This window comes from Parasteatoda tepidariorum, chromosome 5, assembly GCF_982258835.1.
Source record: "Parasteatoda tepidariorum strain Cologne lab strain chromosome 5, Ptep-v5.0, whole genome shotgun sequence".
Taxonomy (NCBI): domain Eukaryota; kingdom Metazoa; phylum Arthropoda; class Arachnida; order Araneae; family Theridiidae; genus Parasteatoda; species Parasteatoda tepidariorum.
Genome location: NC_141759.1, coordinates 110721771 through 111010128, shown reverse-complemented (window position 1 = coordinate 111010128; position 288358 = coordinate 110721771). Strand labels below are relative to the sequence as shown.

Here is a 288358-nt window from a genome sequence, read left to right as displayed (position 1 = left end):
TTTGAAGGATTTTAAAGCAAAATTATTTGTCTTAAAATTGCAGCTCTAATTTAATATTCAAATGATTAAGATAGCTTCAACTGTTCATGTTTTTACTGATTTATGCTATTATAGCAAAAAAAAAAAAAATAAAAGCTTCTAGTATACCGGTTTATAACTGATAGCATTTTAAAAAAGTAGTGCTTAGTATTATTATTTATTGTTTTATAAAATATACGGAACACACATTTAAGAAATTTCGCTATTTATCTTTTATACTTTATTTAAATTTGGATTTTATGATTTATTATTTTGCTTAGACATGGTAAATATATTAATTTGACATCATGCCGTATTTTAATTTAATCGTTAAAAATGAATACTGTGTTATATTAAAGTAGCATAATTTTTTAAAACAAAAAATTTTGTACATATTAAAACGCATTGAGTTTTTGAAAGTTTATAATTTAATTTTTCATTTATATTTTTTCAGAATATAAAACTTAAAAACACATTCTTAGCAAATATTCCTTAACTACAAATCAACAAAAAAGATGCTAAACAGAACAGAAAGTAACAAAAGTGGTCAGTTAGAAGAATGAACTCACCTGAGGAGAGAAGCTTTCATCTTCGCTCGAGGATGAACAGAGGCGGCGTTTTTTACAAAGGCCTACTGGCCGGACTCTATAAGAACAAAAATATTAATATTAAAATCATGCGTGGCAAATCAGTAACGTAGCTTAAAGATATCAATACGCGTAAAGTGACAAAACGCACAGAATTTCAGTAGTCAATTTTTAATAAAACGAATATTTTCTTGCACTCGTATATGTTCACGTAGTTATATGCAAAGATTAAATTAAACATCTTTAGACCAAAAGAGCATTTAAAACTCTTTTATAATACGATGAAGGTAGAGATCAATTTAAAAACTAAATGAGAGAAAGTATTGAAGTAACAGTTTAAGGGATTTTGGAATATCAGACTGAAGATAATTTCTGAATGTCACTTGGAATTTTCTTCCACTGAAATGACAAGAATATGACTTAATAAAGTGTAGGAAAATGTTACAAGGCAGACGAAAAAAAATTATCCCTTCAATTTTTATTTTTTAACTTAGCGAGTTGCTTCCAAACATGCAATTTCTGCGAAAATTATAGAAATTTTAAAAACTTTTTTTTGTGATTTCTTTTAAAAGATTGACTATTTTTCTACTCCTGTAAAAAAATCATTTTTATGTCTTAATCTGTCGCTTACACGATCGAAATTAAGTTGATAACATTTACATTGAAACTTTAAAAAATAAAAAAAAATGCCTACAACAGAGGTAAAGAGCCTGGTTTTTCTATTAAATATCGATCACTAACTTTTCAAATCCATTTTGTAGCAATTTAGATATTGACAAAATGTCCTTCAAAACATTTTTTTCATCTTCTTAAATATTTAATAAAATCGCATCCTTTTCTTTAAACATTTTTAGTATTAAACATAACATATTTTTCAATGTTTTTAAAAATAATTTTCCTTTTTCAAAAAGTTGCTTTTTTTTTCCTAAAAATATTCCTTTCACAAAAATATTTTTTACAAAACTTGACAAAAAAATACATAATAATTTTTTTAATATTTTATTTGTTGGGAGAAAAAAATTTGAGTTATAGTATAAAAAATATTTTAAATCTGTGATTCTAAATGACGAAGTAAAAAATTTAAACACAATAAATAAGCAAAATAGTTTCCAAGTTGTGAAATTTCAAAAATGGCGTTTTTAAATTTTCATTCCCCAAAACTGATTTTTCCTACAAACAGGTATTTTGCAATTTAAAATTACCTAATTAAAAATGATTTCAAAATCTGTATGACTCACAGCTCAATTTTTTAGACTAATACGACATATTTGACTGTAAGTCACATGTTACCCTATGAAGAACTGCATAATTAAAGTCGAGTAAAAGTTTACTTACTTTTGTTCTTCATCGGAAGAAACTTCTTCTTCCTGAAAGTAGAAAAATAAATAAATAAATGCACAATCCTTCAAAGTAATAACAGAGTCTAAAACTATTTTAAAACCAAACGAAAAAACTTTTACTCACGATTTTGAATTCATTTTCTTATAAATTTAGGCGTTTATCTTTTAAGTTTCAGAAGATGTGATATTTGCTTGATTAATTTTTTTTACTATTATTGAATAATATAATAAAAAATAATTTATTTGAAATTAATTTTTACATGGAATTATCGTATACGAATTTTATATATCTTAAGAAAAAGAAAGAAAGAAAAGAAAATAGAAATCTATTTTTTTGTTAACTCGACAAATTGTGACATAATAGGCAAAAAGTGAAATGGATATTCCGTATCGTGATCTGTCTCGCCAACAACAATCGCTATAATCGATAAATCAGGTGTGATTGTGCGCCCAACTCGAAAATCCTGAAAATTTCTTGAGTAAAATCATGAATGACACATTTCAGTAAATTAATGTCCTGATAAATTTAAATTAATGATATTTTCAAAACAATGAAATGCTAAACAATTTATAAACAGCATAATTTAAATGAATAATTATGTATAAGTTCACTTTTATCTCTCATCACATTTATTATTCCATCAGAGAAAAAAATTTAGAAATGAAAGAGATGCCAAGCATGAATTCTAGTTCTGATATTTTTAAATAAAATATACAAAAATTTTTATGCATAAATGTGATCGGTGATTTCTTGAAACTTCTGGATCTTGGATTTCCGGATCGCGGTGAGAGAAAAATCCGGATTTTTTCCGGAGCACAATCATCTCCGATGAATAGATTTTAAGCTTTTAAATTTAAAAAACACGCACATTGATAACAGGGTGCGTAGCCAAATTATTCAACAAAAAATAAGCACTTTTTAAGCACTTTTCAAGCACTCAAAAGATATTTTTAAGTACTTTAAAAAAAAAATATCATAATTAGGCAGGTTTGGAAAAGTTTTTGACAATTGACGGTTTTATCTTGTTTTAACCGTCATGTCAAAAAAAAAAACTTTTGGCATTGTTTTTGACAACTGTCAAAAATCATGAAATTTTGAATCGTGTAAAACGAATGGCATTCTCATACGCTACGGACTGACAATACGCCGAAATAGATTGGGGTTGAATGAGTTGTGAAAACGTTGAATAGAACAATGTGAGCTGCGTCTTTTTTCACAATTCGTAGCGAAAATCAACATGGTAAAGAAAAAATTTCGAAAAAGGAAAACTAAGCACTTTTTAAAAACACCCAATGAAAAAAGCACCTTTAAGGGCTTTTAAAAAACGAAAATCGAAAATAAGCACCTTTAAGCACTTTTTAAAAACGCTACGCACCCTGTATAATTGCCCGGAGGTGGCTATGAACCTTTCCTATGAACCTTTAGACACCTTTCGAGTTGGATTCTTTCTGTTTTTTTTTTTTTTTTTCCCTTCTTTTTTTTCTTCCAATTTCTTGCTGCCCGCTGCCCGGAAGTTGCCATTATTCTGACACAGATCACGATACGGAAATTTCCCCAGCAAAATTATCATTTTGGGGACTTCCGACCTTTATCTTCATTAAACTATTGAGAATATATTCTGATGTTGGAGATTTCAGGAGTCCTCATATTCCGAAGGTTTAGAACCCAAGTTATAAACACTAGCTGCAGCTATTTCTGTAGAACTTTTTAGTAAAAAAAAAAATAATGATAAATAAAGTAATAAATCAAGCCAAATTAAACGAAACAAAACATGCCTCTTTGATAACCGCTTTCCATGTATAAAAATATGAGGGATTAATAGGGTTTTGTTTTAAATTTAAATTTCAGACTTCCAAATCTCTTTTTAGTTTTCATTTCAATGAAAACAAAAAATGACGAATTTCAACGATTCATAAACATTGATGATTTACTAACTGTGCTGGCGCGCTTTCAAACTATATACCTAAACGATGATCCTCACTTTTTTTTTAATGACTATGAATTTTGATGCATTTATCACGAAATGAATCAAAATTCACATAAATTTCGTGATAATTACTGCATAATGTACTAAATATTTACAAGTTAGGAATTTTTATGTTCATCTAAATAGAAAAACTCGAATATTTTCCTGTTATGAGTTCACGTTGAGCATACCTGAAATGTTATGTATGATGTTTTCTCATAATTTTGAATATTAATAGACATTTAATTCATCAAAGATAGTTAAAATACAGGGTGTTTATAAAGTTGACCCCTTTTGATGTATAATAACTCATAAAATAATAAAGATAGATTAAAATTAATAACATAAATGGTTAGATAGACTCAAAAAGTTTCATGACCCTTGTCAATGAACTTCCACGTGTGCCCCCTTCGTCGCACGGAGACTTGACTTCGGTAATCTGCTGGGAACCGTGTCTTAACGATCAGTCCATTGCGGGACCATCCATTATAAACATCTCGCACGTTACTATAGTAAATACAATACAATCAATACAATAAAATATCAAAATAAATTACCGACTTAAGGGAGACCAAAACAAAACAAATGTTAACTTACATTTCATGCAGGTGGCCTATTTTTCGGCCGGTGTAGCATCATAATTCGAATTCAACAATAATTACACAAATTGTAATGATTCAAATTATTTTATTCCATTGTGGTTCAGTAGGTAAAATCTAAACTGAAACTTAAGAAGTGCAGAAGCGCATGAACAAATCTTTTCAGTTTTTTAAAACTTTTTTGATGTTTATCTTTTTCATTTCTAGAAGATAACTAGATTATCGATGCTTCAACTCCATTCATAATTTAAAAATTATAGTAAAAAAAAAAAGTAAATGCACAGAAACTTAGAGCAAACTATTAAGTGTCAAACGCTATAAGAAAAAATTACTTGCAAATGAATCTCCCATAGAAAAAGAATTAGCTGCTGGCATTGAGAGGAGAAGTACACAATAATTATCAAATGCAAAAATTATGTCTATTATTTTAATAAGAACAAACCACAACTTACCCTTTTTCTTTTCATTGGCATTACCTTCCTTCGTGCCATCTTATAATATTCTGGAAATTAAAAAAAAAGCATTCAATTAAAATTCCCTGCACATAACATCTTTTTACAGTTCAAATAATCAAGAAGCTTATAAATTATTCCTTTTTGAGGATTGTTGCATTTTTCTAATTTTTATATAGCGATCGTTTGCTTTATGATTTAGACTTCTTTCTTAAAATTCCATTTTATAAACTCGCTCTTCAGTCTTAAATGATGAAATCGAAAATGCAACTCTGCTTTCTGACTAACTAGAGTAGAATGATTTTAAATCCTAATAATAGCCATAGGTGTACCTAGACATTTCACCATGGTAGAGCCATAATAGTAATGAACGCTTTCACAGTTATGAGATTTCAAGAAATTAAGACTTTTTCTAAGACTAAGGTGGGTTTCTTCTAGAAATCTAATTGAACTTTGAAATTGGGTGATTTAAATTTGAATTAGTGGGAATATTATACCTCAGGTAGGTTTACGTCAGTATTCATATTATTAATAATATAATTAGATATGATATATATAATATATATTATTAAATCTGTGCATAGTTTTTAACTACAATTTTTAAATTATAGGCATTATATTATTTCATGTCCATATTTTAAAAAGTAATTTTCACTCTTTATTTAAATGAGGGAAAAATTTTTGTTCATAAATATTAATTAAATGTGACTGTGGTTTACTCCTTTGAAGAAATTGTCGCCAAATCTCCGATTTTCGCCTGTGACGTCACGGCGTCACAAGGCTTGAATCAAGAACTGAGCTTTCGGTGTAACTTAACTAAAACTGGAGCATTCCTTTTGTGACATATTCCTTCGTTGTTTTCTGTAATGGATTTCCCTCAGTTTTTTTTAAGTGAATTACAAAAATTTTAAATTAACGAAATGCCAGTTTGCGCGATTACAACTTGCAAAAATTCTGAAAGGAACACCAAAGTAAAAAAACATAATTTCCTCGTGTGCCCTAAAGTAAACAATTAAAAATCAGGAATCGTTTAATCAGGAGAAAAAATAAAAATTGGAACTGCTAAATCTTTTTTTCCAATTTTGAGAATTTCCTCAAAGTGGGAAACAAATAGTGTTTACTGTAAAACAAGTTTTAATGATGCAAGTATTTTTTAACAGTTTTTCATTGTAAAGCATACATTGTGCAGAAAAGAATTTGTAAAGGTCAAATACAAAAAGATTGAAATTAATGGATGCAGGGAATTTTTGATTTATTTAAGTTGCTCTAAAAGCGAGATATAACAAATAAAAATAGTATAACAAATAGTTAAAAAACGGTTTCAAATTTATCGTAAATGTCATGTTTGTGTGCGGTTTTGAAACTTAAATTATCATCTTCATTGTTTTTCAGTATCTTTCGTTATGTTAGGAATATTGCATCTTAGTACAGAACATTTCGATTTTAAAATCAAAAGTCATTCAGCGTAAAACGTTCTGTACACCTATTTCTTTTATAGATTTATTCCTTGGTCAAGAAATTAGAATTTGTAAATGAAAAAAATAAAGAATGAAAACATATTAAAGAATAATTACCGTTAACAATTCAGTTGTACTTTTTCATAGGCAAATAGAAAAATACCTCACATGCGGTTTAAAAATCGATATTCTTTATGAAAATTGGGAATTATCTCTGTCCAAACCAAACAATCATTGACTAGCAGTGTTCAATTACATTAAGTTTTGTTTTAATGGCTTCGTTTAATTACAATGATTCATCGTAATTTTTTATTTTACCGAACATTGAATTGAGATATGTGGGTTTAACCAATTCTTTTACCAATTTTTTTTTCTTTTTGAGAAAAAAATGGAAAAAACGTATATTTTTATTTTATTAATAAATACAAGGAACTAAAACAAAACATAATTTCTAAGTTGAAATTTACATTTTTTATGTGTGAAAAAAAACATTTAATTTGAAAAACCAGTTTTGTTTATTAACAAATTTGTGAAGGGTCCGATTAAAAGATAAATTATTAAGTGAAGGGACCATTTCTATGATAAGTAATATATTTTGTGAAGGGTGATCAGACCCCAATTATGGGTGATATTCTCGCATTTTTGTTGGGGTGGGGAAACGAGCAAATGATTTCCATTTTGTAAATAATCAGCACAATAAAAAAAAATAATTAAAAATCATAAATTCCGTAGTAGCAATTGCCGAAAAAAGGATCGATGAGGTCGAATGGGTGGTCTCTTCAAAAGCGTGTTTCATTTCGAGATTAGATTGTTTTAATAAATAATATCAGAAAAAAAAATATCGGATTTAAAAACGATGGAAAAATCAAAAGCAATAACTGCCAAAAATTGGATAGAACCACTGCCTTAAAAAGTAAATGCTCAAATGCACGATTCGAATTTTTCATATCTTTTGAAATATATCGCAGGGTTCCCACTCTTTCAACAAAGCAAAAATTCAGCACTTTTAAGGACTTTAAAAATGGTACGATTGTTTATCATTGAATATACCTTCCTATATAAATCAATAAATAAAAAAATACTAAAAAACTATTTTATGTAAAAAAAAAACATTATTATGTATAATGTAAGCACTGATATAATTGTATTAATTAACAAGGCTTGCCAAAGAATTACCAGGAAATTTTTACAAAACCGGGTCGGGGTTTTTCTAAAAAAACAATTTTAGATAACTGAAAGTTAACGTCATTCAGATTGTAAAAGTTAACAAATGAAACTAATCTGCATTCCATTTTTAATGATTTCATTAAAATTGAATTGTAAAATTAAGTGCAGAAATTAAGATTTGCAATTTTTTTCATGCACATTAAGGAAAAGAGCAAATAAAGAAATTTGTCTAAAACATTGAAAAAAACTATTTCAACAAGTATTATATTTCACTACTAGACTAGCAAATGTGTTATATTTACTTTTCTGATGAACTTAAACAAAATCCTTTCCAGCCAAACCTATTATTAGGAATTAACTCTACATAACTGAACATTTTGGAGAAAAACATGAACTAATTTTGAAACCAAAAAATTTGAACAAAAATTAAAAACAGTATATTAAGTTGTAATGTTAACTGAATTAAATGGTTGTTTAAATCTAGGGGTCTTTTAGTTGAGTAGATTGTAACAATGTACTTATTCTTTGGAAATAAAAATAATAGAGTAACAATCTAAAACTTTATAACAAATTTACATAGCAACATAACAAATTATAAATAGTTACCTACCAAATATTCAATTTTCTCGTTAGATGTCAATCATGCTTTCTTATTTAGTACTCAAGAAATTTTTTTAAAGTGTTTTTGAAAAAAAAAACTTGTCTTTCATCAAAAACCCAATAAACCCCAAGTTTTTGATGAAAAACTTAGGTGGGCTGGGTTTCTCAAACTCTGTTTCTTACAAATCTGTTTAGTACTATCATGAATTTTAAAAACGTTTAAGCTTTATATAAATTTACAGTTATTTATTACACATCGAAATATTATACAAATTTACTTAATTCTTCAAGATTTTAAGAAATAGTTTTCGTTATGGATCCTAGTTCAAAAATTTTTTTCTGATACTTCTTTTCTTAGGGTTTTACTTAATTTCTTTAAACAAATGCTTTATCAGTAGAACTGAATTTCTTGATTTCTGTCATTTTTGAAGGTTAGTGTGGGTCTTCTACTTAGGTACCTTAAAACTGCCCACCCCCCTAAAAAAGCACTATGTGCAGTATCCCTCTTGTCCATACTGTTCTTTTCTTTTAGAATGCTTCACTCTCCTCATAGAGTATCATTCGAGGTAAAGGACAGAATATATTAATGAAGGAACCAAAATACTAATTGAAGGAACATGCTTTCTTCCCCTTGCCTGTACCCCCCCACAAACATTAATTTTTGTTTCCCTAAAATATTTTACCCTTAATGCATGGTCTAATTCTGAGTGATAAAAGAACGACATTTTGGTTTAAAAAATTGAACTAAAAAATTGCTCCTATCAATCATAGTGATGCTGAAAAATGAAGGATTTTTAAAATCTTGAACCAAAATTAAGCACTTTTAAGGGTCCATATTTTCCAAAATAAAAATTAAGCAGTTTTTAAAAACTTTTAAAGGGAACCCTGCATCGGGATATTTAAAAACCACGTGAAAATCAATATCAACAACTGCCGAAAATACCATCGAAACACGACATTGATTTAGAACACCAATTAATTGTAATTGTAAACTGTGTAAATTTCTGTAGGAAAAAAAATTGTTTTCTTTCCATTTAAAGTTTTAAAGCAACATCTGGCAGATTGCCAAAGTAATTAAGAAGATTAAGAATCGCCTGCATTTTTATTTTTGAAATAATCTTCAAATTATAGGTGTATTTTGAGGGCCGGAATGACCTGGTCGGAAGAGCGGTGGCACATGTCTAAGAGGTCGTGTGTTCGATCCCCGAAGACTCCCGTGTCACACAATGGGTCATCAGTTACTATTCAGTCACTATAGTGCATCAGTCACTATTCACTGATTTCTTAACGAAATCAGTGAATAGTGACTGATGCACTTTAAATCTGTCGGGTCACAAAGTCCATTAACAAATCTCTGGGAGTACTGATCCAGAAGTTTCCTTGTCTACTGCATTTGTTCAAAAGTATAAGGCTACGGAATTGAACATTAGTAGTCATAAAACCGAAAACTGGTTCAACGACGGATATAAAATAAATTCTTAGAAAAAATTATACCATAGTTCATAAAAAGCCATTATTCATATAACCATTATTTCGTAAAAAGAAATATTGAATAAGACTGCAAATATTAGTAGAAATGAATGCTGTTAATACAATTTAAATAAAAAAAAAAACTTTTTGCGTAATCTTAAAATAATATTTCCCTTACATTAAGAAAAATGCGATTTTTTTCCCCTTCAAAAACGAAAAAAAAAATGATTTTATTCTTTTGAGTGATAGAAATTCAATGAAACAAATTCTCTTTTTTTTGAAAGATGAAACTAGTTGACATTTGAGAAAATGGGTGAATTGCCAAATTCTTAATCAACGACCCTTCTACCCCTTAGAGCGATATTCAATTCACCTACTTATACCAACACCCACGAGTTAGTATATGGAACAAATATACCATAAGGCTAGTATAATTGAAAACATCACTTAACCCCTTAACGATCGGTTAATTTTCAAGAAATCGGTCATAAAAGTGTCCATTTTTTCGCTTTTGTATTTGTATTACGTATTTGATTAGTGCTGCAACTAGTTTAAAATAAACTAACTATCTGCAATTACCTTAAAAATATCCTGTTGTTGCCATCAGGTGTGTAAAGTGAGAAATACAATTTTTTCCGGACAAAAGAAATTAATTACTTTTATTCTTATTGGAGCGTTACTACTGAACACTCCAGCCCGACAATATCACGGGAGCGAGAAATAGCGGGCGAAAACTCACCCCGTCATTTTCACGGGAGCGAGAAGGAAGGGGTTAAGTCTTCAGAATTGCTAAACTAACTGTTAATTTTGTCAAACTTATCCAAATTTAGATTGTTGACACAATAATTAGAGTAATTATAATAATAATAGAGTAATAGGGTAACAATAATAGAGTAAACAATAATTATATTTACAACTTGCATTCTTTTCGGGAAAAAGTGTTTTTTAAAATTCACTGCTTTCATGTTAAACACATTCATTGTAATTTCCTATTAGCGTGTTTTTCACGAGATTCAACTTAAAGGAAAAAAAGGTGCGATTCTGAAAATACGAATTTCTAAATTCTTGCTTGGCTGTTATTTTCTTACGTTTTTGCAAACGTTATTCCAACCAGGCTATCCCCCCCCCCCGACCATTTTATTGAAAACTTTAAAAATAATGAATAAGAGGGCCGGGATAGTCTAGGGCACTGGGTCCGATTAAAAGATAAATTATTTTGTGAAGGGTCCGTTTTTATGAAAAGACATTTTGTGAAGGGTCCGTTAATGGATCAAATTTCTTCTAAACAGACCACTGACTTAAAGAACTGAAACCGAACTTAAAACCATATGGTTCGGTACGAAATGTATAGAACGAATTTGTAATTAACAGATTTAGGACACGGATAAAACAAAATTTATTTACCTTCAAGTTAAACTTGTTTTTTTGTTACGAAAAAGACCTTAGCAATAAATTTTTTTCTTTTTTGTAAAAACCAAAAGACGATTTTCGCTTTCAAACTTAATTACATAATTAAACATTTCAACCAATCTACATGAAAATGAGTTGCTAAAACGAGTTCTGAAATAAGTAAAATTTTTCGTGTTTGATTTAGCAAGTATTGGAGTAAATGCAGCTGAAAGTAAAATACAAATTGCCAACAAAATGCGAACTTGTCTCAAGAATTTTTAACGTATTTTAAAACTAATGTACTAATAACATTTTATTTTCGCAAGTAGGTATTTTCATGGGGGTAATGCGCTATTTAGTCAAATTACTTGTAGTAAAATGAAGATTCCTTGTCTAGCACAAGTTTATGAGTTTTAATTATACTTGTTTGCTGCTGAAGTTGCAAAATAATTACTAACTGTACAGTAATCACTTAGAATTAGCTATAACACAAACTTGTTGCTTCAGAAGTAGATTAAATAAAGAGTTGGATAAAAGTAAAACGATAATTGGGATTGAACTGAATACAAACTACGAACTTAACTGGAAATTTAATTTTATGATCACAATCATGTTTTGGAATTACTAAATTTTTAAAGAAATTTCTTAATTTTATTTCAAACATTATATTTATATATATATATATATATATAAAACACTCGAAAATATTTTTAATCGTTTTTCAAAAAAAAAAAAAAAATCATAATTAGGATCTGCAGTAAGAAAATTTTTTTTCTATCATTTGAAGTTCTTAATTTAAAAACATAAAATCTATAAATTATTAAGTAATCATACAATATTCAATAAACAATATACATATACAATATTTAAATAATCGTAACCATTATATAATGACTAAAATATTGCAGAGAAAATGCGAAAATCATTTTTTTGTAATTTAGACAATCGACAGAAAAAATCTATTTTTAAAAGATAGAAAATTAAGCACTGTTTTACAAATTCCGAATTAAATTGAAATTAGTATAACTGTAGTGATTTACATACCTTAATAAAGATTTAGGAAACAAGTTCAGTAAAACTTTAATAAAATTTTAAAATTATCTTTTAGCCTAAAAAGTAGCAAAATGTTAAATTCTTTGGACAAACTGCGATTCGTAAATCTAATATTCCAAGTGATAAGAAATCGAAAAAAAATATATTCATTTATTCGATATTGGCGACCATTTGGCGACAAAAATTGCAATTTTCATAACCAATCAAAACGTAAAAGGATTCGAAGGCGAGAAATTACACATATGGAAGTTTCGGTTGTCTTAAATGTAGATGCAACCTGATTAGTTGATTAGTGAAACAGTAAACCACGAGGCATAATTACCCCTGCAAAGAAATTTCATCTGCCATAGCAAAGAAATAGAAACTAAAAAAATATATATATAAAGTTTATCATTATTTTTTAAAGTTAATAATAGAAAGTTTAGTTCGATGATTTTAAAGCACACATTACAGAAATGGTTGCCTAATTTTCGTGGCCTGTAATAAAAGAAAAGTATAATTTAATAAAAAAGTTAAAAATAATTTTTGCACAAAAAATTCTAATTTTTAAAAAAAAATTTTTTATAATGCTCACAAGCTAAATTAGTGTTGATTAAATATCATTATTTATTAAAGCGTATAGATTGAAAGTAGCTAAATATATTACCAAATTTTGAAAACATTATTTCCTTTTAAGTTTAATTATTTGTTTCTAAAATTAACAAACTCTCAACTTGAATTAATTTAGCTGTTTAAATAGTCTGAAATAATGGGGGGGGGGCAGATCTAGCAACACACAATATGTATTTTTGTTTTATATTAATTTGATTTTGATGTTACATTTCTAAAGAAGAAAATGTAACTGTATAAAAGGAAGTGCATGGTGCGTAGCGTATTTTAAAAGTGCTTAAAGATGCTTATTTTCCATTTTCGTTTCTGAAAAGTCCTTAAAGGTGCTTTTTTTCATTGGGTGTTTTTAAAAAGTGCTTAAGTTTCCCTCTTCGAAAATGAGATTTTTTTGTGTTTATAATCATGTCAATTTTTGCCACGTATTATGCAAAAGCTTACTTTTTCACATTGTTCTATTCAACGTTTTCAAAATTCCCTCGACCACAATCAATTTCTGAGTACAATCGTTCCGTAGCTTATCATTTTACAGGTTTGATGAAATCTTTGCGCATGTGCGTCCACTGAGCTAAGTTCTGAGAGATTATTGCACTCTCATGTGCAACTCTGCTGCATTTTGCAAAAGATATTCTCGAGCTCTATTTTCCACCCTCTGATATCGAAGCGAAAAATGTCATCTTTTTATAATGGCTAATATAATCAAGAAAATGGTTCTTTTTCAGAAACTGGTTATTTTATCAAGGTCATGTTAAGTCATTGAAAATTATTTTGCATTTTGTTAATGCATGTAGTGCTTAAAAATATTTTTGTGTGCCTAAGAAGTAGTTAAAAAGGTGCTTATTTTTTGTTGAAAGATTTGGGTGTTTTAATGAAGTCAAGTGACGATTTGATTTGGAAACGTGAGGCGCGATTAAAAATTTTGAATATGTATTAGAATGCAGCTAAAAAAATTTTAAAAATTTAAATAATATAGCAGCCGACTAATATAATAATATAATTAAATAATATAAACATAGCTACTGTATTTTGCCAGTTTCTCCTGGTCTACTGGTTTAATAGTAATTCTCCTAGTTTTTGTACATTTTAGAAAATTCTCTAACATTGAGTAAGTTACCTTGAAAAAAATCCCTATATTGAGATGACTGTTTGCTTGAATATTTAAATAAGTGTCACTAATACATAATGAAGCGAGTCTCATTAACAAAATTCAGTTAACTATATTTGAATTAAATGCCTTCTACTATTCAAAAAGATGAATAAACAAACATTTCAAGATCATTGAATGTGAAATCATAACTGGAAAATATGGCAGTTTCATGACTATAAAAATCCCTAAAATTGAGCGAAATATTTAGTGTATTTTGCAACAATTATCATGAAATTTATATCATTTTGATTTATATCATCAGGATTTCGTTCTATCTGTGTTGGCAGTCATGTATGAAGAAATTTTTTTTTTTGTACTCACATGCAGTCAAAACTTTAATTCTTAGAACCATTTTTGAATCTGATGAATGCACTAAATGTATGTTTTATATCCGATTACAAGTTTTATTTTATTTTATGTCCGTCGTTGAACAGCCGACCCATTTTTTGGGTTTACGACTGCTACTGCTTAACTCCGTAATCTTGTCATTTTGAACCCAATCCAGAAGACAAGGGAACTTCTGGATCAAGTATTGGGCGAAATTTGCCTTCGTGGAGGACTTTTAGATTATGGAACTAACCCGCATTTGTGTTACATGAAGACCCCCAGAATCTCCCACGGTTAGCTTGACTGCAAGGGGACTCCTGATCCATTGAGGATATGTCACGTGAGCATTGTGGTCGGTGCAAGCCGGATGTGGTATTCGTATCGACCAGGCATCGCTGCTAACCCTGTTCACCTCATTGGACGCTCTGAGAAATCCCGGCTCCTGATCACGTGATTTCTACTTTTTTAAAGTATTGAAGTGAAACAAGCATTTTAATTTATGGAAAATTGGATTTTAATATGAATTGCAATACAGAATATGACTTGCTATAGGAGGTATGCAAGTTAAAAATATATAATATAATATCTATGAATCACGAATAAAATATGAATCGCTAATATATAATATGAATCACGAATAAAATGACGATGAAATATGAATACAAAATCAATTACGACTACTTATTTGCCTTAATTGATTTTGAAAAATATCGAATTACATTCATGCAAAATTGCCAGGTGAATATCATATTCAGTCTGCGTATATTTAATCGGATATTAGAATGAACTTTAGTTGAACAACTCTTTTTATTACTTTAAGGCTAGCTGAATGAACGTTTCGTCATTATTAATAGATCTCCATTTATTTTTCTCTAGTGTGACGCAGAAACTATCTGTTTTAGATGGGAGTTCTGCAATATTTGCTGCAGACAGAAACATTAAACAGATTCATAATGCGTTTGATGATAGTTTAAATGAAAGTCTAGTTATACAATTTCGCGCAGAAGTTGTAAAAGATAACACTCCCGGTAGTTCATTTCTAAAGGTTTTCTTAATACTAAAATATTTTAGCCTATCTTTCTACGAATACTGGTGCATTTTTTAAAAAATAAATAAATAATAAAGTTTTAAAAATATAAAACAACTGCATCCTGTGAAACTATTGATTCATATAGTTTTTGGTGGGTTTTAAATAAAAGCGTGCTTGCTTTAGTATCCACATAGGTGTATTATTTTCCTTTTACCACAATTAGTTAAGCATCCCTAGCTTCAATAATAACTTAACAAGTAGCTACCACCGTGCTTACGTAAAATATGCTTAGGGGTAGACGGATCATGGATTAGAATCTTCTTGCTATCGAGCGAACCGTTGGACGATTTCATGGTTTTCCTCTCCATGTAACGCAAATATGGATTAGTTTCATCCAGAAGTTCTCCACAAAGTCTAGATTGTCTCTGTATTCAAGAATATTAAATTTCGAGAAACTTGCTGATCAGCTGATTGTTGGCTCAGATAACAGTAGAGATTTTCATGTTGCTTCCTGCTTCAATTGCTTTGGTGTTAACAGTCAGGCGTTGAAAACTGTTTTTCATGACATCAAAAAAGGGATTTAGTATAAGACTTGAACGAAATCTGCCTGCATTTAGTAGGGTTACTGTCATGCCTCCATGTTGTGATGTCATGTTGTAAAGAAAGACAGAACGCTCTGATGGAGAGCGGAAGTGAAGTCTTGGTCATCTTTTATCATTATTAATAAATGTTTCTTTTGTGTTGTTAATTGGTTACCATTTATTTGTCCAATTGTGTTTTGGGGAAGTATCTGAGTGAACAAGGGGAAAGGAGGAAAGAATATACGTTATACTACAGCACGCTCCCTTTCGAGGACCAGAGATTTATCATATTCTGTTTATAAAGAACATTTTAAGAATTGAATTATGAGAAGTATTGATTTTAAGTGATATTCTTAAAGAGGAGAATAATTGTGATTTAAAGAAATTATAATTATTTTGAGAATAGAAATAAATAGAACAATTATGTTTAACATAAGGGGAATGAAAAAAGAAGATTTGGTAGTAGCTGCCGAAGAATTAGGTTTAGAAGTAAAATCGGAATATAAAGTTGTTAATTTAAAAGATTTGATAGAAAAAAGTGATCAATTTAAAAATGACTTTGATTTTGTTAAAGAATTTTTAATTACTACAGTTTCCGAACGTATTGAATGAGAGAAAAAAGAAGCAGAATTGCTAAATGCGGAAAAGAATCAAAACAAGACAACAACTGAAGCAGCATTAGAACTCGAGAAGACTAGGCTTGAGATTGTTAAAGCACAATTAGAATTAACTAGAATACAGACCGAGAGTAATAGCTCTAACTCAAATGTAGGAAATGATTTTTGTTCAAATAATAATAACTTAGAAACATTAATCGAAAGCGTTAAAACTTTAACTATTTCCGTTCCTAGTAAACCCGAATCTTGGAATTTATTTTTTACGTCTCTTGAAAAAGCATTTGTAATAAAAAATGTCCCGGAAGAATTTAAAGTCGAAATATTATTTAATTTGTTAGGTGCACGAGCGACACATTTGGTAGTTTATGCAAACGCGGAAGAAATAAAATATTATACAAAAGTTAAAGCTTTAATTTTAAAAGAATTTCAACCTACCCCAGAAGCCTGCCTAGAAAATTTTCTGAATGCTAAAAGATCAAAAAATGAAAACCATATGCAATTTGCTAGTAGGTTAAGGGCCAATTGGGACTTTTATTGTGAACTTAAAAATGTAAAAGATTTTGAAACGCTGGATGAATTAATAGTTAGCGATAGATTACTAAGTGCGTTAGGCAACGAAACTCGAAGCTATGTTAGAATAAAACAATTAGATACTTGGCTTAAACCTAGGCAGATCGCTGAATTGTGCGATAATTGGTTTACATCTAAAGGTAGAAATTTTTCAGAATTGTATGATAATTTGGTTAACAATCGCAATCCGAATGGAAACACTAAGTATGTTCCACCGCCTTTGAGAAAACCCCCATTTACTAGAAAAAACAAATATTTTCCCCCACACACGCGAATGTTATATCTGTTCCAATAACTCATATATGGCTAACAGTTGCCCAAATAGAAGAAATAAATACTATGAACAATCAAATAAAGCCAGTAATGATATTCAAAATAAAACGCGAAGTAACACACAAACGTCTATGAATAAATCCAGTGATAATACTGCAGTTGTTACAAATGTAAATTCGAAACATTTGCTGAGTTCTAAAACTTTAAATGAAATTAATTTGTACCCGTTACAAAAAGTCTCCATTTCTATTGCAAGTAGACAAATAGACGCGATCATCGATAGCGGGGCTGAGATCTCTATTTTGAATACTTCCGTCTTTAGAAATAGAAGCTAAGAGAAAAATAATTTTACAATCCGCATTTAAAGAACAAGTCGAGGCGAAATTAGCTATATTGCCAGTATATTATAAAAACCCTGACGATTGTCTATTATATAGTTCAAATATTTTGTTTGCTTTAACAGATAAATTAAACATTCCTTGTTTAATTACACCGGACGCTTATAGCTCTTTGATTTATCAAAATGATGATTCAGCTAAAATCGAAAACGCTTTAGTTTTAGAATGCGACCCGTCAATAGACGTGGGGAAGAAATGAATAAAAGTTCACCAAGGTCAGAGGATTCATTTTCTCAATGGGAAGAAAGTGATAGAATGGTAGAAATCATATAAATCTCGGTGCGCTGCCGCGAAGCGGCATTAACCGATTCATCTGTAGTAGTAATTCGATGATGAGGGAAGAGAGTGATACAGGGTGCGGTATTTATTTAATGTCGAATACTAATAAATTATGCAGTTCTAGTGATGAATATTCGGAGGCTAATAAATTTCGAGAAATGCAGAATGATTGTTTAACTTTAAAGAATTCTTTTAAAGATGCTAGTTTGAAAAAGAATAATTTCTTTTTGCGGGATGATATATTATTTCAGAAAGATAAAATTTGTGGCGATACAATATATCAATTATTATTACCTAAAATTTATAGGGATAAAGTTCTTCAATTAGCTCATAATGAGAATCATTTAGGAATACGAAAAACTAAGGAACGCATAAAATTATCTTTTTATTGGCCTAATGTTTCAAAAGATGTTAAAAATTATTGCAAAACCTGCGAAAATTGTCAATTAAAAAGCCCGGAGCAAAAATCTGATAAAATTCCTATAACCCCTGTCGTTAGAGCTCCATATCCTTTTCACACGGTAAATATAGATTTAATTGGAGAAATTGTTCCATCCTCGGGTAGAAAACATAAGTATTGTTTATGTTTAATTGATCAAAATTCTAGATGGCCCGAAGTCGTCCCACTAAAAAAAATGTCTGCTAAGACAACATGCGATGCCCTTTTAGAGATATTCATGCGTACCGGAATTCCAGAAGTAATTTGTAGTGACCAGGGTACTAATTTTACTTCGCAATTGACGAAAGAATTTGAAAATAGGTTAGGAGCAAGTCCTCGATTTTCCACTCCATCTTACCCAGCTTCGAATGGTTTAGTAGAAAAATGGAATAGGGTATTTAAACAGATGTTACACCATGTTATCCGTTCAGATCCTACCGATTGGGATAAACATATTCCATATTTACTTTTTGCGTACCGCGAAGTACCAAATTGTACGACGGGAATATCTCCTTTTAAACTTATGTATGGACGCGAAGCTAGAGGCCCTTTGTCAGTTCTAAAATCTTCGTGGCCAGGAGAGATTCCATTACCCTTAAATCTTAGCAATTCGGCTGTAGATTATTTACAGGAATTAAAAATAAATTTGGAAAAGGTCGCTTCTTTGACTACAACTAAGAAACAAAATTCTTATGCCCATTATTTTAATCGAAGTACAAGAATGAAAGAGTTTAAGAAAGGTGAATTAGTCTATTTACTCATTCCGGATTCTTCGAATAAACTATGCGCAAGATGGACAGGACCAGGCGAAGTAATAGAACGAGTTAATCCTAATTCATATAAGGTTAAATTACCAGATGGCAATGTGCGACATATTCATGCTAACAAATAGGACATTTTTATGCTAGAACCCAAACCGTGGGAGTTATTTTTAAAGATGATGTTGAATTTGGTGAAATTCATCCTACACCAATTATAACACCTTCGTTAGGAAAAGATAACATTGAGGTAGATGTTAGTCATTTAGAAGAAAGTAAACAAACCGAGTTGCTTGAACTTTTGCACAAGCATGCATCATTATTCTCTGGTTAAGTACAAGTCGCTAATGTAGGTGAACATAAAATTCGATTAATACCAGGTGCTGAGAGGAAGAAACCCTACATTTACAAAATCCCCGAATCTTTAAAGACTGAAGTTGACAAACAAATTTCGGAATTAGAAAATCTAGGTCTTATTGAGCCCAGTGAAGCAGACATTGCGTACCCAGTAGTTTGCGGGGCAAAGAAGGATGGTAGTATGCGTTTATGCATCGATTTCAGACAGTTAAATGCCGTAACAAAACCCTTTGATTACCCAGTGGAAAATTCATCAGACCTCATCAACCAAATTGGACATGCTAAAATTATATCCTGCCTAGATGTATTAAAAGGGTACTGGGAAATTCTTTTAGAAGAGGAAAGCCGTGATCTTACTTCATTTAAAACTCAGCAAGCCCAATATAGATGGAAGGTAATGCCATTTGGTCTCCGCAACGCAGCAGCTTCTTTTCAGAAAGTGATGAACAGTGCTTTAAGTGAATATCGTGAATTCTGCAAAGCATATCTCGATGATATAGCTATGTTTTCTTGTGACTGGAATACGCATCTTAAGCAATTAGATATGGTCTGTCTAAATTAACTGATCTAAAATTCACCGTTAATGTCAAGAAATGAGTTTTCGCCAAAACACAAATCAAGTATCTAGGTCATATTATAGGAAATGGTAGATATGAACCAGATCCTGAAAAGCTTCGTGCTATTGAAATCATCAAAACACCTAAAACCAAGTCAGCTTTAAAAACTGCGTTAGGTCTCTTTAATTATAACAGAAATTATATACAGAACTATGCTGAGGTAGCAAAACCACTGACTGATTTAACTAAAAAGAAAGTTCCAGAGCTTATTCCTTGGACTAATGTAGAGGACTTATCATTCCAAAAACTAAAGAAAAAGTTGAGTGAAGCTCCTTCTTTTTATACTCCAGATCCTAAAAAACCGTATGTTATACAGTGTGATGCAAGTTCCTATGGTGTTGGTGCTTGCTTATCCCAAAGAGATGATAACGGTCAACTTTGCCCCATCAGTTTTGCTAGCCAAAAACTGAACAAAGTGCAGCAGAACTGTTCTACGATTGAACGTGAAGCGTATGCTGTAGTATGGTCGATTAAAAAGTTCGAAAATTACGTGTTTGGTGCGAATATTGACATTATAACTGATCATAATCCTTTAATATCTTTACAGAAGTCAGTACCCCAATCTGCTATGTTGCAACGGTGGGCTTTAGCTCTCCAAAGGTACAATTCATATCACACACTGTCCAGGTGCTCAATTAAAAAATGCTGATGGTCTATCAAGACTTCTTCTTCTTCTTCTCATTGGCACGACAGCCCAGGATGGGCCTTGGCCTTCTCAACAAGCCTATGCCAAGACATTCTTCCCTTAGCCAAGGTTCTCCAGTTTATTATCTTTAAAACTTGTAGGTCCTTTTCAAGGCTGTCTAAAAATCTTAGGTTTGGCCATCCTCTTTTTCTTGTACCTGTTGGCCTGGCACTGAAAACTTTTTTGGTTGTCCTGCCATCCTCCATTCTTATAATGTGGCCTGCCCATTTAATCCTTTGAATTTTGATAAATTTAATGACATCAGGTTCTTTATATGCTTTGTTAAGTTCCGTGTTTGATCTTCTAAACCAGGTATTGTTTTTACTTATTCCACCAAAAATGCTTCGCAGTATTTTTCTCTCAAATCTAGCTATCATATTTTCATCTCCACGGGTCATTGTCCAGGTCTCACATGCGTATGTAAGCACTAATCGTATAATACATTTATAGAGTAACACTTTTGTTTTTCTTTTTATTAGGCTTGACTTAAGATATTTTCTTAGACCATAAAAACACTTATTGGCCATCATGATTCTCGTGTGTATTTCTTGTGTTGTTTTTGTTATTAATCTTAGACCCCAAATAGGTGAAGCTATAGCCCTCAGCTTTACCCTCCTATAAAATATTTCACCTTAAAAAGTTCATTAATAATGTTTTAGTTGTAAACTAAAAATGTTTATGTTTTCAGAACAATTTGGACACTCCTCTGAGAACATTGATACTTCTTCTGGCGTTCCCTTTTTATGATCATGATTCTGAAATGGTGTATGTTGCTGGAAAGGTCAAATATTTTCTTGTTCTTTCTTCTAATGTCTCAAACAAAATAATGCTTTTTAATGAATAATATGCTATTTTTATAACTATTAAGAGTTTGAAACATCTCAGGGTTCTTAGTTGCCCTGATATTCTTGATATTTCTGATCATATATAGTCCTGATTTTTATCTTTTTTGTCATGATGTTCCTGATTTTTGTGTGTTCAGAACATTCTATGTATATAATTACTGAACTGTCCATAAGAGAGTTTGAATCTTCCATTATTTTGGGAATGGTTAAATTAATTTTGAAAAAAAAATATAATTTTCAATCCAACATCTTTTAAAATGCACACTATTCGATGGTTCAAATTTATGAACCACTAACTTACATACACTATTAAATCATACAACCTTACCTGCAGGATACTTTGTTACAAATTATTTAGGAATGCAGTCACTTTAAGAAAAGATAATCAATAAATCTTACGTAGTATCAAATTTTTATGGTGAAGAATTCACGGTTCATACACTTATTTATGCAATTACAATAACAAACTTTAAAGCGTTGATTTTTGTAGTTTTAAAAACTATATTGATTTATCTCTTTCATCTAACTTAAAAAATAATCAATGCTTATCATGTCATAACATTTTTAAATGGGAAATTGAGGTATTATGCACTAAATTACTTTTGTACAAAAGTGTTAACACATTCACTGTTCAAGATAATTGTATCAAGAGATTTGTATCAAGAAACCCTACTTTAAACTTATTTGATTAATACGTAGACTGCCGCATCACCCATATTCAGGTAACAGCATAGTTTCTGATCAGACCACGTCACCCGTATTGGGGTGATGCTTATTTATCTCCTTGCGAAGGATATTCGTATGTATTTGAAAAGATATTTCACAGGACGTAACAAAACTATTGAATTTTTATAAAAGTACAGTAGAGAACCAATTATCCGGGATGCTCGGGACCATCGCTATCCCGGATATCTGAATTTCCCGGTTTTCTGGATCGATCAAAAAGTGTCGTTAATCGATGTTTTATCGAACCCGAAGTACAAGGAAAAAGTGTAATGCATAAAGTAAGAGAAGAAAAAAAAGGTACTCCTAACTTTAAAAATAAAATAAAAAAATGGTAGAAATATAACATTTAAAAGAATAAAAAAATTTGCAAGTTTAGACTAGAAAATCAAGTTTAAAAAATACAAAATTCTCATATTTATTTTCTAAAAATAATTACAATTCCTAAATTAAATAATATAAATAAAATCCATGATTAAATAACGCAATATATTTCATACCTAATTATACGGGGAGAAACGATAAAATAAAAGGAAAACTTATTAATCTAAATAAAAACACTTGAAAATTATCGAACCGAAACGATAGTTAAAAAAGGCACTAGCATAAATATTAAAACCCGGAACAAGGCAAGATCAACGGAATTCAAAAAAAAAAAAAAAAAAAAACCTAATGATAAAATTTATGAATAAAAAGAATTAATTTATTGAGTGCGAAATTTATCGCGAAAAGAAAAAAAATCAAACGTAGTGGAATCAGAAAAACAAAACTGTAATCTGCTTCATAAAATAATCCTATGTTTAAATTAATAAACAATTCTCCTTTTATTTTATTTTTCTTGTTGATAAAAACAAGATTTTTAATTACAGCAGATGTGATTCCACACCAAGAAAAACTTGCAATTGATACCGCACTTCCAAAGAATGAGAATTTATTCAAAAGAAAAAGATTTTATTTTTATTAGTCGATGTCAAATAAATATATTTTTCTCTTTTCTTTTTCTGTTCACTGATATGCATGCAATGCATTTCATTCCTCCCTTCCCTGCCTTCAAGGTCACGGAGAAAATGACGTTTCTCTGGGTAAACGGGGGAAAAAATTTTCCCCTTCCTTACATTTTCCTCTACTTAACTTCAAGGATGAGTCCTATTTCCGCTTTTTTTGTTCTAGTTTAAAATGGCGGGAAAATCGAGCAAACTTTTTCCTGGTTTCCCGGTTATCTGGATACCGGATAAATGGTTCTCTACTGTAGTACAAAAGTGATTAAGAAAATTATTGTGAACCTCATGAAAGCGTTCCGGTTCACTTCTATTTGACTCGCTAAGAAATAAGTTTTCCATTTTCTTTTAGAAAATTTAACTAGTTAGAGTAAAGATTTTAAGTAATACTCCTCGTTGATCCAAACTGATCATGCGATAAGAAGCAACTGACACAAATAAACAGACATGATACCATGGAAACAAACGGAGCGATATATTATCCTTGAGATCTCCAGAGACTCACATTATTGAAATATTGTTGGAAGTACTTAGCAGAATACGCTTCGTACCACGTTACTCGCGGCGTGAAGGTGATTTCACTGTAAATGCGTGTGGCAGTCTACGTGTTAAGGAAGTCTTGAACTCTATTAAAAAATTTAACTAAACATTGATATGAGGAAATGTTAACTGATTGATACTGATTATTTCAATGTAAGAGCACTGTAAAATTTTATATGTATTGATCTCTAACTATTATGAATTCTTCAGTACTCCATTTATAGAATTATACTGGATACTGTTAAACTATCTGACTAAACAAAGTTTTGAAACTAAAAATAGTATATTTTGTAATTATTTTGCGAAAAAATTCACTTTTAATGTACTTAAGTAAAGCAAAATTTTTCTTTTTTTTTCTTTTTAAAAATAGTTTGGTATATAAATACTTTGCAAAAGAAATGTTCTAAATTTTTTTCTTTGGCTGTCACAAAGACAGAACAACTGTTAGTTCACGATTTGAGTATTCTTATTCTGCACTATTTATGCCAATAATGAAAATGGTTCAAAATGTCAATACGAAGAAGAGCCACAGTTAATGGAAATATAAAGCATTTGTATTCTAATTTTTTAATATTTGAAAAATTACTATAAGACTGCATTATCTAAGTTTGCAGAACTTTGCAAAATTTAAGAATTATTCTTTGATTTTTTATAATTTTCTTGTAGGTAGAAAAATCTGGCCAAATTAAAGGCTTTTTTAAAAAAAGTTTAAGATTCTTTTTTTTTTCTTTTTGAATATTTAAACTTTTTTTTGTAAAACATTGACATTTCTTTACTGCAAGATAATCTCTCTCTCTCTCTCTTTATAAATATATATACACACAGTGCCCAAAATAAGAAACGAACCACCCTGATAAATTTTTGATTTGATGATCAGATCTTCACAATCTAGGGGTTAATCTTAATGGTTCAAAAAAGTGATCTCAATTATGCCAATTAATTTGTGCAAATGATGTTTAAAATTATTAATTTATACACAAAAATGTACTTTCTCTAAATAAACATATCTTTTTCAATGGATTAAAATTTCTGTCCTCCAAAATTATAGGGGGTAACTACAATATGGGAAATATGGTCCCACTAGTTTGTCGGGAGAGCGCCCTAAAGTATTGACCCCTTAATATTTCACCTTTTGCTTAATTCGCCATATCTGGAGAAAGTTTTAAGCAAAAAAGAAAAAAAATTGCTCACAATTATGAAGTTCGTTTAGCCGTAGATAAATCTGTGCAAACAATAATATTTAGTGAGTATTTATTAATTTTCACTATTTTATTTAATAATAATCGAAAAAAAAATTTAACATTAAGACATACAATTTTTTATATTCTTTTTAAGAATGAATTTTTGAACTGCAAATTACAACATTTGAGCAAAATTGGTCAAATGGCTCCTAAGAAATCGAATTTTAAAAATACAAAATTTTCAAAAGATGATTTCTCAGAAAACATTTGACCGATTTCACTCAAATTGCGTAGTTTGCCTTTTAAAATAATGCAAATAACTGTATACCTTACAATTCATAAGTTTTTTGACTATAATATGAAATAATAAAAAGTACTAAATACTCACTAAAATTTATTTTTTGCATGGAATTATCTGTGTCTAAGCGGATTTTGTAATTGCATCCAAGAATTTTTTTTAATTTGCACAACAATTTCTGTTCCTATGGGGAAATATGCAAAAAGTAAAATTAACATTAGGGTCCAAGCTTTAATGACCATATTTCCCAGATAGCGAGAAATATTCCCCTTCATTTTGGGGGTAAGTAATTTGAATTCGTCCTGTCATGATGTATTATTGTAATTGTTGCTTAACTTGATGGTATTTCTTGATTTTTCAAACTAAGTAACAAAAATATATCATAACTGGTTTTATATATTTACTTATATATTACATTCAAAATTTATATTTAATTAGTCTGAACAATTTCAGGAAGATTTGTTCATGACACTGTTCCTACTCCACTTACAGCTAGAGAATGGCTGAATGGGAAAATCCTATTGTTATCTGTGAAGGTAAATTAATAGTCATTATATGTTTTGTTGTAACTCCAGATAAAAAAAAATAATTTAAAATGCATAGTTGCCAGCTTTCATAAAAAGATTGGAAAATTCAATTTTTTTTCTTCATTTTTTCAATTTTTTTTAAAAAATATTACTACAAATACTACTATGTTATATTTTCATTCTGTTGAGTTTTAGTAAATGCTTTAGCTGTGATTTTTTATTTTATCAAGCTTTTGGATAAATTTTTGAAGCAACAGATTAAAAATTCCACTTTATAAGACTAAGTAATTTTTTTTTGTTTCTTCTATCTAAGAGAAAATTGTCTGCGTCTATGCTGTGTATATGAAATCTTAGTGCTGTTAGAATTTTAATAGTGTCAGAATTTTGGATTACTTTGAAATATTTTTGAACTCACTTTTGGTTTACTTTGAAATAACAAGGAAAAGCCCTTAGCTACTCCAAAATGTTTCTTTTTATGTCATATATTGTGCCATATGAAAAATCTTTTTTTTTTGTAATTTTGTAAGAAAAAAACATGATAAAACCTGCAAATGTAAACTCATTGAATTATACTTATATATAGGTATTTTGTGTGAAGAAATATAAATTGATTTTTCAAAACACAAGAAACATTTTTAACTAATCTATAAATCATAATCTCTATATCTTCAGTTTCATTGAAGATATTTAGAGATATCACTATTGACAAAAAATATCTAGATTCATAATTGTAAATATTTTGTAATTTCAAAAATGTATTTTCAAAATGTTTCAAAGTACTCAGTCACTTTTTCAATGATAATATGATAAAACAAAGAAAACTAATGAACTTTTCTGGAACACAATTAATTAACTTTAAAAGGAAACATCTATGTAAATAGCATGTTGATTTCTCTCTGTTTATTAGTTATGGATTTAAAGCATGTATAATGAAATATTCTTGCTGCATTTTGTGTTTTTTTAAGTCTGAAAATTTATACATTATTTAAAAAGTTGTGCTATTTTTAAATATATATTTTTATCAGAAATAAAAATGGTATAAACATGATAAGATATGTACTAAAAAAGTAGTATAATCTAGTAACATATTTTTAAATTACTGAAAGTTATAAAAAAAATTTATTATGTATACAAGAAGCTCATTCAGTTTTATTTTATCCATAACATCTTTATCAAAATAATTGAAAATATGCATCCCACTCTACCTATACATAATAAAAACTGAATTAATAATTTTAGTGATTCAAATAATTTGAGTACAAAATAAATGATTTCTGCATGAGATATGCCCATATTTTTAAAGTAACTTAAGCATCTAATATTTCAGATATCTTTTATGTATTTTTGCATAAATATCATTTTTGAAAATAATAGAAATCTTCAACAAAACAGATTCTTTTATGTTTTTTTTTTTCAATTATTATATTTTTTTATAATATATATTATGTGTATATTTGATAAATTATTAAACCCAAACCAATTTAAATAATTACCATTTTATAATAATTAAGTTTTAAAACTGATGCTGTTCATCTTTGTCAATTTCAATATTGTTTTATTATTTTGTTTGCCAAATAAGCTAGCTATAAGCAAATCAGTAATCACAATATTGTAATTTTCTGTGTATGAAGCTTATATTTAACATTCCAATAAAATATGGAAATGTCTTGAATTTTAATATTTACATTCAAAAATGTATAGATGTCAAATTCAAAGTTTTTTTTTTTAAAAAAAGTTTCTGCGGGTGAAAATATTTCTTAAAATAATCTAAATCAAATATTTATTTACAAGTATGAGATATAAATTATTTTTTTTTTTGTTGTAAAAATTATCAAGAGAAAAAATGTACTAAGAACTTACTGTAATGTAATTTGATTATAGGAGAAAATGTTATATACTGTTTTATTTTTCACTTTTCAAACACTGATATTGAATATCAGTGTTCCATATTAAAGAAATACTTTGTTTCTGATATGGAATTTACTTAAAAGTTTGCAAAGCAAAAGGTTTAATCTTTTAGGATTCTCCAGTTCAAGCAGCAGATATATGAAATTATTTTGATTTGATATAAGTCTAGAAAAGTTAATCGTTGTGAGAGTGAGAAATTTTAAAATGTACTATGAATCCTCGGATTTATCATTTCTCGTGAGATCATTCTTTAATAGATATGGGAAAATAATGAATGCGAGTCAACATAAAAGACTCAAAATAATGACTTAATTAAATAAATTTACTATAAATATAAAAAATGTAAATTTAAAAATGATATGCTTTAAAATTATTTACATTGCAAAAAAAATTATAAATACATTTATTTATTTAAAATATTTAACAGTAACAAATTGCTGTCATTTTTCCGTAAGTTTTTTGCCTCATTGTTTCAAAGGGTTTGAGGTCTTCCAGGATTCCAACGATCCTTAAAAGTCCTTAAAAACTGCTTATTTTTTATTTTGAAAAGTAAGGGCCCTTAAAAGTACTTAATTTTGGTGCAAGGTTTTTAAAAGTACTTAATTTTGGTGCAAGGTTTTTAAAAGTCCTTAATTTTTTCAGCATCACTAAAGTTGATAGGAACAATTTTTCAGTTCAATTTTTTCAAAATGTTGTTCTTTAGATCATCACTTAGAATTAGACCTTACATCCAGGATAAAACATTTATGAGACCAAAACTAATGCGTTGGGGGGGGGGACTACAAGCAAAGGAAAAGAAAGCATGCCCTTACATTAATATATTGGTTTTTTCATTAATATATTCTGCCCTTTGCCTAGAATAATACTTTGTGAGGAGAGTGACACATTCTAAAAGAAAAGAATAGTGTGGACAAGGGGGATAGTGCACATGGATGAGATAGGGCTTTTTTTTTGGGGGGGGGCAGTTTTAAGGTACCTAAATAGAAGACCCATACTTCAAAACTGACAGAATTTAAGAAATTCAGTTATATTGTTACCGCATATGCTTATAGGAATTAAGTAAAATGCTATGAACAGAAGCATCAGAAAGTATTTTTGAACTAGAATCCATAACAAAAACTATTTCCTAAAATCTTGAAGAATTAAATAAATTTGTATAATTTTTCAATATGTAATAACTGTAAATTTATAGAAAGCAGTAACATTTTTTTTAAAATTCATTATTGTTCTAAAAATTAAACCAATCTGTAATAAACAGGGTTTAAAGAATCCCAACCCACCTAAGTTTTTCATCAAAATCCTGGTTAATTGGCTTTTTAATGAAAACCTAAAGTTTTTTCAAAAATACTTTTATGTATTTTTTTCCTGAGTACCAGATAAAAAAGCATGATTTGCATCTAACAAGAAAGTTAAATATTTGGTTACTTCTTATAATTTGTTTTGTTGCAACCTAAAATTTTTTTTTTTTTTTTTTTTTTTGAAGTTTTAGATTTTTATGCTATTTTTATTTCTTAAGAATAAGCAGATTGTTACTTAAAAATTTAGATATCCTCATTTAAAAGATTTTTAGATTTTAATAATCATTTTATTCAGATAACATTCCAACTTAATATACTGTTTTTAATTTTTATTCAATTTTTGTTTGCTTTAAAATTAGTTCATGTTTTTTGCCAGATTATTTAGTAACATTGTGTAAAGTTAATTCCTAATAACAGGTTTTGCTGGAAATAATTTTGCGTAAAATTCATCATAAAAGTAAATGTAACACATTTGCTGTTTACTAATAATTTCAAATTGTTAATATATACCTTTTCAATATGTTTTTCATAAAATGTTCCAATATTTTTTACCTGATAAAGGGATACTGCAAGATTTTTTTTATAAAAAAAGAATACCCCTTTCAGATTTAAACTGAATAAAATATCAAATCATAATAATAATAGAGGATAATATTAAGAATGATAGAGGGTGAAAAAGAAATATTACTAGTAAAAATCTATACATGATGTAAAAATAATTTATCACTATTTTTTAATTAAGGAACCTTATCACTTTTCTGGCCATAGGAATGTGTTTAAACTTTTGAAAAATCATTTTTGACTTTTTTATTTATATGCTTCACCTAGAACTAATAGAAAACATATTGGTTTGAAAATTATACATTTTCTCAAACATAATTGTATTTTTATTCCATAGAAATTTTCATAAAAATATTTATTGCTATGAATTTAAAACAATATGTTAAGTTAAGCGTAATGAAAAAATAGTGGAATGATTTAATGTACTTAGATATTAGTATGGCCTGTTTTTACTTGAAATACGACTTAGTTTAACATGGCTTTAAGATAACTATTCTCATGAGTAGGACTGGGCTACAAATCAATGTATCGAGACATATCGATTTAATGCATATATCGCCAAGACGATACAGCGACTTTCATTCAAGGCGATGCATCAGAAATCCGATTTAAGCCGTCGAGTAAAGACAACGAGCGCAAAACGATATAGCAATATAAGACACGCAAGGATATAAGAACGATATAGCAATATAAGTCTCTTCTCTTTAGTTCCGATGTCGACTCCCGCTGTGGAAAACGATGTTCGTTTCGTTGTGTTGAAATGGCCTTGATTGGTGAGCTGTAGAATCAGAATCAGAGTTTTGAGAACACATATCGCATGTTCCTTTTCGCACCTCTTAGCTTTTTTTTCCGTTGTCGCGACTTTTCTTGTAGATTATTTTCAGTGGGACTAACTTCGTGATCGCCGATGTTACCTTGTTCTGAAGGCAATCTATTATTGAAAAGAATATATAAAGAAGAGTTTCTTCATTAATTAGATAAGTTTTTTTTTTTAAAAAAACTTCTTTTTTTTTTTAAATGTGAAAATTATCGGCAATCTAATTTAGGCTCCCATAAAGAATTGAACTTGTTAGGTTATTTTTTTACTTTCTTTTAATTTATTAAAAACTTTTTGGATGAAACTTCTAATAATTTAATGAGTTTTTATTACTGATTTTAAATTTATAAATTTTGTTGTTTTTATTTTTAGAAATAAAGTTAAAACAAAATTTATTTTTGTCATTTGGATTTGGACATAGTCAATTAACTTTGTTTATACAAAAAAATTTGAAAGGTTTGCGTATTTTATTCATTTTTTTAAATCATTTAGCACTTCGTTTTATTAGAGAGTATAATAATTTTTTTTAAAATATTCTTTTCATATTATTTGTTAATTAGCTAAACATATTATCGAATATCACAATTTTTTTATTTTTAAGAAATTAAATCTTACTTTGTTTTTCGTTCATAATTCGGTCATTATTTAATTTAATTTAATTATTTATCTGAAATGATAAGGTCCCGCATTGGACTGATCGTTAAGACACGGTTCCCTGCAGATCACCGAAGTCAAGCATCACTGGCTGCGGTCAGTGTGCGGGTGAGTGACCACTTGGAGCAGTCTGCGTAGGGACCGAGGGTGTGCGGTATTGGTCCTCGTTACACTGTCCTACCGCAAAGTGCTCGACTTCGCGTGCAGGTCGTCGAGCTACCGAAGCGGGGGTGTCATCCCATCTGCAGAGGATCAAAATTGTGATGGCATGTCTTCAGATCATCCTCAGGGATGTTTCCCAGACCGTCGCCAATAGCCCATTGTGCAGCTCTAGTGTGACGTAAATGAACTATAATAGAACTATAATAACTGAAACGATAATAATAAAAAATAATGTTTTAAAAGCGTTTTTTTTTTCTAAAATTTATATAGCACTTTGTTTTGAACATACAAATAATTTTTAACTTTTCATTTAGAAATTGAACATTACGATCGAACTTAATAATTTTGTAATTATTTATGCATAATAGTACAAGAAAATATTAATTTGTAAAAAACGCTTTAAAATAAGTTTTTAACACTTTGTTTTACGCGTATTATGAATTTCTAAACAAACATTTCAATAAATATTTTAAGTAAGATTTGTACATTGTAGTCAATTTATTTAATATCTTTCTTAAGCAAAATATATGTATCTTCAAATTTATAAATTGATTTAAATCAATCTGAGTATGAAGTTTTGATAGAAATCTGACTTTCTGTGCCTTACAAGTAAATGAAATTCAAAAATACTATATCGCGATACATCGCTATATCGCGATGCAAAACTGACGATGCATCACGATACATAATTTCTAATATCGCCCAGTCCTACTCATGAGTAACTCTAGTTCAACTTTTTAGTATTTATTCTTTTAATATTTACTCTTATAAATGATACATTTTATTAATAGAAAAGAAACAATTTGTTTGGTGTAACTGAATATTTAGCAGGATTGGCTCACAACTGAAGGTCTAAGTAGCAAAATATAAGAACTTGTATAAATTTTTTAATGTTTTTGCCAAATTTCTTTATTTAGTCTTTTTTTTAATATAAAATTGCAAACCTTAATTTCTGCACTTAGTTTTACAATTCAATTTCATTAAAATGATTGAAAGTGGAATACAGATTAGTTTCATAGATGATGTTAACCTTTGACAACTTGAAAATTTAGAGGGGGGGGGGAACGATCCTGGTTTGCAAAAATTGCCTGGTACTTCTTTGGCGTGCCCTGTTTAATGTAATTATATCAGTGCTTACATTATAATAAAACTATTTTTTATTATTTATTTCCATTTATTGATTTTTTTTAAGAAAAGTAAATAATTGGTTCTGTCACTGGTGATATATGTATTTTCAATGATAGACAATCATTCTATTTTTATAGTCCTTAATTTTTACAAAAAAAGTCCTTAAAAGTGCTTAATTTTATCTTTGTCCCAAGAGTGGGAGTCCTGTCTTCCATTAGTGTTTGCACTGATTGTGATTCCATTTTGCAGTCTTTGTAATTCTTCTGCTTTTGCATTTATTTTTTAAAACTGCAGCAACAAAAGTTTCAACCTTTTCGTCTGCTTATAAATAAACATCAAACGTGATATTTGAGCCAAACAGTAACAAATCCTCATTTTGCACCAGGAGTTAATTGTTTCTATTCTTAAATCCAAATGACTTTATTTATTTTTTAAAAACAATGTTGGTGACATTTCTGAACGATATTCTTCTGCCTGTTTCAAAAAAGATTTAAATAGGCATTATTCACATTATCAGAATAGCATTTGCTATGAGACCATCAAAACAAGACAGTACACATCAGGAAGATACTGAAACAATGACAGGAGGTTTGACTGTATTATTTTAAAAACACTTTGGCTTGAAACCAATTTTTTTTTTTATTGTCCATGTGCCTGATTGAAGTTTGAAACATGACTACTTATAAAAGATCTCTCTTTTATAAATAGAAATATTAAATTAACTTTGGATGATGAATGATTTAGAATTAATTCTTCTTTCAGTTGCCTGAGACTTGTAAGAAATTAACTTGTCTTGTCAAAGAACTGCAAAACAAATTGCAAATAAAAGATGAATGAATCAAGGAACTGAACGAAAAACATTGCCTTCTGCAGAATAATTTCTGCAATGACTATTGAATTTTCATATATATATCGTATATAAGTTGATTTGACATTTTTTGTGTATATTTAGTTTTAATTTTTTTTTTATCCAAGTGATATTTACTCTATTAATTCTCTTGAGTTTTATTTTTTTAGAAAGAGAAATCTTGAATAATGTCTTTTTGTTTTTCTTTCGATTTCTCATTTTCATAAAGAAGCTCTATTCTTGTATCTTTTTTAGAATCCTCAAGCGTATGAAAATGCTTTTGAGCCTTTTTGTAGTAAACTTTTCTTCTGCTTTAAAAAGATTGAAAATTAAGCAATGATGTAATCATTTATGTTATTAATTAATAAGCAACTTTGTAAATTGCCAGCTATGAGCATGTAGTCTATTGTTACAGAAATCAGAACTCTGAAAATTGTTAGATGATTGAATCTAAAATACTGAATTTCTTACTCAGGAATTTCAAATCTATTTTTAATTAGCTTAATATTTTAAACTGGTGTTTTCACAGATTAGTAACATTGAAGTTAATGTGTTAAAGTTAATCAATTTCAAAGTAAGTAATTAATGCTTATTTTATTAATCAAAGCTCATTATCTAATTATTTATAGTATGAAAAAACACAAACTTCATGTTTTAAAAACATTAAAGACCTAGATAAATGCTTAAAACTAATCAAAATATCATCACTGCCAATAAATTGTTTTAAAATGTAATTTTAAATTAGTTTTGTAGCAAAATAATAATTTTGCATTTCTAACAAATATTACAGCACAAAGTTATGAAATAAATATATGAATAACTGTATAGTTATATAGAGCTATTTTATAATTATGTATTTAATGTTACTGACTTTTTTTTTTTTTGAATGAAACATGCCTGTAGAAAAACAAAATATGTAGTGCACTCAAAAGTAAATAATAAAAGTAACAATTTTCTCAGAATTTTTTTTTTCTTAGCTAGTTTAATAATAGAAAAGTGTATGTTTATTTATTATAATAAAAATATTTGAACAATATAAAAATATTAATCCTGAAAGGTCAACAATCCACTTTTAAGATAATCTGAATCCAACAAAAGAGAAAGTTTAAGAAATTAAAGGCATAGTTAATGCAGAAGGGGGGGGGATATGCCACTTATTGTTTATTTAACTAGTCATTGACTGATAATAGTTTACTTATTTTTAACCACTTAACTAATTTGCTTATATTTTGACTTAGTTTTGTCTATGATATTTGTACAATCTATTTTCTCATATTTTAATGAATTTCTCTAAATTTAGTTGTAGCATTATTTTCCTTGACCACCATGTTTTATATATATAAAAAAGGTATTATATATGTGATATAATTATATATATTTATTAATGTTTTATACATTTGTAACTGTTTTATACAGCATTTTTCTTCCTCTGTGCATTTAATTTTGGTTTTAATATATTACATTATATTATTCGTTACATGTTATTAATTATGAAAATTATGTTATTTCCTTCTTTTTTTTATGAGAATGGACCAAACTATTTATCTTTTCCCCTTTACTATGCGTTCAAATACTTTTCAAAACAAAACCATGCTGTTTCGTTTTTTGTAATAATTTTTTCAACTATTTGTTCTTATCTGCATTATTTTCATAACTTGGCATGTAAATTCCATTCCTCTTTAAAATATTTGTTTTCTTGGCTTGATCCTAAATATGATGCTTTTTGATGTATTGTATATAAAAAAGTATGTATGCTTTTTATTTAATTAAATTGTAAAATTAAATTTCATGTTTTGAATGCATAATTGTTAAAAAAAAATTTCCCTCATGTTAACATCATTTGTAAGCATTAAAATGTCAACATTTGCAAATTTGAAGAGAAATAAAATTCAATTTGAACAAAACAATTTTTTATTTTGTTGCAAAAATATTGTTAAGTATATATATATATATATATATATATTTGTTTGTGAAGAAGAACATTGTAAGTAAAACTATGAAAGTTTTATTTTAAATATATATATATAATTTTTATCATAATGAGAGAGGTATCTAAAGCGTAATACTGATTTAAAAAACTTTAAGGTTGAAAAATTATCTTAAAAGTTTCCGAGTTATTTCCGTTCGCTTTGTAATATTTGATTAATTTTTTAAATTTAATTTTCAGAATTGGTTTTTTTTTTTTTTGCTCTTTTATTCGATTGCATTATTTTCTGATTTAATGTATAGGGATTTAAAACTTCTTACATGTCTTTTGCTTCTTTTGAGTGCCTGTGAAAGTGGTTCAAATAAGGGTGCATTTTTCTGAATGAAATTTTTTTTAATTTCTCAAAGGAAAATTGAGAAGTTTTGTATTGCTTTTACTTTTTTGTGTGGCTGACTGATTCTTTTTCAGAATGTGCATAAAGTTTTAGAAAATATAATTTGTAATCTCATTTAAACTATATTTATACTTGCACTGTAATTTAATTCAAACTGTGATGAGTTAGATACAAATCTTGTCTATAAGATTAAAGACTGAATTTAGAATTACATCAGTATTAAAAAAATCGGCGCCTACTCCTGATTTATAAGTATACATCTACTAAATGCACCTAATCATTGAACTCACCTTTTGAGAAAAAAATTTCTAGTTGTATTCCATTGAAATGTGCTACATTTTTTTATTAGTCCCAATAGAACTTGAAACTTCCACAAAATGTCATTGTGTAATTGTTATAAATATTTTTTAAAATCTTTGCTTGTGAGGTTGATTCATTAACATTGTTGATAATTTGGAAATGGATAATGCACTGTTCTGATAAAAAAAAAAAGAACTTTTTTTTTTCTACCCTTGCAGAAAGTTGCATTTGAATGACTTTTTATTGGTTGATAAAAAGCTGCTATGATTCTATGGAAGCACTATTTCCTTTCACATGTGTAATCCTTTAGAATTTCATACCTCACATTTAAATATTTGTGTCAATATATTTCTCGTTCTTTAATATTTATTTTTGTTATTTTAGCTCTTGTTTTACATTCTGAGTTTTTTTCTAACCGTTTGCTTTCAATTGGAATAAGAGGCGAGCATGCTATATCTAGATTATATCTAGAATTAAATGTAGTTTTAGAAAGAAAAAAAAGTTTTTGATTGAAATTTTTATTGAAAAAAATATTTAAATAAAATAAATAATTATTAGTTAATAAAGAAAGAACTATTTAATAAAAAAATATTTATTAAGTTTATTTTTACTTTTTTAACAATAAACTTTAAAGCAGCATTAGGTTTTTTTTTTTTTTTTTTTCATGTTATCCAAAGTTGAGTTTATGGTTATGAATTAAAAAAGCTTTTAAATATAAATTTAAAAGTGTCTCTTTTAAATATAAATTTAATATATTTGTTTCCCTTTTTCTATATTAATAAAATTAAGTTTTATTTCCGATAGTTTTATTTGAATAGTAACCACATAACTACTTATCTTTTGTGATAAATATGTTCATAAAGAATGTTTTTTTTTTTAAGAAACACCTGTGCTTATAATGTGGAAAATTTGTTCCTGAAATCACTGTTCTGCATCTGAGAACCTTTTATCAGAAACAATGTAAATTATTATTTTATGTTTTTTAGAAATTAAAAAAAGCTATAATTTTAAGGGATTTAAAATTTTTTCTGGGTTTGAGAGAAACTATAAATCTAGAACAATTTACTGCTGAAGATAAATATTAAATACAATAAAGTTTGAAATGTGTGAATTAAAATTCATTTCTCTAAAAAAATATTCTGCTAAGGCAGAAAGTAAAGAAATAAAAATAAGGAATATTTTTGAGTTTCATTAGTTTTATCTTCTTTTAAAAAAAAAAAAAAATAGAACATTAAAAATGAAATTGTGTAAAAGAATCACTGGATAAACTAAAAATCTGGAGTTACAGACATTTTAAATCTAAAATAAAATAAAATAAATTGTCATTTAAAGCGATGTTCTAAAAATTAAAACGGAGAGTTGAATTTTTTTTTTCGAATACCAACGTTGAATAGAAAACTAAAAAGAAGACTGCGGATTTTCGATTTTAAGTAAAATTAGGAACTTTTCTGATGGTGCAGTTTCTTATCAATGAGAAACTATTCCAGTAAAACCATTTTGTACCTTGTTAAAAAGAGAAGAAAACCACGAAAACTTTCTCAGTTGGACCAATGATTTAGGAAATATATAACCTGACAGGTTAAATTATGAAATTAAAGAGTAAAAAAAAAATTTAAAAAAACAAACACTTTATGTAGAAAATTCAATTTATACTTACCGCTTACTTATTACATTCATTCGTGCCTCAGTTTAGTTATAAACATGAATGTACTCAAAATATATTTAAATGTTCTCAAATGAGCTTCTTAAAGTTATGAAACCTATACACGGGTTTTAACAGTTTTATAGGTGTGTTCTTTCGTAAAAATAGTGAGATTTTAAGAACTTGATGAGAGTTCTTATTTATGGAATTCAATGAATTATTTAATGTATTTATGAAGCTTTTCAAAAAAAATTTTTGCCTTGTAAAAAATTGCTGTAATTTCTGCAGAAAATTTCCATTCATTTTTTTCACAGTAACGATAACGATAACCCACGTTCATGAGAACGGGAGTTTGAATTTAGCCAGCCGAAAACTCCCTGTGTGGTAAATGGTGCACTTTAAATCTATGCAGTCACAAAGTATTCCATGTTCCCATAACAAATTATACCTACTGAATTGGAGATTTATTGTTCTCTGGCTCAGGTGACAATTACGATCCGTGGAAGAATGAATGCATGTATGAATGGGTCCATCCTGTGAACGGGTGGGACGTATGGGTGTGGCAGAAGTCGAATTCTTGGCCCACTGAAAAACAAGAACAATCGCATCCTTTTCCTTAATTGCCAACGAAAGCAGCAATACTCTTTGCTGTAAAATCGATTGTGTTCATGACGTGTTCCAGATAAGTGCCGACTGAAATCATTTGTCGCCATTTTCAGTTGGTTGAAGAACATTCGATGTGTTTAGCACTTGTCTTTTTTATTAATTAAATTTTATATTATTTTCTGAAAACGTTTTAGGACGAAATACTCAAAAAGTGAAATTAACCATAAGGGGATCAAACTTTCGACCTCTTCTCTCACCAAACTTTGGGACCCTATTTTCCATATTGCGGCAATCTCTATTTTGGGAGTCAGAGAAAATGCGTTATTGTATCTGATATTTCGTAACTTAAAGTATCATCTGCACTAACTAATTAACAGATTACCTAAACCCTTGAAGTTGTTGTCATTGGATTAATCGAGGTGTTTTTGCTTATTTATATTTTTGCGCACTGTACATTACTTTAGTTCTACTATTATCTTTCACAAGATGTTCAAAAATAACAGTGAAAACACATGAAATGCAAAAAACTTAACATGCAGGTGCGCAGCAACTGCATGGATTTCCACATGAAAAAAAGCTTCTTCGTCTTTTCCGCTAAAGCGTTTTGTTTAATATACTTCTTTAAAGAAAGAAAGGATCTGAGAGAGGTCGTCAACTTTGTCAGTGGAACTATTATATATTTATCTATTAGAACAGATAGATAAATAATTTATGTAATATGCATTGTTGTTGTTCTTGTCGTCGGGTATAAAGACAGATGGGTGCGATTGTTCGTATTTTCCAGTGGTGCCATCTATGGTCAAGAATTAGACTTCTGCCACACCCGTTTATAGGGCGGACCCATTCATATAGCTATTCATTCATCCACAGATCGTAATTTTGGCCTGAACCGGAGAATCTCCATTTCGGTACCCCCAGAGGTATCCATTTTTAAGAGAACATGGAGGATTTTGTGATCCGACAGATTCAACGTGCACCAGTCACCATTCTTGCGCGGGGAGTGTGTAGATATAATTTTTTTTCATTATTCCTTTTTGTAATTTAAGCGTTTGTTATTGCTGTCGGCCATTAAGGCAGAGGGAGTGCGTTTTGTTCTTTTTTCCAGTGGTGCCATCTATGGCTAAATATTCGACTTCTTCTGCACCCGTTTATAGGGATCACTCATTCACAGATCGTAATTTTGACCTGAACCAGAAAACGATCAATCTCCAAACCCCCAGAGGTATTGATTTGTTATGGGAACATGGAGGACTTTATGACCTGAAAGATTTAACGTGCACCAGTCACCATTTACTACATGAAGAGTCTTCGGCCGGCTGGATTCGCCTTATGTAATATGTATCTACTATTACTATGGAAAGCTACCTAATCGGTGCTGGAAGATAATTTTAAAGTTGACAGTTAGGTCCGACTGGGAGAGTCTTCTAACGTTTGAACTTTAAATTTGGTGAAAATTATCGAAATTCTCCTAACCTGGTTGGTAGAGCACTAGGTCCATGTCCAAGAGGTTGTGGGTTCGATACCCGTCGGCCGCAGACTCCCCGTGTAGTAAATGGTGACTGATGCACATTAAATGTGGCGAGGCACAAAGTCCTCTATGTTCCCATAACAAATCAATACTTCTAGGGGTACTAATCGAGGAGTTTCCTTGTCTTCTGGATTGGGTTCAAAATGACAAGGCTTCGGAGTTGAACATTAGTAGTCGTAAACCCAAAATTGGGTCGGCTGTTCAACGACTGTTATATAACACTGTTTTGAGCTTTGATGGCTCAGTGGTTAAGGTAATAGGCTGTCATAGCTGTAGCTGGATTTCGATTCCCAGAGGCGCTTTGAAGCCCACTTAGCTTCAGATCGATGGGTATCAGTTGGTGTGTGAAGTAAAGGTGGCCAGTGCGCAGTGCTTCTCATATTCTCACGGTCACGTAATTGTGCCGTCTTATCCCCCATGATCCACTACGGGCTGTTGCGGGAGCTCTTTTCTTGTTAACCACTGTTCAATTTTTTATACAATGCTGCGACCACCGATCTTGAAAATATAGTAAACAATGCGTTAAATTGAAAAATAAACACTGAAAAACTATTAATATTTTAACTATCGGTAGTTTAAAGCAATGCAAATGAGGAAATAATTACATTTTCCTCCCAAGGGTATGAAAAAAAATCCAATTCGAATGTGGTTGAATTTCAAAAGTAATTGATAAATAACAAAATATTTTCCTGAAATTGTTTAAAAAGGCTTTGAACAAAGAAAGATTCATCTTGTAATGTAAAACGTGAAAATTTCAATTAAAAAAAATTTTACGTTATAAGACAAAAATGTTTAAATTAATGCTAAATTTACTAAAAAACTAAAACTACTTTTTAATTCATTGAAAATATATTCTGATTCGATGCAAGGAAAATGCGATGCAAAAAATAAAATTCACAGTAAGCTGTTCAAATTAACAAAATTGTTGGACCGTATTTTTCAAATTGTGGTTGTTCCTTATGTTTTGAGTCAAAAATCCGAATGCGTCGTAAAGAAGACACTTTTCTATAGAATACTAGTTCCCAAAACGTGTTTTGTGGAAGCTCTTAGGGGTTCCGAGAGTAGGGGATAGAGAGTTCGCCTTCCAATGAGGCGAACAGGATTTGAATCCCAGTCGATACGAGCTCCGCATCCGGCTTGCGCCGACCACAGTAATGACGTGAAATATCCTCTGTGGTAGATGGATCATGGGTTAGAGTTCCCTTGCCTAGGGAGGTTCTCGTAGTTTTCCTCTCCATGTGACGCAAATGCGGGTTAGCTCCATCAAAGAGATTCCACCAGGAGGGCAAAATTTCTTCCAATACTCTATCCAAGAGTTCCCTTGTCTTCTGGATTGGGTTCAAAATGACAAGGCTACGGAGTTGAACATTAGTTGTCGTAAACCCATTAAATTGGGTCGGTTGTTCAACGACGGTTATAAAATAAGATAAAAAATTCAATCAAATTGAGCCGTGATGTGTCAGGGGATAGAGGCGAGCACTCCTTCCAATGAGGTGAACCGGGTTCGAATTCCAGCGATTGCGGGTAGATACGAATTCCACATCCGACTTGCACCGACCAGTGCTGAAATATACTCAGTGGTAGACAGATCATGGGTTAGAGTCCCCTTGCCGTCTGGCTAGCCGTGGGAGTGAAATGCGGGTTAGTCATCCGTGAAGGCAAATTTCTCCCAATTTCTTGATACTGGAAATCTCTTATTTTCTGGATTAGGTTCAAACTTGAAAGGCTACAGAGTTGGCGACGGCGGTTATAAAATAAAATTCAATTAGTAAAAATTTTTGAAAGCTGCAATTATATTTATACCTAATCACTATTTATTTAATATTTTGATTATTTCTTCTAAGTTATTCAAGCAAATTGTCACCGAAAAAGTTCGCTGTTTTCAAAATAGTTTTTGTAGTTTTGTTTTTCCCCTTCATTTTTCATTGGTAACTTAATGTTAATTCAAATGAGCTGTTTTTCTTTTCATTTGCGTCTGGCAAGTCTTGAAATTGAGCGCCTATTTTTGAGCGCGTGAAATATGTCGAATGTTATTTCTAATCAGTATAGTTTTAAAACAAATGAAGTTTTTAATTAAGTGATATCATACCACTTTAGCTTCCTGCGATTTTTTTAAATAAATGCACTAGTCGTGTCCAACAAACTTTTAATACTAAAAAAGTAAACAAATTTAATTGTAAAGAAAAGTGTTTCTCTAATAGCCATTTTCAATGTTTGTATAATTTGTTTTATTTTTTTCTTCCTGAAATTCGGCTTATTTTATTCATTTTCAGTTCATGCATAAACTGAATACAAGAATTCGTCCATCTGACTCAACACCTAATTTTAATATTATTAATGTTAAAGCAATTACAAAAATCAATTCTTCATTTCAAAGTCAATGGTAGTCTCTCTTTGTTTATTAAGTAGGTGTTCTGCCACATCAATAATTTCGAGTTCTGTATCCGGAATAAATTGGGAAACGCTGCTCTAGGGAAAATATGCTTTATATGTATGAGGCACTAGGGAAAATACGATTTTATATATTTTATGGCAGTGTTCCCCAACTCCCGGTCCGTGGGTCAAATGGTACCAAGCTGCCCATTTCATTGAAACTAAATTTAAATTTCTAGGTTTATACCCCAAATTAAAAATATCTGTGTTCCATTAAAATTTTATCGATTTAAATAAAAGGGGCCCCCGACGGTAGTGGCATAAATTTTTTAATGTTTGTAATGTATTATTGTCTCCGATTACCCCCAGATGGAACCGTCTCATTGTAAAGAAACAAGCTCAGGGTTCTCATTGATTTAACGTTCTAGTAAGTTAAAACCCTTTATATTTATTTTTTGGTGTAACTGTATTTTATTTTGAAGACATGTTTAAATACAATTAAATTAAAATTAATAAATCAAAATAATCTAAAATATAAGCAATCAACGCCCCCCCCCCCCAGCAGGCCGCGATAAAATTATCAAACGTTGACAGCTCCGTGGTGATAAAAAGGTTGGGGAACACTGCTTTATGGCATCTGCAGCGTTTAATTAAAATATTTATAATTCACTGAAACTATTAATTGGATAAAAAAGTTTTTGGTTATTCTATTTTTTGCTTTTTTTTAAAAAAAAGAAAGGTTTGGAATTTTTATTGGGCTCCATATACCTTTTAAAAAATCGCAGTTTCCGTGATGAAAGGCCGAGTAAAAAGTATTTTCTTATATTTATAGATTCTTAGCAATTTTCACGAGTTATGAAATTAGACGAGAAAACGCACTTTCGCTTGAATAAACATACCACTTCTTTCGAAGCATTTGGATTCCTGACGCTCAAATATTGGGAGAAGGAAATAGGGTCCGAATATATTGGTCTGCAGAGCAGTATAAAAGTTGGAATCTTTTAGAACGAAATGTATCGAATAATTGTTCTGAAGCTAAAATTTGATATTTCTGAAAATATTTGCCCAAATTTTTAAGTAATAAAAATAATTAACATTTGATAAAAAGTCCTTTTTGATAAAGGTTTTTCGTGAATGTGAAAGTTTACACTACGTTCGAAATGTCGAATTTCCCTTTTTCTACTATGACAAAAATCCCTCTTATCTGCCTTGAGTATCCTAGCCTATGATGGTTATATATAAAGAAATCTATATATAATTTTTTGAGAAAAGAAATACATATATTTTTTTAAATTGAAACCGTTGATAGTTAAAATTTTAAAACTCTATTATTTTTCTTAACAATCAATTCTTTGTGCTTGCAGTTAAATCATGAATTTCCGTCAAAGACCCGCTTTCAAGAAAATATTCAACCTATTTCTTTGTTCTGAGTTGATCTGGCGATCTTCCAAATTATGACGAGAAATTTCAGAATTTTTCTTCATAATTCTAAACGATTGGTTTCGTATAAATTTTCTATTTCAATGTTTGCTTGCTTTTTATCATAATATTAATTTATTCCATTGTCTTCGCCCCATTGCATGCATTAATCATTACAAGGAGAATAAAAGTAATTGTTCGGTTTATACTAGTCTGCTATAACCTCAACTTCCTGGAGTGCCAACTAGGGGAGGGGGGGGGGCAGAGGGAACAGTCGCACTCTCTGAAATTTTAGTGAGGGGGCGAAGAACATTCGCAGCTAAAATTAAGTCGAGTAAAATTGGTAATTTTAGAAAGCAAAAACTGCTTTTTATTCCATTTTGAAGTTATTTTCAAAAAAAAAAAATTTCTTTTGAAACTTAATTATAGGGACAATAATAAGTTTCGCCCCATCTAAAATTAGAAATAGAGAAAAAAAAAACAATTTTTTTTTCAACTTTAAAGCGATTTTTTAAGTACGAAACTTTATTTTTCCCTGAAATTAATTTAAGAAAGCGAATAATGTGCACTACCTCTTCTGAAATTTACACATTTATGAAAATAATGTCAAGTTAAATTGATAATTAAAAACTTTAAGTTTTTTTTAAAATTGAAAACTATATTTTACTCCGATTTTTAATTGAGAGGGCGAATAATTTACTTTTTTCGTTCTGAACTTTAGACATTCGTGAAAGAAAGTAAAATTAAATTGGTAGTTTTAGAACAAAAAAAAAGAAGAAATGCAATTTAGAAGCTATTTTTCGAAAAGAATACTTTTTCCTCTGAAATTTAGACATTGAAACAAATGTCAAGTTTAATTTCAAATTTAATAAAGAAAAAAAAAATTCCTCTTAGTGATAAAACTTTACTTTCCTCTGAAATTAAAGCATTCTTGAAAATAGAGTTAAGTTAAAAAAATTTTTAGTAAAAAAATGAGAACAATTTAATTTCTTGAATTAAAATATTATTCCTCATTTATATTGCTCTACTAAATATTCTTCTATTTTTTACTTCAATTCAAGACCATTTTAATTAATTCATTTTATGCCTTTTTGTATTACGTGATGTGATAAAAAAAAAACATCAAGTTTTCCCAATCTTTATATTATTTTTCAAAGTAAGATTTTGGTATTCTTCGGCTTTGAATAAATTTGCTTAAAAGAATTTAATTTTATTCAAATATGTTACTAAGTTGACTGATAAATAGCATTGTGTCTGAAACACTGTTGTTTAATTTAAAATTACCATCAACTCATCAGTCAAAAAAGGTTGTATATCCTTACTAAATGAATTACAATAAAAATATCTTTTATAAGATTTTTTAAGTCAGTGCAAGCTCTTTTCTCTATGAGATAAATTTCACTTTAAAGTGTATACAATGCTTTGATTTCGCCTTTCCATTCGAATTATTAATTCCTTATTAAATTATATTAAACTAATTTAAAATTAATTTTATAAATTAAAATAGAATGTTTCTTGTTCCATATTATTATTTTAAAAAATTTGTGTAAAGTCTAAATCTGAATTTACAAATCATACAGGGAACGCGCCTGAGTGTATGTATGCCACTGATATGGAAGCTCGTTCCCATACTAAAATTAATTAACACAACTAGCAACCATATTTACTTAAATAATGTTACCATAGTTTATGAAAGCAATGGGATTTATCTGGGTTTTTAACTATCTGTGATTTAAAGTATTAAGTAATTGAAACAAAGAAAAAATATTTTAATTACAATTGGGTGAACAACTTTAAAAAATTGAAAATAATCCTGCTGAGCTCGAAAATTTATAAATCAGCAAATCAGTTTAAAAAAATTTAACAACCTTTGGTTTTTAGGGATATATTTAAATGAATAATTATTTTAGATGAATGACTGTTATGTGACTGCACAGCAAAATTTTATAAATATTCATACTTCAATAATCATTAGTAAATGAGTAGTATAATTAAAGGAATGACTACTTTAAATGAGAATCATTTTTCTAACATAAGTAAAATTGTATACATTTACATATTTTAGATATTGTTAGTTTAAATTTAGTTTTTATAATAAGGAAGTCATGATATAATTAGATAAAGTTTATGTTAAATAAAATTATAAAGCCGTTTCGGAGTTATACTTAATAGATTGACAGATGGCACCGCTACAGTTCATAGAATAGGCTGTTTAAAAAAAAAAACTTACCTGAATTATTGAATATTTATTAATCGTGAATTGATGAGCAAGTTTATACAAATCAAAATTGTTTTCACATTTGTTATTGTTCCGGCTAGAAAAAACATAGCCAATAAACCTTCAATTAATAAAAAAACAAAAAAATTGTATGCGTTCAAGATGTACAAGTTATTTTGAATTTATTGCATGTTTAATTACTAATATGATTAACCATTTTAAAAAATAATTTACTAGTTTCTTTTACAAGTTATGAAGTCTGTCATGATGAAATGTTTTTGATTTTCGCTTTGAAAAAGTGAATTAGCGAACGTTTTTCTCCTCTTTTAAGTAAATAATTTTTTACTTTATTTATTTAATACCAATGCTTGTCATCAATATTGAAGTTTATAGCACTATAATTAATTTTATTTTAATAATCAGAATCAACTTAAATACTTAATTGTGGCAAGTGAAAAAAAAAGTTAGCTGGAAATTTTCATTAAAATTTTGATTGCGCTATCTATTGATTCATGGAGTATTTACATAGAATGGTTGATACCGAAGACTCAATTCAAACATTAAAATGCTAGTCTAGTAAATAACACAAAAAAGAAGGGGAAAAAATTACCTTCCTACTACCATATATATATATATATATATATATATATATATATATATATATATATATATATATATATATATATATATATATATATATGTTAAGGTGAATGACCGAAATCGGTGGTTGTTGACTTTCACCGGTGAATGTTGACTATCACATAGTCGCTTTGGTGAATGTCCGAAATATTTATTACATTCAATTTGATATGAATTTATTCGTGGATATAATTACATTTATTCGATATTTTAACCCTACTCTGATCTTTTTTTAAGGTCAAGTACCATTGCCCGGTATATATTTGCCCGATACTCCAAACACTGGTGTTTCTTCTAATCTATCGTCAGTAAGTATTAAAATATAGAATAAATATAAATATATCAAATAAATATAATAATATCAACGAATAAATATAAAATAGGATATAACAAATATTTCGGACATTCACCAAAGGGACTATGTGATTGTTGACATTCACCGGTGAGAGTCGACATTCTCCAGATTTCGGTCATTCACCGTAACATATATATATATATATATATATAGCAGTATTTAAAACTAATCCAGAAAAGATTTTGTGCTTGCATTATTACACAGTTTATATTACTATGCATACAATTGTAAAGTGTTTCCTTTTTCTCGTTTAAGCGAATGAGAACAGACACGAATCAAAAGGGCTAACAATTCAAAAGGGTAATTTTTTTTGTTTGAATATAAAACTTATTATTCTTGAATAGCACTTCTCATGAAGAAAATGATCTATCGATTCGAATTTTATCTCACATAAATTTGCGAGTCGTTACCATATCGTATTTAAAAGGCGTAGTAAACCAACAAAAAACCTTCGAAAACACAAACGAAAAGCAACTCACATTAGCTATGAAATGATATCATAGAACTTTAAAAGTGATTATATTAATTTTAAAGTATTGCGTTATTATTTTGTTGCATTAAAAATATTGAGATAAGTGATCAAAAACTATATTAAGATTATAAGCTTCTAAAGCTTCGGTGCACTGCTTAATATCAGTCTTCTTTTTATTTTCAAAAAAAAAAATAAATTCTCTAAGTTTTTATTACGTTCTGTGTCTATCGCGGGCAGTATACGATAGGGGTAAACATCTTGCTGCCGCTGGAGAGTCGCCTGTTTTGCATCCGTTTCATATAGTATATTATTTCTGGATCACTGACCCCTTTTCCTAGAATTATTTTTAAATGTTTTTGTAATTACGTACCTTAATCGATATTATCGGTTAACAGCTCATATCAAGCAAATTAAAAGTGAACACGTTCTTTATAAAACTGTATGGGTAAATTAAATTAAACTTTTTCAGTGTTAACACCGAAAAAGTTTTACTTAATTTACCCATTATTAGAATTTGTAGTAATGCTAAGACAACACGTTACAACAGTTTATGTTCAGCACAGCATTTCGTATTTGTGCTGGTAAAGGTCAATATAAAATTATATTGAGTACATAAATGACTTTCTCTCAATTTAAAATGTATCTGCGAGGACTAGACTTGATTTTAAAACTTATGTTTTGGAGGTAAATGATGACACCAACACGAAATATTATTTTAATTACATCCACCAGTATATGAATATACCTGCATTCAATATAATACTGAAATAAAATGTTCGAACCTATTATACATAGAGGATCAAGTTCATAATGAAGCAAATCAAATTCAAGCGATCCTAAATAGAGAATTCAGTAGATCCTAGATCATTGTGAAATCCCCGGAAAGGAGGTTGAAGAACTGGGAGATCTGTAAGATCTTTCTTTCACTCTGTAAAACATTTGACAAAAGAAACCATCTAGATTCTAGCGTTAGCGTTGTCATTTTTTTGTGAACTAATGATGAAACTTCTTTGAGTGTCACATTCCATTATAATTGAAGTATAAGGATAGAATTCTAATTAGCTCAAGGAAAGGGGGATAGTAATAGTTAGTGGTCATTACTCAATTTATTTTAAACTAGATTTTCCCCTAAAATTATGTTACTTCATCGAATGACTCTACAGCTGTAAGCAACGCATCACAAACGCAGTCCCACAGGTCTGAGTTCCCTTGTTGTAGACACTGTAACAAAAAGTTCATTATTATTACCTCTTTATAACACATTTCTTTTTATAATTATAGAATGATAACAAAATCCTTCGTTTCTAAGTAGTAAAGAGGAAGACGGTCCTTTTGCTTTCATATTGTAAATTTATTTACCATAAATTAAACTATGCACCGAAAATAGTTTAAATATTTCTTAAAATTCTCTAAACTATATCTCTAATTTCTTCTCATACATTTTCTGAATAAATGAAAAGAAATTATAAATCATTAAACAATCTAAAATTTTTTGCTCTAAAACGAGTCAATATTTTTCAAATAATATTTTTCTACAGAATTAAACAATTCTATCTATATTAATTTAAAACTAAATTTTTTTAAATTTATAATTTTTTGAAACTATAGATTGATTACAGAGACCTTTGTTTCTTATCAGTGAAGCAAAATCAAGGTTGTTGCTTTACTGATGTCTGGACATAAAAAAAAAAGTTCTACTTAGTAGTAAACTGTTAAACACCTGCCTTAGCTATTAATGATCTCTCGTAGATAGTAAAAAAGAAGGATGGGTTAAATAAAGGGTTAATTAATATTGTTTCCTTCGGATATTTCCCAAATGTTATTTACTTATAATGCGTAGATGTAGATTAAATTCATTATAAAGACTTATAAATTCGAAGTCATGTTTGCAAACAGAAAAGGTGTTCGAAAAAAGGTTGACCTGAAACTTCTTTTCTAAATTGCTATAATACATCTATTAAAGTATCCAATTTAATAAAATAATCAACGTGAAAATACAGAAAAAAATAAAAACAGCGAAGTGATAAAAGAAAAATAAATAAAAAAACAGCGGAATCCATATGAATGTTATAAGTTTAAAAAAATAATATTTATTTTAGAAAAGATTCCTTCAGTTAATGTAATTTTTTGTGAAAAATGTTCGTTAATTCAGAAAATTGTTATATAAATGAGATAACACCACTCTTTTTTTATGGATGATGTTATTTTTTTATTGCCATTAAAACCATTCAGAATTGCAAGAAAATCTGCAGAGTTTTTCTCATTGCTGATGCAAACAAATACTAAATTAAAACTAAACAAATCATAAAATAAAATCAAAATCATTAAATAAAAATCAAAAAAATATCAATCAAAATCAAAAAATAAAATTATAAAATAAAAATCAAATTCTGTATGATACACGAGAAACAATAAACTAAGACAATAACAACAATTAAACAATAAACTAAGAAAAATTAATATAAAATAAAAAAATTAAACTAAAATTAATTAAAAAATTCATATAAACTTTCAGAAAACTAAAATTGAAAAAATGAAATAAAATATATATCAATAAAAGAGAAAGTAAATCATATTCTAACATTTAAGCAAAATTAATAGATCTATAAATAAATAGAAATAAATAAATTAATTAACTATCTAAATAAAATAAATAAACGAAATAAAATAAATAAGAAAAAAAAAATTAATTATACTAATATTTTACTAAAATTAATTGTAATAATACAAAATCATATACAATACAAATTTAAGAACTAATTTGAGTAAAGCTTCAATCTAAAGATAAAAAAACTGTTAGTAATTAAATCAATATTAATAACCTAAATAATAAAATGAAGTTGTGTTACAGCAGCACAAAATTACTAGAAAACTAAGCAGTGAATTGAAACAAAACTACTTTTAAGTTTACTAAAGCTAAAAGTAGAGTAATTAAAAGTATTTAAAGAAAAAAGTACAAGTGCAAAAAATACTCTAGCTCAAAATATCACTTACAATTCAAAATAAAATTACATTTTTTGAATTAAACAATAGCATACAAATCAAAAATCTACAAGTAAAATAATTTAATTTTGCAATTAAACAAGATTAACTAAAAATTTTAACAATATATTCTGACTACAACTAAAGTAATTCTTCAGTAAAGCATTACAAGGGTAGTAACATTTTGACAGAATTAATAATTGGTGACAAATATTAATTGTAGTAATATTCAATTAAACCTTATAAAAATGTATGTACATTTTTTTTTCTTCTACAAACACTCTTTCAACCTATAAAGTAAGAGGAAACCAAATTCCGAAAGTTAAGCAATTCAATTCTACCTTTAAATGACATTAAATAAAACTGCTTACAATTTGGAATACCAATGTAATTCCAAAGTAAAAATAATTTTAAAATCAGATTAAATTTTTTTTGAAAAAATATAAGTAACAAATTTTGAAACTTAAACAAAAATAGGATAACAATAGATGGAAATAATAATAGTTCTATTAATGTAAACTACTTACAGTGAGTTGGAAAAAAAAGATATATCACCCTAAATAACTTTTGTTTTAATAAATAGTAATGCTTTAAGCCAAATAATTAGTATATCTATCTCTAAAATATGTCATTAGACGCCAAAGTGTGTTTTCTCTTAGTAAAAATATGACAGATTTGGATTTTTAATTCTCAAAACACAAAGTAAAGGATAGTCTAAATTTGACACTGAAAAATAGTGGAAAGGATAAATTGTAAACACATAAAGCACAAATTATTTATTATATTATTTATTTGGCAAAATAAAATGAAATTTAGTAAATTAAAGAAAAAAACGTAAAAAAATTTTTTATTAATAAGTAATAATTATTTTAAAAACGAGTGAAAAATATGTCAAAAATCAGAATATATAATCTTGTAAATCAAAAAATAAAATTTTATAGAAACTAAACAGTTAATAAAGATAAATTAATATTAATGGAAATTTATATTAATGGAGACTAATATTAATGTAAACTAATATTAATGCAAACTAATATTAAATGTTTTGACAGTAAACTAAATTTAATACATAAATTAATTAAATAAAAAAAAAGAGTTGCTAATACGTAGAATACAAAAACTTAAATATCTTATTTAAATTCAAGTAAATCGAAATCTGAAAATTAAACAAGTAAATATACTATAAAACTAAAATGTAAATGTAGATAAAGTAATACTATTATAAACTTATGTGAAGTGTACTAATACTTAAATTAAATTTATATATAAGTAATGAAAGAAAAAACTTTTACATGCAAAAAAAACATTAACATATTATTCATAAATCAAAAAATGCTGTAAATGCATAACATACAAAAATCAAGGTATATATATACAAAATAAAATTAATTAAACAGTAAAAAGGAGAAAAGTATTAGTATATATTTATGCTTAAATTTTATAACAAAAAAATGCAATTTACAAATAAAAACATTGATTGATAATAACTAACTTATACTAAGCTAAAAGTAATTAAATATAAAAAAAACGTAGTTAACAAATTAAAGTCTAATATAAAAATATATATTATTTATACAGCTAAGGATAAAATCTGTAGACAGAATAATGTACGAAAAAATCAAAAATCAATATATGTTACAAAAGCAAAACACAGATTAAAGTGAAACCTTTGCATAAATAAAATCAAGAAAAAACTTGAAAAGTCATTAAACACAAAAGGAGTTCTGTAAATAACTCAAAAAAGTGTACTAAAATAACTCGACAATAAATTAATTAACAGATATTACAGTTTTGAAATAATATTAAAATACGAAAAGATATTATCTAAAGGCATGAAATATAAAAACAAAAATAATAATATGGATTAAGTAATAGAAAATCAGAATTTCGTAATCACATCAAAAATTTACTTGGAAGCTAAAATTAAATGAACACAAAAACTAATATTAATGTTTTATACTTCACATGTACTAATACTAAACAGAAACTTATAGAAAAATTAATGTAAATAAAACTTTAAAAATCATTAAAAAAAATTACTAAACAAAAAAAAAGTAAATTAAGAAAAAACTAGCACTATCGTAACCTAAAACTATTTTAAAAACTAAGGTAAGAAAAAACTTTTAAAAATCTTAAAATATAAAAAGGTGAAATAGTTTTAATGTGGCAAAAGAAAGGGTTATTCTGTAAATTAAAAAGAAATTTTCCAGAAAGAACAAATGTCCCTTTTTGTAAAGAAAATTTCACACTAGTGTTAAAAATAAGAACGTATGTAAGTTTTAAGAAGCTTTTGAGTGATCACAAAAAATAAGGGGCCTCCAATAAAAAAAAGGGAGAGTTGACACCAATATTAGAAATAGCATCAAAAGAGTATTCCAAATACAAAAAAAGAGCTTTTACACACATTAAATTTAATTATATTAAATGTAATGTGTGTAAAAGCTCTTTTTTTAGCAAATACAAAGTAAAAACAAATACAAAGCAAAAGACTTATTAAAAATTATTTATTTACCTCAACAGATCTTGTTAATCTTAGAGCTCTTCTCCAAGGATGCAGATTTCTGTAAAAAGAATTTTTATAAATTAAAATATTATATTACTCTTACTTACAATATCATAATACATATCATATTTGTATCATAATACAAAATGGGATAAATATATAAGGTAAGGTAAATATGTAAAATAAAATTAGTTGAAGATAGGTTTTTTTTCCAGGGATGTAAAGAATATTCGGCCTTTTTGTGGAACATTCGGTTGGACGAACATTTGGTCAAATATTCAGCCGAATAAAGTTTGGTAAATTATTTATAAAAATTTGTCAAATTATTTTTCGACAAAGTTTTTTTGGGGGAAATTTTAAAAGATTTAATAAAAAAAGAATCAGAAATAATATTTTTTGCTATGCATAATTAGAAATAGTTTTTATACATATTTATTAAGTTCTAAAACTTGTTAATTAATGTTCTGAAAGACACATGAAACTTTAGTTTTTTCTTTTTAAATAGCTGTTAGTAAGTGTTTTCTATCATTATTTCCAATTATTTTAAACATTCCTATCAAACGTTCTTTTTTACGCAATATCAAAAAAGTCGCGTGCAAATTTCGTAAAAAAAAGTAGTCGCAAAAAAGTAGAAAAAAACATTAACATATTATTTATAATTCAAAAAATGTTGTAAAATCATAACATGCAAAAATGAAGGTATATGAGTATTACATTCATTAAACAATATAGATATAAATTCTATATAATTCTATACATAAATTATATAGATATAAATTCTATAAATTGCAAACAAAAAATTATGCTTAAAAAATTAAACAGTTAAAAGGAGAAAAGTATTGATATAAATTTATGCTAAAATTTTATAACAAAAAAGTACAGTTTACAAAAAAAAATTGTTTGATAATAACTTATATTTAACTAAAAGTAATTTTAAAAAAACATAGTTAACATTTTAAACTCTAATAAATATAAGAATATATATTATTTATAACGCTAAAGATTAAAAAAACTCCATAGACAGAATAATGTACCAAAAAAATAAAAATAAGCAAAAATCAATACCAATGTTACAAAAACAAAACACACACTAAAGTGAAACTATTGCATTAACAAAATCAAGAAAAAACTTGAAAAGGCATTAAACACAAAAAGAATTCCGTAAATAACCCAAAAAAGTGTATTAAAATAACTCGACAATAGATTAATTAACAGCCATTACAGTTTTGAAATAATATTAAAATACGAAAAGATATTATCTAAAGGCATGAAATACAAAAACAAAAAAATATGGATAAAGTAAAAGAAATTCCGAATTTCGTAAATTACATCAGAAAATAAAATTGGAAGCTAAAAATTGAAAGAACACAAAAACTGTTGTACTAAAAGTACACTAATGATAAACTGATACTTATAGAAAAATTTATTTAAATAAAACTTTAAAAATCATTAAAAAACAAAAGAATTAAATTAAGAAAAAACTAGCCCTATCAGTAACCTAAAACTAATTTAGAAATTAATTTAAGAAAAAACATTTAAAAATCTTAAAATATAAAATGGAGAAATAGTTTTAATATAGCAAAAGATAATGATATTCTGTAAATAAAAAACAAAATTTACCAAACAGAGAAAAATGAACAAATGTCCCTTTTTACAAGAAATTTTCACATTGCTGTTAAAAATAAGGACTCATGTAAGTTTAAAGAAGCATTGGAGTGATCACAGAAAATAAGGGGCTGCCGTTAAAAGTAAAGAGAGTTGAGACCAATATTAGAATAGCTATGAAAGAGTAACAAAAAAAAAGAGCTTTAACACACATTAAATTTAATTATAAAACAAATACAAATCAAATGACTTATCAAAATTTTTTTATTTACCTCAACAGATCTTGTTAAACTTAGAGCTCTTCTCCAAGGAAGAATATTTCTGTAAAAAGAATTTTTATAAATGAAAAAATTACATTACTCTTACCTACAAAACAATATCATCATACAAAATGGGATAAATATATACGGTAAGGTAAATATGTAAAATAAATCAAATTTTTAAAGAAATTCTGCTAATATAGACCTCCATGCAAGTTCCAGATTATTTCCTTTACATGGCAAAATTTTCTCTCGATAGAACGAAATAAAATAAACATCTCATTTAGATACACTATTAGATATCTCATTAGATATGATTAGATTTTGTTCTATTTTACGACCGCTGTCCGATCCAATTTTGGGTTTATGACTACTAATGTCCAACTCTGTATCCTTGTTATTTTGAACCAATGCAGAAGACGTTTCCTGGATCAGTACCCCCAGAACTTAAGACTTGTTATGGAAACATGGAGGACTTTGTGACTGGACAGATTTAACTTGCATCGGTCACCAATTAATTCATGGGGAGTCTCTCTTAGACGTGGGCCCAGTGCCCTACTAACCAGGCTATCCCAGTCCTGATATCATTAGATATCACTTGGCCTTAAATATAAATAATTACTAAATATGGTTTTCTCAATTATAGGTAAACATAAACAAATAATTAAAATTCATGTTTATATTATCTACAGCCTAGAAACCTAGATGTAAAGACTATAAATTAATTGAAATATTCCTTAAAAACTCTATAAGTTTTCTAAATTTTTCACTTTCCTCATCATAAATTCTACAATACATTATTTTGATTAATTGCCGCACCAAAAGTCTTAGCGACGAATAAAAACATACAATCGTTTCTTTTTTACTGACTTTTGGTCTCCCATGACTTCGAAGTACCTTCAAAATCACGCTTCATAGGTTTTTCCGAACGTTCTTCGAGTTCTTTCAAATTCAAAATTTGGCATACTTTTTACTAATTTCCGTTGCATTCATTTTCTTGGCCCTAAATTCTTATGCTCCATTTCTAAAATTTAACTGCCATTTATTGCTTCTTTCTCATGCTATTATTTTTTATTAGTCACTTAATTTCTTCGTCTTCTCCACATGTTCCTTCAAGTTTCTTCGCCCATGTCAATGTTCTCTCAACAGAAATGACATATTTCCTTCACTACTTTCTACGTTTTCAGTTTTTACTATGGGTGTCTGATACCCACGTTATCAGACATCAGTTGTCAGGTATAAATAAACAAGTAGAATCATCAACGAATTAATTTAATGCAATTGGAAATTTCAGATGATAGTTTATATATATATATATATATATATATATATATATATATATATATATATATATATATATATATATATATATATATATATATATCACGATTCATAATTTTTAGATCGCGCAAATACAAATTATGATGTGTCATATTTAGATTGCGAAAATACGAATCACGATGCATAATTTTAAGATCACGTGAATGCGATTCCCAGTGAATTATTTTTAAATCACGTATAAATACGAAAATCGATGTTTAATATTCTAACAACATAAGCGAATCACGACATTGGATTTTTAACTCGCGTGAATACGAGTCGCTACATAGGTTTTTAAAATACAAATCGCAATATTGGATTTTTAAATCTCGTGAATAAGAATCGCAACGCGCAACTTAAAAATCATGTAAATACGAAAAGCTATCTTTGATACTAAAATCGCATGAATAAGAATCGCGATATTAGCAGATTTCAGGCTTCGTTTGAATTACCAAAAATACCAGTTATCTGGCGGTCGGGTAAAAATGCGTTTATCTTCTGCGCGTAGATTTAGGAGAAAATAGGCTATGCAGTTCTGTTTATCTTTGAAAATCGAAAATAAATATAACTAGTTTTTTTCAACGGCTAAATTTTCTGAAAAAGCGGAATATTTATTTTTTTTAAAAAAAGAAGAAAAAAAGGGAAATTCTTAGAGAATCGGAGTTTTAGATTAAAAGGCTGAAATTCGAGAGACAAAAGCGGAAAATCTCATCCCTGTTTTATGTACAGTGAGCCAAACAGTAAAATTAAAAAAAAGATATCCTGAATAACTTTCGTCCTAATGATCGGATTTTTTACAAGCTAAGTGTCAATCTTAATGGATCTAGAGGAGGATTTCAGACATGCTAATTAACTAGTACAAGTTATTTTTTTCTTATTTCATAACCGTCGTTGAGCAGCCGACCCAATTTTTGTGTTTACGACTACTATTGTTCAACTGCATAGCCTTTAATTTCGAACCCAATCCAGAAGACAAGGGAACTACTGGATCAAGTATTGGGAGAAATTTGCTCTCGTGGAGGACTTTTTGATGGAACTATATACTCATTTGCGTTACATGCAGTGGAAAACCATGAAAACCTCCCACGGTAAGCTTGACAGCAAGAGTACCCATGACCATGACGGTCTACCACTGAGGATATTTTACTTCAGCACTGGGGTCGGTGCGTGCCGGGTGCGGCGTTCGAATCGACCAGTTGTCAATGGGATCAAACCAGGGTAACCTCATTGGGAGACGAGAGCTCTATCCCCTGAGTCACTGGGGCTCTAGTTCTAGTTATTAATTAATTTACAACGTCAGACACAAGAAAGAATTTTCTCTGAATAAAGATATCTATATTTTTTTCATATTTTGATTCGTGACCCAAAAAATGGGAGTGCAGATAAAATTTCAAAAAATTGGGGTGCTAGGAAGCTATATTTGGTGCAGTCCTAAAATAAAACCAAGAACTTAGTTTATGGTTATAAAATTAACCCTCCTAACTGTCTGATAGACAAGAGAGAAATACTTAGCAGGAAGTTGAGACAATAAAAAAATGAAATAAAAAATTATCATATTGTGTTCGCTGAGATCGAGAAGATTTTTTAATAGTTAAAACAAAAATATCTCGAAGTTTCTAGGCAAGAGACATTTTTTGGGCTGATTTCTGCCTAAAAAAAAAAAGCAAAGATTGCTTTCCTTTTCAAAAAAAATTGAGTCAATAAATACATTTTTTATAATTTTTCAAGATTTTTGTATTTGAACACATGATTTTTTTACATAGCACCATTTGTTTGTTTTTTTAAGTTGTTTTTAACTTTCTTAAATTTTTTGCTAGAACCAAATGCGCATTAATTATTTAGATTATTTACAGAGTTGTAAGGCAAAAAAAATTCTGTAAAAATATAAAGCATCTGGAAGAGATTATAATGCACATTAATAAGGTTTTATATATATATAACTTACGATATTTCTTTTTTCTATTATTGAAAAAATTAGTTAATTATACATGGCATTTTAAAAGCATTGAAATACGAATGTTTAAGAACATTGCATGATTCATTTTTTTAAAAATAGTTTTATTTTGCCAAATATATGAGCTACGTCTTTGTCTTTTTTGTCTAAATTGTCTTTTTTTTTCCGTTAAAGAAAATTTGTAAATGGCATCCTAATGTTTCTATACATTCTAAAACGAATTTTTTTAAATTTTCCATGAAATGTTGCTCAACATGATCTTTAATTACGATCAGCTGTATTTATCGCCGACCGAATATTGCTACTATAATTTCTTTGCTTAGTTCTTTTTACTATGAACTTACATTATGATTCTTACATCTGATAAGATAGTCTCCCTTTAAACTTGAGTTCGTAAGGTCTTTAAGAAACTCTATAGAGGCAGCAAATGTATTTTATACGATAAATGCATTTTATTACATTAATATTCACCACAACATTCAATTATCAATTTCAATAATTCGAAATATCTGAATACAAAATTTTGAAATTTTAATTTAAAACAAAAAATAACTTGAGATAACGTAAAAAATAACTTTAAATTAAGATAACTTCTTAATTTTAATATAGAAGCAAAGGTTTTCTTAATGTTTTAAGGAGCGCATCTGCTAAAATAATAATATACAGATGTTTGTTTTAGTCAGCTTAAGATTCCATTCAAAATAACGATTGAGACTCGAACATTGTATACTAATGGTAAAAACTTCATTGCCTTTAAAAATATGAAAATGGTAATAAAAGTGGACATGTTTGGAAAACTCAGAAAAAGAAGCCCATTCTTAAGAATCGCCATACGTGATTGAAGAAAACCAAAGTGATTTTAAACAATAAAAGTGAAGCTGCGAGCAAAATATGTAAAAGAAAAAAAAACTGGGAAAATCACAGTACCCGAGAATGACAGAGTCAACAAAAAAAAAAAAATAATAATAATAATAATAACCCACCAGAAAAACCGCAGTGGCCGAGAGTGGTGGTGTATCAGGGCAAAATGCATTTTGACGTGCTATGGAGAAATGGTGAGAAACTACAAGGGAAATTAGCATTCGTATGAATAAAATAAGATTCCTGAGTATCAAAATGAGCTGATAACACGCGGGTAGTTATTACCATCATTATCTTCTTAAAAAAAGTCAACCTTCTTAAAGTTAACGGGCAAAAATAAGTTTGAACGTAAAAAAACAGTTGTAGCTCTGTAATTTTTTGTCCATTTAAAAAACAAAGCAACCTTCTGGATACACATTTGCATATGGGTGATTCTCACGAAATATGACAATTTATAGTCTCTTGCTCCAAGATCTAATACTATACTACGAAAAGAACTTCTTTCAATTTTAATAAATAGCATTACTGTTAGCATTTTAAAATGACCTTGTACTAGCATCGACTGTTTTGTATATTTATCGAATTTAACTGAATTTCAAAATGCAATGTTTCTGGTATGTCACAAACAATATTTCCAATAATAACTAGGTTCAAAACTTCGCATAAATTTTTCAATATCTAATTTTTTTTATCTCCACCGTTTCTAGAATATAAGCAGAGGGTATTATTTAAAAAAACTTCGTTTAAAATAATTTTTTCTGTCAACAATTTCTTTGTCACATGAAAATCTGTCATTTTCCTGGCTACTTTTATTTAGTTTTTATGTTGTCATTTTCCTGTTTTCTTGAAATCATTAATAACATAAACTACATAGATTTATCTGAGTTATTTCAAGAAATCCTGTTGTTTTCTGCGGGATGTAAATGTCTAAATATTAAATAAAAGTTGAAATGTAAAAAAGATGAAAGATGAATAAAAGTAAAAAAGATGAAATATTAATAAAGTTAAATGCTATAAAAAGGCAAATTGTCATTATCCTGGCTGTCATTTTCCTATCTTATGACATTGAAGTGTTACCAGAAATTTTTTTTAAACAGTATGCAGTAAAGAGGAAAAGCAGATATTAACCTAATACCAAGTTTCTGTATGATTTTAATATGCTTGAATGTAATCAAAGTTGTTTATTTATTTAATGATTGATTATTATACACAATTTTATTCTGTACATATCAGCAACAAAAACATTTCTGATTCTTTCAACAGTTGATAAAAGGAATTAATTTAAGCAATTTATGGTCCATCTAACATAAAGGATTAAGTTGAGTTACATACTATTAACTTAAAATGACTTTTTTTAACTTCTAAACTAATATGTCATTTTCCTGCCATTCAAGATTTGGTGAATTTCTATTTTATTTTATTTTTTCTTCAGCAAATGTCAATAAACTGTCTGTAAGATATTAATAAATGTAACTAAATAAGTATACAAAAAAATTTAGATTATTTTGAAGACTTAAATTTGACGAAATTTCTTGGTCCGAATTGTCATGTTTCCAAAGAACCCATATATGCATTTACTTTTTATTACTCAAATAACAAAAAATCAAATAAAAAAGAAATCAAATTATTTACATTCATTTTTCGAAAATATAGTCAGCTTATTTAGATCGAGTAATTTTAAAGCAGCAGAATTTTTTTAATTTCTTAATAAGGTTTAATTTTCAACTAACTGGCAATAATTCTAAGCTTCTTTTATTAAAAACTTGACAATAATTTTTTTAAAAAATTCATGGTTTTCCTCTCCATGTTAAGTAAATGCGGTTTGGTTAGTTCCACCAAAAAGCCCTCCACGAAGACAAAATTTCGCAAGATACTTGATAAAGGAGTTCCCTTGTCTTCTGGATTGGGTTCAAAATTTCAACTCTACGGAGTTGAGCGCTGGTAGTCGTAAAGCTGAAAATCGGGTCGGCTGTTCAACGACAGTTATAAAATAAAAAAAATTTAAAAACGAAAGTTTAATTTAAAGCAGTGATTCCCAAAGTGGTCTACATCGACCTCTAGGGGTTGACAACAAAATGCAAGGGGTCTATGTAAAGTGAAAAAAAATTGGGGGTCTCATATAAGCAGGTCGAGACTTTTAATTTTGGCATTTCATGAATGCAATAATCAACAATCAACAAACTGATTTATTATAAACTGGCAAATGCCTGCAGCTCCACCAGCGTACGTTTTTATTTTCTTTGCGTGTTAGGTTTTATTTTGTAACAAAAAAGTTTTTTTTTTTGCTGCAAATTGTAGCCTAGCAAGTGTATCAACTCTTTAGCTAGCTAGATCTCCAATTTTATCTGTGTAGAAGATCGCGGAGATTTGTTGCTTAGTTTTTACGTAAAAACGTAATATACAGACAGACAATACACTACTATGGTTTTGTATACAAACTTATTTCCGCTATTATAATATTAGTAACGGGGTACGGGTTTCATAGAGCACTATTTTATTCCATTTACAAATTAATTAAATTAAATTAGCTTGAATTTAATTAATAAATGTATAAAATTAACATGTGTTTTTTCCCTAGGTGTTTCACAGTACACTTCACTGCAGTTAGAAATCTTTCACAGTGAGTAGCACTCACTATGCCAGCTGTCAAAAATACATTTGAAGTTGATGAATTTACAAAAGATCAATATCAGGTAAGCAGGGGGTCCACCCAAAACCGAAAAACATGGCAAGGGTCTAAGAGACAAAAAAGTTCAGGAACCACTGATTTAAAGAAAAACCTAAATAAAATTACTAAAACAATTTATTTGTATATTATATACGCAGTAGTGTAGGGAATAAGATTTTGAAAATGTAAAAATACAATTAAATAGTTAGTAAAACAGTTAGTGGCAAAAACACGCACGGGCAGGTAATTAAGAGATCACGTTTCATAAATGGGTGCATTTTTAAACAAAAAAAAAATGCTTAATTAGTTTTAAAGATATGACTAAAAACTCAAAAAGTAAAATTAACATTAACGGGTCAAAACTTTCATCCGCTCTCCTGTCTGAACTATTAAGGTCACAATTTCCAGGTATCTCCCATATTTTTAATCCAAATTTGAAAAAAAATATATATATTCAGAGAAAGTACGATTTTGTGTCCCATTTCGTAACTTACTTAATACGTAGTATATTTGAGGTCACCCTTAGTAATTATTGAGATTGTCACTAATACTTGGAAATCCGATCATATAAGAAAGGAAATCATATAGGGTGATATCCATTTTCACCCATTGGCAAAATGGGTCTTGTTTTGAATTTGATGGCGTCCACACACTTTTCAACTGTGTTCAAGAGTAATCATCTGCCGTCATTGCATGCGTTGCCATGGCGACCGCTGCTGTTTTTATTTTCACTAGCAGGCATTTTTAATGCTTTTACATAATAATAATTTCAAATATTTTTATATTCTTTTTATTATTAACGTATAATGACTGGCTTTACCGGTGATTTCAATATAAGTAAGAATGCTGAAGAAGGAAAAGTATTTTGAAACTCGTACATAGGCAGGATATGAAAATCAATTATTGGAGACCCATGATTTGGAATGTTTAACGGAGTCAATCCAGAAAGAAAAAGCATTTGAGCAATGGGTAACCAGTCATCGTAATAAGACGATCACAAATTTTATTGAATATTTAAAAATAATATAGTCAAGAACATCCACGTATGTGGTATGTATAATTAAATTTATGACAGCGTTCAATAGTCGAGTGAAATCTCATAGCATTATGAGTATTTATTTATTTTTTTTCTTTTGTACTTGAACACTACCATAAATTATGAATATAATATATTCCTTGATAAGTTAATTAATTATAGTTTACAAAAAACATAAATATTTGTTTAAATTTCGTAAAAACATAAATATTCGTTAAAAATTCTACCACTTAATTCAAATGTTCAATTAAATTATATTCGTTATTTAGAATAAAATACAGGGTTATTCATAATTCCCACCGCCTGTAAACGCCATTTTTCTTTACTACAACTGGCTTCAGTGGTACATATTACTGCCATCTACCAGCAACTGCTTAAATTAAAACTTGAATACTTTCGGAATAATTTCATATGTTCTTTTTTGCCATAATCATCTTCGTTTTTTTACTATAACGCTTGATTAATTACGCTAAATTAAAACTTGAATACTTTCGGAATAATTTCATATGTTCTTTTTTGCCATAATCATCTTCGTTTTTTTACTATAAAACGCTTCGAAACCCCGGAGGGAATTATGAATAACCCTGTACATATAAACAGGTTATTTTAGTATGTTTTAATATACCTACATTCTAGTCCGTGCAACTCAGTTTCAATTAAAAGAATATTTCGATCTTATTAAATCAAAACTGAAAAGTAAACTTCGAATACAGTGTTTTATGATAATAGTGTTTTATGGTCATATGCTTTGGGGAAAAGAGTTAAATAAGAGTAACTGAAAAATGGTTTCACACATAATAATGAAAATGATGATTGTTAATCGTTCTTTTACAATATGATTGCTTTTGTACTTTTATTTTCCCTTACTGTTTAAAAATTATTAAACTGGATAATAAAATTTGTTTCTAATAAAGTGATTAGAATTTCATAAATAACCTAGGAAATATTAAAACATTTTATTCAATTTGAAGAGATTTTAAGATGGTTAAAGCATGAAAATAAAATTCTTACCAGAAAAGTGGTGTTGCACACAAATTCTTCTCCTTCATAGAGACATAGAGGCTGCAGTTAATACAAAAAATACAAAAATATCCTGTAAAATACAAAAAATCCTGTAAAATAATCCTGTCCTGTAAAATACAAAATCATACAAAATCCTGTAAAATTCAAAAAAAGAAGAATATTCAAAATTTCAAATATCACATTAAAATAAAAATTTACTCAGGGCACTGTTAAAGTTACTCTTTTAGTTTAACAAAAATTAACCTATGTTTTAATTATCGTTATATTTATTTTTGGCCATTAAAGATTATATTTTCATTATCATTTTTACTTTTAACCTGTCGCCAAATTTGGGGTAATTAGCGAATTTCGAGATGCCATGATTTCTGTAGATGTTAATATTCTTTGACCATTTTTTTGCATTATCATAAATGAATGTTTTAGAATCAGGTTCCAGTATATTAGAATGTCCTTTTCTTTATAATGCCAGTGCGACAATTCTTGTAATATTTTACAATAATTTTTATCTTTCAATAAATTTACTTTCCTTATATCATCAATAGTGTGTTGAGTACAAAAAAAAATCGAGAAAACACAAATTTCACCCAGAGTTAAAGATGGCTTCCTAAATGCTTGGAAGTGAATTGCAGCCTACTGTTTAGGTCAGGGGTCGCCAAACTTTTTTGACTATCGACCCCTATATAATTTTTCGAAATCTCCATCGACCTCCGCAAAAGTAATTTTCTGTTAATTAAAATAAAACTCTATTAGATACTATGTTTGTACATTTATTTTATGATTTTAAACATTTATTAAAGTAATAGTACATTATGTAACTATAGTTTTATGAAAAATATATTAATATTGAAATTTAAATACCTTATTATTAAATAATAAGTAATTATGCATAAGTAGATATAATAAGTAAAGTTACTAAAGATTTACTGCTTCTTGATCAATAAGATGGGTGGGCCTGGTGTTTTTTTGAAAGGTTCGCTACATTGGGTTCAAAATTGCTCAATTTTAATTTTCGTCAAAATTGGTCAATTTTGTAATTTTCGTAAAAAAAATACAAAGTGTGCTATAGTTTTGTCGCGGGCTGTACTAATCCATATCATTAATGCTTACCTTCTTTTTTGTGCATTGATAATTAAAATTGATATCTAAACCAAACGAATGGTTTTATCGAAACAATAACTAATTATCCAAAATTATAAAAGTTTTAATAATGACACTGCAAATATTCAACACAGTTTGCAAAGATAGTTGAAACTGCGTATGATATTTGCATTTGTAACGTCAATGCTCGTCACACGTGACATTTGGACAAGCGCATATATGCATATGACTTATAAACTGCGCTGAGTTCGTGCCACTGTGCGGTGGTACGTACATACTTGTTTCACCCCAATAAATATACGTTTATTAATTTATGTTTTTAAAAGAAACTGATATTGAGTCAATTATAAAAAAAATTCACAAATTTTACATACTTAATTAGGTATGTGTGATTTGCGTATTGAGAACTGTTTCTTTTTTCGACCCACAATTGACCCTTCCGATTCGGATCGACCCCCATTCACCCCCCTGTCTCAGATCGACCCCTGCTTTTGTTAAATAGACCCTTGGGGGTCTATATAGACCACTTTGGCGACCTCTGGTTTAGGTAAACTATTCTTGCCAGTACAAGTGCTGCTGTTAGAAAGCTCTGTTGTTGCATTAAAGGATGTTTTTGTTATTAATATACTAATTTTATAACTGATGGGAGTATGCAACAGTCATTCATGACCTATCTTTGGCCACGCCTCCTATGCTAATTCTGTAATTGACATAAAACATCAATAAGGAGGAAAATCGCCGTTTTATTTAACTCCATGTTGCATTATCTGAGCTACAAAAAAAATTGCAGAAAATGAGAATAAAGCATCGATTTTGATAATTTTCATTTAAGTGGAAAAATGTCACGAAATTGGTGTTTTTTTTTTAAAGGATTAAAAACTATTTAAGTTATTTGTCCGTTCTAAGGACCAGATAATTCTTCATGGCATGATGGTATATAATTTAAAATCGTAGCTTTCCCTCAAGTGTAACACATTTAAAATATAGTTTTTTTATTTCCATTGATGAAAGAGCTTCGAAAAGCCATGTTTTGTTTCGAACACATTAAAGCTCGAAAATTTTTTTGAAGAATCTAAAATTTTTGGCATCTCAAACTATTATTCTTGCATTTTGCAACTTCAATATTAAAATTTCGTTGTTTTTTTTTTTTTGAATTTATAAAAATTATTTTGTAAGACACTCATGAAATTTCTTATGTTGTTTTAACCGATTCCTTTTTAATTTCAAGTCAAATAGTCATCATTACGATGGTCGCAGTTTGTACTACATCCCCTACTATAAGTCAAGAATTAAAAAATATATTTAGGCAATAAAAGCAATTCAATTTTTATCCGTCGAATACAGTTCTGAAATTATAATCTATTTCAAGCATACTTAAAAAAATTATTTTATTTATATAATAATGCATAATAAAAGTTATTAATATGCTTACCTGATTTGTACCAATAGTAAACAACAGATGAAAGAAAGAATATTAAAATTAAGCAAAGTATTTGTAGTCTTCAATACTTCTGTTAACTAAAAGAAAAACTAAAATATTTATGAGTTTTACCTGAAAAGGAATAAATAAGATATACGTATAGCTTAAAAGTAGTCTTATGGGTCGTATGACTTAAAAATTTTGTTTAAAGGTATTTTGATTAGATTGGGCAATTATTTATTATTCAAAACTATTATTCAACACTATCATTCAACTTATTTTCAAAATATTTTTTTTTCCTTCTTACAAAACTAAATTCACTATTTTATTTTTTTCTTTGGGAAAAAGGTCTTTTTGATGGGGGCCATTGGAAAAACTCTACTAATAGTATAGGGAATTCGTTAAATTAAGTCTTTATTTCGGAATTTTTTTTAAAAACTAATGGTTTGTTCTGGCTTTTAGAAAACGTTACCTGGGCTTGCATTGAAATTTTTTTAGCATCTCTCAGCAAGGTTTAAACAGATAATATTTTGACGTTAAATGAAGGTTCTTACAAATATGAACAATAATAACACAGGTTAGCGTACACAAACTTAGGTCCATTTACATCATGGTTAACACCATTTTTTAATTGTAACAACTGGAAAACGAACTCATTATTTCTTTTATTACTCATTATATATACTATTTTTCATCTCATTATTTCTGGCAAATTCTTTTTTAAATAAAATACAGTTATTTTTATAACCTCAAAAAATATAGTACTTTTGATATGCAAGCAAATCTTCCTCTCACATTCTAGTTTATCATTTATGACAACAGAACAAGTGTAGTACTTTAAATTATGGCAGTCATCAACTCTCATTCCCCTCAGTTAGAGTATTTTTAAAAAAAGTATACTTCTTCTAAATAAAAAATATTGTGACGATTTAGTTTTTCAGATAATATATTATCTGCAGAGTTTGTCCACGGTCTTTAATTATTAAATTAACTGCTCAAAAGTCAAACTTTTATCTTATTAAATTTACTGCTCAAAAGTCAAACTTTATCTTATTAAATTGACTGTTCAAAAGTCAAACTTTCATCTTATTAAATTGACTGCTCAAAAGTCAAACTTTTATCTTATTAAAAAAATTTGGGAATGTAATTGCACAAAAAAATAATCGATTTTATTTTTTATTTTTAAAAAAGCACTCCCGCCTCATTATTTAAATGGAAATTTTTTTATTGCGCAAGAAATAAGACACAAAAACAAAAATTTAAAGAAAAAAAATATTATTGCCTCGACAGCAGGTAAACTTCCAGTGCCCGGAAGGCGGACAGGTCCTAGATTAAGAAATTCATTGCAACTACACTCTGCAGATGAATTTCTAAATCGTTACTACGGCCCCGGCAATACAAGCACATAGATCAAGTAATTCTTTTACCGCGAGCGATACAGAATTACTCAATCATATTCCGGACTTTCTGGAAGACATACCCCATCATCAACCAGTTCATCACTAGAACTGGTTGGGGCATATTAACTAGAAAAATCATAGAAAAGAAAAAAAGCAAAACAAAGAAAAATGTTAGAAAAAGTAAGCATTATTACCTCGACAGCAAGTAAGCTTCCAGTGCCCAGAAGGCGGACAGGTCCTAGATTAAGAAATTCATTGCAACTACACTCTGCAGATGAATTTCTAAATCGTTACTACGGCCCCGGCAATACAAGCACATAGATCAAGTAATTCTTTTACCGCGAGCGATACAGAATTACTCAATCATATTCCGGACTTTCTGGAAGACATACCCCATCATCAACCAGTTCATCACTCGAACTGGTTGGGGCATAATAACTAGAAAAATCATAGAAAAGAAAAAAAAAAATGTTAGAAAAAGTAAGCATTATTACCTCGACAGCAAGTAAGCTTCCAGTGCACGGAAGGCGGACAGGTCCTAGATTAAGAAATTCATTGCAACTACACTCTGCAGATGAATTTCTAAATCGTTACTACGGCCCCGGCAATACAAGCACATAGATCAAGTAATTCTTTTACCGCGAGCGATACAGAATTACTCAATCATATTCCGGACTTTCTGGAAGACATACCCCATCATCAACCAGTTCATCACTCGAACTGGTTGGGGCATAATAACTAGAAAAATCATAGAAAAGAAAAAAAAAAAATGTTAGAAAAAGTAAGCATTATTACCTCGACAGCAAGTAAGCTTCCAGTGCCCGGAAGGCGGACAGGTCCTAGATTAAGAAATTCATTGCAACTACACTCTGCAGATGAATTTCTAAATCGTTACTACGGCCCCGGCAATACAAGCACATAGATCAAGTAATTCTTTTACCGCTAGCGATACAGAATTACTCAATCATATTCCGGACTTTCTGGAAGACATACCCCATCATCAACCAGTTCATCACTCGAACTGGTTGGGGCATAATAACTAGAAAAATCGTAGAAAAGAAAAAAAAAATGTTAGAAAAAGTAAGCATTATTACCTCGACAGCAAGTAAGCTTCCAGTGCCCGGAAGGCGGACAGGTCCTAGATTAAGAAATTCATTGCAACTATACTCTGCAGATGAATTTCTAAATCGTTACTACGGCCCCGGCAATACAAGCACATAGATCAAGTAATTCTTTTACCGCTAGCGATACAGAATTACTCAATCATATTCCGGACTTTCTGGAAGACATACCCCATCATCAACCAGTTCATCACTCGAACTGGTTGGGGCATAATAACTAGAAAAATCATAGAAAAGAAAAAAAAAATGTTAGAAAAAGTAAGCATTATTACCTCGACAGCAAGTAAGCTTCCAGTGCCCGGAAGGCGGACAGGTCCTAGATTAAGAAATTCATTGCAACTACACTCTGCAGATGAATTTCTAAATCGTTACTACGGCCCCGGCAATACAAGCACATAGATCAAGTAATTCTTTTACCGCTAGCGATACAGAATTACTCAATCATATTCCGGACTTTCTGGAAGACATACCCCATCATCAACCAGTTCATCACTCGAACTGGTTGGGGCATAATAACTAGAAAAATCATAGAAAAGAAAAAAAAATTGTTAGAAAAAGTAAGCATTATTACCTCGACAGCAAGTAAGCTTCCAGTGCCCGGAAGGCGGACAGGTCCTAGATTAAGAAATTCATTGCAACTACACTCTGCAGATGAATTTCTAAATCGTTACTACGGCCCCGGCAATACAAGCACATAGATCAAGTAATTCTTTTACCGCTAGCGATACAGAATTACTCAATCATATTCCGGACTTTCTGGAAGACATACCCCATCATCAACCAGTTCATCACTCGAACTGGTTGGGGCATAATGACTCAAAAGAAAGTGAAAAGATATCGAACTGGCAGGAACATAATCGTATATAAAAATATTAGTAGAAAAAAGGAAAAACAAAGGAGAATAGTTATTAAAAAAATATTTACTATCACGATAGCAGCCGTGCCGATAACGACACATAATTTCTAAATCATAATCAGGACATAATATAATTTATATCGAGAGTATTATTAATTAATTTAGCTTGACCTTCTGATCAAGAGAAATAATGATTAAGTTATTGTATGCAAATTAGTTTCCATATTCAAAATTTAAATACTTAAAAATATATAAATTAAAGTAATATGAGACTTACTAACATTATGTAAGCTGCGTGCAAAATAATTTGATAGTTAATAAATCTTTCGCTACTATATCCACCTTCTCTATTTAATTTTGTTTATTTAAATTTAAATTCTTCAAAACTTAATAAACACATATCTTGGTATATAAATAATAAATCAACTCTGTGAAGAAAAATGCAGAATAGTGTTTTTTTAATGTTGCATGTTCTAAACTAATTTAATATTTAACTGAGAAATTAAAGCTTTGTTTTTCCAAATTTATAAAAGCATTCTCTTTTTATCCTCTTTTTGTTTTTATTGTGCTTTATATACAATTATATTTATAAATGAAGTAAAATAAATATCATATATATATATATATATATATATATATATATATATATATATATATATATATATATATATATATATATATATATATATATATATGAGAGAAAGAGAAATGAAATCAAGCTATAAAATCGGTACTTATCATTTTTTTCATCAAAATTCTTCGAGCTTATGCTCCGATTTCCTTAGTTTCATGACCTTGAAAGAGAAATTGGATAATATTAATATCAATATTTCACACATCAAAATAGCAAGCATATAATCTATAGGAGATAGCAATCAGCAAGCGGCACGAAGGGACTGTATATATGCTGTTTAACCGAGTGGTTGTGAAAATATCAAAAACGTTCAATGTTACTTACTAAATTAGAAATACAATATTTATTTCTTTTGTTTTTTTATTTCTGTGTAGAAACAGAAAAAAAGTAATTAAATTGCTTTGAACTATTCCTATTATAGTGTTACAGTTCTTCGGATAAGCTTTATGGCCCAAATAGTAAAAAATAAAAATAATAAAAAAAAAACGTTGAAAAAAATTCATCAATATCAAAAAAGAATTGTTCTAAGAAGGGATTAACTGAGCTGGAGAGTTGGAATTAAATGTAATTCTTATCAGGGGTCTGTCCAGACATTTTGTAAAAGGTCCGTTTTCGTAAAATTGTGAAAAAATTACTCGTAATTAGTGAATATAAAATAAACGTTAAATCACATTCTTTCAATCAGGGTCCGCTTTTGTGAATTTGTGCAAATAGGGTCCGTTATTGCAAAACTTTTTCAAGGAGATTTTAAATTGTAAAGACATACAAGATTATGCTCAACACTGCAAATATATAATTAAAAAATTTAAATTTTAAAAAATAAACAGCAATTACAGCTACTAATTTAGCGATGCAACACATAAAACAATAATGAAGATGAACAAATTTGTGAAGGGTCCGATTAAAAGAAATTATTTTGTGAAGGGTCCGTAATTTCTTCTAAACAGACCCCTGCTTATGAATCACAAAAATATTGATTTCTGAAACCGGGGTTTGCTCTTTAAAAGCGAGCTAAGTTCCAATTGGCCCTACCAAACAAGTATTTTTGCTTTCTTCGTTAAATCCGGCTCCTCATTAAATCTGGGTTCATTATGAACGATTTCGACTCTACTAGAGGGAAACGGTTAAATACTGCGCATTCGTACTATGACTGACAAAGCGTAAGGAGAAAAAATTATTACATTTTATGAAATAATAAATCTATTGTGTAAAGTATAAAAAAATTTACCACACATAGAATTTTTTAAACAATCAATAAGTACAGTAAAATTTAGATTTAATCTCTACCTTTGCGATTTTAAATACTTCGGATTTCTAATCCATTTTGATATTTTCTATCCATTTTGAGTTATTGATATCTAATAAATGACGAGAGGTAAGACAAATAAATATTGCCAAATTAATAAGATTTTAAATATACGAATATATCTGGTAGCTCTTTAATTTTTCACAACTTTACATGTTTTTGTATAAAAGTTGGCTAATCAGTTCCCTGTTTAAGCAATCTAATTAGCTGGCTTCGTAACTTTAAAAAAAACATTAAAAAATTATATTAGCCCAATAAATTCTAAATTGGTAAGCTAAAGTGACCAAAAATATATTGAAATTAATTATAAAATGCATTTTTACTTCTATGTAAAATGATGAAATAAGTGTGATTTTTTAGGAATCAATGTCTTAGTTTTTGGGGAAAATTAACACTAGAATTCATTATCATTTTGCATTTGAAGCACAAAAAATTTCTGTTCACAGCATTTCTTTGGGTTTATGTTTTCTTGCTTTTTTGCTTTTTTTCTTTATTTCAGAACTGTCCGTTTGAAAATGATTAATAAGATTTCTTATCATTTTTTTTTAAATTTCGCATTTCTATAAAATTATTTACAATATTTAATCATTTATTGTATTTAGATTTGTTAGAAGAGTAAAAAAAAAAAAGATAAGTAAATGAGTTGGGGACAACAAAATTTCATAGTTCTAGGTAGTTAGGAGGAAAAAACTTATGTTTAGCAAATTAGTATGGAAATTATCAAAATCCGTAATTTTTATTACCGTAATATTTATACCGTCATTTTGGTCATAACATCGTAATAATTATGGATAAATCTAAATTGTTTGGTCTATTGTATATATGAAATGCTAATTCACTTTCAACTTTTGACATGGAAATAAGGACAGTTTTTTTTAAAAAAAAAAAAAAAAACTTTTTTTTTCTTTTACATTTTCCTTTTTCCTACTATAGTCTAAAAAAACATTTAAGGAAATTAAAGAAAAAATTTGAAACTATTTAAAGTTTTGAAGAAAAAAAATTAAAAACTGCACAAGTTATGAGCATTTTAAGTAGTTTTTTTCATGCTGCGCATGCGCAGAAAAATTTAAAAAAAATTTCGTAATAATTACTTTTATCATTTTTTTCAAATAAATAAAAAAATATATATTATTCTAATATTATAAAAATTTATTAAGTTTGAAGCAATTTTCTAAGTAGTTCGTGTACTTTTTAAAAGAAAGCCCAAAATTATCAGGGATTATCCGCAAATGTCATTTTGTAGCATTGCAAATTACATAATACAAATCACAGGGTTCCCACTCTTTTATCAAAGCAAAAATTAAGCACTTTTAAGGACTTTTATCAAAAAAATTAAGGACTTTTTTTCCTAGAAATTAAGGACCTTAAAAATGGCATAATGATTATTTATCATCAAAAAAACGTCATAGATTAATAATAGATTAAAAAAATGGAAGAGCTTTTCTTCAACTTAGTCATCCTTTAAAAAAAACTAAATAAAGAAATGTTTAATACAAATAATCTGTATTTAGTTAAAATTAAATTGCATTTAATCACCTCACGTAAAAATATATAAAGAATATAAAGAAAAACTCAAAGAATTCAGATTAAACATTAAGATTTTCTATTTTAAAAATAGAAAGAAATTGTGTAAACAGATAGAAATTTAAAATTAAGATGGTAAATTCATTAAATTAATAAAAATATTATTTTGAGTGACTAATACTAAACAAAGACAAAAAGAAACTAACAAAACTAAATTTTAAACTAAGTAAAACCTAATTATAATAAGCTAAAGATTTATTAAAATCACAAAATATAAATAATTTAATGATTAAAATCAGAATATATTTAGTACCTAACAATCAGGAAAGAATAAATAAATAAACTACAAGGAAAACTTATTAATTAAAATTAAGAACAGAGAAACAGAAATTATAGTTAAAATAAGTGCTAACATAAATATTGAAACACAGGACAAGGCAGCATGTAATGTTAAATTGAAATAAAAATGAAAAAATTACATAACTAAAAATTAAAATGAAATAATTCATTAAGTACAAAATTTATTGCAAATGAAGGGGAAAAAACAACAAAACGTAGTGGAATCAGAAACATCATTTATAAAAATAGATAAAAAAATCTTTATAGAATAGTCTGCTTCTTTTAGTTATAAAAAATTGTATGCTTACACTGATAAGCAATACTGCACTTCTGAGGAATTCGAATTTATTCAATTTAAAAGTATTGTATCTTGTATAGATATTAAAGGAACTAAAATAATAGACGATAAAAAAAATTGTTCGTAATAATTAAAGTATTGTTTGAAATTATAAAACAATAATTTGTCAAATAAATCAAAGCTAATGAAAATTGGATGCAAATATGGATTATATATATATATATATATATATATATATATATATATATATATATATATATTATTACTGTTATTATAAAATAGGGAATAATTAATAGTGATTTGGTCGAATAATCAAATATGTGGCCTAATAAAACGGCCGCCTACCCAGTGATCAAACAACATTTTTAAAAAATCCTCAAGAATTATTATTGTTTATGTAAAATAGGCCTGAGCAATTTAAGAAATTTTATATTGTGATAGATCGTCAGTCAGACATCGCAATTTAACATGTTTGAAATTTATCAATCAGAAATCTTTAAATCAATCAAAAATAAATCGATAACAATAGAAAATGTTAATTCTAAAAAAAAATTGCTTCTATAACATCAATAGCATTGCTTAATTTTTCAATTAAAATAAAGATGGTTTGACTTAAGACTGTCTTAAAGATTGACTTGCCTTAAAGTAAAAACAAACACAAGCTTTATTTTTTCTTAAAATTTAAGTTTAATTTTTTAAAATTAATTTTTTTAAAAATTAAAAATTTCTTAGATTTTTTAAAAATAATAATAAAAGTAAAAAAAATATTTTACATGCATTACAAATTAAAAAAAAAAGAAAAATAAATGTCCACTTAAATAAAACGTTGCTAGGCTTTTGTTAATTACTTATTTAAAATAATAAAGTTGTATTGACTAATGGTCAAATGGTTTTAATGTAAGTTTATTTATTTATGTATTATTATTTTCCTTTTCGAAAATGAAATAGACTAAAGATTTAACTTAAATGTTTAAAAATCATACTCACTACCTGATAAATTATTAAACAAACATGTATTAAAGGAATTTAAAAAAAAATAAAGAAATTCATATTTAAGAGCACTATTGTCAAATTATTGAAAAGCGTTAAAACACTGCTTAACTTTTTATTTAATTTCAAAAAGATTTAGCCATTTTAACTAACAGCCAAATTAAAAAGAAAAAACGCAAACTCTGTTTCAATTTCCTCAAAAATAAAAGCAAATTAATTAAATGTAGGCTTTGTTTTAATTTTTTTAAACTAAAAGCGACTGAAGATTTATTGGTTTAAAAACTAATCAAATTATCATATTTAAAAAACTAAACTCAGTGGTGCGACAGCCCATAGAGGGCCAAGGCCTACTGTGCCCATCTCAGTTTTCTTAACCTTGGGCTCAGAGGTGCAACGTGAAAAAATAAATTTTTAAAAAAATTAACTTTTTATGATAAAATATAAATTACTTAAATACAAAATATATAAAATATTAAATTGTATCACTTTTAAAAAAAATCAATAATCTTTTTTTTAAATTCATGATTTCATTTCAGTATATTAAGTTCAGAACGAAGATTTAAGATAACAGCGATCGCGCAACGATCGCCAAGTAACAGTAGGTCTGCTGAAAATAATTGACAACGCTAAATCCAAACAGAAAAAAAAGTGACGAAATAATGTGCAACATTGCTAAGTAGCAAAATTCTCACTGAAAATAATTTACTTAAAACGTTATATCAAGTCGAAAGAAAACGCACAGTGAACGCAAGATAAGTCTCGCTGAAAATAAACTTCAAGAAACGTAAAATCCCAAGGTCAAAAATGGCACATATAGAAACTATGCATCGCGTTCCATATTTCAAAGCTGATCCTCACTCTTCGTTATTCAATATCGGCCTGCCGATATGTGCATTAAGTCGATAATTCGCGATACATCGATTTGAAAATGTCTAAGAAGAGTAGTGCTCGTTAAAATTGCCGCATCGTAACAAAAACAAGAAAAAATTTTTTAAATGGGAATAATTCTTCTAAATTTTTATAAGAAAAATTTAACGTTGAAAATTACACTTTAAATGCTTCAAATCGCCGGATTTTTAGAAAAAATGACAAAAAAGAAGCTCTTTAAAATATGCTATCAAAATAAATTAAAAAAACTTTATTAATCAAAAAAGCAAAAGATTAAACAGAAACTTTTCCTCCCTATTAAAAGAACCCCAGCAAAAGTGAAAGAAGAAAATAAACATTTTACTCTTTTAAAAAAAATAAAGTTTCGATGATAAAACGACGAAAATGACTTTCCTGATAAAAATTATACTTCGCCGAATATTCGTAATAACTCTAATATTAAAAAAAATGAAGTCATTTATAAAATTCAATTTCAGAAGAAAATCTGATACAATGAAAAAATTTACTTAGTCATGTGACGATCACTAGATGCTGATCTATTACTGCTAGATCCATTCCTTATATTTTTCATCAAGTGTCCATAAATTATTAAAAAAACACTTTCCTGGCATTTCAAACAATTTCACATATGAATGAACTATCAAGGCTACTACATGTGCTAAGAGAAGAATTAAATTTCTCGAACCCTATGGATGTAGAAGGTCGATGCAGGTCTTCAGCTGATGAAGTACATAGGTACTGTTTAAAAATAAGTCAAGACCTCTACTCACATACAGTATCACGCTCTCCTCTCCCTACACTAAATTTTTTTTCCAGAGTGATCCAGAAAGAATATTTTAATGAAAAAATTAATATTAAAAGTGAAAAAAAAAAAATACGAACATGTTTTTTCCCCACTTGCTTGTAACCCCTACCCTCCCACGCATTCAAAATGTTGTACCCTCGATGCAGGGTCTCATTCTAGGCGAAAGACGTACTTTTTAACTGTGAATATTTTCTTAAGATAAAAAGATTTTTCTAACCAACTAGTGATACTAGAAATTAAGGACTTTTAAGGACCGTGAATCAAAATTAAGTACTTTTAAGGGCCCTTAATTTTCAAAATAAAAACTAAGCAGTTTTTAATGACTTTTAAGGACCGTGGGAACCCTGAATCATGATACAAAACATACAAAATGAAATTTGTAGAAAACCCTCTATCGTTTTGAGCTTTTTTTTAAAAAAAAAAATGCAAAAACTACTTAGTAAAGTGCTTAAAACTTTTTAAATTTTTACAATGAGAAAATCAAACTTTTTTCATTAGTTGCCAATTACAATTCACTACAAAATTATGAAAATTTAATTTTTTTTGCGCATGAGCAATATAAAGAGATACTTTGAATACTCATATCTTGCGCAGTTAATAATTTTTTTTCAAATTTAAAAACAATAATTTTGTAATTCATTTTAAAATGCTCCGAAATCTAATATAATCTCATTAAATTCGGGTTCAATGATCCCAAACGAATGGGACTTTAAATTTATACACAAAAATAAAAGAGGTAATGATTTGGTTCTTTTTTCTGGTATTTTTTCCGAAAGTTTTTACGCATATATATCCGATACATTACTTTGAATTATAGTTTGTGAGTATACAAAATAATACATTAAATACAGACAATGAAACTTTTGACCACATAATTGTTCAACTTCAAAGAATTGTATATATATTTTTTTCTTCAAAATTAAATATTTTTTAAACTAATTTTTTCATTAAATTCCATTATTAAATACTATCAAATACTCAGTCTTTAAAATTAATACTTTAAAAAAAAAATTTTTTTTTTATTTTATAGACAATAACTAAAACTTACCTTTATGGTCTAACAGCTAACTACTTCAAAAAAAATTTATAATATTTTTTAAATTTTTAGTATGTCCTTTAATGTAATGTTTGGAGTTCAGATAAGAAAAATTAAATATTCTATGAATTCACAAATGATCAATCAAATGTTTTATCACGAAAAATATGAATTAAACAACTGAGCAAAAAACATCCATATTTTTCACTACATATGCATTTTTGTTTATTTTTATCAGTAAGATTTATTTTCGCTTTTTTCTTTTTGTTTATAGAGTATGTATACATGGTAAGAACTTTAAATAAATAGGAAATAGTAAGTTTTGAATTAATGTAACATTTAAAAGAAATTAGAATTTTCTCCAGTTAATTCCAATTGATTTATTTATTTATTTAAATAATTAAAAACGTTAATTTTGTTTATCCAACAAATTTCTGCCATGTAGCTTTCATATAAACAATAGATTTTGAAATTTTATATTTACTGAAATGTGCTAATTTTAAATTTAGAGGCATTACTTAATATTAATTAAAATGCTTCCATTTGAAAAAAAGTAAATTATTAATTTTTATCACTATTTCTATAATAAGTCAACAAAATTTTTATTTGTGTATTGAAAGCAGAAAAATAATGTATTACATACTTAAAATTTTCAACTTGATCATATTAAATAATTAACTAAAAACAATATCAGAAGTAACATCTATACAGTCTCTGATATTAAACCGAACACATATGTTAATTATGACATTTGTCCCGCTTTTTATTTATCATTAAAAAACAATTTATTATCTGATCACATTAAATTTAAATATTGAATCCAAAATACAATTTAAAAGTGTTTCGAACGTAAAAAGAGCTCCATTCTGGAGGAACTGTTTGTTAAAAGCGTCTAAAGATATACACATCATTTTTCTTTCGATGCGACAAGAAAATCAATAAATTACAAAGATTTTAATATAAATATTAGTAAAGGGGAATTATTTAGCAAATAAAATATATCGTGAATAAAAAGTATATTAAAATTCTTCATTACCTCTATCATGGGAATAGCCAAACACGAAAAATCACCTTCTTAAGCACAGCGCGCACACCGTTCTATAAATTGTTCATCACATGATGATTTCATTTCATTTTCGCCTTCCTACACTCTTACCCCCCTACACTCGATAACCAATCAAATAGTAGGACGACTCTAAGAAAATTTGCATTAGCACAAATGTTCGCAGAGCAAAATGAAAACTCTTCCTTTCTTTGAAGGGTTGCTTTAAGTTCATTTTTTCGACATCAATGTAAGGAAATTGCCAAGTCAATGGCAGGAAAGAGAATAGAAATTTTCAACATGACATTTTTAATTGAATTATTTAAAAATCCTCGTTCTTTTTAAAATGAATGATATTTATTGTTTCACATGCAGGTTTGTTGTGTGCTCATTACGAAATACAACTTTCATTTTATGTAGAAAAGTAGAATTTTGCAAAATTCTCATTTGCCTCATTTCTTTCCATTCATTCTCCAAACTGGTGTAACGTTTAGAAAGCGGGGAAAGAAGTGGAAATACTGTGATGATTGAACTAAAAAGTGTTTGTTTGTGCAGTATGGTGAGATGAGCTATTGTGACAAAGGAGAGTCACTTTTTATTCCGTCCTAATGTCAGCAAGGATATGAATTTTTCGCAGCTAGATGACAATCAGAAAACTGCATTCTGCATGATGAACATGAAATTGTCAATCAATAAAATGGATGGAATGATATTTCGTCTAACCAATAAACGGGGGAGGGGACTTTATAGCTATTAATAGGTTCTAGTCAATTTTCTAGTTATGTTATCTGTAATGAAGTGAATCTAAATGAAGTGAAAAATTTAAATACCTCCATAAAGTTCGGTTCTTCATTACTGAAAAAGAGAAGCAGAGGGGGGAACCCAAAGAAGTTTTTGCCCCGAGCCCCAATTAGGCGAAGTCGTGCCCTGTATACGGATCCCGGGACACATTTTATTGAGGGCTAAAAACAGATAGAGTCACAAAGTTTTAGAAACCCTTTTTTCAAAACTGTAGTTTATAAAGCTTATAAACAAATTCTCGGCAAATTTTTTTTCATAAAAATTATTTTAAAAACACTATATTTTAGCAATGAAGTAGGAAATAGCTCTCAGGAGACCTTGGGATCCCTGTCTAAGCTTTCACTGTAAAAATTTTTGGATTAAACTAAGGAAAAAAGCATGGGTGCCGGTATAACTAAAAACGATTCTCCAATGAGGAAAAAACATAAAAACCTGTTTCATTGCTACGAATTTCAAAAAAGGATTTTTTTTGTCCCGTTTATTATTCAAAACGTCAAAATAGGGCACAAATAAGGGAAATTTAGTATTTGTGATTTTTCTGACAAGCGGTTATCAATTTAGAGACTGGGACATATATGTCCCGGCCGTACTTAATGGTGGGATACATATGTCCCACCCGTAGTGATCGACTAACAACAAGCACATCTGTCAAATTTATTATATGGACTTTTTTTGCATGGTATGATACGGGGTGAAGCTATCTTTGCAATAACCAAAAATTAAACATTGGACAACACATATTTGTTCTTTTTTCAATGTTCATTAGAGAAAATATGAATGGACATAACAATCCCAATGAAGAATACGAGTAGGATATATCTGCCCTAATGAAGAATACTAGTGGGATACATCTGTCCCAGCGCAAAATCACATTGCTATTTCATGCAAGAAACTCTTTAGCGCCATCTAGGGGATATTTGACACTTGATTCGACTCTACGACAGGGACATATTACAATGAGTTTTAAAGTGCTTTTCACCCCATTAGTAATTTTTAAACATTTGTTGGGACAAATGAGTCCCGTTAGTAGCCAAAGGGTTAAAGTTCGTGGGTGTTTTAAATAATTACCTTTAAACTACACTCAATAATTGGAAAAAAGTATGGTCGAAACTTTCAGAAGCTGGTAAAATTTACCATGTTCCTGACTCTATGTCAACACCAAAGAGTTCAATAATTTTTACCGAAGCGCTACGAATGATTTTGACAATTAATAATAAAATATGGTTTTACAATGTATGATAAAATAAGATACATCCGGTAAAATTTGATAATTTTATCACGATACTTAGAGAATGGCATAAAAACCATTTATTCGGTTAAATTTACTTTTCAGTTTTGCATATTTTAATAAATGTGTAGTAGTAAAATCTTTAAGTTTGAAAACCAGAATTTCCGGTAAATCATTACCCTATGAGCGGAAAAATTACCAAATGAATGGTTTAAATAGCTTACATTTTGGTTTTTATTACCAGAATAGCGTTTTTTCCTTACTAGAAATGTCGTTACTAAATTACTTAATGTACATTACATAACTTAATTTTACGATTGTGATAGTGTGTTTGTTTTCCTCCTTGCTGAAATATTATTTTGCTAATTCTAATCTGTAATCTTTTATCATTTTTTAAATAAGGAATCTGAGAATATACAAGTAGGAATTTTGAGAAAGAGTGATAATTCATTAATAGTAAACATGATTAATGAAGTTCTTTTTTCGATAATGAAAGTAGTAAGAAATCTAATTCACACTCTATTGACCACAATGAAACATACTTGATAAAACGTATTACAAATATTTGAACAAGCGTAGAACTTTGGTATTAACGGGTGTGACGTATGGGTGTGGCAGAAGTCGAATTCTTCGCCTTAGATGGCACCTTAATGGCCAACGACAACAACATTAATTAAGGAAAGAAAAACATATTTTAATGAGGTAGTAGCGACCGGGACAAAATTGCCAAAATCTTTTTTTAAAAATAGTATTTGACAAAAAACTATTTACGCGTAATATTTTTTAAATAAACCTTTCGAAGAATGATCAATTATAAAATATAAAACAAACTTACTTATAAAATGGAGAAGTAATAAAGACGCATGAAAATATTTTTTCCTCTAAGCTAATTTAGATGCAACAAGTTAAGCTTTAATTCTGAAAATTTATCAGATTTCACCGTAATGCGAAGAATAAGGAGTAATGCTAATTATTTATTCATATTTTATTCAAACAGCTGCCTCCCAGTGACCAATTTAATTATACATTTATCATGAGGAACAACAAAGATAACTTATTCTGATTGAATGTGAAAATATAAATAAAAACAAGGAAGAAAATACTGTAGTCTTGAGATGCTAGTTTGTTAGTTAATTCATCGATACAATCATGTTGTTGGACATCATCAATCTACATGACCCCCTCCTCTGGCTCACAATAGGCTGTTGAGCCTTCCGCTTAAACATTAAAAAAAAACACATATATTGAGCATTTTATTTTATTTTATAACCGTCGTTGAACAGCCGACTCAATTTTCAACTTCGTAGCCTTGTAATTTTGAACTCGATCCAGAAGACAAGGAAACTCCTGGATCAAGTATTGGGAGAAATGTTGCCTCCGCGGAGGACTTTTTGATAGAGCTGACCCGTATTTGCGTTACACGGAGAGGAGGACAACGAAAACCACTCACGGTTAACCTGATGGCAAGAGGACTCTAACCTATGTTCTATCTACCACTGAGGATATTTCACGTCAGCACTGTGGTCGGTGCAGGCCGGATGTGGAATTCGTATCGACTGGGATTCAAACCCGGTTCATTGGAAGGCGAACGCTCTATCCCCTGAGTCATCACATTTCATATTGAGCATTTGTTATAATATTGATGCCTAGAGGTTTGAAAAAATTTTCTTGGGAGAAAAAAAAATTCTGTAAAGTTAAGTAAGAATTTAGAAGATGCCACTTTGTCCAATTATAGATATAATCTAATTTGCCAACATAACACTGTAAAAAATTTCGAATTAAATTACGATAAAAAGTATTGACCGTCTGGGTGCATTATCTGTAAAATCATGCTCACTCTAAAATCCATTTTAGCAGTAAATTTTTATACCGTAATTTTTAAAGAAAATTTTATACCGTAATTTATTATTTGTCAGATATTTCCCTCACTTGAATATTAATTTACAATCCCTTTTGTAAATACTTTCGTTTATTTCTGATTTAGAAAACTTTCTACAAATATATATTAATGAGGCGATAATTTCCGAACACTTTTTTTAGAAGCTGTTTTTAAATATTGAGTTAAATTATTATATCAAATTCAAGTATAAAATTGATTGATAATTATTTTTCATTTTTAAAATAAAGCAAAACACATTTGTTATCCTGAAATATACCTTTGGGAAACAATTATTATTATTATTATTATTTTTAACATTTTTGAAGCCCTATTTACGTATTTACCAGTCCTTTTTAAATCTATTTTTAAATCATTTTTATTTTACGTTTAGAACTTTAACAGACTCTATTAAAATCATTAAAATTGATTTTGAATGGTTTTTAGCGAAAAAATCTATTGCTTCGAAGCGTTGGTTTCGCCAAACTAATAAAAAAAAAAGATTCTGTCATAAATATGGAAAACGAAAAAAAAATCGAATCTGTTGATTTTAAAAAAGAGAAAACAAAAAAGAAAAACTTCCTACCCTCACCTTTCACAAATTAAAAAAGTTGGCATGCAGCCAAAGAAGTTCTTAACTATGAATTTGAAAACAATAACTTGATATTTAAACTCAAATTTTAATTCAATCTTTTTTAGACGTTTTCAGTTTTATTATTTCTTTCTTTTATCCATAACGTGTTACAAAATCAATATAACTTGTGTTCGAAGCTTGAAGAATATAGATGATAATTTTAAAGAAAGATAACACTTTCTTGGTATAGGGGGATTTAAAGGAGTCTGGAAAAAAAAAGGCTTAAAAGATCATTCACTGCATTTGAAATGAATTATAATTTTTAGCACTTTTCCATCAATATGGGTTAAAAATGTTTCAAAATCGCCATGTTTGGAGAGAAGGGAAGAGGTAATATCACATACAACACCACACACTTTGGTTAAAATAAAAATATTTAAAATTATTTAATATTTTTGAAATTATTTAATAAATTTATTCTAATTTTATTATTAAATATATTTATACTTTATTTTTATCTCTTATACCAAAGTAAGGGCTTGTCTATATTCAGATCACAAATGTGATTAAAGAATTTAAAATTAAAAAATGAAATTTGAGATGTGATCTGAAACATGTGTTTTGTTTTCGAAGTGCTAGCATTCATTTGTGTAGTATCATGCATCAAAGTAAGTGGAATAATTGGAAATGGGATACTTTGTGGTAAATGGAGTCAAAAATTTTGAAAAAAAAAGTTTAAATTAAAGTTATTCATTTATGGACGTCCCCGCAGCAAAAAGCTCTTTAACAACCAGTTTCCAAGTATCATAAAGTGCAAGAAATTATCGGAAAACTTTCCAAAATAAAATTCGTCAATATCTTTTAACAATATAATAATATAATGAGTGAAAGGTTCTTGTATATTTTATATTAAATTACATATATATATATATATATATATATATATATATATATATATATATATATATATATATATATATATATATATAGTATATAGTATATATATAGTATATAGTATATATATATATATATATATATATATATATATATATATATATATATATATATATATATATATATATATATATATATATATATATATATATATATATATATATATAGTATATATATATATATATATATATATATATAGTATATAGTATATATATATATATATATAGTATATATATATATATATATATATATATATATATATATATATATATATATATATAGTATATATATATATATATATATATATATATATATATATATATATATATATATATATATATATATATATATATATATATATATATATATATATATATATATATATGAGTCGTGGTGGTTCGGGAGATAGTGCATTCGCCTCCCAATGATGCGACCGGAATTTAAATCCTAACGATGACCCGTCGAAACGAATTTCACAATCGGCTGTCGCCGACAACTGTGCTGACTTAAAATAGTCTCAGTGGTAGACTGATCAAGGGTTAAAATCAACTTACCACCAGGCTAATCGAGAAAAATTTTCGTGGTTTTCTTCTGCATGTCACGAAAATGCGGATTGTTCCGACAAAAAAGTCTTCCAAGAACGCAAATTTGTCTCCATACTTGATCCTGAAGTTCCCTTGCCTTCTGGATTGGAATCAAAATTACAAAACAACGGAGTTGAACATTGGTAGTCGTAAATTCAAATTTGGGTCAGCTGTTCAACAACAGTTATAAAATATATATATATATATATACATATATATATATACATATATATATATATATATATAAGTATATATAATAAATATAGATTACTTAAAAGAAAAATTCATATTTTGACTAATGGAGCCACATCGCTCCGGTTCTCAACCTTCTCACTTCATATATAGTCTATGACAAAGCGTACTACTATTTGTACGCCTAGGTCTCATAGTCAGTCTTAGTTATAAGATCTTAGTTAGAGTTTTTGATTGATTGGAATTCAAAAAGTAATAAGCGATAAAATAAACACTATTTTTTTGCATGAGATTTATATTTATTTATGTAGCAATGGGTACTATTAACGTAAAGAAAAGGTTAAATTTCTTGTTTCTAAAAAAACCAGAAAAAGCAAAATTATTTAAAAATAAAAGTTCAATAACGCATATATATTAAAAACGGTTCAGAATTTCTTGAAGAAAATTCTTCATTTTTTCAACTTTAACAATTTTTGCTCTATGTTACAGCTTTCGAAATTGGTATGGTATTTCGATTACTGTATGTTACGGCTCAGTTTTCCATCGATGTAACGTAATTGCGCCAAGTTGTCAATAAGCTTGATTTCGCATGATGATTTCATGAAATTACGCTACCTTTCCCCGTACAATTGGGGATACCAAGGCTTCATATCATCTCCGATGATAATACTCGCTATAAATTCTGTCCCTAGTCAACAAAATTTTAAACACTCACAAATTCCATCAGGCAGAACTCCTCAGAAAGTATCCTGTAAATTAGTCTATCCTGACAGACTGCGACATTGTGAAAAATTTTGGGGGTTTGTTTGGTTATGCACAACAATTCTAAGGACTTCAATAACATATATCTATTGCGTGTTCTTGATTACGTGATATTTGATATAATGATAACATGTATAGCCTGGTTGGTAGGGCACTGGGTTCATGTCCAAGAGTTCGTGGGTTCGATCCCAGGCCGACCGAAGACTCCAAGCGCAGAAAGGGGTGACTGATGCACGTTAATTCTGTCGAGTCTCAAAATTCTTCATGTTCCTATAGCAAAGAAATAGCTCTGGGGGTACTGGTCCAGGAGTTTCCTTGTCTGCGGGATTGCTTCAAATTTACAAGACTACGGAGTTAAACATTAGTAGTCTTAAACCCAAAATTAGATCGACTGTTAAACGAAGATGTATACAGAAGAAAGCAATGCATAAAACTGAAATCAAGAATAGGTTACATTAAATGTTGTTAAAAAGAACTTTTTAACTAATGTGCTATCATTTTTGCTTCAATATCGATTATAACGAAACCTGTGCAAACTATATTTAATGACAAGGACAGAAAAAAACATTTTCTAAAAATAGCTTATAACTATGTTATACCTAGCCTTTTCACTAGATATTAATATCGAAGTTCTCTTTCCGACAAAAGAAATATGAAAAATTAGTAAATTGTCAGCCAAAGTAACCCCTTAAAATGCAACAATTGATAATAAGACAAGAAAACAATGCATGAAACCGTAAAAGACAGTAGGATCCTTTAAACATAGGCTATACAATTTTTTTTTATCCCAACTATTCAGAATACTCTACAGCAATGTTCCCCAACCCCCGGTTCGCGGACCGGTACTGGTCCGTGGATCAAATGGTACCGGGCCAACCATTAAATAGAAACTGAATTTAAATTCCTAGGTATATAACTCAAATTAAAAATATTTGTGCTCGATTGAAAAAAGGGGCCCCGAAGGTAGTGGCGTAAATGTTTTAATGTTTTAAAAAGTAAAAGAAAGAAAACCACAGCAACTATTTTCTCTTTCAATTAATCTTAACGAAAAAAAAAATCAATCATCATAACTGTAAATATCATAAATAAAAGACGAAAGCGGAGCGAAATTTGCATTGGAACTAATGAAGAACTTCGTCTTCTCTCTCGATCGTGACTCACTGATTTAAGTAAGTTAAAATGTTAATTCATTTTATATTTATTTTTTGGTGTAACTGTATTTTATTTTGAAGGCATGTATAAATACAATTAAATTAAAATTAATAAATCAAAATAATCTAAAATATAAACAATCAACGCCCCTTCCCCCAGCTGGCCGCGGTATAATTATTTACGTTGACAGGTCCGCGGTGATAAAAAGGTTGGGGAAAAATGCTCTACGGCATCTCCGATTTTAGTTACAAATGCAATAAAAATATAGGAGACGGGGACGTATTAAAATTTTCTTACTTACTTATTTATTACTTATTTATTATTTTCTTACTTACTTATTACGCATATGCATATCTATATTTTTTAGAAAGTTTTGACACGTATCCTTTGACTTAGTATCAAAATTGTCATTCGAACCCAAAAATTATAAAAAATTATTAACCTGTCCACAAAATGATTCACTTAAAACCAGCTATTAATAATAATTAGAAAGCAATGGAGAGGAATGTCTATACTCGAGGTAGACAACAGTGTACATTAAATTTAGGCTATATAGAATTTCTATTCCGCCTCATATCGTATTTTACACCATCATCGATTTTAGCGACATATATGCTAACTATTATGTATAGAGTGACGAGGACAAAATAAAATAGTTTTTAAAAATGATTTGTACATATTTCTTAGCATATGCATATATTTTTCGAAATTTCGACACCTATGCTTTGATTTGGCATTAATATTAGAGTTATAATTTGAACCCAAAAATTATTAAAGTGTCCACCAAATAACCCACTTAAAACCAACTATTAATAATAACTAGTCCCGCAGAGGACTGATCGTTAAGACACGGTTCCCAGCAGATCACCGAAGTCAAGCATCACTGGCTGTGGTCAGTGTGCGGGTGGGTGATTACTTGGATTAGTCTGCGTAGGGACCTTTTGACACCTTTCCTTTGATTTTGCATCAGAATAAAAGTCGTCATTTGAAGCCAAAAATTGTAAAAAATTATTAAAGTGTCCACCAAATTATCCCCTTAAAATCAGCTATTAATAATGAATAGAAAGCAATGGAGGGGATTAACTATAGTCGAAGTAGAGAATAGTATACATTAAATGTAGACTATTCAAAAAATTTTAAATCGCCTGATATCATTTTTTACAACATCAGCGATTTCAGCGACACCTGTGGTAGCTATTATATATAGAGCGACAAGGGCCAAATAAAAGATTTTTTGAAAAGGATTTATACATAATTCTCAGCACATGTATATGTTTTTTGAAATTTAGACACCTGTCCTTCTATTTGGTATTAGTATGAGAATTGTCATTTGAACCCAAAAATTATGAAAAATTATTAAAGTGTCCACCAAATTATCCCCTTAAAATCAGCTATTAATAATGAATAGAAAGCAATGGAGGGGATTAACTAGAAAAGTAGAGAATAGTATACATTAAATGTAGGCTATGCATAATTTTTTAAATCGCCTGATATCGTTTTTTACAACATCAGCGATTTTAGCGACACCTGTGGTAGCTATTATATATGGAGCGACAAGGACCAAATAAAACAGTTTTTAAAAATTATTTATGCATATTTCTCAGCATATATATATGTTTTTTGAAATTTTGACACCTACCCTTCTATTTTGTACTAGCATGAAAATAGTCATTTGAAGCCAAAAATTGTAAAAAATTATTAAAGTGTCCACCAAATTATCCCCTTAAAATCAGCTATTAATAATGAATAGAAAGCAATGGAGGGGATTAACTATAGTCGAAGTAGAGAATAGTATACATTAAATGTAGACTATTCAAAAAATTTTAAATCGCCTGATATCATGTTTTACAACATCAGCGATTTCAGCGACACCTGTGGTAGCTATTATAGCGACAAGGGCCAAATAAAAGATTTTTTGAAAAATGATTTATTCATAATTCTCAGCATATGTATATGTTTTTTGAAATTTTGACACCTGTCCTTCTATTTGGTATTAGTATGAAAATTGTCATTTGAACCCAAAAATTATGAAAAATTATTAAAGTGTCCACCAAATTATCTCCTTAAAATCAGCTATTAATAATGAATAGATTGCAATGGAGAGGAATGTTAATAATCGAGCTATACGGAATTTTTTTACCACCTCATATCGTATTTTACACCATCATTGATTTTAGCGACACTTGCGCTAATTATTATATATAGAGAGAAAAGGAGAAAATAAAATGCTTTATAGATATATCTCAGCGTATGCATGTTGTTCGAAATTTTGACACCTATTCTTCGATGTGCTATTAGTATGAAAGTTGTCATTTGAACCCAAAAATTATAAAAAAATTATTTCTTAGCATATGTATATGTTTTTCGTATATGTGTTTCGAATGGGGCTACAATTTTGTTACCGGTGCTTTTGATCCAGTTCAACAGATTTTTCCGAAACACATTGTTAGAATTATTATTTATAAAGGTATGTTTTTCATCTCCTGCGAGGATGATGTGACAATATTTTAGAATCTGAGAGTGACAATATTTTAGAAAAATTGCCTGTCAGAAAAGGTGTCCCATATTTTTTAGGGGAGGGGGGGGGAACTTTTTTAGTGGCAGAAAATTTAGAATAAAAATTTTTGTGATTGTCACCTCTAAATTTTGAAGAGAGGAAGTGAGAACATCCAGGTACATAACGCTGTTTTTACTTAAATACACGTACCACTTGAAGCGGTAGTAACATTGTTCCTGTTATTAAAATAAATAACATAATTGGGGGCTGCTCCCCTTATTAGAGAAAAGAATTTCCTGGATAAGAATTAAATCAAAAATATTATCCAGGATGTATTCCCAAATTTATTGGCATTTCGGGAGCAAACCTGATACGTTCCAGAAATAAATCTCAAGGGAGCAAGACATTAGGGTTGAGGAGTGGGGAAGGCAGTGGCCATTTTAATTTTGAGGTAGTTGATATATGTTAGATATGCTCTATAGGCATATGTTGGGGGTGCCAGAGAGGAAGCTGAGCTGCATGACTCTCAGGAGGTTTTCATCATTCCCAAACTCTTTTCCAAGTTCCATGAGTGCCCTGAACTCATTAATGTTGAAACTTGTGTTGGTTTCATTAGAGAGGGAAGGGGTCGATTTAGTGTCCTTCAACATAGCTGAATAGCTTCTGTTGGGTTGAAAGCTTTGCGCACCCGGTGGAGAATTCTTTGGTTTTGTGACGGTTTCGCCCGGGGTTTAGTGGCATTTTTATTTTTGTTTTCATTGCTTTTACTCTTGTTTTTAATAATATTTCCATTTTTTGGAATATTGGGTTTCCCGTTTCCAGGAAATGATATTGATATAACTGGGAATGATATTGATATTGACATATAACTGACATTGATTAAAGCCCTGGCAGAGATAACACTGCTTTGGGCCTTTCCCTCCTCGATACTACACCACCTTAATTTCGATTCCTAGGAGTTCAGTCAATTCGAAAATTTTCTCCGAATTTTTTGATTGGGTGATTTGGAGGTAAAATAGGGGCATGGGAATTTTCTTAGCTCCCTGTCTGGTTAATTGAGTGAGGCTATGCACCTCAAAGCCCTGTACCTATACCTGGGCTTTGATATTTTCGACGAAAGTGAGAGAGGGGAGTCCCCTTCTGTCGATTTTAAGTAATCGCTCCTCCTGTAGGGCGAAACCGGCCGAAGACTCTCTGTGTTGTAAGTGGTGACTGATGCACGTTAAATCTATCGATTTACAAAGTCTATGGTCCCCTAACAAATCATACCTCGGGGGGTACTGATTCAGGAGTTTTCTTGTCTTCTGGATTGGTTACAAATTACAAGGCTACGGGGTTGAATATTTAGTAGTCGAAAACCCAAACAATTTTGTCGGCTGTTCAACGACGGTTATAAAATATAAAATAAAATTTTCCGGCTAGTTTTGCTCGCACGGATGATGCTTCTCTCTATTAGAGAGAGAGAAGTAAAGGCCAATCTTGCCCCGGTTTGATCAAAAAGGGGTCCTCAAAGAATAAGTCGAGGGACGCCTTATACCTTTTGCGTTTCTAGATGGGAGCACTCTTTTTTTCAAGGGTGTATATAATTATATAAACATCCCTTTGGTTATTAATTTCTTTTAATTCGAGGTCAAATGGGTCTACAGTAGAATTAAAATTAATGGAGTACGCATCCATATAGACACCCCTTGCATGACTGCCAAGTCTCCTGTTTTTTAACGAAGACTCCTGCATTTTACGACTATCTCCTATTTACGTATACTTTCTCAGATTTCTCTGTATTTGTTGTAGTATTTTTTTTTTAAAAAAATTGGTAATAAAATAGCCACTGATGGCAAAAATATTTCTCTCATTCCTGAACTGATGGTGCTATTTGCCAGAACTGTAGTATGTTGGGAGTTAATTGTATAAGTGGCTCAGGGTGTTCGCCTTCGAATAAGTTTCGGGTTTGAATCCCAGCGATGACTGGTCGATATGAATTCCGCATCCGTGTTGCACAGACCACAGTGCTGACGTGAAATATCATTAATGGTAGACGGATCTCGGGTTAAAGTCCCCTTATCGTCAGACTAACCGTGAGAGGTTTTCCTCTCCATGTAACTCAAATGTATCGTTAGAAAAATCTCCGTTATTTTGTTTCTCCAGTGTTGGCAGGTATGCACACCCTGCTCATGCTGTGACTGTGAGGAAAAGAGGGGCTTAAGGCCCCCGTTGCACCGCTGCCTACGCCTGATCTGCCCAGCACCCCTGTTGATGCATCACACTCTTGAGGGAAGCATAGACGTTCTTAAAAGGAGGCCACAGGTATTTGCTAGAGAAAAAAAATAAGTTCATCTTAATTTTTAATTTTATTTAAACGCTGAAGTTGCCCCATTAGATATGAAATCACTCGAAAACTTATTTTCTCTAGACGTGGAGTTCCAATTTTTTCTCCTGGGATTTCAATTTTCCTCCTTTCTTCAAAGGAACTCCTGGATCAAGTATTGGGAGAAATTTCTTTTTGATGGAACTAACCCACATTTGCGCTTCATGGACAGAGAAACCTCCCACGGTCAGCCTGTGAGGGGACTCTAACTTGTAAGGATATATTACGTCAGCACTGTGGTCGGTACAAGCGGAATTCGTATCAACCAGCCATTGCTGGGATTCGAACCTGGTTCAAAAAAAAGGTGAACGCTCTATTTCCTCTCACACATACATTTTATTTTATTTTATATCCGTCGTTGAACAGCTACCCAATTTTCAGGTTTACGACTACTAATGTTCATCTCCGTAGCCTTATAATTTTGAACCAATCCAGAAGACAAGGGAACTCCTGGATCAGGTATTGGGAGAAATTTTCCTTCGTGGAGGACTTTCTGATGGAACTAACCTCATTTGCATTACATGGAGTGGAAGACCACGAGCGTCTCAGTCACGAGATCAGTAGGGGAGAGTGGGGTCAATTGTAACAGGGTACGATTGTAACAAAGCAAAAATTTTGAGTGTCGGGTTCTAGATTTGGTTCCTAGGTGGCGCACAAGGTGTATTTAATAAATCTACATGTACACCCCTGATGGCAACCATTTTTATGTATTTTTGAAAGAGTTACTTCACAAAAGACATTTTCACGCCACGCAAGTACTTTTTTTGGTATTAGAATATTATATTGTAACAAAGTAATTTTGTTTAAACAAATAAAAATTAGTAACCGAATATGTAAGTGGGCACTTTAATTAACATTTCAATAAAAAAAAAGATTAGTTTTGCTAATTAACTAGCATTGTTTTTAACAAATGAAGCTGAAATGGCGTCTTGGGGACAATTGTAACAATAAGTAAAGGGACGATTGTAACAGCTGAAAATAAATAATCTTATGTTTACAAACCATTACTTAACTCTTTAAGAACCACCAATAGTTTCCTATATCATTTATATTATGTTGCATGTGCATTATTTTATTTGGCACCTTTCACAGCATAAATTAAAATTTTTAACCCCTTAAAGTTAAAAATTTAACCCTTTAGGTTTCTGCTCATTATTATTTTTACTCCTAAATATCACTACTATTTTGATCAATAAAAAAATATATCACAACTATGATAATATGTATAATTAACTATGTTTTAGTTGAATTTATGAACTGTTACAATTGACCCCGTAAGTGGGGACAATTGTAACAACTGCACGACTGTCAAAAATTGTTAATAACTAATATAATAATATTTAAAATCAGGTATTTATTTTTTTTTCTAGTAGAGGATAGTCTACTTTACTCGTCTGTCAATTAATAATAATAATATATTGGATTTTTTGTTAGTTAAAAATAGTTAAGTAAAAAATGTTACAATTGACCCCACTCTCCCCTACCCCCAGAGTTATGATTTGATATGGGAACATGTAGGACTTTTTGACTCAACAGATTTGACGTGCATCAGTCACCATTTACTACACGGGAATGTCTTCGGTAGGCCAGGATCGAACCCACTATCTTTTGAACCTGGGCCCAGTGCCCTACCAACCAGGCTATCCCGGCCCTCACACATACATTTTATTTTATTTTATAACCGTCGTTGAACTGCCGATCCAATTTTTAGGTTTGCGACTACTAATGTTCAATTCCGTAGCCCTGTAATTTTGAAACCAATTCAGAAGACAAGGAAACTCCTGGATCAAGTATTGGGAGAAATGTTGCCTCCGCGGAGAACTTTTTGATGGAACTAACCCGTATTTGCTTCACATGGTGAGGAAAACCACAAAAAACTCTCACGATTAATCTCATGGCAAGAGGTTTCTAACCCATATCCCGTCTACCACTGAGGATATTTTACGTCAGCACTGTGGCTGGTGTGAGCAGAGAGCATAATTCGCGCAAACTAGCCACCGCTGGGATTCGAACCTGGAGCAGCTCATGGGTTCTTGCGTGATAAATTAGCACTTTAGCTCCAGCAACAACTTTGACTTCTGCTGACTGCTAATAATTTTATAAAAAAAGAATTATTTTAATTTAATAGAGCTTTCAAAACCTAAGAAAACAAATGTGGAACTTTAAAATATTATAAAAGTAACCAACCTTCGAATTTTTCCTCAAAAAAAAGTTTGTTTTAGGACAAAATTAGTATATTCAGTCACGGTTACAACTAACTGTTATACATATTCAATGTGAAATTCCTTCGGTATTTTTCCATAGGACTTTACAGAAGAAGAAGTCGAACAATAACTCAGAAATTGTAGGCAGTGGTGTGACGACGACACTCCAGGCATTCTCATTAACCAATAATGATTGTAAAACTTTTCATCAATTGCTAGTATTATTTATAACATAAAATTAAATTTTGTTTTAGGTGGATCTTTAAGAAAACTATTTTTTTAACAAAACAATAGGAGTTAAAAATTTCAGATCCTTAAAATTTCTTTTTTTTTTTTCGTAAAAGAAAAATCAAATGTATTTTCTCGGTAGATATAAATATTTTATCATGGAATAATTTCTGCACGCATTTATGTACTAATCTATTTAATCTAATCTGCATTTATGTATTATCTAATTAATCTATTTATGTAGATTTTTATCAAATAAAATGTCCTCTCAATGTCGTTTTTATTTTTTATTTGTTTATTATATTTTTAATTTTCTATTCTTTCGGAAGCCTTCTATGGAAGGAATTTCAACGGCGACCTCCACATTTCTGCCTATACTGTCAGTAAAAAGGCAACCTCATGAGTAACTTGTTTTACTGTCAGTGCACGCTTGTATTCAATATTCATAAAATTACAAAAATGTGAAGAAATGTTTGGTATTAAAACTAAGTATTATAAAGAATGAAATCTGTTTAAATAATTTCTTATTCTTGCACTATTTGAGATGATTATCGGTACAAGCACTTGGTTCGGGAGAAGGCTACATTCATCTGTAATATAAATTTATATTAAGTATTAATTGCATAAATTATAATTTTTTTTGTTTAAATTTTAAAATAAAACATCTAATGAAGTACCCAAAACTTTGAATGAGAACTAATTGGGTGCACTAATTTTCTGATTAATAAAAAATAAAATAAAAGATCTTTAAAAAAAAATGTAGGTCCAATTTAAATAAAATAGGATATTTAAAATGAAATCAAAGAATAATGAGGGTAATATGAAACATAATGTAAAAACAGGGCAATTTCCATAATGATAAAAAAGAGTTCGTGTTCATTGTTTAGAAATGATCTAATTATTTATACCTGTTACAAACATATGTATGATACATAAAAAGAAAAATAAATAAACATTAAATAAGCTAATGTTCGAACAAGGAAAATAAATTTGTGCAATGCTTAACTTGTATAATTCTGATAGGATTTATATTTAAAAGAAATACTCAAAACATTAAATACTTTTTATTCATAAGCAGATAAATAAAAACGGAATTGTTTTTAATATGAAAAAAAAGGACCATACATTTTCTAGCCCATACAAAATAAATCCAAAATGAAATTAAAAGTTAAGATTTTTTGTTCATATTACCCTCCAATAAATTCTTAAAACTTTAAAAAATGCAGTAAGGAAAAAAGAAGTAAATTCAATCTAGCCTGCCTTTAAAATCATATTTAAAAATATTTTTCATTGCAATTTTTTTGATCGCAAAAATGGTATATTTTGATAATTACAATATTATTATAATTTAACTTTTAAAGTATTATAAAAAAATGTTTTTTTAAATGCAGTAAATAATTTATTTTTTTCACAGAATAAATATCACTTCATAGATTAGTGGGCATTTTCCTAATGTTTACTTTCTTTATTACTAATAAAACCTTTAAAAGGTTAAGATAAAATAAAAGAAAAAGTATATTTAGCAAACAAAACAAAGAAACAAACGTATATTTAAGACTGGCTTCTCAATTTTTTAAGTGCCGAAAATCAGTTACAAATTACTTCAGATTAGCCTCATTTATTTAAGCTAATATGAAACATGATCTTATAAATTCTGCAAAATTATGCTTTTACATAAGTAAAACATGAACGCAAACATTTTTATTTTGAACAGACTAAACAGTTAAAAATATTAGCCGCAAATAACCTAATATTAAAAACTTTAGGAGCTTTAATATTTAATAAACTCCTACTTAACTCCTACTACTATTAAAAACTTTAATATTTAATAAACTCCTGGTGGATTTTTTGACATTCCATTACAAAATTTACAAGGGATCCAAAAATTAATTGGATGAAACAATTTATTCTGCACTTTGTAACATAACACCTAGTTAATTTCAGCACTGATTTAATTAATTAATTTACTATTAAAGTATCACTAATATAATTAGTTCAAATAAAATAACAAATAAAAGGAACTAACATTCATACCTAATAAAGTATTCTCAGGTTCTGAACCATGTGCAATCAGAGTTTTTGTCAACAATTTAAACAAAAGTGATAGAACATCCAAATTATCTAAAATAATAATATAAAACATTTAAAATGCACATAGAATAAAATATATAAATTTTTAGTGTACTATAATGCAACAATTTCATAAATATGGGCAAATGAAAAAAAATTTTTTTTTAACTGTTCATATGCATAATTTTTTCTTCTTCTTCAAGTTAAATAGCTGCAAGCATTAGAGAAGCAATTACAAAAAGATTTTGTGTATTTTTGTTGACAACACAAAAAGGAAATTTTATAGTAGCCAGGGACTTATGTTCAGTAATTTTTGATTCAAATGGAGTTATATAAAATTTATAAGAAGTATATTGAAATATCAAATTTATTTTATTATCAATAATACTTGAAACTATGTAACAGCTTTCAGGGGTCTGTCTACATTATTCTGTTTTTATGTCTAAAATTTCACAATTTTGTGAAAATTTAGACATAATTTGTGAAAATTAAAAATAGTTAGCAATCTCTGGACAAACATCTATATGTTTTTTGTTTTGTTTTTCAAATTGCTAGTTTCAAATCTATTTGTCACCTTGTCAATTGGAGTTGGCGCGACAGATCACAATGTGGAAATATCCCCATTTTTAATTAAATTTATGTTGGGAAGAAAAGGATAAGATCTGATAGTGGGGTTACACCACGTAGCTCGATTGTGTTGAAATTAATTATACAATTTTTCTTCACGCCACAAGGAATGTCATATAGCCACAAAAACGTATGAGATGCGACACCAACAGAGAAGGGGTTAAATACAATTTTAGATTTCTAAAATTGATTTCAAGAAATTTTGCTACCTTTTTAAAAATAACGGGCTAAGAACCAGACATCCTGTTTAAATTTGCAATACTTATATAATAATTTAACCATTTCAGTTAGAGATATTAAATACTTTAGTTATAATATTGTTTTTAAATAATATTAAGCATTATTAATACATTACATCAAAGTTTTGATTAGTATACGTAAAAATAATAATAATGAAATAAAATAAATCTTATTTAAATGAAAATATTTGATTTTTATAAAATAATCATGCCCTATAGAGTAAAAAATTATGTTGCGATAAAAGAAAATGTTTCCTACATTGTAGCTAATGATTGTCCACTTTTGGGATCCCATAGTTTTATAGGTTGTTGAGAATCTTTGCGGCCAGATACTATGAGAGATTTCTGAGGATGCCAATCACAACATTTAACATCAGCTCCATGACCTGTGCAACAAATCATTTCACTAAAATTAATTCCTCACAAAAACTATGTATTTTTGAAAAATATTCATAAAAAGTAAGTTGCATAAAAAATTAGTACAGTAGAAGATCCACATAATGTAATTATGTAAACCGTCATTCTCTGTAAACTCTAAAATTATTATCTTTAAAGCAAACAAAAATCAATACATTTGTTGGTTTTAATTTCTAATCCTCTTAATAATTTAAATTTTTCCTGGAAATAATAAAAACTTTAGGTCTTATTTTTGTATTTTAAAGTACTTTTGTTAAAAAATTATTTTAAAGCATTAATATTGATCTGACATGTTTATTAAGTCAGTTTAATTATTTGGAAATGATCTATGCAACAAAAAATTTCATATAAAGCAAAGCTTCCTGTTTCATGGTTTGCATAGTTAAAATCTTCTACTGTATAACAAAAGTATGGAGTATGGAACGTTTTCTAATCTAAAAAATTTTACACATTTAACTGAATTAACAAATTAAAAATAGATTTGGAAAAAAAATTAACTTATGATAAAATATTAACCCCTTCATAATAAAAAATAAGTTATAAAGTTAGGCCTGTAAACATAAGAAATTTTACCAACATTTTCTTGCATTAGTCCAAAACATGGACAGTGAAAAACTAAAACAAATAACAAAATATTTATCTGTTCATTACATGCAATAAGTAAAGAAAAAGCATATGATATGTAATTTGTTACATCCACATAAAATAAAATTACTAATAAGGATAAAGCATTTTAGTATTCTTGTAAAAAGAATAGCTAAATAATATTTTAGTAAATTTAATCAAGACATGCGAAATAATATTTTAGTAAGTTTAACAAAATTAGTTTTAGAATATACGGAAAACAGTTTAAAACCTCTCAGTCAGCACTTTTGCCAGCAAAAGAGTTTTTTTGCGTGATCACAGATGGCAAAAAATGAATAAGAACGAGCAAAAAATGCATAAAAGCATGAGATAAAACACAGTTGGCCATAATATTTTTGATTTGTTTTTGGAATAGTATCATTCACCAAGTTTAATACTGATGCAGTACTTCTTAATTTTAACAAAACAAATCTTCCACAGAATTTTACCAATATCATTACTGGAAATCTGGAAATGATGAATTAATAGTCTATACAATAAGATTTAAAAAAATAAAAATTTATTTTTATAACACTTCTTTCTTTCATACACAAAAAAAAATCCATCGATGAAAAGTGCAGGGTAATTGATAAATTAAACATTACCTGGAGGAGGTTGAAGTTAAAGCATTTGAATCAAAATTCCAAAAGGAAAAAGAAATCAAGTTGAAATTTGAATCAAGGTTTGAATCAAAAATTTGAATTAAGTTTTGCGTACTTTGTACTACTTGTCTTTTGAAAAGCAATTATTTTGAGACTTAAATAATGCAGTAAAAATTAAATCTTCTTTCTTCCACTTTTTTTTAAAATTCGAACTTTTTGCAACAATATTTACTTTTAAAACTTTTCTCCCATTATAAATCTTTTAATAATTTACCACAAAACAACATTTCCCACAGTTCTAATGTGTCATTAAAACGAAAACTAGTTTTTAGATACTTAAATATTTTGATGTATTCTACTGACAGAATTGATTAACTTACACAAACATGTTATTTAAATATTTTTTAATTCTGACCATAACTGATGGCCATTTCTACTTCATAAATATCAATTCCCAACATTTATAGAGCTATATGTTTGCTTATGAAATGTCTCAACTTAGTCTTTTTCTGAAACTATATAAAAATTTTAATACCTCATAAATTTATGAAAAAAATTGGCACATGAAAAATGATTCTAATCAGGAACAAGAAAATAATTGGAGTCAGGAAATTAATAGCCGAATATAATAAGCCTTCAATTAGATGAAGAAGAGATGGAGTTATCAGAGGCAGCAACCCTATGAGCGTCCACCAATTGGTAAGAAACTCACAACAAAAAAACAAAAAAGAAACTTTGCTGAAAATGTGTGTAAAAAATCAAGGAAACACAAAATTGCACTAGTAAATTAAATGATTTCCACTATATTTTATTGTTATATATATGTATATTTTTTGCATAACATTTAGTATTCTTTTAAGATAATTAATTAAGAAATTTTCTTAAGTTAAGAATTATTTTAATGATCAACTGGCAGTGATGCTATAGGTCACCTGTGAGGGTATCCTTGATCTTCTTCACAAAGTGCAACTACCTAATTAAAAGAAGAGCTAACATAAATATTAAAACCCAGAACAAGGAAGAATATAATGAAATCAACTGAACTAAAAAAAATCTTTATCTTAAGACTCATGAAAAAGATGTACTAATTTATTGAGTACAAATTTTTTGCATATGGAAAAAAGTCAGAAAAAGAAAAGAAAAACTCAAAACATAGGAGGTAAAAGTGATGCACCACTTCTGAAAAGAGAAAGCCACAATATGCTCCATAAAATAATAGTCTTTTAGTGATATAGTTGTATGTTTAAGTTGTATGTATATGTTAAGTAATAGTTGTATGTTTAAGTACAAATAATCTTCTTTTATTTGTTAAAGCAAAAAATTTTTAACGAAAGCAGATGTGATTTCGCATCAAGCAAAACTTGCAAATGAGGAATCAGAATTGAAAATGGCAGACAATAAAAAATAAAACATTTTGCTCTTAATAATTAATTCCTGATAATTAATTTATCTAACAACATAGGTGCCAACATAGATAAGTAAAAATCCAGTAGATTTTACAAAATACCACAAATTCCATGATAATTGTTGCAAAATGTACTAAATATTTTGCACGTCATATTTTCTGCATTTCATATTCATCACAACTGAAAAAACTGCAATGTTTTGCAGTTATGATTAACATTAAATTAACTTGAAATGTAATGTATTATATTCACTCATAATTTTGAAAAGAAATAGGCATTTACTTCATCAAAGACAGTTAAAAGATTTTTTTAATTAATTTAAAAAGGAAATTCTACAAAGACTCAAAATTTTAGAACAAAAACATTTTTCAGACAGTTTTTTATAAATGAGACTCGCTTATGTATTAGTAACACATATTTAAATATTCAAGCAAGCAATAATCTGTGCAAAAATTCTATTTCAATACGGATTTTTTTAGGGAACTTACTTTTAGGGAATTTTCAAAAATGATGAAAAACCAGGAGAATTTTAATTAAACCAGTAGACCCGGAGAAAATGCCAAAAACTAGTAGTCTACTGGAAAATCCAGTAGAGTTGGCAGCTATGTAAAAAAAATTTTTTTAATAAATCAGCCATGATGAAAATTGAAAAACAAAAGTAGATTTTAAAAAAACCTAACATGTCAATACTTTCAAGTTCTAAACTAGAACAACCAACTGACAACAATCCAAAAAAATTACTTATATTTGTGATGAAATTGACAGAGAAAAAGCGGAGCAATAATTGATGAAAGAATGATAAAGGGGAAAAAAATTCAGCTTTTGAACATCTTATTAATATGTATTGAAAACATCAGGATCTTCAGAACCAATAAGTGTGCGAAGAAAAAAAAACAATAGAAAAATAAATTTAAGCATCATAATTATGTCATAAATAAAAATATTGAAACTTTTAAGACTTGGGAAATTTAAAGCATTTACCAAAAAGAAAAAAATAAGCCATCAAAAAACTACATTAAATTACATCATCAAAAACTCAAAGGCATAATTAAAAGACATAATATTTTCCTTCGAAAAATTATAGTTTTCTTTTGCTTAGGTGCTGCGCGGGCCACGAGACTTTAGGAGCCACATGTGGCCCACAGATCTCAGGTTGAGCATCCCTCATTCAGCAGTTCAAATGTTGCTAATTTTTCGAATGTGATTAATACAAGTCTTACATAATACCCTCAGTAGAATATATTTCGCTCTACAACCCTTGATATAAAAGTACTTCTTGTAGAGAAAATCAAAAAATTTGAAACATTTAATAAAATCACAAATATTTGGAAATTTTCTAGAATAAGGCAAGAGAAATTGAAATAAAAAACTAATTTTAAGAAAGGCAGAATAAGGCATCAAAGTTGAATATTGAAATAGAAATTTGTCAGAATGGTTTAGATTGTTTTCTAATTTAGAATGACAATATTGTTTTAGATTGTTTAAAAAAATGTCAAATTACCTCTAACCAAGAATTAAATATTTTTTTTAAAATTCCCATGTTTTAATAAGCTAGTTATTATTCTACACTATTTTAACTAATTTGTTTCTTCCTATCCTAATCTTCTTTAAAATTTCGAATACAAGTGTAAATTGGATCCTCCAAAAAAATCCATCCACTAAAAGGAAATAAAAAAGGATTTTATTACGAAAGTGGTTTGTAATCACTACATTTAAAAAAAAAATAGTTGCAATCCAAATTAATTACATTTGTAATAAGATAGTTGTAGTAACTACAAAAACCAATTAATCCTATTTATTACATAACCTTTTCTTTTAATTAGAGAGAAAGTGCTGGAAGCTACAGAACAGGAGGGCAATTTTTCTCACGCCTATTCGAAAATTCAAAATTTGTTGATAATACATCAAATCTGGTCGCTTGTCAATAGAATTTTGAATTTAAGTAGATTTTTGTGTCAAGATTTCTTGTTATTTTCATATTTAGAAATAGCAAAGTATTTATATATTTTTGTTTATTCTAAGCTATAAATTTTACAGCATTAATAACAACATAAAGATCAGTAACTAAAAATATTTTTTTTATTCAAATAATTGTTGATTTTAAATCATGAATTTGATAAATGTTTCCTCATGTTTTTAAAAAGTTTGAAAAACGAATTTTTGAGACAAAACTGTATATTTATTAATCTATGATGAGGAAACTGGTTTTACCTAGATAATTAAAAAAATTGGAAAATATTTTTGTTTAACAAAATAAAAATTAGTAGTTTCTGACGTTTGATGGTGTGAAAAATTTGCAACTTTTACAGGTGAAATTCAACGGTTCCACACTTTGTTAACTTTATTTTAATTTTTTTGGCAAAAACAAATTCCAACTATGAAAATATTCATTTCCACTGAAAAATATGAAAGAAAAGAGAATGAAAATTCTGCACAACTTTTATAACATACCCTAAAATTGGAGTATTCTATTATAAAGTACCTTAAAATTGGAGTATTTTTAAAATATGAATTCCTTCATTTAGCTCATTCATAGTAAAAAATTAGGTTTTTACTATTTGTGTTGGCATGTAATTAATTGTAATTTTGGATGAATGAAGTTTAAATTCGAAACTACTTTAGACAATTCTTACCTAGATAAAAGCAATTTTTATTAATTTCATATTAAAATAAATATTTATAAATTGTTTTGGAGAGAAAAGTGAACCTCTATTCTTGAAGGATGAAACATTCTAAGGCTTTTAAATAAAATAAACATACAGTAAACAGAAAAAAAATGAAATTGACATAATACCTCAGAATTTTTTCTTCAACACATTTAAAAAAATCCCAAATCCTTATAGTGCCATCATCAGAACAAGTGATGAATTTGGTATCAACAGGACAAAAACTAAAACACATAAAATAAATAATTAGTGTATTATTTATAAACATTGTAAGCAAATGGTTTTTTAAACTTGAAAAATAATGCAGATAGAATATATACTTTAAATATTGCATAACAATTAAAAAAATATATAAAACTGAACCACGCAAAAAGTCTTAATTTTGAAACTGTTAGAAGTAAATTCATCGATAAATAATTAATGCAGATAACTATTAATCCCACAATTACCTAAAGCAAAAATTTAATATTAAAAACTTTTTACTAAATATTCACAGATAGTACAAATATAGAAAGATATATTAGTTAATTTTAATGTCTGAATAATTACCAATAATAACCAATTATATAATAATCAATTAGCTGGAATCAGTGCTACAAAAAAAAATTATTAAGGAATAATTCCAGAAAAAGAGAATAGAAATTTTAAAATATAGGAGTGAATTCACATATATTTTAAAATTCATTTCTCGAGTCACACAAACATATATAATTTATAATAAAAAGCGTAGATAGTTAAGTTTTTTTAATTTCAAAAATAGAAAAGAAACAAGATTAATAAATAACATTGTACTCAGAATTAACTTTTCAAATGCTATAAGCAATATGCAGTGTTGGTTACTTGTTCAGATAAGAAATAATAAATGAAAGTGTTAAAATACGATTACTAAGGGATATTGGTGCTTTGCTTATTCTTACGATTCTTGAAAATACGAAACTGGCTATATAGAAAAAAAAGGATGCTAATGAATCAGGGTTGGCAAGGTTTAGGACAGAATGGATTAATCTACGGTTAAAACCGTCCTGTCCAAAACCCCTTTGTCTAAAACCCTTTTACTCAAATTATGTCACAATTTTATCGGAACAATATTTAAAAGGTAAAATAAACATAGAACGAATAACATATTGATAATTAAATCTACTAGAGAATATTTGCTTTTAAAAGTGCAATGTTTTATTAATATTGTTTGACTCTTCAATTTAAACATTAAACAAAAGAAGATTAATTGGTCGTCTCATTCAATAGTACATAACTGAACTTTGACCTTCCCATACAGGTTAAGCTATTAGGGACTAAGCGCTTGGTTAGTCATAAACAGGTTCATTTATCTATAGTACTATTCAAGAATACTTTTATTTCATTCATGTTCGATTCTTTTAGCATAGTGGTGATACATCACCAGTGTCAGTAACTGAAACTGATGTTATGCACTTCAAAAGTGTTAATACATTTTTCAGTTATTTTGTATTTCCAATGTAAACTAATATATTTATGTTTAAAAACAATTTATTACTTTTTTTAAATAGATGTCTTTTTTATCATCCTGTGATACAGAAATTATAATATTTTTTTAAAAAAATATTTCGAAAAATAAAAGGTTAATTTTTAAACAAATTTAGTATTTTTTTTTTAAAAAATTATAATCAATTTTTAATATTGCATTATTTATCCTTATGCAAAAACATTATTTATCAGTATCAAAAGCATATTTATATTTAAAGGATTAGGTATTCACTTTTGTTGTTCAATGAATTGTGGAGCTTCAAAAATTATAAACCTTTTCCTGTTATATTATATTATTTTCCTTTAATAAGTTAAAGTAAATTATATAAAAAATATCAAATATTTATTAATACAGGTAATTATTATGTGTTCAATAGTTACACATATAGAATTTTTACCTTTTACCAAAGTTCAAGGTTTTGGACACTTTAAGACAGTTTAGGACAGTTTTATTCAGTTTAAGACAGTAAAACCCACGTGTCCTGTCCAAAACCAGCTTAGGACGTCCAAAACCCCAACCCTGTAATGAATTGTTCGATGTTTGTAATCTATAACTGAATCGTCCAATTAAAAAAAAAAGGTTTTGAACTTGACATTTTTGCTCAGTAACAGTAAATTATCTAGTTAGTTGGAATAAAAAGTTGGTTGGTTGGTGTCGTATCCTCTATAGAATCATATTTCATGGTGTGCTTGAATAGTTTTTGTTATTTCTATGGCATTAAAAGAATACAAATCCTCTTCTGTGGGGTAGTTTAAGAGGTGAAGGCCTGCAGCGACTGCAGGGCAGTTAAAAACATGACATGGTGTCAGTTCCACATTAAGACAGTTGCCACAGTTTTGATATTTTCTAGTCTTATCTGTAGAAATTTTCATGTTTTTATGATGTTTTGTTCTTAGTCTGATGAGAGTAGTGGCTGTCTTCCTATCGATGTCAAGATTAGTTATTTGATCGTGGGCTTTAGAAGTAAATAAAAAGTGTCTTAGAATTTTAATCAGTAGCAAATATGTAAAAATTGTCCTTGCAATATACAGTAATGAATTCACAAAGCTATATTAAAATAAATATTTAAAAATTGCAGAACCTGATTCCTCGTAAGGGTTCTTTATGTGCTTGGAATATTTTTACATTGTTCATATTGCTTTGCCAATATTTTACTTATCCTACATGATCACCAGTTACCATCCAAAGATCATTGCGATTCCAAACCATACATTGAACAGGAGAATCATGAGCCTAAACAGAATTACAAGAAATTAAAATACATTCAACTTATTAATAAAAATATATAAAATATAGCAACAAGTATAAAAAAAAATATAGCAACAAGTAGGGTTAGGATATTGATGGCCTAAAAATTCTTAAAAAATGCCTTTTAAAAAGAAACCTTAGAAAACAACATTAAAAAACAAAATAATGCCCTTAAAATTTTTCACTGACATGTTTTATATTAGCATTTTTAATTATAACTTGTAACTTCAGGGTTCATACAGAGATCAGAAGAATTCCAAAATTTTAAGGACTTATCAAAAATTTAAAAACTTTGTATAAAACATAACTAGACAGTTTTTTTTTTCAAAGTTAAAAAGCAGTTATTATAAAAAACTTGCAAAAATGTATATTTTGCATAAGATATTTTTTTCCAGACTTTTTGAAATAAATTTTGACTTTGTCAAACTTCATCAAGAAAAATAAATAAAGTTATCACTTTCACATGTAAATACATTTTCTAGTTTCAAATATTTTAATAAATCTTGTTAATATTCATAGTAGAGATGCTAAAGATTTAAATTTGAATACATAAAAAAATCTAAGGCATTTTCTACAAAAAAAAAAAAAAATCATAGTAAATCATTAATTAAGTTTGCTTGTAACATGTAAAATTAAAACTACTTGCTGTTATTTTTTTCTTCTAACTCATGCAATTCAGTATTTTTTTTTCTTTTAAAGTTTTTCTTAAACTATTACATTTTGACAGCTAAGTGATATCATTTTGTATCCTTGCTTGGACAGCAAATTCAACAGCGAACTTAGTAAGTTCATCCATTCAATGCAATAATCTAAGGAGTTTCTAAGGACTAATTTGGAAATCTAAGTAGTTCCAAGTACTCCGTGGACACTTTTTTTATTTCCAAGGAGTTTCTAAGGAGTATCAGGAAAGACAAAATACAGCATCTGCCTTTTATTCCTCTTTCAGCAAAGAAACCAAACCAAATATTAGCCTGGGCATTGAGGAATTTACTTTTCGTCAATAATTATTTCTACTTTATAGCCTCAATAAAAAAAAAATTTTAGTAACACCTGAAAAGATGTTATTACAAGCTATGAACTAAAACAGGCAGAAAAAGAATACTAATAGTATGAAAATTTTCTTGTCAAACAAAAAAAATTTTGAATAATTCTTTGAAGAGAAAATTGTGAGTTTGGAAATACATTTAAAGAAAATGGTTCCAGATTTAAAAAAATTATACATGCTTTAAAGTTCAGGGTCAGCCCTAACCAGGTAAAAATTTTGAAATTACCAGGTCAGTGTATTTTTTTCTTCTCATAAAGTGTAAGTTGAGAACAAGAAAAGTGTCAATATTATAAGTATTTTATTTAAAATGTTATTATTTTAACATATCATCTTGAAAAAATAAGTAGACTAAATTTATTTTAACAATTTGGCAAGGTTTTGTTTTTTCTTTTTAATGTTTTGGTACAACATTAATTTTCAAAAAATGTAAACATGTGGAGAAAATAATATGTTTAGTTTGTAAAATATGTTGTTTTTATTGAATGATTTTTTTTTAAAGGTGTTACCTTGAAAAGTTTTTGCTCAAAGTTTACCTACAGTAAAAACAGGTAAAAACAGAATGACCAATAAAACCTTGGATAAGTACTGCTTAATGTATTTTCCTTAAGAAAAAGAAAACCATTCCAGATGATTATATGTGAATAAATTTTTATCTTCACAGTGGCTCCCAAAATAGTTCATTCACTTATAAATTCTGAAATACTCCTTTTAATTCTGAAATCTTCCTTTTAATTCATTAATTAAAAGGAATATTTGAGATAAGATATTTAATAATAAGATGTATAATCCATGCTTTGCAAAACTGTATGGAATATTATAAAAACAAAGCAAAGGTTTATTTTTAAGAAATCAATAATCAAAAAGTAACAAAAATTCTACCCCACAAAAGTCATGGTACATTTAAATGTTTTTTGGATTTCAGAATTAAAATTATCGTCTGTTGCTTTAATTTGTTTATTTAATTATTTTTCATTAATTTTTTTATTTATTTGCAACTTAGTATCAAACTTACAAAATAAATAAATTTAATTTGCACTAGTAAATTTTAATTTCTTTTAATTTGTACTTGCTAACTCTATAATATTTTCCTTATCATTTAAAAATGGCTAGTAGTCATAATAAAACAATAAACATTAGAAACTAGATTATTTGTCATCATAAGAGGTATAGTTCATTCACCAGAAGTTGGCCCTGAGCTCCGCCTCCGTCATGTGGTATCCGACAATACTATTTCGCTATTTTTGGTAGAAGGATGGGAACAATCCTGAACGCGGTTGTTATTTGGCGATCGCGTGAAAAAAAAATTTTTTTCGCAATCTTTACATGGATTTTTTTAACATTAAATATTTCATACATTTGATGATATCTCTCTCTTTTGATTGAACAGTTTGTCCTTTTTGAGACATTTTGCTGGGAAAACAGCTGTTTTTAAATTTAAAATATATTTAATTAGATGGAGTACTGAAAGGTACAATAGCAAATGATAAAGCGAAAAGAATTCACTGTTTGCATCTGGCGCACATTAAGGGTTGCCTAATTTTCCAGATCGGAGATAATACAATAAATGAGTGATTGGTGACATACAATAAATGAGTAATAATACAATAAATGAGTGATAAAACAATAAATGAGTGATTGGCTAAAAGAAAACATTAAATAACATAATTACTAGTTCTGCGATCAACTTAATTTTTGGAATATCATCAATTTGCTTTCGTTTCCTTCCTCGTCTCCTCGTATTTGGTTTCTTTTTTTTTCATCTTTATCTGATGATACCTTTAACATAAAAAGAATAATTTGAAAAAGTTTTATGTGATTATCACAGAATATACGTTCATTTAAAACATATGCAACAAGCATACCTTGCTAGTCATCTCCTCCTCAAAGCTAATTGATTCAGATTGAATTTTTTAATTTTGCAACTAGCATTTGTCTGACTTGTAAGAAATTGGAAGAGACATTATCATAGCTGCCAACACGGATAGGAAAAAATGCAGTAGATTTTACGAAATATAAATTTCACGATAATTGTTGCATAATGTATTAAATTTTTTACACACACGGAATTTTAGCGACTTTTATAGTCATCAAAAAAGTCATACTTGAAATCTTATGTACTATGTTTACTCATAATTTCGAATATTAATAAGCATTTAATTCATCAAGGATAGTAAAGAGATTTTTTAATTAATTTAAAAAGAGAGTTCTAAATAAAAATAAAATGAACATTTTTGAAGAAAAAAAAAGCTTTGAACTACTCTTTATAAATGAAGTTTGCATCATTATGCATTTTAAATATTTATTTAAATATTCAAGCAAGCTATAATCTGTACAAAAATTCTATTTCAATAAGGATTTTTTTTTTCGGAAATTTACTCAATTTTAGGAAATTTTCTAAAATGTACAAAAACCAGGAGAATTTCAATTAAACCAGCAGACCAGGAGAAACTAGCCTAATCCAGTAGTTTACCGGAAAATCCAGTGGAGTTGGCAGCTATGCATTAAACATTACAGCAGTGGTTCCAAATATTTCCGGTTGGAGGAACCCTTTGACATATTTTTCCCCAATAGAACCCCAGTTTATTTGTAATTTTTACAGTTTAATTTCAAACATACTTTAAGTTGCAGCAAAAGGAAATTATTTTTATAATTACTTTAGTAATAAAATAGCTGTTATTGTACATTACATACACCAAAAAATGAAAGTAGCATTTAATTAAAAAAGAAAAAAACTAGAAGATTTTTCTAGAAAAATAAAAAATGTAAAATGAATTCATGTATGTTGAAACATATTTAAAAATTGTTTTAACGAATATGAATTCATTTACCATTTTTTTTTATTATTATTATTTAATATCAAACTCTAACTTAAATCTCTCTTTTCAGATTTGTCTTATTTATAATAATACAATTCTTTCAGCTTATCTTCCTTGTTTATAAAAATAAATTTCAAAAATATATAAAATATTGAATACTGATAGCAGTTGATCACTATTGGACTGAATATAAAATTAATTTATACTATAGTACAAAAATGTAAAAAACTTAAAGTTGGTTTGACAATTCTTCAAATAAATAAATTGAGAATTGGAACATTTTACTTTTATTCAAAATACTGGATTGAATTAGAATACTGAACTTGAGAACATAGATTTTTCAAGAAACCCCTTTTTAGACATTTTTATGGAGCCCTGGAAGTAGTGAAACTCATCATAATTGGGTTACTTTCGAGTGTAAAATGGCACAATCCAAATCTCTTAAAGATTTAAGTTTTTTACAATCAAGAAATTTTTGAAATAGTTTTGCTGCATTAACCACCATAACATTAAAAAAAAAAATTTATGCTTTCTGTAAATTTACAGTTACTTATTACACATTGAAATATTATACAAATTTATTTAATTCATCAAAATTTCAGGAAATAGTTTTCATTAAGGATTCTAGTTCAAAACTTTTTCAGATACTTTTTTTCTTAGCGTTTTACTTAATTCCTATAAGATCCGTTACCAGTAGAACTGAATTTCTTGAATTCTGTCAATTTTGAAGGTTTGTGTAGGTCTTTTACTTAGGTACCTTAAAGCCTCCTAAAAAAAGCACAATCTCTTCCATGTGCAGTACCCCCCTTGTTCACACTATTCTTTTCTTTTAGAAAGCGTCACTCTCCACATAGAGTATCATTCTAGGCAAAGGGCAGAATATATTAATGAAAGGACCTGCTTTCTTCCCCTTGCCTGTAGCCTCCCACACACATCCCCTCTTGCCTCTCTAGAATGCTTCACCCTCGATGCATGGTCTAATTCTAAGTGATAAAAGAACAAAATTTTCTTTTAAAGAATTGAACTGAAAAATTGTTCCCATCAACCATAGGAATGCTAAAAAATTAAGGACTTATAAAGACCTTGAACCAAAATTACGTACTTTTAAGGGTCCTTATTTTCCTAACAAGTTAAGCAGTTTTTATGGACCATGGGAGCCCTGTACTTCAGTGTTATCAGTAATAGTGTTAAAATTACATTTCATGTTAGACAGTAGAATTTTCAGTTCTGGAGCAGCATGAAGTCTAGCTAAAAATGAAAAAAAAAAAATGGAAAAAAAACTGAAATATGATTTTTGGTAAAATGAATATGAATAATGAACATTGTATGAACTAACACATATGGATATAAATAAAATAACGGGTTTCAAAAGTTTTACAAATGTTCAAAGTCTGAATTTCGCATAACACCTTTTGGGAACCGATGCTCTAAACTATGAAACACATAACATTTCAAGATATAACTGTTTAAGAAATAACCATAAAACTTACCATTTGCATTTAGTATTAAATCCTCTTCCTCAAGTTCAAAAGTCTTTCCAAATAACATAAATCTTCTATCTCAGTTTCATCTACTTCCACTTCATTTATTTTTCCTTCATCCTAGAAGTTAAAAATGTCATTTATTATCTTTACTGGTGACAAAAACATTAAAACACATTTTGCGTTTTTTCTTGTTCAAGTTACATAGACTATAGTAAACATAAACAATTGATCAATGTGCAGGTTCCATCATCTGAGAATAATGTGAATAGTGAACATTTGTAAAAGATAAATTAAAATGGAATCCTCATAACCTGACACCCTCAGAACCAGCGGTTTGTTGGAAAATCAAAATCGTCAGATAATCAGAGGACTTTCCTAAGACAATTTTTTAAATTTATAAACATTAAACTATGAGGAAAATTATTAAAATAGTGACATTAATGAAACTTCAAAAAGAAAATATATTTGTTCTAACTCTGTCTAAAAAATTGTTTATTGTTCTAACATATACAACTGTATAACAAACAAAAAAATCAGTTGTGCATTTCTGTTTAACCGTCTTTTTTTTGTTTGTTGTTTTAGCAGCTAGATTTTGGAGTCACTTTATTAATAACGATTGGTTAACAACAGCTTCATCTTGTTTTATAAACCACTTAGCATATTTATTTAATGTTTAGTTAGAGCGCCAATAACATCACAATAATAGCAGTTTTATATTAATATGATAATCTAATATGATAATTTTATACTGATATGATTTAAAAATATAACAAAAAATTATCTAAGACAGCTTATTCTGAACATATTTATGTTTCAATTTGAATAAATCAGTCAACTGAATAAATCATTTGAGAAAATACAACAGTGATGTGATGGAATATTTTTTTTTAAAATTTTTTTTAATAGGTGTTAGAATTATTTACTTAGAATCTCAAGCTATTTATTGCTAATAGTAAACTTCAAGGTTGGTTATTATCTAGATTTGTAGCAAGATTTTACCAGGTTTTGGCTAAGAAATGCAGTATTCTCATAACTTTTTTTTCTGCCAAAATCAAATCCCCTTAATGTTTACTTTACTTTTTGCTTGTTTCATCATATCTCGAAAAATTTTAAGGAAATTGAAGAATTTTTACAAACAATTATAAAATTCATTTATCCAAAGATAATTTCACCCACAAAATAATTTTCAGTAAAGATTTATTATTTTATAAAATAATAGTCAACAAAAAAATTTGAAATGCAAAGTATAAAATTTTTCAGACAATTTTCAAGTATGTAAATTTACATGGTAAAATACAAATTTGGAATGAAAATGGTTAAATAGTTACTGAAAAATAAAATTTTACAGATTTCTCAGAAACTATTTGACCGCTCCATCTCGTATTTCACAATGTAAATTTACATATTTTATAATGGTGTAAAAAATTGTACAGCTTACAATTCAAAATTTTAGAACTATTATTTTATAAAATAATAAAAAGCAATAAATATTTACTAAAAGTTATATTTTGCGTGTAACATTTATTCCAATATTTATTGCTTTGGATAAACAAATTTCATAACTGTGTGCAAAAGTTTTTTAATTCACTTAAAAATTTCTCAAGATATGGCAAAATACACAAAAAATGAAATTACTATTTAGGAGCCCAAATTTTGTATTGCTCTCTCCCACCAGACTATGTAGGTGGGAGAGCCCCTATTTTTCAGATTGCGATTGGGGGGGGGGGGTCAGAAATCTGAATCCGTTGAAAAAAAATTATATTAGTTGAGAGAAAGTATTTTTTTGTGTCTGATTTTATAATTTAAAAAATTGTTTGCACTTATTAATTATCATAGTTGAGGTCACCTCCTCGAACCATTAAGATTGAATCCGAGGACATGAAGATAAGATCAGATCATTAGATAAAAAGTTATTCAGATTGGGCCACCTTTTCGGTGCACTGTACATCCCTACAATAGGCATTAGTGTTTTAAATAATATAGGTCGATAAATAATATCTCCAGGTGCTGTAAAAATAGGGATGTTACGATAGGAATATGCGACCCATTTGTCAAACCTTCGGTAGGTCATATGCTTGGCAAACTATTTTTTATATGTATTTTTCCACAATTTTTTTTAGGAATTTGAGGCAACTATGAAGAATGCTTATTGTGGGCCCTGCACCTGCAATTTACAATCAATATATAAACTGAAATGCAATGCAATAAAAAAACAATTGAAAAACAACCTTCGGCTGAAGACATTGTTCAACACAGCTTTCAATATATGTTTCAAATACATCAGCTTCATTCAAATTAATCAGCTTTTTATCCCAATGAGCAGCCAACCAGATACAAGCCAGGGGACCCTTTTTAGCTAATACAAAATGTGCATAAAACATAATTCAAGCCTGAAATAAAAAACATTAAAAGATAAAATCACTTTAATTATATCATCAGTTGAACTCAAATTATGTAAAACATACAGAAACAAGGACACACAAGATAATTAAGAAATATCGTTAGTAAAACCAGCAGTCTCCTTAAGCATTTTTAGGAGGGCTGTCCGCACAGCTCGCCCTTTGATCTCTATAAATACGCCCTGTTTGTAAAAATAAGCCACCCATCCCTTAAAAACACTACCTTTTTATTCATATTCCATTTTTTAAAAAAATTAATTCACTGTTTAAACTATAATCACGCACTGGTAAAATTATCTGTGTTTACAGGTTTAATTCTGATTACTATTACATATATTTACTTTGTTAGGGTTATTCTCAACTCGATTAATTTTTATAAGTACCTCTATTTTTTCGGGGGAGATCAATAAACTTTTTAATGGTTTCAATCTTATAAAAAAAAAAAAAAAATGCAGCTTTAAAAATTAATTTTCTTATAGTTTTCAGTTTATATTATATAAAAATCTTTTACATTGTTTATCAATTAAAAATATTTTTTTTTAGTTTACTCTTTTGGAAAAAAAAATGCATGCCCAAAGATTATCTATTAGCATGCCTTTAATTATTTTTATAAACGACAAATTTCTCTTATTCTGACAATGAGAGCTAATAATTTTTTGAAATATAGACAAAAAAAAATAGTATAAGAGGGTAACTTTTAATGATGTTAAATGAGTGCCTTTTTTGAGCGCTCTTTTTAATTCCTAGGAAGAACTCAGCGTAGAACCCCAGTTACGCAAACGAACTTGGATGTGGGAAAGTGTTATCAGGGGCCAAAGCAAAATTAACAGTAATCTGAGACCACCATTAAATAATACTGGTCTCCCCGGACCAGAAAACAAAGTTATAATCTTTCGGGTTTGTTTATGTTTCTAGTTTTGGTCTGTTACAAAATAGCATATTTGGTTATCTGACAAGTAGCATGTATCTGGCTGATCAGATCAATCTCCCAGACATTGGATAGCAGCCAGATACAGTAGAGAACCGATTATCCAGAACGATCGGGACCATCGCAATTCCGGATAACTGATTTTTCCAGTTTTCTGAATCTCTAAAAAACACCGTTTTTTTTTTTTTCATTGTCAAACCCAACTAAAAAAATAATTATTCAGAAATAATTTTAAAAAGAAAGAAAAACGATAAAGTAATACACATAAGTTTAATAAAAGAAAAAGGAGAAAAAAAATAATGAAATAAAAATATATACAGGCTTAATATAAAATGAACAAAAAAGGTAAAATGGAAAAAAAAAGGGTGGGTGGGCTCCATCTTCCTCGTCGCTTTCTTCTACCTCGTCGTTGTCTGCGTCAGGACTCAAAACGACACCCACTCCATTTTTTACTTCATTATTAACATATGAAAAAGGAAAAATAACGAGCATTTTTTTCCCTCCTATACACGAGAAAGACAACCTTTGAATATAATTCTAGATGGAAAAAAAATTCTGGAGAAAAGAAAAGCAATTTTTTTTTTAACTTCATTATTCTCAAATGAGAAGAGAAAAATCGCGAGCGTTTCTTTTCCCTCCTCCTATGTGATAGAAAAACATTGTTTGAATATAATTCTGGATGGAAAAAAAATCTTTGGAAAATTTCTGCAGAAAAGAAATGTAAAATTTTTAACTTCCCAAAGGAAAAATGTTTCTGGAAAAAACTCTCTAACGTTCTTCGACATTATCCCAGTGATTCTGGCACGCGATTGCTATCTAGAAAAGTTTAACTTGGGTTTCAGCATTTTGCTAAAACATTAATTGAAATCAGTAGGAAAAACATATGTATCACAATCTTATTCCTCACTAAGCTGAGTGATTTTATTTCTCCATGACTCCAGTTAAACCTAAATTGGCAAGCAGACACAGAGGTTGACATAATAAAAAGAATTTATGCTCTGCCCCCTCCTCACACCCAATTCAAAATGAATGAACTGAAAAACAGGTGCAGTTGCAATACTTGACTTTGAGTCATTATTCTTGTTTCTTTGGCAGTCACTGTGTTCAAAAGGGGAATAACAGAAATGACAGATAATTTTTTAAAAAATAAGAAAAGTAGGAAATAACAGGGGAAAAAGAAGGGGTACAGAGATAATAGGAGTTGTGAAGTCCCTTGTTTCAACTCTCCTGGACTAAGCAATCAACAACTCCTACTGTGAGAGAATGATGACTCCTACTGTGAGAAGCTGGTAGTAATGACTCCCCTTGCCAGATGATAAGAAAACAGGTGTTAAATGAGTCACTCTTTCCCACTGAGCTATGATTGATGATATTTAGTACAAGACTCTCACTGCTCTTGACAGAACTAATGATTATTATCCCTTTGTAACTCAACAACTCTGATTTAAGGAATATTTACAAGGATGTTAGAATACATCTTATTAAGCATGTAAAAAGTAATGAAAAAATTAAGACCTTAAAATTAAAAATTTACTGATAAAAAGCATTTGTTGAACAACTCCAATATCGTGAAAAATAGCACAAAAATTCCAATATATGTAAAACTTCATGTGAAAAATTTTGAAATTGTTGTTTTTATGGTAACAAAGTCTCACACCACATTTTTCAATCCCTCCTTAGCCAAATATACAATCAAGGGGATTGTTGTTAAAAAAAATTGTATATCCTGCAATTATATCGTGGAACAATTCTTGCTAAACGCATTATAATATTGGTAGCTACACCAAGACTTGGTTCCCCCGAGTTTGCAATATTTTCTTTACCTGAATTTAGTTTGATTTTATAGGTAAATCCAGCTCATTATAGGATTGAATTTCCATGTATGTTGCAGATATGTAACGCGGTGATACAAAGGGTTATAGCAATATTATTTATAGTAAAATTTAAAGTTCAGCTATTTTAATTAAAAGTTTACTTAGAAGAAATAGATAAGAAATAAGAACAAAAAAAAATACTAGTTTAGTCTCATATACAATAAACTATTAATACTAAAGAACGAAAAACAAATATACTGAGGATATCTGACTCAAATTCAGGTGGGATATCTCATTTTCGGCCAATGTAAGATCTGCTGCATCTTACTTGTGGCATTAAACATACCTTGTATTATAATTTTTGCACAAATTTACTTTTTTAAAAAAAAAAAAAAGGAGGGGTATCAAGGTGACATGTAAATGGACTAATTAACCATAATACAAAATAGCAATACTTTGAGTCCCTAGATCTCCAAACTGACTTAATTTTCTTAAACTATACCTTTGATTATTATTAGTTTAGCATCCCAACTAGACAAACCAAACAGGAGCAGAGACATGCAAGATTATCAGGAATGAGGATTGTTTTATTATATTAGTTAAACCCCGAATAAAACAAATACAGTAAGACCTCGATTATCCGAGCTAATTGGGACCGCTAGTACCTCGGATATCGGAAATCTCGGTTAATAGGAACCATGAATAAAAACCTTCCGTGATTGCGAATTTAACTACTTTGAAAGTAAAAACAATAGAACGTTTTTCAAATGATAAAAATAAACATATATGAACTTATGTTTCACAGCTAAAAAGACTTAAAAAGGAAATCAACTCTAGTAGTAAATTTTGAAAAGTAAAATGGAATTTTTTTAAACTATACTTAGTTAAACATCGAAAGACGCATTTCCAAAAATAACACAAATCTCAAGAAAATATTGTATTTTTAAAATTTGCATGATTAAACTTACAAGTCACATGACCACTGTTAACAAAGCATTCATGGATGTTGTCTTCTCAGGGTGTAATATTTCATGGAAGTTGAGTGCTTTTGTGGGGAATAAGTGCCTGCAACAGGGACAACGAACTAATATGTGTATAATTTCTTCCAAGCTCATTTTGGAGAGGAGAAAAAAAAATTTAGACTTTGTTATTGCCTCGGTCAACAGAAACCTCGATTAATCGAAGCTCGGTTAATCGAGGTTCTACTGTAATTTGAAGTTGTAAAAGTATAATAATGCTTAATTTTAACATTGTCAAAAGAAGTATCAGATACAAATTAATTTTAAGATTCCCAGTTCGTCATACTAGGAAAACTACCGGATCGTAATCCAGAGTTATAACTAGAAAAAATAGCACATACGGATAATCTTAAATTAGAGCCCTACATGTATGTTATTTGGTTATTTTTATGAAATTTGGGTGCCCTAAGAATACGGAAAAAACCACATCAAAATAAAGAATATAAGCAACACGTACATGCTCAGCTGAGATACGGGGTGACTACGAATTATGCATTTAGAATTGCCCCCCTTCTGTGATTTTTTATTTATTCACTATCTTTTTTTAACTTCACACAGGTGGCTGTTCAGAAGTTGCGAAGCCTTGGCAATTGTTCTGCAAACAGATCACGATACCGAAATTGTATCAAAACAAACTAATTAATACGGCAATAACAATCAAAAAACTATTAAAAAGTGGCACATAGTTAAGTATAATTTGCGTGTTCACTATAATACTATGGATACGTAAATGGGAAAAGAACTTGAAAAATTTTATTGCTTCGTGAAGAGTTTCCTAGAACACACACTTAAAAAAAATTTAAAATCTAATTGACAAAATAGCATTTTTAAGATGATAGATTAAGCCATAAAACTGGCACAAGACTTCTTACAAATATGTAATTTCAATGAAATACAGCCACTTTTTTATAAAAGAAGAAAGAAAATTACTTACTTTTGCTAAAAGCTTTCTATTGATATCTAATTTGAATTTACATAATTTTCAACGAGCACAGGAATGTTATTGTTTTCATTTCAAATTTCTTAGGAGAAATTTCATCAAGAACTTCAATTGCGCTTCATCCTTACTTTCTATGAATGGTTAATCATGTAAAACCAGAGGTAACAATTACGTAAGGCTGTTGCTTGGCTGACCGCCTTTTTAATAAATAGAGGCATTTGATTGGTTGATTACATCATCGTTTTCATCGTTATCTCTTCATCGTTTTGTCAGGTTTACTAGAATGGCGTTTTTAGCATCTTTGTTTGGCGCAATTTTAATAACGCGCATGCTCAGTTTGATAATTTATTCAAACCAATCTAAGTACTTCGTAGACAAAGAATATAGACGCTTGTATCCCCTCCTTTGCTCGTGTAACTCAAACAAAGACATAAAGATGGAAAGATCAATCACTGTACCAAACAGATGTCAGGGTAAACTTTGACACTGGACACATCACTGGTCTCTATTTTTTTTTATTTGATTTTCATAAATTGTTATGATAAATAATAACATTCTGTCACTGTGCCAGAAAAATCTGATCACATTTTTTTTAAAGATTTATAATTTGTAAATTTTAAATGAAAAAATTAATGTATTTTAAAAAATTGATTTTTATATTGTTCTGAAATTCAAATACTTGAAATAAATAAAAAAAAAAAAAAAACAATTTAAGTGCTTATTAAAAATATATAAAAAATATAAAATAACTAAAAAAATTAATAAAATGATTAAAATAAAATAGAACAGTTTTATAAGCAATCTAAGCTGCCCAAAGCATTTAATTTCATGATGAACAATAAATTGGAAAATGTTAATAATTGCTGAGATAGAGTCTCATAATTGCCTGTTAGCGTTCAGTTAGTTAGTTATTAAAACTTATTCATGATATTCATTTGTGCGTAATCTAAATTCTAATTATTTTCATTCAAAAAGTCTTTCAAAATATAATTTTATTCCTGTATTTAAATTACAAGTAACTTTGATATCTGGGTTGCCTACAAAAATTCAAAAAAGTACAAAAAAAATTTAGAGCATTTCACAGCATTTACTATTTATTAAAGATGATAAAAAAAATTATTGATTATTAAAAAATAATTTTATTGCGATAATCAACATTAAGCTGGAAACCTATTACTATTAAGCAATTTAAAAGACTTTTTCGTGGTTTTCCTTCGCATGTAACACAAATTTGATTACTTTAACTTAATCTTCATTAAAATAAATTATTCTTATAACTTTCATGAATTTGATTGTATTCTGATACTTAAATTGTTAATTACTTTGATTTCTGAATTGGATTAAGCATAATAAGGGTGTTTCATTACATTCACAAAATAAAAAAGCTCACACTTTGATTTCTGGGTTGAGTTAATAAGAAGAGCTTTTCGTTCTGTTCAGAAAGATGGTACCCTATCTATTAAGGATAATAATAATGAAAAAATGTTTATTTATAATTTTACTCCTATACTTAAATTGCAAATTATTTTATTTTATATACCAATAGCAGCAATCTGAAAAACATTTTTGTCTGTTTTTCATAGCGTATAACGCGAAATTTGATAATTTTAATTTCAATTTAATCTTGATTATAATTAATTATTTTTACAACTTAATTGTTTATTAACTTAATTATTTATTAACTTAATTATTTTGACTTAATTAATTAAAATTAATTTATTAATTAATTTATTAATTAATTTATCAATTAATTAAAATAATTAATTAACTTAATTATTTTAACTTAACTATAATTTATTTATAACTTAATTATTTTTATAAACATAATTATTTTTATAACGTAAATATGGTTTTATTCCGATACTAAAATAGCGAGTTACTTTGATTTTCGGTTAAAAACTACAAAAATCTCGTTATAGTCACAAAGAAGTCTCTCAAAGATGCTGAAAAATGATTCATTATAAAAAAAATTCATTGCGATTACTGAACTTCTAAATGGAATCAAGCCATCTGAAAGATATTTTCGTGGTTTCCCTTCACGTATAATGCAAAATATGATTGTTTTCTCAAATTTTTATTCAAGCAAGGAAGAAAAATATTTATACCATTATTAACCACTCCAAAAACCAGAGTAAATGCTTTATTATAAAACTGATGCGTCCAGAATTTGGAATTATGATGAACTTGCCTGTATATTTTGATTCAATAAATTGATTTATTTTCTGCTTCCCTTCTTACCATTATTATTTTTTTTTTTTAAGTGAAAAATGATTCTTCTACATTACTGTTAGAAAATTTGACGGTTCATCAGGTTGTCTTTTGTCAACATCTGAAAATAAAATTCGAGCAAATAGTATTGTATTTGTAATGGCGAAAATATCCAAATGATAAAATAAACATGAACTTTTTTTACATTGTTAAAATTAAAAAACTTAAGTACTCGGGTTCCTATGATTTTATTATTTTACTAATAACTTATTCTAGTATGTTATATTGAAATATCTGATATATGTTATATTGAAATATCTGATATATGTATTTTGAAATATCTGATATATGTATATTGAAATATCTGGAGAAAAAAAAATTTCTAACCGAATGTTCTTTGAGTCAGGAAGAGACAAAAAATACCTGTTGATTTTTTTGAAATATACTTTCTATCACAAACGCCTTAAAACTTTGTTATCGATAAAAATAATTTCAGATGATTTTAATCCTTCATCTCTTATTAACCTCGTTATATCATGCTTTTGATCAAAGTTCAGCAGCGTGTCTGCGTTCTTTCTCTCCTAAATATTAATTTGATCCCTACACACGTTTTTTATTCCATTACTTATAAGGATTCGTAAAATATATATTAACGGCCCGGATTAGAGAACAACTGAATTATCTTCTTCAAAAATGGCAGTTATTTAATTTAAATTTGATACTTTTGTGTGTGATCATATCTCAGTGTCAACCATATCGGTGTCACGTATCAATGACATCCAATAAAAATCTAACTGTCAATGAACTTATTAACTGAGGTGAAGGGATTAATTGAATGCTTAATAAAATAAGAGCTTTCTTTGATGATATGTTTTTTAAATTAGTGGTGAAATCGTCTAATAATTATTTTTAAAAATCGTTGCAAGAAAGGTTTGCAAGGGTATTTTTTTTTCAGACTCATGCGAGTTAATTCAAATCAAATAAATATACTATATGTACTTTCTTTATCTTTCTTCCGGATTCTAACGAATTAAAGAGTATTCATACTTATCAAGGTATTTTACAACAAAGTGCTAACATAGTACAAAGGTACATATAGTATTGATTTCTGTGCATAGATTTTTTTTCCCTTCTATATTTGCTTTCGGAAATTTAGCTGTATAATATTTTATACCCAGTTATGTAATTCTGTTGCGATCGTAATTTTTCTTAGGAAATTATTATTTAGATGATTAGTTGAATATTCATAAAGTACGTTAAGAAGAGGTTTGAAAAAAAAAGTAATCAATATCATGCGTAAATACTTTGGTTTTTTTTCCTTCTTTTTTTAATAATGTGTTACGTTTTCTTTTTTTAAATCATTCATTGCCACTTATTTAATTTAATTACATATAATTTCATGATAAAAACATATCTCAGTTTTTACATAAGCATGTGAAAATCTAATATTTCATGCAGTCTTTCTGGTGGTTTGTGTTAGAGTGATAAATATTTGTTTCAAAACTATAATGTATGTTTCCGCAACTCTATCTCAGTACTATGACCCTTAGCAGTGAGTTCATTAACTAACATTATATTCAAATGTTCTGTAAATGAAATGAATATAATAATTTTAAAATCTAATATTTCATGCAGTCTTTCTGGTGGTTTGTGTCAGAGTGATAAATATTTGTTTCAAAACTATAATGTATGTTTCCGCAACTTTATCTCAGTACTATGACACTTAACAGTGAGTTCATTAACTAATATTATATTCAAATGATCTGTAAATGAAATGAATATACGTATATTGATTATCACTAAATGTCAAGTTTACTACTATGGATTGCAAATTCATTCAATTTCTTCTATTCTTTATGTAAGTCAATTTCATGAAATTTTGAGAAATTTTTTGTACTATTTAGAGATAAAAGAATTCTTTGCATGCATTCTGAGATGTATAAAGCAAGATTTTAGAAATGTTTAATTAATTTTTTTTAAGTACTTTGAAAACTCTGGTATTTGATAACTCCTTTAATATTTACGCGATTTCGTTATAAATTTGTTATAACTATTAATCTAACTAAGTAATAACTATTGTTATTTTAATTAAGTAAAGTTAATAAACTGTATACGATTGGAACAATCATTTGAGCAAAGCACAAAACGGGAATAAATTTAACTATTATAGGTTATATTCTCTAAAGAATAACTACCTCGTTTTTTTCCCACAAAAAATTTTCTGAATTTAAAAAAAAAAATTTTTTTTAAGAAAATAAGATCAATGCAGAAAAGATTATATAGACAATATATAATTGATTTTATTTTGAACTAATATTTATCTAACAGATAAATTTTATTTAGATATAAAAAAAAAGTTATAAGGATAGAATATCTCTTTCTAAAATTAGATATTCATGTAAATAAACTATTTCAGCTTAAAAATTGGCGTTTAACTTCTAAATTGAGTTAATATAAATGAACACATTAAGTTATATTTTTTAATCAAAGTAAAATAATATGTTTCTTAAAATTCAAGCAAATCTTTTTCGTGTATTATATGACCAAGTTTAATCATAATGCAAAACTGAAAATGTGTTTCTCTCATTATAAATATGTAAAGTCACACTTTAGGGCCAAATTAAATACTAAATAAAGAAATTAAAATCATTTTTTCTTTTTTAATTGTGTTGTTATGTCTTTCTGTTTTGTGCATATTCCATATAAATAAGAAAATATTGGTTGCAGATAAGACATTAATGTATAATTTATTCAAAATAATTCATAAAGTAATCAAGAAGGATAAAATAAAATTATCAAGATCTCTGGAGAAGTTTAATTTTTATTACAGCATTGATTGTTATACCATGTGTTCATTTATTAGTTCAATAATGGATCAGTAAAAACTTATTGCAACATTTCACATATTTCAATAGCAGTTTTGACAACTGTAGAGATTTCTTTCCTCTACTATGTTAAATATAAGTTTAATCTGCGTAATTTAATCTACACCAATAATCAAATGAAGGCTATTAAATCAATTAACCAGTATGTTTTGGAAAGCTAATTATATTGCTTTAAATTTTGATTTTAATTATAAAATCAGAATGTGAGATATATAACTTGCAACATTTTAATATTTCAACAGATTTTTTCTGACAAAATTGTTATAAGTCGGAACAAATTAGATTTGACAATAAAATTCAGTATCATCCTCATACATGTCATATTTTGCTGGCATTTCAGTATTTCTTTTTCTCTTTGAAAGATAGAACAAGTTTATGTTACATTGGAAGTAAGATAATTTTCAATTTTTTATAGGTTCGAAGTATATTAAAAACGAAAAATAGGTAATGGTTGTAAATAAGTTTTTGCTAATTTGGTTGGCTATAGTAATGGAGATAAACTATCCTGCTCAGTTCTTGCTAAATAGCCATCTAGGTCCTTAAGAAGTTAAACATGTGGCAGCAAAACTAAAAAGAAGTATTTTATTATGTGTATATTCACCACAACATTCAATATTTAATTTCAAAAACTTGTAAATTCGTGGTAACGAAATGTGTGATTTTTCAAATTCTAATTTTAACTTTATAATTACGACACTAATGCTACAGTTTTCTTAATTTATTAAGGACAATATAAGTCCTGTTAAAATATTAAGATACAGACTACTACAAGCATAAAAACTTAATTTTTCTAAATGAAATTTCAAATTTAAGAAAATAAATAAAAAGAGTTTCAAATCTTTGAAAAAATTAAAATTCGCCAAAAATTGACGTCTATGTCCTGAAGGTTCTAGTAAATTGCAGAGTAAATTTTACTTAGAGTTTTTCGTTGAGTTTTGCCGTTGTAGATTATTTAGAGATTTGCAAGTTTTTATTGGAGTTTTACTAATTTTAATTGAATTTAATTTTAGTAGAGAAAATAATGTTCCACTGCTCATACATTCTAAAAGAAAAAATAGTGGCACTATATAAAAATGGAAAATCCATCACAGAAATTAGTTGGGTATTGAATATGTCGTATTATACAGCTACAACATGGCATTTGAGGCAAATAAATTGTATTTTTAAGTTGAAAATTCGTAATTTAAAGATACGTATATATTTCGAAATAAATTCCTTATTACTTAAGTGTATTAAATTGTAATCAGCATCTGATTTTATTTTAAAATTTTTCATGTATTGTTGCAAAAAAAAATTAGTTTCTCAAAACTATTTGCATTATTAACTCTTTAAACGAACCCTCTATTTTTTTGTAAATTTATGTTAAACTACATTTCAGATTTTTTTGTAAAATAAAAGTTCATGGAGCCTATTATTTTTTATAGTTTGCCTAAAAGTAATTTGGTTTTTAAGACCTATGATGAGTTGTAAAATTTTACCTACAGTAAAGTATTGACCATTCAGTACTTATAAAAAACCGAATTAAAATTATGAATAATTTATAAACAAACGGATAAATATCCAAATATGCAAAAAAAAATTTTTTTTATTCAGAGAAAGTACGTTTCTGTGTCCGATTTCGAAACTTAATAGTTAGCACTAAATAATTTTCATATATGAGGTCACCCTCAGGAACCATTAAGATTGACACTTAGTATGTGAAAATCAGATCATTAGAACGAAAGTTATTGAGGGTGGTTATGAGGGAAAGTTATTATTATTATAATTATTTTTTTTTTTTGGTCCACTGTACAATGCTAACATGAATTCGCAGATATTCAATTGTTAATAGTTTTAGTAGTTCCTGTACTTAAGTGAAAAAAGAAATATTTCTTAAAAATGTGTTTTCTTTCTCACAAAAGAGAGAATAAAATTGCCTAAATATAGAAAATCGTTAAGTTGTAGCAAAATACGAGGATTTTCTTTTGAGAAACAGTAGAGTATGATGGGAGTAGTGAGGTAAGAGATTTTTCTATATTCCTCTCACACATCGAATATGCTATCAATTTAAGAGTAATTGTCTCTAATACTGGAAGTAGATTAATATCGTACTTGAGAGCTATGAAGACTTCGTAGTTCATTTTGTTATTTATTTTGTTTCATGAAATTTCTTCAATATTTTTATAGATAAATAGTAATTTTTCTCCCTATTAATTTCAACAAAATTTTAAAATCACAAAAATTTCGGGACATCTATGGAAATGTTTAATAATTAAGAATACTTTCTTTATCTTATTTTTTTAAAGGAAATTAAGGATTACTTTGAGCCCTGATTATGTACTACTATAAAGCAGTTACATGTTTTGGTGCATGAAATGTTCTGTTATAATTTAATTTTCATAGTGTATTTCAATTATGATTACTTTTATAAAACTTAATTTAATTAGTTAAGCTTTTAAGTATATTTAGAAAAATTCAATTTATGTTTAAAAGTAGTATTCCTCTTCATTTTATAAATTTTTTTTTAGTAAACACAAAGAGAAAAAAAAAGGAAGAGAGAGAGACTAAGTCAGTAGAAAAATCATTTATTTATTATAAAATGAAAACAATTTAGACATACATTTGGATCAAAAATACCACAGCTACCTACATTATAAGAAAAATCCAGTACATTTTACAAATTAAATAAATAAAATTTTTAGTCTATGAACAAAATGTAAAATTCTTCTTTTACAGGAGCTCTTTAAAAGCAGTTAAGATAAATAAAATACCAAAAGTAATACTTTTCGATGTGAGTGACAGTCATACATTTCATTCATAATTCTAAATATTTATTAGGTGCCTATTTAACTTTTGAAAGTTTTAGATTACAAGATATAAATATGATAGGCATGCTACAAAAATTTGAAAACAAAATGACAAAAATTTGACAACAGTTTAGAACAATCATGTTTGAAATTACAAAAGTGCTGGTATTTCTTTTTAATGTTAAGACACTTTATGTAATAAAATGAAACAAAACATTCTAAAATACTATTTATATTGCAATACCAGAGCCATTATAGGGGTAGAGGAAAGCAGAGCCATATGACTAGATCTCAATGATTTTACACTGAGATCAGGGTAAACCCGAAAAAAAAATTGTTTTTTTTTTCATTGCTTTTTATAACAAATCAACTCTAGTTATTAAGTTTATAATAGAATAATATTTATATTTCCATCACTTCTATATTCTGCGCTTTAAAATTTTTTAATTAACTTTTTTAAAAACATTTATTATTAGAAGAGAGAGATAATGTACTAAGGTGTTGAGTTAATCAATCACAATATAAAAAAAAGGATGATATAAAAAAATGCTACTATATACTTTATTAACTCAAATTTACCCAAGTACTATTAACTATATCATTAAAACAAATTAAAATGTTCAAAACATTATTTTAATCAACATTACTTTCAAGTAGTCAAAATGTATACTAGTCCAATCAGTTTTCTTCATAACATTCATTTGGGTCACCTAGAAATATCTATTTCTGTACTGAGGGACCAAAACTGGATTTTCAACAAGACTGACCTGGCAGTCGTAACAATACTCAGGTCAGAACTGTGAAAAATTCAGTCAATGCAGGAGCCTTATTTCCACATGTAACTGATGATGATGACAACCTAGAACAAAACTAAAAGCATTGCAACTGAATATACATAACACGAAGCACAATTTGTGTTACAATACAACTTGTGCTTTTCAATATTATTCTAAATTTTAAAAATATCACTTATAGTAGTAATGTTATCATAGCAGCATCAAACAAATAATAAAATATGTAAACAGAGAACTTTAACACATGTAAACTAAGTTTTAAAACCAACAATATAATAAAATGGGAATCAATATTTTTATTTGAATACCATTTAAGCATATTCATGCAAAAAAAGTTGATAATTTTATTGGGTATTTTAAAATCACGGTGCAAAATATTATTAATTTAACCTTTTCCTCATACGAAATTTAAAAGTGGTTTCCTTCCAACCTTGTATTATTAAAGTTATAACTCATTTGTCACTCCTTTTTCCTTTCAAATAACATTCAAGAAAATTCAATACACAGAAGTAATTTAACAAATTACACATAACTCCCACTTCAGACATACAGGCACACTGAGGTTGTTGAAGGAGCTTTAAAATAATGTGTTTTATGAGTTGATAAGAAAGTCAACCTATAACAAAACAACACATCATTACATTACAATTGTTACATATTTGTGCTTCCTATCAACCATCAAAATTTTATTCTACTCCTTTCGTATTATTCCAAACTATAATATCAATTTTCAAAATGTCACTTATAGTAATGTTTAATAAGCAGAATCTCACAAATAATAAGAAATGTAAACTATATATAATATATTAACTCTAATTTACCCTAGTACTATTAACTACATCATTAAAACAAATTAAAATGTATACTAATCCAATCAGTTTTCTTCATAACATTCATTTGGTTCACCTCGATTTCTATTTCTGTAGGTACTGAAGGATCAAAACTGGATTTTCAACAAGACTGACCTGGTAGTCGTGACAATACTCAGGTCAGAACTGTGAGAAATTCAGTAAATGCAGGAGCCTTATTTCCATATGTAACTGATGATGATAACAACCTAGAAGCACTGCAACTGAATATACAAATCACGAAGCACAATTTGTGTTACAATACAACTTGTGCTTTTCAATATTATTCTAAATTTTAAAAAAATCATTTATAGTAGTAATGTAATCATAGAAGCATCAAACAAATAATAAAATATGTAAACAGAGAACTTTAACACATGTAAACTAATTTTTAAAACCAACAATGAAAAAAATGTGAATCAATATTTTTATTTTAATACCACTAAAGCATATTCATACAAGAAAAGTTGATAATTTTAATGCGTACCTTAAAATCACGGTGCAAAATATTATTAATTTAACCTTTTACTCATAAGAAACAAAAAAGTCGTTTCCATCCAACCTTGTTTTATTACAGTTATAACTTATTTGTCATTCATATTTCCTTTCAAATAATATTCAATACACACACACAAAAATAATCTTTATAATTAACAACAAAAATTCTTGCTTTAAATAAAAACACAGATCCGACAATAATGCTAAGAAAAGTGATGAAAATGATACCTGCAATATGCAATGCTAGCCAGTAAAAATGTTGACACCAAGAGCTATTTTATATTAATTCAGCAAGCCCTGCAATACTAATGTCCAGTATCTAGAAATCACTTTGCATGAATAAAAATATTGTAGTAAAAAATATGTATTTCCTAGCGTATTCGTTACATCTTTCCAGCTCAAACATTTTCGCCATTTTCAATCACGTTCAAAAAGCGGGCATCCAAGCAGTTGGCGATAGATTTCGTTTGGCAATCACCCATTTCACCAGATCGCCAAAGTTTAGGGTTATAAGAGGGCGGTCAGCCAAGACAGTGCGATTACGTAAAGGAAAGTGAGGTGCGAAATTAAGGAGAATTGTTGTTGTTGTTGTTGTTAATTTACGTCGCACTAGAGCTGCACAATGGGCTATTGGCGACGGTCTGGGAAACATCCTGGAGGATGATCCGAAGACATGCCATCACAATTTTGATCCTCTGCGGAGGGGATGGCACCCCCGCTTCGGTAGCCCGACGACCTGCGCGCGAAGTCGAGCACTTTACGGTAGCACAGTTTGACGAGGACCAATACCGCACACCCTCGGTCCCTACGCAGACTGATCCAAGTGGTCACCCACCCGCACACTGACCGTAGCCAGTGATGCTTGACTTCGGTGATCTGCTGGGAACCGTGTCTTAACGATCAGTCCACTGCGGGACAAATTAAGGAGAAAAGAAAAATAAAAGAGAAAATTTAATATTATTCTCTTAGTATTATAAATTTATTATTTAGAAAATTCAGAATTAAAAATAAAAATAGGAGAAAAATTCCGTTAAAGTAACACATATAAAAACAGCAAATATGTAAAATATAATAAATAACTGTAATAACGCATAATAAAGATTAAAAGCGTAAATGTAACACATAAATTAAAATAACGCATAAAAATTAAGAGAAGGATGTTGTTGTTGTTCATTTACGTCGTACTAGAGCCGCAAAGTGGGCTATTAGCGACGGTCTGGGGAACATCCCTGAGGATGATCCGAAGACATGCCATCACAATTTCGATCCTCTGCAGAGGGGATGGCACCCCCGCTTCGGTAGCCTGACGACCTGCACGTGAAGTCGAGCACTTTACGGTAGAACAGTTTAACCAGGACAAATACTGCACACCCTCGGTGCGGTATTGGTCCTCGTGGTCACCCACCACTGACTGTTCTAAGTGGTCACCCACCACTGACTGTTCTAAGTGGTCACCCACCCGCACATATTAAAGGGAGTTACGGAGTGAGTCGAGTGCGTAGCTCCGGAGTCGAAATTTATCCGTTTTTCAGCTATTATTCCCTCTTTCCCAACGAAAAATAATTATTTTTATAAATATAGCACTTTAGTCACGTTGAAATACAGAAAAATAAATTTAAAAAAAAAAATAAAGTTAATAGAAAAAAAATTAAAAATTAATCCGTGACCAGGACCGAACCCCTGACCACCGAGTCTACAAACTTCTTTACCCACGGCGCTAACAACCGCACCACGCCTCACAAGTTTCTTCCACGAATATATGCATTAAAGAACTTCCTTCCGGTTAATTAACAAAATTTATTTTGGCCCATTATGTACCCCCTAATTAGTGTATAAAAATTTCCTTCAGTATGATAGTTTGGTATATAAAACTCTAATTTCTGGCAGAGTTTGAAAATTATAAGTTAATATTAAAGGGAGTTACGAAGCGAGTCGTGTGCGTAGCTCCGGAGTCGAAATTTATCCATTTTTCAGCTATTATTCCCTCTTTCCCAAAGAAAAATAATTATTTTTATAAATATAACACTTTATTCACGTTGAAATATAGAAAAATAAATTTAAAAAAGAATAAAGTTAATAGTAAAAAAATTAAAAATTAATCCGTGACCAGGACCGAACCCCTGACCACCGAGTCTGCAAACTTCTTTACCCATGGCGCTAACAACTGCACCACGACTCACAAGTTTCTTCCACGAATATATGCCTTAAAAAACTTCCTTCCGGTTAATTAACAAAATCTATTTTGGCCAATTATGTGCCCCCTAATTAGTGTATAAAAATTTCCTTCTGTACGATTGTTTGGTATATAAAACTCTAATTTCTGGCAGAGTTTGAAAATTATAAGTTAATATTAAAGGGAGTTACGGAGCGAGTCGTGTGCGTAGCTCCGGAGTCGAAATTTATCCGTTTTTCAGCTATTTTTCCCTCTTTCCCAAAGAAAAATAATTATTTTTATAAATAAAACACTTTATTCACGTTGAAATATAGAAAAAAAATTAAAAAAAAAAAAGTTAATAGAAAAAAAATTACAAATTAATCCGTGACCAGGACCGAACCCCTGACCACCCAGTCTACAAACTTCTTTACCCACGGCGCTAACAACCGCACCACGCCTCACACGTTTCTTCCACGAATATATGCCTTAAAGAACTTCCTTCCGGTTAATCAACAAAATCTATTTTGGCCCATTATGTGCCCCCTAATTAGTGTATAAAAATTTCCTTCTGTACGATTGTTTGGTATATAAAACTCTAATTTCTGGCAGAGTTTGAAAATTATAAGTTAATATTAAAGGGAGTTACGGAGCGAGTCGTGTGCGTAGCTCCGGAGTCGAAATTTATCCGTTTTTCAGCTTTTTTTCCCTCTTTCCCAAAGAAAAATAATTATTTTTATAAATATAACGCTTTATTCACGATGAAATATAGAAAAATAAATTTTAAAAAAAATAAAGTTAATAGATAAAAAATTAATCCGTGACCAGGACCGAACCCCTGACCACCGAGTCTACAAACTTCTTTACCCACGGCGCTAACAACCGCACCACGCCTCACACGTTTCTTCCACGAATATATGCCTTAAAGAACTTCCTTCCGGTTAATCAACAAAATCTATTTTGGCCCATTATGTGTCCCCTAATTAGTGTATAAAAATTTCCTTCTGTACGATTGTTTGGTATATAAAACTCTAATTTCTGGCAGAGTTTGAAAATTATAAGTTAATATTAAAGGGAGTTACGGAGCGAGTCGTGTGCGTAGCTCCGGAGTCGAAATTTATCCGTTTTTCAGCTTTTTTTCCCTCTTTCCCAAAAAAAAATAATTATTTTTATAAATATAACACTTTATTCACGTTGAAATATAGAAAAATAAATTTAAAAAAAAATAAAGTTAATAGAAAAAAAATTAAAAATTAATCCGTGACCAGGACCGAACCCCTGACCACCGAGTCTACAAGCTTCTTTACCCACGGCGCTAACAACCGCACCACGTCTCACACGTTTCTTCCACGAATATATGCCTTAAAGAACTTCCTTCCGGTTAATTAACAAAATCTATTTTGGCCCTTTATGTGCCCCCTAATTAGTGTATAAAAATTTCCTTCTGTACGATTGTTTGGTATATAAAACTCTAATTTCTGGCAGAGTTTGAAAATTATAAGTTAATATTAAAGGGAGTTACGGAGCGAGTCGTGTGCGTAGCTCCGGAGTCGAAATTTATCCGTTTTTCAGCTTTTTTTCCCTCTTTCCCAAAGAAAAATAATTATTTTTATAAATATAACGCTTTATTCACGATGAAATATAGAAAAATAAATTTAAAAAAAAATAAAGTTAATAGATAAAAAATTAATCCGTGACCAGGACCGAACCCCTGAACACCGAGTCTACAAACTTCTTTACCCACGGCGCTAACAACCGCACCACGCCTCACACGTTTCTTCCACGAATATATGCCTTAAAGAACTTCCTTCCGGTTAATCAACAAAATCTATTTTGGCCCATTATGTGCCCCCTAATTAGTGTATAAAAATTTCCTTCTGTACGATTGTTTGGTATATAAAACTCTAATTTCTGGCAGAGTTTGAAAATTATAAGTTAATATTAAAGGGAGTTACGGAGCGAGTCGTGTGCGTAGCTTCGGAGTCGAAATTTATCCGTTTTTCAGCTTTTTTTCCCTCTTTCCCAAAGAAAAATAATTATTTTTATAAATATAACGCTTTATTCACGATGAAATATAGAAAAATAAATTTTAAAAAAAATAAAGTTAATAGATAAAAAATTAATCCGTGACCAGGACCGAACCCCTGACCACCGAGTCTACAAACTTCTTTACCCACGGCGCTAACAACCGCACCACGCCTCACACGTTTCTTCCACGAATATATGCCTTAAAGAACTTCCTTCCGGTTAATCAACAAAATCTATTTTGGCCCATTATGTGTCCCCTAATTAGTGTATAAAAATTTCCTTCCGTACGATTGTTTGGTATATAAAACTCTAATTTCTGGCAGAGTTTGAAAATTATAAGTTAATATTAAAGGGAGTTACGGAGCGAGTCGTGTGCGTAGCTCCGGAGTCGAAATTTATCCGTTTTTCAGCTTTTTTTCCCTCTTTCCCAAAGAAAAATAATTATTTTTATAAATATAACGCTTTATTCACGATGAAATATAGAAAAATAAATTTAAAAAAAAATAAAGTTAATAGATAAAAAATTAATCCGTGACCAGGACCGAACCCCTGACCACCGAGTCTACAAACTTCTTTACCCACGGCGCTAACAACCGCACCACGCCTCACACGTTTCTTCCACGAATATATGCCTTAAAGAACTTCCTTCCGGTTAATTAACAAAATCTATTTTGGCCCATTATGTGCCCCCTAATTAGTGTATAAAAATTTCCTTCTGTACGATTGTTTGGTATATAAAACTCTAATTTCTGGCAGAGTTTGAAAATTATAAGTTAATATTAAAGGGAGTTACGGAGCGAGTCGTGTGCGTACCTCCGGAGTCGAAATTTAACCGTTTTTCAGCTATTTTTCCCTCTTTCCCAAAGAAAAATAGTTATTTTTATAAATATAACACTTTATTCACGTTGAAATATAGAAAAATAAATTTAAAAAAAAATAAAGTTAATAGAAAAAAAATTAAAAATTAATCCGTGACCAGGACCGAACCCCTGACCACCCAGTCTACAAACTTCTTTACCCACGGCGCTAACAACCGCACTACGCTTCACACGTTTCTTCCACGGATATATGCCTTAAAGAACTTCCTTCCGGTTAATTAACAAAATCTATTTTGGCCCATTATGTGCCCCCTAATTAGTGTATAAAAATTTCCTTCTGTACGATTGTTTGGTATATAAAACTCTAATTTCTGGCAGAGTTTGAAAATTATAAGTTAATATTAAAGGGAGTTACGGAGCGAGTCGTGTGCGTACCTCCGGAGTCGAAATTTATCCGTTTTTCAGCTATTTTTCCCTCTTTCCCAAAGAAAAATAATTATTTTTATAAATATAACACTTTATTCACGTTGAAATATAGAAAAATAAATTTAAAAAAAAATAAAGTTAATAGAAAAAAAATTAAAAATTAATCCGTGACCAGGACCGAACCCCTGACCACCAAGTCTACAAACTTCTTTACCCATGGCGCTAACAACCGCACCACGCCTCACACGTTTCTTCCACGAATATATGCCTTAAAGAACTTCTTTTCGGTTAATTAACAAAATCTATTTTGGCCCATTATGTGCCCCCTAATTAGTGTATAAAAATTTCCTTCTGTACGATTGTTTGGTGTATAAAACTCTAATTTCTGGCAGAGTTTGAAAATTATATGTTAATATTAAAGGGAGTTACGGAGCGAGTCGTGTGCGTAGCTCCGGAGTCGAAATTTATCCGTTTTTCAGCTATTTTTCCCTCTTTCCCAAAGAAAAATAATTATTTTTATAAATATAACACTTTATTCACGTTGAAATATAGAAAAATAAATTTAAAAAAAAATAAAGTTAATAGAAAAAAAATTATAACTGTGACTGTTTGAAAATTATAACTTAATATTGAAGGGAGTTAGACGGCTTCGAAATTCGAACCCCACCCCGCCATTTTTTCTATTTTTTTTAATATTATTATTTCATTATGCGTTCTTAAACAAAGAAAGATGCACGATTCAACTCATAGAACAACTTACGCATGATAAACTGTCGAATATATTGTAAAAATAATTTAAAACAAGGGAAATTAAACAATTTTAATGGATTTTTCCAGTTTTCACCCGTTATTCGCCATTTTCCCTATTTAAAGAAATTATTTCCTATATGTAGGAACCTTTAAAATATAGAAAAACGCATTGAAAAAATAATGTAATGCAAAATAAGTGGAAACAAAAAAAAAAAGAAATTTTTCTGAATTGTTGCTGATCCAGGGATTCGAACCTGCACCCCCTTTGCTCCAGCCGTCGGTGAATATTCCTAGTTTTGACCACCAAACTACTCGGACACGAGAAGCCTGCCACAATTTCGCTTCAAAAGTCCTCTCACAGTCAGCTATGCAATAGAACTTTGAGGCACACCCTGCACCCTCTAATTCACATATAAAAATTTCCTCCATCAGAAATGTTTGGACCATATACCCCTACTTAGGGATCGAGTTTGAAAATTTTAACTTAATATTGAAGGGAGTTAGACGGCTTCGAAATTCGAACCCCACCCCGCCATTTTTTCTATTTTTTTTTTATTATTACTATTTCATTATGCGTTCTTTAACAAAGAAAGATGCACGATTCTACTCATAGAACAACTTACGCATGATAAACTGTCGAATATATTGTAAAAATAATTTAAAACAATGGAAATTAAACAATTTTCCTGGATTTTTCCAGTTTTCACCCGTTATTCACCATTTTCCCTATTTAAAAAAATTATTTCCTATATGTAAGAACTTTTAAAATATAGAAAAACACATTGAAAAAATAATATAATGCAAAATAAGCGGAAGCAAAAAATAAAGAAATTTTTCTAAAAAGTTGCTGATCCTGGGATTCGAACCTGCGCCACCTCGTCCCAGCCGTCGGTTAATAGTCCGGTGTTTTGACCACCATACTACTCGGACACGAGAAACCTGCCTCAATTTCGCTTCAAAAGTCCTCTCACAGTCAGCTATGCAATAGAACTCTGAGGCACCCCCTGCCCCCTCTAATTCACATATAAAAATTTCCTCCGACAGAAATGTTTGGACCATAGACCCCTACTTAGGGACCGAGTTTGAAAATTATAACTTAATATTGAAAGGAATTAGACGGCTTCGAAATTTTAACCCCACCCCGTCATTTTTTCTATTTTTTTTATTATTATTATTTCATTATGCTTTCTTTAACAAAGAAAGATGCACGATTCTACTCATGGTCTTTTGGTGAATATTTTAATATTTTTTTGGCCTACTTTTTAAGTAATCTATTGTCTATTTCAGCTATAGACATTGTTCTCCTTTGCTATCGAATTAATATTAACTCCTGCATTTGAGGGGGTCATTTGGTGGACACTTTAATGATTTTTTATATTTCTTCGGTTCGCAAGAGAACTTTGGTATTAATTTTAAGTCATTGCTTGGGTGTCAAAAATTCTAAAAATATGTACATTTGATGGAAACTATTTATTAAACATCTTTAAAAAAAATTTTATTCTGTCCGTGACACCCTGGATTATTTGCACTGGTGTCGCTAGAATCGATAGTGATGCAAATATGATATGAGAAGAATTATTAGAGTATTCCTATTGGCCTACTTTTTAAGTAAACTATTGTCTATTTCAGTTATAGACATTGTTCTCCTTTGCTATCGAATTAATATTAACTACGGCATTTGAGAGGGTCATTTGGTGAATACTTTAATGATTTTTTTCATTTTTTTGGTTCACAAGAGAACTTTGGTATTAATTTTAAGTCATTGCATAGGTGTCAAAATTTCTAAAAATATATACATATGATGAAAACTATTTATTAAACATCTTTAAAAAAAATTTTATTTTGTCCGTGACACCCTAGATTATTTGCACTGGTCTCGTTAAAATCGATAGTGACGCAAATATGATATGAGAAGGGTTAGGAGTATTCCTATTGGCCTACATTTTAAGTAATCTATTGTCTATTTCAGCTATAGGCATTGTTCTCCTTTGCTATCGAATTAATATTAACTCCTGCATTTGAGGGGGTCATTTGGTGGACACTTTAATGATTTTTTATATTTCTTCGGTTCGCAAGAGAACTTTGGTATTAATTTTAAGTCTTTGCTTAGGTGTCAAAAATTCTAAAAATATATACATATGATGAAAACTATTTATTAAACATCTTTAAATTTTTTTTATTTCGTCCGGGACACCCTAGATTATTTGCATTGGTTTCGCTAAAATCGATAGTGACGCAAATATGATATGAGAAGAGTTATTAGAGTATTCCTATTGGCCTACATTTTAAGTAAACTATTGTCTATTTTAGTAACCGACATTGTTCTCCTTTGCTAACGAACTAATATTAACTCCTGCATTTGAGGGGGTCACTTGATAGACATTTTAATGATTTTTTTTATATTTGTTTGGATTACAGGAGAACTTTAGTATTAATTTTAAGTCCTTTCCCAGGTGTCAAAATTTCTAAAGATATATACATATGATTAAAACTATTCATTAAACATCTTTAAAAAAAAATTATTTCGTCCGGGACACCCTAGATTATTTGCATTGGTTTCGCTAAAATCGATAGTGACGCAAATATGATATGAGAAGGGTTAGGAGTATTCTTTTTGGCCTACTTTTTAAGTAAACTACTGTCCATTTCAGTTATAGGCATTTTCTCCTTTGCTATCGAATTAATATTAACTCCTGCATTTGAGGGGGTCATTTGGTGGACACTTTAATGATTTTTTAAAATTTTTTGGTTCGCAAGAGAACTTCGGTATCAATTTTAAGTCATTGCATAGGTGCCAAGCATAGGTGCCAGTCATTGTTAGGAGCATTCTTTTTGGCCTACATGTAATTGGCTACATATTTACATTTTTTTTACTTTGTTCGTGACATCCTAGATTAATTGCACCTTAATTTAGAAAGTTTGAAAGCACATTTTTTTATTCGAATCCAGTATCCTATAATCAGTACTGGAACCGAGTCTCTTTTTATCGGTATTCTACCCTTCATTTGAAAAACTTCCATGCACATTTTTTTTAAATCGAGTCCACTATCTTATGATCAGTACTGGCATCTTCATTTGAAAAGTTTGAAACCACATTTTTTTATCTATCCCAGTATCTTATAATCAGTGCTGGAACCGAGTCTTTTTTTATCTGTACTCAAACCATCATTTGAAACCATCTATTGAAAAGTTTCAAAGCACATTTTTGTAAACGAACCTACTATCTTATAATCAGTACTGGAAACGAATCTCTTATTATCTGTACTCGATTCTTCATTTGAAAAGTTTGAGACCATAACTTTTTAATCGATCCCACTATCTAATAATCAGCATTGGATTCGAATCTCTTCTTATCTTTACTTGAGCTTTCATTTCAAAGCACATTTCAGTACTGGAACCGGGTCTCTTTTTATCGGTTCTTGACCCCACTATCATTTGATTAATAATCGAATTCACTACGTATATATATATCTACATATATAGTATAGCACACTCAAATTATCTTCTTCTTGCTTAGAAAATTTCTAGGCGAAATATTGCCTTGTAGATGTGTGGCCTACAGGATTTTTCAAATTAATTGCTGTAGCCCTATATTGCATAATGTTGTAGGCACTTTTAATCTATTACTTTATTATTAAACTAGATACGTTAAACATTGTGCGATTTTATTCTTCATGAAATATTCTGTTTGAGTCAAATATTTTTCTGTCAAAAACATAAATTTTATAAAGAAAAGGATAGTTGACTGGTGCTTAAACCCCCTTCAACTCTGCACGCGACTTTGAGAGGATAAATTATCTTCTAGATCAGTGATTCATAAAGTGGTCTATATCGACCCCAAGGGGTTGACGACAACCTGCAAGAGGTGAGAAAAAAATTGGCAAGTGAGAAAAAAATTTGGGGTCCATAAAATAAAAATGGGGGTCAACGATAGGGGATCTCATATAAGCAGGTCATGACTTTTAATTTTGGCATTTTATGAATGGAATAATTAGCATACACTGATAGTACCTATTTACTTATATTATACTACACTTTCCTTTTATGAAAGGAGTTACATGGTCTTGAATTTTGAGTGCCGGATCCGTCCATTTATGTACCCTTTACATTTGTTATTCGCTACTTAACAAAGAAAGATATTTGTTTTTATATATAGAACATTTTATTCAGGCTAAAGTATCGAAAATATTGTAAAAGAAGTTGAAAAATAATATAAAATATATTAAATTATAAGGGATTTTTCCATTTTTAACGCATTATTCGCTATTTCCCGAAGGTAAAAAACATTTTTTATATACAGGACCCTCTAAAATATCGAAAAACACATTAATAAAATAATATAATGTAAAATAAACAAAAGAAATTTTTTTTAAAAAATCGACCTCAGCAGCCGGGATCGGAACCCACACCAACCCACTTTGAGAAAGTTACTAACGCACGACCCTACCAATTGAACCACGCATACACATTGTTCGTCCGACTATTTGGCTTCGAGAACCCTCTCACGTTTGGTCAAACAAAAAGGGTTTGTGTTCACTGCGGCCTCCCTAATTGCTCTATAAAAATTTACTTAGGCACTATTGTTCAGCTCATAGAGCCCTACTTTCCGCCCGAGTTTGAACATTATAGCTTGGTATTAAAGGGAGTTACGTGGTCTTGAATTTTGCGTGTGAACCAGGTCCGTTTGGGTCACTTTTCCGGCCATTATATGCATTATTCGCATCTTTAACAAAGAAAGATACCTCTTTTTATATGTAGAACACATTTTATTCACCCTAAAATATCGAATATGTTGGAAAAAATTACGTAAAATAAAATAAATAAATAAATTATCCGGGATTTTTCTATTTTTTACACATTATTCGCTATTTCTTTTGGGAAAAAAATATTTTTTATGTATAGAACCCTTTTAAATATTGAAAAACACATTCAAACAATTCATGTAAAATATATAACTTAAAAAAAAAATTGACCCAACCCGCGTCACTCCGCTCAATGAATCTTGCTTGCGCACAGCTCTACCGACCGGACCATGCCATGCATGATGTTCCCACGAATATTTAGCTTAATTAACACTCTACCGTTTTGTCTAATAAAAAGGTTTTTGGCTTATTGTGGGCCCCCTGTTGGTCTATAGAAATTTTCTTTGATACGTTTATTCGGCACATTGAACCCTATTTTCATGCCGAGTTTGAAAAATTACTTTTCTGACAATTAAGCTGCAAAGTTTTTTTATTTTATTTTTACTAACGAATGTCAATCCACTCCAACGTCTTGGTGTTTTACTACCTATATATAACCCGTCCCAGATCGCGAAGCAAGGTAAATTCTACTCAGTAAGAAGTTCAGAAAATTGGCGAGCGAAAGCGAACTTTTTTTTTTTTTTTTTTTTACAAAATGTAATTTTCTAGTTATTATTATTGCTGCATATTCCTTATAGACAAGTAAAGATTTAATTTTCATAGTGCATATGCGATGCACTAATTAGAACGCTGAGTTGACTCCGCTGAGACCCACCGAGTATGCGATATGTGCACTTGTAAAATCTGCGGAATCGAATGTCCTGTGCTTGACTACTGATCATTGCCATGAGTACAAGAATCTGGAGAAAATTTCATTCCCTTTCAGATCTATGTCTAAAATGAGGAAGTGTCCTCTCGATTTGCGATGGCGTGTCTTCGGATCATTCTCAGGGATGTGTCACCCTTATCATACTGTGCAACTACTCTAGTGTGATGTAAGTAAAGTACTTAGCATCTTTTTAATCGAATCCCGAGCAAAAATTCTGCAACCCCTTGACTAGAAAATCTTAGCGCAAGAATCACCTTCCCTAACTTTACCCGTGGAGTTGCATTTGTAGCGTCAACGCTCTACGCTAGCGGCCTCTGAGACTGATTAAAAATAAAATTTCTGTTCCCTTTCGGTTGATTTAGCATTAACAGAAATAGGCAGTTAACTACGTTGCATGAGTGAAGCGAAAATTACGATCGTCAACAAAGAACTTCTAATCGTTAATGTCGTAAACAAATTTTTTTACTAAGAAGGTTGAATTTTCTTTATTAAATTGTTTAAATTAGATTTTAGATGTTAATCATTCTGTTTAATATAATTTTATGTAAATAGTTTTATTGTTATTGATGTTGAGAATTGTCATATTTGGTTATCGTAGTGTAGTGTAATTTCCGTATCTGTATCTATGGTAGAGTTATCTCCAAGTTTTGGCAACTTCCGGGCAGTGTCCCGCTAGAAACTTAAAAATATATATATATATATCTCAGAAAGGAACCAGCTATAACTAGTAGCCTACCTCGGGCAAACATCTACATTTTTTTAAGGAAAGGTTTGCAAGTTCAAAATCTATTTAGCACCTTGGCGATTGTAATTAGCACGACAGATAACGATTCGAACTCCTGGATATAGTATTGGAAAATTTGCCTTTGTGGAGGACTTTTTTAAAGGAACTAACCTACATTTGCGTCACATGGAGAGGAAAACTACGAAATCCTCTCAGGGTTAGTCTAGCTGCAAGGGACTCTTACCATGATCCGTCTACCACTGGGGATATATTGCGTCAGCATTGTGGTCCGTGCGTAATTCTTGTCGATCAGGAATCATTGGGATTCAAACCCGGTTCACCTCATTGGAAGGCAAAAGCTCTATCCTCTGAGCCATTGTGGCTCAACTTACAGAAATGTGAGAAAATAATGTGTGGTAATTTACTTTTAGTTATTTTCTTTCAAGTGGGCCCGGTTATATGTTATCATAGTTTCTCGCAAGCGCCAGCTTGAAAGTCGCTAAAACATGATGATTATTTTGGCAAAGACGCTAGTACTAAGATTCCCCCTCCCTCCAATTAAATTTCCCAGCTATTTGAGTTTAAATATATTTAAAAATAATATATATTAGCTCGCTTTTGATGGATACATGCTTTTTCTCTCCAAGTATGCTCCTATCAGTGTTTTTTTTTTTTTTTTTAACGTATCTCTGCCAAACTAGAGAGTGACCAAAACTTGGTGATTATTCTGTGACTGGTTTGAATATGGAAATCTTCCCCTAAATTTTGCTATCCTAAGTCTTTTTAAAAATTTGAACTGTAAAAAACTTTAAATTATGAAAAATTTTAAATTTCTAAAAGGGTTTTTAATTTACTTATCCTAAAATTTAATGATTAGGTTTGGTAACTATTCTGTTTTGAGGGTCAAAAAAAAAACCTAATTACTCCAGTACCTTTTAACACAGTGCCTAACCTATTCCTAATAGGATATCATAATTGGTTTGGCAAATTTTTATTCAACCCTCATAAATGTAGTTCCCTAAATTATACAGAACATAATTTATTGAACTGAAAAAAATATTCAACATATGTAGTGTAATCAATTAAATATGAAATATTGCAATTCTATTCTTGAGTGGTTAAAATGGAGAGCATTACTGTCACTGTGGCAGAATCACTGTGACATTTTCGCAGAACGTTACAGAGTTCTTGCAAAAAGACTTTTCTATTAAAAAAGCAAAAAATTTTGCTTTTCTTTTCTACAAAAATTTACAGGTTATGAATTTAAATCTGTATTCGCAGAACGTTACAGAGTTCTTGCAAAAAGACTTTTCTATTAAAAAAGCAAAAAATTTTGCTTTTCTTTTCTACAAAAATTTACAGGTTATGAATTTAAATCTGTATTCGCAGAACGTTACAGAGTTCTTGCAAAAAGACTTTTCTATTAAAAAAGCAAAAAATTTTGCTTTTCTTTTCTACAAAAATTTACAGGTTATGAATTTAAATCTGTATTTCCGACAGTTATTAATATTGATTTTCATGTGGATTTTAAATATCCCGAAATATTTCAAACAATATGGAAAATTCGAGTGGTGCATTTTAGTGTATACTATTTAAGGCAATGATTCTATCGAATTCACGGCAGTTATTCCTATTGATTTCTCCATAGTTTTTTAATCCGTTATTTATTATACGATATTATTTATTACAATAACCTAAACTCCAAACATAACACACATTTGAGCAGTCCGATTCGCAAGATTTCGTGGTCGATCTTTTTTTAGCAATTACTGATTCATGATTTTTAATTAGTTTTGTTACTGTGATGATTATTTACAAAATGTGAAGAAGGAAATAATTTGAGCTTTCCCCCCACCCCAAAAAAATGCAAGAATATCACCCATAATATTAGAATAAAAAATTATAACTTGTTCAATTAAAAAAAAAAAAAACATAAATTTTTTTTTGGTTTGTAAATGCAGCGCTTTTTTTTAAAAATTAGTAACATATATGTTTGTTATTATTGAAAGTATCTTGCAGAAGGATATTAGTGCTAGAGAGTTTTATCGCAGATAGCTCAAAAAAAAAAAAACTCTGCCACAGGGATCTATTTCAATATTTAAAATCAACTTATTTATAACTAAATCGTTTCCAAAATGAAAAGCCATATGACTGAAAAATTCTCAAAATTGGTGATTCAAATGGACTATAGGTGGCGTAGAGCAGAGCCTTATACCTTGGAGAGTCATATAAGAAGGTAGTACTTCCTTTACAAGAGAGGGAAAGGGGAGGGTTTAAGACTTGCAACCCATCTTCTCCCCAGATGGCATATTTGAGCGTTGCGATCGCAAATAAAGAAATAGCTTAATATTTGTTGTTTCTTTATTGCAAGGTTATCCCACACGACTAAAATGCAACTATTTTCGGCATGAGCCGACTGTGGAAACTTTTTTTGCCTGAGAAGGTTACAAAAACAGCTATTTTCAGGAAAAGAAGGCTATTGGAAGACTTTTCTGTACTTCTAGCAATGTTTTTAGTATAAATTGAGTTCGGAACAATTTTCAGGAAAAGGAGATTTTTCTGTGCTCCTAGCAATGTTTTATTTAGCATAAATGGAGGTGAAAACCTGAGGCCCACAGAAGCTTGTGAATACATGGAAAAAAAATTTTTTCTTAAAATTTTTTTTTTTCCATGGCAAATTTGAGTTATCACTTTTTAATTTGTTCAATTTGCACAGATTCCATTGTAAGTATATTTCGTTTCTTGATCGAAAAGGCAATCTAGAATGGTGACCTTTTCAACAGTTATTGCTACACAAATCCTCATGATTTAAAAAAACCAATTTTTAATACAATATTACGATGTGTGGATTTAAAAGGGAAAATTTTTAAGAACAAGTATGTTTTTGAATAAATTTTAGTAATTAAAAGTTTATATTTTTCTGCAAATATACTAATTGTTTTGATCTAAAAATTTAGTGCTACTTCTAGAACACTAACATTTATATAAAAATTATTATATTTGCCACCAACTTGACTAATGGATCATGGTATATGACAATTAAGTCATTTAATAATATTTTTGATGAATTTTTGTTCTTATTTAGGCAACTATTTTCATGCTACTAAAAGCAACTATTTTGTTCATTTTTTTCTGTGGCAACCCAGCTTTATTTTGATGTGAGTAAAATAGAATGTTAGACTATATTTGAGGGTGTCCCTTGATTTTCACCAAGTTGTGATAGCGATTGATCGCCAAGATGCTTGATGTTGTCTTATTTATGGGAACGTCTATAGTTATTTCTGGAAACTCAATCGTGATTCTGATTGGCTTAGATTTTAGCATTATTTTTTAATGTTCAATGGTGCATGTAATTTCAGAGGTCTGCTAGTTCCACGTTGGATGTCGGCTGGTAAGGTTAATTTTGGTCCTAGTCTGGTTATTAATTTTGCTTATATTGTGTTCATTGCAATTTTATTAAGTTTTGACCATTGTTTTATTGAAATTTTCCTACATTTTATTGAGATTTCATTATGTTTGGCTGCCATTACTATTTGCACGATGTTCCGCGCGAACAGGAATGGCGCCCAACAAAAATCGCCAAAGGGGCATCCTCAAATATATTTTTACCAAAAAAAAAAAAATGACTTGCTAGTCAATTATTGTAATTGAATTATTATTTTCTATTTACGTGATGCAAAATTAATTGCAGCAGCCTATGAATGAGAGTGACGGAGAGTCAGCTACTGAGAGCACAAAACTGATGACTTCCTTTTTGAACAGCCAGTATTCCAAGACTGATAGTAGTCTCCAGTCCATTTTAGCACAAAACGATAAAATGCCGCAGTCCGCTTCAGATCCTTCTATTCCTAGACGAACTGAAATGTACTCACCGGTAAGAAATGTATGTTCAAAGTAGTTTTTTTTTTTCATTAATCAGTTGCATAGCTGCAAACTCTACTGGATTTTACCACTTGCTCCTGGTTTACTGGTTTAATCGAATTACGTTTTTGTTATATTATAGAATATTCCCTAAAATAAGGTTTCCCCAAAAAATCACTATTGAAATACAATTTCTCACAGTTTATTGCTTGTTGGAACATTTAAATTCATGTTACATATTGAAGCGAGCTTCATTTACACTATTCAAATTAAAGCTTTTCTTTCTTTTTTAAAATTTTCAGTTTATTTTTATTGGAACTCTCTTTTTAAATGAATTAAAATATCTTTCAGGGGTCTGTCTAGGTTTTTTTGAGAGGTACCTATTTTGTGAAAATTAAAAGTTATATTAAAAAATTAACACCAAAATATGATTAAATAAGAAAATATTTTCAAAAATTTTCTCTGCAAATAAAAATCATTTACGACTGGTAAGTTTCAATATGTTTTTCCCCATATATTCAAAAATAATTTTGTTATTATAAAATTTTGGGTTTAAAATCTTATCCAAATTTAAAAATTTTACCCGTAATTAAATTTCAACTGGAATTTAATAAGAACATGCATTTAAGGGTACTAGCGCTAAAAGTTATTTCCATTATGAGAGCATTTTCGACTAGGTCATACAGAAACAAAATTTTAAGAGGCGGGGGGAGGGAGAATCTTAGAACTTACATTTTAAAAAGTATTTTGTGAAACTACTGTTTTTCCTAAAGTTGAATTTGTGAAAGTACTGCTAAACTCTACTGCATTTTCCAGTAGTCTAGACTTAATAATCTGTCTAGACTTTGTAGAAGTCCTTATTTTCTAAAAAATCTTCTTTCAATTTTTTAAGTCTATTATTATCGTAATTTCCACCTCTTTCTCATAAGGTTTGTTTTCACGAATGTGTAAAAATAAGGTTCTGTTTTAATTTAAAAAGTACACACACACAAACCTTGTCTTTCAAAGAGATGCAGTTCTAAAATTAAGAACTAAAGCCGTCATCGTTCTCGAACACTTCAAAAATGTCTTCTTTTGAAAAACATTTTTTAACTGAAAAAATCTTCTGAAGGATCTTTCTGAAAAATTCTCGAATTTGTGAAGAGTATATTTCAACCATGAAAAGAATTGTGAAGTTACCATTTTAACGATTAAGAAAAATTTGTTATAAGAAAAGATTAAGAAAAATTTGTTATACCTAATCCTAAAATCTGCCTAATGTAATGCAATGTGAAGTTTCGTTAGTTTCCAGGGATTTTCTTTAAATCCTGCATTTGTGCCGTACTGAATGGAGTTATCAGAGTCTCATGTAAAGTTGTAAAATTTTTACTCATTTGAGTCAAAACTGCTTCATTGACTAACTATGAAAATGACATAAAACTGATGTATGGAATTGATGTATCAGTACTAAACAGGAACCATTGCTGCCAACTCTACTGGATTTTGCCAGTTTCTCCTGGGCTACTGGTTTTATAAAAAGTCTCCTGGTTTTTGTACATTTTAGAAAATTCCCTTAAAATTGAGTAAGTTTCCTTAAAAAATCCCTATTGAAATAAAACTTCTGCGCAGATTATTGCTTGTTTGAATATTTAAATAGGTGTTACTAATACCTAATGTAGCGAGCCTCATTTATAAAAATCAGTTGACTATCTTTGATGAATTAAATGCCTATTACTATTCAAAATTACGAGTGTATATACAGGGGTCTATCCCGGGAAATTAACTACCGTTTAGCGGTACCTTCACAAATTCAACTGAAAAAAAAAAGCGGTAGTTTCACAAAATACTTTTTAAAAAAGCAAGTTCTAAGATTGTCTGCCTCTTAAAAGTTCGTTTTTGTATCTCCATAAAAAGCTATAAATCCGAGAGTTTTTAATGAAACAATAAGATTCTCTCTCTATAACCTATACAGAAAGTCAAAATTCGAACCTAATTCTAAGCATTCGAACATTATCTTTAACATTATTGTAAATTTCTTCTAAATGACCTTTATTTTTTTATGAATTTTTTTCCCTATGAAACTTTTATCTGTATGACCTAGTCGAAAATATTCTCATAATGAAAATAACTTTTAGTTCTACTACTGTTAAATGCAAGTTGAAATTTAACTATGGACTATAGATTTTTAAATTTGGATACAATTTTAGCTCGAAATTTTACAGTAGCAAAATTATTTTTTAATATATGGGAGAAAATATATAGAAATTTGCCAGTCATAAATGATTTTCATTTGTAGTGACAATTTTTGAAAATAATTTCTTATTTTACCATATTTTGGTGTTGGTTTTTTAATGTAACCTTCACAAATATTCACAAATTTTGTATTTTCACAAATTTTGTGTAAATTTTCACAAAATAGGTACCTCTTAAAAAAACCTAGACAGACTCCTGATATAATTCATAGCATTTCAAGCTCATTTAATGTTAATCATAAGTGAAAAAATTGCAGTTATTCTATTTTGATGATTATAAAAATCCCTAAAATTCCCTAGGTGTAAAATATTTAGTACATTATGCAACACTAACTGATTAGGATTATCAGCAGCAATGGTGGATATTAAAAGTGTATTCATGGCAACCTCCTCAGAAGGTTAAAAAAAAAAGAAAATTATGTTTCGAAAAAGACCCTTTTCTTAATTTAATTGGCTGTTAAATGTTTTAATTCTAGAAATTTTTAACCCCTTTTGGTGTCAATGCTTTATTGCAGTTTTTGATGCCAGGAGTGTTATTATATTGATAATTATTATTTTTAGGAACCTAATGGGCCAGCAGATATTGAAGTGAATTTTCAAGATGGAGATATGAATTGTCCACTATCAAGTTCTCCTCCTTGTGAAGGAAACGCTGGAGAAATACCCTCATCAAGATTTAACAGGTTAGCTTTCATAATTCTTCATGACTTATTGATATTAACAGAGTATGGCAGATCATGTGAAAAACATGCAAGGCTAAAAAAATATTTTCAGGGTATCTGCGTACCTGGAAAGTAATTTAAAATCATGGAAAGTCATGAATTTTGGTATTGAACAAAATTTGTCATGAAATGTCATGATTTTAACTATTTTTTTAAAAAACTCTTGGAAAGTCATGGATTGAGGTCGCTGAAAAATCTAATTTTTAAAATAGAATTTACAACCCCTCCCCCCAATTTCATGGTGTTCTGAATATCTGAATTTGTAACAAAATCTCCACTCAGTCATATTTTATTAAAATATAAAATGTTTTTATCATGTTTTTTAAATTTATCGTTGTGTTTTTTGTCAGAGAAAATAGTAACTTCGTTAGATCATGAAAAATTCTTGGAATTAGTTGCGAAAAGTCATAGATTTGAAATTCTAAAATGTCGCAGATACCTTGCATGTGAGAGGTATAAATGTGTTAAAAAATTTTTGCTGCTGAAATTTATGCACTATCCTCTTGTAAGCAGCATTAGTAGGAAACATATTAAAATTTATTTTTATTTTTTGTGTAGCATCATAGCATACTTGCATATGATAGCAGAAAGTTAAATTAAAGGAACTTGTTATATTCTGAATGCTACAAGTGTAATTATGTTGTATGGCATGCTTTATCAGGCTTATTTGTAAAGATAACTTGGAACTAATAACCCCCTTGAAGACTTACAATGAATATTCACCCCTAACGCCGCCTGTGATTAGCATCATGCGGCTGGTGAACTATTCACATGATTTAAGAATCATACATTACGAATCATATTCTGCTGATTCAAAAATACCATTGTGATTTGTGTTTACGCGATTTAAAAACCCTGCACATGATTTGTATTCACACATTTTACATATCATCATCACACATTTTTACATGCATCATGATTCATATTCACACTATTTAAAAATAGCACACCATGGTCAGTATTCACACTATTTAAAAATCATGCTTCGTGTTTCATATCCATACTATTTAAAAGTGATAAAATGAAGACTAAGTTATCTGAGCTGATAAAGACTGAAAATAATTTTATTAGAGCAGAAAATGGTGCCCATTGTTTTCTGGGAAAGGTTAATAAAAGATTGAAACTAGCCATTTCGAAGACTAGAAGGACATTAAAGTTGCTCAAATGATGGTTTAATGCTGCGAATAAAAGTATAATTATTGCTTAAAAAATATTGCAACTATTCACCATAATTAGCTAAGATAAATATGATTTATTTAAGTTTCTATGTTCAAATGTAATTTTTGTAGTAATAAATGTATTTAGAGTGAGATAGTTTATCACATTTTAATTATGCATTTCTTTCCCTCTTATTTATCAAACTATTCTCTTTTTCAAGCAAATGTTTAATTTTCATGTTGGATAGTATTGATATATTTTGTATCATGTTAATATTATATTTATTTTTAATTTTTATTAACTTGATTTTTTTGTCAGAATGGTGTAAATATATTTTTAGTTACGTACAGAGTAAGTAAATGACTCAAAATCAATGTTCTTAAATTTGGAAAATAAATTTATCTTTTTGGACAATCTGCCTTGATTTAGGAGTTCTTTATGTTTTTTTTATATTTTTTTAAAAATATAAGTTTAGGTGTTTGTGTATACGCTCGTGATATCCTTATTTAGAAAAAGGTTTTTTACTACTGAGATAACAATGTGCGTTCTTAAAAAGTTCTTAAAGGTGCTTTGTTCAATTTTCATTTTTCATAAAGCCCTTAAATGTGCTTTTTTTAATTGGGTGTTTTTAAAAAGTGCTTTATTTTCTGAGATTCTTGCACTCGCATGTGCAACTCTGCTGCGTTTTGCAAGATGTTTTCAATTTCAGGCTTCACTTTCCTCCCTCGGGTATCTATCCGAAAAATCTCAATCTTTATATTATGGCTAATATAATTGAGAAAAGACTTCTTTGTTAGAAACTAGCGATTTTATCGTGATCATCTAAAATCTTTGAGAATTATTTTGCATATTGCTAATGTGCTTAAAAATATTTTTTGAGTGCTTGAAAAGTACTTAAAATTTGTTATTTTTTGTTGAAAGATTTGGCTACACACCCTGGATAAAAAAAAAAAATTATAAATATATTGTAGTAAAGTATATATATGTATGCCTAGCTGAACCGTTTTAAGAGATGCCACTGTCACATTCTGATTTCTAACAATGTCATTTGAAAATGTATTTCTAGATCTAATCTTCAGTCTTGGGAAGATGAAGAAGAAGAAGAATTGAAGTATGGTGCCAAACATGTCATTAAACTTTTCATTCCTGTTTCCCTCTGCATGTTGGTTGTTGTGGCTACAACTAGCTCTATTACTTTCTATACCCACACAAATACTTACTTGTAAGTATCTCCAACATATCTCCAAATGGTTATTGGACAAGTCCTATACCCAGAATTTTGATAAGGAATAAAAATTGCATTTCTAACCATTGTTATACATATTTATATTTGATACATAGCTGGCAATTTTACTGGATTTTGCCAGTTTCTTTCTCCTGTCTACTGGTTTAATTAAAATTCTCTTGGTTTTTGTACGTTTAAAAAAAATCCCCATTGAAGTTTTCTAAAAAGAATTCTTATTGAAAGGAATTTTTGTACAGATTATTGCTTGCTTGCTTGAATATTTAAATAAGTATTACAAATACTATAATGAAACAAATCCCATTTATAGAAATAAGATCCAAAAAAGTTTTTTTCTATCCATGTTGGCAGCTATGTTGATATATATTTTTTTCATTAAACATTTATGAGCTGAAAACTTATTAACTAAAAACAAATAATAAAATCTAAAAGAAATTTTTTTTATAGTTATTAAGATTCAAAAGTTCATTAAACAAAGATTGAAATTGCTTATAAAATATTATATAATAGCAGTTTTTTTCCATTAATAAGTAAATATTGTATTATGAAATATATATAAACAGGGGTCTGTCCAGGAAAAATTTACAACCGTTTAACGGTATTTTCACAAATTCAACTTAAGGAAAAATGGTAGTTTCACAAAATACTTTTAAAAAAGCACATTCTAAAATTCTCCCTCCCCCTGCCTTTTAAAATTTTGTCGTATCCCTGGAAAAACAGTAAACCCGGAGTTAATGACACATTTCAATTTGCAATGGAACCCACCTGTGGTTTCCTATTATGTTGAAGTGGAAGAATTTGCTTCCTCCATGGGTTGTAAGAAAACTGCTTTTCCTCCCCATGCCTGGCTGAAAGCATGCCGGAATACCATAAATTAATTTTAAATATTATTCTAAATTTTTTCTGATTGACCTTAATTATTTTTAATAAAATTTTTTTTTCTGTGAGACCCAATCAAAAATGTTCTCATAAGGAAGATAACTTTCAGCGCTATTACTGTTAAATGTTTCTATTAAATTCAAGATGAAATTTAATTATTTTCAATGATTTTTATGGCTTTTTAAATTTGGGTTCAATTTTAAGCCCAAAATTTTACTATAGCAAAATTGTTTTTGAACATATGGGGAAAATATGTATAGAAATTTACCAGTCATAAATTATTTTTATTTGTAGTGAAAATTTTTGAAAATATATTCTTATTTTACCATATTTTGATTGTTAACATAACTTTTAATTTTTGTTGATTTGTTAACATAACTTTTAATTTTCACAAATTATGTCTGAATTTTTCTCAAAATAGGTACCTCTTAAGAAAACCTAGACAGACCCCTGATATATATATATATATACATAAACAATTGTTTTTGTTTTGTTTCTTGTTCAGAAATGAACTCAATCCAAAAGAGAAAAAGAACCTTTAATCTACTTTTTTTCCTTTGTAATGGCTTTTGTAATCCGTTTTTAAAGTTATGTACTTTAAATTGTATTAAAGGAGTACATGGTGCTTGAAATTCAAGTGATCTGCTTGTTTTTCGAGACTACTAAAATACGAACCAGATCACAAAATAATAATAATCATAATCCTCAGTAATCTGCATAGCTAAAAAGACTTATGTTGGCAATCAGGCACATAGGCAAAAAAAAAAAAAGAATAATAATAATAATCCTTGTAAGTAGTAAAAATATAAAATATTTGATGAACTAAATAGTTATGAGCTGATAGTTATGAAAATATAAAAATCAGACTTTATTATCACCCTTGTTGATTTAAAGTTTTCAAGTTTTATCATTTGTAAAGATTAGTTTAATTGTTTATTTTTAAATTTGCTTTAACCCTTGTATTAGACTGATTGATGCATTTTTAATGGAAAAAATTTGATCAAAAAGACATACTTAAATATTAAAAGTTTAGTAGACCATATTACCATTGGCTTCAAGTTTCCTGTTCTAAAAGACCGGAATTTTTCTTATTTATTGTTTTTAGAATTATTTAACATTGATATCAGACCTTTTTTTTTTGTTCCGTAAGGAAATTGTGTTTACATTTTCATTAATATGTCTGTCTTGTTATAAAAATGTGAGGACCTTTTTTTTTTATGAAGCAGAGATGATTGTGCTCCAGAAAAAATCTGAATTTCCTGATTTTTTTGCTCACCGCAATCTGGAAATCCAAGGTCCAGAAGTTTCAAGAAATTATCGATTATTATATTTAATTAAAAATATTAGAACTAGAATTTATACTTGGGATCTCTTTCATTTGTAAATATTTTTTTCCAGCAGAATAATAAATGTGATTAAAGATAAAAGTAAACCTAAAATAATCATTAAATTATATATCAATAAATTATATGCAGCATTATAAATTATGCTGCATATAATTTATTTAGAATTTAAAGTTGCGAAAATATTAATGATTCAAATTGATAAAGACATTAATTTTTTGAAATGCATCATTAATGATTTTACCCAAGAAATTTCCAAGATTTTTCTGAATCTTTTCTGAATGAAAATTTTAATTACTATTTTTAAGTAATTATTTTTCACAGATAATGAAAAAATTCTTCTGATTGTTTATCTAGAGTTTATACACCTTTTACGGATCAGACTGTAGACACGCCTACTAAAGTTTGGCAATCTTTTGCAAATGCATTCATTCTGATGGGAGTGATTGTATGCATGACGATTCTGTTGATTCTTCTCTACAAATTCCGGTGGTACAAGGTAAATAATAAATTTTTATTCAAACATATTTTTTTGCATATAATTTTTACATAATTTACGCTTTTGAAAAATAAAAAAAATTCAGAATTATTCTTTATCTTATGATGATTTTATTCAGCATTTTAATTAATTATTACTACCTATAAAATATCTTATTAAATCAGATACGAAAAAAAATATGTATATACTCTGAAATATATATTAACTGTTCAATGAGCACAAAAAAAAAAACTATCACTCTCTATAACTTTCGTTCTAATGATCGGATTTTCACGTTCTGAGTGTCAATCTTAATGTTGAATTCACTCCAACTGAAACCAGTATTGAATTTTATAACGTTTAAGCAGTAGCCTTGTATTTGGTAATATTTTAAAGAAAATTTTTTGTAATTTATGAATTAAGTTATTTTTAGGAGTTATGCATGATTATAGTAAAATTTATCGTAAATAAAAGACATTTGTGTTTTTGACTTATTCTGTCAAAAAATTGTCTATTTTAAAGTAGAATAAGTCATTAAAAATATTACGATTTTACATATTGTTTGATTTATATTGTAAAATAAATTATTCCTTAGTCTAATTATGCAGTGATTTCTTTCAAAAAAAATTTTTTCTTATTATTTTCAGTCAAAAATTATCTTATATACATTTGTCCCCTCTATTACAAGTATACTTTTAAGTTTATTTTATTCATTACACAAAAAAATCTTTTAATTTAATGACTAGTTTTTACAATTGAGTCTATTAGTAAATCATGTTATGTTATATTTTCATTTCATATGTTATATTATATTTCCTGACCACAAAATTATTTGGTTTTAAAACAGCTGACTATTTACTAAGTATACTATTTTTTTGAAAATAAATTATTGATCGTCTTTTTTATCGTTTTGTATTTTATTGAGTAAAGCAAAGTAAATGCGTATATGAGCTCAGCAAAAAATACAATAAATTACTTTGTTTTTTGTATGAATAAAAAATTATAGACATACATTTTATTTTTATATCCTTCGTTGAACAGTCGACCCAGTTATTTTGGGTTTACGGCTACTGATGTTCAAATCCGTAACCTTGTAATTTTGAACCAATCCAGAAGACAAGAGAACTCCTGAATCAGTACCCCCAGAAGTATAGATTTGTGGGATAGGGAACATGGAGGACTTTGCGACTCAACAGATTTAACGTGCATATGTCATTGTTTACTATACGGGGAGTCTTCCGCCTATGGGAATTAAAATCACGAACTCTTGGACATGGTCCCAGTGCCTTACCAACCAGGTTATCCCGGTCCATGGACATATAGTATTAATTATTTATTATATACATTATTAAATATTTATTGTATACATTATTAAATATTTATTGCATACATTATTAAATATTTATTATATACATTAAAAAAATTATTTATTTTGACATGCAAACTTATTCTCGCCTGCTGTTGCCCTTTTAAAAAGGATAGTGTCAAAAAAATTTTATTAGAAAGTTGTTAATACTATTTCTCAACTTTTACACTTTTTTAAAAAAAAATTTAATATCTTGTTTGGTATTGAAAATTTTAGATTTCTTTTTTAATATAAAAATCCTGTCTTTAATTTCATTTTATAAACTGTTAAAACTTTTATCTGTCTTCTTCAGGTGATCCACGGCTGGCTAATTCTATCTTCTCTGATGCTATTGTTCCTATTTGCTTACATTTATCTTGGGTAAGTTCTTTTTTTTTATGTATAGTTATCTTTATGATTAAGTTATATCTTACGTGGAAACTATACAGCCAGAGAAACTTTTCATGACAAATTCTGCTTCACCTCCATTCGTATTTTAAAATTTACAGTTCGTAAAAAAGGGAATTCAGGTAAACCTAGAGTAAACCGTGAATTTTCAGACAAATTATTGCAGGATTCTTTCTCCACTCTTTCTTTATCCTGCCCTAATTTGTTTACATTTTGATATTTTGAAGGGAAAAAAAGAAGAAAAATTAGCATTGAAAACTTCATCTTTTATTTTAAACTTACTTGAACTCACTTTTTCTATATACTTTGATTATTTATGTTAACCCACTGGCGGTTAAGGAAATTGGCAAAATTAGGAGAATATTTCTCCCTACGTGGAAAAACCGGTTTTACTATGCAGAGGAGACTGCAGGTTAAAATGCAACTTTTTACTATCAGAACTTTCAGTGGGTTAATGAAAAAGAAATTTACATGAAAAATTTTCTTCATTATATAGAGTCTTCTTAATTTGTGAGTACAGTATTTGAATATTTTTCTGTTAATTAATTAACAAACCTGGAAAAATGTAAATTTCAAAGCTATTTTTTAAAAATTATTATAATTATTTTTTTAAGTCATGCTATGTTATAGGAATTTCTTCCCACCAAGTTGTTAATTTTCCAATGCATGTATCATGAGGTGGTTTAAATTGTTACAACATTTATAGGTTACAAAAAAGTTTGGCTCTTGACTTTTTAAAATTTATTTACTTTAATGCTTGAATAATTTTTTTTCTTCCTTTTTTAAAGAATTTCTTTCTTTTTTTAAGTAGTGCTTTTTTTACTATGTTAATGAAACAGAAACTGACATGAAAAATTTCTCCCACTATATAGTGTCTTCTTAATTTGTGAGTACAGTATTTGAATATTTTTCTGTTAATTAATTAGCAAACCTGAAAAAATTTAACTTTCAAAACTTTTTTTTGAAACTTTTTTAAAGATTATTATTTTTTTAAGTCATGCATATTATATGAATTCCTTCTCACCAAGTTGTTAATTTTGTAACACATATGTCTTGAGGTTGTTACAAATGATACAACAGTTATAGGGTACAAAAAAGCTTGGCTTGAAACTTTTTATTATTATCTATTTTAATACTTTAATTTTTTTTTACTTTTTAAAGGGATTTCTTTTTTAAGTGGTGCTTTTTTACTAAAATTCATTCTTACATAAAATTGTTTATTTTCTTACTCATGAGGTTGTTTAGTTGATTCAACAGTTATTGGCTAGGAAAAAGTTAGGCTTGAAACTTCTTAGAATTTATTTACTTTAATGTTTGAATAATTTTTTTAATATGCAAAACATTACATTAATGATGATTTTGATATTTTTTTTTTGTATTAAAGGTAAGAGTTTTTAATTTAGGTTTGTAGGGGTTTAAGTTAGTTTTTTGTTTAAAATTATTAAAAATGTAAAGAATTAAACAACTCAAAAATTTTATTAGTATCTTTATAAATAAGTGGATATATCATAATATTTTAAAGCACCATCAAATGGTATTTTAATTATTTAGTATTGATACTGGTGCTTGAATTTTGTTTTTTAATTTTTTTTTTCTTTTTGAGATTTTATTTGTGTTTATTGCTGACCTGTTTCATTTTCATGTTTTCTTTATCGATGCTTATTATTAATATTAATTGATTATTTTTTCTCAGACATTAAATATGAGTCCAATTCTTATAAATCTATTTAAGCTTATATCTCTCTCTTAAAAAACAAAAACTGAAATTTATGAAATTAATTTTTGAAGTTGCACGCTTTGTTTATGCTGGTGATAAAAAATGAAGTTACACAACATATTATTCATAGTTTAAAAGTGAATGTTTTTCTGGAATTATAATTTTATATTATTTATTATTTTAATGTATCTTTTATAAACTTGTGTATTTGGATATTATAACTTTGAAAGTAATTCATATTCAAACTCATTTTAAGCATCTTCAATTACAATGAATCTATAGTTTTCATTATTAAAAGTTAATCTCTAGTAAAAATAAATATAAATCTATTTCATTTATTGGTTTCTATTTTAAATATTATGAAAGAGGCTTTCCAACAGAGTTTTCATTATTTAAAGAAAAAGAAAATTTATTTAATTTTTCAATAATAAGCATTTTAAAAATTATTTCTCGATGAAAGTTTTGCATATACTTAATATTTTTCAAGTAATAATGAAGCAATGTGTTGCTCTTACAAAAGTGTGTTCTGTTATAAAAGTTATTTGTGTTGCCTCTTAAAGATTTTCCTTGTGTGTTTATAGTCAATAAGCAAAGGTTATTTTGATTTGTGCCCCCCCCCCCCAAAAAAAAAATGGTCGGAGCCAATTTAAGTTACTTAAAACTGTCTTGTATCTATCCGATTGATATATAATAGGTAATTATCTCTGAAAACCAATTAAATTATAAATAGTGACCAACAAGTTAAATGATTTACATTAGTATTTACTTATGGTCAGTCTTTTTAGCCATGTAGTAGCTTTAAAAGGCAATCCAATCAATGTAAAACTTCTATCATTAGAAAAATAGCCATTTTCACCTGTTACATTAGGAAGACTTTGTTTAACTTAAATCGTTCAGTTAAAAATATTGTTTGAAAGATCAGGCTAAATTAGATAAGAGGGGAAAAAAACCAATATGTACCAATTTCAACATGCCCCTAAAAATTATGAAATAAATAATACATAACTTCTGACTATACTGTATATTCTTGAAAATTACTGGCTTTGGACAATTTCTTCTGGTTTAATCAAAAAATTTCCTAGTTTTTGAATATTATAAATTTCTTAAAAATTAGAAATTATTGCTATTACAAATTATTAATTGAAAAGTGTATTATTTCTGCATGTAAGTGTTGCATATGCCAATTATTTTTCAAGTAATAATAAAGCAATATGTTCCTCTTATGAAAGATTGTTATGTTATAAAAGTTATGTTTACCTCTATTGCCTCTTAAAGATTTTTCTAGTGTGTTTATAGCAGATATACAAAAGGTGTTTTGATTTGTGGATCCCCCCCCAAAAAAAGAAATTTATTTTGGGAGCCAATTTAAGTTACTTAAAGCTGTAATAATAAAAATGCAAGTTGTATTTATATTCTATTCATCTATTCAAAATTACATGCATGACTTATACATGCATAACTAATTTCTTTTAAAGATATTGAGATATTCTTTTGGGTGCAGATATTGAAAATAAATAAAAGTATTTAATGTGAATAAATATAAACTGTACAAGAATCACAAAGAAATTTATCATGGCACATTTATAAAAAATGAGAAAAATATGAAGGAGAAAAACTAGAATATTTAAAAAAATAATAATAATAATTTTCCTTAAAAGTTTATTTTTACTAATTTTGTTTAAGTTTTTACATTGATGGTTTTTATTGAGTGACTTAGTGTTTACTTACAGTTATGGTTTTATTAAGTTTCGAAAATTGTAAAATTTTTATTTACTTAATTTCCTTTTTAATTGTACAAATTTTTATCGAAATCACAAAAATTTATTTCAAAAACTTAAACAAAACTTGCAAAGGGCAATCAAGTCTGGGCTTTTTAAACAATAAGTAAGCAAAAGAACAAGGTGACCAATAAACAACAAAGTAACTCTGATGCAGCAATGTTTTTTTCTAAAGAAGGAAAAAAAAAAGAGAATCTTTATTATTATTTTAGCTTTTTTACTTCATATACACATTGTATTTTAATTGCTTATTTTTGCCCACCACAACCTTCCTTATAGCCCAGAGTATATAGGTTGTGCATCATTTGTTTATGTCCTGTGTTAGTCTTTTCAATTAGGTAGCATAGCATTTTTGAAAAGTACTTAAAGGTGCTTATATGTAAGTTTTTTAAAAGCCCTTAAAGAGGCTTCTTTCATTTGTGGTTTGTAAAAAGTGCTTAATTTTCTATCTTTTAAAAAGAGATTTGTTTTTCTTTGCCTTGTCAATTGTCATTCTAAATTACAAAAAAAGGCATGATCTTCACAATTTTTTCTGCTATATTTATCAGAAACTAGTTATTTTATCATGATTATGTAAAGTTTTTGAAAAACTTTTTGAATTTTATTGATTTTGTGCTTATAAATTAAGAACTTTAAATGATAGAAAATAAAAAATTTTATTCCTGCACATTTTTTTTTGGAAAGTGATTAAAAATAATTTTTAAATACTTAAAAGATGCTTATTTTTTCTCGAAAAATCTGACTACTCACCCTGTCAATCTATTTTTTATTTTATTTCAGTGAGGTGTTAAGGGCGTATAACATTCCAATGGATTACATTACTGTTGCCATAATTATGTACAATTTTGGTGTTGTTGGAATGATTTGCATACACTGGAAGGGACCCCTGCTTCTGCAACAGGCCTATCTCATCCTTGTTTCTGCTTTGATGGCTTTAGTTTTCATTAAATATTTACCTAATTGGACTGCATGGGTTGTACTCGGAGTGATATCGATATGGGGTAAGTTTAAGAAAAAGAAGAAGAAAAATATTATAGCATACCTGCCAAGGCTCCTATTTTTTAACAAAGACTCCTGTATTTTAGGACTATTTTCTGTTTACCGGTATGTTCTCAATGTTCTCCGTTTTTGTCAAAGAAATTAAAAAAATAAATTGGGCAATTAAATAACCGCTCATGGCAAAAATACTTTTCTTATTCCTCAGCAGATGGTGCTATTGACAGTACTACAGTATGTTGAGTGTTTATAGTTTAAGTAATTATAAATAATGGTTTAAAAATGTTCTATAGATTAAGATTTATATACATATTTTTTACTTCGCTTTATGTAGGCGCTTATATTATTTCCAACTTTGACTGCCTCTTTTTGACTTACTTGATTGTGCATGACGTATCAAAACCTTACATGTAGCCCACTAGTAAAATCTCCAAAATTTTATTTCTCCAATGTTGGCAGGTATGTAATAGGCATCTTGGAATTAATGCATAAAAAAAGGATTTTCTTATATTAAACAGTTGGAAGTGCGGTTGCAATTTAGAACATTGAACTTTACGTTGCATTCTGTTTTGCTGCTCAAAAGCTATTTAACTATTATGAAAGCATGTAGAAATATGTACAGGGAGTAGAATGTAATAAAGAAAGGTTAATGTTCAATAATTAATTTTGGAATTATTAACTGTATTGAAAAATGCCATGCGGGCCATTCTACAGATCGCTGAAATGTAACTTTGATTTTGGTATGATTATGTTAAATGGTTTTGTGACCAATGGCATGATGGTTACAATGTGGTCATGATTGGGTACAAACTGCTATTACTTACTTGCTGATACCATTGATCCAGAGCTAGGTGGGCTTCAAGTCTCTAAAACCTCGTAGTTGGCACTGCTGATGAGGTTAATTACAGAAAATGACATTAGGTAATGGGACTTTACTGGCACATATGCACTATTTTTATTAAAATATTTAGTAGGTAACCATTTTGCTTGAATGTTGCTAATTTTGTTTTGATATTATGTATGTTTTTGTCTGTTTTTTTATGGGGGGGGGGTCATAAAATAGCATACTTCATCATAATTGTGATATTATACATCGTTTGTATTGCAGTTTTTTTAAAAATTAGTTAATTAATTTTTTGTTAAAAAAGTAACTGAAGCAAGTAAATAGAGCTGTAAAAATCTTTAAATACTAATAATTAGTCTTCTGGATTCAATGATAATACTTGGATTTAATTTAATAATTTGGATACTAATAATAAATTTTAGTCTTTTGGATCAGTAACTAAATTTTCTTATTCTGTACCTTTGAGCTATCATTTTTTTTTGGCAACATTCTATAGCACAAATTTTAAATCTTGCATGAATTTGTGAACAACTTTTACACATACATATAGTTATGCTTTTTCTTTCTTTCTTTTTTTTTAAGAAAAGAAAAGTGTTTAGTTTTTTAAAATTTGTACTATACTGTTTTCTACTAATGTACCTTTATTTATATAATTATTTTTCTTATTGCAGATTTAATTGCAGTTTTGTGTCCCAAAGGACCCTTAAGAATTTTGGTTGAAACTGCACAAGAAAGAAATGAACCCATTTTTCCTGCACTGATATATTCTTGTAAATATGTATTTAATTATTTTTTTTGTAATAGAGGATGTTTCAGCACATAGTTTACAAACTTGGCAGTGTTAACATTATAAAGATTGCGAATTGTATTGCAATCTGAGTTGGAACTTTTATTTATGTTTTGCACTTTGAGTAATCATTGCCAGTAATTGCAATAAAATAGCTTACCTTCCAACTTGTACGAAATCTCTATAGTCTTAAAAAATATTTTTCCTAGTGGTAGCAAAGGATGTGTTAATAAATTAGATTTAAAAGAATTTTGTCTAACACTAGAGATAAAAATTTATACACATATATAAAAAGTCAAATTTACAAATTATTTGGCATTTGAGTTCTAATAAAAATTCTTTAAAATGCTACTTCTTGAAAATGTCTGCTTTTGTTTACTATTCCTGGAAAAAAATATTTCCTCAAAACCTAAAATGTTGGAGGGTGTAAAATAGTCCCATGTATAGTCAGTTTATGTAGTTTAATTATTAGGTGATGATTTAATTTAAATTTTAATTTAATTATTAATAATTTAATTTCAATTAATTAAACTTTTAATTTACCATGTTGATTGTTAAATTGTGATAAAACAGTGAAATCTGCACCTATTTGAATTTAATTTCTTATAATTACTAAAGAATTTAGTATTAATATAAAATTTAAATAATTTAAATAAAAAAGAATTATGATTTAAATATGCATGAACAAGTTTCTAACAGGGAGGTGCTTTTAATAACATTTCCCTTCCAAGTTTGTAACTGTTGTACTAAATCACTGTGTGTATATTTTCCCAAGATCTCTACAGAAAGTGGCATGTTTGTTTTATAAAATGTAACTGTCAATCCTACATTGGAATGATAGTGGTTCATGATCGTTCCAACATTGGATTTCTAAGACACTATGATTGAAATTCGTGATGGTTCAACATTAACAAACCATCAAAACAAGTTGCTATTCTTATGTTGGACCATCATAAATGAGTCCGAATTCCTACATTGAGGTGATGGTTACTTATGTTGGTCGCCATCAAGAAATATAATGATTTATGATGGAATTATCGATAGTTACCATCAAGATTACGTCGGACCAACAATGGAAAACCATCAGAAATTTGGACTTGGGTGAAAGAATGGTGTCAGGACTATTATAAATCTTCCTTATGTCACTACATCTTATTCTTAAAGTCTTCACAAATGACATTGATTGAACTTCAACATTTGCTTGTGTGAACAAAGTTTGTACGATCGCTGAATCTAAATCTGCCTTCACCTGTTGACAAGCTGGTAGAAATTACATCAAGATTGTTAAAAACAAAATAATAGTGCTAGTACAAAAAATAAATAATGGTGAAGTGAAAAATAGAGTTATGATTGGTTTCAGGAAAAATTAGTCGTTCAATAGTTGGTGTAAAAAAATATACAAGCAGGGCCCAACTTTGCCTAATTGTTTTCCTGGGCAAAAACTTCTTTGGGGCCTTCCTCTGCTTTACTACTTCAGTAATGAAGAACCGAACTTTATGGAGGTATTTAAATTTTTCACCTCATTATGGATATATAACAAGAAAATTGACTAGAACCTTAAATAGCTATAAAGTCCCCCTTTTGTCAGATGAAGTATCATTCTGTTTATTTTATTGGTTTTCTGACAATTTTATGTTCATCATGCCGAATGCAGTTTTCTGATTGTTTACTTTGTCACCTATCTGCAAAAAATTCATATCCTTGCTGACATTAAGGCGGAAGTGAGGTAAATTTGCGCAATCACGATGGCTCAATCAAGCCAATCAGAAATCAGTATTTTTGTAAACATATTGCAGTATGTAAAAATGCAGACTTCCTTTTTGTCATTAGCTAAATTTGACCTTCGTCGTTCCGAAAGTTTAGCTGAATTCTGCCCTAGAAAGCCATGGCTTTACGAAATATGGATTTTTTGTGTTCATGTGATAGATTACTTAAGAAGCTAAAATAAAACTCACGGATTTTGAACTGTACTAATATTCTGTTTTAAAAAAGTTTGTTTCAGAAGGAAACGTAAAATAAACTCTCTATTTGATTTTGACCCCCTTCTGATGTAGGGCCCAGGAGCAACTGCCCTGTATACTCCTGTCTTAGTCTATCTCTCTATACAAGGTTCCAAAACAATGTGTTATTTTCATATTGTTTTCTAAATGAAAGACATAAAATAATAAAAAAATAACCAAAGGATTGATTTAATCTATAGGCTATTATCAAGGAAAGATAAATTTTGCTGACAGTAAACTATAAATTTCTAAAAGTTCAGTAAACAATTCTAGACAGTATTATTTAGTCATAAAATAAGTTCAGTCTTGAAATTTTTTTAGAGTGGTCGCATCTATAAAAAAATGTTAGTTGCTGTTTTTTGTTAACAAAGGCTTTGCAAATGAAAGCAAACGTTTTCATAAAATGTTATTCCACATTCTTCCAAAAATGTATACTGAATATATAAATTACAACTTTGAAAATAGCAAATAAAAGAATTTACTTACCATGTTTCAGATCTATTGAAAACGTATGTTTAAGTATTTTAACTTTATACAAATAGTTTTAGACATGGTTTCAAACAAATATAACTATATACCTTAGAGCATTTGTTAGGATATTTAAAAAAACTCATAAGTATAAAATATATTATATTTTCTTTTTACTGTTAATTATTATTTTTGTGTCCTTTTTTGACATTTGGGTTATGAATTAGATTTTAATTAATAATCATTTTATGAATTTTTTTATTATTTAATAATTTTTTTTCTTCTAATTTTTACAGCTGCTATGGCTTGGATCGTCAATATGAGTGACACAGATCGCTCTAACCAAGGCAAAAATCATTCTAGCAATCATGTTAATTCATCAGGTGATTATCATAATTTATTATAATATTGCTTTTCAGTTCTGTTTTCACATTTTACTTATTGCATTGTATTCGGGAGAAAACTGTTGCAAATTAATCTGAGCAGATGTTTTTAGCCGATTAATTTATTTTAAAATTTGAGGTTTTGATGAACATATAAAATATGTTAGATTCAGGAAATAAATCTTTGTTACTGTTATCTTACTTAGTCCCTGGGTTGGCATTTGATCCGGAAGAAACTTATTTCTTCCGAAACACTGGACAAAGCTTTAAAAAAAATAATAATAACAGAAGGAACTGGAAAAATGTAAGAATCCTTATAAAATAGGGGGAAAAACAAAGCAATGAGTATTATAAAAATAGCTTAGATTTATTAAGCAAATTAAATTCAATATTGTACCAGAAAGTAAAAAAATTTTTTACATTAACTATAAAGAAATTTATTTATATTTTATATAGAATTTTAAAAATCCACATATGTTATTCTACAGTTGGTTTTAGTATTTATACTTAGTATTTGATTATTAAAATTAGTTTATTTGCAATTGTGATTTAAATGTGTTTTTTTTTTCTTTCAAAGTGTATATGTTTAGCATGGGATTTGAATATGATATTTTAACAGTTCTTAATATAATTATGAAATTAGGCTTTACTTTACTCATTAATGTAAAATATTGAAAAACTGTACTTATTTTAATTTCTTAAAAAATTATTTAAATTTATCTTTTTCAATTTTTTTTCTTATTTAAATAAATTTTGTATTAAATAGCTTGAAAATCAATACTATTATTTAAACAACACTGCAGTTATGTACCAAAGAAATTGTTCTAATGTTAGATATTACTTTTTGAAAAAGAGTTTATTCCATTTCTTTCACTTGGGTTGGAAAAAGTTAATTTTTTTCTCGGGGTGGTTTTTTCCTCTCGAGAAGAAACTTATCGTCCTTGCTTATTCCCACAGTTTTTTGTATTAATGAAAGAAAATGGATCTTGTGTATATAATCTAAGTACATAAGTGATAGATATATAATAGGTAATTATTTCTGAAAACCAATTAAATAGTGACCAATAAGTTGAATAATTGAATTTAGTGTTTACTTATAGTCAGTCTTTATAATCATGTAGTAGCTTTAAAAAGCAATCCAATCAATATTAAACTTCTATCATAAGAAAAATAGCCATTTTCACTTGTTACATTAGGAAGACTTTGTTTAGGTTTAATTGTTCAGTTAAAAATATTGTTTGAAAAATCAGGCTAAATTAGATAGGAAGGAAAAAACCCAATACATGCCGATTTCAACATGCACCAAAAAGTTGTAAAGTAAAAAATACATATTTTTTTACTATACTGTATTTTCTTGAAGATTACTGGCTTTGGAAAATTATTTGTGGTTCAATCAAAAAATTTCCTAATTTTTGGATATTTTAAATAGTTTCATAAATATTAGAAATCTCCTGGAAAAAATAGCTATTATAATGGCTCTTTTTCTTAGTTGGTGTGATTTATTTAAATTAGTATGAGTGATTAAATCAGCCTTGTTTTTGCAAATAAATTTGAAGATTTTCTTAATATTTTAGAGTGTTTGTTTTCCACTATTAAAATAATACATTATAATTATCTATTACTATTACAAATTGTTAATTGCAAAATGTTACAGACATAATTTTATTTTATATTCAAAGTCATTTATAAATGGAAATATTGCTTTTAGTTTAAATTTTTAGTTATTAGTATATTATAATTTTTATATGTTTTTGATTATAAATCAGGGTTGGGTTTTGGGGTCAAAAACTAGTCTTGGTCAAAACTAGAACTTGGAAGACTCATCCGAAATGCAAAAAGAACTTGCAAGTGACTCAGCAAGTGATTTCACATTGGAAATTATCCAAAAACAACAAAGTTGGGTTCCATGCAAACTGAAGCCAAGAGACATTGAACGTCGATTTTGCATGAAAATTGATTCTGCTATTTAGAAACACTTTAATGGGAAGTCCTACCCCACCCACCATATTTGCCAGACCTTTCCCCTTCAGATTATCACCTACTCCAGTCGATGGCACATGGTCTGTCTGTTCTTCAAACAATTTACATTGTTTGAAGAAACCAAGGAATAGGTCGATTCGGGGTTATTCCCTAAATATGAAGAGTTCTTCCGACGTGGTATCCGAATGCTCCCATGGGGAAAAGTATTGTCTAGTAATGGAGAATACTTTGAATAAAAGATAATGTATCCTTTTTTCGCAATAAACTACTTATTTTTGATAGAAAACTGCAGAAACTTATTTGTACACTCGATATAATATTAAAATTTAGAATAAGATGACCGTTTTTCCATTTTTATTTTCTACAATTAAATAATTATAATTTGAATTTTACATAATTTTATTTCTCTATAATATTTTATACACCAAATATAGGTTTTTGATATTAATTGCCAAATTAAAGAGAGTAATGTCAAAATAATTCAAGAACATAATTGATTAATCACTTGCAATTTAATATGTGTGTTTATTTATTAATACTTCATATTTATAATAGCAAATAATTATCATTACACAAAGATTTTTGGGTTTTCCACAATTATTAAATACTATATCAAAAAGGGGGTTTTGATATGACAGTTCAAACCACGTAAAACCATCAATTGTCAAAACCTTGCCAACCCATTTAAATATCTCTGTAATCCCTTGTGTTTCTTTAAAATATTTTAGACATTGAAATTCATAGCATTTGATTTTGTTTTTTATTGGCCTATAAAATTAGTGGTAATCTTTAAGAGAACGTCATACCATGGAAGAAAATTTTCATCGCAAATTATCTTTTTCCTTCATTACATAATTTAAACTAGAAAAAGTGAGTTGAGACAAACCTAAAGTAAGGCATGAGGATTCAAATACTGAAAAAAAATTTTTTTAATACATTACAGAAAATGAATTTTGAAATGCTAACTTAGAATTACGCAATAGATAAGTTTTCTTCCAATAATTTGTTTGCATTTTAATATTTTCAATTATTTTTTTTCAGCAATTGAAGCTTCATAATTTATTCTAGGGTTGCCTCAACTTACTTTTCTTTCCTTTTAAATTTTAATTTGGTAATGAAGGATAAAGAGCGACAAAAATTGGTATGGTGTCCTCTTAAGGGGGAAAAAAACATTCTAATAAATTATTTTCAAAATCAGGCTTAGCTTTTCACGCAGAGTTTGACATCTACTTACACATTAAATGTATTATTTTTCCCAGATCTGACATATTCAAAAGCAGATTCTTTAATTTTAATTAACAATGCTAATAATGTTCTAAAAATTAAATTTATTTTTTTGGTCTTCTAAAAATTATGTTTAATGTAAATTTCAAATACTTGATATTGTCATTCAATTGAAATTTCTGGAAGTTTCCATCATAGCTAATTTTATAGTTGTAAGAAGTTTAAAGTTATATCATGTAAATTTAAATCAACTTAATTCTTTTCTCCTTTTCTTTTATCTTTTTGTCTGGTCTTTTATCCACTGTCCTGGTAAAAAACTATTTTTATTGTCAAAAATGTGCTTACTTTAAACCTTATGACTAGACTAGCCAAATGAGGTTCAAAGTAAGTAAATTTGACATCTATCTTTATTATTTCTTGTAAAATGCTGCAACATTGTTTAATGTGTTAGATTAATTAAACTTAGAATATTATTTAGTACAAACTGCTTAGTTTAATTTTTAAAAAAAAATTCTTTCAAGATATTTATTTATTTTTTAAAATGAAACTTTCTGCATTAATCTAGTTTTGTTCTTAATCGCAAGTAAGATGTATGGTGACTAACTACCTTACTGGTAGAACTTTATCCTTAAACAAAGTTTTAGTGCAAAATATCGCTCTTTTAGTAATTGTTGTATATTCTAAACTCTTCTTGTTAAATCACCCACTCACATTTATTTTCTTTTTCAAATTGCAATATTTGACATTATTTCTATTAAAATTGAACCTCCTTGCTTTCCTTCAGTATACATAGCTGAAAACTCTACTGGATTTTGCCAGTTTCTACTGGTTTAATAAAAATTCTCCCAGTTTTTGTGCATTTTAAAATATTCTCTAAAGTTTCCTAAAAAAATCCCTATTGAAATAGAATTTTTTGCGCAATTTATTGCTTGCCTGAAAATTTAAATAAGTATTGCTATTATAAAATGAACCAAACCTCATTTATAGTAATCATTTAAAAGCTTACATCATGTTTTTAACTGCCCTGCAGTCGCTGCAGACCTTCACCTCTTAAACTACCCCACAGAAGAGAATTTGTATTCTTTTAATGCCATAGAAATAACAAAAACTATTCAAGCACACCATGAAATATGATTCAATAGAGGATACGACACCAACCAACCATTTAAAAGCTTTTCTTTTTATTTTGTTCTAAAATTTTCAGTTTATTTTTAGTCAGAGCTCAGTTTTTAAATTAATTGAAAAAATCTTTCAACCATCATTAATAAATTGTCTATTACACTTCAAAATTGTGATTTAACATAATAAAAAAAACATCCCAAGCTCATTTAATGTTGTTCATAAATGGTAAATATTGCAGACCATTTATAGTTATTAGTGTAATAAAGTTTTGTATTTTGTTGACAACGAAAATCCTTAAAACTCCCTATATGTAAAATATTTAGTACATTATGTAACAGTTATCATGAAATTCATATTATTTCGTAAAATCTACTGGATTTTTCCCTTATGTATGTTGAGAGTATATGTATTGAATTTGCAGAAAATACTGATGGTCTGAGTGATGCTCCTGAAGAAAATGGTCCCCATAATTTAGGAGGAGCGGAGACTTCACCTGAAGGAAGACCACTTGGAGCGAGTGGGTGGTCTTCTCAAAACAGAAGTCAGTCTCTGCCTACTCGGTTGCCATCTCAGTGTGAAGGTCACGAAGAAGAGGAACGTAAGTTACCATTATTTTTCCCTTATTATTGTTTAATTCAACTGTGTCTTTATGATCAGTCCCGCAGCGGACTGATCATAAAGACACAGTTTCCAGTAAAACGCTGAAATTAAGCATCACTGCATGTGGTCAATAAGTGGGTGGTTCACCACTTTGATCAGCCTGTGTAGGGGCCGAGGGTGTGCGGTATCGGTCCTCATTATACTGTTCTACCATAAAGTGATCGACTTTGCGTACATGTCGCTGGGCTATGAAAGCAGGGGAACTATCTCCTTTTCAGAGGATCAAAATTGCGATAGCTGGTCTTCGGATCTTCCTCAGGGATGTTTTCCGAACCATTGCCAATAGCCCATTGTGCAGTTCAAGTGCGACAAAAATAAAATATGCACACCTGAGGCAGAATTTGTTTTGGGCTTTCTGCAATAAACTTCCCTAGCACTAATATTTTGCTTTAAGATACTTTTAATTATAACAATTACTAATTTAAAGTAACAAAAAGGTTTACAGAAGAGAGTATAAAATAAAAACTTTCAAATGTAAAAGTAATATTTTATTTTATTTTAATATTATAAGCAATATTCTCTATTTTGGAGGTGGAAAAATGCTCTAATTATTTCCCCCTTCAAATTTTGTAAGTCATTACACAAATTAAAATTCGTAAATAAATTAAAAATCGTAAAATCAATACAGTAACTCCCAAAATAATGGCAATGTGAATAGAACTCTTTAAAAAAGAGATACTCAAATAAGTGTATCTAAAATATAGTGTTCTTTAAAGGAAAGAAAGAACATCATTTCTAGAACGAACTATCTAACTTTCACGATTTTTGAATTTTTTATTTTATATTATTAATTTGAAAATCTAGCTGAAGCTAGTCATTACCAATTTTTTTTAAAAATCTCTACCAAGAATAGAAAAATCATGATTATTTCTTTTATCTCTAATGCACAAGAAAGGCATCTTTGAAAGAAAATTCTGCACTAAAAAAAAAAAAACATTTTTCATAAATTTATGCAAAAATGTAAAACCAAAATTTATCGCTTCCCAAACGAAAAATCTTTATGCAAAAACTCTGTAACGTTCTGAGACAGTGTGGCCGTGTCGTCACAATTCTGCCATAGAGTTATCTACCTACCTCATAATTTATATGTGTAATTATATTTATTGATCCTCATAATTATATTTATTTATTTAATGTGTAATTATATTTATTGATCCTCATAATTATATTTATTTATTTATATATTTTACTTGCAGTGTATTTGTTAACTAATTCAAAGCTTACTAATGAAATATTTATATTGTTAGAATGCAGGTATTTTATGTGTGTTTTTGAACTTAAGTCAAGTCTTTAAATTTGTAATTTATAGTGTTACTCATCTTGTTGGTGTTTATAAACTGGCTTTGAATGATCTGGTTTTTTACTTTCAGCTTAATTTGTGTTTTTGAACTGAGCTTAGATTATTAAATTTTGTTCTCATACTCTATGCCATAGATCGCCAAACTTTTTTGATCATCGACCCCTAAATAATTTTTCTAAATCTCCATCGACCCCTATAAGAGTAATTTTCTCTTAATTAAAATAAAACTCTATTAGATACTGTGTTTGTACATTTATTTTATGATTTTAAACATTTATTAAAGTAATATGACATTGTGTAACAATAGTTTTATGAAAAATATATTAATGTTGAAATTTAAGTACCTTAATATTTATTAAATAATAAGTAATTATAAATAAGTAGATATAATAAGTAAAGTAACTACAGATTTATTGCTTCTTAGTCAATAAGATGGGTATGCCTGGTGTTTTTTTGCAAGGTTCGCTATATTGGGTTCAAAATTGATCAATTTTAATCTTAAATCCCCTCGAAACTCCACATTTAATTTATTTCTATACTTAGTTAAGATTGAATTTACGTGACTGAAACCGGCTTCAACGATATAGGAACAATTTTAACTCATCACATTAAAAAAAAACAATGATTAATTTAATGATTTGCGATTTTAAAAAGATTTAAAATAACAATGAAGAAATAAAATCTTAATAAAGTAAACGAATAAAATAATAATGACATTTTCTGCTAGCATTTTTATATATGCTGATTATTAGAATAGAAACAATGGTCCTGCAAACCATCTTTATTATTATTGAATATAGAATTTCTGTTGTATAGATGCTTTGAAACTTAAATTAATCATCAATACATATTTTTTTTATAATTTGTCTATTATTGTAGCTGCATTTAATTCCTTTCAGTGCAGGAAGAAGAAAAAAACATCAGTGACGATACAACTACTAGTCGTGTAAAAATATATATTAATAGCACTGCTGGATATTTTAAATTATAGTGGTTATATAGATGCTTTAATTATTGCAGGAGCTGCATTTTTTCTCTCAATAGTTAAAATATATTCTTTTAATCCTTTAACTGTTAACCAAGATACTAATTGTTTTTTTGTTTTTTTTTGTAATGTGTTTGGCTAGGAAATTTTTGTATACAATTTCTCAAAATTTAAATCAGTTAATGGGTGAAAAAATGATCCAAAATAAAAAATTTTTATCTTGAAGAAAACAATGTATTTTAATGAAGCTCTTAGTTTTTGATACATGCTTTAAACCTATTTATGTGTCTGTCAGTTATTGATGTATTTTGTAGTTATTCCATATAAAGTTCTAAAAATTTAATGTTTATATAATATTGGAAATATTATATAAAATTTAATGTTTATATAATCTCTTATTCATCTCTTATATAAAGATCTATTTCCAATATTATATAAACATCTCTTGTTCATCTCATATTCATTCTCTCTTATTCATAATATTGGAAATAGATGTTTATATAAGAGATGTTTATATAATGTTTAAAAGTGACCTTGTTTGAAAACAATTTTAATTTTTATAAGTTTTGATTATAATTATGATTATAAAAGAAATATTGTATTTATTATTTTGAAAAAATATAAGAGTAGTAAAAAGCAAATCTTTACTAGGTCAGTGCATGTTCAAGGTTTAAGATATTTTTAGCTGCAAATGACTTTCAGTCAATTTTAGATTAGTATTGAAAAACTTATGTTACTATTTTAGGTGGTGTGAAACTAGGTTTGGGAGATTTTATATTTTATAGCGTGTTAGTGGGAAAAGCATCCTCTTATGGTGATTGGAATACAACATTAGCCTGCTTTGTCGCAATATTAATTGTGAGTATGAGTTTAGATATTAAATTGAAAATATTTTTGTATTGAATTTAATCGGTTGTTGTTTGTTTATCTATTTATTTATTTATAATTTTGATGCTTTTAAGCTAACTATTAGTTCATTTCATAAGTTTTCTCAAGTATTTAACTGGCTTAAAGTAGTTTTTGCAAGATATTTTGAAAATAAAATAAGAATCTCCTCTAGTGTTTAACTGACGTAAGGCAGTTTTCAAAAGAGTTTTTTGGAAATAAAATAAAAAGCAGAGGAAAATAAAAAAAGAAATGATAAGTTAAAAAAGAAAGAAAAAAAAGAGGAGAGAAACATTGTTTAAGGGCATTAAACTTAAATTGAAGTTTAATTTCTTACTATGCATATCATTTTAACTCAATTAAAAACAAGTCAATTAAAAAAAGCAGAAATGTTTTGAATAAATTACTTAAACTAGAAATTTTGAATAAAATTTTTTAATTATCTTAATTTGTATTTTTTTTAAACCACAGGTTATAAATTTTAGTTTTGGTTGCGGAAAAACAGAATTTTTTTTTTTAATGCTATGGAACAATTTAAATTTTCTGTTTTAAATGAGCTTATATTTCTTTTACATATTTTGCCCTAAATTTTTTATACATATATATTTTTTAAATCTATTTTGCAGTCTCAGGACATATTGATATTTTCAAGTATATGAGCTTGTTTGTCCTTTAGTTATATCGTCAGAAAATTATCAAGAAACTTTAATAAATTCTGATTTTCAGTTTTTATGCATATACATTTATTTAAGCATATTTAATTGTTTGGCAAAAAAAAATTTTTTTCACTGCGAATGTATTATTTACAAGAGGCATCCTTTTAAAAGTAACAATACCATTTTTTTAATATACAAAAAAAAAAAAAAAAAAAAATACTTTTGCATGAAGCTTCCTTTTAACAGACTTTTATTTATTTCCTACAATTAGTTCACATTCTCTTCCTATATCTTGTTCAAATTTTCAATCGCTAATAAAATACTTTTGTATTCATTCATTCAAGTGCAAATAAACTTGTAAACTTGTAACATTTGATGTTAATACGGTTTTTTTAATTCATTCATTAAATTTGATTGCTTAATTTAGTTTTATATGGGAGAAAATTTTTTAATTATTTAATAAAAAGTAACCAAAATAAGATTTTTTTTCCCTTTGTTGACCTAAGCAGCAATTGACTTTAATTTTTTTTATTTACATTACTTGTTAATAATAAAAATGATAAAAAATTTTACTTGGATATACTTGGTTTACTAAGATTTTGGCTGCCACTTATTAACTATTTAAGCATAAATTTCAGACTTGATAATCATGAGATAATATTTTTTTAAAATTGGGGCAAAAGCTAAAAGAATTACTGCAACTTAAAATATTTTCAAGAGAGAAAATATTTGAAATGTTTTCAAAATTTCTAAGTTCCCATAATTATCAATATGCAAGAAGCATTTAATTTTAGGTGAAATTTTTAAACGTACTACCACGTTTTGTGCTTGTACATTCAATTTGTTTCTTGCAATTTGGTTTAAAAATAAAGGATCTATATTTACCATTTTTACCAACAAAATATTTTAACATACGCTGGCAATTTTGTATTTTATTATGTTCCTTGTAAGTTTAAAAACAAGTCGTAAGTTTGTTACAAGAAATTTAATTGCAGGAGTGCTAGCTCTGTCAAAAAATTAAAAAAATGGTAACTATTTTATTTCTGATAACTAAAATTTTAAACAAACTTTTAAGTTTTAAAAATACAGAGCTAGAAATGCATACCTAACTATTAAAAATGTGCTTTGGTAGTTAAGAATGTGTTATTTAACTTGAGAAGAAATAAAATTAAATAGTTTTAACACTCTCTCCTTTTTTAAATGCAGTTTGCACAACTATAATTGTAAATTTTACATAATCTTCATTTCTTTTGTAGAAACAATCATTAGAAACTTTAGTTGCCATATAAGTGCATTCAAACATCTAATTTTGTGTAAAAAAAACCACCAAAGAGGATTTTTTTTCAACCCAGTAAAAGTTTAACAAAAATTGATTCTTCTGTTGACATATATTTTTATTATGTTTCTGTATTTAAAATGTGGAGATTTCTTAATAAAATTTAAAATGTGAGAGATTATAATTTAAAATATTTTTTGAGGTTTTATGTATTTTTATAGAATTTCATATCTATGGATAGAAATTCTGAAAAATAATCATTTATTCCATAATTAAGCATAATAATAATTCATAAAATTAAACAGTTTAGGATTGCACCTTTAAAAAAAGAAAAATGAACTGAAGGTGTTTTCCTTTCCAATAATAAAACTTAACTTTTGGAGCACCTGCTTTTCTTCTTCTCAGTTTATGAATAAACCAGGTCATGCTTTAGACCTGGTTTACATTTAAAGAAATGGCTGGGCATGGCGCTTTTTGCACAACATTATGTGCCCGGAATTAGATACGTTCATAAGGCTATACTGGGTCACTAAGAAATTTATATCAGCTAAAATTTTAAGAAAAATTTCCTCTTAAAAAGTCTAGTAATTTCTTATTAAATTTTTATTTATTATATCTAAACTCTTTTTGCATTTGAAATTTGTTCTATTAATATTTGATTTACTATTTTTAATTCTTTCTAAATTGTGTTTGCGACATGGATGCCACTCTTCTGGCCTGGGGACTGAAATCTGTCTTGCAAGAAAATCAGTAGATTAAGTTTCATAAATTAATATCTTTTTTACTATTAGACGTTCTATTTTCCTTCAAAGTGTGGCAAATATTTTCTTATAAATAAAAATTGCATATTAATGTAAACATTGTTAAATATCATGATTATTGCGAAATGATCTAGTTTTGAAAATGAGATCGAACTTCATCGCCTACTTGCTTAAACAAAATGTGTACTATTGTATCAAAATTTTCTTGATTTTATTTTTCCTCAACGTTTTGAAATGCTGACCAATGTTAAATTGAGATTATTTTCTTTTTTAAAATTTTTTTTTATAAAGATAGGACAAAAAGTAAATAATGATGAACTGAAAAAATAAGTGGAGATATGTATAGAAAAAACTAGTGGTTCATTATTCAGTAATTGATGTAAAAGATGTACAAGATTAACTGTTATTTTTATATTGTTTGCTGTAAAAAATTAATAGAATGAAGAAATAGTAACTAGTAGATAATTGGTTTAATATATGAGTCCTTATCATAGAAACAGGGTATGTGCACACCTGGAAAGTCATGAAAAATCATGAATTTCAGTATTGAACAAAATTTTTCATGATTTTAACTATTTTTTTAAAAAAATCATGGAAAGTCATGGATTTAGGTTGCCGAAAAATCTAATTTTTAAAATCGAATTCACCCCCACCCCTCTGAATATCTGAATTTGTAACAAAATTCCCACTCATAGTCAAAATGTTTTTATCCTGTTCTTTAAAAATTATGGTGTTCTTTCAAAAAATGAAAGTAAAAACATTATTTCTATAGTGAATTGTCTTTTAAACTTCCATGATTTAAGCATTTTTTTTATCTATTATTATTATTTTTGTAATCAATTTGAATTTCTAGTTTAGGCTTTTTATATTACACTTACTTTTAGTAAGAAATAAAACAGGTTTAAATAACTACATATATGTGACTGTATTGTGTTATTTGCTTTTGCATTTTATTTTCAGCTATTTTATTGCTTCAACTCTTTCTTTACTCTGTTTTTTTAGTTTAAAATCTAGAAATATGAAGACTCAGAGTATAACAGTTTTGGTTATAACTATCATTTCAATGAATGTTATCATAATGCTTCTTTAAATTTATTGTTGTGTTTTTGTCGGAGAAATTAGTAACTTCATTAAGTCATAAAAATTTCTTGAAATCAGTCATATAAAGTCATGAATTTGAAAATCTAAAATGTAGCAGATACCCTGTGACTTGTATTTACGATTCCTTATACAAACTATTTATTTATTTTACTCAAGGGTTTGTGCCTGACTTTGTTGCTGCTGGCAATTTTCAAGAAAGCTTTACCAGCTCTACCCATTTCCATCACATTCGGGCTCATCTTCTACTTCACAACCAGTTCCTTGGTTCAACCGTTTGCCGACAGCCTCGCAAGTGAACAAATTTATATCTAGTATTCCAAAACTTTCACCCCTGTGATGTGTACATTTTCACCATTTTGTGTGCTTAAATTATTCTATGTGTGTAATTGAAACAGGGTTGCCACTCCACCGAGAAAACCAGGAAAATACAGGGAATTAAAAAATAACCTAAAATAATAGGAAAAATGCGGGGAATTTTGATTTTTTTTTTCTTTGCAAATTGGGAAAATGCAAGGTAATTTTGTTTCTCATTTTCGTCTTTTAAAAGAGGGTGGGCACTCAAAATTTTATCTATGGGGTATTTAAGGATGATATTCCAACTATACTAAACTATTTCATTTACTATATCATTATTAAGTATGTTTCTTTTTTTCTCTAAGTTTCCCCAGCAATTAAAACTATAGCCCAATATAGTTCACACAAGAGCACAGTTATTGTGTTTCCTCTTAATATATTGTGTATAATAAATATGTACATGGAAAGCACATGTTTCCAGATTTATGTAGCAGCCCTGTAAAACCTTTTTATCTGTATAATTAGAAGGATTTTATGTGTATAATTTATAGCTTTTTATGTGAATGTGGTGTGGAAATGAAATTGTTTTGAAGTCTATATAAACCATTATCATTTGATAGAAATTGATGTATCTATTAAAAGGCATTTAATAATTTGAACCACTTTTATCAATTTGCTTAAAATGTAGTTTGTAATGGAAATTTTTTTTTGTTTTCTTTTAATTTGAATAAATTTCTTATTTTTATTGTAATTTCGCTCTGTTTCTGTAAGCAAAAGCATTGAATTTTAAATGAATATTTTGTTGGATTCATTTAAAATTTAATCCTTTTCTTGTTGTTGTTTTTATTATATAGTAATACAGTGATCACGACGATGTACCACAAAAGAAACTTTTTGCTCTCGCATAGCTAATTTAAAGTGTCGAAAGTTTGCATTTTGATAGTTTGATTTTTTTTCAGCAATTGAAACTTTATGGCTTACTGTAGGTTTGAAGAAGCTAACTTTTATCTTATATTAGAAAGTATTTCATTCAGGTGGGGAAGAGAAATTAGTAATTTAGGATTATGCAATGGGGAATTTCTCTTCCTCTACTTGTTTGCCTTTTGTTATTTGGAAATTTTTTTTTTCACCAATTTAAACTTCACGACTCACTCTGTTTATGCCTTTACTCACTTTTTCCTTATTTCAAATTTTAATATAGTTATGAAAGAGAATTTGCGACAAAAGGTTTTTCCTGTGGTGTAGCATCCTCTTAATTGTTATGATTGTGCTGGGTGGCTACAAATGGAGCAATTTATAAAATCTGGAAAAATTATGAAATTTCAATTAGTTTCAGATCAACACTTCTTTTTTTAATCTAGTAAAGACACTATAAACATGGTGCGTAGCATTTTTCAAAAATACTTAAAGGTGCTTTTTTTATTCGGGGTTTGTAAAATATTTTAAAAATATTTTTTATTTGCTGTATCGATTGTCATTCTAAATTACAAAAAAAAAGAAATGCGTGATTCTCACAATTTTCTCTGCAATATTTATCAGAAACTAGTTATTTTATCATAATCATGTAGTCTTTGAGAATATTTTTGAATTTTATTGATTTTATGTTTATAAATTAATTTTTATTACTGCACAGATCTTAATCATGATTTTTGTTTTTGTGAAGTGTTTAAAAATATTTTTTAAGTGCTTAAAGAGTACTTAAAAGGTTAATTTTTGTTAAAAAATCTGGCTACGCACACTGGTTAAAGTGGCAATGTGCACCTCCGCCATTATTACCATTCTCTTGACCTTGAAATTGTGAAACCTAAATTTGTATAACCCCTTTGGCCAACAACTGGCTGTTTAGGAATGCTTTATCTTACTCAGTTGTTCTTAATTATTTAATTCTAACTATTTTTACAGAAAGAAAATAAGTCATTGTAAAAAATACTTTTATTTATAACATTTAAGATGATATGATTACAATTTCATCATAAGCAAACATGTAATTTATGATTTTTTTAAACACATTTAGTAGTATAATTAAAAAAATAAAAAACTCTAGTTTAAATATTATTCAATTATTGGCCACCAAAATTTTACATACACATTTCGAAACAAGAGACATAAATTCTTTACACCACAGTTTTGATTGATTCTTAGGCAAAATTTGTACCATTTAAGACAATTTATTACTTTAAAGTTTTTTCATTATAACCTAAGGTCAAACTATGATTTGAGATATCTTAATAACATTAATAATTTTCAATTAAACTTATTTCTTTTATGACCTAAATATTTATCATAGTCGCAATATTTTTCATTCTGTTGCAGTCAGCAAATTTTCAAAGCAAGTGTGGGCAAAATGTTATTCAATGACTTGTAATAATGATTAAAAATAATCATTATAATCTGTTACAGTTTTAAATGCAATTGCTGGATGGCCATTTGCATCTAAAAATGTAAAAAGGGGTAGAAATTTAATTCATTTTTATTTAATGTAGTTAATTATTCATTTGTGACCACGATGATTTATATTGCTACCACCATGATTTATATACTATATTTAAAGCAAATAGATTTTCTGCACTCTGTTTTAATAATAAACTGGAAGAAATAAGCTAGAAAATTTTGCTATTTTTTAACTGTTTATAAATTAAGACTTTTGAAAGTGTGTTTTTTCATTTACGGTATTTTTTTTTCTTTCTGAAATGTCCACTTAGAAAAATTAACTATGCGTCAGTTAAATTAATTTTGCTTAAGTCAAACATTAATAAATTTGTTAAAAATCTAATTTTTAGCTGAAAATAATAAGTATATTTTAGTTCTTTGTTCATTTTAGTTCTTGTGTTCTTTGCTGTTAATTGGATTACCCTTTGGTTAGTCACCTGTTGTCATCATTACCCCTATCCTCCACCTCTCTGCAAAGCCCTAGCAGAAAATTATTGCTTGTTATAGCATCGTTTTTTAATGCATAGGTTTTTAATATGCTATAACTCCTACGTATTGGGAATATCTTCTGTAGGTGTAAATATTGCGACTAAGATATTTTTATTTTCTTTTTCCTTTAAAAAAATTCACATTAGAACTCTGACAAATAATATTTAGGAAACTCCACAATGCTATATCTAGAAGCAAATAATTGTTTTGAAAATGAATCTGGCACCACATTTTGGATGATTTATAACAGCTCTTAGAAAATTCTTTTTTTTTCTTTTTTTGTTGATAAATTTAATATCTTGTTATGTGCTACTATATTAGGTACTTTATCACAGGTACTATAATATTTCACAAGTACTATATACTTAATACACTATAAAATTTTTGATTTCTGCCTGTTAAGATTTTGATTGCACCATTTAAGGCGGAGTTGGCCAACTTTTTGCATACTCTGAACCAATGCTATATAGATTGAACCTTATATAGATTTTCAGTATACTCTCGATATCTCAAAGTTAAAGGGAAGGTCAGGATAGCCTGTTTGGTAGGTCACTGGGCCCATGTCCAAGATTTCATGGGTTCGATCCCCGCCGGCCAAAGACTCCCTGTGTAGTAAATGGTGACAGATGCACATTAAATCTGCCGAGTGGCAAAGTTCTCATAACATGTTCCCATAAAAAATCAATACCTCTGGGGGTACTGATCCAGAAGTTTCCTTGTCTTCTTGATTGGTTCAAAATTACAAGGCTACGGAGTAGAACATTGATAGTCGTAACCCGAAATTGGGTCGGCTGTTCAAGGACAAATACATAAAATAAAATTTTTTTAAAAAACATTTAAGGGACACCAAAAAAATTACGAAATAACAAGTTCAGAACCAAATATGTTCTAAAAAGTAGTAAAAATATTACTTTAAAAAGTAGAGTCATAAACTTAAAAATAACTACGATTAAATATGGATGTACTGCTGATAGTTGACTATAAGTCTAAATACAACGATGATAATTTTGTTTTTAAAAGTAAAAGAAAAATAATTAAGTATTCGATAGAAAAGAATTGGTTTACAATGAACTTATAGTGTGATTTTTGTGGAAAAAAATTCTTTATATTTCTAAAAAAGATCAACATAGCAAGGTTTTAAGAAGAAAGCCTTCAACATAGAATTTCAAATTAACATTAGGTGGATGTGTAATGTAAAGGGGAAAAATATTTTTTTGATATAATAAGGTTTGAGAGTATACTGTAATTGACTAATTTTTTGTTAATGTGAAGAGAAACAGTGGCTCCCTTAATATCAGAACTAACTGAAGCGCCAATTTGTAATCATCCAATGTGCCATAGTTTGACCATCATCTCACCTTAAAGACATGAAGCATATCTTTTAACAGTAGATCAGTGTTTTTAACTCGAGCTTTCACGGGAATTTTAAATAATTGAGTTTTGATTACCAAATTGTTTGTGCGCATAATTATTGTGCTGATCAAAATATTATATATTATATATTTCAGCTGAGGATATATATATGTATATATTTAAATTTCATAGTTAAAAATGTAATTTTAAAATTTGACATTTAAAAAAAAGAAATTCAACTCATAAAATATTTAAAAAAACATTAAGATTTATTTTTAGAATTTATCTTAAAGTACATATATTCAGTACTAATCAACTACCAAATTTCACATCAATACGTTATTCATTAAGCAGATTTTGAAAAACCTGACCGTTTACTTGTAATTAAAAGTTTGGACAAAATCCACATATATAATTATCCACATAATAATAATCCACATATATAACATATATATATAATTTTTTGTTAAATTTTTCAAATTTGCCTTAAAACTTATCACAGTCTAATAGCTTTCCTTGTAACATAATTTAACAATAAATACCTCAATATGTTATCATCATCTAGTTTTAGATTCGAGATGTTTTTGAATTAAATATAATATTATAAAAATCTCATGTGATCAGAATCGTATATGTGGTCAACTAGTTCATGACTTAGATCGTTGTCAATCCAAAATGTGCTGACAGGCTATTTATTTTTTAAGGAAAAAAGTAATTTTATCCCATCATAAAATTTCCTAAAGCCAATGCATTTAACAATTTACAAAGAATTAATACGAGAAATACCAATAAAAATGGAGAGCACATTTTGATGGAAAATTTTCATTTGACAGCAAGTATTATAAAATTCAATAATGTTCGTTAAAATCTTTTGATGAGAAGGATTCGTCGGCAAAGAAAGAATCGTTTTCCGACTAGATATGAAAATGACGTCGATAAAAGTATATATAGTTGATAATCTCTTCTAAAAATGGTCGTTTTGTACAGAATATTTACAATAAAAAGAGCACAAGGAATTAGAAATGAATGACACATTGATGTCTAAAATGTCATCTAGGATTCTAAGCAGTTCAACAAATGCGATACTTATCTTCCTTCGGTGCGTTTTATTTTTCCTTCCAAGTCACTCTGCAATAATAAAACCAACAAAAAATATTAATATTTTTAGGTGCGCAAAGTAAAAAGTGAGCACTTTGAATAACTTTTGTTGGAATAATCGGATTTTCACGCACTAGATTGTTAATGAATTCAGTGAAATAATTTAAAATGGTATCAGATTTTAAAAATGAATTCCTATGTTTAAAATTCGATTTCGCGAGAACAATTCAACCCATTTTGTATTTTGTCATGCAAAATTATTAACTTTAAAATGATGTAAAAATTTTCATACCATATTATTTTACGAAAAATTTGATTGTTAAATAAAAAATGAAAACAAAAACTGGAGAAAGAGATTTCACTTTGAATTGTACAAGATTCATAAACAACCTGACATTATTAAATACATAAAAGTGAATTGGATGGCGATCGTGATTCGAATAAGTGATACAGTAAAAAAGATACTGGTTTTTAGACCCACTGAAACATTAAGGCTCGGTTGAGATGGGCTGACTCAGTGGAGTCTGATTTTCTTGTAATTAATGAAAAGAATTTGGAGATCAAAGATAAATCGGAAGTCGTCATCTTCAGAGAAAGGCATTTGTTCACATTTGGCTGTCTGGCCAACTATGATGATGATGAAATAAAAAATGAATAATTATTAAAATTAAATATTTTTTTTTCCTGTGGAATTATTTTTTAATCAATCAATTTTATAATAGTGTCCAAATATATTTCGATTCGCTTAAAAAGTTCTCAAGTATAGCGAAATACGCAGTGAGTGATATTAACATTAATGGGTCTTAACGTCCTCCAACAATTCATATCCCATTTTATCCAGCTAAAATCAGCAGGCTGAGTAGCTAAGACAGACTTCTAAACTCGGACTTGACCCGGGGGGGGGGGTGTTAAAGTCTTTTTGACCAACAGAAGCTGCTCCTTCATGTGGCTTCCCAGACTGCTTCTTTAGCCAGATTTGTAAGTGCAGAATGATACTTGCAAAAAATGCTGTGTTCAGCCAAGGAATATGTTTACCTCGGACTTTCTAAGGTGGATCAGATCCCCCTTTTTGTTGTGGATTTTCTTGCGGTCAGCGGCGTCCTGGACCGTATCAGACATATGGTCAGATTTATTTATTTTTTATTTTATTGAAATTACATACATTTGCTGACTTGTGTGCTCAATATAGGCTTATAAGTCATTGTCAAGTAGAAAATACAGATAGAACAATTCAGAGAAAGACATCACAAAGAATACATCCAGGGTTACGGCGGGATTCGAACCAGCTACCTCCACGCTTAACAGAGCGTTTGGACCAGCGATACCGCTCGGCCAGGGAGGCCCCAGTCAGATTTAGAGGACATCTATTGAGGCTTAACATGCAAGACAAGGTACGAGACTACTACTTGTTGAGTCTATGCAACGTGAAGTTACTGCACTTAGTAGATCTAGATATCATTTTTGTCACCTCAAACATTTAATCGTTTCATTTGTATATTTCAGTGCCTTCTTCTGTGTCGAAGCACGGAATGAATAAGAGAAGCATGAAATTTCGAATATGTTACAAAAAAAAGGGGTATGAGAAACGGGTACAAGGACTAGAAATAACATACCCATTTGTCAATCCTTTTTATTTTGTTTCTTTTGCATCTATGCGTTTCATTCTGTGTTTTGACATGGAAGAACGTACTTAATTATACAATCGAAACGATTGTATGTCTATTTATACGACATGAGTTGTGCTCTTTTTCCCATTTTTTTTAAACTTGTGTGCAGCAGAAATCTTTGTTTATTTGGAATTGGATCAATTGAAAAAATGAATCATACTAATGGTGGAAGACTCATTTAGGACTCTTTATTGTAAAACACTAAAGCTCTAAATGTATATATTTTTATTTTATTCATTTATTTGAAGCTTTAAAAAAAAACACTATTATTGATGTTTGCGTTCTAAGATACAATCTTAATGATTCGGCCCGCACACCTTAAATAAATTAATTATCAGTGTCATTTATTAAATAAGTTTCGAAATCGGACCCAAGACGTTCTTTTTTCTCTAAATTAAATTACTTTTTTTCTTCGGAGAAAAGAGATTGGATTGGAATATCGATCTTTAAAATATAATGAGGTCAAGATTCCAAAATATCTAGAAAAGATGATCATGTTAGGTAGGACCCTATTTTTCAAATATATAAGTCCTCTCTAGGTGTGTGGAAAATATGAGCTTCATAGTTGGGCCCGGACAACTATAGTCTTTCGTGTTATTCTTTCTTATTAATTTCCTTTTCTCTGAAACGCTGAACTGCAGTAAGATTTGTAATAATGCTATTGTTATAGGAAAAAAATATTCCGTAAAGAGATTCCTGGTTATTTAATTCTAATTTCCTCAAATTCATTAAAATGTCATTTCAGAAGCTTTTCTAGTCACAATCGAAACTATAATTCGTTCACCAGGAGTTGACACTTGCTCCACCTCCTCGGACGCAGAGTTCATTTCAGCGAGGGAATAAAGAGGAGAAACATCTCCGCGCTTGAAATTGAGAGAACCCTTAGGGCGTGTCAAACACAAGCAGGGACTTCTTTTTCAATCACTTACTTCGTTTTATCATCCGCTATTATACCTTTCGTTTCTCTAGCTAATTAAATATATTTTAAATTTAAAAACGGCTGTTTTCCCAGCAAAATGTCTCAAAAAGGACAAACTATTCACTCAAAAGAGAGAAATATCGTAAAAAATGGCGTAAAATGCCATCAAATTTATAAAATATTTAATATTGAAAAGTGCAGATAAAATTTGCGAAATAAATATTTTTGCCATTCGATCACCAAAATAGCAACCTTGTTCAGGATTTGCTCACAACCTTCTCCAAAAAACAGCGAAATAGTATCGTATCGTCGCATACCACGTGATGAAAGCGGAGCCAAGTGCTGGTGAACGAGCTATATATATTTTCTCGCACAACAGAATGTGCCCTCTTTATAGCTATTAAATATTATTTCTAATTTATTGATATATCTACCTAAAACTATCTTTATTTCACTGAGACATCTGTTATCTCTATTGAGAAATCTATTTTATTGAGATATCTGTTAAAAACTACCTCTATTGAGATAGCTATCTATTTTATTGAGAAAAAACATGAAAGAAAAGAGTGATTACCTTATAGGAAAAAGATTTGTTGAATGCTAGGAGGAAGATGGTTGTTCCTTTTTTGCACTGAATGATATTACTGATCGGATACCTTTTACGGAAGTCTAGTGAGAAAAAAAGAATGGAGTTAAATAATATGTATAATATATTCTCAAGATTTTTGTTTAATCTTGAAAGTATGCGCATTAGAATTGATATATATGAAGGGAAAAACAAAAATATTATTAAAATCTCACAAATTACTTGTGAGAAAGACGGAATGAAAGATACAAAAAACGATATGGTGGAAATTGAAGGTATTCTAATGATCGTATCTAAATTCCTTTCTGTTTTCTCCAGCAATCAAACCCTGAGGGCTCAAGGGGCAGAGCGTTCGCCTTTTAATGGGGTGAACCGGGTTCGAATCCCAGCAATGACTGGTCGATGCGAATTCAGCATCCGGCCAGCACCGACCACTGTGCTAACATAAAATATCCTGAGTGGTAGACGGATCAAGGGTTAGAGTCTCCTTGCAGTCAGGCTAACCGTGGAACGTTTTCGTGGTTTTTCTCGCCGTGTAACGCAAATGCGGGGGTTAGTTCCATCATAAAGTTTTCCACAAAGGTCTCCCAATATTTGATCCAGGATTTCTCTTATGTTCTCGATTGGGTTCAAAATTACCGGGCTACGGCGTTGAACATCAGTAGTCGTAAGCCCAAAAATATTGGGTCAACGACGGTTATGAAATTAAATCAAACAAGTTTTGATATTTTCAGTTCGGCCTTGCTATGATGATTTGTCAGATTTTTATAACATTTTGTTTGTCTTTAGATTAAATACTAAGCTAATACTCTCAATATGTAAACTTTTATTTATTCTGAAAATACGTATTAAAAGTTGTCATTACAAAATACCCTGCATAAATATACAGAGGCGCCCTTAATATAGTTTTTTTTTTTTAGAATCTTTGTCATCCAATCAAACAATACAATGCACAATGGGGGTTGTAAATGTTTAGCGTGATAGTAAAAGTGATAGATTTATTTTATTCCAACATATTTTTGCAGAGGTAGAAAAGTAAAGTTTTTGAGCGAACAATCCCATAAACCTAGCATTTTTGTATTCTTTTTTTTAAATGTTGAATGAATGCCTTTCTTCTATTTTGCGTACATATGGACAAATATTGATTATGTTTACTTCGATTCATTTTCAGGAACTTAAAAAAAAAAAAAACGATATTCAACTTATAAAAGTGTAATTGAAAAATAGGCGAAAATCATTCAAAAGAATATACATCTGATTAACATTTTTTAACAAAAAGCAAACGATTTTAAATCAAACGCGAACCACAGCTGATGTCATTGCCATGCGATCGTCAGCACATTTTGTTGCAAGATTAAATTTCATTAATTTGTTTTAAATCTGTTGAAACGGATTATTCATTCTTTTTCTTTATTAAAACTTTGTTCTATTATTCATTAAAAGTTATTTGTGGGCTGTTGATTTTTGATGATGTTTAGTTACTTAATTGTAATATGTCTCATTTGGTGAAAAAAGATACTCATATGATAATTATAGCAACGATGATGTCACCAAAAATCGAATATTTCATAAAAGTGATCTCTATTAATGAATGTTACATTTAAACTAGACGAATTTTTTATCCTTCTATGGTTTGTTAATAGCCATAGCATTTTTTTTTCTTTCGAAAAGTGTTCTGTATGCCAAGCTTTTGATTTTAAGAAGTTTTGAGCTTTCATAGTGGTTGTTTCAAAAGCAAAAAGTTATTTCGTAACATGGTAAGTTCCGTTTTATTCATGTGACGCAACAGAAAGTGTAAAATCCTATGAAATGGGGCGAGTCCTATTTATTTTGTTTTTCTTTTGCATGTAAGCAAGTTCTTGTATTAACGAATAAATTTGTATTAGTGTCTTAAGATTAATGATTGAAGAAAAATTTTATGATTTTGGTTCACTTTCGATTTTAAGTCAATTTAATTTCTTTGTTTAAAGGTTCTTTCGTTTTCAAATACTTATTGGAGGCTTATTTTCGATTATCAAGTCAACGTTAATTCATTTTAATCACATTTGTTTTTTAGTTTTTTCTTCAATTTCATAATAATGTACCCCCAATCAATAATATTTTTTAGGATTTCTATTTTCCAATTTAGATTGATTTTCCACTTTTGATCACGATATTTGAGAGAATGATTTGCCCAGTACACTTGGTGGTGTAAATGAAAACAATAACTGGAGAAGGAGACGTAACTTTGAACTCTACAAGATTTATAAACAACACGATATTATTAAATAGATAAAAATAAATAGAATGAATTGGATAGCCCTCGTGATTCGAATGAGTGAAGACAATACAGTAAAAATACACTTCTTTTTAAACCCACTGGAAAAAGAAAGAGGGGAAGGCCGCGGTTGAGATGGGCTGACTCGGTTGAGTCTGATTTTCTTACGATTAATGAAAAGAAATGAAGATCAAATATAAATTGGAAGTCATCATTGGGAAATATTCAGAGGAAGGTATTGGCCCACATTGGACTGTCTGATGATGATGATGATTAACATTTTTGCACAGTTAAAGAAATTAAAATCTTTCAAATTCTGTTTTAATTCAAAATCTTGATTTTTTAACATCAAATGTGCTCTGGGTAATTCCAAAATTATTGTAATGGTTCAATTTACAATTATCCCTATACACAATGATTTATGAATAAATAAATGTTAGCATTATCATTTCTGATTTTTTTTAATGAACTATGCTCATTAATATGCAGTTATTGAAATTGTGATTGTAGTTAATAATGGGACATCACCAAAGGCGGCCTTATTATATCGACGTCATATGAGTCTCCGTGATGGGCGCATTTTTGTAGTAATCTGATAACAGTGCTATCTGGGACATGTTCCTGCTTCTAGCCAATCATAATCGCGGTAGGGAACAGCAAGTGAGGGATTAAAATCGTCAAAAACCATTTTATGTCTAGTCTTTGATCCACTTTTAAGCTTTATCAAACCTTCAACTTTTAAATAGCATCTTAGGGGATATTTCCGTATCGTGATCTGTTGCGCTAACTGCAACCGCCAAGGTGCCAAATAGATTTTAAACTTGCAAATTTTTGTTTAAAAAATATGTAGATGTTTGTCCGGGTGTGGGTATGAGTTAGTCCCTTTCTGTGATGTTTTTTTCTTTTTCCTTTCTTCCTTTTTTAGTTTCTCGCGGGCCTCTGCCCGGAAGTTCCTATGGCTTGGCAATTATTCTGCCACAGATCACGATACGGAAATCTCCCCGACTTTTTTTTTTTTTATTGAGCTCTGTAATGATTGGGTTTATTTTAAAAAAAGTTTTTATTCGGTCTCACTGGAATGGCAACGCTTAAGAATAAAGCGTTCACGAAACAGCACGTTTTTGACATGAAGGATCCACAATTTTGTGATCAGAATTAGATCTGATGCAGGATGAACTTCAAACCGCCACTGTTCAAGATCCCAGTCTTTCACGATGGCGTGACAGTTCCTGCCTTATCTACCGAACCATCACGTACATATTTTTTATACGTAATTTTTTCAAGGGGTCTAAAAATATATATTAACGGTGGTCATTGCAAAACACCCTATACATTAGGCGTTAAGTTTGAAAACTATATCAATCGTTTTTCAGAAATTTTGCAGTAGGGTGGCAAAAGTGGTTACTTTGGGAATATTCCGTTGTCCATTTTCGCCAAATCCGATATTATCGCCAAAAAATGTAGCTTCTGGGACAATAACTGAAAATTTTATCCTATTTACTGTGTAATCCTTGACTACGCAAATTAGATTTTTTTAGCGTGTTAAAATATACTGTTTCCACCCATTGGCCAAATGGGTCTTGTTTTGGGTTTTATGGCGTGCGCGCCTTATTTTGGACGTCATCACACTTTTGAACTGTGTTGAAGAGTAATTGTAAACAGTGTTCATGCATCGTCATTGCATGCGTTGCTATGGAGACAGCTGCTGTTTTTTCTTTTCACTAGCAGGCATTTTTAATGTATTTACATAATAATAATTTGAAGTATTTTTATATTCTCTTTATTATAAATTTATAATGACTGGCGGTGATTTTAATATAAATATGAATACTGAAGAGGGAAAAGTATTTTGTGACGTCTTGAAACGCGTACGTAAGGCAGGATTTTAAAACATCAATGGAGGCAGCAACCCATGATGGTTTGAAATGTTGTGGCGTTTAACAGAGTCAATCTAGAAAGAAAAAGCATTTGGACAATGGATAACCAGTGATAAAGCGATCACAATTTTTTTTCAATCTGTTATGTATGTTTTCTTTTTTTACTTCGTTGCAAAATGATTCGAATTTTTTATTTGTCTAGCACCAAGAGAGAGAGAGCAGTTTGTTTGCACTTTAAAAGCTATCAAGGATTTTTGGCCTCCGAAATGATTAATAATAATATTTATGGTTAGATTCAAGAATAATTCAATGTGTAATTATAAAAAAATAGAGGTTTTTACTTTGTTTTGATTATTTTTCATTACACTTTTTTACTTCGCATTTTTAAACTTACATTGTTATTATTATTATTTGATAAATATAATGTGTTTAGAATGTTTATTTTGGAAATTGCTTTTCATTATGATGGTGCCTAAAGATTTACGCATTTACAGGTCGACGAGATAATCCGAAAAAGTCATAAATCAAGGTGATCCAGGCTAGAATTGATTGATTGATTCGTATATAGCTGACTTAAAATTTTACTAGTGTGAAATTTTACTAAGGTGTTTAAATTTTACACCTTATTTAAGACGGTTCCTCGATTCTAAATAATCTAAGTAAAATAATCTTCGTTCGATTTTAGCATTATACCCGATTTATAACACCCTTGTATTTCTTTAAATCGACTAATAACGTTTATGTTCAATGAAATTATTGCAGAAAAGTACGTGCCCCAAGTGCTTAGTACTTTAGTTTTTAAGTTGAGAGAAATTTATAATTGTTTAAATTCTTTTTTTTTTTCCATTTATAGTTGCAATTGGAAATGTGTAAAGAATATTTACAAAATTTTTATTTTAAAAATAGCAACTGGAAGTGTTTATAAAGAGTTCAAGATGAGAAATTTAAGAAAATTGATTTTTTTTTTCGTTTATAGTTGCAATTGAAAATGTGTAAAGCAATGACATGTTCAAGAATATTTTATAAAACTTTTATACTAAAAATAGCAACTGGAAAAGTTTAAAAAGCTTAAGAATAATTGACAGCGTATTTAGTCATTAGAAAGCTCTAATATATTTACCTTCTTCTTCATTCCATTCAAATATTCTTTATACATTTCGGATCTCAGATATCGAGAGTATTTATCATCCTTCATTAATTGATACAAATGAGCCTGGAAAACAACAATAAAAAGAGATTATTTATGTCACTCCATTACACAGAAATAAAATGTTCTTTTTACTCACAGCGGCTTCTTCGAATGTCCACCTGTCGGGATTCTCGATGTTCTTTTTGGTAATCTCATAGCTCTTAGAATCGATATTAATCGCTTCTTTAGCATCTATCTCCAAATACAGACTGAAAAAAAGAACAAACATTTCATACTATTTAAAAGCGTTCTCAGAAGCTCTTTTGCCAAAATGAATAAACAAATAAATTAAATTAAATAAATAAATAAACTAAATAAATAAATTAACTAAATAAATAAATTAAATTAAATAAAATAAATAGAAAAGAATTCTAAAACAGTTATAAGATAATTGTAGTCACTACAATTAAAAAAAAGTAATTGTGGTGGTAGTTAAACTACATTTGTAACAAAGTAGTTGTTGTAGTAAACGACGAAGATAATGTAGTTTTTCCAACTACTGGTTCAGACTAATTGTAACAAATACACAAAAAATAGCTTATTATTCCGGATGTATAACAGTTTAAAAATGGGAGAAAAAAAACTTTACCAAACAGTCATGACTAACTATTACAAATATCAGGGGTCTGTCCAGACATTTTGTGAAAGGTCCGTTTTTCGTGAAATTGTGAAAAAATTACTCACATTCTTTCAACCAGGGTCCGCTTTTATGAATTTGTGCAAATAGGGTCCGTTATTGCAAAAACAAATTTTTTTTCAAGGAGTTTTTAAATTGTAAAGACATACAAGATTATGCTCAACACTGTAAAATTATAATTTAAAAAATTAAATTTTAAAAAATAAACAATTGCTGTTTCTAAATTAGAGATGCAACATGCAAATATTTGGTATTTAGCCTATACTGCTCAACGCAGAATATTCATTTCGGACGAATAATGGAAGAATCGTCTGCCGAAGACAAAACTTAATTCGTTTTCATCCATCTTTCTTGTTTTCTGCCCTGGAAAGGGTTTATTCGATTAGCAAAATAATAATGAAGATAAACAAATTTGTGAAGGGTCTGATTAAGAGATAAATTATTTTGTGAAGGGTCCGTTTTTAAGTTAAAATATTTTGTGAAGGGTCCGTTTTTATGAAAAGATATTTTGTGAAGGGTCCGTTAACGGACCCAAATTTCTCCTAAACAGACCCCTGAATACACGCACAAACTATTATTCATTAAAAAGTGTTATTAACTAACAACCTTATTCAACAACATCATAATTACAATATATTTAATAGATTACAATTAATATAGAGGTAAATACAATAATTACACACAACACAATAATTACACATTAGAAAAATGTATTCATAAAATAATAATTTCTACATTTTCCCATACATAATAAGTTTAAACACACTCACATAATTTATTCTAATGTAGGCAAATTTTTAAGCCTAAAAATATTTATATAATATTTTCAACAAACATGTCATCTCTTAATCGCTCTCATAAAGGATAATCAGCTAGCAGGAGAGATAGATAAGTTCAGAAAAGTTACTAAAAATATATTTGATGGTATAACGAGAATGTGCGAAATAAATTATTTTTCCGTCGAGTAAGAAAACATTTATTCTGTTGAAAAGTTTAAATTTAGAAATAATAATATCGGATCATTGTAAATATTGCTTTACATTTACAGTCTATTGAATGATTTCGCCTTTGGAAAACTGCAAAAATTTCTAAAAGGCGAGATATTTTTTTATACTAGAGCAGGGATGGGGAAACTACGGCCCGCGGGCCAACTGTGGCCCGCCGGAAGATTTTATCCGGCCCGCGGACAGAATTTTAACTAGCCGATCTGTGGCGAATATATCTACTTTGTTTAAAGCTATTTTTGTTCTTTCTTTTTTAACAAAGTACTGATGACCTTTCCACTTTCTCTATTTTTGTTCTACAAAACATAAATTAATTAAAATAGTTAGCACAAACAGCTTTAACTGGTAAAATGTTGAAAGCAAAAGTTCTTTATAGAATAGCTGTAGATTAGCTCCAACTAGTATTTGTCTTTCTCGAGGAGCAGACATATGGAATCTAATATAGGTGAATTGTACTTCATATGAGGCTGACTACGCGTTTCAAGTTCCAACGAACGGATTTTTCTGCCGGCTCGAGCTCTAACTTAATTTACTGCGTATGGAAAGGTATGTATGAAAATGTATAAAATGGCTACTGCCTTTTTGAGTTATTTGTAAACATTTTTCATCCCAAAATGGCAACTAAAAATCGCAAAGTTGATGTAGAGTGACATGCACTCAATGATGAATTGACTTTATTTTATTTCAGAAGTTTTTACTCGGCCCACCAAACTTTTTTTTCTAGATTTTTGGTCCACGACCAAAAAAGTTTGCCCATCCCTGTACCAGAGCATAGCTGAACTCATGGAAACGGGATAAATCGTCATTAGCACACAAGGAAAATTAATGAATGGCTAAATATCTTTTCATTAAAGCACTCTAGATGACGAGAATGGGCATTTCTGGCAAGGTTAATTAGGTCTTCGACCCCCCCCCCAAGTATGGGTATGCGGGAAAAATTTTCAACTTGTCGCCGTGACAGTCTCCCGCACAGCCGGAGGTGGACAGAGAGTATCTGTCACACGCACTGGCCGAGAGGCCCGGCGAAGCCCCTCCGTGTCATTTATTTAAAAACAAGAAAAAAACATAGTACTATTTTGGCAACAACACGGAGGTAATCGGACAAAAATACAAAAGTAACAAATTCACCTCTATAATTAAACGTTTTACATGTATAATAGTTGTGATTATTCCGACTATTAACAAACAGGTGAAGTTAAACACCTAGATTGATGTTTACAGTAAAATATATGAAAAATTCAAGAAAAAAAATTAAATTAAAGTTTATAAATTGGCAGATAATAAAAAATAAAGTTTATAAATATTTGAAATTTATTAAAATTAACGATATCTACCATGTGAGAGCTGTCAAATTATAATGGAATTTGTACAAGCTTCATGAAAAATATTTTTGGTCTAACTTCATGACCGAAAACTGGTGGTTTAAAAATTTAAAGTTTAAAATACAGGAAAAATAATAAAAAGATTATAAGGGACATTTACATTACATTCATTTACATTTCTGGTAAATGAAATAGAGCTGCATTTCGAAAGAAGAGATAGCACACTGTGAAAATTGGTTGAAAACGTGCTATTTTGTCTTTAGCAAACTGAAAACTTTTAAAAGGAGAGATGTCTTGTCATTTTGACTCTTAAGAAAATTTGTAGAGGACGAGATATCTCGTCATTAGTGCACTGGGAAAATTTATAGAGGACAAGATATCCCATCTTCAGCTTAGGGCAAGATACCCCTTCTTAGAGATATGTTGTCCTATAAAAATTCGTTTAGGTTCAGTTTCCTCCTATAGCAAGGAATGGATTGAGAAGAAATAAAACAAAATAAATATTTACTTCCATATTTCTTGTACTTTGAGTGGAATGTCTTTTGAATGCACTTGTTTTAGCTCTTGGACAGCATCCCAAAACCTTTCAAAATACAAATGCAATTAAAAATAAAGCAAACACAAATAGAGTAATAATAAACTTTAAATCCTCGCGTATGAGGGAAAAAACAACATTTAGGGGCACAACTGCATAAGTTCACGAAACGGGTTTGCAACATCCTTGCCTCCCAACCCCTAAAAGTTTTCTTTTTCTAATTTATTGTTGCTTAGCTCTCTATTTTTACACTATTGATATACAGTACTGTACAATATTATTTTATTTTATTACCAGTCATTGAACAGCCGACCCAATTTTTGGGTTTACGACTACCATTGTTCAACCACGTAGCCTTGTCATTTTGAACCCAATCCAGAAGACAAGGGAACTCTTGGATCGCGAATTGGGAGAAATTTTCCTACGTGGAGGACCTTTTTGATGGAACTAACCTGCATTTGTGTTACATTGTGAAGACCACGAGAACCTCCCACGGATAGCCTATCGACAAGGGGACTCTAACCCATGATTCATCTACCACTGAGGATTATTTACGTCAGCACCGTGGTCGGTGCGAACCAGATGCGGAATTCGAATCAATATACAGTATTTCAACATGGGCCTAAGTACCCTACCAGAGGAAATAATTATAGGGCTAATAGGGGGCCCACAATGTGGCTCTATAGCTTACTATGTATGTATATATATACTATATATGATATCGTTAAAATGGGGAAATTCGAAGTCAATCTTACATATTATAACTCCTCTCAATATTGACCCATAATATTAAAACTGGATCGCTGGGATCGAAATCGGGTCATCTCATTGGGAGGCTAGCGCTCTATCCCCTGAGCCACCACGGCTCATCCTATCTGTTATAGAAATAAAACATTGTTAATGATGGAAATCGGTGCATGTACTTACTTGAGGTTTTCCGCACTGAATTCTTTTTCGAGGAACTTGTAGAATTGCTCTTTCCCTGCCGGATCCTTGAGGAGTTCCTTCAGAGAGAAGGCCCATCTCCTCACACGTCTCGCTGGAATGTCTTTTCTAAAAAACAACATGCAAATTATTCAAGGGCTGAAGCGGTACCGTTAGAGAAAGGTCTTATATTACAAGGTCAATGATTTTCGCAAATAAAAAAGGGGGAGACTCATAGGATTCATCTTCCAAGCAGGCTTTGCCATAAGTGTGTTAAAAATACTGGAGTAAAAATTCCTCTTGCCATAAAGTATGTCCGGCAGATCGTAAAAACACGGTTCCCCGTAGAACAGGCATCACTGGCTACGGTCAGTAAGCGGGTGGGGTGTCAGCCTGTGTAGGGACCGAGGGTGCGTGGTATCGGTTTTCATTAAACTGTTCAACCATAAAGTGCTTTACGTCGCAAGAAAGTCGTCGGACTACCAAAGCAGGGGAGCCATCCCCTCTGCAGAGGATCAAAATTGTGATGGAATGTCTTCAGATCCTCCTCAGGGATGTTTCCCAGACCGTTACCCATTGTGAAGCTCTACTGCGACGTAAATAAAGCATTTTTATTAAATATTTTGTTCGCTGTGACATTTAAAACCAATAATCTTCTCAGCGGTCAGTAATAGGGACGTATATTTTCTCTACGGAGGACCGGGGGGGGAGAGTAAGGGATCATTTGGTAGCAGTTTTCACCAGGGAAATGTTGAACTTCAACCGAAATAGAGACGTTTATTAATTTATTTTTTTAAAATTTAGTCACAGTAAAATTATCTATTTTTTTTTAATAGTGAATTTCATTACATAAATATTGAGTGAAAAATTGTATTCTTAGAAGGATCTGTGTCTCGTAATTTATAAATGTGATGTTTTGGTGTTTCTCTAGTGACAAAAAAAGCACACTACTCACAAATTTTCGTAATGTCCCCACCGGTACTTGTACTGTAAGAGGGAATCTGTATGAAAGATCAATCCTATGAGGCAATGGCTTCATTTGCGATTATCGCGGAAACCATTGACCCTAGACTGGTTTGTTACACCATTGACATTATTGCTCTCCAAGACAAGACCTTTCAAAAGATACCACTTTAATCAAAATCCATGAACTAGGAGTACTTCCTTAGTAAGTCCCAGATAATATTTTATGATTTCACAATATTAGTGATTTACAATATTTTTCGAATAAGAATTTCCAGTCACTGCACTGGAAAGGGTTAAAAAGCTACAACTACACTTGTGGGGCGAGTGTTATCGACAATCTCAACATTCATCTATGAAAAGGTACCCTTGACATAGACACACTACAGTACTCCCCCACCAGAATTATATCTGTGATGGAATTCGATGAACGGGTACCACTAGTTTATTCATTGCTGTTTTGTGAGAAGCCGGGAGAGCTGTATTAACATCACCGTACTTTTAAATGGTGATCGCGAGAGCTGTCTTAAGATCACGGTCGTTGTCGCACCTGTGTTGCCATTAGCAGTCGAGTGTATAAGTTGTGTGTGATCGAGATTGAGTAGCAACAGAGTGAGGAGGTGGATAATGTCGGAGTCACAGATAGCCAATAAACTGTTGAATGTGAACCATACATCGAAGTAGGTGTGTTGAAATCGAAGTGGGAGTTTCTGTCAAGATAGGCGTGTTCACATCACGTCCGAAGGTCCCCACTGTGGGGCATCGACAATGCCATCTATGAAAAGGTACCCCTTTTTAAAATCGAGTTAACATGCCTTCCATACTAGTGAATTAGAATTGTATTTTTGTAGTGGTAGACACACAACAACACTATTTCGTCTTTATTCTCGTTTTCAAAGAAATAACCTTTTCGTTGTTATCACTAATATAAATAATTCAGAACATATCTATTCAGTATTGTAATTACTCAATGAAATAAAAGTATTGAAGCTCTTGCTAGAGCGACACATTTTAGCATTAAACTTTTGCCTTCCATTTCTTTAAATTTTAATCGATAGCAGCTGAATTATATTTTTGAAAAACTGTTGCATAACCTGCATTTTAGAGACCTGAATCTATCACCACAGGAAATGTATTAAATGCAGGATTCTAATAATCCGACTTGTAGTGAGCTTACATCGTCAAGCAGGGTGCGTAGCCAGATTTTTCAACAAAAATAAACACCTTTTAAGTACTTTTTAAGCACTCAAAAATATTTTTAATCACTTTCCAAAAACAAAAATCATAATTAGGTTCAATGCAGTAAAAAACAAATTTCTTTTTTCGTTTAAAGTTCTCAATTTGTAAATATGAAATCAATAAAATTCTAAAACAATCACATAATCATGATAAAATAATCGGTTTTGATAAATATTGCAAAGAAAATTGTGAAAATCATGAATTTTTTTGGTAATTTAGAACGAGAATCTACACGGCAAAGAAAAAAAATCTCTTTTCAAACGATAGAAAATTAAGCACTTTTTTACAAACCCCGAATAAAAAATATTACCTTTAAGAGCTTTTAAAAAATGTAAATCAAAAATAAGCATTTTTTAAAAACGCTACCCAACCCGGTCAAAGCATGAGGAAATTTTCTTGATTTACCTACCACTTAAAACTAAGTAAATTTCTCATAGAGATTTTTTTATGTATAATTTTATTTACGAATTATAGAGGTGACCAAGTAAGTTTAAAAGTTATTTTTTAGGGAAGGAAGAAAAAAAACATGCTTACGTTTGTTTTTCTAACTCCCAGAATTCGACACTGTCGGAAATCCATGGATTGGAAGGTTCTGGAGGAACGAGGAAGGCGTCGTACTCCTGATATTGTTCGAAAAAATTGATATACCTGAAACAAAACAAAATCAATACTTATTCCAAAGATCAAACCTGCCAAAAGATTATGTTGTTACATAATCAGGAGCGTTGACTGAGTTTCATTCTCAGCCTTTTATTGCTAAGATGAGAAGAAAGCTGGGTAGAATACAAGAAAACTGGGAAGGATACAGTAGCCTCTGGCCCTCCATGGGGTGTCGCGCTACTGAAATTAGTTTAGGCATAATCCGGAATTAAATTGCTACTAGGAGGCTTCGCCCCGTGCTCGCTGGTACTCGCCAACCCCCGGAAATGCTTTCGCAGTTCATTTCGGATTGCTTCGCAATCCGATGCTCGCTCATTGGATACGTTCTTAACGTCTAGCTTTTGTATACTTTTTTGAACACTGAAGTTCCGAAAACTTTTCACTGTAGAAAATTCTAAACATGTGCATTTCAATATTAATTTGAAATTGCAAACAGTTCACATATTTTTCTTAATCACTCTATTCTAAATTTCAGTTGTTGAGAAAAATAACTGTTGTAAGTTTTGTTTTAAAGTCTTTCCCACCAGAGGGCTAAAACCATGTGTTGTAAAACAATATGAAATAGTACTGAACGCCGGATGAAAAGCATCGGCTTCGATGAAGATAATTTTGTGAGAATTTTTTTTGATAATTCGGTGAGAATTCACCCGATTAGACATATTATGCTCACTACGTGCTCTTGCGCGCCGAAGCCTATCAATTAAAACGTATTAGCGTTTTATATAACATGGATTAGCCATATGATGCTCACTACGTGCTCTTGCGCGCCGAAGCCTATCAATTGGGTATAATATGAAAAAAACACAACTACTTCGATTTAGTAGGAACAACATATGACGCAATGCTAAACGAATGGAATTTAGTTGTTGTTTACTTAGTTATTGTTATTAGTAGTTGTTGTTATTTGTTTTAGTTGTTGTTGTTTATTTAGTTTCAATAACTTTTCTTTATAATGCAATAAAATCTGGCGAGCAGCTATTTAAACGATCGAACACTTCGTTTGTTTATTTGTGGCTTGAAGTTAGGCTCGCAGAAAATGCCGTTCATGGGTTAAATTTAGTAGGAACAACACAACCTGTGACGTAGGCTATATTATACCCAATTAAAAATGAAAACTGTTGCCAGCGCGAGAAAAGAAATATCATCGGTTTTATTGATACATACATACGTAGACGTTTTATATAATATAGATGTTTAGTTACTATCTAAATTTTCATGACATACATCATATCATTCCGTTTAATTTTCGCAATGCCTGTTCCATTTTTTCCAAATTTTTACAAGTTTAAAAAAAAAGGTATTTGAACTTCAGTGGAAGAATAAAAAGTATTTTATTAACGATTGAACAAGAGATTATAAATAGAGAGTGTGAACTAATGGTAGGAATTAAATAAAAGCAGAGCTTCCTTGATAGATAAAAATACAACTCCAAAAATTGAATTGAATTTATTGAGCAATATAGTATTGCTCATTACTAAGGCCCGGATTTTGATGACATTTGCATTTTTATGCATTTTTGGACATTTTTTTGTCTTTTAGAGCATTTTTTTAGATTTATAGGGCATTTTTCTTTAAATTTTGGGGCGTATTTTGCATTTTCATGCATTTTTTAATGTTTTTTGTTAATTTTTTCCAATTTTTACTATTTTTTTTATCAATTTTCATTATTACACTGGCTTCCAAACAATGAAGAAAATCTATAGAATATTAACAGGTGAAACAAAATCTTTTCAAATTGAAGAAGAATTGTAAGTAAGTGAGATTTTATTTTTATTTTATAACCGTCGTTGAACAGCCGACCCAATTTCATGGGTTTACGACTACTTACGTTCAACTCCGTAGCCTTGTAATTTTGAACCAATCCAGAAGACAAGGAAACTCCTAGATCAGTACCCCCAGAGGTATTGATTTGTTGTGGGAACATGGAGGACTTTGAGACTCGACAGATTTAACGTGCATCAGTCCCCATTTACTACACGGGGAGTCTTCAGCCGGCGAGGATCGAACCCACGACCTCTCGGATATGGGCCCAGCGCCCTACCGACCAGGCTATCCCGGCCCCAAGTAAGTGAGATTTTATTTTATTTTATAACCGTCGTTGAACAGCCGACCCAATTTCATGGGTTTACGACTACTTACGTTCAGCTCCGTAGCCTTGTAATTTTGAACCAATCCAGAAGACAAGGAAACTCCTGGATCAGTACCCCCAGAGGTATTGATTTGTTGTGGGAACATGGAGGAATTTGTGACTCGACAGATTTAACGTGCATCAGTCACCATTTACTACACGGGGAGTCTTCGGCCGAAGTAAGTGAGATTGTCTTTTTCAAGTACGCACCTATAACATCAGTAGACGTTGAAAGAAGCTTCTGCAGGAATGAAAATTTACTTTCAGACAAGAGACGCTCGCTTACATTTCAAATTATCAAAAAACATTTAATAATCCAATGTAATTCTGATATTTAGTAATATGAGATGGAAGTTGTTATATCCATTAAAGTTTCTATACAAAATAAAAATATTTTGGTGTCAATATATTTTCCTTTTTTTGTTATTTTAGGATATAAAACATATTTTTTAAACTTTAATGAACGTAGAACAAGTATTGCATTGCTTTATATTTTTTAAATGACTCATAATAATTTTAAAAGACCGAAAAAATTTTTAATTCAATATTTTTACTTTATTTAAGGCATTTTTTGCGCAATTTTTGCATTTTAAGAGCATTTTTGGCCCTTTTTAAGGGCATTTTTTGCACTTTTTAAGGGCATTAGTTGAGATTTTTTAGGTCATCAAAATCCGGGCTCTACTCATTACCAACAATCGAGAGAGGAAATTGACATCACGTGTGTTCAAATAGTTCAAGTATATATTAACAATTTAATTAAAAAAAACTTACAAGTCTGCCACTTTCGACACTTTAACATTTCTTCGATTCAACCGATGCTTGAGGGATTGGATCTGGAGAAGAAAAAAACAAATTGAAATTAGAACCATTTTATGACAAACTGAGTATTTTCCGTATAAAAATTTGAATTCAATTACACAGTGTCAATTAATTATTTCTTTTATAAGTTAATGGTAAAATAAAACGAAAAACGATTTTATTTTAGATATATATCAGTTATGACTTCATTGAAAATGGGACAAAACTTTTTGAAATCAATGCTTAATTTTAGAATATATCTAAAATTAAGGTTACAAAGAAGTTTCAAGAAATTCGAATTCGCCAGACTAATTACATTACAGTTATATACGAGCTACACATTAAGATTATGGACTATAATATTATGGACTAAGCACAGTTAAATCATAGACTATATAATTTCAGCTAGACACGGAATGAACATTGAAATTATAGGATATAATCTTACAGACAGACATGGACTGTAAATTGATATAATGGACTGTAATACTACAGATAACTTCAGAGTACAATTGTTAACTGAAATATCACAAATATACACAGACTGCTGAGGAAAATAATATATTGTAATACAGATAGAAATGAGTGTATTATAGACTATAATATAACAGATAGACATGGACTGCAGAATGAGAAGCCAATCTTGCAGATAGACTAGGGCTACGGAGTGAAATTATAGACACAAACTGCAGAGAGAAACGGCAATCTTACTATAGAAATGAACTATAGAGTGAAAATATTAACTATATTATCATTAGACTTGGTCTACAAATCAATTTTATAGATATTAAGTTTATAGAGTATAATTTCTCTGCTATACATGGACTAAGTAGAATGAAATTATAAACTATGTAATTTCAGTTAGACTTAGAATGCACATTGAAATTATAGGCCGCAATCTTTTAGATATAATAGAGTATAGGCTATAATAGAGTATAGATATAATAGAATATAGGCTATAATATTTCACTTAGAATACTGGCTACACATTCATTTTACCACGTTTATATAAACTTGCCTTCGTGTATGTCTGTCCGGGTGGAATTTTGTAATCGATTTTAAACTAACTTCCCGACTAGCTACAAACTTCAAATTTGGCACATAGTTCAGAATTGGATGACAATGCATGAAAATGAAGAGAAAAAAGGCATACAAAGTAAAATAAAATTAAAATTAAAAAAAAATATTTTCGAGATTGTCTTTTGTTGTCTATTCCATTATTTCAAATTAGTATTAAATGTCAGGTGAAAAGATTTTTATTGTCGGAGTATTTTTATTGGCTGAAAAATCACGTGGTAGGATCCAGTTTTTCCTCATTCATTTCCAGATTGTTTTGGTTGTCATCAGCATAAAACTAATGAAAGTCGCAAAGGTATTGTTTTCCTATAAAGATTTTTGTAACCCTAATTTAAAATGAAAGTTCTATTATTTTAGTAGTGGTCTTGTAGTAGTCTTGACTACTCTTGACTAAGAAAAATAATCTAAATAAAAATTTATATTTTTAAAAACCACGTTTTTTGTAGTGAAGAATAATAATTGAAAAGTAATAATTTTTAAAAAATATTTAAAAAAAATTATAATTTAAAATAAAAAAAATTCAAAATAAAAAAAATCAAAATAAAAAATAATATTTTTAAAAACCACGTTTTTGTAGTGGAGAATAATAATTAAAAAAAATTGAAAAACGAAAAACGTGGGCCGCATGAAATACATAATAGTATATATACACATACATATACACATTTTCTTACTCATACACATGCACAGCCACATATACATCCACATACATATTCATGTACACAAACATATTCCACATCCACATTCAGATACAATTGCAGATATACATACACATATTCTCAAGAGCACACAAACACACACTAATATAACATTACTGTTATGTATTTCATGCGCCCCACGTTTTTCGTTTTTCAAATTTTTTTAATTATTATTCTCCACTACAAAAACGTGGTTTTTAAAAATATTATAGACATGAAGATTACAATTTTACAGTTATATATGGACTAGGCAGAAGAAAATCATAGAAGATAGAACATATGTATATATTTCCAATTGAGTTTTAAAGCTCAGTCAGGTATTATATTACAACATACTATAGTACCATGCCAAAGGAATTTGTTATAGACAAATTACGGGGCAAATAATGTGGCACACTATTTAAGTATGTATGTATATATGAGCAATTCCACAAATAAACGCCAATTAGGCGGCCAAAAAAAAAAAAAAAATTTGGGGGGGGGGGGGGCACATTATTTCTACATGAATTTTCTTCTTCTTTACACCCTAAAAAGGCAAGAAAAAATCGTGAACATGGAATTTTTTCTTTGTGACATACTTTAAATGTGACGTACTCTTTCTGGCATACTCAGATAAATCTGAGCCATTTATTCAGATAAAACGATTTTTACATAAATATAATATTATTATAATGTCTCTCTAACATGTATTTACAGAGATTTCGTACTATAAGATATATTTTAGTATAAAAAACAAAAATAAAAAAATTTAATCAAAGTTCCTAAATTGAGAAAATCGGGAAAAATTTAAAATTGGTATTTTGTCATTTAAAGTATGTCACAAAGAAAAAATTTCATGTTTAATATTTTTCTTGCTTTTTCAGGGTACAAAAAAAAAAGAAAATTCCTGTAGAAATAGCATGCCCCCCCCCAAAAAAAAAACAACATTTATTTTCTGTTTGGCCGCCTAATTTGCGTTTATTTGTAGAATTGCTCAAATCGTCGCTTTGAAACTAACCGTAGTAAATCGAAAAATGAGATATTTGGGTCATTTTGTGTAAAAAAAAAATCACCATTTTAGAGAAACAAAGTGTTATCTTCATAGTTCCATAAAATTAATTTAGAGAGCAGATAAATCGTTATCGCATTGGCGCGATCAGCATTAGAGCGGAAAGTTAGAAATTGCTCTCCTGAAAAACTTGCTTTTTTGAGTTACCACGGTTTAGTTTCAAAGCGACGATATGAGCAATTCTATAAATAAACGCCAATTTTTATACTAAAATATAATATTATAGTATGAAATCTCTATAAATACATTTTAAGAGTATAATAATATTATATTTATGTAAAAATCGTTTTATCTGAGTAAATGGCTCAGATTTATCTGAGTATGTCAGAAAGAGTATGTCACATTTAAAGTATGTCACAAAGAAAAAATTTCATGTTCACGATTTTTTCTTTCCTTTTTAGGGTTTAAAAAAGAAGAAAATTCATGTAGAAATAGTGTGCCCCCCAAAATTTTTTAAATTTTTTTTTGGCCGCCTAATTGGCGTTTACTTGTAGAATTGCTCATATTTCAAAGCGTAAAATAGCGTTAAAATGTAGAAATTGTAGCTTATAAACATATATGGCTCCATATCTCCCTATAATATAAAGCTATAAGATTCAATCTCGGTCAAGTATTATATCATGACATACTATAGTACCATAGAAAAGAAAATAATCATGTGCAAATTAGGGGGCCCACAATGTGGCATAATCTGTAAGCATGTATGCATATATTTCTAATTGCGTTTTAAAGCGCTAAAATGGTGAAATCGTTGCTGAAATACTGTATGTGTACATGGTCGCAAAACCCCCCGTTGTATTACCCAATGATTTCTTTCATTATACAGTTTTATAGATAGACGCGGATTTCAAAGTGCTATTGTAGACAATAATAATACAGAGACACATGGACTATAGAATAAAATTGTTGAATTATAATATTACAGAAACACGGATTGCACCGTGAAATACGAGTTATAGACTATATTATAGATAAACACGGATTGCACCGTGAAATGATAGACTATATTATAGATAGTCACAGATTGCACCGTGAAATAATAGACTATATTACAGATAGTCACAGATTGCACCGTGAAATAATAGACTATATTATAGTTAGGCACGGATTGCACCGTGAAATAATAGACTATATTATAGTTAGGCACGGATTGCACCGTGAAATAATAGACTATATTATAGTTAGGCACGGATTGCGCCGTGAAATAATAGACTATATTATAGTTAGGCACGGATTGCACCGTGAAATAATAGACTATATTATAGTTAGGCACGGATTGCACCGTGAAATAATAGACTATATTATAGTTAGGCACGGATTGCACCGTGAAATAATAGACTATATTATACATAAGCACGGATTGCACCGTGAAATAATAGACTATATTATAGTTAGGCACGGATTGCACCGTGAAATAATAGACTATATTAGAGATAGGCACGGATTGCACCGTGAAATAATAGATTATATTATACATAAGCACGGATTGCACCGTGAAATAATAGACTATATTATAGTTAGGCACGGATTGCACCGTGAAATAATAGACTATATTAGAGATAGGCACGGATTGCACCGTGAAATAATAGACTATATTAGAGATAGAGACGGACTGTAAGTATGAAAGATGACTCACCTCTACTTTGATTGTGTCTTGAGGGCTGTTGAGATCTGTTTCTGATACACTTGGACTGATGCGGCCCCCTCCCACCGCACTCTGGAAATGCTGGGGGAAAAAAAACAATTGTCATTCTGTATCATCATTAAATCACAAAAAGAAAGAGCTTAAACCGATAAGAGTAGAATTTCTCCAACAGCCTGTTGTCGGCCAAAGGAAACATGGAGGTTTAACTATTTCGAAATCAACTGTATAATGACTCATTCCCTTAGATTAGAATTGCGCATCAGACTCCTTTACTTCCAGACAAGTCGGTAACCGTCTACCTGAAGCTGAGTGGAATTTAAGTTGCCACCGTGAATGAAACCCTTACAACGACCATCCTTCATATCTGTGATCATTGCGAATTGAGTGATAATTATAGCTCAATCTTTAAATAGTTTCTCAATTTAGCTACCACTTCAGTTGAAAAGAAAGCATGCCAAGAAATACTGTAATCTAAATTTAGTACTTTTTTTTATTCCATTGTTAACATAGATCCATAAGCGTCAAAATTGTTGCTCAGAAAACGTATTCCTCTATAAGGTCTTTAGTAAGAATTTCGCTATAATAAAGACCCTTATTGATGTCAAAATATCTAATTATAAAGTAAGTAATCTCTTTTTTTTCTTCTTTTTTTGAGCGAAAGGGGCACAAGTTCGGTTTGCACAGCCTCCAAAAGTAATAAACCTAATTATAAGTTAAGAGTTCAATCGTAACATAGTTCTTAAATAATTCTTATAAATAGTTCTTAAATAATAGTTTTTAAATAGTAAAATAAATTCTTAATTTCAAAGAACGTGCGAAACGACTGATATATTAATTTCCATTTGAAATGTTTTACATTTATTTTTGGACTATGATGAAATGAAGGTGGGGTATATCAGTTCAGAATCATACCTTGGCACTTTTGATTGGTTTGTTCATTCGGCACGCTTTCTTGATGTCCATTTCCGTTGTATTGACGCAACCTGGCTGCAAAAGAGAAAATATTTTAGATTCAATTTAAATTAACAGTAACGTGTGGAATTCTCAAAATATTATAATATAACAAACATACGTAGAATCTTGTACGTAGAACAGCATGTAGTTGTTGTGCTCGTCGGTCATTAAGGCAGAGCGATTGTTCTTGTTTTCTAAAGCCACCGTCTATGGCAAAGAATTCGACTTTTGCCACACCCACACGTCACACCCGTTTATAGGGCATAAAAATTCATTCGTCCATAGATCGTAATTTTGACCTGAACTAGAGAACGATCCATCTCCAATTCAGTACCCTCAAAGGTATTGATTTGTTATGGGGGCATGGAGGACTTTGTGACCCGACCGGTTTAGCGTGCACTAGTCAACATTTACTACACGGGAAGTCTTCGGCCGGCTGGATTCGAATTCCCGTTCTTATAAACGTGAGTCCAGCTCCTTACTAACCAGGCTATCCCCGCCACAGTAAGTGATACAATTCTTTTTATATTAGCTTGCAGGGATTCAAAAGTAAGATAATTTGATAACAGCCTAACTACTCGAGAGATCAGATTGGAAAAAATGTTGCAAAGCGAATGCGCAAAGAATTCGTATGTATTATATATATATATATATATATATATATATATATATATATATATATATATATATATATATATATATATATATATATATATATATATATATATATATATATATATATATATATATATATATATATATATATATATATATATATATATATATATATATATATATATACGAGGGGGTAATTTCTCTAGTGATGGTAATGGTGACCACCAAAATGACGTTTGAAATATCGGAAAACAGGAAAAATCACTCGGCGCGAGGTCTGAGCTGTAGAGAGGGATGTTTTAAAACTTCCCAACCAAAAAGTGTCCAATAAAGCTGGAATCTGAGCTGCGGATAGAGTCATTGTCATAGAGTAGCAAAATTCCTTGTCAGCATGGTAAGGAATTTTGCTGCTTCACAAATCGTATCTTTTTTTTCGTAAGTGAATGCATGCAGCAGACTTTTGCCGATTAAAATCACATCACTGACCGTATTTTGTGTGTGTGTCGAGCAATTTGTTAAATTTGAATATTTTAAAGACACAGAACTGACAGTACAGTTTACTTAAGCAGTTGCAACTAAGCACAGTTGTTCCCAAGGGATGCTGGGACACGACACAGCACTAGTTGTGACGCATGCGTCGCCTATTAGTGTTCACAACAAAACGGCCCTTACTTAAAAAACAACCCTCGTATAAATATATACAACATGGGTTACTAATTAATATTCAAACGAATAAAAAATAAAAATGCTTTCGAAACCTAACCTGAGGAAATTAGAGATTAAAACATCAAATCCTGCTTAATATCCGAATAACATTTGAAAGTGTTCTTAAGAAATGCATTTCGCCTACTTCCTCACTCCTGTAGCAATCGAACATGTTTTGATGATTTTAAATCCACGTACCTTAACCCATTTTTTGTTGAAGAGGCTGAAATTAATATCTTTTCATTGATTTAAAAAGAGTCATGATAAAAGTGATATCATACTTACGTTTAAATTAAGTGTATTGATTTTGGTGCATTGTTTACCGTTTCGTTTCGGTTTTTAAGAGTTTACAAGCATATAATTTCAAATTAATTCATACTACTTACCTTTTTGTTATGGTGGAGAAAGGTTTTTTTTTTCTTTTTGCTTCTAGCAAATACATTTTTAATAAAGTTATCATATTATTATATCCGCCGTTGAACAGCCGACTCAGTTTTTGGATTTACGTCGACTCATGTTCAACTCTGTAGCCTTGTCATTTTGAATCCAATCCGGAAGACAAGGGAACTCCTAGATCAAGTATTGGGAGAAATTTGCTTTTGTAGGGGACTTTTTGATGGAATTAACCCCCATTTGCGTTACATGGAGAGGAAGATAACGAAAACCTCCCACGGTTAGCCTGACGGCAAGGGAACCTAACATACGATCCGTCTACCACTGAGGATATTTCATGTCAGCACTGAAGCCGGATGCGGAATTTGTATCGACCAGCCATCGCCGGGATTCGAACCTCGGTTCACCTCATTGGAAGTCGAACGCTCTATCCCCTGCTCAAAGTAAACATTAAACTTTATTGGTTTTTTTAATAAAAAAAATGATCCTGAAATCCATTACTATTTGCAATCTGTCCCGAATGTATTAAATAGTGATACGCCATGATTCGAATGCGATTCTTTTTTCCCTTCTCTAAAATATTAATGAACGATCAACAAAGTTTACTGTTAACTGTTTTAACTGATAGTTTGAAACTAATATTTTTCGATTTTTTTAAAACTAAGATTGAAGTTTGATGTAAGGAGTATCTTCACTCACCACTGGTCGATGGACATCCCAAAAGGCACGCTCTTGGCTGTCAAGGACTTTCCTTTCCAGCTTATCTCTCTTTTTATCCACCCTAAAACACAATGCACATAATAAAACTCAACAATTAACTGTCATATTTTTAAAATTATCGAAATCATTCGTTTTTCTCTCTATTATCAATATGTATATACGCTTTGAAAGCATTTGCCAAGTTCGTTCAGCAGTGGTCAGCTCTTCGGCACCGTAATCGAAATTGAAGTTTCTCACAAGCCCAAATTTGCCGGCTTATTAATCTGTTAACCAGATAAATGACAGCTGCTTTTCGAACTGGGATAGAGTTTATAAATAAATGTTTGAGAAATGTTATTCAGAGAAAGAAGAATGCTATAATTATTTGAGACTTGCCAATAAAATTTAATAAAATAATGATGAATATAAATACTTTGCTTGAGCCTCAGCTTGCATGAAAATAAATTCCCATTTCCGAGAAAACATCTTTTGCAACCTGGCCAGGTTCTCCGCTTCATAATCTGCTAATTCCAGTCTCGTCTTGTTCTGCATGGTGCGCTTGCAGAGATAAACAGCTAAATCAGAATGAAAAGATTATAGTACACTCATAATATGGCCCCTAATAATAATAATACAACTTTCAACGTACCGTAATCTGTATTTTCAGGTTCCCAGCAATTCGATGGCCAAAAGTACGGCGTCTAAAATGGTAAATACAAACCCAATCAGTTTTGTAAATAACAACATAATTACTTTGGTCTGAAATTAAAGGTGAAACAAGAATCACTCACTTTTGTGAACGTTTTAAGTGTCTTCTAACAAAAGGAGGCGACTATTTTTGATCAGTTTCTTGGCATTAACACTTTTTTTTAATAAAAGCATGCTTATTTTTCTGCTGCATTAATCAAATCTTTTAGTGGTAGTGAATTTGCGGGGTCGCAGTACAGATGTCGAACAAAAGTTTGGAAACTTTTCTATACAAATTCTTTAAAGATTATGTTTATAATAATCTATATAACTTTATATAATAATGTTTCTGTTGTTGTTTCGAATGCCAACTGCCAATACCAGCAGACCTTGTTGGTGATACTAAGTGAATTTAAGGCAGAGGGGGCGTTTCCTGTTTTTTAGAGGCGCCATCTATGGCCAAGAATAATACTTCAGCCACGTACACACGTCACTGCCCGTTTATAGGACAGACCCATTCATTCGTCCACAGAAACAGAGAATGATCCATCTCCAATTCAGTACCCCAGAGGTATGATTTGTTTATAGGAATATGGAGGACTTTGTGAGCCGACAGATTTAACGTGCACCAGTTACCATTTAGTACACGGTCGGCCGGCGGAGATCGAACTCTCGACCACTTGGACATGGGCCAAACGCTCTACCAACCCGGCTATCCCCACCCAAATAATGTTTCTTGTGGCAGCAAATGTTTTGGAATATTTTGCATGACAAAACTGTTGACATGAGAGATCATGCTTGAAGCTTTTTAGAAATAGTGTTCTCTTTACCCATTAAAACTTCGAATGGACCAAAATAAGGATATAACAACTTACTAATTTAATGATTTTTTTTCTAACTTCAATAACAGTCATTTCGAAATCATTCTATAGCATTGCAATATTTATATAAGAATGCTTTTTTTTTAATAATGGTGGCAATGAAGAAAGTAAATACCCTTCCTTAATTTTGATGGATGAAAGTTTTTGCTACGGTAAAAAGAAATCTATTTCTGAAATCTTCAAATTGTGTCAACAGTTTTTCCATGCAAAATCTTTAAAAAAAAATCTGCAAATTCTGTCAAAAAAACATTATTTTCGTATAGAGTTTGTATGGAAGTGTTTCCATAATTTTAAAGAATTTATGTACATTAGGGGAGAGTGGGGTCAATTGTAACAGAACAAAAATTTCGAGTGTCGGGTTCTAGATTTGTTTCCTAGGTGGCGCATAAGGTGTATTTAATAAATCTGCATGTACACCCCTGCTGGCAACCATTTTTATGTACTTTTGAAAGAGTTACATTATAAAAGATATTTTCACGCTACGTAAGTACTTTTTTTGGTATTAGAATATTATATTGTAAAAAAGTAATTTTGTTTAAACAAATGAAAATTGTTAACCGAATATGTAAGTGGACACCTTAATTAATATTTCTATAAAAAAAATTAGTTTTGTTAATTAACTAGCATTGTTTTTAACAAATGAAGCTGAAATGGCGTCTTGGGGACGATTGTAACAATAAGTAAAGGGACGATTGTAACAGCTGAAATTAAATAATCTTATGTTTACAAACCATTACTTAACTCTTTAAGAATCTACATCATTTATATTATGTTGCATGCGCATTATTTTATTTGTCACCTTTCACAGCATAAATTAAAATTTTTAACCCCTTAATGTTAAAAGTTTAATCCTTTAGGTCTCTGCTCATTATTATTTTTACTCCTAAAATATCACTACTATTTTGATCAATAAAAAAATATATCACAACTATGATAATATGTATAATTAACTATGTTTTAGTTGAATTTATGAACTGTTACAATTGACCCCGTAAGTGGGGACAATTGTAACAAGTGCACGACTGTCGAAAATTGTTAATAACTAATATCATAACATTTAAAATAAGGTAATTATTTTTTTTTCTAGTAGAGGATAGTCTACTTTACTCGTCTGTCAATTAATACTAATAATATATTGGATTCTTTGTTAGTTAAAAATAGTTAAGTAAAAAATGTTACAACTGACCCCATTCTCCCCTACTTTTACAAAATAACTTATACTGTTGGACACAAATATACTAAGAGATCCAAGGTTATCTTAGTTTCGCTACCACTATTCCATTTTCTCAAGAACTGTAGTAACTCCGATACAATTACTTACTTACAAGGGAAACTAGGGAAGTGTGACTCGCCAATTTTAAAATAAACTAGTGGGATGTATTCCTTATGAGAAATAATTTTAAGGAGCAACTTTCGTTTCGGCCTATAGAAGGTCCTGTGAGAGATAAAAAATAATTCAATATATAGAAAAGTCGATATTTTATTACTTCAATGCAGACTATTAGTTATTGTAATTGTCTCATACTCCAGATAATTTGTAATTAATTGGCTAATTAATTAATTTTCTAATTATAAATCAATTAGCAAATTAATTAATTAAATATTAATTAATGAATTATTAATTAATTGATTGATTTGCAATTACATGCACCAATTAATTTGGAAAATTTATGAAAAAAAAAGTAAAAAAATTTGATGTCAATTTTTTTTTTAAATTAACCCTACAGGTTTTTCTGAAAAACTACAGATATATAAAATTTTTAAAATAAATTTTGAGAATAAATTTGCATTATATAGTACGTGAAAGTAAGTACCACAAAATTAATTGGAGTATGAGATAATTACAATAACTAATAGTCTGCATTGAAGTAATAAAATACCGATTTTTCTATATATTGAATTATTTTTTATCTCTCACAGGACCTTCTATGGGCCGAAACGAATGTTGCCCCCTAAAATTATTCCTCATAAGGCATACATCCCACTAGTTTATTTTAAAATTGGCGAGTCACACTTCCCTAGTTTCCCTTGTTAGTGATAGCAGTGGAAGTTGTAGATTCAAGGCTTGTATGATCCGTATAAAATTTAAAAAGTGGTACAAAAATTAAGAAAATATGGTGTGTTTTTTTAGCAAATTCGTATTTATTACTACGCGTTAATAATTCCAAACAAATATAAATAGTATCAAAATCGTGTGTAACTGATTTATAAATTCAAAGTAAAAGCTAATTTAAAATAAATTTGTAACTTCTATTTATTAAAAACGTTTTAAATTTTTTTAAAAATACAAACCGCGTCCTGTATTCTGTCCGAATCCTACACATTCAAATTTTACTGAAAAAATACTAGATGTGACGGTTAATAGGCTTTTTTTTTACGGCTAATTAATACAATTCGTTCACACTAGCTTAACCATCTTCTCTTCAGTACAGTTATTGATACACTTGATATATCTGATGTTGTTGTTGTCGTCGTAGGCCATTAAGGCAAGGGGTGAGATTGTTCCTGTCTTTTAGTGGCGCCATCTATCGACTTCTGCCACATCCATATGTCACACCCGTTTAAAGGGCGCCCTCATTCATAGATTGATTCATACATCTTAATTTTGACCTGAACCTGGGAACGATCCAGCACCCCCAGAGGGTTTAATTTGTTATGGGAACATGGGGGACTTTGTGACCCGATAGATTAAGCGAGCATCAGTCACACTTTACTACACGAGGAGTTTATGGCTGGCTGGGTTCGATCTAATCTACGTATTAAATAACAGCTCATATGATATACCTGAAATCTGTAAAATGTTCCATCTGCTTTGATTGTGAGGATATGATCATCAATGGGGAAGAAATAGCCGTGAGCTGACATCAAATGACCCAGATGTAAGGCTTCAGCTGAAATTCCAAAGAAAAGAAAACCTGCTTATATCTACAAACGAGTATTTAATTAAATGAATCATAAGGTTTATTTGCATTATTCAAAATACACTGGTGTAATAAATTAAAAGAATTTGCAGATTCAGTCGATTATATACTGGATCGATTTTAATGAAATTTGATGTGTACATACACTGATACAATACGAAACAAATAAACATTCAACAATTGTAATACACAAGCATGATCGTGGAGTCGGAAGGTATGAAATTGCCACAAGACAATTCAGGCCAATTGCCAAAGGAAATGATAAACTGCCTTATTTCAAGTCACGCTGCAAGGGCCCGTATATCTGTAAAAGAGGATGATACCCTTTATTAACCCTTTTTTTTGTATATCTTGCAACCACTGTTGCATACCTTCCGACTCCAATGAGTGTTTCTCACGATCATGCATATGTATTACAATTGTTGTATTACAATTCTCTAAATTTCATACACAAGTGTAGATAAAATAAATGTTATAGGATATATCGTATGAATAACAATAGTAGAGAGGTTGGACAAAAATAAGAAAACACTTCTGTAGTAACTCTATGTAAAGATTTTTTTTCTACCTGCAAATGTTTAAGATTTGTAATGTCACAACTTGAAAGATCGAAATGGGATATTTTTTTTTATTCATGCTAAATTTGCATTGACCTGAGTGTGCTTCCATTTTCAAGGCGTCTTGAAAATGGACGCCTTCTGTTGAGCGCTTGAAACATGTCGATTGTAATTTCCGCTATGTATATTTTTGAAGCGAATGAGGTTTCCAAACAGTAATGCTTTGTTAAGTGTTGCTTTGCTTTAAAAGTTTTTTGCGTCGTCCATTTATATTTATTTACTTTCAAGTTAATTTATTTAGTAGGTTAATTTATTTTAATTATTTTATTTCATAGATAAAACTGTTCAACCGATTTGCTCAAATTTTGTATTTTGCCATGTAAAATTATATTCTTTAAATTGATTTTAAAAAATTCTAAATATTTCCAAAAAATTTTTTTTGAATGGAATTACCTTTGGATAAGCGAATTTTATAATTGTGCTCAAAAGTTTTTCAATTCGCTTCAAAAATTCTAAAGATATAGCGAAATACGCCAAAAGTAAAATTAACATTAAGGGGTCTAAACTTTGAAAGCTCTCTCCTGACCAAACTATGAAGACCATATTTCCCAGAATACGGCTACCCCTATATTTTGGGGTCAGAAATCCGAATCCGTCAAAAAAAAGGGTACGTTTATTCAGAGAAAATACGCTTTTGTGTCTGATTTCGTATTTTAATCTAATGTCTGCACTAATTAATTAGCATAATTGAAGTCACCCCCTCCAACCATTAAGATTGAGTCCTAGAACGTGAAAATCCGATCATTAAACGAAAAGTTATTCAGGGTGGTCCGTTTTTTTTCACACTATACATTACAGACTTGAATAAATATGAATCATTACTTTGTTTGTGAAAATTAAGTAAACAAAAGCACATTTAACCATCCCTTCTCCCGGCTTTATTAGAAATATGCATACCAAATAAATCCTCTAATTGGGTATACTATAGCCTACGTCACAGGTTGTGTTATTCCTACTAAATTTAACCCATGAACGGCATTTTCTGCGAGCCTAACTTCAAGCCACAAATAAACAAACGAAGTGTTTGATCGTTTAAATAGCTGCTCGCCAGATTTTATTGCATTATAAAGGAAAGTAATTGATATTCGATTTTTGATTAATAATTGATTTATGTGGATAGTGGCATAGAATTTAGCATTGCGTCATGGTAAATGTTATTCCTACTAAGTGGAAGTAGTTGTGTTTTTTTTATATTATACCCAATTCCCTGATTTCCTAATTTATGTGCTTTACTTGCACTTTCCAAAATCTCCACTAAGTTTCTGTTGGGTCGGGTATCAATGTTTGTATTTAATCTTAGTTTTGAATTAAGAAAACGATTAGCACCTCTCACAGTTGAGAAGCAGTTAAAAGTGCTTAAATAAAAATCTGGTAAAATACTCAGTTGACAGGTATAACAGGGAAAAAAATCTAAGTCAAATTTTGGAAAGTAATAAAGATGTATAAACATAAAATTTTTCTTAAAAGTAAGTATTATAGTGAAAAATATTACGTGCTTATGCGCACCGTATTTTTTGTAAAATAATTATTTAATATATGTCAGTTAGTATAGATGGCAACGAGTAGAGTTTTGTGGTTGCCATGGTGATGGAATGTAAATAGATTTTGAGTGAGTGTAAGATCTTTTTTTCTTTGGAACGCTACTATGATTTTGTTGTTGGAGTTAATAAATCTTACCTTTTATTAATCGTCATAGTAGAGTTTTCGTAATTATTTAATTCAAAGTCCTTTGAGTTTTATTTGAGGTTTTTAATTTTGTATTACGAGCCCACTCCCACCTACTTAACAGTCTTTGAAAACAGTTGGTAAAGATTCATTTTAAGAGTAAAATCGAGAAATTCGTTCTTTCTCTTTTCGTAATAAATAAACTATTTTAAGTAGAAATCAAGAATTTTCAGTTTAATTCAAAATATTTTCCAACATTGCATCTATACTATATATTTTGTCATATTTTCATCAAAATAAAATTTTATATAAAATACAGATTTAGAAATAGAGAATTTACTGGGTGTATTGTAATAAAAACGATCTAACCACACTTAGTAGGAATCTTTCCTAAGTTTGTAAAAATCATGAATTGCTTTTTATTATTTCGTAAGATTTTTAACATTTTATTGTAATTTTCTGATTGAAATATTTGAAGTATTTGTTAAAGAATTTTTATTAAATAAAGAATAATGACGTCATGTGAAAGTTATGAATTAAATGAATCGAAAAATCAACCGTTCGGCAAACCAGTTATTAAACGCCTAACAGCCGTTAACCATTTAACGATAAACTTTTTAAAAGTTGGAAAAATTTGGAGTGGACTCCCAAAGCTCTCTGAAAAGGATCTAACCTATTTATTATTCATTGAAATAGAAAAGTAAATTGAAATAGAACAGTTTAGAAGAAGAGTTGTGAAAAGAAGAATTTAGAATAAGAGTACTGGACGAGTTTGTGATATCAATGAAACATACCGCTCAATGGCTCAGCTTCAAAAAGATTTATTTGATCAATTATTACAAGAATTACATGTGATGATATGAAACTTCATTTGCTTAAAAAGATATGAAGATTGTGTTAAAAGTCCGCATGTTTCGAGCGCTCGAAAATAGGCGCTGATTTTGAAGACTCGCCAGACGTGAATGAATGAAAAAAAAAGTGATTTGAAACAGACATCCTTCATAAAAAAATATTATGACGGCAAAGTTATTTAAATGTGATTGTACGCACACAAAACAGTTCAATGCAATGTCTATGAAGCTAATTTTATGAAATTTCAAATTGCAAAGGATGACATTTATATCGTTTTTGGTTGCTTCCTAAAGGAACCAATCACGTGACGATGCGCATCCCTATAAGAGCAGCTAGGCGCTGTATTATTTACTGTGTAATTACTTAAATGTTTCTACAAACTATAGATTGCGAACATTTTGCATTAGAATAAAACATTAAAATTTTTTGAAAACTATGATCACGACCTTCCCAAATATCTTAACAACATTGAAATATGACATTGAAATATGACAAGAATGCAGACTTTCATGTAGATTGAATTTTGTGAAAATGGAAGAAGAAAAAAATTAATTTCTTTCTTACTTTGATCTTCAACGTCGAGATGTTTCATCATCCACAATATTAAATCAGAACCTGAAATGAAAGAATGAAATATTTATATTTACCGAGTACTCGTTTCTACAAATGAAAAAGGTTTTCATAAAATTTAAATAAAGAACGCGCAATTATAGTAGCTATTGTATCATCGATTTGTCCATTAGATCATTTTCAGCTATTTTTATTCAGATTTAAGTAATAGAAATACAGTCCCTATTGAAAAATACATGTGATGGGTTTTTATTCGGGATATTTTTTATATACTTCCTATTTGTATTTATTGAAGTGATACTTCTTATGCGACTTCCAACAAGGTTGCGTTAAACGTTTAACGCTACATTTTTATTGGCCGGGAAATCACGTGGTAGGATCCAGTTTTCCCTCATTCATTTCCACATTGTTATGGTTCTCACTAGCATAAAAGTATTGTTTTTCTATAAATATTTTACTTTGATTAGATACACATATAATTTAATAGGGTGGTACAGTAGAGTCCCGATTATCCGAGCTCCGGTTATCCGAGTTTCCGCTTTAACCGAGCTATCAAATATTTCAAGGATTTTTTTTTGTTCTAGTTTATTTTTAAAAAAACCGCTTAAAAATAAATCTGAATTTTATCTTCCAAACACTCAGAAAAACAAAATCCAACAACTTGGTCTGATGAAATTATCGTTAATATCGTCAATAATGATAATAAATCTAGCGAAGATGATGAAAACAGTGATTATTAAAATCAACCTATAAAAATCTCTCATACAGATGGACTAAAAGCTATCGAATGTACTATTGAATATTTTGAACAACAAAAAGAGGTGACACCGGCCTTCCTGTTATCCCTAAAAAAGGCGAAACATTACCACAGAAAAGCGCCAAAGTTACGTAGAACAAAAAACGATTAAGGACTTTTTTTAAGTAAAAACTATTTAATTCTCGTAAAGTATGCTTTATAAATGTTTTTAAGTAAGCTTTTTAATTATAATATGAATTGTATGTGGTATACTCGTATACATTTTGTATTTCTTAAATATATTACATTTATACCTTCTCTTTTTCTTTCCGCTTTTATACTCTTCGCTTTAACCGAGTTTTTCAGTTATCCGAGTTTGTTGCGGTCCCCATTAACTCGGATAATCGGGACTCAACTGTATTTTTTTTTCAAACTTAGTGGATAACAATTGTAAAAAATGAGTGAAAACAATCCCACGGACAATGCGACGGATTTAAGGTTATGTCAAGGTACGTCTCTTGTGAATATCAATTGATTGTTAGGTTTTGTCTTTTCTAATTGCCATTTATATTTCACCAAATGCAGCCATCAGGTATATTAAATTATGTATTGCAAAATCTTTATTGCCACTATCCACTGCAGGCTCACAAGCTCTGGCAGACGCTACTGGTGAAGACATTGATTATTGTGAGCGGCCTGTGATCCTTGCGGGAGATTTTAATGTGAATTTCTCGTTACCTGAAGCGGAAACATTATTAACCTTCCTTAAAGACAAATTTGGATTGGAAATGATAAACGGTAGGAATGATCCAACAACCAAAGGGGTAACTACCATTGATGCAGTTTTTGCAAGAAATATTGAAAACACACAACTCAAACATTTCGTATCTTACTTTAGTTATCATAATCCCATTGTAAATGTGATAGATTTGGATATTTCTCCACTCAAAAATGATACTTAAAAAATGCGATCCATTGTGAATTGTAAGCATTGTTAATAAAGTTTGTCTTAAAGAGAAAAAAAATGATTTCACTAAAAATCAATTTCTACCCCTTCCTGTTTTCATTTCCACATTACGAAGTTTCACTTCTTACGCGCGGAGGGACTCCACGCACTATTTTTTTAAAAAGTATTTCATTACAATGTTAACAAATTGATACAGGAGCGTAAAGAAATGCAAACCGGTTTCATTCGAGTAAAAACAATACAGTTGTATAGTATAACCTGATAATTATAATTTTATATAGAATCTTATAGTGCGTCTGACCAGGGACTGTAGAACTAACAAGTTAAAAATAACATTGCTTATCACAAAAGTAAAAATAAAAGTTTTTCTTATTTCATATCTTTGCCGAAAACCATAAAGAGTTACATTGCCCCCCACACAAACCCCTTCTAACTTCTCTAGAGGAAGTGGAACTCTTTAAATATCAAAAGATATTTTCCAGGAGTATCATTTTTTTCTTCTCTCCACTTCATCAAGAAGGAAGGAAAAAAAAAACTGGAGAGAAAGGAAACTTCCAAATTCTCTTAAAGTATTACTCTGGAAGTTATTATTATTTTTTTATGCCGAAGGATGAGGCGAAGGATCCGAATTGAAAAGACGGATCCAATTAGAAGGCTCCGAAAATTTTTGAAGAGTAGTGTATCGATTTTTCATTTGGGCGAGACTTTTATTCCTCGAAAGCTTTTTTGCCCACCCACCTCCTAACATCCCTTGTCCACTTCTCCGCTATTGTAGATGAGAACAAAAACTTTATCTCTGCAGACATGCAGAGTAGCGTGTTCTTAGAAAACTTTTAATAAGATAAAAATGTCCATTTTTGTAAAACAACAAAAAAAAATATTTACATCGATGAATATGGAAAAAAGAGTTGAAGACAGAGGTCAGCAACTTTGGAAGAAGGGAAGAGTCCGGTATAAATATTAGAAACACCCCACTAAAGAATTTAGGAATGTAAAATTTTTTTTTATAAATATTCTTTCGCAACGTCAAAATACAGTCATAATTTTCTCCTCTTTAAATAATCTAAAATTATGATATCTGATGAAAATATTTCTAGATTATTAGTTATTTAAACTATGAAAATTTGATTTTTAGAATAAATGAAATAGTTCAGTGTCACCCACAAAGCGCTTTAAGTTTAAAGCAGATGTGACAAGAACAGGAAATTAACATTTCACATGTATTGTAATGTTGGCATTGTATTGGTATAATGCAATATATGTTATTGATATACAAGATGTTTCTGTACTTCGTGTGTAAACTTGGATGGAAAGTAGGACACATTATAAGGACTTAGACAACCCATGGCCAGAAATAGTCTTGAACGCCACCAGAGGGCGTTTGCACTAAATGCATGGACCTCATGGCATTTGAATCGGTAATTTTAATAAGAATAATTATATTTTCTATTGCATCAACTATATTTTCTACCTACTATATTTCTAATATATTTTCCACATTGTCGGAAATTACACTCAAATGTGCCCAAATTTAACTGTTTTATATTTAATTCCAAAGTATCGATATTAAAACTGCTTTAGTATTGGTGCAGTTTTAAAAATCATCAAATATATCAATATAATATTTTATACCTATGTTAGTATATTTGATCCCTTCAACATTTGAGTTTCTACATATTTGTCAGTGGCTGCCAAACAAAAATGAATTTTTTTAAAAAAAATATTAGAACTTCATAAGGGGCATAACCATTTCTCTATCTGACCTTTAACTTGCTGTTAAAATAATTATAAGTAGTGGTGGAAAAAAGTTCTTTAAATACTAATTCAGTGAAATATTAATACACTATCTTAACTACCACTGGAAAAAATATTTTCTGAAACTATGTAAAACCCGTTGTAGAATTCTTATCAAAACTGCACCAATTACCATAATACCAGTAGTACATATTACCGTCAGTAGTACACAATAATTAAGCGTCATCTGTGAATGGCATTTTCTACAGTTTTATTAAACGCATTTCCCATTAATTTTTCTTTCCAAGAGCTTAGCTTTTTAGCACATAGCTAATTTTATTTTATTTCACTTAATATACAATATCAATATTAATTGAACGTTAGTGTCAATAATAATATGCAGACTTCTTACGGTTACCAAAAATGTGAATAAGTATATTTTCTCCTTATTTTTGCTTCACAGTTCAGAAAATACTTTTTTCTTATTTCAATGAATACATATTACCAACATTAATTAATCATCATTGTCGTGAATGACAGTATGACGATTTTTTACGGTTCTTCTAGACAAATAAATACCTTTATTCCATTACTTTTGCTTTTTTTAGTACATAGCTTATTTCCTTTATTTCAATATGCATATATTACCTTAAATAATTAAGCATCATTGGCATAATTAAGCCTCATTGTCGTTGATATTTTATGCTTCTCCTAAACAAATTAGTACCACTTTCCCATCAATTTCTCTTTCGAATTCATAAATATTTTTTTTTTCTATTCCATTGCAATTGGTTTTAAGTAAGTTATTTTTTAGAAACACATTGAAAAGAATTAATCAAAATAAAATAAAAACGCGTGTTACCAGACGAAGTATAAATATGGTGACGTAGACAACACGTGCTACCACGTAACGTTCATTGAATTTATCTGACATAATTAAATATTTAAATAAGTGCAAAAAACTTTTTTTTGATCTAATAGAGCTACAAGCTAGATTATCTTTAAAATATCTATAAACTTTAAGCTTATGCCTATAAGCTATATATCTATAAGCTTATCTTTAAAATATGTGAAAAATTAAATTATTAAATTTAAAGCAATGGTTAACGCTTAACCAATCAGAAAATTGAATATCGTTTTTTGCTCATCCTGCTCGAAAGGTTTGTCAAAGAATGTTCTAATGTCGACTGTGACCTTCCCGTGCTTTGAACTATCTCTATGCCAAGTTTCACACCTTTCAGTCGGCGGGTTTTGGAATCTGTAAAGGACACACACACACACATCCACAGACAGACATTCATTTCACAAATTAATTCGGTACGTTTTCAAAAGATGGCTCTGGCTGATATGAATGTTTCATAGTCACAGCTGGTTTCGGTGGTTTCAGAGAGGTTAGACATCTGTCAATAATATTCAGTTTATATCGCTTTGAGTTTCATACAAAAACTTGTTTTTTACTTCGGTGAATATGTCGAGTTTTGTTGTAATTAAGCAGCATTTGCGGGATGTTTTATGTTTCTGCTTTAATTGGAAGAAAGGAGCAGCTGAATCGCATCGAATGCTTGTAGAAGTGCATGGTGACAATGCTCCAACTGATAAAGGGAATGGTTTAGACGTTTCAAGAATGGTGAATGGTGTTGTATACTATGGGCTGCTACAGCCTGACGATTCCATTACGGGCGATCGGTATAGGCTACAATTGATTCGTTTGGGTCGTGCATTTCGAGAAAAACGGCCGGAAAGTCATGTCTTTGCTCGTCTTCGTTATTCTTCTGCATGATAACGGCCGGTCTTATGTCGTAAAAGTCGAAAAAAATTATTTGGAAACGCTCAAGTGGGATAATTTACTGTACCCCGCCGTATTCGCCGGACATTGCGCCTTCTGATTACTTGTTGTTACGACGAATGCAGCATGATTTGGCAGGTCACGGATTCACTTTTTTCACAGAAATCGAAAATTGTCTCCTAACTTGGATCCCCTCAAAAGACGAGACATTTTTTCGAGATGGAATTCGAAAATTGCCTGAGAGGTGGAAAAAAGTAGTAGCCAGCGATGGACAATACTTTAATTAATCTGTTCATTCAATTTGTTCTGAAATAAATGTATTTTTGACCACAAAAAAACTGACCGAACTAATCTGTACTCCCAATATATATAATATATTTATTTATACGTGTGTAGATTGCACAATTCGTAGACACAACAAAGCATTTAACGTAACAGAAAACAAACACTGATTAGGTTTTACTTTATAAGGTTGATAGTTTGTCACATCTTTTAATTTTTACTCCCTCAGAACATTTGTTTAGGTCAGGTACTACATAATTGTTGTCACCCAAAACTTTTAAAATAAATAAAAGAATTAATAATTATATATATATAACGGTAAACATGGAAGTGAGATTTTTAATTTAGCCGATTTTAAATTAAATAAACTCTAACTTTATTTAATTAAGTAGACTCCTGAAAAATTGTCATCACCTTGACTCCACAGCCATAGATTCGAATCAAAAGTTTGATATTCTATTCTGATGCTCTGCTGTAAGTTTAAACCAAAACAACCGTTATAGCAATTTTATTATGTTGGGGATACTGTTATGAAGCAAAACTATTTTATGTGACAGTCTGAATATCCTAGAGTGTGAATCAATAAATAAAAATTTCAAAATAAAAAAAAAGAATGAATGATAAAGTACTTTTTAGTAAAGGGAAAGTGTTGGGCTAGGAAATATGTATCGTCTTCAAGAATACCTTTTTCAAAAGTAACACGATCTCATTAAACATACAAGAGATGGTGATTTCCCCCGGGGGAAGTGGAACAGGAAATTTTTTTAGGCATTTTTTTCCCCTTCGAACATTGTGATGTCACTTTTAATGGAATAACGAACAAAGTGTCCGTTTTTTTCTTCTTCTGAATTACTTTTTTTTAAAATTCTCACTATTCGTGTCTTTCATGGCGAAATTGAATACGGTGACAGAAAACTTTATAAAGTGTAAGATTACAGAATATTTTTCTGCGAGGAAAAATAGAATAAAGGAGATAGGTAGGAAATGGTAAAAATGCATGTACGATTAAAGTGACGATGCCGCCAAACGCTTAAATCCGACAAATAAAATGTTGGATTTTGATGGATGGAGCATCGAATAATTTGGATTTTAAATGCCGCCACTGTGTTGCACAGTTCACTGTTCTAAATTTAAATATGCAAACATAAAATATTATATATTTATATAATATACACATCAGATAAAACACGAATGCGTATATTGTCCAAAAAGAACTAATGAAATTTCTTTTTCGCGCTGGCAACGAAAGGCTGAAACAACCTGCAACAGACATGGAAACGAGAAAACAAACAGTTCATATATAAACAAAATGTCCTACATGTTTTTGTTTTAATTTTTTTTATTATGCCTAATTTATCCAGATGATATGATATATTTTATTTTTCACACTGTTTAATAATTATTGTCGAGGAGAGAGATATTTTTTAATCTTCAATCGAATTATTTATTTTTTAATTCTTGGATTTTCATTTGGATTCAATCGAATTCTTTTTTTAAAACTCTGTCCCGCAGTGGATTGATCGTAAAGACACGGTTCCCAGTAGAACACCGAAGTCAAGCATCACTGGCTGCGGTCAGTAAGCGGATGGGTGACCACTTTGAGCAGCCTACGTAGGGATCGAGGGCGCGTTGTATCGGTCCTCGTTAAACTGTTCTACCGTAAAGTGCTCGACTTTGCGCACAAGTTGTTGGTCTACCGAAACGGGGGAGCCATCCCCTCTACAGAGGATCAAAATTCGAATGGCATGCCTTGGGATCATCCTCAGGGATGCTTCCCAGACTGTCGCCAATAGCCCATTGTGCAGCTCTAGTGCGACGTACAATACATAATACATTAAACATTACTAAATGCAATACAAAATACATTATACGAAAATACATTAAAAAACAGGATGTGAATTTTGAAGTGGAAGAAGTAGAGTTTAGTTTTGAATTAAAAATTAGGAAAAATGAATTAGATAAAAGAATAGCATAAAAAGATTAGTTGAAGCTTTTGAAAACACACACACAAATATATAAATATATATAGGTGTGTGCGTATATGTATGTATTTATTTAAATAAATAACTTAAAACCAATGAATTAGAAATTATTTCCATACTCCAACTATTTTTAAAGAAAATACGCTTTATTTAGAGTGTCTGGGATTATTTTACTTTATTTTTCCTTCAGCGACATTTCTATAAATTGGTTTGCTATTTATATCGGAAGTACGACGGCGCTGTTTTCTTCGTTTTCTCCGTTGTAGGAGTCAATCGATGCCTATTTCTCTTTCAATATTTCCTCTTTCGCAAACGTAAACAGACTTCACCGCAGAAATCGAAAAAATAAAAAGATTATTCATAAATCGACTGAAGGAAACGGGTAAAGCTAGGGTAATGGGATGTTCTCCTCAAAGTAATTAATCGGAGAACACTTGATAGTTTACTATTAAATCGATTGCAGATTGATATTTATGATTGTTATTCAGCGTCATTTTCGTCAATTACGGTCTAAAATTTTGTTTGATGAAAAAATAAGTAAAAAAAAAAAAATGAGAAAAAAATACACGCGTGTTATATAACTATTTCGGGTTTCTTCTAAAAATTCATAGTTGATAACTAAAAATATACTTTATTATTCGTTTTCTAGATTTAATAAACATGATTTAAAATTCTGTTAACCAACACAAAACAAAAGTAAATATTCTGCAATTTATCTCGTTATGTTTTCCCTTTAAATATTTGCAAAAAAAAAAAAAAAAAAGGGAAGTTCTAATTATTATAATTCTTATTATTCTGGGTGACCATTGACAACCTCTGTCTGGTAATATAGCGCATAATGTGTGCGTAAGTATAAGGACAAATGCTTGTTTAAAAACTTGAACATTGCTCAAAATGCGATTTAATAGAAGTTGGGCATTTTAAAAAATAGACGTTTACAGGCACCATCCTAACGATATACATTGTATAACCAGAACGATATACTTCCTCCCCCCCCCCTCCAAAGAACACACCTATTATCATGGCCGGATTAACCTATAGGCACACTAGGCACGTGCCTAGGGCCTACGAAATTCAGAGGCCTACGAAAAACTTGGGAGAAAAAAATTTGTTGACAAAAATAATTTAGCTTTAAAAACAACGAGTGTATTTTGCACAGAATTATGAAGATACAAATAAAAATATAATATTTTTCGGTAATAAATTATTTTGCAGAATCTTATGATCTAATATATTGCTTTTTTGCGATTTTTAGATTCAACGAAATCTTGTATTATGCTGTCGAATTCCAAACTACGCAAAATGTCGTATTCAATAGACATAAGTGCGAGCGATGCCAAACGATCTTGATTCATTGTTGAACGCAAATAATTTTTATCAATTTTATCCTGGAGAAAGATCTTTCTCCTTCTGCATTTGATCCAAGAATCGACAAATATATTCTTAATGCAATATGAACGTTAGGAAACGTATTCACTAGTTTATCTTTAACATAGTTATTGATCGAACTAATCATAATGGTATTATCGATATCGACTGCAATATCGGTAGTATGTCGGTATTGCAGATAAAGTTCGATAAACAAATTTGTAAATTAAAATCCATATTAATAAAAATGTTAAAAAAAATATGCAAGAAAATTTTAGCATATATTTTGAAAAGAGGAGATGGGGGGAAGGAGGGGAGGGCCCAAAAACGGCTATGCCTAGGGCCCACGAAAGGTATAATCCGGCTCTGTGCCTAGGGCCTACGAAAGGTATAATCCGGCTCTGCCTATTATAAATGATGGTCAGTTGTGATGAGAAAACTTCGAGAAAGCCTTGGAATGAAATTGAATTGAGATGAAAAAAATATGTTAGAAGTTAAGAATATTTCTTGAGGGACGTCAACGCGCACAAAATTCCAAGTTATTGAATCAAATAAAATAGTTGATCAAAAATTAAAATAAATACCAACAAATTCCTTATTTAAAAAGTGTTTAATATAAGCATTCTAAAAGCTTTTACTTTCAACTGTTTTTCTAAGTTTTTTTTTAAAAAATTAATCTCTTAACTTATTTAATTAAAAGTACAACGCATCTAATTAAAAATATTTTATAAAAATAAACAAGGAATGCAAAATTAACACGTGAAAAAATTGAACAGTTGTTTAAAAAAAAGAATCGCAAAAAAAAGTCATTTAAAAAAAAAGCATTCAATAATTTAAATTCTTTTCTCAATAAATACTTTAAAGAATAAACTTACGTAATTAACTTTTTTTAGAACAATGAATACTTTATTACATCATTAACTTGTAATCATATCGTATCATAATTTTTTTTAAATTCTGAATATATATTCTGTTAAATAAATTTACTTTTGAAAGGAATTATTTTTTAGAAATTTTTAAAAGCGAAAATCTATATTTTCACACAGGAATTTAAAAAAAAAAAATTTAAATTAATTTTAAACAATCCGATTACAATTGGTATCTTTGATTTCAGAAACTAAACAGATATTGTTTGAAATAAATAAATAAATTATTTTCGTGGAAATTTGATAATCATTTTCAAAATTACTTGAGCAACAGAATTATAAAACTATTGTTTAAAAAAAGAAGAAAAAAAGACAAATGCGTGCATTTTGAATTATATTTTAAAATAAATATATTTAGTTTCTTTTCGTATTCAAAATATTCTTACATGTTAATTTTTTTTAATTTAACTAATAATGGTAAAAGTTTTATTAATTTAACTTGTAGTAAAATTGTGTGAAATAAACGTGATATAAAAGTTAATTAGTGAAATAAATATTCTATTAATTTAACTTTTAATAACGTGTTTTCATTAAAATTATTTTTTAATGAAATAAAGATTTGAAGAGAAAAAAATTATTATTAAAAACTCTAGTGAGAATTAAAAAAAAATATAAAAAAATTTGTTTGCGTTTAATAGCGTTTTTCACGAAATTAAATTTTATAGCCCGTGTGTGCTACAGCCGAGCCAAATCTGAACGCGTTCCACTTCGTAGCCTCTTAATTTTGAACCTAATTCAGAAGACAAGAGAATTCCTGGATTAAGTATCGAATACTTTTATTGCAGCGAAAGCAGAATTTACAAAAAAAAAAAAAAAAAAAAAAAGAAAAGAAAAAAAAAAAAAAAAAAACAGTTTAAGACACAACGTTGTTGAAAGACGACAATGAGAAAACAGAAGCTTTCTATTTACTGTGATCTGAGGTTACTTTAAAAAGTGGGTCATTTCAGAGAATTATAATAACCAAATGCAAGTAATTCTTATTCTTGCAATAATTCATATAAATTACATTCATAGATAGAAGCATGTTAATTGTTAATTTAAAAAAGCGAAACATTTTGATTCTTAAATTAAAAAAATGATTTTAGTTCTTAATTTAATTTAATAAATTCTTAAATTTAAATGTTCATTTGTATGAATGTAATTTTTTAAGAGAAATATCCAATTTGATACAAACCAGAAACTTAGAATTATCAAAGTTCAAGATTTTTTTTCCTATAGAAAAATTCAATGTATGTGTTACCTTGATTGACCGAAATCAAGAGAATGTAGACATTCATCAGTGAATGTCAACAATCATTTGTGAATGTCCAAAATATTTGAAACTTAGGTGAACAAAGAAAATTTTTATATTAGGGAATTTTTATTAAATAATTACAATTATTTCTCCCCTATAAAACTAAAATTAATTAATTACATTGAATTAAATTTAACTAATGAGTTAAATTTAATTAGGAAGAGTGTAAACTAATAGTACGAATTGAATAATGACAAAGTTAAGAAAGAATTTAGGTACATACATTTCAATTAACTACCATGGTGTTTAAAATCGTTTTAAATCAACTTTTTCAGTCTCAGATTCAAACATTTAGGCAGTCATCTAAAACAAAGTATGGTAAATACCACTTGCAAACATTTCTATCTTGTAAGGCTTTTTTTCCAAGCAACTTCTAAAGAATTCTATTAAAATTGTTGGTTACTGTTTACTATTAGTTCAAGTTACAATTCGGTTGACTACTATTTACTATTAGTTACTATTCACTATTAGTTGTAGGTTACTATTAGTATCGTATTTACAATTTGGTTAAGAAATAAATTTTTCAGTCAAACAATATTCTCAGATGTGTAGACTCAGTCATAATTTGCCATTGTTTGAAATTATTTACTTATTTTTTAATATCTAAATACTCATAAGTTTAGGCACAATTTGGATATCACTAGGGAAATTTTCTTAAAAAATAATAAAAACCATTTTCTAGAAAATTTCTAAGCAACTTAAAAATTTCCTTGTTAACTTATAAAATTTAAAAATGTCCTTGTAATTATATAAAACAGAATTGTTATCTGAAGCATTATACTGTTCTTAATATTTCGTACAAAAAATAGTATTAAAACATGCATAATAAAAGAAATTTTCATTGTTGGCTGGGCATTAATGATCTAGCGACAAACAGAACTATATGGAAAGGAGAAGGTCGATTCTGGAAATGTTCATGGATTTCATAAAGTTATTAATATTTGATTCACTTCTATCACCCCATTTGAAAGTTTTTAAACCCGTTTTCCCAACGACTAGGTAATTTCCATAATTCCAGAAAATATTTTATCTAGTAGTATATCTCCATGGTTACGCAAGAAAGTTACAACACCCTCCTTTTTTTTGCTAAGTTAATCTGTTACTGTACTAATCTAATTTTAGGATTAAAGATTTAACTCAATTAACTTAGCTTAAAACAAACTTTACATTTTAATTCATTTTATAAAATTTTGAGTTAAATATTCCTTTGAAATATTTTTTAGTCACTTTTTTCTTCTCTAAATGCAATTTTTATTTTCAATTAAAACTTTTTCCATGAGTAATATTTTTCCGACATTTTTGTTGCAATTTTTTGCCTTAAAAAAATCTTTTTATTTGTGTTTAGGATTTAGTGTCATATAAAAGGACTGTGTTTTGTGTTTTATATTGTAGTGTCTTACGTAAGTATTGCTTTTACAATGCCTCCTTTTCGTCACCAAAAATAGGCAAACTACGATCCCCCCTTAAAGGCTTACGTAATATTTGAACGGATCTTGGTGTTAGAAATCTCAAACAATCAACAGTAAAAATGAAGCCATAAATATCTAAAACATCAAACAACAAATATTATTAAGCCATGAATTAGTAAAACCTCGAATACTCAATGGTAAATATCAAGTCATAAATATCCTTATTGCTTTTTAAAATAAAGCTGTTCAAGTTGAAATCACTGAAGTTATTCTTACTTTCAAACCTGCATCGATTTAGAATTAAAAGAGTAAAAATGAAAAATAAAATAAAAAATAGAGTGATCTTAAATGGTTATACCAAATAAAAACCCCACATAACCAGGGCATGCAGACCATAATTGTTGGAATGTCAAGTAATCTGATTCAGTGGTGTCAGATCATAATTGTTGGCAGGGCCCGACTTAGCCTGATTGGGGCCCGGGACGAAAGCTTCTTTTGGACCCCCCCCCCTCTCTGCTTCAGTAATAAAGAACCCAACTTTATGGAGATATTTAAATTTTTCGCCTCATTATAAATACATAACAAGAAATTTGACTAGAACCTAAAATAGCTATAAAGTCCTCCTTCCTCCAATGGTCAGACGAAGTATCGTTCAGTCCATTTTATTGATTTTCTGACAATTTCTATGTTTTTTCATGCCGAATGCAGTTTTCTGGTTGTTAACTTTGTCATCTAGCTGCGAAAATTTCATATCCTTGCTGACATTAGGGCAGAATTAAGCTAAACTTTCGTAATGACGATGACTCAATTAAGCCAACCAGAAGCACATATTTTTGTAAACATATCGTATTTTGCGATAGGTAAAAATACTGGCTTTTCATTGGCCAAATGTGTCCATAATAATTGCGAAAATGTATCAAAATTCCACCCTAGAAAGGTATGGATTTGCGAAATGTACATTTTTTGTGTCCATACGATAGATTAATAAAGAAGCTAACATAAAACTGACGTATTTTACGCTGTACTGATATTTTGTTTAAAAAAAAGTTCATTAAAGAAGGAAACGTAAAATAAACTTTTTATTCGATTGTTGTTGTTGTTAATTTACGTCGCACTAGAGCTGCACAATGGGCTATTGGCGATGGTCTGGGAAACATCCCGGAGGATGATCCGAAGACATGCCATCACAATTTTGATCCTCTGCGGAGGGGATGGCACCCCCGCTTCGGTAGCCCGACGACCTGCGCGAAGTCGAGCACATTACGGTAGCACAGTTTAACGAGGACCAATACCGCACACCCTCGGTCCCTACGCAGACTGATCCAAGTAGTCAGGCTCTGATTGTAGGAATGTAAAGTAATCTGATTCAGTGGTATAAATTAAGCATCCCAATAAATGTATCTAAACTGATGTCACTTTAAATTGTACATCAATTGGTAGCTAATAGCAAAAAAGTGTTTTGTTTCATGCGACGTTGTCAATGAAAGGTAGAGTGTCTTATCGATAGAAACAAATTGATGAATTGTTGAAGATTAATTGATCAAGATCAGCCTCTTGTGGTTATCTTTTACCCCCTTTTCAACGAGCAACGAATACCTCTGGGTCATTATTAATTAAGTTTCACTGGACTGTACTCATTAGTCCTAAAATTGTTACAGATATTTCTAATAGATTATTACTTTGTGCGTGTGTACTTACCTGTAAATACGCTAGGAATTTTAGTCATAAAACTCTTGACTGTTTTGACAGGCACGCCATTTTGTTCATCCTGCATTTTTTCAACAATCCTCTCCATCTGGAAGCATAATTTATTATCTTAAATAAATAAATTTACATTCATAAAAGAGATTCAAATATTAGTATGCAAAATTTACATCCATGAAAGAGATTCAAATATTAGTATGCAAAATTTACATCCATGAAAGAGATTCAAATATTAGTATGCAAAATTTACATCCATGAAAGAGATTCAAATATTAGTATGCAAAATTTACATCCATGAAAGAGATTCAAATATTAGTATGCAAAATTTACATCCATGAAAGAGATTCAAATATTAGTATTCAAAATTTACATCCATGAAAGAGATTCAAATATTAGTATGCAAAATTTACATCCATGAAAGAGATTCAAATATTAGTATGCAAACTTTACATCCATGAAAGAAATTCAAATATTAGTATGCAAAATTTAAGAAAAAGCAAATATTACTTTTGATCTAGTTATCGGATTTTCACACACTAAGTCGCACTTTCTTAACGGTATGAAGATCCAACCTTAAATATGCTTACAATATATATATCGAATATTAATAAATATTAAAAAAATCAAATATTATTATTTGAAATATCAAATATAAATATTAGATTTTTTTTATAATCCAACATGTACCTAAATCGTGAAATAATCTTGCTTTTAAACTCTCGGTTTCATAAAAGTAGCACTTTTCAAGTATAGCCGATAATCCTGATAGTGTCGTAATACCTTCGTTAGAGTGGCCAGCGACTGTAAGTACTAACTTAAATTTGAAAAATAACCCGTTGTAAAGTATTCATACCCGAGAAAAAATACTACCAGGTATAAGAGAGCGGAAAATTTAATATTGATTCATTGAAAGAAAGTAAAAAGTAGTTTAATATAATTTTCAGTAATCTCGACAAAATTATACCACCCGTCTTTAATTTTTCCTGGTCGTGGCTGTTAGACCAATGCATGTGCATTGAGTGTAAAGAGATTAAATGGTGCTCTGAACACAATTTTCATTGCAATCATTCTCACTAAATGCACGGAACATTGGAATTATTTTTTAATCATGTTTACGGTACACCTTCAAAAGGCTACGAAATAATTAAAATAATTTCTAGAGAGAGGGGGGCTGAAACGTCGAAAGAAATAAGGGGGGGGGGGTCAGGCAAAGAAGGAGAAATCGATTATCTATAAATAGCGATAGGATGCCAGCCTTCCTTTTCAAAACTTGTTGCCGTCTCACACTTTTCTTTCCGACCCCGAACGCCGCTCAGACATTAGATGTGTAGTAAAATTGCAAATTTGCAAAAATTGCAAATTAAAAATGTGTAGTAAAATTGCAAACTTAAAATTGGAACAGAAGTCTGTAATTAAAGTGCACATTTAGTCCATTGACCAATTAATACACATAACAACGAAATTACTCTATATGCAGGGTTTGTTGTTTTATTTTATAACCGTCGTTGAACAGCTGACCCAATTTTATGGGTTTACGACTACTAATGTTCATCTCCGTAGCCTTGTCATTTTGAACCCTATCCAGAAGACAAGGGAACTCCTGGATCAAGTACGGGGAGAAAATTACCTTCGCGGAGGTCTTTTTGATGGAAGTAACCCGCATTTGCGTTACGTGGGGAGGAAGAACACGAGAACATCCCACTGTTATACTGATCTCAAGGGGACTCTAACCCATGATCCGTCTACAACTGAGGATGTTTTTAAATCAGCACTTTGGTCGGTGCAAAACGAAGCGGAATTCGAAAGATTATGCTTGGAGCTTTTAGGAATGGTGTCTTTTTTACCAGTGCAAAATTTCCATCGATCAAAATAAGCACACATTTCAAAATCTTTTTTTCAGAACACCATTAATAACTTAAAGGCATTTTTATATTAATATTGCAATTCTATAGAATGAATTCAAAATTGCCGAGATCCTCATTTGAATCTGTTCGAATTTGGCTGGGATAAAAAGGACAACACTTCTAAAAGCTTCAAGCATGATCTTTGAAGTGTTCCGACTGTTTTGTCATGTTAAATGTAATAAAACATTTGCTGCTGAAAGAAAGAATGTTTACATAGAATTATTATATAAGTGTTTCCATATTTTATCCCAACCTTTGACACCAAAATGCACTTTTTGTAGAAATTCTTTCATTCAATTTTGCGTGCCATTAACTTTGAAATTAAATTCCAAAAAAATTCTAAGAGAGGCCGTAAGAAACATTCTGCATAGAAACATTTTGCATAGTAATTTTTATGAATTTCAAAAATTATGTAAAAATATTCTACTGTGTAGCTTGAATTATTTAGTGTTTACATTAGTTTAAACAGCATATTAAAGTACTACTCGTTTGCAAAAGTCTAAAAAGATTTGCGAAAAAAAAGGTTGACAAAAGATTAGTTGCAAAAAGCTTTTTTCTGCATCGGATAAGCTTTTCTAAGTAAAGCCAGGTCTTCATATGCCGAAGAACTATGTTGTATTTGAATCCACGGCTAACTAGTACGCGTTTTGCAAAATATTTCATGGACTGGTTGGCAATAAAAATCTAGAGCTTTTTGAATTTTTGGTAATTTTGCAAATATTATCAAAGCAACACTATGAGAGAGATGCAAACAAAGTTTCGTTTCGCGTGAAATTTTCAATCGTTTACATGTAGTGGCATGGAAAATAACTTTAAATCAAATTTACTAAAAAAACAAAGAATCATATATTAAAACATATAGTTAACTAACACTAGAGGAAATTTTTCCCCAAAAGCCAGTCGTGTAAATAATGGGTTTCTTAAAAGTGCAACTTGGAAAAGTAGAGCATGACTGCTATTCTAAATTTATAAAAAAATAATTTCAAGTAGTTGCAAATTTTTTTAAATCTCAGATACAAGCTAAAAAATATGGGATTTTCTTTATATACAATAGTACATACTTATATATATATTTTATATACAATTTCCATACATACAATGTATACAATATTAATAAACTACTGCACTTTTCACATTCGGAAAATCTAATGTAAAATTTCATTCAATTAGTTCAAAAGTTATGCAGAGTGAAATTTATTTTAATCTTGAAAAACTGTATTTAATCATCAAAGTTTACATACGATTACTAACGAACAATCGAATTCTTCTAATATAAATCATAAAAAAAAATCAAATTAAATCAAATAATTATATTAAATGAAGCCAGACGTAGCTTATAAATCTCTAATTAATAATTATGTAAATAGTTATGGAACTTTATTAACATTTCATTCCGCGTGGAGCGAGCCTTTTTCAATTAAACCGTCTCTTTTAAATGTTAAGCAAATTATGACCCAACACTTATTCAATCTCTCCCTATTCATCACTATTCAAGCCATACATTTTCATTTCTCTAATCAGACAGAGCAACATATCCGGGATGCTGTCATCATTTCGCTGATGAGCATTATGTGCTCAGTTACCGTTCGAAATCACTTCGTGAAATCTGTAGTGGCATTTGATTATTTAATAAAGGAAACTTCAACAGAGGAAACGGAACAGAAACTTTCTGTGCAAGAGCTCTTTTCAGGTTTATGAAAATAAAGAGCTTTTAAATATTGAATAACAAAGACATCAACTGTGACTTTCATGTCAATTAATTACAGTCTCTGGCCATATTATTAGATGCACTATGAAATTTCATGTAAAATTATAATTATCACGTGATGCTATACAGATGTATTGTTTTTAGTCGGATGAAACCGGTTTGCATTTGGTTACGCTTCTGTATCCATTGGTTAACATTATAATGCTATACCTTAAAAATAAACACAAAAAAGAAGTATATCAAAAATCTCCTGAATAAAAACCCATTACATGTATGTTTAAATATAGAAATATTGCCTATAAACTCGTGCAAAACACGTCATTATGAAAAAACTACAGTACGTCTCATAATTTGACTAATTATTATCATATACTAACATAATATACTAATGAAACTTTGAATAAGGGGTCGTCCACCGACTAGGTCAGAGATGGGCAAACTTTTCTGGTCGAGGGCCAAAAATCGAAGAAAAAAAATTTTGGTGGGCTAAATAAAAACATCTAAAATAAAAAAAAATACTATATGCAATTTTCAATGTAAATATTTAATGAGATGAATGAAATTGCGATTTCATTTTTAAAAGTTCCTTATATTAAGGTTCCAAGTGAGATGTACTTATTTTAAGGAACAAGGGTAAACTACTTCTAGGTAACTACTTCTGAAATTATTTTTTCTCAGGTTTGTAGATGAAAACACTTGTTCACACATAAATAAAAGGAAGCAAACATAGACCTGATTTTCTAGGCATGAAATATTTGGGAAACTAGCTTTTGGTAATGATTTGTAAAACTCAATTTTTGGCATATTCAGAAACAATTGCTTCAGATGGCACCAATCTACGGCTATTCTATAAAGAACTTCTCAGTTCACCAATTGAAGCTGTCTGTGCATCAATTTATTATTTTGTAGAACAAAAATAGAGAAAGTTAAAAGGTCCGCAGTACTTAGTTAAAAAAGAAAGAAAAATAACTTTAAACGAAGTAGACAAGAAAATGGATGTATATTGTTTATATTCGCCACAGATCAGCAAGTTAAAATTCCATCCGCGGGCCGGATAAAACCTTCCGGCGGGCCACAGTTGGCCCGCGGGCCGTAGTTTCCCCATCCCTGGACTAGGTGGCTGGACGCAGTTGAGAAGGACCTAAAGATAATGGGAACAACTAACTGGAAGGTCATGGCACAGAATAGATCAAGATGGCAAAAACTTATTGGGACGGCCTTGGCCTGTCATAGGCTGTAGTGCCCAAGAAGAGGAAGAAGAATATAATGCTTGATATAATAAATATTCTATATTTATATCATGTATCGTCTAATTCAGAGGTGTCAAACTCAATTTTGCAGAGGGCCATATATTAAATTTAGAATATGTAGGCGGGCCAGATGCAAATAAAAAAAATGTACTGAATTATTATAAAATTTTCTTTATCTAATTATATAGTTTATAATATACGGTTGTTAAAAATCATATCAAAGTTATAAAAGATGGTTATTATTTTGAGCTCGAGGATCCAGATACCTGACTTCCCTTGTTTTTGACAAGCTCCTTGATGTCCGGTTTCATATTTGCTATAATTATTTTAAGAATTGATTGGAGATGCTCATTCGTAAGTCTTGCGCGATGTTTGTTCTTATTTATTTTCATGACGGAAAACATCTGCTCCTATAAATAGGTGCTACCAAACATGCACAGAATGCGTGCTGCATGCTTTTTTAATTCTGGGTTGTTATCCAAACTCTTGAAATATTGCGCATAAAATGTAAGAGCGTTAACCTCTTTAAATTTTTCTTTCAAAATACTGTCCGATTGAAGATTTATCAACTCCATTTGCAAATGAACTGGTGTCTGTGAAGCTTCAAAATTGAATGGATTGTTGAAAATTGGGAATTCCGTTTCATTAATTTTGTGGAAGTCTTCAAAACGATTGTTGAATTCCTTGATAAGATTTTGCAGAAGTTGAGAATATTGATCCAATTTCTTTGTGGTTTATTGTGCCAAATGATTTTAAATGAGGGAAATGATCCAAAGTTTGATTTTTTACCTGATTTTCCCACAGCCTTAACTTTGTTTCAAAGGCTTGAATACATGAATACATTTGAGTGGCAATCAGATTTTACATTCAGATCAGTCAAGTGTTAATTCATGTCTACCAAAAAGGCACAATCAATCCACCAGTCATTGTCATAATCAATTGGGTTACCTTTTTCTAACATGAAAGCTTGAATAGGATCACGTAATGGAAAAAATCTTTCTAAAACTACTCCTCGACTGAGTCAACGAACTTCGGTGAAATAATTTCCCACAGCCTTAACTTTGTTTCAAAGGCTTGAATACATGAATACATTTGAGTGGCAATCAGATTTTACATTCAGATCAGTCAAGTGTTAATTCATGTCTACCAAAAAGGCACAATCAATCCACCAGTCATTGTCATAATCAATTGGGTTACCTTTTTCTAACATGAAAGCTTGAATAGGATCACGTAATGGAAAAAATCTTTCTAAAACTACTCCTCGACGAACTTCGGTGAAATAAGGGACATCAAAAATTTTTTTTGTCCAAATCTTGTAAAAACTGCCTGAACAGTCGGTGATTTAGTCCTCTGCTCCTTATAAAATTTACTATTTTATTTATAGGTTGCATGACATGGTCCATTTTTAAATGTTTGGATGCCAATGATTCCTGGTGAATTATACAGGGAAATCCCACTAAATTCCCTGATGCTTTCTGTTTTAATTTAGTTACAACTCCCGAATGTTTGCCAGCCATGGCAGGAGCGCCAACCGTAGTTGTGCTGCTAAGTATATTCCAGTCGAAGATTCCGCTTGTTGCTAAGAAATGTCGTTACTGTCTATCTCTCTCGCTTGTCTAGGCACGCGCTGCCCTTGAAATTACTTATAAACGTAGTGTGCACATTTTAAAACTTCCGTAGATTGTTGTTGTTAATTTACGTCGCACTAGAGCTGCACAATTGGCGACGGTCTGGGAAACATCCCGGAGGAAAAACTTCCGTAGAGGAATCGAGTGAAGTCTAAAAAACACGATACTTCTTTCTGTGACACATCGCGATCGCGGGCCGTATTGATACGAACCGGGGGCCGGATGTGGCCCGCGGGCCGTATCTTTGACATGACTGCTAATGTATCCTATCATCAAATTTATATTACATATCGTCCCATTTAACCTATTCATACACGAACGATAAACAAGTGCAAACAATCTCGTAAAAACAGCTGTATAGAGTATCACCTGATAATTAAGATTTTACATAGAATCTTAGAGTGCGCCTAATTATTTTTCCAGGGATTGTAAATAAAGTTGAAATTTTGATTAGAGTCAAGATTTTGACTACAAACAATTAAGGCAGATTCACGATTTCGGCGTGGTGACAACGATTCAAGAATATTGAAGTTAATCGTCAATTTACAGGAACGGTTTCTGTAATACACGAAATGTTCAAGAAAAAATTATTCTGTTCACTAATTAAAAAAGATTTTTTAAAGAAATTCGAATATTTTTTTTTTAACCAGGAGGTTGCATTTACCAATCCCCGTGAATGCTTTTTATTCAGTACTGCTTTTTTTTTCTTTAAATACCGTTGAAAAAAGGAATATTTTGTTTATAAAATATATAATTATGCAAGATTTTGTTAATATGTGATTAATTCTGTTAATTTTGTAACGAAACCTATCATCACTAACACCGTGATTTGAAAAATTATCAACTGTAATTAAAAAAAAACAATCTATTTAAAATTAAGAATACAAAATGTGTGACACAATGAGAAGTAATCTAACTTGTTAGCAATATTATAACCTGCAAAAGTTCAAATTCAAAACAGTTTTTTTTTTGTTCTTAAATCTTTTATAGCCTCGTTTTTTTTTTAAATTCATTTTTATTTCAGTTTCCTTAAACTGTGTTTTATAGCGCGTTCTTATTAAAGTACTGAAGCGCGTTTGATTTGTTAGTTACCGAGGATTGGCCCGAAAGTAGATGTGCGCTAGGTAATATACTGGATAATTTAAAGAAGTTTATAATTAATAAGGTTGGTACTTAATTATGCAATTTTAATGTATTTAGAAAATTAATATTTATTTAAGAAAAGAGAGAGAGAGAGAGAGAGAGAGAGAGAAAGAAATGCCTGTTTTGAAGATGTTTTGCTTTGGATTTGCCCGAAATAGATTTGCCCATGGTAAAAATTTTTAAAATTAACAAAACTGTTTTCAGTAAATTTATTTATAATAACATATAACTAACTCAATGATTTTATATAGAATTTAATTGCTTTAGTTGAGTATCCATTGCTTTTTTATCAAATTTTGGAAGAGTTTGTCTATTTGTATTTTTTATAAATAATCATAACTACATATTCTTTTAAATCTATTCATTTGATTAAAAATGGTATTTAACTAGATGATTTTAGAAACTTTAAAATTCCGGGTAATTAGTTTTTTTTATATTAAAATTAAAATCAGTTCTTTTATCCTTGAAATCAACAAAGCAGACATTTTCTTCTTTTATAAAACCAAAATCCAAAATATTAAAATTAATATTATCATCATGATTACGAAGCAAAATTAATTCCTCGGTGTAAATATTATTTAATTAGACCCACGTGTGATTGTTCTAAATTTTATAGGAATTTTGTGAAATTTAGAAATGATAAGTAAGGAAATTATATATTGCTAATTTTAATTTTTAACCTCCCCTATGAAGCTAAAATTTTTTTAATGGCGATATTAATATTTAAATTACTAAGCTTGAATTTTTACTATTTTTCAACTCCGTATTTAAAAGTTCAACATAGAATTTTTTACAAAATATTGCATAATGGTAGTTAGCTTTGTCGATGGGGTAATTATAAAATTTATCTGTAGTTGCTTAATTGATTGAGAAATTTTAGAAAAATTTGTTGAATTGTTACTGTTGTTAAAATTTTACTTATCATTGAATGCTTAGTTTTTAAAGTAATAATAAACAGCCCATCTGTTAACATACCTAAAGCTAAAGAGAATCTATTTGATATCTTTGAACAAAAACTATTGAAATCATTAAGAAAGTATTTTAGAGATTTATTAATTGATGTATGGTTAATGGGTCCAAGTTTTGTGCCTTTCATCATTAAATTCCTAAGTTCTAAGTTTTCTATAATATTTAAATTACCAGTGATAATATGTTTATGATGTTTATCAACAAAATCAAAATATTTCTCTTCTTCACAGTGACATTCATTAATCGGATATTATTAATCCTCCCTAATAACATTATAATTAAATATAGTTCTACCAAGAGATTTATTATATTTAAAGCTTTTAATTAAGTTAAAATATTTTAATGTAAGCAAATTTTTTAAATTTTTGAAAAATATTATGAAATTTGATCTTATCGAAAATAGGGTTTTGAAAGTTAATGACAAACTATAAATTATCTAAATTTTTCTTTTGATTTGGGGAAATTTTACTCATTTTAGCTTTTACAAGATTGAAACTAAGAATTTTGAAGTGTAAATTAATAAAAGAAAATCTTATTATTAAGTTTTCAAAAAAACGTCCTTTATCACTGCACTGTAATCAGATCAGCAACAAAGTAAAAAAGAATGTTGAAGCCATAATTATGCATTTTAATAGGACTGCAACGCAAATAATGCTTAAACAAAATTTGTGAAAATTCAATTAATAATTTCTGAGAAATTTTATATACTTTTTTAAATAAAATTATCCGAATACAAAATTTTCTAAAATAGAATGAATACTCGTATTTAAATATTCACGTCAGGTTTGTTTTGTTTTCGAAGGACATTAGAAAGAAGAAAAAAAACGTTCGTTTTATGTTCATTTGCTAGCTTACCTTCTGAATAAAGTTTTCCGCTCAAGACTGATTTAACATTTTTTTTAACATTTTTCCGAAAAAGGTTGATATTTACCTTATTTTGTTTCCTTGGAAAAAGATTTTCTCTTAGTATTTCTGCGTACTTTATAATGATAACCAACAAAAATAAAAATAAATAGGTGTGCACTTCATTGTTTTTTAAAATAATTAACAATATGGAAAAGCTTTACAAATCATTTATTAATCGTTTTAGATTGAAAATGTTTGAAATTTCAATGCTTTTGCTTTATGGAAAAAAAGGTTTTTACCTCAAACCTTTTCGTGTCTACAAAAATAAAATTCCAACACAAAGTAGCCTTAAAGTTTACAATGCCTTTTAAATAATTTACGGCAGTATCGTAAATGATTCATCAGATTGTGTTAGGGTTTTTTAATTTTTCTTTTTCTTAAACTAAAAAAAGTTTATAAATTAATTACGGTGAAATTGAAACAAGTCTGTCTATTCAGGATTATTGGAATAGCAAGTTTAAAATTTTTAGTTCTGAGAAAAATCCGTCTCAGTAGTAACGTAAATGTTTTTGCCAAAGCATGTTAGGTATAAAAGATAAACAAGTAATATTTAAAAAAATTGAAGTTAATTCCTACATAGATCTACGAAGAAAAACTTTATTTTAGTTACTTTTGATCAAATAATTAAAAAAATTTTACCCAGTGAGGGAACATTTCATATATATTGATAAAAGATAAGAATTTGAAAGTTTTTCTTTAGATTAATTGGTAACAATAGCTTACTGCCAAACAATAGAAAGTCATCTAGCAATGTTTTGGATTACTTAGTCAAATAGACTTCTCTGGAAAAAATTTTTGAATTTGTTACTATCTCTGCAACACCTTGTTTCTTTGAAAAAATTATAAGGTGAGTGTTTGTATTTATATGTTTGAAGTGGAATTAATTGCATGTAATAGTTTTATTTTTCTCACTGTGAAAAAGAGAATTCAAAATATAGTTATTGAAGTTACGTTTTATTTTTTTAAGCATCATAGCATAATAAAGTACTGAGATAAGGGGGTGTTAATTCACTGGATCACCAAACGATGAAAAACCAGTGAAAGAACAAGTGTTCCTTTACTGGGTTTTTTTCTAAGTTAATGCAAATAAAAGATAAACTTTAATTTTCTTGTACCTTTAGTGATGTTCCGCATCAAAAGTATGTTAAAAATACGAAAAACAACTTCTAACCAGTGAAGGAACAAGCATGTTCCTTTACTGGGTATAGATTTCCCAGTGAATGAACAATATGTGTTAATATGTTGACACTTTAATTTTCAATTCATGATTACAAAAAATAGTTCACATTTTCCAAGTATTTATATGTTAAAATTTCAAGAATAGGTTTGTTTTTAAATATTTGTATGGCTTATAAATTCATAAAGAGCATTAAAAAAATAACCAAAATTAAGTGTTCCTTCACTGGGTGTTCATTCACTGGTAAGAGCTGTTCCTTCACTGGGTCTTCTTACTACTTGTTATTTGAACCTCCAAAACTTTAAAACAATATTATGTAAGTTCTCTACAATTTTTTTTACATAATTTGCAATTAGTAACAAATATGTTGACACTGTCATTTAACTAAAATTACGGATTTTGAAATTAATATGATTTCTTAAAAGGCAAGCGAAGCTTAAGTGTTCCTTCACTGGTTTGTTTACCCTACACTGTGATAAAAAAAAGTAAAGTGAATGCTTTTTGGAAAGAAAAAAAACTTTTTTTCCTAACATGTACACCTAAAAATCAATAAAGGGAGTTGCCAAGTGAATTGTCCATTTGTTACATCCATTAGTCTTCCAGATTTTTTACTTTAAGTTATAATAACTTATGTCACACAAGTTGTTTTCATAGTGAGTGAAAGCAGAACATAAGTCCATGTCTGCTTTTGATTTTTTACTCTCCGAACTTATGAGAACTTATGCTTATGAAAAAAATGTCCAGACGAAATAAGTGCACGCGGATATTGTTGAGACTTTCTTACAATTTGTGACTTGTTTATTTTTGTTGAGGGAGTTCAAAATTGGTAAAAACATGCTCACAATAATTTTGAACAGCTCCGATTACAATTGGCAGGTGTGTTTTACTTTTTTAAAAATAATAAAACAAAGATTATGATTACGATTATGACTTAACAATACTAATAATGTTAAGTCATAACTAGTTTTTTTTTTCTCTTTTTGAAATAAGGACAGGTGCCTGGCAAAGTTCGACTTAAATTGTGCTAGTTATATTAAAATGAAAAATTCAATATGCATGTAAAAACCGAAATATTTTTATAGTTTTAAGTAAACAAATTTAGTTTCAAAGTCAACTTATAGAAATTCTTAGGTCTAAAGTAGAAGATTAAAATTTGCAACTTTTCAGCATTCAGTTAGAGTTCATTCAGTTTCTCATTCAGTTTGTTTGAAAGTAAATGCAAAGTATATTTTCGTTTTAAATACGAATAATATGCAATGTAAGTCATGGTTTTAGTTACAATTGAATACTTAAATCAATAAAGATAAAATAAGTTTCGACCACTTCTTACATTTTTAGTTCCCCTTGGTATTCCTGTGGGCGTTAGCTTTACTGATAGTAGAACAAATACCTCTTTTAGCTAACTTTATATACAGGTATGACCTTAGGTTTAAGGAAATATTTTTGGTCACCAAATATATATATATATATATATATATATATATATATATATATATATATATATATATATATATATATATATATATATATATATATATATATATATATATATATATATATATAAATATATATATATATATATATATATATATATAAATATATATATAAATATATAAATATATATATATAAATATATATATATATATATATAAATATATATATATAAATATATATATATAAATATATATATATAAATATATATATATAAATATATATATATAAATATATATATATAAATATATATATATAAATATATATATATATATATATATATATATATATATATATATATATATATATATATATATATATATATATATATATATATATATATATATATATATATATATATATATATATATATATATATATATATATATACAGGGCTGATTGTGCTCCGGAAAAAATCCGGATTTCCGGAATTTTTGCTAACAGTGATCCGGAAGTTTCCGGAAATTGAAGGTCCAGACGTTTCAAAAATTCATTGATCACAGAAGTTTCCGGAAATCAAATTTTCAAAGGTGGAACTTAAAAACACAGTTTATTTTATTTGTTTGTAAGGGAGAGCCAGAGAGATACTTTATAAACTTATATTCATGATTAATATTAATTTTTTATCAGTAAATAGTTGTTATAATCATAAACTCAAGAAAGAAAGACATATTTGTAAATTTTAATTACTTCTCCAGGTCATCATAGGTATGTATAAATGGTATAGGTATGTGTAAAATTTTAAATATATATTTTAAGTAAACTAAGAAATATTGGGAAAAAAAGAGAAAAAAACCTTGCTTAAATGTTTTTCTAATTTTTCAATTTAAATTTTTTTTTTTTTTTTTTTTTTTTTTAAACTCAAGAAATTTTCCGGAATTTTGACTTGGGTTCACAATCACCCCTGTATATATATATATATAGTTTCTGACAACCTTAATTGTGAAAGACTTTTCCTGTGTAATTTTACATTTTTTTTTCAAATTTTTCTTTAATTTTCTAAAAATAGAGGTTGCTTTATGTTTTGAAAGAAGTTGCTTTATGTATCCATTTCTAAAGAAAAAATTATTACATGGATTGAACAAAAATATGGAAACACTCCTACACTAACAATCGCAACAAATGTTTTGTAAAATTTCACACGACAAAATAGTTTGCACAATTTGAAAGAATCATGCAATCACGTGTAATTAAATGTTAGTTATAAGTGATTTTAAATACGTCATTTCTGTTAACGCTCAGCTGCAGCCACAGGGTCATTATCCATTGAATGATGTGATTTGTACCCATCAAATTCGAAAAATAAATTATATTAGAACCGTAACATTAAAAGTAGTTGCCAAGATTCGCTACAAATTATTGATCATTTGTATCGCACTACACTACTTTTTTTTTTTTTTAAAAAAAAAGGAGCTCAATACACTACAAACTACGAAAAAAAGTAGCGACTACAGTAGTTTCACTGCATATATGGGCTACTTCTGGTTCCACAAGGCACCTCTTTTTTGCCTATATCCCCTTAATTTAAATCATTCAGGCTTATTTTATTTAAAGCACTTTTCGTATCTTTGCAATATAAATAAACAGTATATTAAGCGCTTCTAAAATAGTAAAGCCAAACTGTTTTCGTTGCATCTGGATTAAATTGATTATAAAATATCATATATTATTAAAGAAGGCTGGCTATTAAATGATAAAATAATCTTGTTAAGTGTATGACTTCACTTGCAACATCATTGTGATGAAAAATTGATTAAACGAAATGTTGAGTAAAAAGGAATTAAACAAATGTAGTTTGCACGAACGAACGGAAAAGTTATTTGCCCTACTAAAAGGTTACACCATCAAATAAATTATTTAATATGAGAGAAAAAGCATAATTTTTTGAAAAACAATTTAGTGAAAGAATTCTTTTTTTTTCAACTTCAATTTATTTTTTTTCCAATTGTTCGAGTTTTATTAAAAAATATTTCTTGAAAGGGATAGTTTTTAATAAATTATTAAGTCATTTGATTTATTAAATAAATAATAATATTTGGTAATAATGGTAAATAAATAATATTTGTATTGCTATGCAATTGAAAAACAACGTACGCGCAATTAACTGATTTTTTTTCAATTGGGTACTTGCAATTCATATTTCGTAATGTAGCATAAATATTTCGTAATATAACGTAAATCAATTTATACTGAAAATATAATAAAATCTTTCAAGTCATGTTTAAATAAAAGTATTTTTTAAGCAAAAAATTCAATATCCATAGAACAGGGAATTTTTATTAAATCAATTGTCTAGCGTGTTATTTTATTAATTAAAAACTGTTCTTTAGTGATGTTTAAATTAGTAATAGCATTCGAATGATTATTGTGTTATTTAATATTTATATTCAAAGAAAATGATAAAAGATATTCATGTTTTGTTAGCAACTTTTGTCAATTACATTTCAATGAATCATTCTTTTGGATTTATTCATTTATGGTAAGCACATTTTGTATGAGAATAATAAACCTACATTGTGTATTCCTATAGTTGCTTTTGAATTTTAATCATTATGCTTTATTTACTTTTAAATAAATATAATTCTCCATTTCTTATTTTATATTTATTTAACTATCATTCTAATCTAGCTTAAATAATTTGGAGAGTTAGATGTTTGAAATTACCTGTCCTTCTCTTTAGCGAGCCTATTTTTATCATGTATTTATATCAAATGCGTTCACATTACCAAGGTTTTCCTGAATTAAAATTCTATACAAGATCAAAAAAAATTATCAACATTATCTAACTATATCTGTGAAACCGAGGTCGTTCTTCTCTGAAAATGTAATTTTAAGGTGGAATTTTTTGGTAACTGGAGTAAAATTAGAGTGAAAAGTAAATTAAATGTTATGTATTCTAAATAAAGATGTGTCGCTACAAAAATTAGCAGCCATTGGCCTGCGGCTCATCTCTTCTAAAGATAATCAAGTAATATAAAAAAAATACAGGTATAATATAGCCTACGTCACAGGTTGTGTTGTTCCTACTAAATTTAACCCATGAACGGCATTTTCTGCTAGCCTAACTTCAAGCCACAAATAAACAAACGAAGTGTTCGATCGTTTAAATAGCTGCTCGCCAGATTTTATTGCATTATAAAGAAAAGTTATTGAAACTAAATACAACTAAATAAACAACAACAACTAAAATAAATAACAACAACTACTAATAACAATAACTAAAACAACAACTAAATTCCATTCGTTTAGCATTGCGTCATATGTTGTTCCTACTAAATCGAAGTAGTTGTGTTTTTTTCATATTATACCCAATTCCTACTCCTATTTCGACAAATAAATATTTTATTTTAGTTACTTTTTATTAAATAATTATAATTTTTTTCTCCTGTATAAAGCTAAAATTAATTAATTAAATTCAATGAATGAATTAATATTTGAAAAAACAGTATAAACATCAAGAGTCACAGGTTTAAAAAAATGTATTTGAAGTTAAGTGAATGAATAAAAATTATTTTATTAACGATTGAACATTTGAACTAGATATATAGGGAAAGTGTGAATAAATTGTGCCAAACATAAATGAATGTTATCCGGTAAAATTAGCCAAGTCCTGGTACCGACCCATGTCAAAATTTTTGATAGTTTATGTAGGTTTCAGTACTATTCCAGAAGGTCTAACATAATTTGATGGTTACTATCATCCAACATTTTCCATTATGCGTTCATGGTATTTGATATGCCCACAGACTTCCATCATTCCATGATGGAAAATGCTACTTTAATACACTATGATGGTTAACCATCAAGAGAAGTTTGATTCTCATGGACCAATAAACCATGATGGTTCCATCTATACATTTCCATGATGGTTCTCAGGTGTTGGTTCTCAGGAATATGCCATCAAAACAAATTGATTTTTAATGTTGAACCATCATAAATCAGTCCGAATTCCTACATTGAGAGGATGATCGTTCATGACCATTCAAACATTCGATTTCTAAGATAATATGATGGAAATTCGTGATAGTCCATAATGGTACAACAATGCATTTTCATGATGGTTTAATAATAATTATTGTTGATTCAGCAGGAATATACCATCAAAACATTTTTTTTTAAATGTGGGCCCATCATAAATCAGTCCGAATTCCTGCACTGGGGTGATAGTGGCTCATGATCGTTCCAACATTTGATTTCTAGGAAACTATGATTTCTGATGGTTGAACATGCACAAACCATCGAAACAAGTTGCTATTCTTTATGTTGCACCATCATAAATCAGTTCGAATTCCTACATTGAGGTGATGGTTACTTATGTTGGTTACCATCAAAAAATACAATGGTTCATGATGGAATTATTGATGGTTACCATCAAGATTATATCGTTCCATCAATGGAAAACCATCAAAAATTTAGACTAGGGGAGTCATCAGACTAACAACTGGGTAGTGAAATTCATTTCATAAATTCGTAGGTGTGTCTGTTGAGCAGCTATAGCCAGCAACCACAACAGACCTCAACCCCATCTGCACCGGAAGATTTTATATATTATGGAGTAGTAAAATCTTTGTATTCATGCTTGTTTTTACTTTTGCATTTGTAAATGAGTAAAAATGTACCTTTGTAGATAATGTACATTGTGTATAATGTTTCGTAAATAATGTTAAGGATAATGTACTTTTAAACAGTTCTTTATAGATAAGGCGGTACAGAGCCTCGTTTCATTTCAAGAGAATTAAGTATTTGCCTTAACTTTAATACTTACAGAGATGCCAACTTGCTCCTCTTTCTAAACACATATTTTCTAATGACAAAGAAATTTAAGTTATTCAATTCCTAACTATTAGTTCATACTCTCTTACTATATCTTGTTCAAATGTTCAGTCGTTCATAAAATACTTTTTATTCATTTACTCAAGTTCAAATACATTTTTTTAAACTTGTGACACTTGATGTTAGTACAGTTTTTTCAAATATTAATTCATTCGTTAAATTTAATCAATTAATTTCAATTTAATATGAGAGAGAAAAATTGTAATTATTTAATAAAAAGTAACTAAAATGAAATTTTTCGTTGTTGACCAAGGTAGGATTTTTATATTACTTATTTTTAGTTCAGTATGATTCATTTTAACGAATTTTTCCACCTCTACATATGAAGAATTCAAAGCATCATATGAAATTCAACTTTATTGCAGATATCTCACAGTGAAACTTATCTACATATTTCATTCGATACCAATTTATTTAAACTTTTGCAGAAAGCGGCATCCCCTATAGTTATTGCACAAATGGGAAAAAGGTCTTCACTGGATTTCGCTCAATATCTTCCTAGTGGGTAGCCTATTAATATTTTAATAAAATAATTTTGTCCACCACCTCATGTAAATAATTGAAATAGATGTATAACAGAATTGCTACCTCCTAAGGAAAAAAAAACTAATCTTGAGATATTCTCTAGATTAGTGGTTACCAACTGGCGGCCCGCGAAGCCTTTTTTGGTGACCAGCGAACTAAAATATATTAGTTGTCATTTTTTTGCGGACAATTTTTGTAAAAATTCTATATGGCTTTTAAATACTTTTAAGTTTTATATCTTAATTTGATATCTGTTAACAGTTTGATATCATTAATTGTTTAATACATAGGTGCACATTAAAGTTATTGTAGCCAGAATTTTTTAATATGCAATTAAATATATTTAAAAATCTACTTCTTATTTTAATTTGTAATTCAATACTTTTGTTTCGTACAACTTGATAAGAAACCTACAGTAATATTTAATGTTCCGTCAAACGTAAAAGTGTCCTATATGAAATTCTGATAAAGTTGCGGCCCCGCCATTTGAATGGTGTTTTTAGTTGTGGCCCCTAGCCTCATGTAAGTTGGAAACCCCTGCTCTAGGTACTAAAAAATGTTTTCATTTGAGAATTACAAAATTGTTTAGAATTGATGTTTTTGCTGTGACATAACTAAGCCATATTGGTTGTAATCGACATAATGCACTACTAATCCGCACCACATTTATTTCAAATTTGTTAGTGGTTAATATAATTGACAAAGAATTGTCCTGTTTTTAATAAATATAAAATAATGTAGCTTTGTGGGTGGGGAAAGGAGTTTCGATGATCTTTACGTTCCTTTACCTGTCCAAGGTACCACAAAATTGAATCGAGTTAACATTTCTTATATATTGATGTTCAATAATCGTACTGGTAGTCAAGCCACAGTTTTTTTTCTTCTTTTTACCCTGATTATGCTCAGTCTGATAATGCGGCATACATTTTTCATTATCTTCAACTAATCATCGCCATTTTCTCTTATAAGAAGCAGTCCTGCCATATAAGTCTAAGTATATAATCTGGGTTTTATACTCTTATCTATAACATCGGTACCCATTTTCTTATTAGGCTATTGAAACCTATGCCTAGAGTCTGTTTAGGTTTTCATGAGAGGTACCTATTTTGTGAAAATTTAGATATAATTTGTGAAAATTAAAAGTTACATTAAAAAAATTAACAAAAAAATATGGTAAATTTTTATATGTATTTTCCCCATATATTCAAAAGTAAGTTTGCTAATATAAAATTTTGGGCTTAAAATTGTATCCAAATTTAAAAATCCATAAAAATCATAGTTCATTGTTCAATTTCAACTCGAACTTTAAAAAAAAAAAAAAAAACATGCATTTAACAGTACTTGCACTAAAAGTTATTTTCATTATGAGAACATTTCCCACGAAGTCATATTGAAAAAAGCTTCACAGAGAAAAAAATGTTTCATAAAAAATAATGGCCTGTTAGAATAAATTTAGAATAATGTTTGAATGTTTAGAATAATGTTAGAATTCTAACTTCCTGTAAAATTTACAGAGGGTGCTCCTCGGCAGTTTAATTTTTAAAAAAAACTCTGCGAAAAAAGAAAAAAGCTTGCTATAATGTGGTGAAAGCGACCGCTTAGGCTTACCACACCCCACTATCTGACCAAGCACGTGCTACCTATTCGTATATGCTGGATTTATCATTTCTTACGGGGGATACAAGAACAAAATTTTAAGAGGCGGGGCGAAGAATCTTAGAATTTGCTTTTTTAAAAGTATTTCGTGAACCTACCGCTTTTCCTTAAGTTGAATTTGTGAAAGTACCGTTAAACGTTAATAAATTTGCCCTGAACAAACCCCTGCGTGTCTGATTGCATTTATTTTATCAGAACTCTGACTTTATATGCTAAGTTCATTAGTAATCGTTAACATATTAAAGAAATACTACTCATTATTGTGAAAATATTTCATGTGCAAAATGAATTTTTTTTAATTTGTTATCAAATAACACTTTTAAAATGAGATTTTATGCCAGGTAATTTAATTTACAGAGCTGGAGCAGCATCTTGTCTCTTCATTGCTTTTTTCTCTCTCGAGATCTTTATTTTATAAGCTTGCGCTTTGAGATAATCAAAAATAACAAAGAGAGAGAGAGAGAGAAATTATATGTTATTATATCGTAACTTTCATACTGAAATTTGAACTGTCAAAATTCTCTTTAACAGGTAAAATTACTTTTTATTTATTTATTCATATTGAGCAAGACAATTCTTATAATATTTTGATTTTTTGTTGTTGCAAAAACTAAGTATTGTTTTTTCGAATACAGGTGAATTACCCATTTTGTTACGTTTAATAAAATGTTTTTACATATAACTAAAATAGTTGTGTATTCTGTGAACAAAATGTTCCTTGTTTTTGTAAAAAATGTCGTCGTTCAGGGAAAAAAAGAAAAAAAAAACAATGATGAATAAAAAGCGGAGTTGCAGAATAGAGTGAGCAGGGGCTTAGTTTTTAAAATTTGTTGATGAATTGTAGTTCATTTTTTTGATGAATTCTCTTCTAATTTTTCAAAAAAAATTTTACATACTTTCATAATTTTTTTTAATCTTTTTGATGGATTCTACTTTTTTTTTTAAAAAAAAAAAGTTTGTAAAAGAATACTCAAACAAACATTTTTGTTTTAAGCTGCTTTATAACAGGTTTTGTGATTTTCGCACATATAGTTAAAACATCTTATTGGGTAAATTATTCTTGCAAACTTGCAGATGAAATCAGGAAAAAGTATTTAAAAAGTAAAGAAAGAAATAAAAAGGAAGAATATAAGAATATTGTTCTTAGATGATTTTCAAAAAAAAAGCATTATAAAAATTATGCTAATAAAAAAAATTACAGAAAATATGAAACAAATTGAAACTGGGAAAATGAAACCAGAAAGGAAATAAAATTAGTTTTTTCCCCTATATTATAATAAAAAAACTAAAACACGAGACGCTAATTTCTAAAGAAGAATTTAAACGTGTAAAAATATTTCATAAAATAATTTCGAAACATAATGATATCATTATATGATTTTATAAAAAAAAATTTAATTTCTTAATATAATTATACTTTATTTTAATGACATAAAATATTTTAAAAGTACAAATATTTAAAAAAAAAAACTGATTCTTACGAGAATTTTCAAATTTCACAATCGTTTCGGAAAGTTTAAAATTCTGTGAAATAGTACAAGGCAATTTGAAAATTAAATTTTTTATTTCTTTAATGTCATTTTTTTTTTAATGAAAGAAGGCATTTTTGGAAAACAAATATTTTGCTATATGTTGTAAATTTAGCGAAACTTGAACTTTAACGGTAACGCATATTTTTTTTAAATATATGAGAATGCATGGTCTAATATTTTAACATAAGAATACGAATGCTTTAATAGCAAATATAAAAAGCATTTTTCTGTGTTGAAAAGTTAAAGATTTTTGTATTGCAAGTTGTTGGTGTTATTCGATTACTTCTATAATATGTTTTATAAATGATATAAAATATTTTTAAAACTATTAAAATTGATTGTGAATAAGAAACTCAGTTTTCGATTTTCGACATTGTTTTTTGATGTTTAACTTTTTGTGTGGAATAAAACAAGGTGTTTTAGAGCATTTTTCAAATTTAAAAAAAAAAGAAGAAAAAAATACCTGTTCTGCAATGCAAAATTCGAAAGTCTATCTTTATATGAATAAAAATTTTGCATTTGAACATGGGTGGGAGATTCAATTATGAAATTTTTAAAAAAAAATTATTTTTAAGCATTTTATATTTTGTGTTGTGTGTGTTCGAATGTTTTGGAGTAAAATGTTCTTATCCTTTCTCGTAAGCAGACGACAGAACAAAAGGCGATTCAGTAGGACAGTGGGCGAAGGCGGCGTGTTGGGGCGCAAGACAGAAAGAAAGAAAAAAAAGAATAAAAGAAAACTCACCTTCCTGTAAACGATGTGATTAGGATTATCGTCACATCCGGGCGGTTGCCCGTTACCGGAATCGCCTTTCCTTCTGTAAGCCATTCAGAGGGCGACCCTCTGGAATTCCATATTTTCCTCCCTCTAAACGGGAGAAAAAGTGGAATGTATTTTTACCGCAGACGATGATCAAACCTAGCCTGATGCTGGGGCTCTACAGCTCGCAGTGCAGTTGCTGCAAGATCAGAGACGGCGCACCAATGTTTAGCGCCCCCCCCGCCATCTGCTGGCAGAAACGGAAATTACATAAGGAAGGTGATTAAAGACGTTGATTTTGGATTTAATAGAATAAAAAACGGGAAGAAATATTTAATTTTTGCCAAACGATGAATAATGTTTTAATTCTTATTTTTAATGACGTTTTTTTTTTTCGTCAGCCATTTTCTTCATTTGCTTCTCATTTTTCATTTTGATTTTATGTAAATTATATAATATGAATTATAAATTTAAAAATTTGAATCATAAATTTAAAAAATAAATATGAATCATAAAAAAAAATAACATTTCGAATGAAGAAAACGCAGACTAAAAAGAAATTGCTTCTTAATTAAAAACTCTGCTTTCGTTTTTGCATTTAGAAATATTTTAAGATGAACTTTCAAGTTATGCAAAAATTACATTGAACTCAGAAGTGTTATCTCGCTTGATGACTTTTTTAAGCAACCCGCATCAACAGTTTTTAAATCGAAATAATTAAAACATTTTGAAATGAGTGAAAGGCACTGGTTTAAACTGTCGAACACCGTTTGCTGTATTTTAGGTTTCAACACTATTCTCTGGGGTAGCCTTACAAGCCTGATAATTGGACGGATAGGGGAGCCGAGAACTTATATTTTTGGGAGAGAAAATTTCCCTTTTTCGGAATAAAATTCCTGTTTTGACCGAATCTTAAACTAGCGCCTTCAATTATTCTTACATTTTAAAAAAAAGGGAACGTTAAAAGCGACACTAAAAAATTCTTCTTGGTGATGCAGCTAAAAGTTATAAATGATATAGTAGAGCCGCGATGGCTCAGGGGATAGAGTGTTCGCCTTCCAATGAGCTGAACCAGGTTCGATTCCCAGCGATGGCTGGCTGTTTACGAATTCCGCACCCAGCTCGCACCGACCACAGTTCTGACGTAAAATATCCTCAATGGTAGACGAATCATGGGTTAGAGTCCTCTTGCTGTCAGGCTAACCGTGGGGCGTTCTCGTGGTCTTCCTCTCCATATAACGCAAATTCGGCTTGGTTGTATAAAAAAGCCCCCCCCCCCACGAAGGCAAATTTCTCCCAATATTTGATCCAGGAGTTTCTTTGTCTTCTGGGTTGGGTCCCAAAATTATAAGGGTACGGACTTGAATATTAGTAGTCATAAACCCAAAATTTGGGTCGGTTGTTCAATGACGGTTATAAAATAAAATATATATCGCAGATAAATATTAATATCAAGTCCTCTAATTAAAATATTTATTTTTTTTTAATGAAAGGGGAAGATTTTGTTTTGTACAAAAGACGCAAAAAAAATACATATTTTTGTCAATCTTTCGTTTTATATAAGAAATAAGAAAAATTGAATAACTCCGAAACGAATTGGAAATTTCAATCATGAGACGTTTAAAATATTAAGTTACTTCACAACTAATTTGAACTTTAAAAGAAATGAGACGAATTACACTCTTGTACAATCATAAGTTTCTAAAAAAATCATAATTCTCCTGCTAATAGTTTCAGTTAAAATGAATTACGGGACGCAAAACAAATCTTCACATTTAATGTAAAATAATTCAAAAAATAATAACCACTTTATAAACATTTTTTAATATATGAATGTTCTTCAATCAGTTCTAGAAAAATGCGAAATATCTTATATCGTTTCACGTAATAGTTTTTGAGTTGTATCAGTGAGAGGCACAATAATTTTCTGAAACGATGGCAACAGCGACAATAACTATTTTTTTTAAATTGAAAAATAATCGAAGTACTGATAAACATTAAATGTGAGTTAAACATTTAATATTGCATTGTTTATGCAGTCTTTCAATCGTCGAAATATTTTTATGTATTTAAAATTTAATATACGTTTTTTTCAGTATGTAATTGAATTGATAATTATTTTTCAACTTCATGCAATATTATTAACCAAACTGTAAATTTATCTATTCATTGTTACACTTTTTTCAATTCCAACTATTAGTTCACGCTTTCCCTATTATCTTGTTCAAATTTTTAATCGTTAATAAAATACTTTTTATTCATCCTCTCAAATTCAAATATATTTTTTGAAACTTGACACTTGATGTTTATACTGTTTTTTCACATATTAATTCATTGATTAAATAGGGATCAGCAAAAAACGAAATAGAATTTTCTGATGGTTTAAAGCAGGGATGTGCAAACTTTTTTGGTCGAGGGCAAAAAATCGGGAAAAAAAGAAGTTTGGTGGGCCAGGTAAAAACGTCTAAAATGAAAAAAAGAAAAATATACAAGTTTTAATTTACATATTTAATGAGATGAATGAAATTGTGACTTCATTTTTAAAAGTTCCTTATATTGAGGTTCGAAGTGAGATGTACTTATTTTAAGGAACGAGGATAAATGTTTGTCTATTAGTCTACTTCTGAAATGATTTTTTCTAAGCTTCATCGCAAACACTTGTTCACATATATAAGATGAAGCATACATAACACTGATTTTTTGGGCACTAAATATTAAATTTGGGAAACGAGCTTTTGGTAATGATTTGTAAAACTCAAACTGTGGTAAACTTATATACAACTAGTGGAGCATCGTTTATACGACGATCACTTATACGACGTTTACATTTATACGACGTTTTAGTGTGGTCCCAAATCATTCCTATTCATTTTAATGTAAAAATATATCGTTTATACGACGCACAGAATCGGTTATACGTCGATTTTTAGATTTTGTTCTTTATTTAATTTTTTATTTTTTCTTGTGTATTTTGAAAAAGGGCGGAATTTGCCAACATGAATGATACAGAAAAGGTGTCAACAAGAATGCTTGGATGACGACCGTAATTTTTACTAGATGACTAAAAAAAACTAAACAATGTTATGAAGAGGAAAAAACGAAAAATTTTGCTATTCATCGACCAATGTCCAGCGCACCCATCGATACTAATTATTTTGGAAAATGTAAAAGCTCTCTTTTTTCCTGCAAATTGCACAAGTGCGCTTCAGCCATTAGATTTGGCCGTGATTAGAAATTTAAAATTGCATCATAGAAAGCAGTAACTTCAACTCGCTATTCAAAGCATTGTAAAGAATAATAGCAAGAAAATATAATTAAAGGTAACATACATTCAAATGGCTCACTGCAATTTTTCTCCTTTGGTTATTTGTTTGTTTTGCTTTGTCTAATTTAGAAATTTATGTAAATCAACACGTTAAACAATAAAATTAACTGAAAACAGAGTTAGTTTCAGTTTTAGAAGTAAAAATCGATTATACGACGTTATCGTTTATACGACGTTTTTCGGTGGTCCCTTCGGCGTCGTATAAACGATGCTCCACTACTTTAAATGGCGCCAATCTACGGCTATTCTATAAAGAACTTCAACATTTTACCAATTGAAGCCATCAATTTATGCTTCGTAGAACGAAAATAGTAAAAAGGTCATCAGTAACTTTGCTAAAAAAAGAAAGAACGAAAATAGAAGTACAAAGTACACAAGAAAATGGATGTATATTTGTTTATATTCGCCACGGATTGGCAACTTCAGATTCTATCCGCGGGCCGGATAAAACCAGGGATGGGCCGTAGTTTGCCCATCCCTGGTTTAAAGCATGAGTCATTGTTTTAAATTTTACTATAAGCGATTCAGTTTTTCTCCTCATATTTTAAAAATAACATCAGTGATAATTTCTAACTATTTGATCAAACGGTAGCTCTATTCGAACAAAAAAAAAAATAGTTTTTAAAATTTAAATATTTAATTATTTTACATTCGCTGTGTCAGATAAATTCAAGAAAGAACATTACGTGGTAGCACATGTGAACCAAATTTATACTTTTATAGTAGAGCCCCTGTTTTATACTTGTCTGATACCTCGCGCTTTTTTATTTCAATCACACTCCTATACCCTTTACATATTTATATGGTTCAAATTTTCAATCGTTAATAAAATACTTTTTATTCAAGTTCAAATACATTTTTTTTAAACTGGTAGTGGAAGTCGACACTTGATATTGATAAAGTTTTTTTAAAAAATAATAATTCATTTATTAAATTTAATTAATTTTAGTTTTTTAGAGAAAAAAATGTAATTATTTAATAAAAAAGTAACTGAAATAAATCTTTCCATTGTTAATCTAAGTAGGAAGTGACTTAATTCGTTTTAATTTCATACTACTTGTAAATTCCTCTTTTCCATAAAAGGAAAAACGAGGGGATTTTTGATGCTAATTGATGTCCTATGCCTCTGTTTCTGATGAAACTGACTCGCTTGTATTTGAAAACTGGAATTCCATGACGAGCGATACACAAATTGACTTTTCATTGGCAAAGAAGGCAAAAGAATTTAGAAGTACGTACATATCTGATACGATAGTACAGTAAGATTAAAGAAAAGTCTAATAAATGTTTAATACTCAATAATTTCATTTTGTTTTCTGAATAAAAAGAGAGAAAATAAATGTTTGTAAATTTGCTGAATAATGAAAATCTTTGGACCATCCGTGACCTCCCAACCCGACGGCCCTATTTACTGTTGTCCATCTCCTCAACCCCCGCCTTCGGAAGTTATTTATGACTCCACCTACTATAAATGTGGCAACTGATTTGGATAAACATTTTAGACCTAAAAGTATCAAATACGGAGGGAGTATAAGTAAACTAAAGCATTATTTTAAGTATCCCTTTAAGACATTTTGATATCAATACCTCTAAGGGTACTGGATCGTAGATTGATAGTGCTCTGGTTTAGGTCAATATTACAATCGGTGGAGGGATTGATGGTGTATGGATGTATGCTCTCTGTAAAAACAGGCTGTGACGTATGCGTGTAGCAGAAGTCGTATTCTTGGCCATAGATGGTGCCAGAGGAAAACAAGAAGAAGCGCATCCCTCTTGCTTTAATGGCAGACGACAACAACGAAAATCCATTTCGATGCAGTGTAGCCAGTCTGGATACATTAATTCAACAAACCACTAGAAATGTAACAGTAGTTGCTTTTTAAGGTTTAGCAACCACTATTCTTTAAACGGCAAAAATCCGAAGTATGTATTTTTTATTTAGAATGTACTATCTACTATCGTCCCGCAGTGGACTGATCGTTAAGACACGGTTCCCAGCAGATCACCGAAGTCAAGCATCACTGGCTGCGGTCAGTGTGCGGGTGGGTGACCACTTGGATCAGTCTGCGTAGGGACCGAAGTTGTGCGGTATGGGTCCTCGTTAAACTGTGCTACCGTAAAGTGCTCGACTTCGCGTGCAGGTCGTCGGACTACCGAAGCAGGGGTGCCATCCCCTAAGCAGAGGATCAAAATTGTGATAACATGTCTTCAGATCATCCTCAGGGATGTTTCCCAGACCTTCGCCAATAGCCCATTGTGCAGCTCTAGTGCGACGTAAATGAACTGCAACAACTATCTACTATCGCATTTGCCAATGGGTGGCCTGATGAAAGTTCTCAATCGAATTTTTAATTAACTAAAAATAATAAAACTTTAAATTTTAATTAAAAAAATTTAAAAGTTATACAGAATACTAAATCACAGTTTCTTTCTGGAAAAAAAAGCAAACTGGTATTAAAACAGTAGAAGAACATGGTATATTATAAAAGTTTTATTAACCCATTGTAGACCGATTGATTTAAGTACCTAACTGAGAGGAGACAGCCAAATTAGAAACTTTTGATTACGAATGATAAATTTTTTTAGTTGATTAGTGACCAGATCTAACCTCACTAAATGCTTCGTCATTTATAAGATATCATAATAGTTATGAGTGGATTATCTCTTTTTGAAATAGACTGATAGTAAAATATTTGGGACCCCACTTTTCATTTATTCGATGTGAATCCACGAGGTGATCTCTCAAATGACGCGAATCGATTAAGACTATCTTTTTATAGTTTCATAACCGTCGTTGAACAGCCGACCCAATTTTATGGGTTTACGACAGCTAATGTTCAACTCCGTAGCCTTGTCATTTTGAACCCAATCCAGAAGACAAAGGAGCTCATGGATCGAGTGATGGGAGAAACATGTCTTCGTGGAGGACTTTTTGATGGAGCTAACCCGCATTTGCATTACATGGAGTGGAAGACCACGAAAACCTCCCACGGCTAGCCTGACGGCAAGGGGACTCTAACCCATGATCCGTCTACCACTGAGTATATTTCACGTCAGCACTGAAGTCGGTGTAAGCCGGATGCGGAATTCGTATCGACTGGGATTCGAATCCGGTTCACCTCATTGGAAGGCGAGCGCTCTATCCCCTGAGTCATCGTGGCTGGATTAAGACTATCTGAAATAAATCACATTTAAGGTCACCTTTTTTTAAAAAAGTAATTTTATAATTTATAACAAATGTTCAAATCAGGACGGAACAGTGACACTACATTTCAGCCCCCTTGTGCCCCAACAATTCGTCTATAATTACGAGGCCTGGCCATGTGTTATCTCTTAGATGTTTTCAAATAATAAATGGTTTCGAGTTTGAAAATTATAGGCTGAAATAAAAGCATTTATGTATATGAATAGAACACGAGAAATCTATAAGTGTCCCCGGCGCTTTCTTTATAAAGTAAAATATTGAGAACCATTATTTAAAATATTTTGTTAAAATTATCATACTGTGTAAAAAAAAATTTTTTTTACATCTGTTATAGGTAAGTACTTTATTTACATCTTACTAGAGCTGCACAATGTGCCCTGTCTGTGCAAATGGGCAGCTGTCTGGGCAGAGACCGATCAAGACAAATTCAGGCCCAAGGCCCACCCTATTTTCCGGATCCCTCCTTTGCAAAATATTTTAAATTTAAATTACCTCAGAGTAATCCTAGCAATAAAAAAGAATCTATTAAACTGCATAATTCAAAAGAAACATTCTAAGAAATTTTGAAAGCAAACAATTGAAGATTATTTTTCTAAGATAAAGTTTACGCATATTAGAGCAAAATATAAAACAACAAAACAATGTTATGTCAAAATAAAAATAGTTTGGTAACCACAAACAATTGATATCAGTGATTTTTGATAAAAGTCACTGATCAGCTGAATTATTTTTTATTGTAAGCTGTAATTATTTTTTTTATTTAGTGCTTAAACCAACACAAAGCTAGCCCACCTTTCATTAGATTGAATGATAAGTTCAGCATGCATGCTAAGATATTAAGGTTATTAATTATAATTTTTACTAAAAAATGCATTTCAACTTGTAAAAAATATTCAAAAGAGTCAAATTATATCTACTCACAGAAAATTAAAAACACATTTAAATAATAATTTATTCAGATATAAAACATTTCATGAAAATTAAAATTATATTCAATGATACTCAATGTATCAATATTCAAATATTATACTCAAAATATTGATACATTTAAAGGTATTCAATACAATGGACTTTGTAAGATTTTTTTAAACTTTTTTTTTTAGCAAATAATTTTCTGAGAATTTTAAAGTCCTGTTTTGTAGTAATATCTGATTCAACTTATAACATAATAGGTTTTTCCTGCTTTTAAAACTTGACCTTAAGTATTACTAAATATAAAAGCAGAATATTAAAAAAGAAACAAAGTTATGTTCAAATGAAAACAGTTAAAGACCACAAACAAGAACTTTCACGGACTTCTGCTGTACCCACCTTACTTTTGAATTGTTTAACATTGTTAGAAAATTAATTTTAGAACAAAAACATAACATCCACATATAAAGCAAAACAATAACAATTATTGCCTTACCCTCTAGATTAGACTGCAAAGCAGAATTAACTCCATCAACATTCCTAGTTACACAGGATTGCAATGCTCGATGCTTTGCTTCCAGTTTTTTTTTTTTTTTTTTAAGTGCTGAACCTAAAGTTAAAGAAAAGCATGATAAATTCTTTATTCCAAACTTGAAGTATTAAAATATACTTTAGCATATCGAAAAAGAAAAACCAGTCATTGGGATTAAATAGAATTTAATTTAAACCAATAACCATTTATTATAATAGACAACCATAATAATATTTTGTATAAATTGAGGATTATTAAAAGAAGAGGGTAGTGCTATCTGCACCAAAACACTCTAGCACTAATATTTTTCTGCAAGATACTTTTAATAATAAATATATATGTTACTAATTTAAAATAACAAAAGAGCTGTGTTTACAAGAAAAAAAAACTATATAATTTTTTTTCAATAAAACACGTCATAATTTTATATTCTAATATCATGAGTCATATTCCAGCATTTTGTAGGGGGGGGGAAGACACAAATTATTTCCTTCTTCGGATTTTGTAAATACTAATTATCACAATAAAAAATATTATTAAAAATCATGAAATCCGTAGTTGTTATTGCCGAAAAAGATCGACGTCGAAATTACGCAAATCGGGCTCCTTTGTTGTCATAAATTTTATAGCATTAAAAAAATATCGATGTAAAAAACTACGGAGAAATCAATAACAAAAACTGCCAAAAATTCGATAGAATTATCGCCGCCTTAAAAAGTAAATACTCAAATGCACGATTCGAAGTTTCCATATCGTTTGAAATATATCGGGATATTTAAAAGCCACGTGAAAATCAATATCAATAACTGCCGAAAATACAATTAAAACATAACATCGATTTACAATACTATCGTCGTAAATTCAGCGTATCAAAAAGTGATTATCCAAAAGCATGATTCAAATATTACGTGTAAATTTTTGTAGAAAAGAAAAGCAATTTTTTTTTCAAAAGAAAAATCTTTCTGCAAGAACTCTGTAACGTTCTGCAACAATGTCGCCCTGTTGCTGCGATTCAGCCACGGGGGCCCGAAGTTACAGCTGATAATTAAAAAGAAAATTGTAACACATTACTTACATTACTCTACTACACATATGCCTTCTTTTTTTTCCATCTATATTTCGTTAAGAAACCAATTAAAATCTTACCAACTTTTATAAAATTTTTAGAACAGATTTGAAGAAGTTTTAAAGACTTATAACGCTTTAAAGGTTAAAATTTAGCAACTTGATTCAATAGAACATATTTCAACCAATAAAATGAAACAAGTACAATTTCAAATTATTATTTAGTTTCTTTATAAACAAAGTTTCAATGCAAACATAATTCTTTATAAGGTCATATGAAATAAGTAGAATCTCTTTTTTGATTGAAGGGTATGCAAACTCTTTTGATTTAACAGTAAAATGATTGGCTTCAAACTTGGTAGTTTTGGTTTTGATCAATCAACTCTAGAACAAGATCTGAATTAAACAGATTACATAAATGTCATGCCTGTATAAAATCAGTGTTGTACACAATTGATACGCAATAATGAATATATCTCAGTAAAACGGCATTTTTTAAACTATTTTTATTCTTTTCAAGTTTTTATTGCTTAAGTAATGAATGCTCTTTTCAGCTACAAGAACTGTTTAAATCTTTTAAATGTATAAAATCTGTCCCTGAGAAAATAATGAATTAAAGAAAATCTACCATCAAAACATTCAAAGTAAATATTCAAATGTAAATAATGCATACCTTGTTTTCCCGTTCCTTTTTGATTGCAGCTAATTCTAGTTTTGCTTCAGGTGTCAACATATTAGGAGCTAAAGACAGTGCTTTCTCAATATGTACTATAGTCCATTCCACCTTAAGTTGGCACTGGAGAGAAGGGTAAGCAGACCGGATTACAGCAGTTGTCGTGGAAACTGGGTTACTTCGTTGCTTAGCTGACCTGTCATTAAATTATAGATACATAAGAGCAAATTTGAACAACTGAAAATAATGGTATGGTAGAGTTTCAACCAGTTGAAGACATTTAGAGTTTAAATCCTCAACTTTCATATTATTCAAAGAATCAAAATATTTCTTCAAAGTATTTCAAACATGTCGCTCATGGGCTGCAATAGCGGCACAACTTAAAAAATCATGTTTTGAGGTAAGTGGGTTTAAAGTTTTCATTGCTAATGAAAATGCGTAAGAAAAGCTTTAGTTTGCTTAAACGAAGATAACCTTCAAGTTGAATTATGAGTTGTGCTAGTATTGCGTTGAAAAGAATGTCTATTTTCATATTTGCTCCTGTTCTTAATCCAAAACGAGTGTTTTTTGAATTGTGCCACTATTGCAGCCCATGAGCAATGTTAGAAAGCAGAAAATACAGATAGGCTTTTATTACATCAAGCGGGAGAATTACATATCTTTATTCTGATTTGTGCAATGTTTACGTGAGTTTGGTTGCATCACGATGTAAAGAAAATTTGAGAAAAACTGTTTCTTTCAGTATTCAAAAGAAGTTGTAATATTGAGGACTCTTTACTAATTTTAGAGGCCCCTCAAAAATACCGAGCCTTTGTGATAATCAGGCCATGAGTCTGGGAAATATCCCTGAGGATGATCCGAAGACATGCCATCGCAATTTTGATGTTCGGCAGAGGAGATGGCTCCTGTGCATTGGTAGCCAGACGACCTGCATGCGAAGTCGAGCACTTTACGGTAGAACAGTTTAACGAGGACGTTAACAGTTAAATACCGCGCACCCTTGGTCTCTACGCAGACTGATCCAAGTGGTCACCCACCCGCTTACTGACCACAGCCAATGATGCTTGACTTCGGTGTCCTACTGGGAACCGTGTGTTTAAGATTAGTCCACTGCGAGACTGAAATCTGCTACAAAAAAGAAAGAAAACGAGCTAACAATAAGTATTTTTATTTACTTATGCTATGACACACCAACCAAGGATTTGAACTCGCAGACTTGAGATTTATAATTCGGTGCTTCGTACCATAGAATGGGAGCGTGGTCTCACAATTCAGAATGTTGCTGACGAAACTCTCACTCATCAGGTTATCCACTTCTCTCGGCTGCGCTGTGAACCGGTGATCGAAATGGACTACAGATGGCGTAGGGCAGAACTCTCTATCTATCGCAGTACTTCGCATGGGTTCACCATTAGCATGTGGAGAGTCAGAGGAGAATAAAGTACGTTAGTTTCTATCTTGATTATTTAAATAATTTAAAAAGTTAGGAAACTATATGAAACTGAAAACTACATTCAACATAGTTCCAAAAGAAAGCGTCGTGGAAATTTTAATAAATATTTATGACAATCAAATACGAAAAATATTAAGAAAGTGAGAAATATCGTAGATCATTCCTATACAACTGAGAAAAGAAGGAGAGGGAAGGGACAAGCCATGGAACCAGTCTTCTTCCTAGATGGCATATTCGAGCGTTGCGATTGCGAATTTAGCCTTCTTAGGCGGCAGAAAGTCGCGTTTTAAAATTTCAACTAGACATGTTATTGTAGTAGTTGTAGTTCACTTACGTCGCGCTAGAGCTGCACAATGGGCTATTGGCGACGGTCTGGTAAACATCTCTGAGAATGATCGGAAGACATGCCGTCACAATTTCTATCCTCTGCAGAAGGAATGGTTCCCCTGCTACTCGAAGTCGAGAACTTTGCTCTAGAACAGTTTAACAAGGACCGATACCGCGCACCCTCGGCCAAATAAGTAGTTTGATCAAAGTAGTCCTATTCAGGCTGTAGTCCTACTCAGGCAAAGTGGTCACCCACCCGCTTACTGACCGTAGCCAGTGATGATTGACTTCGGTGTTTTACTGGGAACCGTGTCTTAGCGATCAATACGCTGCGGGATGGCTTAGTTATATAAAATACGATTTTAAGCAATGAATTTAAAGCTAAAAATTACCTAAATATTTTTTAACCAGACTCAATAATTTTACTTAAATCTGATAATTTTGTGTTATTTACAAATTTATTTACAATTCAACATAAACATTTAACGAAGAAACTGAAACAATCTTAAATAATGAACATGCAGATGCAGACTTAAAATGATTAAAACTGCACTCAACATATTTTACTCAATAACTCATTATAAAAACCTGTTTAGAATCGGAACGTTGGAGATGCGTACAACAAAAACGGTCCTTAAATTGAAATAAATAAAAATTTAATGGCATCACTCTGAATGTTCCGCTATGCAAGCAAAATGCATATTTTTTATTATAAATTAAAACTCTAGTTTAATAATACTTTACCAATATTCTATAACGTTTATTCTCGTTGCGTTTATTAATTAGTTAAATATATAAATGTATCTTGTTCTTTTATAGTTTTCCAAAAGTGAAGACTGAAAATAATGGAAAACGCATCTAGCTCATTAGTTTGTAGTTCTGATGTTGCGGCGTTTGTTGATGCATTAGAGACTTTGAATTGCAACGAAACTGTTGGGTAAGAGCAATGAATTATTTGCAAGGCTACAATATTTGTAAAAAATGCAAACTTCCGTTTATATACTTTGAACAACTCTATCTTAACATATTTTTATTGTGTAAAAGCAATCGCTGATTTAAACTGCGTTGTGTAAATCCGTGATTACCTATATTAAACCTAAAGATTTGCATCACAGATTTACACTAAGTTCTAATATGTGACATACTAAAAACCTGAGTTTGATGATCATGCGTTTGTTTATATTTTAACATGAAAGAGTATGTTTGTACCTTCTAACGTTGCTTATTTATTTATCTGATAAAATGATGTGTCACCTTGTCAATTATTATAATTATTTACACTTATATTAATTTATCCTATTTTTTTAATTCTTTTATTAGCATAGAAATTCCACTTTTTTATATAAATTTATATTGTAATTATTATAACACATTTTTATTATTATTCACATATTTCTATATTTAATATTTTCAAAAAATTATCAGTTTATTATAATATTAAGATACTTTTTATTGTTTTAATTATTTTCTAATATTAATATTTCACATTTGTGTAATTATGAATTAATATGTAAATTTAGTTAAAATAAATAAGCTATTAAAATTAAATTGTAATTTTAGGCACATTGTATGGTAGTCCACCTGTGTTTCATGTAAAGGCGAAATAAATAATAATATGAAATATGCAAATAATTTTTAGAAACATGATGAAAAACAGCAATATTTAACCTCAAAACTTAATATTTCCCCTTAATTGCTTTCTTAGTATTTCCCATGTAGTTCTTTTTTTTTTTTTTGTGGCTTGCCTAGAATCATGCTACCTTTTATGAAACTTCATACATGCTAAAAACAAAGTTGGATAGAAATGGATTTAAAAGGAGGTGGAACATTGTGACCCTTTTTTTCCTACTTGCTCTATCAATAGAGTTGCACGAAATATTTTATTTTTCTATCAGAATTCTTGTCATATACTCTGTGACAGAATTACAGCGGCATTGTCGCAAAACGTTACAGATTTCTTGGGGATAGATTTTTCCTTTGAAAAGTAAAAAAATAAAAAAGTTTCAGCAGAAATTTTTTTTCACCTCTAGAATTAGACTTAAAAAGATATTTTTCTCGTGCATCCGAAGGGAAGCAAATGGTCATGATTTTTTAAATTTTTTCAGAATAAAAAAATTCCATAATGAAGCTAGAATTTTCTTTAGCTGGAATTTCAATTATAAAATAAAAAGAAAAAAATCTGAAATCTCTAAAGCTTAAAAGATAGTTCATTTTAAAAATTATGTTCTTTTTATCATCCCCCCTTTCCCACATTAAAGTATCCTATCTTGTCTCGTATTTCAATAGTCATAATTTGACCTTTTTTTTTTTTTTTTTAAAGTTTAAGATGTAAAATAAAAAATACAATTTTTGTAAAATATTAATAATATTACTGCATTACTATTATTATTATTTGGAGAAATATTTTCTGTACCCAGAAATATTCCGAGGTAGTATGGCCACTGTGATAAATTTATTTTTAAAAACTCATTCTTAATAATTATTTATTTTGTTACAGCGCATATGGTGAAAATATTGTAATTTGCATTGCTGACCAGGATGGCTCTATCATCCCAACTCACGCGTCTGTGCAGGAAACAGACACCACAGTCACCGACATAGAAGATGCTTGTGCGGATACCGGTGGCCAGTTCTTTAACCCTGACACGCGCAAGCTCAAGGCCATCATGCAGCAGCTCGTGGCTCAGAACAAAGCCACCATCGTCAACAAGACTTCGTTGCATAACTCGAAAGGAAACAAACAGTTTAAAAGTGATGTCTGGAATTGGTTTGGAGATGTGAGGTTGTTCATTACTGAGAATGATGCCGAAAGGCTGAAGATACCCTATTACATAAGAGTGAATGGAGATGAGCAACAGATGATATGCAAAGTATTTGTGGGTTGTTTTCGATGCTCTGCATTATTTATGTACGATTCTCAGCACCATTCAACTTCCACACTTCGTTATCACGTCAGGGCTTGCACGAGACCCAAAGAATGGTAATAATATATTTTTTTAGCTATTTATTCTAATTTTTAGTTTAGTTAGTTTTTTTAGTTTTAGTTAGTTTTTTTAAAAAAATAAGGTTATTAAAGCCCTTACTCAAACTGGGCTCGAATCTCGTTCACTCAAATTGGAGCCTTTGAATTTTCATTGTTTTTTTAAGTATTGAAATTAGTTTGAAAGTCATTTTTCTTAAGTAAATTGTTCATTTTTTTTGTGAAGAAAGTAGAGGGTGCAATTCAAAGTCTGCAGATCATTTTGCAAGCTTAATAATATATGTTTGACTCATTTTCAAACATTAAAATATTTTAATCTCATTTATATACTTACTTAGCATTAAAGTTTTAATTTTAAGTCATTTGTAGATTTATCATGACTGATTTGTGGGCAATTTTTCAAATCTGGTGGAATCTATGAAATTATCAAATCTGGTAATTTTGAGTAGTCACAGATTTGGCCAGAAACATTTAAACCTTTACAATACTGTGTTACAACATGTAAGTTAGGGTGATTATGCTACCAGTTGACATCAAAAAATTTAGATCTGAGAGTGTAAAATGAATTTTAATTTTGAGAGAAAAATATATTGATTATAATAACTCAATTTCACTTTGTATTTTATGCACAAATAATAATATTCTAGTTTTGTGTTCTTATGTCACTTGTTTTAAGTATTTTGCGATTTAATTTAGAAATAACACTATATTTTATGGATTACTGAAAACATTTGAATTGGTTTAAACTTTCTAATTGAACTTTTTTTAATAACTTTAATTTTAATAAGATAAATGATTATTTCATGCTCTACAAAACACATTTCATAGTGTGCTGAAAGCATATTATTGTTGCTACTAGTTTTAATTTATTTATTTGTACTTTTATTTGCATTAAGCAAACTTTTCGTGTAACACTGGTTTTTGATGATTAGTAGAAATTTCTGTTTTATTTGAGGTGTAAATTAAGATTTTAAACAACCTTATATATTTTTTAACTTTTTCAAAAAAAAATACTTTTTCATTCCTTTGGCAAAACGCTTTTAGGAATGCTTTCACCAAAGGCCTTATTGTGAACAGTGATAAGCAGAAGTAATTTGTAAAAAAAGGGTTTAAAATAGTAAACTGGCACACCAAAACATAAATATTTTTTAATAATTCCTCATGTTTAAATAGGAGATTCCAATTAATTATTCTAATCAGCAATTCCAATTTATTATTCCAAACAATTTTGAATGGTGGCGTAAATTAAATTCTCCAGCAAAATTTGTCTCTGAAAAGTAGTCAAAATGCCTACATTTCAAAAGCAGTTCATAATCTCTACTTTAAAAAATAAAATAAAAATTATGCAGTTAACTACATTTGTAATAAAGTAGTTGTAATTGTAGTTTACTCCTAAAAAAATTAGTTTTTCTGAGGCTGACATTTCTGTATGTGTATTCAAAATCAATTTCAGCTCAATTCAATCTGTGATTGCAATTTGGTGTAATTTGATTGCTCTTTGGCATGATTCTATTCTTTTTTTAAAAAATTTAATAAAAAAAAAAGAAGAAAAAAAAAACAAATTTTGCTTTAACATAAAAAAATTAGGTTTTTTTCAAACTTTTGAAGAAAAAAATTCGTTTTCATGCATTTTCGTACCTATGTAAACACGATTCAAAATTGCATTTTCTGGATTTAAAAATCAAATATTCACGTGCATATCTCAATTTTCATTCCCATGATTTAAAATTATACATCTAGAGTTGTATCCACGCGATCTAAAATTACACACCTCAATATGTATTCAAGGGATTTAAAAAATCTCCTCTTGCAATTTGTATTCATGCATCGAGATCAAAGTTTACGCAAAATTAAAAAAAAAATTTACATTTTTATTTTGCCTTGTTCATAATTTGACATTTTTATTAACACATTGATAATGTTCTACAGATATATGCTTCTTACATACATTTCTTGCACAAATTTCAGGAATTTTTCCATTATTTAAAATTTGTTTTGTGATCATTTTTGGATTTCTATTTTCAGCTTTTTTTTTTTACCCAACTCATCCTTGCTTATAGGCCAGTATATTTTGTCAATTGTAATGCTATTTAATAAATACTTTCGCTTTAATGTTTTGATATGAAAAATTATAAGATGACTTGAAAACAACTTGTTTTATTGTGTATTACCAGAAGCATTCTATTTGGTCAGTTGTATTGTTAAACGTAATTTATTTATTTTATTTCAGTATTTTCATATCTGATGATAAGATGGATGATGAGAATCAACCCGTACCTGAAAATAAAACTATCATAGTCTCACAAGATGGAACCACAGCTAAGGTGAAGCGTTTTAGAACTGATCCTCGCAAACAGAAAGAAGTTATTGAACAGCTCTTCCAAAAACAGAAAGCGATAATCACCAGGAAATCTTTCATGAACATGAAGGGTAACAGACGGTTCAAAAGTGATGTTTGGAATTGGTTTGGAGACATCAGGCTCCTGATAAGTCGCAGTGAGGCAAAAAAGTTAAAAATACCCTATTACATTAGGAGATGTGGTGATGAGCAGATGGTATTATCAAAAGTTTTTGTCGGTTGTTTTAAATGCTTAGCCTTATTTATACACGATTCCCAGAAATCGACGTCTACACTTCGCTACCACATAAGGACCTGTTCTCGACCCAAAGAACGCAAGAAAAGGACCACCCCCAATATAATATTTTTTCCAAATAATAAAAAAGGCATAAAACTGCCTACAGCTGCTTTTAATGAAAGTGATGCCATACCTGCACATGAAAAATTGTTGAACTGTGCTCTCAGCACCGAGAGCTCTTTAAGCATGATTCAAGAGCCAGAATTTCGCAAGATACTAGATATGTGTATCAAGATTGGTCAAACCTACGGAGATGTTAATATCGATAGTTTATTATGTGCCACTCCGACATTGACTAGCTTTATATTAAATGACCTTTATGTTACATCCGTTAATGAGTTCTACACAGAGTTTCAGCATTCCTATGGTGCCACTTACAGGTTAAGCGTGTGGATAGATGAGCAGGTGAAATTTCCTTTTGTGAGTGTTCATTGTAGCTACGTCAATTCTGGGGGTGCGCTTAAGAATGTAATTATTCATACAGACGATTTCGATTACGATGCAAAAACTCCGGAGGCTGTTCGGACGTGGCTGAATTTGTTCCTCGCTGACCAACCTGTTGTGCCATTCAAGCGATTAATTGCCATTGACAATGAATCCAATCTTGTGCCAGTTTTTAAAGAAGAAACGTGTGTCAAGTGCTGCATACAGAACCTGACAAAAAGTCTTCAGCAGACTGCCAGTAAAGGATTTGCCATGACGGACAGTGAACTTCCTGATTTCACAAATCTGCTGAGCAGCTGCATCGATCTTGTCAGTTACTTTCAGCAAATTTCTGACCAATACGAGCTTCCAGAAGAGTTAATAAAATGCCCCGACAACAAATGGACTTCCCTTTTAGCCTTGTTCCGATCTATCGAAGAACAGTACGATTGCATTCTCAGCATTTTGAACGATACTAGTTCTACACACTTGTTGTCCGTTGAAAAGTCTACAATCACATCCATTGTGAAGTTCTTTAATCTTTTTGAAGATGCAATATTGCATTTGTCATATCAAAATAAACCAACTATCAACTTAGTTATTCCTTGGATTTCCAAGTTGCAAAAACACTGCTCCTTGGACAACGACGATTCGTCGGTCTTAAAACAACTGAAGAGTAACATGCTTCTCGAAATGGCCGAAGTCACCAGCAACTTGGTCGTGGAGCATCACATTGCAGCGGTGCTGGATCCTCGGTTTAAATCAACGAATTTCGGTTTTCCGACTCAGTACAAAGAGGCAAACGCAAAGCTGAGAAATCTTATCAAAGAATGTATGGAATCGCCAAACGTAGAGGATTTGGTGGATGTTCGAAGACCCTACTCCGAATCGGATTATTTGCCCTCTGGGAAATTGTATGATCCAAACAGATGCGAAAAAGCGGCGACACAAGAACTCGAGAAATATCTTTCTGAGCCATTCCAGCTGCTCGGCTTGGAAGACGAAAGTCGGTTTGATGTGTTGAAGTACTGGAAAACACATTCTGAGCAATATCCGGACTTGTGTAAAATAGCTCAATGGATATTATCATGTCCTGCCAGCTGTGTTGAGGACAATGAGATTTTCTGGAGCAACAATTGGCAAGTCCACTGTCCTCGCCTACCTCTTCCGCCTGACAATGTAAACAAAGTTTTGTTTGTAAAATCTTTTCGTGGTTTGTAAAATGTCGAACCTGTTTGTTTAGTCTGGAACATTGTGTATAATAACTTACTGAATTTGACTTGATATCATGTCTGCCAGGAGGATAAAGATGTTTCCTGCAACAACTCTCTCTCTTCCACGCGACTATATAAACATAGTTTTTTGATGAAGCTTTTGTGGTTTGTAAAATGTTATACCGTTAAGTTTTATTATTTGTATCGACATTAAATATGATCTTAACTCTGACTTTGTTTGAACAGACTGATATGCAACACACTTCTAACTATGTGAGGTGTAATCATAAAAAGGATTTGTATACACTCCTTAACTGAAATATCAGATATGTAAACTTTATCAGGATTATAACTCTGATTAAGAGTCAGAATGGACTGATTGTGCTAATTTATGTATAACTGATAAATTACCTGAAATATCAATTATGTTAACTTAGTCATTTGTTACTTGGAGTTATTTTATATAAACAGGGAGCCACAAAAGTTAATATGCATGTGCCGTGTGTTACTACAACTTCATTTTTTTAAAAATATATATTTCCAAATTTTTGAAATACTGTAAAAGTCTGTTTAAGTTTATATAAAACTTTCTGAAATTATATAACTTAACTGTAAAACAAAAGTTTGGCCAGGTTATAATATGTGGTAGAAAGTTCATTGTTAATTCCTTTTTTTAATAAAATAGCAGTAATAAGTATTTTTTTTTTATAAAGAATAAATTATTTAAATAAGATTATTTTCATGCAAAACAGAATCCACCCTATATGTGATGTCTAACATATGCTTACTAGCTTTCAAAGTTGGCAATTCTGCTATGTAATTGGAAAAACATTGCTAGGGCATGATGAGAGACTTATACTCGCATCCCTCGGGGATGATTCCCAGACACTCATCAATAGCCCATTGTGCAGATCTAGTGCAACATAATTAAAGTACCTACCTGTACTAGCGTTCCCCCCTTCAATTGCATAGCAGTATTGTCGAACAAAGAATACCAGTGAACTGAGAAGATATCACCCCTTTTATACCTTATTAACTATATTACTGACTGGGTCTTGGCTTTTAAGACTTACTGGAGGAGTCACTGTGGCTAAAAAATATGGAATATATTCAACTGGCTAATTCCCTGGCTAATCAACTGGCACAATCACTGTCAGAAGACATCAACTGGCTTGCCCAAATGTTTTTTATTTTTTTAAATTCAAGTTTATGAATTTTAGATCCAAAAATTACTATCAAGAAAATTATTCAAAGTGTGGTTGGATGAATAGAAGTTTTTCCAGGATTTAAAAATCAGAAAAACTTGATTTGTGCAAAGATACCAGAATATCTCTGTGAAATGCTCTCAGAATCAGTTTTTCTAATATTTCTTTTACTTACATGGATAGTATGCACATGTGACAATCAGGGTTCATACAGACTCCTTTATAATCTTTGGAAATAAAAAGGTCTCCAAGGAGTCCTTGGAACTACTTAGATTTCCAAATTAGTCCTTAGAAACTCCTTAGATTATTGTGTTGCATAGATGAACTTACTAAGTCTGCTGATGAATTTGCTGCCCATGCAGAAAAACGAAACAATATAACTTAGCTGTCAAAATCTAATAGTTTAAGAAAAACTTTAAAAGAAAAGAAATTGAATTGAAAGAGTTAGAAGAAAAAAATAACAGCAAATAATTTTAATTTTACATGTTACAAGCAGACTTAATTAATGATTTACTGTGATTTTTTTTTATAGATGAATTGCCTTAAATTTTCTTATGTATTATCTGTACTATGTACTTTAACAAGATTTATTAAAATATTTGAAGCTGGAAAAAATGTTTATGTGTTTTCACACATAAACATTTTTTCCAGCTTCATTATTATTTTTCTTTAACTATAATTATTACTATAACTATTTATTTTTCTTGGTGAGGTTTGACAAAGTCGAAATTTATTTCAAAAGGGCTAGAGGAAAATATCTTATGCAAAATATAAATTTTTGCAAGTTCTGTATAGTAACTGCTTTTTGATTTAAAAAAAAAAAATAAAAACTGTCTAGTTATCTTTTACGCAATGTTTTTAAATTTTGGACTCCTTGGATTTCTTCTTTTGATCTCTGTATGAACCCTGGATAATATAATTGTATAAGTAGGGATGATAACTTTCCAAATTTTTGGTTATTAAGTTTTTTTTTCTTCCTCTGATGTACAATTCTTTGATTTAGTTATTTTCAACACAACTACAAAACTTTATATGAACAGGGTATTGGCACACCTGAAAAGTCGTGAATTTTGGTGTTGATTATAATTTATCATGATTTTAACTTTTAAAAAAAAATCATGGATTTAGATTGCCGAGAAATCTATTTTTTAAAATGAATTCACCCCTTCCCCCCAGTTTCATGGTGTACCGAATTGGTAACAAAATCCTCACTCGCAGTCATATTTTATTAAAATATAAAATGTTTTTATCATGTTCTTTAAAAATTATGGTGTTCATTAAAAAAATGAAAGAAAAAACATCATTTCTAGAGCGAATTATCTTTTAAACTTCTGCAATTTCAGAATTTTTGTTATTTATTATTTTTATTTTATTAATTTAAAATTCTAGCTGAAGCATGCCAGTCATTGGCGAATTTTTTATATTCTGAAATGAGAGCTAGAATATAATTCTGCAGAAATAAAGAAAAAATAATAATTTGCTTTTGTATTTTTTCAGCTATTTTATTGCTTCAACACTTTCTTTACTCTGTTTTTTAAATTTAAAATCTATAAATATGAAGATGCAGAGTTTAACAGTTTTAGTTACATCTATCATTTCAATTAATGTTATTATAATGCTCTTTAAAATTTATTGTGTTTTTGTCGGAGAAAATAGTGACTTCGGTATATCATGAAAAATTCATGGAAACTCATGAATTTCAAAATCTTAAATGTAGCAGATACCCTGTATGAAATACCACATTCTTCCAACTTTCTTGTGGTGACGCTTTTAAAATGCTCTCAAATTTTCTGAAAGTTTAAAATTTTCATTGTCTACCACTCTATCAAATATTTTACGATAAGTGTAGTAGTTAGCAGCCCTGTATAATTACACTTACGAGATTTATAAAAGAAATATATTCCAATCATTTTCACTAACACGTGTATCGAATAAAAATTTAATTTCTTTATTGCAAATTTAATAGTTCCTTATGTGCATGTCCATGAAATATATATTGAATATGGTGCCGATATTTGATTTATTAAATGCCATGATAAAGAATTACAATATTTGTGAAGCAATGCAATTTAATATTTCTTAAATACATAGTTATAAAAATATAAGAAATTGTTTATTCTTTTACTCGAGAAAGAATTCAATGCAAAATTTGAAGATGTTCTTTTCTCTCAATGAATTTTTGGAGGTTGCTGAGAACTTTAAAAATTGGCATGTTGTAGTGATGCCAAATGTTATAATTTCCAAGACAATTAGCCAAAAATGGAAAGCTTGACTAAAAAAATGTTAATAGTACTCATTTATAAGATAAATGGGCAGCACTATATATAATGTGCAGATATGTTATCGACCAATTAATGTATATAGATGCAATGTAAATAAAATGTATTTTAAGTGAATGTGGATTGAGTAAATAAAGTTGTCAGAATATTATTTCAATGTGATTAGTATGTTTCTCATTAACAGCATCATTCATACCTGTCAACATTGGACAAATAATATAACGGAAATTTTACAAGAGATATTTTTCAGGCTACAAGTACAGCCTTGATACATCATGCATAATCCTGTAAGTCAAAATTGAAAATAATATAAGCACTTACAATCAGAGAAGTAAAAAATGTGTATGTAAATCTTTAAATATGTATATAAATATCTCCCTAATTTGGCATCATTGCTTATTTATTTTTCAAGTACATCATACAAAACATTGCACTAGTATTTATTAAACAAATGGTTAATTCTCATATTTAGACCAATTAGCAATCATTTTTTGTATAAATATTTATTTTTAAAATAAAAAAAAATCCTGCACGAAACCAAAGTTACATTATATACAAGCATTTAAAGTTAACAAAAAATGTTTATGCTAAAAAGCTTATAAGCGTTGAATTTAGTTAGACATTTTAGGTGCTTACAAGGTATAACTATTAATTTCCTCTTGAAAATATGACAATTATACATCCATAATATGTTTGCAAGTAACAAAAATTTTGAAAAATAAAGAAATTAATAATTATGATTTCCAAAGACTGACTGTTTGCTTATAAGCTTATTCTATTTTTTTAAAATTATTATTGTGTAAAAAAATTTAACTTAACATGAATTTTTAAGATATTTGTGCATAACTTTTTTGACATGATACAAAGAAATTTTTGTATGTATCTAATTTTGATAGTCTCTTTGACAGAGGGCTTCTTTTATAACACTGCAGATTAACATGGTAAATTAATATGGAAACTAGATATGAAAGCATAAGAAAAATGTACCAAAATTTATTTTTTTTAGTTAGTAAATGTGTAAGATCTGTAGTAATTAGCACTATTGCCTAACACTTTATATGAATAATTTTTGAGTGACAGCAGAATTACAGTAATAGATTCTTTAAAATAAATATTTCTAGACTGAGATATCACAATCTACAGTCTAAAAGCGTAACATGGTCTTTGAATGGTTATTATGCATTATTTCAACAAAATATTAAAAAACAACATAACTATATATAAAAAAAAATAGAATTGTTTTACACCCTGGTGTACTTTAAAAATACAAAATCATAACTATAAAACTTCAAAACAAAATTAAAAGTGTTAAATCTTTCAACCTTTTGATTTTTTTAACAAAAAATTTCTTTATCCAAAATATGTTTAATAAAAATTAACTTAAAATTTAATATGTAAGTACCATACTGTGACTTAATTTTTTAATTCTTTAGACAATGCAATATTATACAATTTTATCATTTACTAATGTTCTATTCTAGAAAGACTGAAACTTAGTAAATACCTATATTGCCCAAAAGCAGCCAAAATGACTGGATTGTGAATGTATAAATAATGTGTAAATAAATTTATTTAAAATTAATATTTTTTATATTATTTACAGTTATATAGCAAGTTATTAGTAAATATTAACGATAAAGAAAATTATATGTTGTACAAAAAGCCATGAAATTCTAAGAAATTGTGTCATTATATACATCATTATTTTTCGAATTGAAATTAAAAAGCAGTCAAAATTACTTCCCTTGGCAATCCAGTGTTAAAAACCTAAAACTGAGTTACAAAATTCTGAGACGTTCATATAATTTTTGAGAAAATAAGTGTTCATAAAATTTTTACTCACTCCAATTTTTAGAAATTAAAAATTGGTAGTTATGGGTGTAACATACTGCATTATATTATGTCTGTAACACACGGTTTTTAAACTTATGAAATAATTATTATTCTTATTACTTTAACAAAAATTATAGGAACTGCTCGATTTATTTAATATCTTAGTTAAATGCTATAAAGTCTACACATAAAAATTTCTAAATGTCGGAATCTTCCCGTTGTTCGTATTGAAATGGAAAATTTGTTTTATAAAAAGCTTAGGACAATTATTGTGGTCCCAGAAAGACAGAGTGCTGAACAGGAAGTATTTTTATGAAGTTTATTAACACAAAATGAATGACAGATGATTGTTTGCCTTTAGACTAACTTCTTGGCCTGGAAAAAACTCTTAAGATGCCTCATCTGCCAGAATCCCATCATTAAAAGAATCAGAGTCTGGGCAATGGACCAATACAGAACTCTCTGGTTGGTGCTTTCACTGGTCTGTCTAAACCGCTCCTCACGATACTGAAAAAAGTAAAACATTTAAGTGTTAAGATCTAAGGAAAATATTGGTATAGAACTTTTGTTGTCTTTTCACAGGTCAACAAGAGTTTAACATAAAGAATAGATATTGCATAGTAGAAGAACAAAAAATAAAAAGAAATTAAATTATAAAAACTGTAAAAATTTAAATATGAAGGAATATTACTCCAAAGAATTAAACTCTAAAAGAAATGAAATTATAAAATGTTTTTATTGTTTCACAAAAGTGTGAAACAATAAAATTTGTTATAATTTTATTTCTCTTAGAGTTAACATTTGTAGAACGAAAAATGCTATGACATCTGGCTAAAACAATTACAAATCATGTTAACAACTCAAAATATATTTTAAAAGACTGTTAAATATGCACTTTTTAAAACCTTACTAGCTTAACAAAATTGAAATACAAAAAGTTTATAAAAAAAAAATAATAACTTTATAGATTTTGATATAAAAAGAATTCATTATGACCAAAAAACAAAAATATTTAACAATGTAAGTATTAGCATAAATTTAAACAACATGCTATACTAAAATAAATTATCAAGTTTTAACTAAATAGGTTCAATAGAAATCTAGTAATACCATGATCTGCAATTCGATTTGGAGAACTTATTTTAAAACACAACTTTATAAAAATAATTTTAAACAAATTATTTTAGTTTAGTATCATGTATCGACTCTTCAGTGGGTCAATAAAACGACTGCCAAGCATACTTGTGGACTGAACATTGGGGGTTCTGTGTTCAGCTCACCACCGAACCGGAACATCTATCTGCTCTGCTCCTGCACCTAGAGCCCAAGAAAACTGGGATGGGCACAGTAGCCTTGGCCCACCATGGACTGTAGCCTTACAGAGTTTAAAGTAGAAAACACCATGAATAAAGCACAAAAATGGACACACTACCAATATAATAAAAAGTGAGATAAACAGGTGAGGAGGTTTGGTGGGAACCTCAGGGAGCAAAAGATTAAATTAGAATGTATTTCCAAATGCTGGGAAAGATTAAAGGATACTAGAAAGATCTTTAACTAAATTATTAAATTTTTCCAACTATGGAATGATTTTCGAGGTATAGGAAGTGACTATTAAAAATGATAGGATTCTTCAGGAAAAATATTGGATTTTTTAGGAAAAAAATATAGAACTTTCAAATACATATATATATACAGTAATCTCTCAAAGTCACCAAGTTGTTGAAGGAACGTTAAAAAAAGAAAATTTGAGATAACAAGTTCAAAACTGAACATGATCTAAAAAGTAGAAAAATACATTCCAAAAAGAACTCTAAAAAGAAGAGTCGTAAAACATAAGAATAAGTACTATTTAATATGTGTGTAATGATAGTTGACTATAAGTCTAAATACAATGATAATTTAATTTTTAAAATTAAGATAAAAATAATTATGCATTAAATAGAAAAGAATTGGTATATAATGAACTTTCATTGTGATTTTTGTGAAAAAATTACTGTTCTATTTCAAAAAGAATTTGACATATGTAAGGTTTTGAGAAGAAACTGTTTGACATAGAAATTCAAATTAACATTAGGTTGATATGTAATGTCAAGGGGAAAAATATTTTTTTGACATAATAAGGTTTTTGAGGTACCGAGAGCATACTGTATAAATATATATAATTTCATAACCTATTTATTTAACACCAAAAAAACATGTAAGCACTTTTCAACAGTTGAATGGTGACAATGATCATACACATCATATAATTTATTCAAAAATTAACAGGGTTCCTACACTATTTTGAGAAAACAATATCCTAACTTTTACAGGTTTTTCCTGACCTTTTACAATAAAATTCCAGACCCGCCATTTCCCACTCCAACAAAACTTTTAACATTGCAGTTTCAAATAGTAATAATATGCTACTTAGTCATAAGTATCATAGATTGAATAGGATAAACACTTATATATTAAAGTGGAATTGCGTAATAGCACTTTATATCCAAAATTATATTTTCAGAAAACTTGTGAAACATATTTTTAATTATCAGGATTAGATTAAACTTTTAGTGTATTTTTGTAGTTAGATACAAAAACTATTTAAATAAAAAGATCAAGAAAATCTGTTGGATTATGGAAAGATTATTTTATTTAATGTTAAGTGGAACCAAATGCATGAGTGTCATCAGGATATAAAGGGTTAATCAAATCTGTGAGATATGTATCAGTATTCTCAAATAATATTTACTCTTAAAACATACTAAAACATTTGTTACATTAAAATATTAATTTTCAAAAATCACAATTTCACTTACAACTGACTTTTCTTTTAAAAGATAATATTGAAATATAAAGGGGAAAAAAGTCAAGAAAAGTTAGTTATATACAAATAAAAATTCAGATAGAAAAATTATGCAACTTGTGAGAAAAATCAAATCAAAAATATCTTTTTTTCCCCCCAGTATTTTTAAATTTATTTCTGTAATACTGTAAGTTTCCGGAGAAACTCAGGGGCTCCTATGTTATGTAATATTTCTCAACATATTTTGTTGTTTGACAATTTCTGAATCAAGAACATCCAGTTCAGTAGCAACAGTTTTCGTCAATTTAGATTTTCTTAATTTCAAATCATCTATCTTTTCTTTCATTCGTTTTCTAGAAATTTCAGCTTTTTTATTCTTTCTTGTTTTTTTTTTTTGGCTTCTAATGAATGTCTCCATCTTGTTCTAGATCCTTTTACAGCATCTAGCATTTTTCACGCCTTTCTGAAATAATAGAGTCTTCATTGAGGTTTTCAACCAATAAGCTTTTATTGATTGAAAACCCCCCTTTGACTGTTGCGTTACCATGAGAGAGGATAAGAACAATTTTTATAACCACCCACAAATTTTCACATTTTTTTTCTCCGTGCAAATATTTTGAAAAAATTATTTAATCTCTTTTGCTATGGATTAAACTCTAAGAAACTCTTTTGCTTTTTGGCAGCATCACAAAACAGTAAAAATTTCTTTTTCGATTTTTCTTCTGTTGTTTCAGTTACTATTGTCAGTAAACCAGTTATTCACACAAAGAGCAATAAACCTAGCAACCCTATCAAAAATTCCTTATCATTGAATAAACAAGAGGAAAAGTGCTAACAGGACAGGTTCTACCAGGGAAAGAGGAATGTTATTATGAGGAAATTACACATTTTGAATTACAGAATTTTTCCTTGAAACTTTATTTTTGCCTGTCAGTCTTTGAATGAACTATAGTTTTTTTTATTTTCCTAACTTTATGAATATGTAAGAAAAATCCTGACTTTTTCATGGCTTTATGAATATGTAAGAAAAATCCTGACTTTTTAGCTTAATTTTAGAATAGCCTGACTTTTGCAGATTTTCCTGACTGTGTAGGAACCCTGATTAACTATCACAATAGGAAAATTAAAAAAAAGAAAAGTGCATATCATTTAAGGAAGTAATTTAATCTGTTCCTTTTATTTCATTAAATCATGTGAAAAATTACTTATTATTGCTTTTAGGTTCCTTACTACAAAACTTTTCATTGTCAGCATCAATTGGTGCTTGACCAGCCAATGTCAACCATAGATTTTTGTTTTAGTCCTTGCATTTCCTACTTTAATTATATCATAAAGAAACATTCTCCTTAAAACCTTTCAATTTCTCTTCAGATGATTTTATCAAAAAATGACTGGGCTTAGGTTCTCAACTTTTTTTTCTTGAAATTGTTTATTTTTTCCACATCATTTTTAGAAATGGCTTCTTTGCAAAACGGTATCATCTCTTTTATGATTTCCATACCAGCAGCATTTTATCTAACTGAATCTTTAACAGCTCTCAGGCCTACTAATGTGTTTAACTTTATTCTTGATCTTTCATTAGTTGTTATTCGCTTGTTAACTGAAAAACAATGTTAGACAGATGCTTGTCCATGAAAAACAGCGCAGACTGTCTTCACAAGTTTAGTCAAAAACAGATATTTCACATTACCACTATCTTCAAAAACACCATTGCAATATTTATCAATTGCAAAATTTCCAGTTTCCTCAAGAATATCTTAATAATTTGCATAAAGACATCAGCAATCAATCATTTTATGAACACAGTCTTCAGAAATGATGTGGGGGTAGCACGTTACACAATTTTCTAATTAACGATTTGGCATCTTTTACTTATAACTTAACTTGTATTTCTAAATCAAACAAAATTAATAAAAGCTTAAATAATCAAATTAAATGAATAGTTGAAACTGAATTCAAAAGTTAATTATTATTTAAGAATTAATTACAGCTGGTTGCATATTTTATTTTTAAATTGAGATTTTGCAGTTACAGAAAGTCTTATTACAAATGTGATGTCTCTAAATGACTTATGTAAGAACTTATGCATTGTCTTAAAAATTTTTATAGCAAGGCCAAAAAATTTTATTGCATTTTCTTCTAGGGGCTCAACACCTGGAAGGTTAATATAAGTAAAAAAAAAAAGTTCTTACTCTTTGATAATTTTGTTCCTTTGTTATTTGTTCAGTTTGGTCAAGTAGCTGCCTGACTCTCAGCTGTAATTCAGTCAGTTTTTCCTTTTGAGCAACATTTCCATAATCAACAGCATGCTCACCAACTTGTATATCCAAATGTACTCGCTAAAATAAAAATAATTAATATGAAGGCAAATATAATCAAATTATTATTTAACAAATATTTTTTATAAACTGAAATATTAGCTCAAGTAACTTTCTTTCATTTAGGAGCAACTTTTTATAAACAACATGATTGCAAACCTAAACAGGGAAAGAAACAACTTGGGAAATTGGCTAGTAAGAGCAATCTGATTTTCAGGACATGTCCCTTTCAACCAGAATGGGATATATATGTCCCAAAGACTAAACTCCATTCTCTAATGGATAAACAGATCCCAATTTTGCAAGTTTTTTTTTAAATATTTTCTTTAGGCATTTGGGAATAAAAATATGACTAAAGGAACTTGTTAACACTATCATATTCAAAATGGCAGACTCCTGTTTGCAAGCAAACCAGTCAATCTTGTTTTAATTTATTTATTTTCTAAACTTTGAGCTAAGTACAACTGTATTTTTGTCATATTTTGTGTAAAATAGTTATGGTTGTTCTCAATAAGTAATAATTGTACCTATTTAGTATTAGATTTAAGAAATATTGACAGATTTTGTTTTGTGGGACATAATGTTCCAATCGTACTTATCATTAAGGCAATATATCTTAATTGTGCTTATCACTGGGGCAATATATCCCATTAGTGATAAAAATATTGTAAGACAAAATTTTAGTTTTTGTTTTGATTATTTTCTAATGACTACTTCTGGTCAGAACAAATAATTTGATCCATTTATATTATTTTCAATACTTATTCCTATGCAATATATAGGTATTTTTACAATATTCGAGACGATTGGGACATATTCTTCCATGGAGATTTCCTGGAAAACGTGAAAAGTAGAAAACTTTAAACTCACAGTATACTTATTTTAATAAGTCAGCATTAACATAAACTGCTTTTTATATTTAAATTTTAATGCTGCAAAAGTAGGGTTGAAAGGGTTAATGTATTCTAATAAAAAATTCTTTGCATCTTGTAAAACTAGATAAAAAAGCAAAAATAAATAAATAAAATAAACATGAGTCAATCTAAAAAATAAATATTTGTTGAATATTGCAATTTTCTAACATCCATAACTGTCATATCATCTAACTTTCCGATCACTTGAGGTAGTATCACATTAAAAGTGAGAACATTTATTTATTAAACTCCAAATAGTGAAACAGAATGAGTCTACCAAGTGTGTTACAATTTTAAAGAGAAAATTTGATTATAATAAGCAAGCAAATCTTTTACTTTACTATTGTTATACGAAGAAAAAAAATAATAGTCATAGTTGATACTAATAATCTTCAAGAAAAATACTACAGCAAATAATTTAAAGATATTTATGATAAAATAAATGTTTTAACTGATGATTTTAAGAGTAGGAACAAGACAGAGATTTCAAAAAAGCAGTTTTATTGATGTAAACCTTGACACGTTAAAAGTATGCAACCCTACAAAGCTCTAACTATTATGTCTACTTATAATAACAGCCCACCAATTATATTGCTTATAATAATCAAAGATAGTTATCATAACTATTAAATTATTTGCAATAACATACAAAAAAAAAACGTTTTTATTAATACTTTAAAAATGCAGTCAAAATATAGAGAAATAAAAATTTTCATTGATACAAATCAAGTGCTAAAGAAATATTAATTTTCATAATTCTTCTTATATTTTTAAAACAAAATTCTGATTGTGCCATATGCATACATCCTTACTTGTGTGGTCAGTCAGGCAGGTAAATACTACATTTAAAAAAAAAAAAAAAAAATATTGAATAAACATTTCTCAAATTTAGCTCATATAATAAAAATAATCCTCATTATAAACCATATAAAAGAGGCATAAAATAAATTATTAAAACTACTAAGACCTAAATGTCACTAGATTTAAAATGACATAGAAATTTATAAAGCAAAGTTTATTTTCTTTTATTGTCAGAATCAGGTTTCTCTTTATTAAAATCAATAACCCCAATTATTAAGCATAAAAAATAACAACATGTAGAAGTTGGACTTGCAACATGTTAAATTACAGTTAGATTAGTTAAATTACAACCAAATGTTTTCATGAATATGCACCTGAAAAAGATGTGCAAAAAATTCATATAGTTTGTCTACAGAAAAAACTTCCCTCTCCATGAAGTCTAAGCACATCTGCTGCTATGGAAACAAGAAATAGCGCATTTCAAAGAGGGGAGCTTGAGCTTCTTTCTCTCGCCGACCCGAGCCAAAACCTGCTTAAATAATATAACGATAACTCGCTCAAGAAATGATGTTTTTTCCTACATTTTTTGAAAGAACACCATATTATTTAAAGAACATGATAAAAACATTTTATATTTTAATAAAATATGACTGTGAGTGGAGATTTTGTTACAAATTCAGATATTTGGAATATTGGAACGCAGTGAAATTGGAGGGGTAAATTCCACTTTAAAAATTATATTTTTCAACGACCTAAATCCATTATTTTTTTAATAAATTTTTTTTGTTAAAATCATGACATTCCAGGATTGGCGGATAGCCTGTAAATAGACCACCACGTTTTAAATGAACAACCATAAATTTAAAGACTTACAAGTTGACTTCCACTAAACCATTTTGTGCTGTTGCTGTACAAGCAGATGACGTGCTCTCCAGGTAAATTTGAGGTGAAAGAGAACTTTCCTTCTGAGCTGTAGACTTTAGACATAATCACTTTCTCGTGAGGATCACGAATTTCAACATGCATTCCAATGCCAGGGCTGGAGGGCATAAATCCACCAGTTTTGGGATCATGAAGTTCACATTTATAATTTCCTGCATTAGAATAGAAAAAACATTAACAAAAATGGAACAGATAACAAAGCATAGTACAGTGAACTCTCGCTACAACAACAATTCCCTCTATTTCAAATAATGTTCCACGATCCCGACAAACATGAATATGAATTAATGTTATCCACCTCTCAATAGTGCGACATTCTCTGAAGCAAAATTATTTCTTATTTTCTTCATATATTATTGGGTTTCACACAGGGTTCGTGATTTTTTTGATTTTCTTAAAAAAAATCGAAAAAATCGGATTATTTTGATTTAAATCGGATTTTTTTGATTTAAATCAGATTTTTTTTATTTCTATTCAAAAACACTATAAGAGCTTTAATTTATGATTAAAAAAACCTTATAAATGTTTAATCAAAATTAAATTAATATTAAAACTATATTATAACAATATTTTAGAAGTTCTAACTTACTAAAATAACTTTTCATTATAATGCATAGCGACCATTTTGTTACAAGGGCATGATTGAAATTAAAAGACAAGATAAAATAGATAATTTAAAGAATACTACTTTAACTAGTAACACAAAGTTTCAATCAGCACACCATAATTTTAATTTAAAATTGTGATCTCTTTTTTTTTCCCTCATGATTTATAAAATGGCAAAATAAATGCAACAGATTGTGTTTATAAATGTTGTCATTCATCAAAAAATAAATATTCAATCTATAAATTTTTATGTTAAAATATTCATTTTTAATCCTATATCAAAATACATAAGTTAAGCTAAAAAACATTTAAAAAAAATCTATGTACTCATTGGAATTTTTTTCACAAAAGAAAATCTGATAATTTCAAAGATACCGTAAACATATTATAAGAAGGAAAAAAAATACCAGTTAATAAACCCTACTGCTTCAAATAGACTTTGTAAGGGAAGAATGACACTATATCAGGAAAAAATATCTGAACTCAGCTTCTTTTTTTTCTTTCTATTTTTGGCATATTAAGGTAATTTCTTTTTAATATTACCTCGAGCTTTAGAAACGTAGAAATTTCCATCAATAAACTATAATGTAGATTTGAAATCCATGCTTTTTTAATCAAAAGGTAGAATTTTAATTAACATTTGCTTTTTTTTCTTTTTGAAAAAAAATCATGTTTATTTACTTTCTACAGCTATGCAAGTCTATATTAAGACAGCATTAAATATTTACTTTAATCTGTACTTTCAATGTTAAGAATCAAAAGATTTTTAAACATGTAATTTCAAATGTGTTTAACACACTCCAAGAAAGAAAGTAATTTTGTCAACTAAAATTAATTAATGCAGCAATTTATTTAAAATAAATTTTAAAACTAAGAAAAGAAAATAATAAAAGTATCAATATTTAAAGCACTGTTTTTTAACTTTTAAAATCAATATAATATATATATATATAAATTAGTTGTTAAATCAATGATTTTTTTAAAAAAATCATTTGATTTTAATCATGATTTAAATCGTGATTTAAATCAAGCTGATTTAAATCAACGAACCCTGGTTTCAAATAATGTAAAAAATCTTATTTTATCATTTTTTTCAGTTTTTTTCTGACAAGAGAAGTTTCACTGCTGCACTTATCTTATTTCTTTTCACCACAGTGAATGGCTTTTGTATTCAGATTTCAACACAGGGGTAGCAGCAAAGTTTTTTAAAATTTTAGGAACTTTTTTGAAAAAATTTTAGGGGTAATATATGATTTTGTTAGGATAAAAACAGATCACACGGTAGTTTATTACATAACAGAAGATTATTACAATTCATCCACACATACCATAAATAATTGCAAGCCATAAAATAAAGCTCTGAAATTTATTAAGTCAAAAATGAAATCTCTAAAGTGTAAAAACGAAATTTCAACTTTACATATTACCTATCAGAAATTAAGTGCATAATTCAGGAACAGGCAAAAGTGAGAATAAATCAAGAGAAAAAATAAATTAACACCAACTTGGATTTTTATTTAATTTTTACCTTCTTAATCAAAACTGCATTATTACCCTTTACCTTACTTTATTAAGAAAAACTATTGTGTGATATTATTAGATTTCAAATCAGCAATTTATATTAGAAGTTAGAGAAAAACAAATTAATCATGATCATTTTTCTAATATATTCTTGATATGATTTGTGAGATTCTTTTACTGCCCTCAATAGTGTTGTGGTGATCTTCAACACTCCTCCATAATTTCGAATGGTATCTTTGATTAGTCTAAGAGACATAATAGTATTCTCATGGTGACTCACATTAAGCATTGCTTTATTTATCGAAAAACCTCTCTCAGGATCAGAATTCCCATGTGGAAAAATTAAAACAGCTTTAAATTAATGCAGTTAAATTCTTATATTTTAGATTATTGCTTTTTTAATTATATTTAGCCTATAACTCTAATTTTTTAGGAACACCAACAAAATTTTATCAGATTTTTAGGAATTTTAGGGTTTGCACATAGTTTTAGGAATTTTAGGGGGAATGCGACCCCTGCATACACCACCCCAAGACCTTCCATTCTAAAAATTGCCTCCCTTATATCTTAAGAAGTCACTGATTTCATATTTAACCATAATTACCACTTTGCAAATTAAATTTTTGTATAATATATAAAGATATATATAGTTAATACATATATAACATTTAAATTTAAAAAAATCTTACTGTGTCCCCAAAGGATGTAGGACTTCGATATAACAATATATCCCTCGACAACAATACATTTAGTTTGTCCCCAAAATGTTGTTGTAGCTAGGTTTTATGGAATCACTGAAATTTGTCAATTGAGCTTAGAGCTAAATCTAAAGATTGACATCAACTAACACTCATTCTGAAATCAGCTTGTTACTGAGATTTCTCTATTATTAATATCAACAGGTAGAGTTGGTTATACAACAGAACCGATTGGACCTCATTTAGGGCTTTGAAGAGCAATAAAAGTTGAGATAAATATTTTCTAATACCAGAATTAGGAAACAGAATCTTATTAGATATGTATTAAAAAAAAAATTTCAACTGTATTCTGAAATTAAGATTTAAAATCAAAATTCTACCAGCTCCATAATTCGTGAAATTAAAATTTCCATACCAACTCTTCCGGATATTCCGGAAGTTTTTTCTCTCCATATTTAAAGTGGTAGCAATACTCAGGCTATTCCGATTAACTTTTTGAATTATAATGATAATTATAAATGAGTTTGACCACCACTACATATAAATAATTACAATAAATATATAAAAACATAATAATCCTTGCGCAAGCGAATTTCAACGGGATCAAATTATAAATATATTTTTCAGTCAGATTGTTTTTCGTTTATTGTTTTACAACCACTCTGGAAATCCATTCTCGGATAGAGTGAAAGTTGGCAGGTATGCATTTATAATTTTTAACACTTAAGCTATATCATTCTGAGTATACAAAGACAAAGGTTTATAAGGCTGAGACCAATGATTTAATACTTATTATAACATTGTACACTTAAATTCTTAATTGCTATTCTTTATAATCCATCTTGTGTGCAAAGATATATGGCCAACTAAATAAATTCTTTATATCAAGACAAAATTTTAATAACTCTTAGAGCATTAGAGGTAACAACTTATGAACTAAATTTTCAATATGTAGTTGTTGCTGATTAAATTATTGTTTTGCTTTGAAAAAACTAAAAAATATGAAAATTTAAATTTCTAATAGATAAAATGTGCTAGCAAGATAGTTCAATAGATTATCATAAAAGAGAAAAACTGTGAACAACTTCATACATTATATTATATATAGTGCAAACTGTTGAAACCAATATCGTAACTTAGCTCATATTTTAGTAGATTAATTGTAAGAACTTGATGTATTATTATAAGTAATGGAGGAGATTCCTGTATTGTGATCTGTAGCAGAATAATTGCAAAATCTTGGATGCTTACGATCAGAAACCAAAAAAATAAATCAGAGAAAGGGACCAATTTCAATAAAAAAATTTGTAGCTACCCCATCCTCGGACAAACATCCATATATTAAAGTAATAAATAGAGAAAATTTGCAAGTTTAAAATCTATTTGGCACCTACGATCGAAGTCGGCAAGGAAATACGCGCATTATAGAAAAAATATGCTAAAAACACTTATGACAATTCCTCAAATAGTAAGATTGATATATCAAGCAATGAACCATTTTTATAATTGCATTACTTTTAGAATTGAAAAAAAAAAAAACTTTTCTGTGCTTAAAAAGAATTTGTAATCTTAAACAAGGATTTAAATACATTCATCAAGTTATACAAAAATAAAATGCAATTATCTTAATTTTTCTTAGGAAATTGTACTAAATGAGATTGTTTTAAAAAAAAAAGAGTAGGTATCCAGCAAACACATAAGAAATCTCAAATTAAGCGAAGTAAAAGCTGATTTATTCAAACCTAAATGTAAAATACATTATTAACCTTCAACCAAAAGTTAACCGTTAAAATCTACAAAGTTAACTACACAAAATTGGCTTTGTCTGCAAGCATTATCGATCGTAGAACTATTTTTCTCACCCACAACTAATGTTTCATCTGGTATCTCTTCTATAAAGCATTTTCTCTCTGTTTCTGATATATGAAAATACAGTCCTGATGCAACAGATAAATATAAAATCAGGAGAGACAAAATATATTTGATATACATATTGGAAAATAAATAAATATCGTAGTAACACTTGGAATATTATAAAATGGGAACTACACCCGATTCATAACAAAAATGAATACAAAACTTTAAAAGCCACGTAAGATATCAAATATCAATACACCGCAAGGCAATTAAATGAGAGTATTAATATATTCCAGGTAAGAAATATTTAGCTTTACGCTTACACTGTTAAAAATGCTTAAGTCATATTCTTACTAACGATGTTTTTGATCGCTATTGTGTCGGGATTAAATGATAAACAAAAGCCATTGGTCACTTTCCTATAGCTATCGATACAAAACGTCACTTCCTAGGGGGAGGGTCCGAGCCTTTGTTCGACGGCTGGGATTCCCTTCACGAGCGATTAATTCTCACTTGGGACGGATCACGCTATTGGTCGAAAATGACATCACTGTTTGGGGAAGGGACATGCTGTGTATTGCATAGTATTTTGGCGACAGATCTTGATTTGGTGGCAAGACGTCGTTTATGTAGCACGTAGCATTGCAACGTTCCTTCTTTATTGTGGCTAATTAAACTTAAAAAAGAAAAATGCTTGATATTCTTTATTATGCAAGCGAAAACAAAATGGTATCTCTTTTTATTAGAGAAAGAATATCCAAAACACATCGTAAAAATATTTGTACATTAACGGAAAAAAAATATGTATATTCTTATAAGAGTTAAAACCTAATGCCCGAGAAATAGTATTACTAAATTTAATGATATAACATGAAAGGCCCATTTAAACTTTACATTCTATAGTTTTAAGAATCATATTACTTCAAAAATTAAAATGAACAAAAAGTATACATAAGCCTCATAATTTTATGAAATTTAATTTTGTAAACAAAGTTTTTTGACAAAAATTTTTATCAAAAAATTTCAAGTTTCAATAAAAATCATTATTTAGAAACTAAGGAACGTAAAATAAAGAATGCTGACGAAACAAAAACAAAAAAACAATTCTTTTTTGTCGCCATTTTTAGTGCTACGAAAATTCGCCCATGGGATTTGCTAAAAACAAAACAAGATGCAATTCTATTTTTTCAGGAGGGAAATATTTTACCGAAAAAACGAAAATGTACCAATTCCCACTACATGAAACTTTATCTTGGTAAACGTACGTTTTGGAAATGTTATTTCATTTGGAATCTTATTTATCAGAGTTCATATGGCGATATGATTGTT

General features: G+C 29.3%; 4 protein-coding genes and 3 long non-coding RNA genes across 19 annotated transcripts in view; 3 read left to right on the top strand and 4 right to left on the bottom strand.

Annotated features, from left to right (window-relative positions):
• The window catches only part of LOC147809998 (uncharacterized), a 59916-nt gene extending 24904 nt beyond the window's left edge, over positions 1 to 35012 (top strand). Inside the window, exons 2-4 of the long non-coding RNA XR_015434042.1 lie at positions 21472 to 21564; positions 25822 to 25904; positions 33186 to 35012. This is a non-coding gene — a long non-coding RNA (uncharacterized LOC147809998). The remainder of the gene's footprint in view (positions 1 to 21471; positions 21565 to 25821; positions 25905 to 33185) is intronic.
• Positions 35013 to 47331: 12319 nt separating this feature from the next.
• Positions 47332 to 69862, bottom strand: LOC147809997 (uncharacterized). 2 transcript variants are annotated; one of them, XR_015434041.1, is made up of 6 exons: positions 66953 to 69862; positions 65886 to 66916; positions 63344 to 63425; positions 54506 to 54554; positions 52638 to 52686; positions 47332 to 48364 (listed from the first exon to the last, which is right to left on the bottom strand). It is a non-coding gene; the product is annotated as an uncharacterized LOC147809997 (long non-coding RNA). The 2 variants fall into 2 exon arrangements; XR_015434040.1 differs by having other exon boundaries at positions 65886 to 69862.
• Positions 69863 to 69926: 64 nt separating this feature from the next.
• LOC147809996 (uncharacterized) lies at positions 69927 to 117500 on the bottom strand. Of its 3 annotated transcripts, none has more exons than XR_015434024.1 (9): positions 117372 to 117500; positions 112506 to 112667; positions 110284 to 110394; positions 107647 to 107753; positions 104766 to 104917; positions 102309 to 102404; positions 96725 to 96851; positions 95564 to 95650; positions 69927 to 70044 (listed from the first exon to the last, which is right to left on the bottom strand). It is a non-coding gene; the product is annotated as an uncharacterized LOC147809996 (long non-coding RNA). The 3 variants fall into 3 exon arrangements; XR_015434023.1 differs by lacking the exon at positions 69927 to 70044 and adding an exon at positions 93993 to 94119; XR_015434022.1 differs by lacking the exons at positions 69927 to 70044; positions 95564 to 95650; positions 96725 to 96851; ... (1 more) ...; positions 104766 to 104917; positions 107647 to 107753 and adding an exon at positions 109826 to 110041.
• A 21912-nt stretch (positions 117501 to 139412) lies between these two features.
• Positions 139413 to 175501, top strand: Psn (presenilin). 8 transcript variants are annotated; one of them, XM_087164786.1, is made up of 12 exons: positions 139413 to 139614; positions 143557 to 143739; positions 146519 to 146640; positions 148904 to 149059; positions 151660 to 151801; positions 153439 to 153506; positions 157809 to 158029; positions 159540 to 159638; positions 162420 to 162506; positions 167254 to 167430; positions 170523 to 170635; positions 174613 to 175501. In XM_087164786.1, exons 2-12 carry the CDS (start codon positions 143563 to 143565, stop codon positions 174766 to 174768), a joined length of 1518 nt encoding a protein of 505 aa, XP_087020912.1. In that variant the 5' UTR covers positions 139413 to 139614; positions 143557 to 143562; the 3' UTR covers positions 174769 to 175501. The 8 variants fall into 8 exon arrangements, with proteins under 8 accessions (XP_087020912.1, XP_087020908.1, XP_087020913.1 ...); XM_087164782.1 differs by having other exon boundaries at positions 139474 to 139614; positions 143557 to 143748; XM_087164787.1 differs by having other exon boundaries at positions 139483 to 139614; positions 143560 to 143739.
• Positions 175502 to 176664: 1163 nt separating this feature from the next.
• On the bottom strand, positions 176665 to 258576 carry LOC107439727 (Regulator of G-protein signaling 7). Of its 3 annotated transcripts, XM_043054088.3 has the most exons (18): positions 258461 to 258576; positions 250508 to 250630; positions 229035 to 229131; positions 214847 to 214897; positions 211012 to 211118; positions 207309 to 207360; positions 207093 to 207234; positions 206660 to 206741; positions 204206 to 204280; positions 203285 to 203374; positions 198799 to 198860; positions 195774 to 195887; positions 193041 to 193166; positions 192087 to 192161; positions 188713 to 188824; positions 188547 to 188639; positions 183281 to 183375; positions 176665 to 180150 (listed from the first exon to the last, which is right to left on the bottom strand). In XM_043054088.3, the coding sequence occupies exons 2-17, from the start codon at positions 250589 to 250591 to the stop codon at positions 183307 to 183309; spliced, it is 1431 nt and encodes a 476-aa protein (XP_042910022.2). In that variant the 5' UTR covers positions 250592 to 250630; positions 258461 to 258576; the 3' UTR covers positions 176665 to 180150; positions 183281 to 183306. The 3 variants fall into 3 exon arrangements, with proteins under 3 accessions (XP_042910022.2, XP_042910023.1, XP_071040831.2); XM_043054089.3 differs by lacking the exon at positions 250508 to 250630; XM_071184730.2 differs by lacking the exon at positions 258461 to 258576 and having other exon boundaries at positions 250508 to 250725.
• A 4135-nt stretch (positions 258577 to 262711) lies between these two features.
• LOC107439729 (zinc finger protein 618) lies at positions 262712 to 270000 on the top strand. Its single transcript, XM_016052408.4, has 3 exons — positions 262712 to 262951; positions 264512 to 264994; positions 267225 to 270000. Exons 1-3 carry the CDS (start codon positions 262860 to 262862, stop codon positions 269272 to 269274), a joined length of 2625 nt encoding a protein of 874 aa, XP_015907894.3. The 5' UTR covers positions 262712 to 262859; the 3' UTR covers positions 269275 to 270000.
• Positions 270001 to 274889: 4889 nt separating this feature from the next.
• Positions 274890 to 287313, bottom strand: eca (transmembrane p24 trafficking protein eclair). The gene is made up of 4 exons (XM_087164781.1): positions 287035 to 287313; positions 282279 to 282499; positions 279565 to 279711; positions 274890 to 275091 (listed from the first exon to the last, which is right to left on the bottom strand). The coding sequence occupies exons 1-4, from the start codon at positions 287162 to 287164 to the stop codon at positions 274942 to 274944; spliced, it is 648 nt and encodes a 215-aa protein (XP_087020907.1). The 5' UTR covers positions 287165 to 287313; the 3' UTR covers positions 274890 to 274941.
• Positions 287314 to 288358: the final 1045 nt, after the last annotated feature.

Excerpts from the sequence above, each read along its gene's own strand:
- Psn (XM_087164782.1), top strand. The coding sequence starts at position 143,563 with ATGAATGAGAGTGACGGAGAGTCAGCTACTGAGAGCACAAAACTGATG. Across the intron at positions 146,641-148,903 it reads CCCTCATCAAGATTTAACAG|ATCTAATCTTCAGTCTTGGG; the intron begins GTTAGCTTTCAT and ends ATGTATTTCTAG. Across the intron at positions 151,802-153,438 it reads ACAAATTCCGGTGGTACAAG|GTGATCCACGGCTGGCTAAT; the intron begins GTAAATAATAAA and ends TGTCTTCTTCAG.
- LOC107439727 (XM_043054088.3), bottom strand. The coding sequence starts at position 250,591 with ATGGCTTACAGAAGGAAAGGCGATTCCGGTAACGGGCAACCGCCCGGA. Across the intron at positions 214,898-229,034 it reads AATTCCTAGCGTATTTACAG|GTTCTGATTTAATATTGTGG; the intron begins GTAAGTACACAC and ends CTTTCATTTCAG. Across the intron at positions 198,861-203,284 it reads AAGACACAATCAAAGTAGAG|ATCCAATCCCTCAAGCATCG; the intron begins GTGAGTCATCTT and ends TTTCTTCTCCAG.
- LOC107439729 (XM_016052408.4), top strand. The coding sequence starts at position 262,860 with ATGGAAAACGCATCTAGCTCATTAGTTTGTAGTTCTGATGTTGCGGCG. Across the intron at positions 262,952-264,511 it reads AATTGCAACGAAACTGTTGG|CGCATATGGTGAAAATATTG; the intron begins GTAAGAGCAATG and ends ATTTTGTTACAG. Across the intron at positions 264,995-267,224 it reads TGCACGAGACCCAAAGAATG|TATTTTCATATCTGATGATA; the intron begins GTAATAATATAT and ends ATTTTATTTCAG.
- eca (XM_087164781.1), bottom strand. The coding sequence starts at position 287,164 with ATGTATATCAAATATATTTTGTCTCTCCTGATTTTATATTTATCTGTT. Across the intron at positions 279,712-282,278 it reads GGTTTAGTGGAAGTCAACTT|CGAGTACATTTGGATATACA; the intron begins GTAAGTCTTTAA and ends TTTTTATTTTAG. Across the intron at positions 275,092-279,564 it reads AGGAACAAAATTATCAAAGA|TATCGTGAGGAGCGGTTTAG; the intron begins GTAAGAACTTTT and ends TACTTTTTTCAG.